Source organism: Bos mutus, chromosome 5 (genome assembly GCF_027580195.1).
Source record: "Bos mutus isolate GX-2022 chromosome 5, NWIPB_WYAK_1.1, whole genome shotgun sequence".
Taxonomy (NCBI): domain Eukaryota; kingdom Metazoa; phylum Chordata; class Mammalia; order Artiodactyla; family Bovidae; genus Bos; species Bos mutus.
Genome location: NC_091621.1, coordinates 35,014,089 through 35,302,446, shown reverse-complemented (window position 1 = coordinate 35,302,446; position 288,358 = coordinate 35,014,089). Strand labels below are relative to the sequence as shown.

Sequence of the window (288,358 nt, the reverse complement as noted above, 5' to 3'; positions counted from 1 at the left end):
AGTTATACCAATTGCTATTAATCTTCTTATTTATTTTTCTCCTCTTGAATCTCTGTTCTTGTGTGCTTGTGCCACTGCTTATTTTGATTCCTTATTTCAGATCATCCTCAGTTATACTCTTTACTGTATTCTTATTATATCAAAGATAAGATTTTCACATACAAACTTTCTCTATTCAGAATAAATTGCCTTTTCCTAAACACTGGTCTTGGGTTAAATGTTGTCATTGATTTTTATTATAGCCCCTTCAGCAAAAATATAATTTCCCCTTGCTAAACTGAAAGTTCATTGAAGATGCCTTTGTATACGAAACTCAGTAAAGGTATTTTCTTCTGAATGTGATTACTAGTGCTATTTAACGGATGAATAAAGGAAACAGTGATTTTTTTAATATTAAGATGCTGCTATATAAATTGAAAAATGAGTAAAACAAGGCTGTATTATGTCACCCTGCTTATTTAACTTACACGCAGAATATATCATGCAAAACGCTGGGCTGCATGAATCATAAACTGGAATCAAGATTGGCAGGAGCAATATCAGCAGCCTAAGATAAGCAGATGATGCCAATCTAATGGCAGAAAGTGAAGAGTCTCTTGATGAGTGTTAAAGAGGAAAGTGAAAAAGCTGACTTGAAATTCAACATTCAAAAAAATAAGATCATGGCCTTGGTCACATCCCTTCATGGCAAATAGAAGGGGAAAGAGTGGAAGCAGTGACAGATTTATTTTCTCAAGCTCCAAAATCACTGTGGATGGTGACTGCAGCCACAAAATTAAAAGATGTTTTCTTCTTGGAAGTAAAGCTATGACAAACCTATACAGAGTATTAAAAAGCAGAGAAATCACTTTGCTGAGAAAGGTCCATCTACTAAAAGCTCCATCTACTCAAAACTATGTTTTTTCCAGTAGTCTTGTATAGATGTGAGAGTTGGACCATAAAGAAGGCTGAGTGACAATGAATCAATGCTTTCAAATTGTGGTGCTGGAGAAGACTCTTTAATCCCTTGAATCTCAAGATCAAACCAGTCAATCCTAAGGGAAATCAACCTTGAATATTCATTGGAAAAACTGTTGCTGAAGCTGAAGCTTCAAAACTTTGGCCACCTGATGCAAAGAGCTGACTCACTGGAAAGACCCTGGGAAAGATTGAAGGCAAAAGGAGAAGGCGGAGACAGAGGATGAGATGGTTAGATAGCATCACTGACTCAGTTGGACATGAATTTGAACAAATTGCAGGAGATAGTGGAGGCCAGTGGAGCCTGGTATGCTGCAGTCCATGAGGTTGAAAAGAGTTGAACAGGACAGCAACTGAACAAAGCAATATAAAAAGCATTTTAAATAAGGTTTCTAAAAAATAGTCAAATTTTTTAAATAAGTTCTTTATAATGTTAGAATTTCAGGGACCTCCCTGGTGGTCCAGTGGTTAAGACTGCACCTTCCAATGCAGGGGGTGAGACTGATTCCTGTTCAGAGAGCTAAGATCCCACATGCCTCTTGGCCAAAAAACCAAAATATAAAACAGAAGCAATATTATAACAAATTCAATAAAGACTTTAAAAAATGGTATATATAAAAAAACTTTAAAACTGTTAGAATTTCAAAACTTAGAATGAATAATAATATATAAATGAATTTATAATACTTACATAGAATCAAAGCTTATAATTTAGTATTTAAAGTGTTGCTTAATTCCCAAGATCATATTCATCATATGGCAAAAGGTGATGAGCTAAAAAGTGGAGCTAACTTCATCTGTAGTTTAGCAGAAATTTGGAAACTTTTTAAATATAGGAATGATAAATAATTTTAGATATTTCATAACCTACAAAGTGTCATTTGGAAATATGTTTATGTAGGCAAACCATATATTTCATGGTAGTTTTCTTTTTTCAGACCATATAACCAATGAGTTTGAAGCCAATTTCATATGTTTATGTATATCTCTCCATGTGTCTGAGGAGGAAATAGAGTCTCTTTTTCTGTTCTGTAGTATCATCCATTAGGCAGTCAGTATGAAAATTACCAGTTCTAAACATACTTGAGACAAAGAAATAGTCCCTCTGTAGCTAGCAGAAAGCAAGAATGAAGTTCCTATCTTCCCTAATATTACTATTCCTTTCTATTATATCTTATTCCCTGGTGGCTCAGATGGTAAAGAACCTGCCTGCAATGCAGGAAACCTGGGTTTGATCCCTGGGTTATGAAGATCCCCTGGAGAAAGGAACGGCAACCCACTTTAGTATTCTGGCCTGAAAAATCCCAAGAACAGGGGAGCCTGTTGGGCGACCGTCTCTGGAATCGCACAGTCAGACACGACTGGACGATTAACACTACTACTACTATAAAATTTTCGATTGTAAACTTTCAAACTAAAATTTATTGCAAGCAGAATATTTTAAACTGAAACATTTGAATCTCTGAGTTCTTTTCTCATGGTTAAACTGCAAGAAAAACCGGAATCTCCACTTAACTGCTCATTCAATCCAACTTTAAACTTCCTTTAAAATGTCCACACTGTAATTTTCTCTTAGAGTGCAGAAAACTCTGACTTTCAGCAGACCACGATTTAATACTCTGTTTCAAATCTCTGGCAAGTTAGTACACATTTCTGAGACTGTTTCCTCATTAGTTCAAAACAAATTTTACCCTGCAAAATTTTGATGGCTTATTCAAATGATAACAGTTATGATTTGATGTGAATTTTTGAATGCATTGTCTTATTTAAGCCATGAAACAAACCTATGTGATAACTACTGTGATTTTTCCCCCCACTTCTTACAGTAATGATAATTTTAAAGCAATTTTGTCCTTCTTAATTGAGATATAATTTATATAAAATAAAATCCACACATTTTAAATGTTCAGTCAAATGGAATTTGATAAATTTTTACATCCAGTAACCAACTCTCCAATCAAGGTAAGCAATATGTAAGAACCTTGATTTTAATTAATTTGCTTAAGATTACATAGTTAACTTTTGAGCTGGGATTTGAACCAAGGCAGTCTAGTTTTTCAGAGTCCTCACTCTTGACCTTGATGTTCATCCTCAGCTACTTTTCAATTTAATAGTGGAATGTAGAGACAGGAATGCTTAAAATTATGCACATCACAACATATATGTTATTTTATTTACATGATTTATATGTATTAAATACAGGCTGCATCAATGTATTTATATGTATTAAATACATCATTAATTGGCTATTAATTTACCCATTTCAAAAACCAGATTTGCTGAATTAAATAGTTTTATTTTTCTTATGTAAATACAACCCAAATAGCTTTTATCAGATTATCCAGTGATGGGAGAGAGATTGCCTGGTATAATCTCTTTCAACTATATTATTAATGTTTCAAGCTTGAGACTCTAGTGTTTGTTTTCTTAAGCTCCAAGTCCACATAAGCTGATGATGGGCAATGATAAGTACTTTTTGGAAACTAATGACTCATATAGTTTTATAGAACATGACAATTGATCCTTCACAGGTGACAGAGAAAGGAATTTAGCTAATGCAGAAATGTGTTTCTCTGCATCATGTATAAAGCTTCTCATTGACATTTTTTTTGTTGTTCCAAATAGGGTTTAAAAGATCATTTTACAAGTTTCATCATTTATTTATTTATACTTTAAAACTAAGTGTCTTTACTTTGAACAATTTTATTTAGGGTGGGACTGTTTCTGGGAAGTATTTGTTAAATGTAAAGTATCCAACTACATGAGTAATAAGCATGACTGCATAACCCAAGAAACTGAAGATAACAACATAATGGCACTTTGGATTTGAGTTATGTTATCCTTCTGAGGTGCTGAAAGCACTTTGTGGATAAATACTGAATTTTTAAACTTTAAGATTGACTGTAAATCAAAACAAACATATTATCTTGCTTTGAGAAATATTTTGTACTTGCTCCAAATCATCTCTCTGTACGATGGGTTTGAAGGTGGTCGGGCTTAAAGAGAAGAGGCAAGGAAGAGGTTGACTTTGGTACAAGTAATCATTACAGGTAGTCTGAATACCCCCACGCCCAAGATTGCAGAAATATAGTGAAAATAAAAGTTTAAGGGGGAGAGAATAGGCTCCCACACTAGACAATCTCTATACAATTTGACATCAGTTTATTTTTGAATACATATGTGATTCACTCTTTTATTCATTTACCAATGTTTATTGACTATGCCAAAGCCTTTGACTGTGTGAATCACAATAAACCGTGGAAAATTCTTCAAGAGATGGGAATACCAGACCACCTGACCTGCCTCTTGAGAAACCTATATGCAGGTCAGGAAGCAACAGTTAGAACTGGACTTGGAACAACAGACTGGTTCCAAATAGGAAAAGGAGTACGTCAAGGCTGTATATTGTCACCCTGCTTATTTAACTTGTATGCAGTGTACATCATGAGAAACACTGGGCTAGAAGAAGCACAAGCTGGAATCAAGATTTCTGGGAGAAATACCAATAACCTCAGATATGTAGATGACACCACCCTTATGGCAGAAAATGAAGAGGAACTAAAAAGCCTCCTGATGAAAGTGAAAGAGGAGAGTGAAAAAGTTGGCTTAAAGCTCAACATTCAGAAAACTAAGATCATGGTATCTGGTCCCATCACTTCATGGCAAATAGATGGGGAAACAGTGGAAACAGTGTCAGACTTTATTTTTTGGGGCTCCAAAATCTCTGCAGATGGTGATTGCAACCATAAAATTAAAAGACGTTTACTCCTTGGAAGGAAAGTTATGACCAACCTAGATAGCATATTGAAAAGCAGAGACATTACTTTGCCAAAAAAGGTCTGTCTAGACAAGGCTATGGTTTTTCCAGTGGTCATGTATGGATGTGAGAGTTGGACTGTGAAGAAAGCTGAGCGCCGAAGAATTGATGCTTTTGAACTGTGGTGTTGGAGAAGACTCTTGAGAGTCCCTTGGACTGCAAGGAGATCCAACCAGTCCATACTAAAGGAGATCGGTCCTGGGTGTTCATTGGAAGAACTGATGCTGAAGCTGAAACTCCAATACTTTGGCTACCTCATGCAAAGAATTGACTTATTGGAAAAGACCCTGATGCTGGGAGTGATTGGGGACAGGAGCAGAAGTGGGCGACGGAGGATGAGATGGCTGGATGGCATTGCTGAGTCTATGGACATGAGTTTGGGTGAACTCCGGGAGTTGGTAATGAAAAGGCAGGCCTGGTGTGCTGCGGTTCATGGGGTTGCAAAGAGTTGGACATGACTGAGTGACTGAACTGAAATGAACTGAATGTTTATTATTCTTTGTTGAGCAAAATGTGATTAATGAATATATATATATATATATAATATAAATAGTACCTGACTTCTAAATTTTACATTTTGGTAGTAGAGATATACAAGTCAGTATAATGTTAGACAGAATTTAGTAAGCACCGAAGGACAAGTTAAAACTATATAACAGGAAGATGGGGTTTTCCTGGTGGCTCAGCTGGTAAAAAAAAAATCTACCTGCAATGCAGGAGACCTGGGTTTGATCCCTGGGTCAGGAAGATTACCTGGAGAAGGGAATGGCTACCCACTCTAGTATTCTTGCCTGGAAAATTCCACAGACAGAGGCTACTGCATGGCGTCTCAAAGATTAAGTGACTAATACACACACACACACACACAACAGGAAGATGTAGAGGCAAGCAAACTCATGAGATCTTGCTGGAGCATAAATGAAATTTTCATTAAAAAAGTAGTACTTAAATAGTGACATGGATAACAGGTAGGATTTCTAAAGCAAACGTTTAAAGAGAAAATGACTAAATGTAACTTGGAAAATGGCAAGTAGCGGTGATTTTGGGGATACATTAATGGAGCACTAAAGAGTTTGGTTTGAGTGAACCATAAGCAATAGGAATCATAAAACAAGAAATATCTTGGGATAAAAATTTGACATTCAACTATAGCAAAAAGCCAAGGAAAAATTCTAGCTGAAAACTAGTATCATGAGAACCGTGCTTAACAGTGGTGAAGGGAGGAGATTGGGCAGAGGAATAGGTGGAAGTGAAATTCAGGTGCAACAAATTCTTTGCCAACTTGGCAGGGAGCTCTGAGGTAGGTATTGCCCTCAGAGTTGTCCCAGGTTGTATTGAAATGGCCAGGCATTTACAACTGGCTCAATCTCCAAGTGCGTGCAGCGCTGGACAAAGCAGGGAAATGTGGAGGTGAATGTTCCCCTGCAACTGGGGCAGACCCTGAGGGAGCTGTTGGTGAAAGTCATTCTTCTGGTGATGCTTCCTGTCGCAGGGTGACCAGGCCTCTTTCTAGAAGATGTGGGAAATACATCTACCTGTCTATCAGTAAATGGTCTAAATAGTTCAAAAAAAAAAAAAAGAATAGATTGTCAGACGGATGAAGGGCCAAAAGATTATTACAGGCAGCTTACAAGAGACCTCTTAAATATAAGTACACAGAAAGTTTAAAAAGAAATACAGTCACTATGGAGAATAATATGGTGAGTCCTTAAAAAACTAGGAATGAAGTGACCATATGACCTAGTAATCCCACTATTGGACATATACCCTGAGAAAACCATAATTCTAAAAGACACATGTACCCCAGTGTTCATTGCAGCACTATTAACAATAGCCAGGACAAGGAAGCAAACTTGATGTCCATTAACAGATAAATGGATAAAGAAGATGTGGTGCATATATACAATGGAATATTACCTGGCCATAAAAGAGACTACTTTGAGTCATTTGTAGTGATGTGGATGAATCTAGAGCTTGTCATACAGAGTGAAGTTAGTTAGAAAGAGAAAAACAAATATAGTATATTAATGCATATATACGGAATCTAGAAAAATGTGCTGATGGACATATTTGCAGGAAAGTAATGGAGATGCAAAGGAGAAAAGGAAAGATAAACCCATTTGAATGCAGAGTTCCAAAGAATAGCAAGGAGAGATAAGAAAGCCTTCCTCAGCGATCTATGCAAAGAATAGAGGAAAACTATAGAATGGGAAAGACTAGAGATCTCTTCAAGAAAATTAGAGATTATCAAGGGAACATCTCATGCAAAGATGGGCTCAATAAAGGACAGAAATGGTATGGACCTAACTCTGATCTGATCTGAACAGAAGCAGAAGATATTAAGAAGAGGTGGCAAGAATACACAGAAGAACTGTACAAAATAGATCTTCATGACCCAGATAATCATGATGGTGTGATCACTCACCTAGAGCCAGACATCCTGGAATGAGACGTCAAGTGGGCCTTAGGAACCATCACTATGAACAAAGCTAATGGAGGTGATGGGATTCCAGTTGCGCTACTTCAAATCCTGAAAGATGACGCTATGAAGGTGCTGCACTCAATATGCCAGTAAATTTAGAAAACTCAGCAGTGGCCACAGGACTGGAAAATATCAGTTTTCATTCCAATCCCAAAGAAAGGCAATGCCAGAGAATACTCAAACTACCGCACAATTGCACTCATCTCACACGCTGGTAAAGTAATGCTTAAAATTCTTCAAACCAGTTTTTTAAGGAATCTCCACACTGTTCTCCATAGTGGCTGTACTAGTTTGCATTCCCACCAACAGTGTAAGAGGGTTCCCTTTTCTCCACACCCTCTCCAGCATTTATTGCTTGTAGACTTTTGGATCGCAGCCATTCTGCCTTATGATCCAGCAATCCCACTGCTGGGCATACACACTGAGGAAACCAGAAGGGAAAGAGACACGTGTACCCCAATGTTCATTGCAGCACTGTTTATAATAGCCAGGACATGGAAGCAACCTAGATGTCCATCAGCAGATGAATGGATAAGAAAGCTATGGTACATATACACAATGGAGTATTACTCAGCCATTAAAAAGAATACATTTGAATCAGTTCTAATGAGGTGGATGAAACTGGAGCCTATTATACAGAGTGAAGTAAGCCAGAAAGAAAAACACCAATACAGTATACTAATGCATATATATGGAATTTAGAAAGATGGTAACAATAACCCTGTATACGAGACAGCAAAAGAGACACTGATGTATAGAACAGTCTTATGGACTCTGTGGGAGAGGGAGAGGGTGGGAAGATTTGGGAGAATGGCATTGAAACATGTATAATATCATGTATGAAACGAGTCACCAGTCCAGGTTCGATGCACGATACTGGATGCTCGGGGCTGGTGCAATGGGACGACCCAGAGGGATGGTATGGGGAGGGAGGAGGGAGGAGGGTTCAGCATGGGGAACACATGTATACCTGTGGCGGATTCATTTCGATATTTGGCAAAACCAATACAGTATTGTAAAGTTGAAAAATAAAATAAAATAAAAAATAAATAAATAAAATATAAAACCAGCTTGAACATCTAGAAGCTGTAATTAGCCTCAATTAAAATAAATAAATTTTTAAAAAATTTAGAAAAAAAAATTCTCCAAACCAGTGCTCACTTTGGCAGCACATATGCTAGAATTGGAATGATACAGAGAAGATTAGCGTGGCCCCTGAGCAAGGATGACACGCAAATTCATGAAGCGTTCCATATTTTTAAAACCTCGAATAGCCAAAACAATTTTGAGAAAGAATAGAACTGGAGGAATCAACCTGCCTGACTTGAGGTTCTACTACAAAGCCACAGTCATCAAGACAGTATGATACTGGCACAAAGACAGAAATATAGATCAATGGAACAAAACAGAAAGCCCAGAGATAAATCCATGCACCTATGGACATCTTATCTTTGACAAAGGAGGCAAGAATATATGATGGAGAAAAGACAATCTCTTTAACAAATGGTGCTGGGAAAACTGGTCAACCACTTGTAAAAGAATGAAACTAGAACACTTTCTAACACCATACACAAAAATAAACTCAAAATGGATTAAAGATCTAAACGTAAGACCAGAAACTATAAAACTCCTAGAGGAGGACATAGGCAAAACACTTTCCAACATAAATCACAGAAGGATCCTCTATGACCCACCTCCCAGAATATTGGAAATAAAAGCAAAAATAAACAAATGGGACCCAATTAAACTTAAAAGCTTCTGCACAACAAAGGAAACTATAAGCAAGGTGAAAAGACAGCCTTCAGAATGGGAAAAAATAATAGCAAACGAAGCAACTGACAAAGAATTAATCTCAAAAATATACAAGCAACACTTGCAGCTCAATTCCAGAAAAATAAATGACCCAGTCAAAAAATGGGCCAAAGAACTAAACAGACATTTCTCCAAAGAAGACATACAGATGGCTTACAAACACATGAAAAGATGCTCAGCATCACTCATTATCAGAGAAATGCAAATCAAAACCTCAGTGAGCTACCATCTCATGCCAGTCAGAATGGCTGCGATCCAAAAGTCTACAAGCAATAAATGTTGGAGAGGATGTGGAGAAAAGGGAACCCTCTTACACTGTTGGTGGGAATAAAAACTAGTACAGCCACTATGAAGAACAGTGTGGAGATTCCTTAAAAAACTGGAAATAGAACTGCCATATGACCCAGCAATCCCACTGCTGGGCATACACACTAAAGAAACCAGAATTGAAAGAGACACATGCACCCCAAAGTTCATTGCAGCACTGTTTATAATAGCCAGGACATGGAAGCAACCTAGATGTCCATCAGCAGATGAATGGATAAGAAAGCTATGGTACATATACACAATGGAGTATTACTCAGCCATTCAAAAGAATACATTTGAATCAGTTCTAATGAGGTGGATGAAACTGGAGCCTATTATACAGAGTGAAGTAAGCCAGAAAGAAAAACACCAATACAGTATACTAACGCATATATATGGAATTTAGAAAGATGATAACAATAACCCTGTATGAGAGACAGCAAAAAAGACAGATGTATAGAACAGTCTTTTGGACTCTGTTGGAGAGGGCGAGGGTGGGATGATTTGGGAGAATGGCATTGAAACATGTATAATATCATATGTGAAACTAATTGCCAGTCCCGGTTCGATGCATGATACAGGATGCTCGGGGCTGGTGCACTGGGATGACCCAGAGGGATGGTACGGGGAGGGAGATGGGAGGGGGGTTCAGGATGGGGAACACGTGTACACCTGTGGCAGATTCATGTTGATATATAGCAAAACCAATACAATATTGTAAAGTAATTAGTCTCCAATTAAAATAAATAGATTTATATTTAAAAAAATAAATAAAAAACTTGAAAAAATAAATAAATGAAATAAAATTCTCCAAACCAGGCTTCAGCAATAGGTGAACTGTGAACTTCCAGATGTACAAGCTGGTTTTAGAAAAGGCAGAGGAACCAGAGATCAAATTGCCAACATCCACTGGATCATCAAAAAAGCAAGAGAGTTTCAGAAGAACATCTATTTCTGCTTTATTGACTATGCCAAAGCCTTTGACTGTGTGGATCACAATCAATTGTGGAAAATTCTTCAAGGGATGGGAATATCAGACCACCTGACCTGCCTCTTGAGAAACCTGTATGCAGGTCAGGGAGCAACAGTTAGAACTGGACTTGGAACAACAGACTGGTTCCAAATAGGAAAAGGAGTACGTGAAGGCTGTATATTGTCACCCTGCTTATTTAACTTATATGCAGAGTACATCATGAGAATCGCTGGGCTGGAAGAAGCACAAGCTGGAATCAAAATTTCTGGGAGAAATACCAATAACCTCAGATATGCAGATGACACCACCGTTATGGCAGAAAGTGAAGAAGAACTAAAGAACCTCTTGATGAAAGTGAAAGAGGAGAGTGAAAAAGTTGGCTTAAATCTCATCATTCTGAAAACTAAGATCATGACATCTGGTCCCATCACTTCATGGCATATAGATGGGGAAACAGTGGAAACAATGTCAAACTTTATTTTTTTGGGCTCCAAAATCACTGAAGATGGTGATTGTAGCCATGAATTAAAAGATGTTTATTCCCTGGAAGGAAAGTTATGACCAACCTAGATAGCATATTCAAAAGCAGAGACATTACTTTGCCAACAAAGGTCCATCTAGTCAAGGCTATGGTTTTTCCAGTGGTCATATATGGATGTGATAGAGCACAGAAGAATTGATCCTTTTGAACTGTGTTGTTGGAGAAGACTCTTGCGAGTCCCTTGGACTGCAAGGAGATCCAACCAGTCCATCCTAAAGGAGATCAGTCCTGGGTGTTCATTGGAAGGACTGATGCTGAAGCTGAAACGCCAATACTTTGGCTACCTCATGCAAAGAATTGACTCATTAGAAAAGACTCTGATGCTGGGAGGGATTGGGGGCACGAGGAGAAGGGGATGACAGAGGATGAGATGGTTGGATGACATCACTGACTAGATGGACATGGGTTTGGGTGGACTCTGGGAACTGGTGATGGCCAGGGAGGCCTGGCATGCTGCGGTTCACAGGGTAGCAAGAGTCGGACATGACAGAGCGACTGAACTGAACTGAACTGAATGGAGATGCAGTTGTAGAGAACTGACTTGTGGACACAGTGGGAGAAAGAGAAGGTGGGACAGACTGAGAAAGTAGCATTGATGTATATACAATATTATGTGTAAAATAGATAGCTAGTGGGAAGCTGCTGTATAACACAGGGAGGCCAGCTTGGTGCTCTGTGATGACCTAGAGAGGTGAGTTGTGGAGGAGAGGAGGGAAGCTCAAGAAGGAGGCTATATATATTTCATAAATATATATATACACACACACACACACACACATATATATATATACACATATACATATATAAAGTTGACTGGTTCACATTGTTTTATGGCAGAAACCAACGCAACATTGTAAAGCAATTTTCCTTCAATTAAAAAATAAATTTAAAAAAGAGAAAAGAACTATAACATACAAACACTACCCAAAGTAAAGCTGATGTGACTATTCTTACCAAAGAAAATATAGACGTTAAAGCTCAGAGCATTATTGAAGATTAGGAAGAACATTACACAATGATCTCTTCCAGCAGAAAGATATCTCAATCATCAATCTGTATGCATCCAATAACAGTTTAAAAAGAAAGGAAGAGACAAATTTGCTATCTTAGTGAAGACTGTAATACACCTTTCTCAATTGAATACAGAAAATGCAGAAGGAGTAATTAACCTACATAGAACACAACCTCCAACAAGGACATAATCTCGTTTTTTTCAGGCACACGTGGTACATTTATTCAAACAAAATCAAGTGGAAATGCTAACAATCTAAAGTGTGCTAACAGCAAAGAAGAATGCCTTTGATGGGCCCACGGGTAGATGCAACAAGCTAAGGAAAGCACAAGTGAACATGAAGAGAGGTCAAAAAATATTACCCAAACTGAAACACAAAGAGAAAAGAGAGTGAAAAGAATAGAACAGAGCATTCAAATGCTGTGGGACGTTATCAGTCTAATATACATTGAATGGGTATGCCAGAAGCAGAAGAAAGTATTGAACTAACATTGTATTCCTTGATCAACTGTTCTTTGTCATAAAATGGTCATTTTTGAGTTACTAATCAGATTTTTAAACTAATATTGTATTTAGAGATTGGCCAATAGTTTTCTCTCCTCTTTCTGCTTTTTCTCTATGTTTCTATTTGTATCTTTTTCACTGTCTCTGTCTCTCTCTTCCTCTTTTATTGGTACCATATCAGGGCTTCCCTGGTGGCTCAGATGGTGAAGAATCTGCCTGTAATGCAGGAGACCTGAGTTTGATCCCCGGGTTGGGAAGATCCCTTGGAAGAAGGCATGGGAACCCACTTCGGTATTCTTGCCTGGAGAATTCCCATGGACAGAGAAGCCTGGTGGGCTATAGTCCATAGGGTCACAAAAAGTTGGACATGACTGAATGCCTAAGCACAGAGCATACATATCAGGTTTTGGTATTGAGGTGTCTGGTTTGATAAAATAAACTAAGAATATTTATATCCTTTTACTATAGTCAGGTAAAGATACAATATATCCTGAGACTACCTGTTTTTAAGATCAGAGAAAAATCAGCTATGAAATTTTATATTTGATTTTTGTCCATGTATCTTTTTGGTTAATTCTGCCAGTCTTAGTTTTTATATTGTATTCCTTCCTTAAATTTGAAGGCATTCCAGTTTTAGCTGTATCTGAGATTTTGATATAATGCTTTCTTTTTTTTTTTTTTTCTGTATATAGTTCTATAGTCTTTGGTTTTAGCTTGTTATTTAGAGTTTCTTTAGAAAGATAATTCCTAATTTACAGATTGTTCTATATATAAAGACTTCCTATTACCTTTTTATATTTTATTTGATTTATGATAAAAAATGTAGCCTTTAAAAGCTCTACTATTTTTTATTTCATCTAGGCTTGTTTGTGGGAAATAATGGAGTAGATTGATTTTTAAAAAATATTTCTTTTTTTTATGTATTCTACTAAGTATGTCTGATTCTGAAGGAGTTATACTAAATCTGACACTGCAAGTTTTTAATCAAGTTCTATATGTATTTAAGTTGTTTTTGTTTTGCATATTTATCTTCTTTTTATTTGATATATATGAGTTACGATTTTTAGTCATATGATGTCATTACCCTATTTTGTAATTTTCTTAAATTATACCTTCTCTGTTATTAATATTATCATTCTGCTTTTCACTTTTTGCCCATTCCATTGTGTGCATATATGTAGTATTATCTAGTTTTTAGTACATTTTCGGAGAAGGCAATGGCACCCCCCTCCAGAACTCTTGCCTGGAAAATCCCATGGATGGAGAAGCCTGGTAGGTTGCAGTCCATGGGGTCTTGAAGAGTCGAGTGCCAGGAGCCGGCATATTGCATATTGAGTGCAGCACTTTCCACAGCATCATCTTTCAGGATCTGGAATAGCTCAACTGGAATTCTATCACTGCCAGGAGCCAGCGTGAGGAACTCCGCCCATGACAAAGGTCATGAGGAAGGAGGCTCGGCATACACAAAGGCGGGATCGAGCCTCAGGAGTCCCCCATCTACCCCCAAAACCAGAGTCTGCCTACTTTCTGCTTTGTGCTTTCACCTACACCTCTGACTTTACGGGGGGCTGTCCCCCACTACCTCTCTCTGAAAAAAGAGTTAGCTTACAGCTCCAGTTAATAATTCCTGGGTGTGACAGTGTTTCAACCTACAAACTCCTTTGGAAATCCTCTAGCCTGCCTGAATAGGTTTTTCTGGCCACATGTGATTGTTCAGAGCCTCCCAACTGTGAGAGGCAGGAGATGTTCTAAACTGTCTAAACACAGATTCTTTTGAGTAGTTAAAAGATTGATTAGAAATTGTATTGGTGAAGGGATTTTCACTTGTTGGGCCAATGTTTGCTGCTAAGTTTCCATATCCCTTACCTGCTGTGTCCCTGGCAGTGTATTGATTAATATAATTGGTGTAAGTAGCTTTAATGTTTGTAACCTGGGACCCTTGAGTTAATTCTTTCTCTTGTTATAGCCCACCACACCTTTGCTCTGTAGGAATGCAACTTTATCTAATGCTTTTGGAGGGTGGCTCCTGACCAATCACCTTTAGAGAAAAATAAGTTTTCTGAAGAAAGGGTCTTAAAATGTTAACAGGCCTCTGGGCCAGAAGATGATGCAAATCACCTAAGCTTTTGCATATGATAAGTTTGCAGGAAGAAAGCCTGGCTTGCTGCATGACTCTACCCCTTCCCCCATTATCCTCTATGCATAACTTAAGGTATAAAAACTACTTTGGAAAATAAAGTGCGGGCCTTGTTTACCGAAACTTGGTCTCACCATGTCGTTCCTTCTCTTACCTTCTGGCTGAATTATTCAGCCTCTTTTCTCCATTGAATTTCCTCACTGAGCTATCCTTATTCCATTACTCTTTATATCCTTAATTAAAGTTTAATTAAGCAGTTGTTTCCTGATCCTCGCCGATGCCGTCCCCGCTTCGAATTCCCTGGATCCACCGGGGCTGGACCCCGGCAGACACGACTGAGCGACTTCACTTTCACTTTTCACTTTCATGCATTGGAGAAGGAAATGGCAACCCACTCCAGTGTTCTTGCCTGGAGAATCCCAGGGACGGGGGAGCCTGGTAGCTGCCATCTATGGGGTCACACAGAGTTGGACACGACTGAAGTGACTTAGCAGCAGCAGCAGTACATTTTACCTAAAAAATATTTTCTGATTTTTTTAACCTAATCTCAAAAATCATTTAAGAAGGGAATTAATCTTGATCACTTTTAATTTTGTAATGTTAATGCATTTTAAAATAATATTAATACATTAATACATTTTATTTTATTTCTGCTCTCTTTATATTCCTGTATATGTATGTGATTTTGCTACCTAAAAAAATTTCCACTTGCTAACTTAGAAGTGAATTCTGCTATCTCCTCTACTAGTAGTTAGAATTTATCCTTTGTTACAATGAGATAATGGTGTTACTGACAGATGCCAACAGAAGAGGATGCAAAATGTTTTCAATGACAAAAGCTATGGGATGTGAATGATATCACTCTCTCACAGGAGTGTGGATTCTACTAGGCCAGAAGAAGCTCTTTGTAATTCTCACATGGGCTTTCTTCCTTGATCTCCTTCGCATCTGGCTGTTCTGAAGACTGGCCTGTTCATCAGAAGCAAGTGGCTGATATAAACAATTCCAACACATTCCAGATGTTTACTGAGATATTGGACAAAACAAAGATCAATTTCCTAAAGCCCAGAGTACTCCTCAGTGAACTCAGGCTTCAATTTGTCTAAAGACTGCTCTTATTTCCCATTCCAGGACCCCAACTGCCATCTGTGTCAACTCAGCAGGACTGCTTTTCCCTTCTCTTTCTTTTCATGTTTCTTTCTTTATTTCTTTGGTTTCTTGTTTCCTTAATATTTTTCACTTCCCAACCAGAGTTATAAGGAAGAGGATGTATCAGTTAAACATATCAAAATATTTGATCCTTGTTATTAATAGAATGGCTTGTTCTCTGAATCTTCTCAATTTTTAGCAGACATTGGACATTGATCTTTGACTCCCATCAGTAAGTACAACTTTTGTTTAGCATGCTTTATATTTTTTGTCTTTGTCAAGCATCCTCATAGACATGTAGCCTGTCCCAAGCTCAAACTATTCCAATTAGCTCCCTTTTCGCAGATCATAAGTCATGCTGCTACTTCCAATTCAAATAAGTGTCTTTTTTACTTTGCTCTAATATAATAGCTTATTAATACATTCCCCCCTGTTTTTCACTAGATTTAGTGTACTATGCTAAATCAGACATATCAAGCAATGTGTTCAAATTAGTATTTTTCCTTGTTTTCAACAATTCATTTCCCTTTTCAATGACATTGGAGTTGAATGTAGGCATGCTGTCTTTATTAAGTGTGCTAATTTTGTATGAAAAGTAAAAAGGAAATCCCAGCCCTTTCCAAGGACACTCCAAACAGCAAGCAAGCACAGAATGCATGATGGCTCAGAGAGCATCCAGTTCAATAGGCAAGGGATAGGAAATGGACATTAGAGACAAATAAAAATCTTCAGATTTTTGCCTAAAAGTCTCTCCTGACTACTCATGTTCATGATTATTAAAGTCATTTTTAAACTTTTATCTCAAGCAGTTTTAGTACTGTGCTCTAGTTTCTTAAAGACTTTTGGACAATTGTAGATATAACTCTTAAGGATACTGTAGTTATCAGTATTTCTCAGTCAAGTCAAAATCAATTAAGAAGGAATGCTAGAAACTACAATCCAATTGACATAAAAAAATGTCAGCAATGTTTACAACTTTTCCCAGAGTTCAAAGTAGGGCAATTTCTTTAGGTCACAATATTTTTATGTTCTTGTGTTCCACCACAGGCAGCTCATAAAAGATGCTAGCATATTTAGATTATGTACAGCTGTGGACCATACCACCCACAGAGTGCAAGGCTCTGACCAGGTGTGAGAAATTCCTTTTTGCTGTTCCCAGATGATTTGTAAAGGGTTGGGCCCTTAACGCCCACCACCCTTCCTGACCAGCCTGTTCTGCAGATTCTGGCTACATGCCTGCAGTGGAGGTCTATTTCTCAGAAATACCCTTCCTTTTTTGATGCTTGTAATCAAATGCAGATTTCTCCACTCTTCTATAGAAATAAGACACTGACCCACTGCCCACCACATGATGTCATTTTTGTTCCCAGTTCAGTGTCTCTTCATCAAGATAAGAGCTTTAGCACATTGTTACTTGCCCACACTTGTTTGTTGACAGAGCAAAACTGTAAGAATATTTTAATTCTGCCAACTCACCAGCCCTACATCACTAATTCCCAGACTTTACTAAAACAGCTAATGTTTTTAATTACAACTTACTATTAGATTTTCCTTTGTAAGTACTGCAGAACTATTTTCTATCTGTATAGAACTATATCTTATCTTTTTTTAACCTACAGGTAAAAAGTACTTTTAAAATAATTATTGATAGCTGATTTATATCTTGTCTGACCTCTCTGATTACATGTCCAGACCTATGTGATTTTGGATACTCAAAGACAGTGGCCCTGATAGTGATCTGCTCTGTTCTGAAACTGTTGGGAAACCTAGAGTATGCCTAAGAGAGAGATTCCATTTGTTACTCATCAGTTCAGTTCAGTTCAGTAGCTCAGTCGTGTCCGACTCTTTGTGACTCCATGAACTGCAGCATGCCAGGCCTCCCTGTCCTACTCAGACTCAAGTAAAAATGACTTTTCTGATGATGTCTAGTCAAGACCTCAAGACATGATAACTATAAAGGAAATGAAAAATGCAAATAAGGGGCCTGGAAATTCAGTGCTGTTTATGAGCAGAAATAAGATAAAAATTTTTAATTAAAGAAAGATCCCCTTAAGTTTAAGTTGTAGAATGTAAAAAATTCTCTGTGACATATCTCTGCTGTTTTATCAGCATGGATGTCTCACAGAGTGGGATATTAGGATAAAATCCTAAGCAAATATTTACACTATTCCAAGAACAACCCTAAGTCAGTTGTTGGAGGAAAATGGATGATGTCAAGGAAGGAAAGAAATGAGGACTTTTGTAACCAGTCTCTGTCATAATGGGTAGAGATTTGAGAATGAAAGAACGAAACAAAAACTGCTCAGTTAAAAATTATAGCAAAGGTAGGCTACTTACTGGCTTTATGGGTGGCCCATTAAAAGAGAAGAAAACGGGGGAGACAATAAGTAGAGAAAAAAATGCAATTAGGAGAAGGAAGCTAAAGTTTAGAAAGCAAATATGTAATGAGTAAATTGGTGAATGCACTGCATAAAAAGAGAAATTAAAGTTGATGTCAAGGAGAAACTTGGCAGAACACGGTAGTGCACCTAAAACAGAGCTAAGCGTGAAGGACAGCATGAGAAAACAGATCCTGTGGAACTTCTAAATCTCACAGAAGTCAAAACTATACAGTATCTCTCCTATTTTTTTTAAGTCTTCTGAAAACAATGACCAGGGGTTTATAACTTTGATTTTTTTGCCATTTGATGACCATACTGATGAAAGAAAGAATGTAGTATCACAGTAACATGTATAATTACTGGAAGCTAGATATTAAAGAATGACCATCACTAAATAATTGAGATAATATAGTCATGTTGGACTCAACAGAATTTTAGGGAGTTGTTTTAGTGGGGTAGAGATGGTATTTCAAACAACCCCAAGATGAATTCATAGATTCAATGGTGTTTCTGTAATTTGTAAGAACAGATTTTTATGTAGAGTGTTTCATTTCTTAGATCGATGGATTAAGACCCTACTAGGAAGAAAAATCCCAGGGACGGCAGAAAACCGGTGGGCTGCCGTCTATGGAGTCACACAAAGTTGGACACGACTGAATTGACTTAGCAGCAGCAGGAAGAAAAATCAGCAGAAAATAATTTAAAACTTGGAAGTAACACATAAAACAGTTACCTGAAGGTATTGGACAGTGAGGAGAAGAAAGACTGATGGGGAGTCTATGCTCACTTGAAGGAGCTAACAGGGGGCATTCTCCTTAAATAAATTCCCTTCTCAGCAGCTCTTATCCGGCTAAGTGCACTCCAGGGAATAAACACAAAAAGAGTAGGGGTTCATGTGGAAAGATCCAGACATTCTGGCCAGTGAAATTAGAAACATGTATCCCCAAAATGTGATCCACTGAGCCAAAATATGAATCCTTAAATTCTATCTGCCAACACTTTCGACTGACACCTGAACAATGCATGCATGAAGCAGAGTCAAGCAACCAGGTAAAGGCAAAAGACCTGAACTGAGATGAAAGAAGTCAGTCAAGATATTCAGCAGTTTGTAGTTCAAGCTCAGTGGAGAAAATTGCTTGCTAAAAGCAAATGCTTATCACAGCAAAAGAACAGAATCTAGAATCCTCACAACTTAAAATTCATCAAGCCCAGGATACAGTTGAAGATTACACAACATATGAAAAACCAAGAAAAAGAAACAGTCTCAAGAGAAAAAAAATTCATACAGTTTGAACCTAAGATGAACTACATATTGAAACTATCAGACAAGGATTTTAAAGTAATATTATAACTCTTCTTAATAAAGTAAAACAAAACCCCAAACAGAAAAAAAAAAAAAAACAGAAAGACATGTTTTCAGTGGATAAAAGTCTCAATGGAGAAATGAAAATTCAGCTGAAAAAAAAAAAAGAACCAAATGGAAATTCTAGAACTTAAAAATAAACTTTATGAAATAAAGGTGACTTAAACAAGTGGAGGAATATTTTCATGAATTGCAAGACCATGTTCATGAATTGGAAGATTCAATTTGGTAACTTGGCCATCTTTCCTAAACCAATCTATAGATTTGATGCAATCCTACTCAAAATCTGAGTAACTATTTTTTTTTTAATTAATAAGCCAACTAAAAAATTCACGTGGAAAGGCAAAGAACCCAGAATTCTTTAGATTGGTGGGGTTACACATGATATCTACTGATGGGAATATGTAATTCCTGTGAGGACAGAATGGTACAATCTCATTTACCCAGCAACTCGACTATCCAGAAAGAGTAGTGACATACAACAAAATATCTTCATGGAGGAAGTCTATGTAAGTCTCCTGCTGTAAGTCCAAAATTTGTTAACACAAATAAAATACACAGTTTTAAGTGAGTATGTCTGTGCATGTGTATTTGATGGAACATCAGGTCCATGACAGGAACTTCAGAAAAAAGGGTTTCAGTGTCTACTATGGCTGGGAAATAATTCACATGTCATTACCTTTCTGAAGATTCACTGTGCCTAGTTACCTGAGCCATGGCTCTGAGATTAACTGCAAGTCAAAACCTATTCAACATTATCTTTAAGTATACACAACTTGAGAAAACCATTTGGATAATGTAGAAAATTAAGATGATTAATGTAAATGTCTTGATCAGCTGTCACCTACTGGTGGCATTCAGTTCTTCTCAGAAGGGAGAAAACAGCAAAACAGGGGAAGTGAGACTGTTGCTGAAAGTGGACATTTTAAAAGAATAGCCATCATCAAGCCATCCTCTAATTAAAGAAAAAAGAAACTGAATTGTTCACAGTCCAATAGATACCTGACCTGAAGAAAAGGAAACATTAAATTTTGATGTATATTGCATGTTCAAGGATATCAGCCTTAATTCCCATGGCCAGGATCCAGAAGAATGTTAGTAGCCTATCAAATGAACATTGAATTTAATTGGTTACTCCATTAAGAAATATTATTGACCTCTGGGTATCATGACAGCATGACATTCAATTATATTTTTTCCTCAGTTTATATTTTTTCAAACTGCATTTGTAATAATTTCAGTCAGACTTCACAGGGTGGCTCACCTTGTCCCTAAAATGATTTTTACTTTTTCTAACACATTTTCCAATGTCATTATATTTTTCTTGAGTAAAGCAGCTATTTCACTGTTTCTCAAGTAGTAGGCCAAGGACTGCCTACATCAGAAACATCTCAAGACTTGTTAAAATTTTACTTCTAGGAGTATACAGGCCAAAGACTGTTGGAGAATGTATATTTCAAATAAGCACATTAGATGGTATTTACATCCTCTAACGTTTGGGGAACACTAAACTACTCCAGTGAAAGCGCAACTAGACCCAGATCACTGACCTTCACTTGTCTAGACAAGCAGAAGAGTGGCTGTTCATCCACGACAGACTTTCTAATTTTTGAGATCAAAATAACAGAGTTAAGACTGAATTAGTTTTATAGTAAGGCAATGGCAACCCACTCCAGTACTCTTGCCTGGAGAATCCCATGGACGGAGGAGCCTGGCGGGCTGCCGTCCATGGGGTCGCTAAGAGTCGGACATGACTAAGCGACTTCACTTTCACGTTTCACTTTCATGTATTGGAGAGGGAAATGGCAACCCACTCCAGTGTCCTTGCCTGGAGAATCCCAGGGACGGGGGAGCCTGGTGGGCTGCCGTCTATGGGGTCGCACAGGGTCGGACACGACTGACGTGACTTAGCAGCAGCAGCAGCAGCAGGGTTGTCCATTAAAACAGGACTCCCAGGTCAATATAAGGTTTGGGTAAGCAACAAGTAATTAGCACATGTAGGTCCCAAATTCTACATTGGATTTACTTGTTTTTAAACATTTGTTGTTTATCTGAAATTAAAAATAACTGGTTGTCACACATGTATCGGTTAAATTTGGCAACCTTACTTTAGAATATCATAGGTATGGGTTTGAGTCTGCCATTTATTATTAGTTGAGTAACTTTGGAAAATGTTCCTAACCCCTCTGAACTTCAATTTCCTAAATCATAAGATGAAACAGAACTACAACAAAATAAAAAAACCACAAAACAAAAAACCCCCTTGAAAACATACTTTAAAGGATTGTCAAGAAAATTATACATTTGTTATATAATGTATGTATTTTATGTATAGTATATCATCTGTACACTATTGACACTTTATACGGTGTCATGCAAATATTAGGCTTGATAAGATGTAGTTTTTATTGTTATTGCCATTGCATTGATATAATTTAATAATATACAAGTAAAAGGGAAGGTCTAAGCCCATTTAACAAATATTGTCAGTTAAAAATTGACAATATGTTTTTAGATAGCACCTTAATGGAACATAAAAATCAGTAGATTCAATATTTCACTTTCTGTTCACTATCTCCTCCTTTGTTTGGCTTTTTGCCATCATTGTATCAGTAATTTAGGAACAAAGTATGTGACTTGTATTTTTCAGGAAGGCTCCTTCTTGTGGTTGTAAGTTTACAATTGATTCAGTAAATCTAAGCAGTTTGCTCCTTTATAAAATATATATATATATATATATATTTGATATAATTTTTCACACAAATTGAGATAAGCTCATTATATTTTTCTGTATCAGACATTTCATTCATTAAAATTAATAGTCAATGTATTTCATTCCAACTGTTAATAGAATAAATGTGTAGGTATATGTTCACTTCAAGGATCATTTTTGTTGAAATAACTTTTTTTATAAATTATTCAGATGAATATTAAAAGTTGTATAGGATCTTGGTATCTTTTAAAACATTTTATGTATTTTTAGATTTATCTTTAATTAAAATGTATTTATTTTATTTAAAATTTAATCTAATCTTTAAAAAATTATTTATTTTTAATTGGAGCATAATTGCTTTACAATGTTGTATTGGTTTCTGCCATATATCAGCATGAATCAGCCATAGGTATACATATGTGCCCTCCCTCTTAAACCTCCCTCCCACCTCCTACCCCATTCCACCCCTCTAGGTTGTCACAGAGCAGTGAGGTGAGTTCCCTGCATTATATAGCAAATTCCCGCTGCTGCTACTGCTGCTAAGTCACTTCAGTCATGTCCGACTCTGTGTGACCCCATAGACGTCAGCCCACCAGGCTCTCCTGCCCCTGGGATTCTCCAGGCAAGAACACTGGAGTGGGTTGCCATTTCCTTCTCCAATGCATGAAAGTGAAAAGTGAAAGTGAAGTCGCTCAGTCGTGTCCGACTCTTAGCGACCCCACAGACTGCAGCCTACCAGGCTCCTCCATCCATGGGAGTTTCCAGGCAAGAGTACTAGAGTGGGGTGCCATTGCCTTCTCCCGCTGGCTGTCTGTTTTTCACATATGGTAGTATATCTCTCTCAATGCTCCTCTCTCAATTCAGCTATCTCCCTCCCCTACTGTGTCCCACGGGTCTGTTCTCTTTGTCTTTGTCTCTATTGCTGCCCTAAAAATAGGTTCATCAGTACCACTTTCGGTAGATTCCATATATATGTGTTAATATTTGCTTTTATCTTCTGACTTTCCTCACTCTGTATAACAGACTCTGGGTCCATCCACCTCACTGGAACTGACTCAAATTCATTGCTTTTTGTGGCTGAGTAATATTTGATTGTATGTATGTGTACCACAACTTCTTTATCCAGTCATCTGTTTATGGACATCTAGGTGGCTTCCATGTCCTAGCTATTGTACATCATACTGCAATGAACATTGGGGTATACGAGCCTGTTAGAATTGTGGTTTCCTCAGAATATATCTGAGAAGGCGATGGCACCCCACTCCAGTACTCTTGCCTGGAAAATCCCATGGACGGAGGAGCCTGGTAGGCTGCAGTCCATGGGGTGAAGAGTTGGACACGACCAAGCGACTTCACTTTCACTTTTCACTTTCATGCATTGGAGAAGGAAATGGCAATCCACTCCAGTATTCTTGCTTGGAGAATCCCAGGGACAGGGGAGCCTGGTGGGCTGCCGTCTATGGGGTCACACAGGGTCGGACATGACTGAAGCGACTTAGCAGCAGCAGCAGCACAGTATATACCCAGCAGAGGAACTGCTAGGTCATATGGTAGTTTTATTCCTAGTTTTTAAAGATACCTTTCATACTGTTTTCCCTGGTGGCTGTATCAATTTACATTGACACCAACTCTTTCTCCACATTCTCTCCAGCATTTATTGTTTGTAAATTTTTTGATGATGGCCTTTCTGACTTTTGTGAGGATCTCATTTTAATTGGCATTTCTCTAATAAAGAACAATGCTGAGAGTATTTTCATGTGTCTGTTGGCCATCTGTATGTCTTCTTTGAATAAATGTCCTTTTAGATCTTCTGCCCAGTTTTTTATTGAATTGTTTGTTTTTCTGGTTAGAGCTACATGAGTTGCTCGTATATTTTGGAGATTAACCCTTTGTCAGTTGTTTAACTTGCTATTATTTTCTCCCATTCTGAGGGTTGTCTTTTCATCTTATTTGTGGTTTCCTTTGCAAGAGCTTTTAAGTTAAATTAGGTCACATTTGTTTATTTTTGTTTTTATTTCCGTTACTCTAGGAGGTGTGTAATAAAAGATATAACTACGATTTATGTCATACTGCATTCTGCCTATATTTTCCTTTAAGAGTTTTACAGTTTCTGGTCTTACATTTAATTAGGCCTTTAATCTGTTTTGAGTTTATTATCATCAATGGCATTAGGAAGTGTTCTAATTTTATTATTTTACACATAGCTATCCAATTTTCCCAGCACCATTTAGTGAAAAGACTGTTTTTTGCCCATTGTATATTCTTGCCTCTGTTGCCACAAGTAAGGTTTCCATAGGTACATGGGTTTATCTCTGAACTTTTTATATTGTTCCATTGATCTACATTTCTGTTTTTGTGCCAATACCATACTATCTTGATGACTGTAGCTTTGTAGTATAGTCTGAAGTCAAGGTACATTCCTCCAGCTCCCTTTTGCTTTCTCAAGATTTCTGTGGCTATTCAGCATCTTTTGTGTTTTCATACAAATTGTGAAATACTTTGTTCTTGTTCTATGAAAATTGCCATTAGTAATTTGATAGGGATTGCATTGAATCTGTAAATTGCTTTGGGTAATATAGTCATTTTCACAATATAGATTCTTCTAATCCAAGGATATGGTATATCTCTGCATCTATTTATGTCCTTTTTGATTTCTTTCATCAGTGTATTATAGTTTTCTGTATATAGTTCTTTTGTCTCCTTATGTAGGTTTTTCCCTAGGTATTTTATTCTTTTTGCTGAAATGGTAAATGGGATTGATTCCATAATTTTTCTTTCTGATTTTTCATTGTTAGTGTGTTGGAATGCAAAGAATTTCTGTGTACTGATTTTATATCCTGTGACCTTACCAAATTCCCTGATTAACTCAAGTAATTTCTGATAGTATCTTTAGGGTTTTATATGTATAGCATCATGTCATCTGCAAACAGTGAGAGTTTTAAATCTTCTTTTCCAATTTGGATTCCTCTTATTTCTTTAGCATATTCAAAAGCAGAGACATTACTTTGCCAACAAAGGTTCATCTAGTCAAGGCTATGGTTTTTCCTGTGGTCATGTATGGATGTGAGAGTTGGACTATGAAGAAGGCTGAGTGCTGAAGAATTGATGCTTTTGAACTGTGGTGTTGGAGAAGACTCTTGAGAGTCCCGTGGACTGCAAGGAGATCCAACCAGTCCATTCTGAAGGAGATCAGCCCTGGGATTTCTTTGGAAGGAATGATGCTAAAGCTGAAACTCCAGTACTTTGGCCACCTCATGTGAAGAGTTGACTCATTGGAAAAGACTGTGATGCTGGGAGGGATTGGGGGCAGGAGGAGAAGGGGACGACAGAGGATGAGATGGCTGAATGGCATCACTGACTCAATGGACGTGAGTCTCAGTGAACTCTGGGTGTTGGTGATGGACAGGGAGGCCTGGCGTGCTGCAATTCATGGGGTTGCAAAGAGTCGGACATGACTGAGTGACTGATCTGATCTGATCTATTTCTTTTTATCCTTTGATTGCTGAGACTAGGACTTCCAAAACTCTATTGAATAATAGTGGCCAGAGTGGGCACCCTTGTCTTGTTCCTGATCTTAGAAGAAATGCTTTCAATTTTTCACCATTGAGAATAATTTTTGCTGTTGTTTTATCATATATGGCCTTTATTATGTTGAGGTAGATTCTTTCTGCCAATTTTCTGAAGAGTTATTTTTTAATCATAAATGGGTGCTGTATTTTGTCAAAAGATTTTCTGCCTCTCTTGAGATTATCACATGGCTTTTATCTTTTCTTGTTAATATGGTGTATCACATGGATTGGTTTACATATGTTGAAAAATTCTTTCATCCTTTGGATAAACCCAAATGGATTATGGTGTATGATCCTTTTAATGTGTTGTTGGATTCTATTGCAGAATTTTGTCGAGGATTTTTGCATCTCTTTTCATTAGTGATATTGGCCTGTAATTTTCTTTTTTTGGGTTGTCCTTGTCTGGTTTTGGTATCAGGGTGATAGTGGCCTTGTAGGATGAATTTGAAAATGTTCCTTCTTCTGCAATTTTTTGGGAGACTTTGAGAAGGATAGATTTTAGCACTTCTCTAACCATTTGATAGATTTCACCTGTGAAGCCATCTGGCCTTGGGCTTTCATTTTTGGGAAGATTTTTTTAATCACAGTTTTGATTTCAGTACTTCTGATTGGCTTGTTCATAATTTCTATTTCTTCCTAGTTCAGTCTTGGAAAGTTGAACTTTTCTAAGAATCTGTCCATTTTTTTCCAGGTTGTCCATTTTATTGGTATATCACGTCAGATCAGTCGCTCAGTCATGTCCGACTCTTTGTGACCCCATGAATCGAAGCATGCCAGGCCTCCCTGTCCATCACCAACCCCCGGAGTTCATTGAGACTCACGTCCATCGAGTCAGTGATGCCATCCAGCCATCTCATCCTCTGTCGTCCCCTTCTCCTCCTGCCCCCAATCCCTCCCAGCATCAGAGTCTTTTCCAATGAGTCAACTCTTCGCATGAGGTGGCCAAAGTACTGGAGTTTCAGCTTTAGCATCATTCCTTCCAAAGAAATCCCAGGGCTGATCTCTTTCAGAATGGACTGGTTGGATCTCCTTGCAGTCCAAGGGACTCTCAAGAGTCTTCTCCAACACCACAGTTCAAAAGCATCAATTCTTCAGCGCTCAGCCTTCTTCACAGTCCAACGCTCACATCCATACATAACCACAGGAAAAACCATAGCCTATAGTTACTCATAATAGTCTCTTATGATGCTTTGTATTTCTGCATTGCTTGCTGTAACCTCTCCTTTTTCATTTCTAATTTTGTTGATTTGAGTCTTCTCCCCTTTTTCCTTGATGAGTCTAGCAAATGATTTGTCAATTTTTTATTTTCTCAAAGAATCAGCTTTTAGTTTTATTGATCTTTGCTATTGTTTTCTTCATTTCTTTTTCATTTATTTCTACTCTGATCTTTACAATTTCTTTCATTCTACTGACTTAAGGGTTTTCTCTCCTTTTCCCAGTTGTTTTAGATATAAGTTTAGGTTGTCTATTCAATGTTTTCCTTGTTTCTTGAGATAAGATATATTGCTATAAATGTCCCTCTTAGAACTGTTTTTGCTGCATCCCATAGGTTTTGAGTCATCATGTTTTCACTGTCATTTGTTTCCAGATTTTTTTATTTCCTCTTTGATTTTTTTCAGTAACCTGTTGGTTATTTAGAAGCATATTTTTTAATCTCCATGTGTTTGTGTTTTTAGTTTTTTTTTTTAATGTAACTTTTATCTAGTCTCATAGTGTGGTCAGAAAAGATTTCTTATATAATTTCAGTTTCTTAAGTTTACCAAGGCTTGATTTGTGACTCAAGATGTTATCTCTCCTTGAGAGAACTCCATGTGCCCTTGAGAAGAAAGTGTATTCTTCTGCATTTGGATAGAATGTCTAAAGATATCAATTAGGTCCATCTGTTCTAATGTGTCATTTAAGACTTGTGGTTCCTTATTAGTTTTTTGTTTTTTGCTGATCTGTCCATTGGTGTAAGTGGGGTGTTAAAGCATGCTACTATTATTGTGTTACTGTCAATTTCCCTTTTATGTCTGTTAGTGTTTGCCTTACGTAATGAGGTGCTACTTATGTTGGGTGTATAAATATTTACAATTGTTATGTCTGCTTCTTGGATTGACCCCTTGATCATTTGCTAGTGCCCTTCCTTATCTCTTATGATATTCTTCCTTTTAAGGTGTATTTATGTGATATGAGAATTGCTACTCCAGATTTCTTTTTATTTCCATTTGCATGGAATGTCTTTTTCCAACCTCTCACTTTCATTCTGTGTGTGTCTCTAGGTCTGAAGAGGGTCTTGTAGACAGCATGTGTATGGTCTTCTTTTTGTATCCATCCAGCCAGTCTGTGTCTTTTGGTTGGAACATTTAATCCATTTACATTTAAAGTAATTATTAATATATATGCTCCTATTGACATTTTCTTAATTGTTCTGGGTTTTTGTAGGTCTTTTCCTTCTCTTGTTTTTCCTGCCTATATGGAAGTATTTTTAGCCAACCTGGTGGATCAGGTGATAAAGGATCTAACTGCAATTCAGAATACCCAGGTTCAATCCCTTGGTTGGGAAGATCCCAGAGAAGGAAATAGCAAACCACTCCAGTGTTCTTGCCTGGAGAATCCCATGAAAAAAGAAGTGTGGTGGGTTTGGTGCATTTGTTGTAAAGCTGCTTTGATGGGACCAAATTCTCTTAATTTTTGCTTGTCTGTTAATTTTTTATTTCTCCATAAATTTTGTAAGAGATCCTTACTGGGCAGAATAATCTTGGTTATAAATTTTGCCCTCGAATTACATTAAATATATCCTGCCATTCCCTTCTGGTGAGCAGAATTCTTGCTGAAGTATCAGCTGCAAATCTTATGGAGTTTAATTTGTATGTTACTTGTTGTCCCTTTCTGTTTTTAATATTTTTTCTTTGTGTTTAATTTTTGTTAGTTTGATTAATATGTGTCTTGACATGTTTCTCCTTGGAACTCTCTGCACTTCTTGAACTTGATTATTTCCTTTCCCATGTTAGGAAAGTTATAGACTGTAATCCCTTCAAAGATTTTCTCAGACTCTTTCTTTTTCTGTTCTTCTGGAACCCCTACAATTCAAATGTTGGTACATTTAATATTGTCCCAGAGGTCTCTCACATTATCTTCAATTCTTTTCATTCTTTTTTCTTTATTCTGCTATTCAGCAGATGTTTCCACCATTCTATCTTACAGCTCATTTATTTATTCTTCTGTCTCAATTATTCTGGTTTTGATTCCCTCTAGTGTATTTTTAATTTATGTAACTGTGTTATTCATAATTTTTTGTTAATTCTCTATTTTTTCTAGGCCTTTGTTAAATATGTTAAGTAATTCTTGCATTTTCTCCATTCTATTTTTGAGGTTTTTGGATCATCTTTGCTATCATTACTCTGAATTCTTTTTCAGGTAGTTTGCCTATTTCTTCTTTGTTTGTTTGGTCTTGTGGGTTTTTATGTTGTTCCTTCATTCCACAATATTTCTCTGTCTTATCATTTTATCTACTTTACTTTATTTGAGGTCTCCTTTCCTCAGGATATAGTGTTGTAGTTGCTTTTTCTTTTGGTCTCCACCCTCAGTGGCTGAGGTTGGTCCAGTGGATTATGTAGGCTCTGTCTTGGGAAGAACTTGTAACTATTCTGGTGGGAGGAGACTTTTTTTGCCTCTGATGGGCAGGTTTGTATGACAAGCAGGTTTTGTTGCGTCTGTGGGAATCCTGCCTGCTGCTGATTGGGTTTGTGTTCTTGTCTTGCTTGCTATTTGGGTGAGGCACCCTGCATTGGGTGTTGCTGGCAGTTGGGTGGTGATAGTCTTGGATACAGGTGGAGGCCTTCATTGAGTTCTCACTGGTTAATAGACCCTGGGTTCAGGAGTTCTCTGGCAGTCTAGTGTCCTCTACTCAGCACTCCCACTCCAGAGGTCAGGCCTGATCTCTAGTCGGGGAACCAAGATCCCACAAACTGTCTGTTATTGCAATAAATGAGATTAAAACAAACAGATGACAAACAGACAAGAAAGAAACATAAAAGAACCCCAGACAAATGGTAAAGGCAAAATCAGACAAAGAAACAAAAACAAAGGAACATACACACAGAAACAAAACCAAAAGAGTCCATAGAAAACAAAGAATAAAAGAGTGACTCAGTGGGCAAAGGAAAATCAAAATGATATCAACCAATTCAAAACAAAATTAAATAAAACACAAAACAGAAAACAAGCCCATAGCAGACTGCCAACTTAAGTATAAAACAAAGAGAATAAATAGACTAACAAATATGGTGGGGAAAAAAAAATAAAGGAAAAAGCACAGAACTACAGTAAGCCAAGAAGTAGAAGTATATAAAGGAAATACAGTGTGTTTGAAAAAAGAAAAGTTTTCAACAGCCTAAATGGAGATAATAATTATAAAAAACAACAACCTCAGCATCAGAGAAGAAAAAAGAAGAGAAAGATCCCAGAGCCAGCTACATGTGCTAAGTTGCTTCAGTAGTGTCTGACACTTTGTGACCCTGTGGACTGTATCCCTCCAGGATTCTATGTCCATGGGATTTCTCAGGCAAGGAAACTGGAGTTGGTTGTCATTTCCTTCTCCAGGGGATCTTCTTGACCCAGGGATCTGCCCACGTCTCTTATGTCTCCTGCGCTGGCACACAGGTTCTTTACCATTAGCACCACCTAGGAATCCCTAAAACCAACTACAGAATGAATCAAAATATAAGAATAATAAATGTTTTTCTTGAGTTTCAGCTGTTGGCCTCCTTTCCCTCACTGTGAGCCAGAGCCCACCTTTACCTCCTAGGAGGCCCTCCAAATCTGAAGCAGGACTGGTTTCTGGACCTACTGTGGGGACAACTCAGATGCTAATCTGGTCCTACTCCTGTGCGTTCTTACCTCCAATGTCCACAGCTGCCAGAGCTAAGGGCATTTTCTTTTGTGGGAACAATGGTTGTCCTTTTATATATTCCATAGACACAGAATCTACCTAGTTGATCATTCAGATTTAATCTGAAGCTTGTACAGCTGGTTAAAGGTTTTCAATCCTCTTCCTTAGCCATTCCACCCCTAGAGGTCAACTGTGGTTTTATCCCCATCTCTGCATGTGAGTCGTCCACAGAAGTCTTCTCCCAAGACTGCCCTGGTGGACTTGGATCTGCCCCAGTGACGACCAGGTGTGGAGGTGTCACAGTTGCTTGGATTGCATTGACCCCATCAGTGAGAGGTGCACAGGGAAGCTGGAGGCCTTAGACATGGGGAATATGGCCTTTTGAGGACTCTTTCCTAGCCTCTGGCAGCTCTTCCCCAGTGAGGACTGAGTGTGGCAGTGGTATGGCTGCTTGGATCACAGGGACCCTAGAGGTGCCAGGTATGCAGGGAAGCTGGCAGTCACAAGTGCAGGAGACATGCTGCTATTAAAGTCTTTTTCTAGCCTCTGGCAGCTCTCCCCCAGTGAGTACTGAGTGTGGTGGTGCTGTGGCTTCTTGGATTGTGGAGACCTCAGCAGCGCCAGGTGTGCAGTGAAGCCAGCAGCTGTGAGCACAGAAGACATAACACTGTTAGAATCCTTTTCCAGCCTCTATCAGCTGGCACTCAAAAAGGTCTTCCTGGCTGGACCTTCTCTATTTTGCAATGTGTCAGGAACTCAAAGGTCTACCCTTGATGGAGTCTTTCTCTATTGGTCAGCTGCTGGCACCAGCCTGTTGGGATAGAGTGGCTACAGAGATGGCTCCACCCTCTGTGCATGACTCAGCAGTAGCACTCTGCCTCCCTGGCTGCTCAGCTTTCCTCCAAAGGCATTCTGTGCTGCAGTCTCCTCCCTCCTGTCTTCTCCAGCCATCTTCCTGAAGTCAACAGCAGTCCTTGCACTGGGATTGCTCTCCAGTCTCTAGACTCCAGCTCCCAGCTGCTGCTCATTCCAGTGGGCGTGTGTCCCTGTCTGGGGTATGTAGGCCCACAGCACAAATTGCCTGTGTGGTTCTCACTCCATTCATTCACAGATCAGCTGCTTCACTCTCTGACAGCCTCAAACATGTCTACTCTGTCCCAACTGATTGCCCCCATGTGGGGATCTCATCCCTGCTTCAGTTCCCCAACCCCCTGGGTGCAGATCCGGTCCCAGCTCACTCTCCTCCTCTTTTTCTCTTCCTTCTTTCATCCTACTGCATTTTGTGTGGATCTGTATTTTCCTTCCCAGTGGTCAGGGACTCCTGCTGGCTCTCAGCTGGTCGTCTGAGAGATTCTTGATATCTTATAAGTAAGGAATGAACATGCCATTCAGTCTCGTATGTCAACTAATTTGTTCATTTTTGAGGACATTTCCTACAGAGTAATTGCTTGTCTACTGGCTAAATGGGTAAACATAGAGTTTAATTTGGCAGTTTTATAACGACATACTTTTGAAGTGCTTTTGCAATATTTTTTGGATTTCGTTATTTACAGTGAGTGTATTTTTTATAGAATGCATAAACATTATAAAGAGCATATCTTAGGTTCTAGATGTATACATAACAATAACTCAAAATCAATAAAAATCTCAACCATATAATACTGAAAGAAAGAAGAGTTGTAGAATGAAATACAAAAATGGTACTAAAATCTCTGTGTAAACTAAACAGGTTAATAATACACAATGATTATAGATGTATTTAGGATACAGTAGAAGTACAAAGCCACACAAGGAAATGATATCCACCAAGTGTGGAATACTGCTGATCTTCATATATGTCATGGACAGGGGTGGACTGGGTTCAAAGTGGGTGGCATGATGAACTGAACCATATCTGTTCTAGTGATACTTTGCTTCAAACAAGAGAGAGAGATCTAAAGCAGATATGGCAAAATATTGAGATTTAATAAGGCTATTATGTAGAGAGATTATATACAGAGATTCATTGTATACAATTTTTGTATGCTTGGAATATTTCATTTATAATGAGATGGGCAGAACTCTCACTCTTTCCCATTACACTCACATCTCATTGGCCAGGAACTCTACAACCAAGCCACCGAGGCATTATGGTGGGGAAGTAGCCCCCTGATGGAATCTAGAGACAAACACAAACATACCAGTGCATGGGCTTCACAGAGGCTGTTCAGGCCCAATGAGAAGTCTATACCTAATATAGTTATTCTGCTTGGTGACTCAGAAGTAGTAAATTGAATGGTGTGTGTGTATGTTGGGTTGGTGTCATAGAAAATGAATCAAAGAAGAGAATTTGGGACACACGTTTATGGGAACAAGATGAAGTGACGATGCTCCTCTGATACCAAGAAGTTAAATTGCTTGGGCCTAAAAGTTCCACATAGAACACTCTTGGGAATGGTGATACTATCAGATGGACTATGATGTACTGTTCTTATTTTTCATATGGGGAAACTGGCTCTTTCTTCTACAAAACTAACGTTATCCAAGTGGGTAGTATAAAAAAATGACTTAAAACATGGTCCTGTTTTTCCTGGTGAAGTCCAAGGTTAAAGACCAAGAAGAAAACAAGCCATTGTCATCCAGTGCTGTAGGATTACGTTGACAGGCATGGCATCAAACAAGCACTGGGGAAAACAGGTATCGGGGAAAATCTTTGCATCACCATATAGTGCATAATTTTCCCTGTGACTCACAACAGTACTTTACTTTGTAAATTTGCAAATTTTATTTCTCTGCTAGTAGCCTTCAGTCTTTATTCTTAAGACTATTTAGAAAGCACCCTATATACAAATGTGTTTTGTTCTGAGAGTGCGTTCAACAGTCCAATTCGTTCATTAAGTCTAATAAAGTTAGCTTACATATCCAACTAACACAATTGACTATATAGTACTGTACTGTAATAGGTTTATAATACTTTTCACACAAACAAGACATAAAAAGCAAACCAAAAAAAAAAAAATAATCTCTAAGTACAGTGCCTTGAAAAGTACAGTAGTACAGTATAACAGATGGCATACAGGAACTGGCATCAGGTGAATAGGCAAGAAGAGTTATTGACTGGAGGAGGCAAAGGGGTGGGAGACGGTAGAGCTGAAGGATCATCAGCAATAGGAGATGGAAGGCAAGCTGCAGTTTCCACTCATGCCTAAAGTTGATGGAACACACTTTTGCATCTTTCAAAGTTCACAACTTGAAGGTTTGCATGTAGAGGAACTGCTGCACTCAAAGTGAATAATAGACTGAGAATAAAATAATCAAGTCACAAAATCTGAACTCTCTCAAGAAGTTTATACAAAAAATAATTTAATTTAAAAAGCTCCCTCTTGGGAATATAAAACTCTTCAGGTTACTTTTCCCCCTCCAAATTATGATGCTACCATATATCCATGGAAATAAAAACACACTTTGTTTTACAGTATGAACTTCTTTCCAACACCGCTTCATGTATTAATTTCAAGTATATGAGATGAACGAAAAGGACTTTTCATTGCTTCATAATTTTACTTTATTTCCATTGTTTTCCTGTTATATTTCTCTTTATATTTAATGACCTAAAATATGTAATTCTCAAAATTGTGAAAAACAAGGGCTACATAGAGAAATTTTACAATTTTTGAATACATGTAAAATCTTAGCAAGTGTTTCTGATTTGAGACATAGTATAAAATGCTTCAATTACATAGGCAAAAATTCTAACAGCAAATTCTTTTAGTCTTCTGTTTTCATCATGTCTTAAGCTAATAATGGCCAAGTTATTATAGTAAAGGTTAAAAGGACAGACTACTTTAAGTTGTCTTCTTTGGGTCTTGAACATTGTAAGTCACCCATGATTCTCAATATGATTTATTGAGTTGACAAGAAAACAAAACAAAACACTTCTTCAAAGTCCAAAGTTGTGTAAATAAAGTGTAACATTTCAGTATTACGGATATCTCTGCATCTTGGATTCTTTTAAACAAACCCTTTAAAGGAGTTGTTTTAGGATTTTCATCAAAACAAGAGTACCTTCTAAACAAAATGTGTAGTTACTTTGAAGAGTTGTTCTAAGCTGTTAAAGAGATTTTCTTGAAGGGAAGCCCTGGGGAGAGGGAAAGGAGCATTTGAAACATGAAAATCTTGGCAGATATAGTGTGAAAATAAATATTATCTATACCATTAATTAGAAAAGGTTATTTCAATGAATTTTGCTTTAAAATTAATTTACTTTATCAATATAGAACATAATGTAAATAATATTTCTTAACTAGATTAAGCTAAAAGAATAAGAACAAAGGAATTTTAAAAATTCCCTGTTAGTCTTTTTTCTGAGGCACACTTCTCAGACTTCAGGGTCATCATCTCAAAAAACAAATTCTAGGATTCCTTAGAAAATTCTGTGACCCTGAGTCTCAGAGTTGTCATTTTTTATTCTATGCTTTTTGTATCATGCACAAGAAAACATCTTTTGGAAATCATTTGGCCATTGATATATACTATAGAAGTGTTGGTTTTTGTTTCATTACAAGCTTTTTAATGAGAAAGAAAAAGGATGTCAGTATGTCTTAGCTAAAGAAGGAAACTTAATGGCAAAGACAGCGATAGTGTTCTTTCATGGAGCTTTCTATTCTAGTGTTATTAGCTTTATACATAATAACAATTTTGATAGCAACAGAAAAGCCAGAGAAATCTACCTCTAGTCTTTAATTTCATAAATGACAGTACTTTCTGACAATATTTTTATGAATAAATAAGGTGGTTTTCTTTTGTACAGTGAAGTTTATTTTAAAAGACTGTAGCTTCATAGGCCCATATTGGTTTTGTTTTTCCTGGCTGTAGGGAAGGGGTCTGTGCTCTGTTTCTGATAAATTTCCCCTTGTTTTCAGTTCTGACAGATATTCCTTTGAATATGGTGTATGAAAATATTCTAGCATCAAACCAAGAATATCTAACCTTATTTATGTCTGTATTCTGTCCTTAAACACAAACAGCTGTGCACACATACATCTGTCTCACGTCTGACCAAGTACTGCTGTCCAGGTCTTCATATATACAAATAAATGTTCCCAGTTTTATGGGAAATCGTGGCTGGTGCAGCAGGAGTTTCAAAACCCACATGCATTTTTCAAATCTTACTTGCACAAACAAAAAGAGGAAAAATACAGGCAAGCCAGGTTTGGAATTGCTGACTTTTAGAGTCAGTACAGAATGACTGAAGAATCTATATTTTGACCAAAAAATGAAAAAAAAAAAAAGAGAACATGTAAAAAAATTACAATTTGTCAAATCTTTTAGAGCTTAGGTTATGCCTTGGTAAAGAAAAACTAATTCTAAAGTCTTCATTAGTGCTGCTTGCTGTATAACTCTGGGAAAGCAACTTACTGACTGATCATTAGAAAGACCAGATGAGCAAAGTCCTTGATAAATTTCTTGGTTCTCATTATTAAACACTTTGAGAAGTCACAGGCCAAGTAGAGATTCAAGAAGTTCCTCATTTTGATGATAAGATTAGGAGATATGTTTTATTTCATTATTATGTTTGTATGTCTTCCCCAATTTTCTATAATGAACATGAACGACTTTTATAATTAGTTTTAAAAGTTATTATAATAATTTCCCATTTAACCTTGAGGTTGATAAGTCAAACAATAAAGGCTATGGAGAGATTTTTTAAAAATACGTGATTATTATATTATATATTAAAAAAATGTTTTATTCCTTGTTTCACCTTATCTGGAAAAAAAGACACCCTACCCTGGAGAATTGGGCTTCTCTCGTAGCTCAGATGGTAAAGAATCTGCCTGCAATGAGGGAGAGCTAGGTTTGATCCCTGGGTTGGGAACATCCTCTGGAGGAGGGCATGGCAATCCACTCCAATATTCTTGCTTGGAGAATCCCCATGGACCCAGGAGCCTGGCAGGTTACAGACCATGGGGTCGCAAAGAGTCACACACAACTGAGTTACTAAGCATTGCACAGCACTCTGGAGAATTAATTTTAAAATAAAATGAAAATGAAAGCAAGTGGCAAAATATATTTGCCACCAATGGAGAAGCCAAGAAAAGCTTCTGCAAAATTCTACAAGGTTTGTGATCATTGGCATACTTCCAGTTATGTGATAGAAGATGGCTCTGTTTTGTCTGAAATAGTAATTAAATCATTAATTTTTCTGTACCTGTAAAAGTCAAGCAATATATCTAGGGAAATTTGAAATCTTTTTCAAGAATTCACAAAGTGTTTCTATTCTGATTGCCAGTTCAAGATGACAGATAGAGAACATGTATTAAACTTCCTTCCTCTTCAACCCCATTAAATTATAGGAAATGTGTACTAAATAAAATAAGTCCAAATAGCACAGGGCCATCAGTAGTCCAGAGACTATGAGGAATCCAAACTGAAAGACAGGTGTGAAATTTTTCTGGAGGAAAAAACTAGTGGGAACTCTCTTCCTGGTAGAATCTCTAATAGCTCTGTGTGAGACACTCATGGGAAAAATGAGAAGGCTTATAATTTTGTTAAAGATCTGCCCACTTTAAAAACAGGGAGTGATAACAGACAAACTCAATCTAATTCCAACCCCAACTTTCATGGGTACAAAGACTGTAAGTTCAAGCTAAACAAAGCTCTTTTTAAAGAGATTAAAAGCTATGTGAGGGGAAGGCAGAGCAGTTAGAGGGGTTGGGGGTGGTTGCTGATTCAATTCCTTCTGCTTCTCAGCTCTAGGTGTCTATTATGCAGAAGGAAGCTTGCCACCTGAACAATGGAAAACATCTGACTCTGGAGAAAACAGAGATAGTTGAGAAGAAAAGGTAATGTGTATCTATGCATATGGTCATTTCTAATATGTGGATCCTGAAAGACGGAAAATTTTCCTTTAGGATTTCAAGCCATAACTAAACAGACTTGAAGAGGCCAGTTCCATAGCTTTCGCCAATGAAACCAGACCTACCTGTGAATATTCCCTTTATGTAATTAACAAATTATCTTTCTAAAAAATAGTTTGATTAGAAAAACATTTCAAAATAGAGACTTGACAATGTCTGCATAAAATAAGCTATGAACACAAACATTTAAATTCTCTCCTCCAAAAGCACGAACCATACAGCAAGACTACCTGAGTTCAAATTCTGTTTTAACCATATACTAGCTGAATGACCTTAAGGAAGTTGCTTAAACTCTCTGTCCTGTTTCCTCATCTTTAAACAGCTGTAATAAAGGGCACACACACATGGGATATTTGTGAGGATTAGATGAACTACTATAAGATACTTGTCAATTGGACCCTAGGACATATTACTAAGTAAGCATTTATTATTGACATTGCTATTGGATGACATCATCAACTCAATGGGCATGAGTTTGAACAAACCCCAAGGGTTGGTGATGGACAGGGAAGCCTGGCATGCTGCAATACATGAGGTCACAAAGACTTCGGCATGACTGAGCTACTGAACAGAATGGATCATGAAAAAAGGAAAAAGAGTTGTTTGTTTGTTGGCAAAGTGATAGTGATGTCTCTGCTTTTTAATACACTTTCTAGGTTTGCCCCTTGGACAGAAAGGAGATCAAACCAATCAAAGCTAAAGTAAATCAACCCTGAATATTCATTGGATGGATGGTTGCTGAAGTGCCAATACTTTGGCCATCTGACGCAAAGAGCTGATACATTGAAAAAGACCCTGATCCTGGGAAAGATTGAGGGCATAAGAGGGCAATAGACTATACGATGTTTGGATGGCAAAGCATATTAAAAAGCAGAGACGTTATTTTGCCAGCAAAGGTCCATCTAGTCAAAGCTATGATTTTTCAGTCTTCCATGGTGGCTCAAATGGTAAAGCATCTGCCTGCAATGTGGAAGACCCAGGTTCAATCCCTGGGTCAGGAAGATCCCCTGGAGAAGGAAATGGCAACCCACTTCAGTACTCTTGCCTAAAAAATTCCATGGACAGAGGAGCCTATTGGGCTACAGTCCATGGGGTCACAAAAAGTCGGACCCAACTGAATGACTTCACACTCATGGTTTTTCCAGTAGTCATGTGTGGAGGTGAGAGTTGGACCATAAAGAAGGCTGAACACTGAAGAATCGATGCTTTGGAACTGTGGTGTTGGAAAAGACTCTTGACAGTCTGCTGGACTGCAAGGATATGAAATCAGTCAACCCTAAAGGAAATCAATCCTAAATATACATTGGAAGGACTGATGCTGAAACTGAAGCTCCAATACTTTGACCATCTGATATGAAGAGCCAACTCATTAGAAAAGACCCTGATGCTTGGAAAGATTGAAAGCAGGAGGAAAAGGAGACTACAGAGGATGCAATGGTTGGATGGCATCTATGATTCAATGGACATGAGTTTGAGCAAGCTCTGGAAGATGGTGACGGACAGGGAAGCCTGGCATGCTGCAGTCCATGGGGTTGCAAAGAGTCAGTCACAACTTAGTGACTGAACAACAACAACAAAGTTTTGTCATAGCTTTTCTTCCAAGGAGCAAGCATCTTTTAATTTTGTGGCTGCAGTCACTGTTCACAGTAATTTTGGAGCCCAAGAAAATAAAATCTGTTACTGTTTCCAATTTTTTCCCATCTTTTTGCCATGAATTGAGGGGACCAGATGCCATGATCTTTGCTTTTTGAATGTTGAGTCTTAAGTCAGCTTTTTCACTCTCCCCTTTTACCCCTATCAAGGGGCTCTTTAGTTCCTCTTCACTTTCTGCCATAAGAGTGGTATCATCTGCATATCTGAGGTTATTGACATTTCTCTTGGCAATCTTGTTTCCAGCTTGTGATTTATCCAGCTGGGCAATTCCCATGATGTACTCTGCAAAGAAGTTAAATAAGCAGGAGTGACAATATACAGCCTTGATGTATTCCTTTCAAATTTTGAACCAGTCCATTGTTCCATGTCCAGTTTTAACTGGTGCTTTTTGATCCACATATAGGTTTCTCAGGAGACAGGTAAGGTGGTCTGGTATTCCCACCTCTTTAAGAAATTTCTACAGTTTGGTGTGATCCACATGGTCAAAGGGTTTAGCATTGTCAAGCAGAAGTAGATTTTTTTTTTAAATTCCTTTGGTTTTTCTATGATCCAATGGGTGTTGGCAGTTTGATCTCTGGTTCCTGTCCCTTTTGTAAATCTAGCTTGTGCATTTGGAAGTTCTTGGTTCAAGTACTATTAAAGTCTTTGTTGTTGATCAGTCGCTCAGTCACGTCTGATTCTTTGTGACCCTGTGGATTGCAGCACACCAGGTTTCCCTGTCATTCACAATCTCCCATAATTTGCTCAAACTCATGTCCATCGAGTCAGTGATGCCATCCAACCATTTCATCCTCTGTTGTCCGCTTCTCCTCCTGCCTTCAATCTTTCCCAGCATAATGGTCTTTTCTAATGACCATGGCAATGACATGGCTAATGACACTGGCTCTTCACATCAGGTGGCCAAATTATTACAGCTTCAGCATCAGTTCTTCCAATGAATCTTCAGTGTTTATTTTAAGATTGACTGATTTGATCTCTTTGCAGTCCAAGGGACTCTCAAGAGTCTTCTCCAACATCACAGTTTGAAAGCATCAGTTCTTCACTGTTCAGCCATCTTTATGGTTCAACTCTCACATCCATACATGACTACTGAATGTATGACCAGTAGTCATATTGAAATCTACCTTGAAGAATATTGAGCATTATCTTGCTAACATGTGAAATGATACCAATTGAACCATAGTTTCAAGATTATTTGGCATTGCCTTTCTTTGGGATTGAATTGAAAACTTTTTCCAGTCCTGTGGCCACTGCTGATTTTCCAAATTTGCTAGCATATTGAGTGCAGCACTTTAACAGCATCATCCTTTATGATTTGAAATAACTCAGATGAAATTCCATTATCTCCACTAGCTTTGTTCATAAGAATGCTTCCTAAGGTCCACCTGACTTCACACTCCAGAATGTCTGGCTCTAGGTGAGTGAACAGAGCATCACAATTATCTGGGTCATTAAGACATTTTTGCATCATTCTTCTGTGTATTCTTGCTACCTCTTCTTAATCTTTTCTGCTTTTGTTAGGTCCTTCCTTGTCATTTCTGTCATTTACTGTGCCCATCTTTACATGAAATGTTCCCTTGGTATCTCTAATTTTCAGGAAGAGATCTCTTGTCTTTCCTTTTCTATTGTTTTCCTCTATTTATTTGCAATATTCACTTAAGAAGACTTTTTTTTTTTAATCTCTCCTTGCTCTTCTATGGAACTCTACATTCAGTTAGGTATATCTTTCTCTTTCTCCTTTGCCTTTTGGTTCTTTTATTTTCTAAGCTAGTTGTGAGGCCTCCTCAGACAACCATTTTGTCTTCTTGCAGTTCTTTTACTTTGGTATGGTTTTGGTCAATATCACAAATCTGTGCAATGTTATAAATCTCCATCCTTAGTTCTTCTGATCTCAGTCTACCAAATCTAATCCCTTGAATCTATCTGTCACCTCCACTGTATGATCATACAAGAACTAATTTAGGTCATACCTGAATGATGTAGTGGTTTTCCTTACTTTTTTCAATTTAAACCTGAATTTTACAATAAGAAGTTCATGATCTGAGTCACAGTTATCTCCCAGTCTTTTTTTTGCTGACTGTACAGAGTTTCTCCATCTTCAGCTGCAAAGAATATAATCAATTTGATTTCAGTTTTAACCATCTGGTGATGTCCATGTGTAGAATCAGTTTTTGTGTTATTGGAAGAGGGTCTTTGCTATGACCAGTGTGTTCTCTTGGCAAAAATCTGTTAGTCTTTGCCCTGCTTCATTTTGTACTCCAAGGCAAAACGTTCCTGTTACTCCAGATTTCTCTTGACTTCCTACTTTTGCATTCCAGTCTGCTATGATGAAAAGGACATCTTTTTAGGTGTTGGTTCCAGAAGTTCTAGTAGGTCATCATAGAACCATTCAATTTCAGCTTCTTCAGCATTAGTGGTTGGGGCATAGAGTTGGATTACTGTGATGCTGAATGAATCAAGATCATTGATTCATTTGAATCAATGGATGAATTCTTGGAATTCATTCATCAATGAATCCTTGGAGATGAATCAAGATCATTCTGTCATTTTTGAGAATGCACCCAAGTACTGCATTTTGGACTACTGTTGACTATGAAGGCTACTCCATTTCTTTTAAGGGATTCTTGCCCACTGTAGTAGATATAATGGTCATCGGAATTAAATTCACCCATTCCTCTCCATTTCAGTTCACTGATTCCTAAAATGTTGATGTTCATTCTTGCCATTAATATGCCACTCTTGCCATCTTCAGCTTGACCTACTTGAGTATTATGATGATATTCTAATATGAGTTCTCTATTCTAGTCACTCATCCATTCATTCAGCAAATGTATAGTGAGTCTCTACTGTGTATTCTTGCCTGGAAAATCCCATAGACAGAGGAGCCTGGTAGGCTACAGTCCATGGGATCACAAAGAGTCTGACACGACTGAGCGACTTTACTTTCTTTCACTGTGTATTAGACACTGTGCAAAACACTGAGCTTAGCACATAGAACTTTGTGGTCTAATGAGAAACTTACACATTACTGAAAATTTTATTTAATTATAAATTATGAATATTATGAAAGAAAGGAATAAGACTCAGTAGCAATGAAAACTGTTTACTGATTCAGGGATAGAAAAAACAGTGGAAAAAAAACAGAATCAAGAACCAGATCCACACATCTTTGGAAGCTTGATAAATATCAAGTTTTTATAAATGGATGGGGAAAGGAAAGACTATCCAATACATTTTAAATATCAGGATATTTTGTTATCCAGACTAGAAAAAAAGTGGAATCATATTAATACCTCTTACCACACATAAAATAAATTCTAGGAGGTTAGTGTGAAAAAAAAAAAAGTTTGATATTAGATCTTTTTCAAAAGGATATATTTATGACTTTTATACAAGGAAGTAGTTTTTAGGTCACAAAGATCATAAATCATAAAAATATCAATAAGGATGACTAAGCACACAAAATTTCAGTGCTATCTATAAAAGCTTTATATCTAGAAAACATAAATACATAACAGAAAAGTGTAAATATATAACAAAATGAAAAACAAGGCAATAGATAGTGGTCAAAGGGCACAAACAGACTTCAGAAAAAATGAATAAAAGGAGATGCTAGAGAGTTTTGGAATTCTCTGATTTTCTTGCAAACAAAATAAACTCATCATTGATGGTTATTCTGACTAATATACCTGTGAAAAGGTGTTTAACCTCTTAGTGTCACTCCAGCCAAAGCCACCGTGAACATATGTAAAGCTGAACCATTGTGTTTCTTACTTGTTCCACTGGAGAGATCACTCACTATGGTGACCTGAGCTGCATCTGAGTGAGAGAGGGTCAGAAAGAACTTGTTATGGATTAAGGCTTGGATAAGTGCTTTAGAGGAGGATATAAGAGGTGAGACATTGCTCTGAACTGGATATTGTCTGGGAGTACAGTAATTGTGTAACTGTTAATTCTTATATAGAAAGAGCATGGCCCCACCCATCAGAACAACACCCAGTTTCCCCCTCAGTCAGTCTCCCCCATCAAGAATCTTCCATAAGCCTCTTATCCTTCTCCATCAGAAGACAGACAGACTGAAAACCACAGTCACAGAAAACTAACCAATCTAATAGCATGGACCACAGCCTTGTCTAACTCAGTGAAACTATGAGCCATGCCACAAAGGGCCACTCAAGACAGATGGGTCATGGTGGAGAGTTCTGACAAAATGTGGTCACTGGAGAAGGAAATGGCAAACCACTTCAGTATTCTTTCCTTGAGAACCCCATGAACAGTATGAAAAGACAAAAAGATTGGATACTGAAAGATGAACTCCCCAGGTCAGTAGGTGCCCAATATGCTACTGGAGATCAGTGGAGAAATAACTCCAGAAAGAGTGAAGAGACAGAGCCAAAGCAAAAACATCACCTAGTTGTGGATGTGACTGGTGATGGAAGCAAGGCCCGATGCTGTAAAGGACAATATTGCATAGGAACCTGGAATGTCAGGTCTATGAATCAAGGCAAATTGGAAGTGGTCAAACAGGAAATGGCAAGAGTGAGCATCAACAGTTTAGGAATCAGTGAATTAGATGGACTGGAATGGGTGAATTTAACTCAGAGGACCATTATATTTACTACTGTGGGTGAGAATCCCTTAGAAGAAATGGAGCAGCTATTATAGTCAACAAGAGTCCAGAATGCAGTACTTGGATGCAATCTCAAAAGCAACAAAATGATCTCTGTTCATTTCCAAGGCAAACCATTCAATATCACGGTAATCCAAATCTATGCCCTGACCAGTAATGATGAAGAAACTGAAGTTGAACGGTTCTATGAAGACCTACAAGACCTTCAAGAATTAACACCCAAAAAAGATGTCCTTTTCATTATAGGGGACTGGAATGCAAAAGTAGGAAGTCAAAAAACACCTGGCTGCTAAGCTGCTGTTAAGTCACTTCAGTTGTGTCCAACTCTGTGCGACCTCATAGATGGAAGCCCACCAGGCTCCCCCGTCCCTGGGATTCTTCAGGCAAGAACACTGGAGTGGGTTGCCATTTCCTTCTTTAATGCATGAAAGTGAAAAGTGAAAGTGAAGTTGCTCAGTCATGTCCAACTCTTTGCTACCCCATGGACTGCAGCCTACCAGGCTCCTCTGTCCATGGGATTTTCCAGGCAAGAGTACTGGAGTGAGGTGCCACTGCCTTCTCCCAAGAAACACCTGGAGTAACAGGCAAATTTGGCCTTGGAGTACAGAATGAAGCAGGGCAAAGGTTAATAGAGTTTTGCTGAGAGAATGCACTGGTCATAGCAAACACCCTCTTCCAACAACACAAGAGAAGACTCTACACATGGATATCACCAGATGGTGAACACCAAAATCAGATTGATTACATTCTTTGCAGCCAAAGATGGAGGAGCTCTATACAGTCAGCAAAAACAAGACCAGGAGCTGACTATGGCTCAGATCATGAATTCCTTATTGCCAAATTCAGACTTAAATTGAAGGAAGTAGGGAAAACCACTAGACCATTAAGGTATGACCTAAATCAAATCCCTTATGATTATACAGTGGAGGTGAGAAATAGATTTAAGGGACTAGATCTGATAGACAGAGTTCCTCATGAACTATGGATGGAGGTTCATAACATTGTACAGGAGACAGGGATCAAGACCATCCCAAGAAAAAGAAATGCAAAAAAGCAAAATGGCTGTCTGAGGAGGCCTTATAAATAGCTGTCAAAAAAAGAGAAGTGAAAAGCAAAGGAGGAAAGGAAAGATATACCCATTTGAATGCAGAGTTCCAAAGAATAGCAAGGAGAGTTAAAGAAAGCTTTCCTCAGTGATAAGTGAAAAGAAATAGAGGAAAAGAATAGAATGCGAAAGACTAGAGATCTCTCCAAGGGAACTTTTCATGCAAAGATGGGCTCAATAAAGGACAGAAATGGTATGGACTTAACAGAAGCAGAAGATATTAAGAGGTGGCAAGAATACACAGAAGAACTGTGCAAAGAAGATCTTCATGACCCAGATAAAGAAGAGGTGGCAAGAATACACAGAAGAACTGTACAAAAAAATCTTCATGAGTGTGATCACTCACCTAGAGCCAGACATCCTGGAAAGAGGTCAAGGAGGCCTTAGGAAGCATCACTATGAATAAAGGTAGTGGAGGTGATGGAATTCCAGTTGAGCTATTTCAAAACCTAAAAGATGATGCTGTGAAAGTGCTGCACTCAATATGCCAGCAAATTTGGAAAACTCAGCAGTGGCCACAGGGCTGGAAAAGGTCTGTTTTCATTCCAATCCCTAAGAAAGGCAAGGCCAAAGAATGCTCAAACTACTGCACAATTGTACTCATCTCACACACTAGTGAAATAATGCTCAAAATTCTCCAAGTCAGGCTTCAACAATACATGAACCGTGAACTTCCAGATGTTCAAGGTGGTTTTAGAAAGGCAGAGGAACCAGAGATCAAATTGTCAACATCTGCTGTATCATCAAAAAATCAAGAGAGTTCCAGAAAAACATCTATTTCTGCTTTATTAACTATGCCAAAGCATTTGAGTATATGGATCACAATAAACTATGGAAAATTCTTCAAGAGATGGGAATGCCAGACCACCTGACCTGCCTCTTGAGAAATCTGTATGCTGGTCAGGAAGCAACAGTTAGAACTGGACATGGAACAACAGCTGCTGCTGCTGATGCTAAGTCACTTCAGTCGTGTCCGACTCTGTGTGACTCCATAGATGACAGCCCATCAGGGACAGTCCCTGGGATTCTCCTGGCAAGAATAGCAGAGTGGGTTGCCATTTCCTTCTCCAAAGGAACAACAGACTGGTTCCAAATAGGAAAAGGAGTACATCAAGGCTGTATATTGTCACCCTGTTTTTTAAACTTCTATGCAGAGTACATCATGAAAAACACTGGACTGGATGAAGCACAAGCTGGAATCAAGATTGCCTAGAGAAATATTAATAACCTCAGATATGCAGATGACACCATTTTTATGGCAGAAAACAAAGAAAAACTAAAGAGCCTCTTCATGAAAGTGAAAGAGGAGAGTGAAAAAGTTAGCTGAAAGCTCAACATTCAGAAAACTAAGATCATGGCATCTGGTCCCATCACTTCATGGAAAATATATGGGGAAACAGTGGCAGACTTTATTTTTTGGGGTTTCAAAATCAGTGCAGATTGTGACTGCAGCCATGAAATTAAAAGACACTTCCTCTTTGGAAGGAAAATTATGACCAACTGAGACAGCACATTATAAAGCAGAGACATTACTTTGCTATCAAAGGTCCGTCTAGTCAAGGCCATGGTCTTTCCAGTAGTCATGTATAGATGTGAGAGTTGGACTGTAAAGAAATCTGAGCACCAAAGAATTGACGCTTTTGAACTGTGGTGTTGGAGAAGACTCTTGAGAGTCCCTTGGACTGCAAGGAGATCCAACCAGTCCATCTTAAAGGAAATAAGTCCTTAATATTCATTGGAAGGACTGATGTTGAAGCTGAAACTCCAATACTTTGGCCACCTGATGGGAAGAACCGACTCACTGGAAAAGACCCTGATGCTGGGAAAGATTGAAGGTGGAAGAAGAAGGGGATGACAGAGGATGAGATGATTGGATGGCATCACTGACTCAATGGACGTGAGTTTGAGTAAGCTCTGGGAATTGGCAATGGACAGAGAAGCCTGGCATGTTGCAGTCCATGGGGTCACAAAGAGTTAGACATGACTGAGGGAGTGAACTGAACTGAATTGATATAGAAATAGGGAAGTGTAGAATGAATCTGAAACTGTAATTGGAAAAGGAGAAACAGTATTTTTATTAGCCAGGATAGAGGGATTCCTGGCCATTTTTATTTTTTGAGCAATGCTCCTGTTTCTGTTTATATTGAGTACAGTTACAACAGTACTCCAGGTTTTTGTCTTATCTATCACAGTCACAGAGTGGCCTTGTTTGTTGTTGATGTTTTATAAAATTGTCATTGTTTACCTTGAGAGCACCAATTTCTAAGTATTTATAGTAGGAAAAAATTGAGAACAACCTAAATGTCCATCAGCAGGAGAAAATGGAGTAGAAATATGGAACATTAAAGAACATAGAAACCCAAATTATATATACAGTATTTTTTAATGTACAAGAATTATGTATATACCTGGAATGCTGCTGCTGCTGCTAAGTTGCTTCAGTCATATCTGACTCCATGCGACCCCATAGGCACAAAAGATAGAATGTATCAATGAATATATCATTTGTGATGATAGTACATTTATGGATGTAGTAAGTCACAAATGTAAGATAATAGTTACATTTGGAAAGGAAAGAAAGTGAACTGAAGAAAGCATACATTATGGGTTTCAACAATCTGAAGCACTTTATTAAAAGAGTAACTTTAAAAAATTATGGTGAAAATGCCAACATTCAATGAATTTGAGTTATGAGTGAATGGGTGATTATTTATTAATTTTTACATCTGATGCTTGATATTTTTCATAATTATAGAAAATCAAATCATAGTTTCAAAACTTATATGCCAAAACTTTTGAAATTTTTCATTTTATCCTTTCTTTACGTGGAGAAAATCTATTGATGAAATCCCCCACTGCAGGAGAATTTAGTGTAATCTAGGATTCTTGTAGGAGTAATCTGAATGATCAGATTAAGGCAGCTTTCTACTGTGAAAGTTGGGATCACCCAGAAAATATCCTTGCGTTGGGGGGCCTGTCCAATTTATGCCAGCATTAAATGCACACTTTGGAAAGAGTTTATTTAGAATGAATCTGCTCCTGATTCTGAAATTCTTTAAGAAAAAAGAAGAACAAGTATGGGAGGACAAAAGGAATAATGGGGGAAAATCCTATAATGTAAAAACTGTTTGATTAACTGCTAGAAAACCTAATTGAGTTATGCAAGCCTTTTACAGTTATAACTAACACGTCTTGTTTATTTCATTACCAGTTAGAAATAATCCTCAGGGAGAATGTTGGTGTGATTTAGGACCCTTATAGGAATGATCTGAACGACGAGTAAGTCAGGGAGATGGAATTTTAATGATTCAACTGGTCTCCATTTTCTGGGTTTGGTCCATATGGTAATAACTTACCAACAAGTATTTTCAGAAAGTGAGAAGAGACATGAAAATCATCTCTAGTGACAGGCAAGAGTATTTTAAAAGTGTTAATGAAAGGTTTTTCACGACATGTGTTAAAGACAGTAGGGAGAACTTTCAAGAGGGACAACTGCAGAGAGAGTTTTCCAGTAGGAAAGAGTGCTTAACTCAGTTTAAGAACAAGTGAAGATTTACAGCCAGTAAACAGGGTGGGGTGGGGGATGAAAGATAACTGTGTAAATATCAAAGCTAAGGTGATTTTGGCTGACCTGACTTGACAATATTCTTGCTGAAGTTAGGCCAGATTGATAAAATATCAAGGAAGGGATTTTTGTTAATCTGACTCAGCAGGATTTTTGCTAAAACTGGGCAAAGCACAGAAAAAGCAGAGCACAAGGTCATAGAGGAAGAGCCTCTCTGTTGCTGCTACTGCTAAGTCGCTTCAGTCACGTCCGACTCTGCGACCCCATAGACGGCAGCCCACCAGGCTCCCCCGTCCCTGGGATTCTTCAGGCAAGAACATTGGGGTGGGTTGCCATTTCCTTCTCCAATGCAGGAAAGTGAAAAGTGAAAGTGAAGTCGCTCAGTCGTGTCCGACTCTTAGCTTTCCCATTGACTGCAGCCCACCAGGCTCCTCCGTCCATGGGATTTTCCAGGCAAGAGTACTGGAGTGGGGTGCCATTGCCTTCTCTGAAGAGCCTCTCAGAGGAGCCTAACTGAAGTTTGGTCAAGGAGAAAGTCTTTATCAAATATTAGTATAAGAATATGTGGCTAGACTTTGGGAAGAAATCACTGGGACTTGGAGCATTTGGGACAGAATAATATAAAATTAAAGTCTAAAGTCTAAATGTCACACACAAGGCTGCTTTCTGTCTTTTCATGATTCCAGGCTTTAACCTTCTAGCCAACAGCTCCAATATCTGAAAAGGAATAAAATATTACCAATGAAGGACCTTATTGCCCAGTAGTTCTTAGACAGCTGCATCTTAGTTGTTGCTATTCAGTCATTCAGTCATGTTCAACTCTTCGTGACCCCATTTACTGCATGCCAGGCTTCCCTGTCCTTCACCACCTTTTGGAACTTGCTCAAACTCATGCCCATTGAGTTAGTGATGCCATCCAACCATCTCATCCTCTGTATCCCCCTTCTCCTCCTTCCCTGAATCTTTCCCAGCATCAGGGTCTTTTCCAATGAGTTGGCCCTTCACATTAGGTGACCAAAGAGCTTCACCTACAGCATCAGTCCTTCCAAAGAATATACAGGGTGGGTTTCCTTAAGATTGACTGACTTGATCTCACTGCTGTCCAAGGGACTCTCAAGAGTCTTCTCCAGCACCACAGTTTGAAAGCATCAATTCTTCGGTGCTCAGTCTTCCTCATGATCCATCTCTCACATCCATATACATAACTACTGAAAAAGTCATAACTTTGACTGTACGGACTTTCTTGGTGAACGATGTCTCTGCTTTTTAATACACTGTCTAGGTTTTGTCATACCTTTTCCTTCAAGAGCAAGCGTCTTTTAATTTCATGGCTGCAGTCACCATCTATAGTGATTTGGGAGCCCAAGAAAATAAAGTCTGCCATTGTTTCCATTTTTTTCTCCATCTATTTGCTATGAAATAGTGGGACCATATGCTAGGATCTTAGCATTTTGAATGTTGAGTTTTAAACCAGTTTTTTCACTCTCCTCTTTCACCTTCATCAAGAGGCTCTTTAGTTCCTCTTCACTTTCTGTCATTAGGGTGGTATTATCTGTATATCTGAGGTTATTGATATTCCTCCTGGAAATCTTGATTCTAGCTTGTGACTCATCCAGTCCAGCATTTCACATGATGTACTCTGCGTATAAGTTAAATAAGCAGGGTGACAATATACAGCCTTGATGTAATTCTTTCCCAGTTTTGAACCAGTCCCTTATTGCATGTCCAGTTCTGCTGCTTTTTGTCCTGCATACAGGTTTCTCAGAAGACAGATAAGTTTGTCTGGTATTCCCATCTCTTTAAGAATTTTCCACAGTTTCCTGGTCTACTCGCTTCAAAGGCTTTAGTATAGTCAGTGAAGCAGAAGTAGATATTTTGCTGGAATTCTCTTGCTTTTTCTATGATCCAAAGTATGTTGACAATTTAAAAATCAAGATGATATTCTATTGTGAACCTCTCATGATAAAACACGTATGGAAGAAGAAATATTGTGATATGTGACTCTAGACTACAGCATTTGCAATGGGAAAAAGCATTGTAACCGCTTGTTCAACAAGAAATCAACAACCATTGTTCTTTTCACTTTGTGGCTCTAGCCATCAGGAGTTATAATAAAACATTCAAAGTACAATGGTTGTGGACAAGATGTTTTTGTGAATTCTGCTACTTTATAACAACCTAGGGAGAATGTCTGAAATATTGCTTAGTGTACAACTACCACAAGAGTGTGGCTGAACTCTTGACATCATATAGTAGAAAACTCTCACCCACACTGATACAGTTGAAGAGTGACTGAGCCAGAAAGGTGTTTATAATTCTTGGAGCAAGAATAAGCATAGACAGCACATCTGTTTGATCTCTATCCTACAAATGTGTGTGTGCATGGAGTGGTCAAAGTGAGAATTCCGGATTCAGACTGAAGTCAGAACTAGACTCTAGCCCCTTCACATACCACATCTGTGACTTAGACAAGTTACTTTACTGTGCCTTAGTTTTCTCATTTTAAAATGAGATAAAAAGATCGGCATAATGTGAGGACCAACTGAAATAAAGAAATTTTTAGTGCTTAGCCCAGAGCTTAACACAGAAAGAAGTTAAAAGCATTAACCATTACTACTTCAACTACTACTACTACTATTATAATTGTTTAGCTCCATAGCCTACCAAGACCCAGGAGTTGGTGATGGACAGGAAAGCCTCCTGTGCTGTAGTCCATGGGGTTGCAAAGAGTTGGACACAATGGAGCAACTGAACTGAACTGATAGCCTACCACACTACTTTGTGCTTAATTTATACTTAATAAGTATTTTTTGGATTAATTCCTAAAGAAAAATAATCATTCTCTTTTAAGTTTTTGACTGAGTCTGGATAGAGACCAATGATTGAGACACCCCTGCTCCCTTTAGTAACTCATGGTGCTGCTGCTCGTGATACGTCAGCTGGAACATAAAAAAGACCACTTAGTCTCCTCCAGCAGTCTAATGTCTGGCTTAGGGTGATGTATGGAGGCACCTGGATAAATCTCCAGCCTGCAGTAAGTAGCCAAAGGGTAGCATTTGCTGAGTTGTGTGTTGCAAACACATGGTGAACAATTATAATTTTATCAGGAGATTTGAAGGAAGGCCTGGGAATATATTCAATAATTTTGAGAAACCGCTATAAAGTCTTCACTTGCTATGTTCCTAAAGATAAGCAATCTTGGTCAGGGCTCATGGTGAAAGTGTGTCTTCAAGACATTGCACATTCAAGCATATGGCACACTTGTACATCGAGTTGTCAATATTCAAATGGATTCTAGTTCTCCAGACTGTTCTCTCCCAGCTGCAGAAGACAGGAAAGCAAACCCCAAACTAACCTATTCTGAGAGAGACACTGGGTAAGAAGTGCAAAGCAAAGATATTATATAGATATATATTTTATGTTAGGAAGATTTAAGAGCTAACTAGAATAAATGTCACAGTCCAAAGTATGAAATAGAGCTATGGCAGAGAACAACCTAAACGTAACAAGTCATCAGAGAATGAGAATTCGAGAAGGAAATATAGTTAGTACAACGTACTTCCAGCAGGCAGCAGCTTATTAAACTGGAGCTGTTTCAGAGGACGGAGCCATTCAGTGTACCTTGAATGGCTAAGCACCATCCTTGGCTTCCATCCTTAGAATTACTTAGTCTGCAAGCTAGAAGGATTTAGTGACTGCTAAAATTGACTGCTATTCACTAAGAAGAACTACAGTGAGATGGTGGATGCCGTGTTCTCAGGAGCCAGGCAGTATGGGTTTAAATCCTGGTTCTACAGGTTGCTAGGTGTGTAAGGATAGCTTCTTAAATTTCTTGTGCCTCCTTTTGCTCAGCTAAATGGGAATAATGATAATATACCTACTTTACAGTGCTGTTATGAGGATTAAGTGAGTTATCTACACAACTCAGAGTCACGTTTGGCATACAGTAAGTCTGGTATTTATCATCATCATCATCATTCAAAAAAATCAAAAGGTTCCACAGTAGTCTAGGTGTGTGTACTCAGTTGCTTCAGTCATGTCCATCTCTTTGTGATGCCAGACCCCATGGACTGTGGCCTGTCAGGCTCCTCTGTCAATGGGATTTTCTAGACAAGAAGACTGGAGTGGGTTGCCATTCCTTCCTCCAGGAAGGAATCTGACCCAGGGATCAAACCCTCATCTCCTGTGTCTCCTGCATTGCAGAAGGATTCTTTATCCACTGAACCATCTGGGAAGCCTACTTTAGGTATATAATACTGCAATTTTAAAAAATCAATATTTACCTATGAGGTTTCAAAAACCATATTGGAGGATAATGTTCTGAGCTACCTACTTGCGTTTCTCACTGTGATTTCATATGTAACTGACTTTTTTCCTGATTCATTTGACATTTACACATGTATTTTTTTTCTTCTAAAACTTAGGTCAAATATCTAAACAAACAAGGTATCTTCTTTCATAGACAATCTTGGTGAAAGTGAAAGTGAAGTTGCTCAGTTGTGTCCGACTCTTAGCGACCTCATGGACTGCAGCCTACCAGGCTCCTCCATCCATGGGATTTTCCAGGCAAGAGTACTGGAGTGGGGTGCCATTGCCTTGGTGGAATAGACTTATTGTGTCAGGTTATTTTTTAATATATATTTTATTTTTAAATTAGAGAATAATAACTTTACAATATTGTGATGGTTTTGCCATATATTAAGATGAATTGGCATTAGGTATGCATAATGTCCCCTCCCATTTGAGCCCCCCTCCCACCTCCCACCCCATCCCATCCCTCTAGGTTGTCTCAGAGCACCGACTTTGGTTTCCCTGAATCATACATTGAACTCCCACTGGCTATCTATTTTGCATATGGTGGTGTATATGTTTCAATGCTGTTCTCTCGTATCATCCCACCCTCTCCTTCCCCCAGTGTGTCCAAAATGTCTGTGTCTCTTTGCTGCCTTGCAAGTAGGATCATCAGTACTATCTTTCTAGGTTCCATATTTATGCGATATTTAGCATACAATATTTGTCTTTCTCTTTATGAATTAATTCACTTTGTATAATAGGTTCTAGTTTTATCCACCTCATTAGAACTGACTCAAATGCCTTCCTTTTTATAGTTGAGAAATATTGCATTGTTTATATGTACCACAGCTTCTTTATCCATTCATCTGTCAATGGACATCTAGGTTGCTTCCACATCCTACCTATTGTAAAGAGTACTGCAGTGAAGATTGAGGTACATGTATCTTTTTCAATTCTGGTTTCCTCAGGGTATATTTCCAGTAGTGGAATTGCTGGATAATATGATAGGTTTATTCCTAGTTTTTAAAAGTAATCTCCATGCTGTTCTCCATAGTGGCTGTATCAGTTTGCATTCCCACCAACAGGTAAAGGTGTTCCCTTTTCTCCACACCCTCTCAATCATTTATTGTTTGTAGACTTTTTGATGATGGTTGTTCTGACCTGTCAATTTATTTTGATTCTCTTTTTCAGTGAAGTTTTGATGTTCTTCAGGTTCTTATTGTTAGAAACTCAACATTATTCTGAGTCTTACATTGGATATGGAAGAGTGTCCAGCACAGAAAAATCCTTTTAAAATTTCAAACCTTTCAAAAGTCTTCAATGTGAGCTCTGTTGACAAAAGATGACATTTATGGGGAAATAATGTTGTTTTAACAGGTTTCAGTTCTTGCCTTATTTCCTCTCTCCCTTCCTTCCTATTCCTGAATGTTGAATCTAGTAACAGGCTCTTTAGCAGGCTTTGGCCTGTTCAAGTGGTTGGGCCAAATCTGACTGGGCAGGAAGTAACGTCAGCCAAGTCTTCTGAGGAGGCTTTGGATTGAGTCATGCTGGAGGCCAGCCTGAGATACTGGCCCAAAGGGGGCCAGCAAAGTCTGGACGTCACCTCTGAGCCTTTCCCTCCTCCATTCCATCCTCTCTTGTGTTGGTTCAGGCTTCTGGCTCTTACGCCACTCCATAGAACATTTTGCCAAAAGAACCCAGTCTTAAAAGTCTTACAATTCCTGCCAGCACGTTTATGTTAATGATACATTGCTGGAATATGCGGTACTAGATGATAAACCCATCTCAGGTTTTGTGTGTTTGTGTGTGTGTGTGTGTGTGTGTATGTGTGCATCTAAGGACGGGAGCATTGAAAGACACTAGAAAATACAAATGGCTAAAGAAAGTTTGAGTCTGATTTGATTTGGAATAGGCTTATCAGGACATGCACATAAATTCTCATCAGTGGGATGATATGATAGTCAGAAAACTGACAACTACATTTGATTTCTTATGGACCTAGTTTTCTCTCTGGATTAGCTGACACTATTTTTTTAAACTTTATTTTATTGACGCATAGTTGATTTATAATATTATGTTATCTTCTGCTGTACAGCAAAGTGATTCAGAATTATGTTAAGTAGAAACGACAACAAAGATTTTCTTTGCTGGGACAAAACATGAATCATTATAATATTGACCATATCTTAGAGGGTCTAAGAGCAAGAAAAAGAATTCAAAAGCATCAGAGAGAATATTCAGAATGCACAAATATGAAAATTGCTTTGAAATTGTAAAGTACCTTCTAAATGTCAAAAATTTTTGCACATGTTTCCTAATCCTTATAGAAAAACTCCTTTGTTTGTACTATATTTCTTATTTTATGTAAGAACTAAAATTGAGGCACAGCAAAGTAGATGAGTTTCCCAATGTCAAATGGCTAGCAAAGGAAAACTTAAGGATGTGTTCAGGCACTGTGTTAGCAATTTACATGTGTTACTTCATTTACTCTTTATAGCAACCCTTTAAAGATGAGGACATTTAAGAGGAGATTCAATAAAGATAGTGGCAAGACTTATTCCAGGACTAGCTTTGGAATTTATAATCTTAAACATATATAGTTTATTGTCTTTTTAAATGGTCGAGTTTTCCTCTTGAGAGCATTTCAAGTTCAAAATAGGTTGCATCTGGTGTCTTGTTAATTTTCAAACAAGTGTGAGATGGTTATTCTTCATCCAAGAGTTCAAAATCAAACCTACACTATATCTCTCATAAAGAACTTTTGCTTTAAAAATTGGTATGTGCCAACTTTTAAGTTATTAGTACCTCAAGAGGCTCAGTGGTCTTCAGACCTTTCCCTTTTCCATATAGTCTGATACTTGGTTGTACGTGTAAGGGTTAATACCACAGGCATGCTACTGATGACCTTGAAATGACTTTTACCTTCACAAATTACTAATTACATGACTGGTCAGTTAGGCAACCTCTCAGAAATAAAAGGAATTCTTACCCGCATTAAGGATAGTGTAGTTAAACTTATTTCCCATTTGTCAGGTTCAGGGTTTTGCAACACAGTAAACATGAGAAAATATATTAGAAAATTCACTGCATGGAATTATTTCACTGATAACATCAGTAAAGAAGAGAAAATAGATCTAACCAGGGAAGCTTTATCTCTTCAAAATCATTGAAGATACTTAGAAGTTTATTTTGGACTTATACATTTTGTGTAAATCCTCAAAAGAAATAATAGAGATCAAGTAATCATATTAAATAATTTGGGTATTTATTTTTAGCAAGAACTAAGTTTATTAATGTTTGTGTCGAACAGTTTCCAGATGGCCTACTTGTACATGATATAGGAATCAATTTTAAACTCTTAATAAATCGAAGGACAAAGTAGAAGTATTCAAAAGCATTTACCAAAGATTTTCTTTTTTTTAATATATACCTAAGATTTTAAAGTTGTTGATTATACTTGGTGTGTTCTTGAGACAATCCAGACAAGAAGATGTATTGCAATTGAATTATTTTCTGCTTTGTGTTTTATCCATTTGCTGAAAATTTGGAACCAAATTTTGAGTCTCAATTTTAATATAGATTATTAACTGGGTCTCTTCCTTGGTCATATTTTCTCTTTCTTATTGAAAGTTGCTGTCATTTTAGGACCAATAAACAAATTCATAAAAGTTCAAGTAAAAAATTATGACAGTCTACTGTTAGATTTCATATTACTTAGGAATCAGAAGTCTTAAAACTAACAGAAGAAATAATAATTGTGGAATTTCAGGAATTACATGTTTCTTCTACAAATGTTTATTGAAACCCTAGTAAATCCTAAGAATGAATGTAGTGGCTGAGAGCTCAAACTTTGGAGCCAGGCTGTCTGGATGAAAATCCAGGCTCCACACTTGCTCTCTGTGGATAACCTGAAGCAAGTTATCAAAATCTCTTGTTCCTGCTTCCTTACCTGTAAAATGGGGATAAAATAATATAATCGCATCCATAATGAAGGTAGCTGAGATTGCATGAAATAATGTAAGTAAGAGGATGAGAGTGGTGCTCTAGCCACATTCTGAGGGCTACATATGTAGTAGCTAGTGAGTATGGTTATTGTTACAACAATGAACCAACCATGATCATTGCCCTCATGGTGCTAAGGAGAGGCACTAAATAAAGACTTACTGAAGGGCTTCCCCTGGTGGCTCAGGGGAAAAGAATCTGGCTGCAATACAGGAGATGCAGGAAACATGGGTTTGATCCCTGGGTCAGAAAGATCCCCTGGAGGAGAAACTGGCAGTCCACTCCAGTATTCTTTTTGGGAAAAAAAATCCATGGACAGATGAGCCTGGGGGCTACACTTAGGAATGAATAGTGGATGGAAAGACTTATTATATTCTAGGTACAATACTGATCATTTTATTTTTATTATATTATTGAATTCTTATAATTGTTTTGAGGAAGATTTTACTCTTTTAGTTTATAGGTAAGAACATTGACACTTACAAGTGATAAAATAATTTTGCTAAGGGTTCAATTAGCAAGTGACAAAACCAGAATTCAAATCAAAGTTCTATTCTTTCAACAGCAGGCTGATCATTTAGAGAAAATATATCAATCATTTACTTAATAAGAAGACAGTATAAATGGTGGTTAGAAGTACAGACTCTGAAGACCACGTGATGAAGATTTGAATTCTGTCTAATCTTCTTCCCAGAATACTATCCTCAAGCAATTTGTTTAACTTCTCTGTACTTCAGCTTTCTCACTTGTAATATTATAATAAATTTTTAAAAACAGATTTGATATAAAGATTGAATGAGATAAAATACACAGTGCTTGATTTGTACTAAGTGCTTATTTTTCTTTGATTCATTTAATTGAACAGTATAAGAGGTTGTCTATTTTGCTTTCTCACTTCATGTTCCTGGGTGTCAAAGCCAAGTTTCTAGAAGTTATGATGCAGGCTCTAGAGGATGACGTGGCTAATTTAAGAGAATTAATCTTAAATTTCCATCATTTAGTAAACTATAAAGACTAGAATTTTCTGGGCAAGGCTGATATTCAGCTGGTAAGCAGCACTACAAATATACAAGCCATTAAAATATTGAAATACAGGGTTTCTATACCAGATGGTGAGTGATTAAAGATCTTGAGTCCATGTGCTACCTAATAAGAGGCACAGTGGTGCCTGCTGGTGAGGGTGACCCTCGGCAGCTGCAGCGTGCACTGAGATAGAAGCTGACCGAAGCATCTGTGACACTCATCTTGTGCCCTGGAGTGGCCCAGCACAGATGAGGGCAGTAAGACACGTGATAGGGCAGACAGAGCGATAACGGTAATGCTGGTGAGGGTCACGGTGCAGGCTCTTTGGATCACTTGTCCTGCTTCTAGCTGGCAACAGCAAAGAACCAGCTTGTCCCTAACACTTTCAACTGAATGGGGAAAAAAATCAGGATTTCTATGTCTAATTCGTAGTTCAGATAGGGACATATTTTAACTGATGACAATAGCATCAAACAAACAGAACACCAATCATTCCTAAAATTCAAGAAATGGTTTACAATTTGTTTGAATAGTTATTGGCACTACAACCTCTATCATTTGGTAAGCAATTCTGTATTACTTCTATCTTAGTTTATTTGGAAGATAAGAGGGACGTATAGTTTTTTGCTTTGTTAATTGGTTTCTATAGCAAATTTTAATTTCCAGTTGTTAAGTATCTTTAACAGCATGTAATTAAAGGCCTTAGACCATGTACGAGGGCAGTAATATCTCACAAATGTTTGTAAAATAGATTTCTACAACAAAGATGCAATCAGTTCAGTTTAGTTTAGTCGCTCAGTCATGTCCGACTCTTTGTGACCCCATGGACTGTGGCACGCTAGTCGTCCCTATCCATCACCAACTCCCGGAGTTTACCCAAACTCATGTCCATTGAGTTGGTGATGCCATCCAATCATCTCATCCTCTGTCAACCCCTTCTCCTCCCACCTTCAATCTTTCCCAGCATCAGGATCTTTTCAGATGAGTCGGTTCTTTTCATCAGGTGGCCAAAGTATTGGAGTTTCAGCTTCAACATCAGTCCTTCCAATGAACATTCAAGACTGATTTACTTTAGGATGGATCTCCTTGCAGTCCAAGGGACTCTCAAGAGTCTTCTCCAACACCACAGTCCAAAAGCATCAATTCTTTGGCACTCAGCTTTCTTTATAGTCACTCTCACATCCATACATGACTACTGGAAAGACCATGGCCTCGACTAGTTGGACCTTTGTTGGCAAAGTAATGTCTCTGCTTTTCCATATGCTGTCTAGGTTGGTCATAACTTTTCTTCCAAGGAGTAAGCGCCTTTTTATTTCATGGCTGCAGTCACCATCTGCAGTGATTTTGGAGCATTCCCCGCCTCCCCCCCAAAAAAAGTCAGCCACTGTTTCCCCATCTATTTGCCATGAAGTGATGGGACCAGATGCCATGATCTTCGTTTTCTGAATGTTGAGCTTTAAGCCAACTTTTTCACTCTCCTCTTTCACTTTCACCAAGAGGCTCTTTAGTGCTTCACTTTCTGCCATAAGGGAGGTGTCATCTGCATATCTGAGGTTATTGATATTTCTCCCGGCAATCTTGATTCCAGCTTGTGCTTCATCCGGCCCAGCGTTTCTCATTATTTACTCTGCATATAAGTTAAATAAGCAGGGTTACAATATACAGCCTTGAAGTACTCCTTTTCCTTTAGGAAACAGTCTGTTCCACGTCCAGTTCTAACTGTTGCTTCCTGACCTGCATACAGATTTCTTAAGAGGCAGTTCAGGTGGTCTGGTATTCCCATCTCTTTCAGAATTTTCCACAGTTTATTGTAATCAATTTCTCACAAATAAACTGAGACTTTTTTTCCTAGGTGATGTGCAGACACAGTGCTTAAAAATGAATAAAGGAGGACAAATCTGTTAGCTTTACAAAATATTCTGAAAATGACAGTGAAGAACTGATTATGAATTTATTAAAAAATATGACATTGCTCTCTTTTGTCTGATAATACTATTCCTTCTTTTCAAGTTCACTTTCTTTAGTTATTAGTTTCCTCTCCTGTTTCTCTGAAAAACACCTGCAATTTCGAAGTGGTTAAACTTCCCATTCCAGGTAAACAAATGTGGTAGATGGTAGCAAGTGTCAGAAAGTGTATTATCATCAGAGGACATCAGAACCAGCACTCAAATGATCCAGTTTTCTGAACCTAAATTTGAACACTTGGTTCAGATCATCAGATGATGCTGCCTCAATTCATCAAATACCTATTGAGTTCTACCACACGCTGTGCCCACGGGGTACAAACCTGGCAAGAATGCCTCTGCCCTCGTGGAATTTAGTCCAGTCTAATCTGTAGGTCAGGTTACTAATAAGTAACACAGTACTGTAATAACTGCTACAAAGGTAGAAAGAAGGAAGACAGTCCTCCACCCTTTTGGAGAAGGGAATCACATTTGAGGAGACTCTTATTCTAGTCCGGGAAAAAAAGGCATCTCCTTAACAAGCAAATGTTAGGGCCGGGGGAGGGCACTCTGGGCCAACCCAGGCACACAGGGAAGTTCTCTATTGAAAGAATGTATCTGCCACATGACTGGACACTTTAACATTCTCCAGGTATATGCAACTGAAAGAAAAAAATCTCATTTAGATGTCTTGGGATCTCATCCATTTTGATGTTTTGCTGTGCTTTATCAAAGTGCATTGGCTCTCCTAGTAGTAAGGAGACTTCAGCATACTGCTACATATGAAGGAGTTTTAGATGAACTAGGAAAGTGACTTCATTCTTTTGCTTCTTAAAGTAAGTACAAACTTTGCTTCATTTTTGTGACCAGCCTCTTTAATGTATCATGAGTTAGAGACTGAGGATTTTCTCAGTAGGCTACTTTTGGAAATCAGTTTGAGGTTGAATCTCAGCAGTTACAAACCTCAGATGAAAGGAGCCACGTGTACAGAGGCTTCTTAAAGACCCAGTCAGCCTTCATTTCCTCTCACAATGGGAGGCTTAGGGCCTCTACTGACTAGGATGAACCACAACAAAACAATACCTCCATGTGTGGGTTTTAAAAATAAACTGACTGATTTGTATGTACAAATGGCATCTTAGAAAAAGGAATGTAGAAAAGCCAAGTTGAAAAAGAAAACAAACAATACTTGAAATTCTCCCCTCTTTTCTCTTTGAACAGATTTTCTTCCTTAGAACTGTTGTCTGGAAAGCTCATATATTATTATATCGCCTGCTGAGCAGTTCAACCACCCCAGTATTGCTCTGGGATTTTAATGATATTATTATAAATGGTATGATAGATAGGTTGAGGTTTTTGCATAGATAACGAAAAGCCTCCAGCCCTTTAAACCTAAAGGCAGAGCATATACATTTGTTATCTTGGCTACACTATTGACAACATAAGAGATTCTTTGGAGACTTGAAAGCTGGGGCCAGCCGTGTCAGCTTGCATTTTAGGAGCGTTTAATTAACTGATTAATAGCACAAAAGAATATATCCACTCACTTGAAGTTTCATTTGCATAGCTTATCAGTAGGAGATTTTTCCAGTAATTTGCATACTCTGCTGCTCTCACAATTAGAATAACAAGGAGAAATCATCAAACTATATAAACAATGGCTATCAGCTAAATCTAAGTATAGATGGGAAATTAGAATTTATCTAGACCACTGTTATTAACAAATACATATTTTTAATCACATAATTAATAGCAGAAATGGACTGAGTTATATAGCCTTCATGTATTAAATTATTTGGAATTTATAATTTTCTTTAAATAAAGTCAATATTCTTAGTAACTTATGGAGATTAAGTCATTAGGTCAAGAAACTAGCTAAGATACACTTTACATTCAAATTTAGTTTGTGTCTGAATGTGCTTTTTTACTTATAGGAATCTCTAAGTACATGAAAAGTTACAATCACAAGGAGTTTATATTAAAATGATATATTTATAGAGGATAGTAATACATAATACTAATATATAAAATTAAAGAATAAAAATTTCAGCCAAATGTCAATACTCTGACAAATAAATCTCTCTCCAAATATGTAGATAATTATGTTTAAAACATCAAATAATTTCTTTGGAATAGTTTGAAGGCAACATAGAATGACTTGAAAAGTCAATCCACCTTTAAGATTCTATCATCTCTGATGCTATATCTTTAAAGTGGTCCTAAAACTAGAAGAGCAAAGATACTTTGATAAAAGCTGAACGAAAGATCAAGAAAGATCAGATCTCAAGGTTTTACAAGTGACTTTTTTTTTTTCTTTTAAGGTGCGTATATCTGGAGAATGTTAAATTGTCTAGTCGTGTGGCAAATTATGTTCTCAGGAAGAGTCAGACTTTTATGTCTCTGCTAGCTCAGCTTGTCCTTCTCACAACCCTAACAATTGCCAGCTAAAGCAACGTTTTATCTTCCAAGACTGGGTTAAGAGATCTGACTCCTTTCCCCACAGAGAATAGATGATTCTTTTTCTTCTTGCCACCTTTGTAGCAATTATTGCATTGTAACAAATAATTAGGATATTGTTCCTTCCAAAACTGACTTTATAAAATCACTGCATTTTTAAAAAATAACAGATTTTTATTAATCTTCTTCAAGTCCAAGAAACAAACACAAGAGCATGAGAAATTAAGGCTTTTGTTATGATGTTCTATACACTCTTCAGTAGATCAAACAGAATATTGAATTTTGACTTAACACAAGCTTTCTGTTAAAAAATATGTTCAGGAATACAACTGAGTAGTTGAAAATTCTTTAGAGAGTCTGAAAAAGTAGAAATGACATATCTCAAAGATTTGTTTTCCTTTATTAAAATCTGTAAAACAGAGCCAGTTTTGTTATATATTTCTTTATTATTAATTTTTAAATATATAATTATATTTTATTTATTTATATATAAATATATATAACATTATATTGCTTTCAGGTACAAGCATAATAAATCAACATTAGCATACAGTACAGAGCGATCACCACAATGTACGGTTACTATAGGAATGGTAACCTATTCCTTCACCCTTTTTACCCACTCCTATACCACTCCACCCCTCTGATAGTCACTTATCTGTTCTCTGTACCTATGAGTTTAGTTTGGTTTTATGCATTTGCTTTGTTTTCCAGATTCCATATATAAGTGAAATCATACAGTACTAGTCTTTCTCTGATTGACTTATTTCAATTTAGCATAAAACTCTCAGGGTCCATCCATGTTGTTGCCGATGGTAAAATTTCCTTCTTTTTATGGCTGAGTGGTATTTCATCGTGTTGTGTGTGTGTGTGTGTGTGTGTGTGTGTTTCTCATGTCTTTTTTATCTGTTCATCCATCAATGGATGTTTCCATATCTTTCCAACTATAAATAGGGCTGCAAAAAACATTGGGGTGCATATATCTTTTTGAATTAGTATTTTTGTTTTCTTCAGATACCCAGAAGTGAAACAGTTGAATTAGATGGTCCTATTTTTAATTTATAAAGGCACCTCCATATTGTTTTCATAGTGGTTGCACCTTCTTACATTTCCACCAACCACACAGGAAAGTTTGCTTTCCTCCACAACCTCTCCAACACTTGTTATTTCAGGAAACCATCAACAAAACCTACTGAATGGGAGAAGATATTTGCAAATCACATATTCAGTAAGGGGTTAATATTGAAAAAATATAGAGAACCCATATAACTTAACAACAACAAAAAACAAGTAAGCTGATTGTTAAAAGTGGGCAGAGAGAGTAGGAGATAGGAAGAAGGTTCAAGAGGGAGGGGACTTATGGATATCTGTGACTGAGTCATGTTGATGTATGGCAGAAACCAACACAATATTGGAAAGCAGTTATCCTCCAATTAAAATGGGCAGAGGATCTGAATGTGCATTTCTTCAAAGAAGACCTAGAGGGGACCAACAGACACATGAAAAGATACTCAACATCACTAATTCTCAGGAAAATGCAAATCAAAACCACAATGAGATATCATCTCACACCTGTTGGAATGGTTTTTTATTAGAGCCAATTTTTAAAAATTATTATAAACATTTCCTATAGTTTTTGTTTCAAAATGGAAATATTTGTTGGATTCACTAAGTGTATAAAATCTTCATATAAAGTCACCAGGTTTAAGATGTTTTATTTCAAGTTTACCTGGTTCAAAAAAAAATCTCAAAAGTAAATATTATAGAAATGCTTTTTGGAAATTAAATTGATCTCTTGATTTTTTTCCATACCATTTGCTTCCTTCGAATCTTCCAGTATCAGTAAACTGTTGATGTCCTACTCAGTTACTGAAACCAAACTCCAGTAAAAATCTTTGATTCCTCCCTTTTCTCACTGTCATGCAATATGATGTTTCATTTACTTGACACTTTTCTCAAGATCTTGATAATTCCTTATGGGAATCATCAAGCTTTGGTCCAAAGTAAGCACTTCCTGACAACTCCATCTAAATTACTAGTGTCCCAGCTCCTCACTCTCACTCACAGCATGAGATCACATCGCTCTGTTCTACTCATCTCATAGTCCTCAGCATCATCTGGAATTTATGCTGCTCGTTGCTGTTCTTAGTCTCTTTATCTTGTCCACCAGACTTTAAGCCTTTTCTTTCTTGTTCTCCCCAGTGTTCCAGTACTTAATAGAATACTTGCACATAATGCACACTGAAAAATATATTTCAAATGAATATTTTGAGAACAGATTTTTGAACATTTATTTCACTTAAGAAATACCTTGTGCCTAGTATTATATGAGGGAAAGGTAAGGGATATATATTGAAAGACAGACATTTTATCACTTTTTGCTAACCTGATAAAATAAGACAACTTGGCATCCTTCCCTGTACACCTCCCATTCACTGTCCAATTCTCATTTCTCTTTCTTTCTCTTCCCAGGAACCTTATTCACAGGAAAGCAGAATGACAGAATGCGAATAACACAGACCACAGGAGTTAGATGAGTTTGTGATTTCCAAACTGGGTGAACTTGGGCCAGTTGTTTAGATTTATAGAGGTTGTGTATCTCACTTGAAAAATAGGAATTTTTTTTTCTATCTTACTGGTTGTGAAAACTGAATATAACAGTGAATGTAATATATATCTTAGAATATTAATGGCGTTCATTAAATGGGAGCTTTATTTTTCATGAAATTATCTGATGTCAGTCATACCCCAAGCCAATTTTCTTTTGAATCAGATCAGATCAGATCAGATCAGTTGCTCAGTCGTGTCCAACTCTTTGCAACCCCATGAATCGCAGCACGCCAGGCCTCCCTGTCCATCACCAACTCCCGGAGTTCATGCAGACTCACGTCCTTCGAGTCAGTGATGCCATTCAGCCATCTCATCCTCTGTCGTCCCCTTCTCCTCTTGCCGCCAATCCCTCCCAGCATCAGAGCCTTTTCCAATGAGTCAACTCTTCACATGAGGTGGCCAAAGTACTGGAGTTTCAGCTTTAGCATCATTCTTTCCAAAGAAATCCCAGGGCTGATCTCCTTCAGAATGGACTGGTTGGATCTCCTTGCAGTCCAAGGGACTCTCAAGAGTCTTCTCCAACACCACAGGTCAAAAGCGTCAATTCTTTGGCGCTCAGCCTTCTTCACAGTCCAACTCTCACATCCATACATGACCACAGGAAAAACCATAGCCTTGACTAGACGAACCTTTGTTGGCAAAGTAATGTCTCTGCTTTTGAATATGCTATCTAGGTTGGTCATAACTTTCCTTCCAAGGAGTAAGCATCTTTTAATTTCATGGCTGCAGTCACCATCTGCAGTGATTTTGGAGCCCAGAAAAATAGTCTGACACTGTTTCCACTGTTTACCCATCTATTTCCCATGTGCTTGCATAAGATCAATTTTTGAAAAGATAATTGGCAGCTAGCAAGCATACTAAAACACAATATGCATCATATTTTTAATGGTCTGATTCCTTTCCTTGAGAATAAAACAAGAGGTAATTATAACTCTAATTCCTGTTGCTTCCTGATGTGTTTGCTGGATCCCATGGCAGGCCTGGAGGCAGCAGTCTGTCAGTATTGGCCTGAGTGAGTAATAAGGTGCAGTAATGTCAGAGCCATTAAGCATCATCTCACAGTTAAAGGGTGAGAGGTCAAGTGGCTGCCTATGGAAGTAGCATCCAGTAGATCCAAAGCAGAGACAAAAAAAAAAAAACAGTCAAGTCATCCCATCCAAGAGGAAATATGAAGTATTTCATACTGTATGTTATTAAAAAATAGTCTGGAGCTGAAAGGATATGTCTCTGAGGCCAAGAGACCCAGCAAATATGGGAACTTATGCAGTGTAATAAATTTTATCATGGAATAATGAAATATCTGACAAGACTAATTTTATTTATTGCTTGATAGATAGCATTTCTGTATTTAAAATCAGTGGTAAATTAGGTGCTTTGGCAAGAGAATCTAAAGCAATTTCAGTTCCATTTTTATTTAGGCTTAAATCATCCTTTCTCTTACTTCATTCCCTGATTAGAACTCTTAAAATAACTATGTCAAGCACATACGGTCGCCAAGTCTGATAGAGGCACCAACACCCAAAGGTGTATGTATGTGCATGACAGTGATATTTCCTACAGCAGAGCTCTGACCCTATTGGAGAAGGAACTTAAATACTCTTCCTTTATAGGTAACTGAGATAATCAGGAGGCAAATCTGCTCTTGTCATCTCTAACCATGATGGTAGCAATGCTTGGAACCCATCATTTTTGAGGGATTGCAGGAAAATATGGGATTCTGTTCTTAACTGAAATGGCCTAATTAATGCTGGGTTATCCCAGATCGACTAACCCCAGTAGAATTTTTCAATTTAAGATCTAATTCTGATCTGTTTGGGAATTGGATCTAATTGGAGTCTTGACTGGACTTGGTTTCCTAGAGCTACCTTATGTCTTCTTTGGAGCCACCCTAGAAATATAAATAAGGCTCCTATATATTCAGTTCAGTTCAGTTGCTCAGTTGTGTTCAACTCTTTGTGACCCCATGAATTGCAGCACTCCAGGCCTCCCTGTCCATCACCGACTCCCAGAGTTCACCCAAACCCATGTCCATTGTGTCGGTGACGCTATCCAACCATCTCATCCTCTATTGTCCCCTTCTCCTCCTGCCCTCAATCTTTCCTAGAATCAGGGTCTTTTCAAATGAGTCAGCTCTCCCCAATCAGGTGGCCAAAGTATTAGAGTTTCAGCTTCAACATCAGGACTGATCTCCTTTAGAATGCACTGGTTGGATCTCCTTGCAGTCCAAGGGACTCTCAAGAGTCTTCTCCAACACCACAGTTCAAAAGCATCAATTCTTCTGCACTCAGCTTTCTTTATAGTCCAACTCTCACATCCATACATGGCTACTGGAAAAACCATAGCCTTGACTAGATGGACCTTTGTTGGCAAAGTAATGTCTCTGCTTTTTAATATGCTGTCTAGATAGGTCATAATTTTCCTTCCAAGGAGCAAGCATCTTTTAATTTCATGGATGCTATCACCATCCTCAGTGATTTTGGAGCCCAGAAAAATAAAGTCAGCCACTATTTCCACTGTTTCCCCATCTATTTGCCATGAAATGATGGGACTGGATGCCATGATCTTATATATTAGAGGAGTCTGAATATGACTCAAGCAGAAATAAATTCCTTTAAGCTTTCTAGACTGGTCAATACCCATGTGTGCATGCTAAATTGCTTCAGCCATGTCCAAGTCTTTGCGACCCTACGGATCATAGACTACCAGGCTTCTCTGTTTGAGGGATTCTCAAGGCAAGGATACCGGAGTGGTTTGCCATGCCCTCCTGCAAGGGATCTTTCCAACAGAGGGAATGAATCCATGTCTCTTATGTCTCCTGCATTGGCAGGCAGATTCTTTATCATTAGTGCCACCTGGGAAGTCTAATTGATACTCAAATATCCCCAAATGTAATGACAGAGGAGGCAAGTTTAAAATACTCCCAGCCACCTGGGAATCATCTAGAATTATAGTGTCAAATATGGTAGCTACTAACCATATGTGTGTGTGTGTGTGTGTGTGTGGGCTTAGTCATGTCCAACTCTAGCTGTTAAGTCACGTATGACTCTTTGTGATTCCATGGACTGTAGTGTGCTAGGCTCCTCTGTTTAGGAATTTCCAGGCAAGAATACTGGAGTGGGTTGCCATTTTCTAGTTTCTCTGGTGGCTCAGTGGTAAAGAATCTATAATCTGGGAGACCTGGGTTTGATACCTGGGTCGGGAAGATCCCCTGGAGGAGGACATGGGGGCCCACTCCAATTCTCTTGCCTGGAGAATCCCATGGACTGAGGAGCCTGGCAGGCTATGGTCCATAATGTTGCAAAGAGTTGGACATGACTTAGTGACCACGACCATATACATATACAATGGAATATTACTCAGCCATAAAAAGGATGAAATAATGCCATTTGCAGCAACATCGACAGACCTAGAGATTATCATACAAAGTGAAGTAAATCAGAGAAAAACAAATGCCAGATGATATCACTTATATGTGGAATCTAAAAAGAAAATGATATTAATGAGCTTATTTACAAAGCAGAAATAGACCCACAGAGATAATAAACTTACAGTAACTGAAGGGAATAGCAGGGCTGGGAGTGGGGAGAGATAAACCAGGAGGAGTTCGGGGTTAACATATACATACCACCACCCTTATGGCAGAAAGTGAAGAGAAACTAAAAAGCCTCTTGATGAAAGTGAAAGAGGAGAGTGAAAAAGTTGGCTTAAAGCTCAATATTCATAAAACTAAGATCATGGCATCTGGTCCCATCACTTCATGGGAAATAGATGGGGAAAGAGTGGAAACAGTGTCAGACTTTATTTTTTTGGGCTCCAAAATCACTGCAGATGGTGATTGCAGTCATGAAATTAAAAGATGCTTACTCCTTGAAAGGAAAGTTATGACCAACCTAGATAGCATATTCAAAAGCAGAGACATCACTTTGCCAACAAAGGTCCGTCTAGTCAAGGCTATGGTTTTTCCAGTGGTCATGTATGGTTGTGAGAGTTGGACTATGAAGCAAGCTGAGCACCAAAAAACTGATGCTTTTGAACTGTGGTGTTGGAGAAGACTCTTAGAGTCCCTTGGACTGCAAGGAGATCCAACCAGTCCATTCTAAAGGAGATCAGTCCTGGATGTTCTTTGGAAGGAATGATGCTAAAGCTGAAACTCCAGTACTTTGGGCACCTCATAGGAAGAGTTGACTCATTGGAAAAGACTTTGATGCTGGGTGGGATTGGGGGCAGGAGGAGAAGGGGACGACAGAGGATGAGATGGCTGGATGGTATCACCGACTTGATGGACATGAGTTTTAGTGAACTCCGGGAGATGGTGATGGACAGGGAGGCCTCAGATCAGATCAGATCAGTCACTCAGTCGTGTCCGACTCTTTGCAACCCCATGAATCGCAGCACGCCAGGCCTCCCTGTCCATCACCAACTCCCGGAGTTCACTCAGACTCACGTCCATCGAGTCAGTGATGCCATTCAGCCATCTCATTCTCTGTTGTCCGCTTCTCCTCCTGCCCCCAATCCCTCCCAGCATCAGAGTCTTTTCCAATGAGTCAACTCTTCGCATGAGGTGGCCAAAGTACTGGAGTTTCAGCTTTAGCATCATTCCTTTCAAGGAAATCCCAGGGCTGATCTCCTTCAGAATGGACTGGTTGGATCTCCTTGCAGTCCAAGGGACTCGCAAGAGTCTTCTCCAACACCACAGTTCAAAAGCATCACAGGGAGGCCTGGCATGCTGCAATTCATGGGGTCGCAAGAAGTCGGATACGACTGAGTGACTGAACTGAACTGAACTGATATCTAAAATAGGTAAACAAGGACCCAGGTAGCGCTAGTGGTAAAGAACTCGCCTGCCAATGCAGGAGATGTAAGAGACATGGGTTTGATCCCTGGGGTAGGAAGATCCCCTGGAGGAGAGCATGGCAACCCACTCCAGTGTTCTTACCTGGGAAATCCCATGGACAGAGTAGCCTGGTGGGCTACACTCCATAGTCACAAAGAATTGGACATGACTGAAGAGATTATTTAGCACACACACTGTATAGCATGGGGAATTTTACTCAATATTCTATAATAACCTATAAGGGAAAAGAATCTGAAAAAGAATATGTATATATATGTGTGTGTGTGTGTGTGTGTATTACTGAATCACTGCATACTCACTGTACACTTGAAACTGACAAAATGTAGTAATTTAAACTTCAATTAAAAAAGGAAAAAATAAGTTTAAAACTATTAAAAACTAAACTTTAAATTAATCTAAATTAAATGGAAAATTAAAATTCAGTCCTTTAGTTACACAGAGTTCAGTAGCCACATGTACAGGATATAGAACATGTCCATGATCTAGAACACAGTACCTTTCCATAAGAGCACTACTTGGTTTCTTAAGCCAGAAGTTTGCTATAGATTTCAAAGCTAGTGTGTCTTGTGAAAGTCCAATAATCATGTGTTGAATGGTTGAGTAAATGATCTCTCTATTTTCTATACATGCTTATGCCCCTGTTGCCTCTTCTCTAATGCTCATCAGGGTTATAAATACTTATGCAGCATCTATCATCTCCACTAAACTAAAAGTTCTGTGAAGGCAAGCACCATGTCTATCCAGTTTCTCACTGTATCTCCAGCATCTAACACAGTGCCTGAAACATTGTTATTGTGCAAGAAATATTCATTGAATGAAATAATGAATAGATGGATCCTAACTTTCTATATAGCACTCATGTATAAAAATGGGGTTTGCGTGAGAACTAAATGCAATAGGATAAATAAAGTACCTGGCATGTACCTGATATATAATTGGAACTCAAATACTACCTCTCTTGTTCTCTGATTAATAGAAGCCTGGGTCACTTGGATATAACAGGTCACAAGGACTTCTGGTCAAGCCAATAATTTCCTTAGCTCTTAGCTTTGTGCTTCCTTCCCTTTGATCAAAAACTTGGCTTAAGTTACTAACTACAAGCAGAAAAGATCAGGGTTCAATTCCGTTATTTGGCACTAAGGCAGCAGGTTTCCAAGGGAACACAGTACCAACTCAGAGCAGTAAATGTCATAATTCATCCTAGAAATCTCTTCAAGACTAAAATTCTGGCTTTTGACCAATCATCCATTTTGTTCAGTCTTTCCTTCTCCTATCAGACTTCTGAATGCAATACTGCACCATAATTGTGGAAACCATTCCTAAAGATTCCTGGGCATGAATTAGCACTGCAGAGGCAATTGGAGGGAGAAATTCAGGGTGAATTTTCCTTTAGGATGAGCATTTCAAGTCTTTTGTTGTTGTTGTTGTTGTTGTTCTTGCTTTGTGCACTCAACTCTCCCCTAAAGTGCTACCTTTAGATATTTTAGAGGTGAGGATGGATGGGACATTTTTGTTTAGTTTAGAGGCAGTTATTAGAAAAGTCAATTTTAAAATGTACAAAGTGAAAAAGGGAAAGGAAAAGACACTGAATGTTCTCCAGGGTGGTTCTAAGTATTACAGGGCATGTTGTAGAAAAATTTTTAGCCATCTGCTAACGGATATTAGTAAAAGTGGAGACTGTGCTGAAAAATAAAGTGTCAGGTTGTCCTTTGCAGAAAGTTAATAAAAAGAAGGAAGTGAAAGACTGCTCATTATTTTTAATGACCTTGCTTTCCAGCAGAGTGCCTGTATCTCTCTGCCTTTACTTTCTGCCTTCTTTCAGTTCATTTTAACACACTAAACTACTCCTTAGAATGATGGCTTTGTTCTAAAGCACAGAGTTCATCAGAAGGCTCACAGTCCCAGGCTGACTTGTTAGTCACAGGTTCAGTGCCAAGGTGATGATGCAAAGATGATCCCAGGACATTGTCCACGAAACAGTCAACAATCACGACTGCTCTGGACTTCCTTTTGGACATGTCCACTTTGTTATGCGGAATAGCTCTCAAATGTTTTATTGTGTTTGGTGGGTGATACAAGTTTCAGCCATCCATAAAGAGAGTAATTACCAAAGTGGTTCCTCCTGCTTTGGTAAACCAGGAGGCATTACAGCGTGTTGTGGTTAGGAGTAGGCTCTGTTTCTGAAGAGCCCATATATGTATATGCATGTATGGAATTTTATACACACTTACTTTTCTAGTTTTAGTAGTTCTATACAAACTATTTGAATGAATAAAGTTCATGCTATACATGTAGCGTAGGTAACTTTCTGTGCTAATATCCTTAGTTATCAATGGCCTTGTATCTCAGAAAGAAATTATGGCAAGATAGATAATAAATTCATTAATAATGAGACAAAAAGTAATAAATAATCCTTCATTTCACGATGATGCTAAAAGAAGGTACACTCTTTAATCTAGGCATGTGTATGTTTCATACAGCAGTAAAATTAAGTCCACAGATACACAATAATGATAAACTCATAGTTGCGTGCACATGCACACACACACACTGAAGGAATGAAAATTTAATTCCAAACTCTATATTAGATATACCTGCGGTCTTTGTTAGAATTTTTTTAACCTGATTTCTCTCTCCAAATAAGGGCTAAACTGGCTGTGCTTAGGAAAGCCCTTTGAACTCAATATTCACAAGTCCTTGTGTTTTGAAAAAGAGATAAGTGCTCTGGAGAGTGCCTGCAATGGGTAAATGACACCAGACTCCTGCGGGTGGGCTTGGAGCTGGAAATGCAGCAGGAGCATTTTCTATGAATTTAATGGGGCTGAGTCTTTTTGACATCCTTCAGGCAAAGTCGTCAGAGATTTACCTATTTATAAAGTCAACAATTGGAGTGACACTCTGCAGGGTTGACTTGCATTTCCATGTGAGTGTATGTGTTTTTTAAACAAAATTAACGGGTCTTTTTGCCAAAAGTATTCAGGCACCATCATACCCTTAAAAAAGCGTTTCTAGAAATAAAGTATATGTTTATTCATTAGCTGTCAGGCGCTTCTGGGCTCTGTACCCACACACACAGGCTGTTTAATGTGGAGTTTAATAACATTTATGTAGAACCAAGCTGGGGACGAGCTTGGTGGAGAAAAATCCATACTGACAAAACATACGGTTTTGCTTGTCTTCATCCAGGAGTGGAAAAGCCTGACTAAGATTGCCCTGTTTTATCTAAACACTGACATGCTGTTGATAAAAAAAGAAAAAAGCATTTTACTGTCATGCTAGAAACATAAAATGAACCCAGCCAGCCAATTTGAAAGAAACATTAACATATTTTCGTTTTCCCCTAAGCCCAGTAGAGATTCTGTTTGAGTTATTTTTAACCTCTCCCCCAAATGATTTAACTTTATTGTTTCCTAAGATCTAGAATTGTTTGATCTATTTAGTTTGCAAGAGACAAAGTCGATAAGCTGCTGAGCAGAAAACTAATTAAGAAAGAAAGAGTTCACTGGATTTCCAGTGAAACAAAATAAGTAAAGAAAGAAAGCAAATGTTTTGCACTGTTGTCAATTGGGCTCATACTGTGTGGAGGGAGTTACCTAAGTCATTTCCCCAAGGGCAGGTCTGCTCTAAATGACTTATTATTAGAGTCCATATGAAAATCATCACACATGGCTATGACAACTGATTCTAGAATGGGTAGTATGAGGGGGTAGGGATGAACTGTGAGAAACAACAGGAAGAACAATTTGCCTTAGGGGGTGAAGTTATACACTTAGGATGTATAAATTCATCACATTGATGGCCACAGTATCTATTAAGAGTCACCAACTGAAATGCTTAACCTGTATTCCCATTTTAGAACAGTAGGCTTTCCTGACCCTGGTGGTTCAGCTCAGTTCAGTCACTCAGTTGTGTCCGAATCTTTGCGACCCCATGAATTGCAGCACACTAGGCCTCCCTGTCGATCACCAACTCCTGGAGTTTACTCATGTCCATCGAGTCGGTGATGCCATCCAGCCATAAGTAGGGAAAACCACTAGACCATTCAAGTATGACCTAAATCAAATCCCTTATGATTATACAGTGGAAGTGAGAGCCTGGTGGTACAGGTATTTAATTGTCTAAATTTGTACATTTTTGTGTATGTGTTTAGGGGAGTGATTTGAGGAGAGGGTAGAGGGAAAAGAAATAGTTTCTATTGCATAAATCTCTGTTTGGAATTGTAATATTTAAACAGTAAATACTAACAGTATATTGAGATATGTTATCCTCTTGAAGACTCAATTGCTCATTTATAAAAGGCAATATTAAGCAACTTCTGGCTTAGTTATGAGTATTGAATAAGAGTACCTGTGTAAATAACATTTTATTATCTCTAAAGGAACAAATAAATATGAATTTCTTTTTTTGCTCTCCACCCTGAGACCTACCTGAATAGCCATCCTTTTCTGCCACCTATCCAGGACAAAACAAATGAGAAAACAATCCACAGTAAGCTACTGATTGAGAGAACCATATGCTTACTCTATACCTGAATATGTAAAGAGGGTGGGGGTAGGGTAGAGAGATAGCAAAACATGTATTTATCAGATGATTGGTGTTCAATTTAGTTTTCTATCTACTCCCCTCCGATTATTTTGGATGCTCTAGAATGGCACAATAGGGACATAGTACTAATAATAAACCCAGTTTTGGACTAAAAATAACTTAAACAGCTCTGCCTCTTTCATTCTTTTTCTTGTCGAGTCCATTGAGCTAATTAGTCTAGAGCAGGAATATGGAGAGAGAACTCCTAAAAATAGATAAGGTTATTAAGAGCCTTGGGGAAATACTCTGCTGTAATTTGCTTTCCAGATACACTTTTTATATAGGTATATAAGAACGATTGCTCAATTATAATAAAATTCCTATAGAATTACACACTCAGTGGTAATCAGTATGAGCTCATTCTGTCCCACATGTTATTACAGTGAATACCACAGTGTTGTGAAGGGTCAGACAAGACAGAGAAACAGATGATGTAGGTAACCAGGAAGCCAAAACTGAGAGCAGAGAAGCTAAAGACCACAACAGGTTTCAACTGAGAAAGAGGAGGGAGGCTGGGTTTTTGTGCAATGAAACTTTGTACTTTAAAGCTCACTTCCTGAAACTGTTGCAATACCATTTCTATCTCCAAAAGAGTCAAGTCTGGGTAAGGAAGGAGTAAATGGAACTTGCAGAAAGATTTTTTTTCTTTCTGGAACAATATAAAAATTCTGGCTGCCTTTTCTGGCAGAGAAATGTTGAATTATATTTCTTTTTCATATAATATATAGCCTTTCTATTAGATAAGTCTTTAGGGAAATGAGCCAGCATCCTTTCCCACCCTTACAAGCTGTCAGATTATTTTATTTGTTTTGCAAACTTGAATTGGCTAGAAGTTATCTATTGAGATGGGCCAAGTATAAGAAATCAAAGTGATGTACCACACGCAATCTCAATCACCTCAATGTGACTGCAATTTCTCATAGACTCCAGACTACCCATTTCCAAATCTCGTTCATCAGTGATCAAAACAACTTAAGGATATTTGGTTTAATTTTATCTGATAAACAAGGTCAGGTCTGGACAACACCTTAAAGAGAGCTTTTCAGGAAAAAATTTAACCCAGAAAGTAATGATGTTAAATAAGTTTCACCTTTTTCAGGCAAGTTGAACACATAGAGAGGATATTTGATGTATGACACAGAACTAGATCCTGGTTCATGTTTTCTTATAAAAAAAATCCATGTCTCTGTACTCTTTCTGCCAATTCTTTTTTTTTTTTTAATATTATCTGAAACTCATTTCAAGTGGCTAACCTATATTTATACATTAGAAAATTTTATATTCTTTGGAACTATTGGATCCTTGCTGTTGTAAAAATGATTTGCAACCTTTTTCTGTCTAAAATGTTTACTTTTTATTAAAATTTAAATTCTTTTATGGAGGTAAAAGTCACATAACATAAAACATACTATTTTAGCCATCTGTACAGTTCAGCAGTACTGAGTACATTCGCATTGTTGTGCAACTCTCACCATCATCCATCTCCTGAATTTTTCACCTTCCTAAATTAACTTTTATATCAAAATGTTCCCCAGAAACCTCCTCACATACAGTGGACAGTCTCTGAATTATTCTGTCAATAATGGTGTAAAGTTGATCAGCAAGTTACTTTTCCGTGAATAACTGATGGTTAATAATGAGGTCGTACATTAATTGAAGACTTGTGACTAGAATATTATCTCATTTAATCCATTAGTTACATCATAAAAATTTGTCTGAGATTTGGCTTATTCATTTACCATTGTAGCTGTTAGTGATAGGCCTGCCATATCATTTGGAGATCAATAAATATTGGGAGAATAAATGAATACATTATTGAGAGCTTGTAAGTCCATCAACTTTATATAAAATGCTAACTTTTTCTTGAATTACCAGCAAGTTTGTAAGTGTTCTTTCCTATAAAAATGAATTATATATGAATACGACTCTGATGACCTTACAGTTTGTTTGGAGAGAGGAAAAAAAAAAACATAAATAGATAAATAATAAAATCAGCAGCCACAAGTTGACACTAGAGATAGATTAAAGATAGTGTTATGGAAATTCAGAAGAGAGAAATTATGATCATTTAAGAGAATCAAGAAGGATTCTGAAAGGCTGTAATTTAATAGAGCCTTAAAAATAGGTAAGATTTTTGTGTGGTGAAAAGGGCTATCATAAGGTATAACATAGACCCTAGAGCTGGGCTCTGGGTTCAAATTCCAGCTCTATCTAGTAAATTTGGCCATTATGGATGAAGTTATTTAACCACTCAAGGTAAAATAGCAATGGTAACAGGCTCCACTTTCTAGAGTAGTTGTGAAAATATCCCTAATTACTGAATGGATTTTCCTGATAAAGGCACAGTATCAGATTCAATTCTGGTGACCAGTCATCTAGTTTTTACAATACTTAGCGACCTTCTTTAGTGAAACTGAACCACGCTCCTACTTAGATGGTACTCAAACCGAGCCACACCTCATATTGAGACTTGAACCCACAGTCCCTGACCTAGGAGGGGACTCAAATCCTTTTCTTTTAATTGAAACCACTCACCCGGTCCCAGGACTTACTGAAGCTCAGCTTTCTTTGTCTCATCACAGAAAGAATTCAGTGTAAGGCAAGTTCAGTTCAGTTCAGTCGCTCAGTCGTATCTGACTCTTTGCAACCCCAGGAATCTCAGCACGCCAGGCCTCCTTGTCTATCACCAACTCCCGGAGTTTACTTAAATTCATATCCATCAAGTCGGTAATGCCATCCAGCCATTTCATCCTCTGTCGTCCCCTTCTCCTCCTGCCCCCAATCCCTCCCAGCATCAGGGTCTTTTCCAATGAGTCAACTCTTCGCATGAGGTGGCCAAAGCATTGGAGTTTCAGCTTTAGCATCAGTCCCTCCAATGAACACCCAGGACTGATTTCCTTTAGAATGGACTGGTTGGATCTCCTTGCAGTCCAAGTGGTGGGCAAAGAGTGAGTTTATTATCATGGGATGCTTCTGAGAGATACAAGGGGGCAAGCAAGGAGTGCAGGCCCAAGAACAGATGGGGAGACATTTTTATAATCAAAGAAAGAGTTGGGAAGGGAGAAGATCACTTTCTTCCTCAGTCTTGTATAAATGTCAAGACTTGAATCATTAATTCCTCCTTTGACCCCATATGGTCTAACTGGGATGATCATGGTGCTTTTTAAATCATATGTATTTCACAGAAGGATGATAACATATACTAAAATATGGTAATTCATCTCAGATTTCAGTATAATATCCACTTTCACTTGGTTTCTTTCCCTTTTCACCTATATTTCTGTCTTGGCTACATGCAGAAATAATTCTCTTTAAGGACTCCCTTACTTCATGTAACAAGAGTCAAACCACTCATCTGTTGTCTTGTACTTTAAGTACATATGTGATTGTTGCTTGCTTACTAGAGTCTTTTCTTGAGTGGTCATTAGCTAACAACAGTCTCCCAAAGTCTCTTAAAATTCCCTTTCTGTTTTTAATCCTCCAGTGGGAATTCTAAACAATTTATCCTACTCTATCCCTATCAAAATAGGATATGGAAAGTAATCAGACAGCATCATTTACAGCATAAGGAGAAGGAAATGGACATTAGATCATTCTTGAGCATGTGATCCTAGACTCCGCAAAGAACCTGCTGAGGGCCTCTGTTGTGCTCAGTGGGGACCACCTCGATCCTTGTAGTATTTCTACCATGTGATTTGTAGTGGTGTTAGCACTACAGGACCTCATGTGGCAATCAGCACTCTTGACAAGAGTGCAGAACCTGGTGGGGTGGGTAATGAGAGCTGAGGGTCTTGATTCTTCGATTTAGAAACCTGTGCTACTCTTGCAAAATTCCCTCTCATAATCTAACTTCCTGTCCTGCTTCCAGGAAATGTTTTACACAGAATGCGATGGATATATGGTAAAGACTGTCTCATTTGAGATTCCAGGAGGCAACTATACAGATCCCAGCACTTTCTTACTAACTCAGAACTTTCAAGGAATGAAAATTGAAATGGGCTAAGACTTCTGACACCTACCAGAGCATTTCTCATTGTCCTTATTGAGTGTAACATTAAATTTCTTTTCATATAAGGTCTTTCTATTCTGAAATCTCTCCTCCAATTTTGTCTTTCAGATCAAGCACAAAGGCTTATGTACAAAGACTTTTGTCTGGTTCAATACCCCTTGAGGAAAATTGTAGGGCTGTAGAAATGATAAGTAAATGTTCTTTACAATTCATAGCACCATAGTATGACTCTTTGTACAGCTCCATCACTGAGCAGTAATATGAGGAATTATCAGCTCCAAGCAATAGATATATTTGTGTTGCTTTCCCTTCAGTTGTTTAATAAAAGTGAAATCAAGAACACTATTATTTATAGATTTAACTTCCTGGGAAATTAGAACTTACTTACAATGCGATCTTTTAAGTCAAAATGAAAATGAAACTCATTTTAAATGTTAGGTTTACTTGCATTCAATGTACTGACTGAGGTTAAAAAAATATATATATACATATATATATATTTGTATTAAAACTGGTATGTGTGTTATAAAAGCTATCATTTTAACTTGCAAAAATGGTGTTCACGATAAAATTCATTATCCTCTATTATGTTTCTCTCTTAATGAAATATATCATATATTTATACATCAAATTTTCAAAGAAAGAAGGCAAATAATATATTATTAGAATTGGCTGATTTGGTTTCCTAACACTAAAGGGAGAAAATCCTTTGATTACAAAAACTGCTTTACTTTGAAGTGGACAAGAGAGGGCACTCATGTATTTCATATATAATTGTACATAATGTTTTTCAGTTGTTAAAGGGTTGACTTAAACAATCCTTAATACAGTTTTAAAAGGGTTGAAAAATGTAAAAATAATACATAACATTGATACAAACATATTTTTATAAATAAAAGCAAGCAGGAAAAGATAATTTTTGGAAGTTTTCTATACATATAGTTTTAAAGGGACTTTGACTAGCAAATTGAAATAGGAACAAACAAACATAAAAATCTTTTTCTACTGAGTTTCATTTTAATTCAATTTGAAATAAGCAAACATTTAAAAATAATGTTAACTTCCCCCCCACCCCAAATAAGAAAGACTTCTTTCAAATTAAAATTAGTCAGATGTTAGATTTTGATTTGAAAAGATGTTCCCTGGCTGATAACATGGAATCAAAATTGCCAAAATTTATAACTGAAAACAGTGGAATGGTCTCAGCTCAGTTCCAAGGAGAGTCCTGCTCCCTTTCCAAGGAGCAACCTAATACCTGCTGTGAACCAGCCCACCGAAGGGAGGCTGGAACCTGGAAGGAGAGCAATGCCTCAGGACAGAAGAGAGGTGAGAGGCAGAGCCTGCTCTGGGTTCTGGCTGCAGCTGTCACTTCTTGCCCCCAGCACCACTCTATTCCGTGTCCAGACCACGTTCCTGCAGACCATCATAGAGTTTTGCATCTGAGTGGATGTTTAGATTTTTCCTGAAATATTTTAGCCATCAAGTGTTAAACATAAAATGTGTAACATTTTTCAGAGAGATTTTCCTAGTGGACCTCAGAAGGTAAGGAGCCTGGGGACAGCATCTTTATCCAAAGATCAAAATGTGGGGCAAACAGCCAGAAATATTCAGAAACTTCAAAGCAAAGAAATAAATCAGATTTTTTTCTTCTTCTAAAGATAAGGGATTAGTCATTAAAATCTTTTCCACAAGTATTTGGTTCAGAGTTGGAGAACAAGTCATAACTTTTGCTGCCTTCAAATATTCTAATGTTTGTGTGTTTTAAAAGTCTTGCCTTTTGTAATGTACTGGAAACCACAGGGAAACAACACTGTCTCCCTAGTCAATTTCAAGTTTTTTTTTTTTTTTTAATCAAGACAGAGTGCTTTACAGAGAGGTAGACACATTTGTGAATTTGATCTTGTTGCTCATCGATCCTTACACGCTTCTCTTCAATGGTTGTAATAGCAGCCATTACTTCTGACACATCAATGGGAAATGAGGATTCAGGACAAAAGAGGCGGTAGTGATGTGAAAGCAAGATCCATTTATTCTTTCAGGCTTACAACAATGGGCAGTTCGAAACAGTGACTGAATGAAAGTGAAGTGACTCAACATTTATTGAGAAAGCTTACTGAACATTCATCAAACACACAGGATCAAGAAAACAGTTCTCAAAGAGATATACACAGAATCCCCATGACAGACTCTGTGATCACCATTCTCAAACTTTTTGTCTCAGAACACTTTTACACTCTTAAAAATTATTAAGAACCTTAAACAGCTTATGGGTTATATCACTCTATAGCCAAAAATAAAACATTTATTAATTTATCTTTTAAATAACAGTAGTAAATATTTTCTTATGCAGAATAACTACATTACCCCCAAAATTACAGCTGACCCCTGAACAATGAGGATTTGAATGCACAGGTCCATTTGCATACCAATATTTTTCAACAGGAAATATTATAGTACTACACAGTCTATGGTTGGTTGGTTGAATGCATGAATGCAGAGGAATTACAGATATGGAGTGACTATAAATTACATGAAGGATTAACCTCGACATTTTTCAAAGGCCAGCTGTAGTTATGAGAATACAATTGTTTTACATGTTTTAACATTGTTCTAAAGTTCTGGCTTAATAAACTGGAATTATCTTATCTGAGTCTTTATTAAATCTATTGTGATCTGTGATTTTCACTGCAGTATATGAAGGAAATCTGGTATCAGACAGATGGAAAAGGGAGCAGTATTTTAGTGGCTATTTTTTTAGATCATTGTAATATCCTTCTTTTATACTACCTCAAACTTCAAAAAGTGCTGGTTTCTTAAAGATTAATTGTCATATAGAATCTGAAACCATGTTCATGAAGTTTTTTGTAATCTGTTATATTAGCCTGTCTATACCTTGAATGTATTTTTTATGCATCTGTTTTGTTATATCATAATTTATTACTTGGAATATATTGGTTAATTCTTTTATGTAGATCTTCCAAATGTACAGTGGAAAATCCCACTGTATACTCATGAGAAAATGAGCTTCTAAAGGGAAATATTATACCAGCATTTTTGCAAAAATTAGGTGACTTCATAGACTCTGAAAATGTCTTAGAAAGCACCAGAGGCTTACACTCTTGGAGAAAAGGCTCAATGGCCTTTTTTTTTTTTTTCCCCCTCTATAGAGTTTAAACTCATTTGTTGCCCTTTTTGCTCTTTCAGATACCCCACTATAACCACTTTGACCTTTCAATTCACCATGTATGCTTTTTCTCATTTCAGAATCTTTGCTAACTTCTAGTCAGCCTTTGCTAAAGTTTTAGGTCAAATGATACATACTTTGCCTAAGAATCTTATTCTCACTTTTCTTAATCAGAGGTGGGTGCTCTGTCCTATAGGTATTAATCAAAACAATTATTTGTTAATTTTATGAAAATTTGAAATAGAATAAAATCCCTTTGGGGCAAGAATCATGACTGTCTGGATTAGTATGTGCCTTAGTGTATGTCCCTGATAGCTCAGTTGGTAAAGAATTCGCCTGCAATGCAGGAGACTCTGGTTTGATTCATGGATCAGGAAGATCTGCTGGAGAAGGGATAGGCTACCCACTCCAGTATTCTTGGGCTTCCCTTGTGGCTCAGCTGGTAAAGAATCTGCCCGCAATGCGGGGGACCTGGGTTTGATCCCTGGGTTGGGAAGATCACCTAGAGAAGGGAAAGGTTACCCACTGCAGTATTCTGGCCTGGAGAATTCCATGGGTTGCAAAGGGTCAGACACGACTGAGCCAACTTTCATTTGCACTTTAGTGTGTATTAGTCACTCAGTTGTGTCCGACTCTTTGTAACCCCATGGACTGTAGCCCGCCAGGCTCCTCTGTCCATGGTATTCTCCAGGCAAGAGTACTGGAGTGGGTAGTCATTCCCTTCTCCAGGGCATCTTCATGACCCAGGGATCAAACCCAGGTCTCCTGCACTGCAGGTGGACTCTTTACCATCTGAGCCACCAAGGAAACTCAGGATGTGACTTACGTTTTTACTACATCTATTCTTTTTCATTTCAAATAATAAACAAGTAATAATACTTTGGGAGTAAAGAGAAAGAGATGATTTTCTGCTGCACTGAATTCTACTACCTTTGGTCTAATACTGGATTCTTGATATAGCCAAGTACGTTATGTGGGATTTTCTCTTTGTAGGCGAAAGTAATCCCTCTGTTAAATCTTTCCATTCTTCAAGGCACAGGTCAGGTTATATGTCCTCTAATAAAATAAAGAAAAGTGTTTCTAATCAGTTCCATCTAACAATGATTGCTCATTCCTTTGAACATATGTAACCCTGAATACTCATTGGAAGGACTGATGCTGAAGCTCCAATACTTTGGCTACCTGATGCAAAGAGCCAACTCATTGGAAAAAGACCCTGATGCTGGGAAAGATTGAGGTAGAAGGAAAAGAGAGTGACAGAGGATGAGATGGTTGGACTGCATCCCCAATTCAATGGACATGAACTGATGAGGGACACGAAGGCCTGGCATGCTGCTGTCCATGGAGTACAGAGAGTCAGACACGACTTGGTGACTGAACAACAAAACAATCCTTAAAGTATTTTCATACTGCTCATTTGGCAACTTACCATGTATTCATTACCTTAAAGCAATGGTTAATTTGGGTCCATATTTTCCCTACAAGTAGTGAGCTTCTTGAAAGTAGTAACATGTTCTCTCTATCTTGGGAGCCTCCCTGTACACATTTGGAACTTCCTAGTACACTTCACACTTTTTGACACACAGCAGATGATTAGTAATTGATTTTGACTGATTGACTAATTTGTTATTGGGAATCTTAGACATTTTCTGTAAAGCACCATTCCAGAGTAACATATCATTAATTTTGAATGTGTAGAACAGTCTTATTTTACGTTTTATTCTGAGGAACCTGCACCGTGCAAGGCAATAGTTGTCCACATAAGAAGATAAACATATCCTAGTTTAACCTTTTCTTGAGTATACATTCATTAAATATATTTGTCCCAAATAATGTGTGTTTCTTTTTTTTTTTTTTTGAGACATCTGATTGTGTAATTGACAGTGGCAAGTGACAGAAATTCAAAGTCTTAAGTAAAAGGGAAATTTTTTGGTTCATACAAATATTAAGTCCATGGGTGGAGATGTTTACATTTAAGCCTGATAAAATCCAGAAGCTCAAATAATAATAGAAGCTTATCCATCTCTTGGATCTATCTAAACATCTACTTGTTTTTCATCTCTTTTCCTTCTGATCTCATTCTCTCATACCTTAGTCAAGACCTCAAGGAAATTCAGGTCTCTTTGCTTACAGCCTACAATCCACAAGAAATAAACACACATTCTCTCTAGCTTTTCCAGTTGCAATCTCAGTGGAAGCACTCCGATTGGTTCAGCTTAGATCATGTGACCATCCCTTTTAGACCAATCAGTATAGATAAAATTTTGGACGGCCAAGGTTGGATAACCCCCTAGTCTTATGCACTTCACTAATTTCATTCTCAGTCTAGCCATAACCAGATGAGATGGAGATGGTACAGAAGCCTAACAGAAATTAAAACGCTAGACAAAAAAAGATTATAAACTATATCAGGATTCAAGATTTCTTTGCAATAAAATAAATTTGTATTTAGTCAAAGCAAGAAGTATTTAAAGTTGGATATAAAGAAAACATTTTATGTTTGGGTTATTAGATAGGGAAAATATTGTATACTTGGAGAGAAAATAACTTCCTCTTTAAAAAATAACAAGATTATAATTTGGGAGAGAAGATACACTTATTTTATCAACACATGAGCTGAGGCTTGAAGGCGTATCATTTACCATTTCAGAATTTCAGTTCCAATAAAGTTAAGAAACTTTATACTATTCTTTTATGGTTCTAGGGAGAATATTAGATAATGTGTTGAAGTACCTAAAATGAACTTGACACATAGCAGTTACTTAATACATGTTAGATTATTATTAGATCCATTATTCTCTACAATATTATTATTTTCTTCTCCTTTTTTCCTTTCTCTCTACTGCAGAAGGTGAGGCATCAGCTGGCCAGTTTGGGGATATTAAAGGTCCAAATTTGCTTTTCCCCACCTGTCCTGTTCACTCCTACTCTTAATCATTGCTTTTTAACCTAGGTTACATGTTAAAATTCCTGATGCCCAGGTGCACCATAGACATATTAAAGTCACAATCCAGGATGGGTCTCAAGAGCAGTACTTTTGTAATTTCCTGGAGATTCCAAAATATCGCCAAGGCTGAGAATCATTTTCTTTCAATTCTTCAATTCTTTTGGTATATTACACCATTAATGGTACACCATGCTGTTAACACTTACCAAGTTTTGAGTTATTTCTGCATTAAGCATGTCTTTTATTTTATATATTCTGATGCTCTGACATTCAGATGCTTTGACACGTGGGGCCTTGCTGACCCTGGAGCAAGTGCCTCTCCCAGGTTTAGCCAATTCCTACTGATGGTAAAGAGCTCACCCACAAGAGTACTTTTCACACACAAACCAACCGATCTAGGGTTCACAGCCCAATCACTTCCTTCACACTTGGGCCACCACTCACCTGCTCTAATCAATCCTGGGCAAAGTGCCAGACAACTAGTGATAACTCCCATGTCTTAAATATTCTAAACCAATTCAAACTAGCTAATTTAAGCCTAGCTGTTCCTTCCTGCAGGAGCCACAGTGAAGTCTTTCACCCAGTTTCCTCTCTTCCCACCTCCTCCCTGATTCTTCCTCATGTGGCCCCCCCGGCCTTGCCTGCCTCCTCTGAAGCAAACCGTGTTTCCAGTGGCAATCATCTCCTAATGATTGGTCTTACTAGCCTCAAATTTGTACTAACAGATGATTGTTCCCTGGACAGCACTGGGATTAAGCACAGATCCTAAAATCCATATATAACTTTACTCTTTGTATCTGAGGTTCCACATTTGCAGTTGCAACCGACCACAGATTTTGTAGAATTGTAGTATTTACTATTGAAAAAAATTGCCTATAGTGGATCCTTACTGTTCAGATTCGTGTTGTTCAAGGGTCAACCGTACTATCTCTAAAAACAGTTTTCCTCAAGCATACTGTGAGCACTTTAAGAGAAGAGATGACCTTTCACATTTTCCTAGTACCCTCCTAGTACTTCATTTAGTGTGGTCAGTGTTAGCTTTTCAATAAATACTTGCTACTTGATTCCATTTAGGACCTTTGTGTTAAATTGAAAATAATTCTCTGGAAAAACACAGATATTTATTTAAATAATGTGAATTGCAATCTACTATAATTCTTTAGGAAAATTGGTGTAAGACCATGTGAAAGATTAAGATTAGAGGCTTTCTAATTAACTCTGTATATTTCTCCCCTTTATATCTTTCATTCATGTTTTTAAAAAGCCAAATGAGGCTCATGACTTGATGTTTTAATAGCCTTTTAAAAACAGGTTCTCACCTGCTTTGAAAACCATATACATGAAGCCAAGAGCAGGTTAAAACCTGGTCACCTCATTAATACCTTTAGTGAGGGTCAAAGGCAGGTTAGGATTCGGTCATCTCATTACTACTTATTTAAGCACCTCAAATTTAGTAGCCAGGGAAGGCATTAATGAGGTGACTGAGTTCTAACCCACTTCTGACGCAAGTAAAGGCACAATGTTTAAGGTAGATGACAACATATTGTGAAAAATGCAACCCAACCAGAGAAATAGTATGGTTGCAAGATTGTTAAGAATAATATTAATACCTTCTTACCATGCTTACCACATTTCATACTTAAATGTATTTTGCTGTATTATGGGCTTCCCAAGTGGTACAGATGGTAAAGAATCCACCTGCCAATGCAGGAGACACAGGAGACATAGATTCAATCCCTGAGTTGGGAAGAGCCCCTGGAGTAGGAAATGACAACCCACTCCAGTATTCTTGCCTGGAAAATTTCACGGCTAGAGGAGTCTGGCAAGGTCTACAGTCCATGGGGTTGCAGAGTCGGACATGACTGAGCATGCAGTGGCTTGCTGTATTATGTCATTTCATGACACAACAGCTCTGTGTGAAAGGTCCTATTATTATCGTTGACAGGTGAGAACACTGAGACTCAAAGAGGTTAAGTGACTTATCCAAGGTCATACAGCAAATAATTAGCAGAAATGATCTGCCTTCCTTTAGTATCATCACTCTCTATTTGCCCTTCCCTAGCCCTAACGTGGCATCTGGTCCCATCACTTCATGGCAAATAGATGGGGAAACAGTGGAAACAGTGTCAGACTTTATTTTTTTGGGTTCCAAAATCACTGCAGATGGTGACTGCAGCCATGAAATTAAAAGACACTTACTCCTTGGAAGAAAAGTTATGACCAACCTAGACAGCATATTCAAAAGCAGAGACATTACTTTGCCAACAAAGGTCCTTCTAGTCAAGGCTATGGTTTTTCCAGTGGTCATGTATGGATGTGAGAGTTGGACTGTGAAGAAAGCTGAGCGCCGAAGAATTGATGCTTTTGAACTGTGGTGTTGGAGAAGACTCTTGAGAGTCCCTTGGACTGCATGGAGATCCAACCAGTCCATTCTGAAGGAGATCAGCCCTGGGATATCTTTGGAGGGAATGATACTGAAGCTGAAACTCCAGTACTTTGGCCACCTCATGCAAAGAGTTGACTCATTGGAAAAGACTGATGCTGGGAGGGATTGGGGGCAGGAAGAGAAGGGGACAACAGAGGATGAGATGGCTGGATGACATCACTGACTCGATGGACATGAGTCTGAGTGAACCCCGGGAGTTGGTGATGGACAGAGAGGCCTGGCGTGCTGTGATTCATGGGATTGCAAAGAGTCGGACATGACTGAACGACTGAACTGCACTGAACTGAGCCCTAACTTAATGTTTGCGAAGACTCTCTGGGTGATTTTTCTGAACAGCTGGATGTGAGAAGTATTGAACTTTGGCAGTGCTTTATAAACTGGGGGTCATGACGTACTTGTGTGTAACAAAGTCAACTTGGTGGTTTGAAGCAACTGTGCCAAAATTAAACAGAATGGAATAGAGATTATCAGAGCCTATTATATGCAGTAAGGATAAATATTTTTCATGAAGCTTTTTTTTTTTTTATACATATGTATATACAGGATCTGGATGAACATGAATTTCTTGCTTTGATGATTTTATGGGTTCAAAGCCATTTGAGAAACACTAGCTTGGGGCTTTGAATTGGCAGTAGAAGCTGAAGAGCAGAATACACTGGTCTTGAAGGAGAGGTCTGTATTGTTAGAAGTACCTCCCTAACCATTGTCTCCTTGGAAATCTTTGATGAGGGATGAGGAATCAGTTAAGAGCTGCAGGAAAGGGACAGGCTTCTGTAGCAGAAAAGGCCTTTAAGAAAAGAATACCTCACTCATTTGTCCTTTAAATGTAGAAGGCCTCATGGTTTTTGTGGTTACATTTCTCAGCTTGTTAGGCTGGAAGTTTTTCAGCTAACATGGCTCATGTAGAGACATGTGACTTTGATTCTTACACGATAAACCTGAGGGAGTCTGCATAGAGCAGGCTTGCTATGAGTTACACTCTAATCCTCTCGTGGCAGCAGACAAGATGTTTCCTTATTTTTGCAGCTGCCACTGACTCTGGTTTGGACCAAACCACTATCAGCTGCAGAAACGATACAACTAGGATTTTTAATACTAATAAAACTAATATGGTTCAAGAAGTTGGGCAAAGTAAGTTGTACCAAATGTTACAGTTTGTTTTTTCTGAATAATATTTCTTGGTACGTTGGGAAGTTGGCCTCAATTTGAGCTTTCCTTTGAGGAGTTTCTTTGAATTATTCACATTTGAAAGGGAACAAAACTGAACTTGTAGAACCTGATATGCAAGCCCATACTGTCAAACTTGATGTCGAACAAGGTCACTGTAACTTTAAAACAAAACAATAGTCAAATGCCTTTTATTTACTGCTTCTTAGAAGAAAGGAGAAAATTAAAAGATTTTAAAATGGTTTGTATAAAACGGATAAGCAACAAAGATTTACTGTTTAGTGCAGTATCAATATCCTGGAATAAACTATAATGGGAAATAATCTGAAAAATACATATGTATAATTGAATTATTTTGCTGTAAACTTAAAACTAACACAGTGTTGTAAATTAACTGTACTTCGATTGAAAAAGGAAAATGAAACTCCACCAACAAGCTTTAAAAGAAGAATCAAATGTGACGTTGGGTGTTTACGCTCAGTCTCTTCAGTCATGTCCAGCTCTTTTTCAATCCCACAAACTATAGCCCATCAGGCTCCTTTGTCCATGGGACTCTCCAGGCAAGAATACTGGAGTGGGCTGCTAAGCCCTTCTCAGTGTAGGACACATTTTACCATTGGTGTTTTCCTGGAGACTCTACTGAAATTCCTCTAAGCATGTTGCCCAATATTTTCTCATCTTGCAAAATAGTATCTTCTCTTCTAGGTTGGCACATGAGCTCAAGACTGCCTACACATGTCCATTCTTATTTACTCATTCTATTAGTGCTAGTGACCAGAACACTTTTTCTCTCCCCAGCAATGCTCCTCCAATGCTACCGATTAAATTGAGGTTTTCAAGTGGAGCCATGAGAGCAAAATATAACATCTTATTCTCATATTTTAAAAATTTTTATTAAAATCTTGACATTTGGTGAAGGATTGCAGTGATCAAAATTAGCCTGATAACTTCCCAGAATGCTTCCTTATCTTATCCTAGATTACATCATACAATTACTGACAGTTTTCTTTCTCAAAGAGAAAAATTGCCAGCAATATCAAGGTACAGAGTGGGACAGGAAATTACTTGGGTGTTATTGAAGGCAGTATCCCTTTGAAGGGGAGTTCTCATAGTTCTGGGTCTGAGGAATGGCCCCAGTGGAATGCATGTGGTTGCCAGAAGGAAAAGCAATATGAAGACTGTACTCCCTGAGTGGTCAGTTCAGTTCAGTTGCTCAGTCATGTCTGACTCTTTGTGACCCCATGGACTGCAGCACGCCAGGCTTCCTGTCCATCACCAACTCTGGGAGCTTGCTCAAACTCATGTCCATTGACTTGGTGATGCCATCCAACCATCTCACCCTCTGTTATCCCCTTCTCTTCCTGCTTTCAATCTTTCCAATCATCAGAGTCTTTTCCAATGAGTCAGTTCTTTGGCCAAAGTGTTGGAGTTTCAGCTTCAGCATCAGTCCTTCCAATAAATAATCAGGACTGATTTCCTTTAGGATTGACTGGTTTGATCTTCTTGCAGTCCAAGGAACTCTCAAGAGTCTTCTCCAATACCACGGTTCAAAAGCTACCATAAGTGGTAGCTACTAGAAATTTGAGCCAAAAGAAATGAGTGCTTAAAGCTGCATCTTGGAAGCTCATTATGGAGCACTCTTTACCAATTTACAAGAAAATGGAATCATCCCTCACAGCAATGGACAAGTACTATCTGCCAGGGTGTCTAAGAGAATTAAACAGCATATGGCAGTCAGGAACAATGAATAGGTGGTTTTATCAGTATAGTGTTCTCTTGTTGTGAGTAAAATGAAGTGAGCCTTTTGTAATAATCTCTAGAGTTTCTAAACAGTTTAAAAGTGAGTACAATGCTGGACTTCCTGCTAATGTAGCATTTAAGGACCAAAGAAATTATAGAATAAAAGGATTGTGATTGTATTTGTGATTAACTTTACGAAGCTATTTATATTGGGTATGTGTGTGTATTTAACCTTAGTTACCATTCAGAAATATAGAAATAAACTTTATTTATATGACTCATAATTACACTTGAAGAAATAAAGAATGATAGTTTCAAAATGTCTTTCTATATCACATTTGTGAGAAAGGTGAAAAAGTCTTATGGCTAAATGTGGATTTTTAAGAATATTGGACTCTTACCTGAAAGATGATGCTGTGAAAGTGCTGCACTCAGTATGCCAGCAAATTTGGAAAACTCAGCAGTAGCCACAGGACTGGAAAAGGTCAGTTTTCATTCCAATCCCAAAGAAAGGCAATGCCAAAGAATGCTCAGACTACCACACAATTGCACTCATCTCACACGCTAGCAAAGTAATGCTCAAAATTCTCCAAGCCAGGCTTCAGCAATACGTGAACCATGAACTTCCAAATGTTCAAGCTGGTTTTAGAAAAGGCAGAGGAACCAGAGACCAAATTGCCAATATCCACTGGATCATCGAAAAAGCAAGAGAGTTCCAGAAAAACATCTATTTTTGCTTTATTGATTATGCCAAAGCCTTTGATTGTGTGGATCACAAGAAACTGTGGAAATTCTGAAAGAGATGGGAATCCCAGACCACCTGACCTGCCTCTTGAGAAACCTATATGCAGGTCAGGAAGCAACAGTTAGAACTGGACATGGAACAGCAGACTGGTTCCAAATAGGAAAAGGAGTATGTCAAGGCTGTATATTGTCACCCTGCTTATTCAACTTCTATGCAGAGTACATCATGAGAAACGCTGGGCTGGAAGAAGCACAAGCTGGAATCAAGATTCCCGGGAGAAATATCAATAATCTCAGACATGCAGATGACACCACCCTTATGGCAGAAAGTGAAGAGGAACTAAAAAGCCTGTTGATGAAGGTGAAAGAGGAGAGTGAAAAAGTTGGCTTAAAACTCAACATTCAGAAAATGAAGATCATGGCATCTGGTTCCATCACTTCATGGGAAATAGATGGGGAAACAGTGGAAACAGTGTCAGACTTTATTGTTTTGGGCTCCAAAATCACTGCAGATGATGACCGCAGCCACGAAATTAAAAGACACTCACTCCTTGGAAGAAAAGTTATGACCAACCTAGATAGCATATTCAAAAGCAGACATTGCTTTGCCAACAAAGGTCCATCTAGTCAAGGCTATGGTTTTTCCAGTGGTCATGTATGGATGTGAGAGTTGGACTGTGAAGAAAGCTGAGCACTGAAGAATTGATGCTTTTGAACTGTGGTGTTGGACAAGACTCTTGAGAGTCCCTTGGACTGCAAGGAGATCCAACCAGTCCATTCTGCAGGAGATCAGCCCTGAGATTTCTTTGGAAGGAATGATGCTAAAGCTGAAATTCCAGTACTTTGGCCACCTCATGGGAAGAGTTGACTCATTGGAAAAGACTGGGAGGGATTGGGGGCAGGAGGAGAAGGCAACGACAGAGGATGAGATGGCTGGATGGCATCACTGACTGGATGGACATGAGTCTGAGTGAACTCCAGGAGTTGATGATGGACAGGGAGGCCTGGAGTGCTGTGATTCATGGAGTCACAAAGAGTCAGACACGACTGAAGGACTGAACTGAACTGTCCATGAGAATTGCTGAATCATCACTCAGCTACCTGAGAAAAGTTTTGTCAGAGCAGAGAGCATGTAGGGGAGCCTGCTGCTGCTGCCGCTGCTGCTGCTAAGTCGCTTCAGTTGTGTCCGACTCTGTGGGACCCCATAGACAGCAGCCCACCAGGCTCCCCCATCCCTGGGATTCTCCAGGCAAGAACACTGGAGTGGGTTGCCACTTCCTTCTCCAATGCATGAAAATGAAAAGTCAAAGTGAAGTCGCTCAGTCGTGTCCAACCCTCAGCGACCCCATGGACTGCCGCCTACCAGGCTCCTCTGTCCATGGGATTTTCCAGGCAAGAATACTGGAGTGGGGTGCCATTGCCTTCTCCAAGGGGAGCCTGCAGTTTGCTGGAAACCTGATTTCCATGGGACAGAAGGAAGATGAAGAGCTCGCAGTAGTCAATATGTTTGACATTTCTAGAAACTTCATCATCAGAGAAAAGCTATTAATGTATGAAAATTATTTCATAAAAAGAAATGCACTTAGATTTTTCTCAGGGTAAAAAACATTGCCAAACATTGCCAGATGCAACAGTAAATAGTCTGTAGATGAAAGACACCTGAGCAAGGAGGGAGGTGAAAGAGAGAATTGGGAACAGGTGGTCAAAGAAGAGTTTTAAGACCACAGCTTAGGAAACTGGGAGCCTGGAGGAGGGGTCTGAGACACCACCACTGATGCTCATGACATTCTCTCCTAGGAAGGGAACTGGGGGGTAATGTCAATGGAACAAAACATTATCATAATAGCCAACTGCTGCCTTCAAAAACCAAAAGCAAAAAGATGTCCACATCTGAAAGTGAAGCAACCATCTCGTGTCTTATTCCCGTTTTCACTCTCCTGTTAATTCAGTCCCAGTAGAGTATCCTAGGTTGCATCTTTTTCCCTTTCAGCACTTTGAATATATCATACCATTCCCTTCTGGCCCACAAAGTGTGTGCAGAAAAATCAGCTATTATCCTTGCAGTCATTTCCTCGGATAAGACTCTTTGTTCTACTCTTGCTGCCTTTAGAATTTCCTCTTAACATTTTAGAATTTCCTCTTATCACTTTAATTATGATGTGTCTTGGTGAGGGTATGTTTTGTTTCACCTTATTTGGGACCTTCTGTCCTTCCTATACATAGATATATGTTTCCTTCTTCAGGTTTGGGAAGTTTTCAGCCATAATTTTATCAGATACAGTTTCAACCCTTTTTCTCTCTATTCTTCTTCTGAAACCCCTGTAATGTGAATATGTTTATTTATAATAATAATGTGAATATGCTTAATTTCGGAGAAGGCAATGGCACCCCACTCCAGTACTCTTGCCTGGAAAATCCCATGGATGGAGGAACCTGGAAGGGTGCAGTCCATGGGGTCGATGAGGGTCCGACACGACTGAGCGCCTTCACTTTCACTTTTCACTTTCCTGCATTGGAGAAGGAAATGGCAACCCACTCTGGTGTTCTTGCCTGGAGAATCCCAGAGACGGTGGAGCCTGGTGGGCTGCTGTCTATGGGGTTGCACAGAGTTGGACATGACTGAAGTGACTTAGCAGCAGCATGCTTAATTTCCCACAAGTCCCTGAAAATGTTCTCATTTTATGAATTTGTTTTCCTTTTTCCAGATCCAAATGGGCAACTTTCATATTTTATCTTCCAGATCACTTACGCATTCTGTATCACCTCAGTGCACTTCAGTTCAGTCGCTCAGTCATGTCTGACGCTTTGCGAATCCACAGACTACAGCACGCCAGGCCTCCCTGTCAATTAGCAACTCCCAGATTTTACCTAAACTTATGTCCATTGAGTCCGTGATGCCATCCAACCATCTCATCCTCTGTTGTCCCCTTCTCCTGCTGCCTTCAATCTTTCCCAGCATCAGGGTCTTTTCCAATGAGTCAACTCTTTGCATAAGGTGGCCAAAGTATTGGAGTTTCAGCTTCAGCATCAGTCCTTCCAATGAACACTCAGGACTGATCTACTTTAGGATGGACTGATTGGATCTCTTTGCAGTCCAAGGGACTCAAAAGTCTTCTCCAACACCAAAGTTCAAAAGCATCAATTCTTTGGTGCTCAGCTTTCTTCACAGTCCAACTCTCACATCCATACATGACTACTGGAAAAACGATAGCTTTGACTAAATGGACCTTTGCTGGAAAAGTTATGTGTCTGCTTTTTAATATGCTATCTAGGATGGTCATAACTTTCCTTCCAAGGAGTAAGCGTCTTTTAATTTAATGGCTGCAATCACCATCTGCAATGATATTGGAGCCCCCCAAAATAAAGTCTGTCACTGTTTCCACTGTTTCCCCATCTATTTGCCATGAAGTGATGGGACCAGATGCCATGATCTTCGTTTTCTGAATGTTGAGCTTTAAGCCAACTTTTTCACTCTCCTCTTTCACTTTCATCAAGAGGCTCTTTAGTTCTCCTTTGCTTTCTGCCATAAGTGTGGTGTCATCTGCATATCTGAGGTTATTGATATTTCTCCCGGCAATCTTGATTCCAGCTTGTGCTTCAACCAGCCCAGCATTTCTCATGATGTACTCTGCATATAAGTTAAATAAGCAGGGTGACAATATACAGCCTTGAGGTACTCCTTTTCCTATTTGGAACCAGTCTGCTGTTCCATGTCCAGTTCTAGCTGTTGCTTCCTGACCGACATACAGATTTCTCAAGAGGCAGGTCAGGTGGTCTGGTATTCCCATCTCTTGAATTTTCTACAGTTTCTTGTGATCCACACACTCAAAGGCTTTGGCATAGTCAATAAAGCAGAAATAGATGTTTTTCAGGAACTCTCCTGCTTTTTTGATGATACAGCAGATGTTGGCAACTTGATCTCCGGTTCCTCTGCCTTTATAAACCACCTTGAACATCTGGTAGTTCACGGTTCATAAATCATTGAAGTCTGACTTGGAGAATTTTGAGCATTACTTTATTACCGTGTGAGATGAATGCAATTGTGCAGTAGTTTGAGCATTCTTTGGCATTGCCTTTCTTAGCGATTGGAATTAAAACCGACCTTTTCCAGTCCTGTGGCCACTGCTGAGTTTTCCAAATTTGCTGGCATATTGAGTGTAGCACTTTCATCTTTTAGGATTTGAGATATCTCAACTGGTATATCATCACCTCCACTAGCTTTGTTCATAGTGATGCTTCCTAAGGCCCATTTGACTTCACATTCCAGGATGTCTGGCTCTAGGTGAGTGATCACACCATCGTAATCATCTGGGTCATGAGCTCTTTTTTGTACAGTTCTTCTGTGTATTCTTGCCACCTCTTCTTAATATCTTCTGCTTCTGTTCAGATCAGATCAGAGTTAGGTCCATACAATTTCTGTCCTGTATTAAGTATCACCTAGTCTGCTTTAAGTGTTTTATTGTGTTTTTCATTTCAGTTTTTGTATTCTTCAGTTCTGACTTTATCTTTATATATATATATATTTTTTTTTTCTAGTTCCTTGTTAAAATTCTCCCTGTATTTGTTTATTCTTTCCCCTAATTCACTTAGCATTTTTATTACTAATGTTTTGAATTCTTCATCTGGTATTTTACTTTTGTTGTTTTTTTCAGAGGTTTTCTTTTTCTTTCAGTTGAGATAAATTCTTGTCTTCTCATTTTGCTTAACTTTCTGTTCTTTTTGAAACTAGGTGATAGGATTTCCTATGGCAGTCTTGAAGATTTGTCCTTATGTGGGTGCATCCTTATACAGTCTCCATGTACCCAGTGACTTTAGTGGCAGAGCTGGATTTGACATGAACACAAGCCATATTCATTCTCCGGCTCTTCTGCCATCTATCACCTTGGTAGGAGGTCGGCCCGGAGAAGCATGGGTTAGGAACTCTCTTTAGAGAGTGAGGTTTTAGCTTGAACTTCTCCTCTCCTCAATGACCATCACTACCCTATCAGGGGCAGCATGGACCTCAAGTTATTGAAGCAGCAGCCATGAGGTTCAGGTCTGAGCTGGGTCCATTCCCTTTAAGAGTGTGTCCCCTCACCCCTTTCCCTCTTGGTTCTCATAGGTTTGTTCTGTACATTTGAATCTCTCTTTCTGCGTTGCAAATGAGTTCATCTCTAGATTTTTCTAGATTCTGCATATAAGCAATTCTTCATATAACAAAAACAATATTTGTTTTTCTCTTTCTGACTTACTTCATTCTGCATGATAATTTCTAGGCCTATTCACATCTCTGCAAATTGCATTGTGGAAATTAGGACTGTACTGTTTTGAACAAAAATATTTTTACTTCTGCTTTCCCAATCCATCTAGGACTTCCAGAACAGTATTGGATGAACAGGATAAGAGTCAGCTTCCTTTATCTGTTCCTTATTATAGAAAAAAGCCATTAAGTATAATGTTGTGGATTTATGTTCGACGGCTTTTATCAATTTTAGGAAGTTCCTTTAGGAAGTTCCCTTTCCTAAGATTTTGTATCATGAATGAATGCTGAATTTTGCCAAAAGGTTTTTATGTGTTTACTTAGAAGATAATATTTTTTCTTCTTCAGTTTGCTAAAATGTTAAATTGCATTGATTGTTCATCAGCTTATAAAACTATCCCTAGGATGAACCCTACTTAGTAGTATTAAAACTAGTTTCTGGATTCTTTTTTTTTTTTTTAAACTTTACATAATTGTATTAGTTTTGCCAAATATCAAAATGAATCCGCCACAGGTATACATGTGTTCCCCATCCTGAGCCCTCCTCCCTCCTCCCTCCCCATACCATCCCTCTGGGTCGTCCCAGTGCACCAGCCCCAAGCATCCAGTATCGTGCATCGAACCTGGACTGGCATCTCGTTTCATACATGATATTTTACATGTTTCATTGCCATTCTCCCAAATCTTCCCACCCTCTCCCTCTCCCATAGAGTCCATTAGACTGTTCTATACATCAGTGTCTCTTTTGCTGTCTTGTACACAGGGTTATTGTTACCATCTTTCTAAATTCCATATATATGTGTTATTATACTGTATTGGTGTTTTTCCTTCTGGCTTACTTCACTCTGTATAGTAGGCTCCAGTTTCATCCACCTCATTAGAACTGATTCAAATGTTTTCTTTTTAATGGCTGAGTAATACTCCATTGTGTAATTGTACCACAGCTTTCTTATCCATTCATCTGCTGATGGACATCTAGGTTGCTTCCATGTCCTGGCTATTATAAACAGTGCTGCGATGAACATTGGGGTACACGTGTCTCTTTCCCTTCTGGTTTCCTCAGTGTGTATGCCCAGCAGTGGGATTGCTGGATCTTAAGGCAGTTCTATTTCCAGTTTTTTAAGGAATCTCCACACTGTTCTCCATAGTGGCTGTACTAGTTTGCATTCCCACCAACAGTGTAAGAGGGTTCCCTTTTCTCCACACCCTCTCCAGCATTTATTATTTGTAGACTTTTGGATCGCAGCCATTCTGACTGGTGTGAGATGGTACCTCATAGTGGTTTTGATTTGCATTTCTCTGATAATGAGTGATGTTGAGCATCTTTTCATGTGTTTGTTAGCCATCTGTATGTCTTCTTTGGAGAAATGTCTATTTAGTTCTTTGGCCCATTTTTTGATTGGGTCGTTTATTTTTCTGGAGTTGAGCTGTAGAAGTTGCTTGTATATTTTTGAGATTAGTTGTTTGTCAGTTGCTTCATTTGCTATTATTTTCTCCCATTCTGAAGGCTGTCTTTTCACCTTGCTAATAGTTTCCTTTGATGTGCAGAAGCTTTTAAGGTTAATTAGGTCCCATTTGTTTATTTTTGCTTTTATTTCCAATATTCTGGGAGGTGGGTCATAGAGGATCCTGCTGTGATGTATGTCAGAGAGTGTTTTGCCTATGTTCTCCTCTAGGAGTTTTATAGTTTCTGGTCTTACATTTAGATCTTTAATCCATTTTGAGTTTATTTTTGTGTATGGTGTTAGAAAGTGTTCTAGTTTCATTCTTTTACAAGTGGTTGACTGGTTTCCCCAGCACCACTTGTTAAAGAGATTGTCTTTAATCCATTGTATATTCTTGCCTCCTTTGTCAAAGATAAGGTGTCCATATGTGCGTGGATTTATCTCTGGGCTTTCTATTTTGTTCCATTGATCTATATTTCTGTCTTTGTGCCAGCATCACCCTAATACCAAAACCTGACAAAGATCCCACAAAAAAAGAAAACTACAGGCCAATATCACTGATGAACATAGATGCAAAAATCCTTAACAAAATTCTAGCAATCAGAATCCAACAACACATTAAAAAGATCATACACCATGATCAAGTGGGCTTTATCCCAGGGATGCAAGGATTCTTCAATATCCACAAATTAATCAATGTAATACACCACATTAACAAATTGAAAAATAAAAACCATATGATTATCTCAATAGATGCAGAGAAAGCCTTTGACAAAATTCAACATCCATTTATGATAAGAACTCTCCAGAAAGCAGGAATAGAAGGAACATACCTCAACATAATAAAAGCTATATATGACAAACCCACAGCAAACATTATCCTCAATAGTGAAAAATTGAAAGCATTTCCTCAAAAGTCAGGAACAAGACAAGGGTGCCCACTTTCACCATTACTATTCAACATAGTTTTGGAAGTTTTGGCCACAGCAATCAGAGCAGAAAAAGAAATAAAAGGAATCCAAATTGGAAAAGAAGAAGTAAAACTCTCACTATTTGCAGATGACATGATCCTCTACATAGAAAACCCTAAAGACTCCACTAGAAAATTACTAGAACTAATCAATGACTATAGTAAAGTTGCAGGATATAAAATCAACACACAGAAATCCCTTGCATTCCTATACACTAATAGGAAAACAGAAAGAGAAAACAGAAAACAGAAATAAATTAAGGAAACAATTCCATTCACCATTGCAATGGAAAGAATAAAATACTTAGGAATATATCTACCTAAAGAAACTAAAGACCTATATATAGAAAACTATAAAACACTGGTGAAAGAAATTAAGGAAGACACTAATAGATGGAGAAATATACCATGTTCATGGATTGGAAGAATCAATATAGTGAAAATTAGTATACTACCCAAAGCAATTTATAGATTCAATGCAATCCCTATCAAGCTACCAACAGTATTCTTCACAGAGCTAGAACAAATAATTTCACAATTTGTATGGAAATAAAAAAACCTCGAATAGCCAAAGCGATCTTGAGAAAGAAGAATGGAACTGGAGGAATCAACCTACCTGACTTCAGGCTCTACTACAAAGCCACAGTTATCAAGACAGTATGGTACTGGCACAAAGACAGAAATATAGTTTCTGGATTCTATTTGCCACATTTCCTTAAGAATTCTGCAGTTAAGTTCACAGTGTATTGGCTTGTAGCTTTCTTTGCTGTAATATCTTTGAATGGCATTGGTATCTGTAGTTTGGCCTTGTAGACTGAGTAAGGAAGTGTTCCTTTCCCTTATAGTTTCTCACAGGATAATTTGAAGGAAATAAATTCTTCTAGTACTGCAGATTTAGAAATAAACAACATAAGGTGAGATTGGAATTCTGTGTTTTATAATGTTTTACAATATACATACTATAATGTTTTATATGTACTACTATACAGAAAAATAAATAACTAATAAGAACCTACTGTATAGCACAGAGAACTTTACTCAGTGCTCTGTGGGGACCTAAATGGAAAGGAAATCTTAAAAAAGACGGAATATATGAAAGCATATAACTGATTCACCTTGCTATACAACAGAGATGAACACAACATTGTAAAGCAACTATACTCCAATAAAAGTTTTAAAAACCACATATATTCCATAATGTAAAGTTACAAATGAACATTAAAACCAATAAAATATGTTATCTAGATATGTTTGTTATTGTGAATTCTACAGAGGAGAATTGTAAGTCAGACAATCTAAAAGAGAAGCTATCTTGTGTAAACAATTTAATATTTTGAAAACAAAGCGTATATTACATCTACAAATAACAGTAATGGGGAGGGTGTAGACAGGAAAGTGAAGATGTATTGGGTTTCTCATCTTATATAGGGTAGAATTAACCTTTTCATTTCTGGCTTTCAAACATTAAAAATAGGAGTAAAATGTTTTTATAGTACTTAAATTTTATTAATGGTAGAACTAAAAGCAACTTATATAACTACCAAGTTTCTGCTGAACTTGAGAGGAAATATAAATGGCCCATATGTTGTATATACGTATGTATGGTCCCTATGTTCTGTGTATGTACACTTATGTATGAGTGTGCATGCATCCACACATATTTACCAGTGAGAAAAATAAATAAATGAAACCCAAGATGAAAATTACAATTAGAATTTGAGACAAAATAAATTTTGTGAAAGTGATAGTCAGTCAGTCATATCTGACTCTTTTCAGCCCTATGACTGGAGCCCACCAGTCTACTCTGTCCATGGAATTCTCCAGGCAAGAATACTGGAGTGGGTTGCCTTTTTCTTCTCCAGGGGATCTTCCCAACCCAGGGATTGAACCCAGGTCTCTGGCATTGCAGGTGGGATCTTTACCATCTGAGCCACCAGGCATGTTAATTTTTATAAAAAACAACTATATGCTTCTTAAACAGATACTCTAAAGTCAAAATGTCAGAGAATGTTAAACAATAATTGGAACAACAATGGATGCTCAAGAATTATCAAGCAAGGACAAACAAACAAAAAACATGCAGAAGTTAAAATGTAAGGTAAAAAACTTAAGCAGGACTGCTGCTGCTGCTAAGTCGCTTCAGTCGTGTCCGACTCTGTGTGACCCCATAGATGGCAGCCCACCAGGCTCCCCCTGGGATTCTCCAGGCAAGAAAACCGGAGTGGGTTGCCTTTTACTAGAGAGGCATCAGTAAAATGTATACACACAAATGAAGAAAGAACAATAACATTAATATTATTAATAATTAATAATATTAATATTAATATAACAAACTAATTTTAGGCCAAAAATAAACCAAAAAAAAAAAAAGCCGAAGAAAGCCTTAGAAAAAAATTAACCAAACAGTGATTTGAGTGACATTATCTCGATGGACGTGAGTCTGAGTGAACTCCGGGAGTTGGTGATGGACAGGGAGGCCTGGCGTTCTGTGATTCATGGGGTCACAAAGAGTCAGACACGACTGAGCAACTGAACTGAACTGAACTGATACACCCGTTTCTGCTTTTAACAAGTTAAACTAGCTTAAAAATTAATGAGTATAGAAATCTTAAGTTATATAGTTAGTGAAGTTAAACAAGGTGCTTATGAATAAATATGTATATGAAACATATAATATCACAAATCATAGACTAAAACTTACTTAACTATATTAAACTTTTCATTGAAAAATACTGTCATAAACCTCCATGTACCCATCATTTATCTTCAATAACAATTAACTCCTACTCTTTATCACTCCATCTCACTCTGGTTTATTTTAAAGGAAATCCAAGGCATCACACCATTCAGCGACTACCTTTCACTTTTTATTTCTGATACATAATTTCAATAATGTTATTATGTTAAAAAAGAACAACTGTTACTAAATAATCAAATATATATTTTAGTGATTAAATTTTTCCATTTGTCTCATAAAGCAAAAAAATTATTTGTTAAAATTAGGATGATTGCAAATCAAAAACAAAGTAACAGCTACAATCAGAATATCAACTGTACACTCAGCACACAAGAAAAATTCTAGAAGGAACTAGTCAAAATACTAACAATATTTTTCTGTGTGGTAAAGTTGAAACTTTTAAAATTATGTCTTTATACCATCTAACAATTTTCTAAATTTCTTAGTAAATATTAAAAAGACCACTGCAACTATCCATTATCATGACTAAACTAATGATGTGTTTGTTAAACAAGACCAGTTTAATCTGGTTAAGAGTGGTAATCAAATTATTAGCTGTCAGGTGTCTTTTTTTAGTACAATTAACTTATAAAGAATTTGTCTATGTGTGAAATAAAAAAAGATAGTGGTATCATTAATTAAAAAAAGTCTTTTTCAATATTATTTTGTCCCTACGTGGAATTTTATAGCATGGTCCCTATTAGCCATCATGCTCATTAAACTTCAAAAAAGTAACTCTCCTTAACCAACTGCATTGCATTTTCAGATTTATTGCCAAGTAGAGTCCAGAAACAGTTAAAGTGGTGGTAGTAAAAAGTATGCATATTTGTATTACTATGCTATTTATATCCAAGAAGCTCATTTCAGGAAATAGTCTAGATATTCAGTGGTATATTTGAACCATGGGTCTGTTTCATGTTTTGTCCCTGCTAAGTTGATGTTTCTGCATGAAGCTAACTGCACTTAAACTCATTTATTATTCTGTCTCTGGCCTCTCGCTGAGGCTTCTTAAGACAGGGCTACAAGATCTTCGTTCTTGTTTCTCTGATATTAAAAGGCAAAGTCGTTTGGCAGATAGCAAAATGCAAATATGTGTAGGCTGTCCCTTTCCTCCTCTTCCTCCTTGTGCACACATACAACACACACACGTGCAGGCACACACACACATGGACATATACCACACACACCCTTTCTTTGTTCTCTAAGGATTTATGATAACTCCAGGGATCTATTGACCTCAAAACTTAGGCTGAGGATAAATACTCCAGGGGTGAAAATAGAGACCTACCTTGCATATCCCAACCCTCTTCATCATTACCTAATTTTCTTGCAGTTCTACTCTGTTGTTGGTAATCTAATGTGTTGTCTTCCCAGGTGTTAAATTTTGGATTTGAATTTTCACTGCAAAGAAGACATATTTAACAAAACTTCAGTTCTAGAATTCAAGTTTTAGTCACAAACAAGTCAGGGAAGAAGGGTGGGTTGGCATCAGCATGTTTAGAGCCAGTAGGAGGGGAAATTTCCATAGTTCCCCCTAAATCATGCAAAATTAGTAGTAAGTAGTACATTCTTCTAGGCCTGAGTAAGAGAACATGTTAGCTGGCTGATACTCTGTTCTCTACCTCCAACACAGGCACTTACCCAAAGGCACATACCAAGTATACAACAGAGATTTTGAACAAAGGTGACTTTCCAGAGCTGGTCAAAAGCAATTGCTTTTGTGTATGATTTAAGGGGCACCAATAAAGATAGTGAATCCCAATCACCCTCTGGCCTGCCATGGTGTCTACAATAACACCATTAATGTAACTTCTTTGAGTTATAACAGTTCAGCCCTAATGGGGGAAGTAGCAGTCACATTTTAGATCCAGTTAAAATATTTGTATTTAGTTTAAAAGATTAGTTGGTAGTTGTCTAGAATGAAGGGAACACAGAACATACATTTTGGAAGAGAAGGAGGGAGCTTGGGAAATTGCATGTTACCAGAAGGGGTATTGCAAGGAAAAGCCCTGCCCTACCTGAACAGCATGAAGGTGGTGACTTTCTTGAGAGACTCTTGTCTAATTAATTATTTCAGTGTTTTTCTTAACTCCTTCTTGCAAATTCAATGTTGTGTTTCTCTCCAAAAATGTTTAAATTTTGGTCCAGCTGTTTTAGTCCCATTCTGCTGCCTTGCTTTTGGTTTTTCAATTATGTTCCTCTAACCTAGATAGCATATTCAAAAGCAGAGACATTACTTTGCCAACTAAGGCCCTTCTAGTCAAGGCTATGGTTTTTCCTGTGGTCATGTATGGATGTGAGAGTTGGACTGTGAAGAAATCTGAGCGCCGAAGAATTGATGCTTTTGAACTGTGGTGTTGGAGAAGACTCTTGAGAGTCCCTTGGACTGCAAGGAGATCTAACCAGTCCATTCTAAAGGAGATCAGTCCTGGGTGTTCTTTGGAAGGAATGATGCTAAAGCTGAAATTCCAGTACTTTGGCCACCTCATGTGAAGAGTTGACTCATTGGAAAAGACTCTGGTGCTGGGAGGGATTAGGGGCAGGAGGAGAAGGGGACGACAGAGAATGAGATGGCTGGATGGCATCACCGACTTGATGGACGTGAGTCTGAGTGAACTCCGGGAATTGGTGATGGACAGGGAGGCCTGGCATGCTGCAGTTCATGGGGTTGCAAAGAGTCGGACACGACTGAGTGACTGGACTGAACTGAACTGAACTGAATATGGTATATGTATGGTGATTTTAAGCCTCAGAAAATAATTTTACGTGGAACAATATAAATGTCTTGGGTTGTACAAGTGTAAATATTTCCATGTAATGAATGAGATGCTTTTGTGTTTTGAGTTCAAGTTAGTAGTAAGTTGTATAGTAAGTACAGTAAACTGAATGTATTAATATAACACCCACATTTATACAGCTGAGCTCTAATGTCTGATGTATATAGAAATACAATTAGACCTTAGCTGAGCAAAACCTTTATGCTGGCTTGTTTCTGAAATATGATTTTCATCACACTGTACCTTGAATCTGACACTCAAATAAATCCCCAAAAGAGAAGTGTGCTGAGAGAAGAAAGTTAACTCCCCTGGAACCATTACCTCAGCTTTTCTTTGAGTTCTACTTCATACATGCTCACCAAAGACAAAAACCTGCAACAGACCTTTGAAACAACAATAAGGATTTCTAGTTTAATATCACAAGTCAGAAATGGTTCAAGGCTCTAATTTCCGATTCTAACTCTTTCCCTTGACTTCTAGTTGAAACGTCCGTGAATGTACAGTTTAAAGACCAAAACTGGTGTCACCCCTAGGAAGTAAAAGGAAAGAACATGTCAAAAATCCAGGGTAAAAAGACAGTAATTGCATTGGTTTTGAAGCCCATGAATATTCCCGTCTTCATGATCCTAAATAGGAAAGACAGCCTCAAAGCAGCATGACTCTTTGAGATATCAGCTGTCCATACCTGGCTCTGAAAATATGGGCAGAGCCCAGCTCACACAGACTTTAGTCCAGGTAATTTTAAAAATTTGGTCTTTATCTAAAGCACAGTGAGAATCTATTGGAGAGTTTTAAACAGGAGAGAGGTTTATACTTTTAAATAATCACAAGAGCTGCAGTTCAGAGAATCATTCGTAAAACAGCAGGAATGTGTTCAAGATTGGGAAAGATGATAGCGCTGGAGTCAGGGACAAATGGAGAGTTTTAGGAGATAATCCAGGAGGAGGTATTGACAAAATGGGGAAGCCCTGAAGACTGGTTTGATGTAAGTGTGTGGCAGAATCAGAGAAGTAGAAGATAAAAATAAAAAACACAAGCTTAGCTGTAAGAAATTTATTTAATTTAATCCAGCATCTCTTCCTACTTAAAAACAACAAAAATGGGGGCAAAAAAGTCTATGAAACAGGGAATAGAAGGAAGCTTCCTTCTAGAGACAGACAGTATCAGTCAAAATAATAGACAAGTTCATATAATGCAGTTTCATAAAATATAGTTTTATACAACATATTTTCCATTCTAAAATGTTTAGTATTTCAGGATTTAATGTTTCTGAAATCAAGTGTGCCCTACAATTACAACTTTAACCAGTTAGTAGCCATCAACCAGAAGACTATGTCACATGCCATCTAGACTGTATAGAATTGCTCAGTCTCTCACTTCTCTCTTAATATCTTAGAGAGATAAAATCCCCCTTCTAAAGTCAAATGTTCCTCTGTTACTCTCCCAAGACTATCTTCTTTCCATGTAATTTTATTCTTCTGTTTAATAGTCAGACAGACATAGATTCAAATTCCATATTTCCTCCTTATTATCTGTGTCACTTTGACCAGATGATTTAACCTATCAGAATTTTAGTTTTATCATCTTAAAATGAGGATGAGTGAACACTTATATTCCAGCATTATTTTCATTTAGGAGGGATGCATTTGTGAAACATCTTACTTATAACTGATGAATTATAAATAGTCAATAAGTTATTATATTATTTCATCGAGGTGGTGCTCTTTCATGATATGCTACAAGGAAGGGAATGAAATTAAATAATATTAAAATCAACTTAATATGTACCAAACTCTACTCATCATATCTTCACCTCCACATTTTTTCTGTGACAGCTTTATTTCCTCATTATATCCCAATATATGTGGTAGATGTTCCATCATTCTCTGATTTCCCTCATCTAACTAGGATTCTAACATTTTCTTTGTTGCTCAGTCTTACTGCCTCTATTTCCAAAATTTGCTTGTATTTGTCTCTGTCTTTCCATTTTCGTTTATTTTCATTCACACTGCCATCAACTCTTAACCATCCGCAACCTTAAATCACTATAGTAGCCACCAAGAATGTGTTACCCACTTCTATTCTCTCATTATCCCCTGCCAGCATCTGTCCTTCTGCCTGTGGCCATGTTGCTGTGTACTGTCTCAAAAATAATTTGAAAGTTTCCCGATAAATATTCAAACTCACCACTTAAGCTCTTCCATATCCTGTTTACATTCAAATCTTACAATCTGATGTCCCAATATTCTTCTACAAGATCTTCACAGCTCAACAACCTTAGACTACCTGCTGCTTTACAAACACTCTGAATTTTCTTTTGTTTAAAAATTCAGAGAGAGCTTCAGAAGATGGCGGAGGAGTAGGACAGAGAGAACACTTTCTCCCCACAAATTCATCAAAAGAGCATTTAAACGTCGAGTAAATTCCACAAAACAACTTCTGAATGCCGGCAGAGGACATCAGGCACCCAGAAAAGCAATCCAACTCTTTGAAAGGAGGTAGGAAAAATATAAAGACAAAAAAAGAGACAAAAGAGGGAGGGACGGAGCTCCGTCCGGGAAGGGAGTCTTAAAAGAGAGAAGTTTCCAAACACCAGAAACCTTCTCACTGCCGAATCTGTGCCGAGCTTTGGAAGCACAGAGGGCAACATAACAGGAAGAAAAATAAATAAACAATTAAAACTCGAAGATTGCGAGTCCTCTACGATAACTCCCCCAGCGGAGAAGCAGCGCAGACGCCTGCAGGCGCCATTAACAAGCGGGGCTGGGCAGGGAGGCGCGCGCGCGGGCTGCATCGCAGAGTAAGAATCTGGCCTGAATACCTGAGCACTATCTGAGCGAAATAATTTGGGCTAACAAACCAGACTGTGGGATATCTACTCACGAAAAGCCAGCCCCAACCTAAGACCACCAGGCCCGCGCACGGAACAAAGAATTGAACAGAGATAGCGGCTGCAGACCTTCCCCCCTCCGGTGATAGGCAGCCAGAGCCGGAAGGGGCAATCGCAGCCCCAGAGACATTATCTATAAAACTGTAAGCAGGCTTCTTTGCTAACTAAAACTTCTTGGGGGTCTGGACGGTTAACATCTGCCTAAGAAGGTGCGCCGGTTTTGCGCCCAGATAACCGAGTGGCGGGGAGGCGATAAGTCGCAGCATTGGCGCTCGCCAAACACCTCATCACTTGAGCTGCTCGGACCTGGGAAGAGCACAATACTCAGGCCCAACTGAGTCTGCGCCTCTGAGGACTATCCGAGTGCCTGAACCTGAGCGGCTTGGACCTGGGAGGTACATGCAACCCCAGGGCCAGCCTCGGATTGTTCCCAGCGGAACAACCTAGAGCCCGAGCAGTGTGGGCAGGGAGGCTACACAGTGGCGCGGGGCAGACCCAGTGTGGCTGAGGCACTGCGGCGCACGCCAGTGTTATTTGCTTGCAGCATCCCTCCCTCCCTCCCCCACAGCGACTGAACAAAGAGAAGAAATACAGTTCCACCCATCAGAACACTGACACAAGCTTCCCTAACCAGGAAACCTTGACAAGCCACCTGTACAAACCCACACACAGTGAGGAATAGCCACAATAAAGAGAACTCCACAAACTGCCAGAATACAGAAAGGACACCCCATACTCAGCAATTTAAACAAGATGAAGAGACAGAGGAATAGCCAGCAGATAAAGGAACAGGATAAATGCCCACCAAACCAAACAAAAGAGGAAGAGATAGGGAATCTACCTGATAAAGAATTCCGAATAATGATAGTGAAATTGATCCAAAATCTAGAAATTAAAATGGAATCACAGATAAATAGCTTGGAGACAAGGATTGAGAAGATGCAAGAAAGGTTTAACAAGGACCTAGAAGAAATAAAAAAGTCAATATACAATGAATAATGCAATAAATGAAATTAAAAAAACACTCTGGAGGCAACAAATAGTAGAATAACAGAGGCAGAAGATAGGATTAGTGAATTAGAAGATAGAATGGTAGAAATAAATGAATCAGAGAGAATAAAAAAGAAAACAATTAAAAGAAATGAGGACAATCTCAGAGACCTCCAGGACAATATTAAACGCTACAACATTCGAATCATAGGGGTTCCAGAAGAAGAAGACAAAAGAAAGACCATGAGAAAATACTTGAGGAGATAATAGTTGAAAACTTCCTAAACTGGGGAAGGAAATAATCACCCAAGTCCAAGAAACCCAGAGAATCCCAAACAGGATAAACCCAAGGCGAAACACCCCAAGACACATATTACTCAAATTAACAAAGATCAAACACAAAGAACAAAAATATTAAAAGCAGCAAGGGAAAAACAACAAATAACACACAAGGGAATTCCCATAAGGATAACAGCTGATCTTTCAATAGAAACTCTTCAAGCCAGGAGGGAATGGCAAGACATACTTAAAATGATGAAAGAAAATAACCTACAGCCCAGATTATTGTACCCAGCAAGGATTTCATTCAAGTATGAAGGAGAAATCAAAAGCTTCTCAGATAAGCAAAAGCTGAGAGAATTCTGCACCACCAAAACCAGCTCTACAACAAATACTAAAGGATATTCTCTAGACAGGAAACACAAAAATGGTGTATAAATTCAACCCCAAACAATAAAGTAAATGGCAACGGGATCATACTTATCAGTAATTACCTTAAAGGTAAATGGGTTGAATGCCCAACCAAAAACACAAAGACTGGCTGAATGGATACAAAAACAAGACCCCCTACATATGTTGTCTACAGGAGACCCACCTCAAAACAGGGGACACATACAGACTGAAAGTGAAGGGCTGGAAAAAGATTTTCCATGCAAATAGGGACCAAAAGAAAGCAGGAGTAGCAATACTCATATCAGATAAAATAGACTTTAAAACAAAGGCTGTGAAAAGAGACAAAGAAGGTCACTACATAATGATCAAAGGATCAATCCAAGAAGAAGATATAACAATTATAAATATATATGCACCCAACACGGGAGCATCGCAGTATGTAAGACAAATGCTAACAAGTATGAAAGGAGAAATTAACAATAACACAATAATAGTGGGAGACTTTAATACCCCACTCACACCTATGGATAGATCAACTAAACAGAAAATTAATAAGAAACACAAACTTTAAACGATACAATAGACCAGTTAGACCTAATTGATATCTATAGGACATTTCATCCCAAAACAATGAATTTCACCTTTTTCTCAAGCGCACTTGGAACCTTCTCCAGGATAGATCACATCCTGGGCCATAAAAAGCTAGCCTTGGTAAATTCAAAAAATAGAAATCATTCCAAGCATCTTTTCTGACCACAATGCAGTAAGATTAGATCTCAATTACAGGAGAAAAACTATTAAAAATTCCAACATATGGAGGCTGAACAACACGCTGCTGAATAACCAACAAATCACAGAAGAAATCAAAAAAGAAATCAAAATTTGCATAGAAACAGAATGAAAATGAAAACACAACAACCCAAAACCTGTGGGACACAGTAAAAAAAGCAGTCCTAAGGGGAAAGTTCATAGCAATACAGGCACACCTCAAGAAACAAGAAAAAGTCAAATAAATAACCTAACTCTACACCTCAAACAACTAGAAAAGGAAGAAATGAAGAACCCCAGGGTTAGTAGAAGGAAAGAAATCTTAAAAATTAGAGCAGAAATAAATGCAAAAGAAACAAAAGAGACCATAGCAAAAATCAACAAAGCCAAAAGCTGGTTCTTTGAAAGGATAAATAAAATTGACAAACCATTAGCCAGACTCATCAAGAAACAAAGGAGAAAAAATCAAATCAATAAAATTAGAAATGACAGTGGAGAGATCACAACAGACAATATAGAAATACAAAGGATCATAAGAGACTATTATCAACAATTATATGCCAATAAAATGGACAACGAGGAAGAAATGGACAAATTCTTAGAAAAGTACAACTTTCCAAAACTCGACCAGGAAGAAATAGAAAACCTTAACAGACCCATCACAAGCATGGAAATTGAAACTGTAATCAAAAATCTTCCAGCAAACAAAAGCCCAGGTCCAGACGGCTTCACAGCTGAATTCTACCAAAAATTTAGAGAAGAGCTAACACCTATCCTGCTCAAACTCTTCCAGAAAATTGCAGAGGAAGGTAAACTTCCAAACTCATTCTATGAGGCCACCATCACCCTAATACCAAAACCTGACAAAGATGCCACAAAAAAAAAAAACTATAGGCCAATATCACTGATGAACATAGATGCAAAAATCCTAAACAAAATTCTAGCAATCAGAATCCAACAACACATTAAAAGATCATACACCATGACCAAGTGGGCTTTATCCCAGGGATGCAAGGATTCTTCAATATCCATAAAATCAATCAATGTAATACACCACATTAACAAATTGAAAAACAAAAACCATATGATTATCTCAATAGATGCAGAGAAAGCCTTTGACAAAATTCAACACCCATTTATGATAAAAACTCTCCAGAAAGCAGGAATAGAAGGAACATACCTCAACATAATAAAAGCTATATATGACAAACCCACAGCAAACATTATCCTCAATGGTGAAAAATTGAAAGCATTTCCTCTAAAGTCAGGAACAAAACAAGGGTGCCCACTTTCACCATTACTATTCAACATAGTTTTGGAAGTTTTGGCTACAGCAATCAGAGCAGAAAAAGAAATAAAAGGAATCAAATTGGAAAAGAAGAAGTAAAACTCTCACTATTTGCAGATGACATGATCCTCTACATAGAAAACCCTAAAGACTCCACCAGAAAATTACTAGAACTAATCAATGATTATAGTAAAGTTGCAGGATATAAAATCAACACACAGAAATCCCTTGCATTCCTATACACTAATAATGAGAAAACAGAAAGAGAAATTAAGGAAACAATTCCATTCACCATTGCAACGAAAAGAATAAAATACTTAGGAATATATCTACCTAAAGAAACTAAAGACCTATATATAGAAAACTATAAAACACTGGTGAAAGAAATCAAAGAGGACACTAATAGATGGAGAAATATACCATGTTCATGAATTGGAAGAATCAATATAGTGAAAATGAGTATACTACCCAAAGCAATTTATAGATTCAATGCAATCCCTATCAAGCTACCAACAGTATTCTTCACAGAGCTAGAACAAATAATTTCACAATTTGTATGGAAATACAAAAAACCTCGAATAGCCAAAGCGATCTTGAGAAAGAAAAATGGAACTGGAGGAATCAACCTACCTGACTTCAGGCTCTACTACAAAGCCACAGTTATCAAGACAGTATGGTACTGGCACAAAGACAGAAATATAGATCAATGGAACAAAATAGAAAGCCCAGAGATAAATCCACGCACATATGGACACCTTATCTTTGACAAAGGAGGCAAGAATATACAGTGGATTAAAGACAATCTCTTTAACAAGTGGTGCTGGAAATCTGGTCAACCACTTGTAAAAGAATGAAACTAGAACACTTTCTAACACCATATACAAAAATAAACTCAAAATGGATTAAAGATCTCAACATAAGACCAGAAACTATAAAACTCCTAGAGGAGAACATAGGCAAAACACTCTCTGACATACATCACAGCAGGATCCTCTATGACCCACCTCCCAGAATATTGGAAATAAAAGCAAAAATAAACAAATGGGACCTAATTAAACTTAAAAGCTTCTGCACATCAAAGGAAACTATTAGCAAGGTGAAAAAGACAGCCTTCAGAATGGGAGAAAATAATAGCAAATGAAGCAACCGACAAACAACTAATCTCAAAAATATACAAGCAACTCCTACAGCTCAACTCCAGAAAAATAAATGACCCAATCAAAAAATGGGCCAAAGATCTAAATAGACATTTCTCAAAGAAGACATACAGATGGCTAACAAACACTTGAAAAGATGTTCAACATCACTCTTTATCAGAGAAATGCAAATCAAAACCACTATGAGGTACCATTTCACACCAGTCAGAATGGCTGCGATCCAAAAGTCTACAAATAATAAATGCTGGAGAGGGTGTGGAGAAAAGGAACCCTCTTACACTGTTGGTGGGAATGCAAATTAGTACAGCCACTATGGAGAACAGTGTGGAGATTCCTTAAAAACTGGAAATAGAACTGCCTTATGATCCAGCAATCCCATTGCTGGGCATACACACTGAGAAACCAGAAGGAAAGAGACACGTGTACCCCAATGTTCATCGCAGCACTGTTTATAATAGCCAGGACATGGAAGCAACCTAGATGTCCATCAGCAGATGAATGGATAAGAAAGCTGTGGTACATATACACAATGGAGTATTACTCAGCCATTAAAAAGAATACATTTGAATCAGTTCTAATGAGGTGGATGAAACTGGAGACTATTATACAGAGTGAAGTAAGCCAGAAGGAAAAACATAAATACAGTATACTAACGCATGTATATGGAATTTAGAAAGATGGTAACGATAACCCTGTGTGCGAGACAGCAAAAGAGACACTGATGTATAGAACAGTCTTATGGACTCTGTGGGAGAGGGTGGGAAGATTTGGGAGAATGTCATTGAAACATGTGAAATGTCATGTATGAAACGAGATGCCAGTCAGGTTCAGTGCGATGCTGGATGCTTGGGGCTGGTGCGCTGGGAAGGCCCAGGGGATGGTATGGGGAGGTTGGGAGGAGGAGGGTCAGGATGGGGAGCATGTGATTTTTTTTTAAATAAAATTTTTGAAAAAATAAAAAAATAAAAATTCATATTTTCCTTCTGCCTGTACATCTCATTAAAATCAATGATTGAAACCCTCTTTTTTACTTAAGTTTTAGCTAAAATGCTTGTTTTTCCAGTATACTTTTTCCTTAATTCCACCCATTTGGCCAACTTTAAAGAAGTCTGACTTCTCTGAAACACCAAAGGGCTTTAGACCACACATGTACTCCTTGTCATATAAGGATTTGCAGGAGTTATTTTGAAGCCTGTAAGAACCCTGGGAAGCCAATCATTTTGTGCTTTTTCAAAAAAGATACATTCTAAGTATGTTTTCACAATATTTGGAGAAGAGCATGAATGTTGTGTGGCGAATGAACAGAAGTTAACCACCTTCATTCAAACTGTTCTCTCCAAAAATTCAGCCTTGGATACCCAAATCTTATTTCAAAGCAAAAGCAAAATCCAATACACTTGTTTTAAAATTAACTTTAATAGTAATCTATTATTTAAATAATTTCCTTAAGAATATTCCTTACCCTACATTCAAACTGTCCTATCAAGGATTTCTTCTACCACTTGTAAGGATTTCTGGCATACACATTGTCTTTATTTTATTTTATGTGTTATGCCCCAATGAAGTTTTACTACTCTACATAGACTTATATCCCAGGCAAATTAGCTGCCTATCTTATTTACGCTTATTTTGATCTCTGAGGAACTTTGGGTATTGAAACAATCATTACAAAAAAGATCTCAACTCTTTGAAGCAAAATAAATTATGTCATAAATAACTGCATGTTTTTAGTTCATACTAACTCAATCAACACCTATTTTTGGGGAGAAAGGTAAGTTCAATGGGCATTTGAAGAAAATATTTGATGATAGCAAGTGATGGAGGGGAAAGCAAATTTAACTCTGAGTACTAATTTATTGCCTCTCTTAACAATTTTAGTCCAATCGGACACATCTTCCTCTCCTTACTGATGGTTGCCATTTCCATTTTTATTACTTTATTTTGCCATTTACATTCCTGGACATAAACTGTTAGTAGTGCCAACATTACATGTACTGATAAACTACTCTGAAGGATTTTTAACATGCACACATACATTATGTTTATTTTAATTGGTGTACTGCAGTATTTGTAGTGCAATACAAAGATGAAAACAGTTCAGATTAATGACTCTTTTATCTACCATTTTGACAGACACTTTTTCAAAGCACTGGTATTACCCACTTAGAAAGTGGATTGATGCCAATGCTCAGAGCATTACTTCTTTCTTCAGCACACCAGATGGGACTAAAAATTCAAAATATTTTCTACAACAGCTGTATCTTTGACAACAAAATTAATACCACCCAAAATACCACTGCTATGTGAAGAAAATAATGATCAGGCTCTTCAGTCTAATATAACTAGCCCCATCTTAGGGTTATAGTAAGAAACAAACATTAACAAAAACAAAAATAAATCTGATCAACTCTTGCTAGATGTCAGTCACGTGTTATGTCTGGTATCAAAAACCAGAAGTGTAACCCTGAGGACATTTATCATGGGACAGCTGCTCCTCTCAGAATGTGAATTACACCTTCCCCTGGAGCAACCATTAATCCATTGACACATTTTCACCACTAAACTTTCTCAGAGAACATCATATTTTTATTTTAACCCCTGTCTTTATTTGTTTGAGGAAATAAATCTCTTAAGGAGGATTTGCCTAGAAGTTAATTTTGAAATTCTTTAGGTTGAAATAATATTTTCTTTTTTATTATAAGATTTAAAAGATCTTGTGAAGAATATGAAGACTTGAAGCCTGATTTAAAATAAGGTTTGAAAAATGTAACTTTAATCCAACAGTCTGACGAACCTATACATCTGTTTTGTGCATCCCCACAAAAATATTAAACAGGTTATGAGTGAGAAAGTCAGAGTCTGAAGACAGAGATGACCATGAGTTTCATATAATTAAAGTGTTAATAAACACCTGTAGGAAGATGGAATAATAGTAGCAATGATTTATTTTTTTTTTCATTTAAGTGGTTAAAATAGCATACTTACATCATATAAATTATATAAATTTGTATTCTTTACACAATTATATAAACTATGTAAAGTATTTTATATAATTGTTAGAAAATAAAGAATGCAACATCCTAAGCTTTCAAAATAATGTTAGGTGGATACTATTATTAGGTTGGTGCAAAAGTAATTGTGGTTTTGCACTGTTGAGCTTTGCTTTTTGATAAGGGAATACATTCTTAAATAAATGTAGTTACGTTATACATCATTTTAATGTGCATTTCTTGCTTTATATATTTTTTGCTCATGACATTACTTGCTGTTTGTGTGTGCGTCAGTCACTCAGTTGTGTCTGAATTTGCGACCCCATGGACTGTAGCCCACCAGGCTCCTCTGTCCAAGGGATTCTCCAGGCAAGAGTACTGGAGTGGGTTACCATTTCCTTCTCCAAGGGATCTTCCTGATCCAGGGATTGAACCCACATTTCCTGCATTGCAGGCAATTCTTTACTGTCTGAGTCTCCAAGGAAGTCCCCTCAGTTTTCAGATATTATAAACATTCAGTTGTTGGGGAGGAAACTGAAGCACACTGACTCCCCACCCCAGGCCTCTATTTGCCAGTCCAGGGTCTAGCGTTACACCCTCCTGCTCTCCACCTCCAGCAGAATAAGCTACATTCAGGCAGCCTTTTGCCAGGGGGTGGGTCTCAGGAGCCCATCTGGTGGCCTGTGTGGGGGGAGGCTGGCCAGGGTCCAGTTTATTTTGTATTTATTTCAGACTAGGGAAATGATGTTATACAAAAAGCAAATTCAAGCAATTTTCTTATTTGAGTTCAAAATGGGTCATAAAACAGTGGAGACACTTCACAATATCAACAACACATTTGGTCCAGGAACTGCTAACAATGTACACTGCAATGGAGGTTCAAGAAGTTTTGAAAAGGAAACAAGAGCCTTGAAGATGAGGAACACAATGGTCAGCCATCAGTTCAGTTCAGTTCAGTCGCTCAGTCATGTCCGACTCTTTGTGACCCCATGGACCATGGCACGTCAGGCCTCCCTGTCTATTACCTATTCCCGGAGTCTACTCAAACTCATCTCCATTGAGTCGGTGATGCCATCCATCCATTTCATCCTCTGTCATCCCCTTCTCCTGCCTTCAATCTTTCCCAGCATCAGGGTCTTTTCAAATGAGTCAGCTCTTCACATCAGGTGGTCAAAGTATTGGAGTTTCAGCTTCAACATCAGTCCTTCCAGTAAACACTCAGGACTGATCTCCTTTTGCATGGACTGGTTGGATCTCCCTGCAGTCTAAGGGACTCTCAAGAGTCTTCTCCAACACCACAGTTCAAAAGCATCAATTTTTCAGCAGTCAGCCATCAGAAGTTGACAATGACCAGTTGAGAGGATTGTCAAAGCTGATCCTCTTACAACTACAGGAGAAGTTGAAGAACTCAGCATCAACCATTCTATAGACATTTAGTGTCTGCAGCAAATTGGAAGGGTGAAAAACTCATTCTTTGGTGCCTCATGAGTTGACCTAAAACAAAACAAAAAAGAAATCATTATTTTTAAGTGCTCTTCTCTTATTCTATGCAACAATAATGAACCATTTCTCAATCGGAATGTGACATGCAATGTAAAGTGGATTTTATACAGCTGGCAATGGCCAGCTCAGTGGTTAAACTAAGTAGAAGCTCCAAAGCACTTCCCAAAGCCAAACTTGCACCAAAAAAAAGGGACATGATCACTATTTGCTGGTCTGCTGTAGGTCTGATCCACTAGGGCTTTCTGAATCCTGGAGAAGCCATTACATGAGAGAAGGATGCTCATGAAATCCATGAGATCCACCATAAACTGCAGTGCCTGCAGCCAACATTGGGCAACAAAAAGGGCTCAATTCTTCTCCATGACAAAGCCCCACCACAAGTTACACAACTAATGCTTCAAAAGTCAGAGGAATTGGGCGATGAGGTTTTGCCTCATCCATCACATTCACCCAACCTCTCACCAAATGACTACCACTTCTTTAAGCATCTCGACAACTTTTTGCAGACAAAAGGCTGCCACAACCAGCAGGATGCAGAAAATTCAGAGTTCTTTGAATCCCAAAGCATGCATTTTTACACTACAGGTACAAACAAACTTATTTCTCAATGGCAAAAATGTGTTGACTGTAATGGTTCCTATTTTGATTAATAAAGATGTGTTTGAGCCTAGTTATAATGATTTAAAATCCACAGTCCAAAATAGCAATTATGTTTGCACCAACCTAATAACTTTTTAAGAGAAATTTTGCTTCAACAAGAGACTAATTGTTAAGCTATTTAGTGATCTGCCCTTATGAGTTTAAGATATATGTGTCTGTCTTGAAGTCAAAGCAGATTGTTATAGTGGAATAGCTTATTTTAAAACCAATCCCATCCAATAGAATCTAGAGAGAGGAACTTACTGAAGGACTACATAAAGTGTAGGTTTATATAAAATTCTAAAATTTCATTTTAGACTTTTGTCACTAAGAATCAGACAAATCAGACTCCCTCAGACACACTTTGAATGATAATTAAAAAGCAATTAGTAAAATATTCTTGATAAGGGGAGTGAAGACAGCCAATCACAATTTTAAAATCAAGGTTTCTCAACCTCAGAAGAGTAGACTTTGTGGCTTGGTAATTCTATATTGTTGGGGGTAGAAGAGCGGTCCTTTGCATTTTAGAATGTTAAGCAGCATCCCTGGTTTCTCTCCACTAGACGCTAGCAACACCCTCCAATTGTGACAACAGAAAATATCTCCAGGCTTTACTCAGTGCCTCCTGGGACACAAAAGCTTCCCCATTTAAAAACCACAACTTTAGGCTAACAGTTTGCAATATTTAGGTATGAATTTTATTTATGTGGATTGAAATAATGACAAGGAATTACATCAGATATAAGCTGCTTGAGGTTGTAGAATGTCTTTTTATCACGACTTCTTAAAATCAAGCTGAAGGAGGCTTGTAAAGCTTGCTAATTTACACCGGGAAATATCTGGGGCATATTTGTGAAAATGGTTTAAAAGGATGCTGGAGAAATGAGGAATAAACATTAAACTCAGGGTGAATTTATAGATGTGGGAACACTTATCACAGATTCCATGCACTATTTTAAACAGGTAAAAGTAGTTCTAATGTACTTAGTCTGTTGACTAAAACCTTGATTCAAAACTGATACTAGCTAAAGATGACAGTATGATGCACCAGAAATCTATCTCTCTACCTGGAAAAAAAAAAATGCACTGGCAGGATCTGTCAGATATAACTATTTCAGAACTCTAGTTTGTTGAAGGTTTGCAGCTTCCAGGAAAAGACTTAGATGGTAAATTGTAATTAATTTCAGTCAGTTTTAGTTCTTAGCACAGCAGCAGCTACCCTTCACCACAACCACCCCCACCAAGTCACATGGCAAGCAGCTGTGCGTATGTTTCTGGAGTAGCTTGCACACAGCTTATGGGATCCAATTAGGGCAAAAGGACCCTCCAAATATTGTGAATTTGTGCTCTGATTGGTGCTTCTTTCTGATCATAGAGGTGCGGACAAAAAGGAAGGCAGTCATACACAAAAGGAAAAGTGAAAAGAATTTCTTCCTATCAGTAATTGCTTTAAATGTAAATGAATTAAACTTTGCAATCAAAAGACAGAGAATGGTAGAATAGGTAAAAATGCATGACCCAAAATATTATATAAGTACCCATGGCTTACAGTGCTATCCCTTCTAGCAGTTCTGGCAGGCTCTTAAAAATAATAGTTGGCATGCTAAATTTGACCTGTAGGCTGTATTTTGCCAACTCCTAGTCTTCATGAAGTATGTAAAGACATCCCTTTTAAAGTTAAGAAGTTGCTAGTGTACCCTATGCCATTAAAGGACATAGCAATCCATGAGCTTCTTTGCAATTTGGAGGCCAGTTGTATTACACTGAGATAAAATATAATTTTACTTTTAGCCTGAAAGCCCAGTTTTGACTGGGTCCATAGAAAGAAAGAGTGCTCCAATTTAATCAGACAACAATGAATGCAGTTCTGCTACTCACCTGACACAGTGATTTCAGTGGTTCTCAGAGTTTTCCTAGCAGATTAAAAGACCATATAAGGAATAATTCACAGTGGGGCATCCGGGGATTTCAGAGCACAGCCTTAAATTCTTTGGCAAGTATCTACTTTGGAAAAACTTTAACCTGGCATACATTGACTATTAACTAAATCATGTAATCCAAAGCACTTTGGATTACATCTAGAGCACATCTAGAGTACTCAATGCTCTATAATCTAGATGCTCATCACAAACTAGAGGCTCTATAATCTACATGGACACAAAGTTAAACATTCCAAGCAGTACTCTATGAACAAGTAGAAGTAAAATAAAATAGGATTGGCTTTGAACTGATTCTGTAAAAACAAATACATGCATGAATCAGTTGCTTAAACTTCTTGTCTTTTTATATCTGCTTTGCCAGTATATGTTGAACACAGTTTATGGTCTCTGGGGGCATTCCCCATGATGAGATCTCTCAGTTCAGTTCAGTTCAGTCACTCAGTCATGTTCGACTCTTTGTGACCCCATGGACTGCAGCATACCAGGCTTCCCTGTCCATCCCGGAGCTTACTCAAACTCATATCTATTGAGTCAGTGATGCCATCCAACCATCTCATCCTCTGTCATCCCTTCTCCTACCACCTTCAATCTTTCCCAGCACCAGGGTCTCTTCCAGTGAGTCAGTTCTTTGCATCAGGTTTACCAAAGTATTGGAGCTTCAGCTTCAGCATCAGTCCTTCCAATGAATATTCAAGACTGATTTCCTTCAGGATTGACTGGTTTGATCTTGCAGTCCAAGGGACTGTCAAGAGTCTTCTCCAACACCACAGTTCAAAAGCATCAATTCTTTGGTGCTCAGCTTTATTTATAGTCCAACTCTCCCATTCATACATGACTACTGGAAAAATCATAGCTTTGACTAGACAGACCTTTATTGGCAAAGTAATGTCTCTGCTTTTTAATATGCTAAGTTAGTCATAGCTTTTCTTCCAATGAGCAAGCATCTTTTAATATCATGACTGCAGATGAGATCACTAAGAAGCAATAATTCATTTTGACTTATTTTGCAAATATATTTTTGTGATATTTTGGCACCAACTGGAAATGGTCTGTAGATATATTAGAGCCCAATTAAATTATGACCATAGCAAATAATGGAGAAGTGATATTTCACCATAATAAAAATCAATTGAAATATCTCATTTTTATATTACAGTGGAAGGAGACATGATGGTGTATAAATTGAGGATACATATAAATCTTAAGCCTGTGACTCATGAATTTTTTAGGAAGACATATGGAGATAAAACTCTTAGAATCAACTTAGAATATGTCCTATGCAAATCCCACCAGAAAGTTCACAATTGTTGACAAATTCAGTTGAAGTTGTTGAACCTCACTTTTCAGTCATTGCTGATGGGTTTATGGTAGCAGAAGTTCACTCATTGCAGTCTGGACTATATAGATCTCCTCTTGCCCTGAGCCTAGTCAAAAATGATTACTTTCTGCTCAAAAGTAAAGTATTATATTTTATGTACTATACATTGTCCTTAAATGCAAATAAATCTATTATTATATCTTTTAGAAGCAGAGAAACTTGAAAAGGGTCATATTCTCAGGGATAAATGATCGGCGTGGGCAAAAGAGAAAGAACTTGCTTTCACTAATGTTGACTCAGCTACTGCCATCAATGACTTCCCATTTTGCAAGTGGCAGCAACCTGCCATGAATTTCCATTATGTCAAGTTACTTGGTGGCTGGTTGACTGTAATGGAATGCTTTCTTCATGGGTGGAAGTACCTATTCCAATTTGTTCCCATTAGAAGATATTTATTCTAAATGAATTTCTCTTCCTGTCTACCATACTTCTTATAGCACCATGATCAGTAGACTTATTAATGCTTCATATGCCATCATCATATCCCAGACCAAATGTGTTCTCCTTGCTCTACAATTAAAGATTCCAGACCCTGAGCTAATGCCCGTAAATTCACTGTCCTTATGAAGACTCCATTCCTGTAAGCATCAGGCCTTACAGAATGGTTGAGCTTTGAAAAGACTTGTTTATCTCACCATCTGGGAATAATGCTCTATGTGGTTGAGATGCTGTCTTTGCAGGAAAGGGTATATGTTCTAAACCAATGGTTCTGTTTCTTCTTTAACTGTAACACGGGAGTCAGAATTAAAATGTTTATGTAGGGACTTCTCATATCATATCAAACAACCTACTCACAAAATGTTTGTTTTTTATTTCTATCCCCAAGATTCTTGGGTCTTTTGCTTAATTTTTCAACCAAGTGACATAACCCAATGGCTCTATTGAACTAGAAAATAAAACTGCCAACTTATCATTTGGGAATTTTCACACCATTTCACATCACTGAATAGGCAAAAGCAGATTTAATTTATCCTTACTATTGGGGAGAGATGAAATTGCTGCTATCAATTGAGGGCTGGAAGGACTATGGATGAAACACAGGTAACTTCTGGGGCCACTTCCTTTTGTTGCCATGTCTGGTAGTAAAAGTTAAAGGCTGCTGTAAGACGGTCAGATCCCTAACCAACTGAAATGTATATAAAGGATAAAGGAACCTAGGCTATAAAGTAGAAAAGGGAAGTCAAGTATTCAGTTGATACTCACGACAAACTGTGGAAATGACAATTGTAGTCACCTTTTATGTGTATGTATATATAAATGTATAAACATTTATATATACACCTGTACATATATGTTTACACACATACATATACATGAAGATGTATGTATATATTCATGTGTGTGTACATAAGTCTATATGTACATTTCATTGTTAAATACATTATGGGATAGTTATTAACTAGTTGATATGATTGAATCAGCATCTTGATGGGACTAGAGGGGGAATAGATATACTCTCAAATTCTGAATGTGGATTTGAGTGCACCCCCTAATGAAAAACTAAGGTGCTCCATTTGTTGAGGGCTGAGAGTGATTTGTATGAACAGTAGTCACATTTTGTTAGAAAGGCATAATTTTTTAAATTTGAAGTATGAAAAAAGGATGATCTTAATATTGTACTAGTATGGACTGAGGTGGATATTTCCTAGCTTTTAATGAGGAGAGAAGTTAGTTGTCTCCTACTCTAGAATCTAGAATTGCTACGTACTCACTTTCTCAGGCCCCTGTGCAGAGAGAGTGGCAAATAAATTCCTTCAGATGCACAGTTGTTAGTGCTGTACTGTGCTTAGTCATGTCCAACTCTTTGCAACCCCATGGACTGCAGCCTGCCAGGCTCCTCTGTCTATGGGGATTCTCCAGACAAGAATACTAAAGTGGGTTGCCATGCCCTCCTTCAGGGCATCTTCCCAATCCAGAGATTGAACCCAGGTCTCCCGCATTGCATGTGGATTCTTTACCTGCTGAGCCACCAGGGAAGCCCAAGAATACTGGAGGGGTAGCCTATCCCTTCTCCAGAGGAGCTTCCAGACCCAGGAATTGAACTGGGGTCTTCTGCAGTGCAGGCGGATTCTTTGCCAGCTGAGCTACCAGGGAAGCCCACAGATGCTAGTAGTAGTCTTCAATTTCTAGAGATTAAGTGATAAGAATGTTGTGAGTTACAAGGATGATATCCAGTGTGCGGCATCAGCTATACCAGTTAGACAAGCTGGACATCCAGCTCTCAGTGGTACAGCTCTGTTACCCCACTGGCTGGTGGTATAGAGTTATTTGCCTGGGGTTTTAGCAACCCAGCGGTCTGATTTTGGGGCTCAGTTCTCTAGCTTTCCGTATGATTATCAGCATCTCTCAAAATTATTTAAATAAATTGTTTTTATTGCTTTAACAGGTCTGAATCAATTTCTGATAGTTGCCTTAGGATCTTGGTGGGCATACCAACTTTTTCTACAAAAGGATTTTTCTCAAAAGTTATATCATAAAAATGAAATCACAATGAAATGTATTTGGCTTATTCTCTAGTTTTCTAGCATAGACTTTCATTTTCTTCCCAGCTCTACTGATGTACTGAGTGTTAACATTTCTCAAGTTCCATTTTGCTTCACAGTAAAAAATTCTTCAAAGAGGAAGGGATTTATATACTTCAGCTTAGCCTTCCTGTGTCACAAACAAGAAATATAGATTTTTAAGTCAAATAATTTACTTAGTATATCTGAGAAAACATAAATCCATTTGAATGAACAGTAATTATCAAGTTATGTTTGGAAATTATTGTGTCATTAGTCATTTTTTCTGATTTCTGAAAATCTTGGATTCCTCATTAAAAGGGGAATAAAAATGAGCAAGAATACATTAACTGAGCAATAAAAAAAAAACATGCATTGTTTCAGTAGGTGGTCTGAGATTAAGCAAAACAAGTTACTCATTTCTGAAAACTTCCTGGCAGAGTTTTTCTTTGAATATTGCTTAGAAATGCACAGTAGTTCTTCCTGTCATCTGCTTTAATGCTCTTGTTTTCAGGGTCATTTTGTTGTTTTCATTAAGGCCTTAACTAGTTTGTTGTCATTGCAGGGGAGGAAGTTGTCAACATAAACCTATCTTTGATATTACTGACTATCAAATTTGTGAGGACCTCAAAGCTGATTGCATATCATTTTGAGATCCAGGCCATTGTCATCATTCCAGATTTAATTGCTTGGCTTCAATTATTTTTCATGAACGTGTAGGACCCCCACTCTCAAATTTTATGAGTTTGCACCAATGACACAAGAAGAGATAAAACACTTTTCCACTGAAGAATAAAGTGCCCATGAAAATAACACGAGCACACCGGCTCTCCCTCCATCCAGACAATGTGTCATCCATCCAGACAATAAAAAGTGCCTTTTTACAGACTCTTTGGTGATTCAAGACAGAGTGCCAAAGGCAAAGGCCAATATGAAGACATTATTGTTTATTTCTCATGGTGAATAATATTTGATAGTGGAGGTTAGGAGAAAGATTAAACATACATACATACAGACAGACAAACACACACTTCAGCAGTGAATGTATGCTTTCTATTAATCATTTTTAACTTTACTAATTGAAGAGGTTGTGCCTTTCATAACAAGGGCTTGCTAGGTGGCACTAATGGTAAAGAACCAGCCTGCTATGTGGGAGATATGAGAGACACGAATTCGATACCTGGGTAGGGAAGATCCCCTGGAGGAGGGTACGACAACCCACTGCAGTATTCTTGCCTGGAGAATCCCATGGACAGAGAAGCCAGATGGACTACAGTCCATAGAGATGCAGAGTTGGACATGACTGAAGTGACTTAGCATGCATGTATGCCTTTCATAACAAGGCGAAAAATGAAGTTCTTTTTGTCCCTTAAGAATGTAACTCCTAAGTGATCAGATGATGAGGATGACACCACTGGAAATTATTTGCTTTACTTCAAAAAACAGAGTAAAGGGGAAGACACTTTACATCACCAGCTTGCTATTCAAGTATTTTTACTTTACCCTATTCTTTCCTGTTTTTGATCAGATTGCAAAAACCAGTTATCTTAACTACTTTAATATCTGAGATAGGTAAGGAATTACAAGAGCTGCAGGTGATGTCATGCATTGCAGGCGATTCTTTACTGACCGAGCCACCAAAGAAGCCCCATAAGATTGTATATTTTAACTTGATAGATAAGTCTTTAGCAGAGTTTGGTATCTGAATTAAATGTGATGAATCTTTGCAAAAATAGTGCAGTAATCTGGCAAAACTGTTTCATTAACAGTTTTATTGAATGAATGCAAACAGAACTGCTTGTCTTTATAAACTTTGAAGCTTTATCAATATGGTATGCTTCAATATTAGAAGTTAGGTATGGCCTCTGCAAGAGAGCTATAGAAGCCAGAAGGAATTTTTAAGGTTATTTAGCTGACACAGTTCTGTAAAATATTTAGATATCTAAACAGGCAAGATTTTCCTTGATCATTTGTTGCTGTTGTTCCTTTTGTTGCTGCTGCTATCCAAGCAAGTTCATATTGCTAGGCTCATAGCTGGTGTTCTATCCATGATTACTGGGCTGAGTTGTGATTTATACTACTTGATACAGCCCAAGACAAGGGCAGTGTTTAAATAATCTCCAAAAAAGCAAGTGCCTAAAGCAAAGTTACCATATTTGCAAAAGGACCCAGAATGTTGACAATTTCTATAACATAAACAAAGTTTATGTAATATCATCCCTTTTCTTCATATAAAATCTAACACCTCTGACATACCCTGAAGTCTCTGCATAATTTGGCTGCTGCTTACCTCCCTAATGGGCTTCCCTGGTAGCTCAGCTGGTAAAGAATCCACTTGCAATGCAGGAAACCCCAGTTCAATTCCTGGGTTGGGAAGATCTGCTGGAGAAGGGATAGGCTACCCACTCCAGTATTCTTGGGCTTCCCTGGTGGCTCAGCTGGTAAAGAATCTGCCTGCAATGTGTAAGACCTGGGTTTGATCCCTGGGTTGAGAAGATCCCCTGGAGAAGGAAATGGCTCCCCACTCCAGTATTCTGGCCTGGAGAATTCCATGGACTGTATAGCCCAGGGGGTAGCAAAGAGTTGAACTTCAGGGCATGGCAAAGATGTTAGACTTTATGTGAAGAAGAGGGATGATATTACAAAAATTTGAGCAAGGGAGTTTTTTTTAAATTAATCAATGTATTTTAATTGGAGGCTGATTACTTTACAACATTACAGTGGTTTTTGCCATACATTGACATGAATCAGCCATGGGTGTACATGTGTTCCTCATCCTGAGTCTCGCTTCCACCTCCATCCCCATCCCATCCCTGAGGGTCATCCCAGTGCACCAGCCCTGAGCACCCTGCCTCATGTATCGAACCTGGACTGGCAATCTGTTTCACATATGATAATATACACATTTCAATGCTATTCTCTCAAATCATCCTACCCTTGCCTTCTCCCACAGAATCCAAAAGTCTGTTCTCTACATCTGTGTTTTTTTGCTGTCTCGCATACAGGGTCATTGTTACCATCTTTCTAAATTCCATATATATGTGTTAATATACTGTACTTGTGTTTTTCTTTCTGACTTACTTCACTCTATATAATAGGCTTCAGTTTCACCCACCTCATTAGATCTGATTCAAATGCAATCTTTTTAATAGCTGAGTAATATTACATTGTGTATATGTAACACAGCTTCCTTATCCATTCATCTGCTGATGGACATCTAGGTTGCTTCCATGTCCTGGCTATTGTAAACAGTGCTGCGATGAACATTGGGGTACATGTGTCTCTTTCAGTTATGGTTTCCTCAGTGTGTATGCCCAACAGTGGGATTGCTGGGTCATATGGCAGTTCTATTCCCAGTTTTTTAAGGAATCTCCAAGCTGTTCTCCCTAGTGGCTGTACTAGTTTGCATTCCCACCAACAGTGTAAGAGAGTTCCCTTTTCTCTGCACCCTCTCCAGCATTTATTGTTTGTAGACTTTTGGATCGCAGCCATTCTGACTGGTGTGAGATGGTGCCTCACTGTGGTTTTGACTTACATTTCTCTGATAATGAGTGATGCTGAGCATCTTTTCATGTGTTTGTTAGCCACCTGTGTGTCTTCTTTGGAGAAATGTCTTTTAGTTCTTTGGCCCATTTTTTGATTGGGTCGTTTATTTTTCTGGAATTGAGCTGCAGGAGTTGCTTGCATATTTTTGAGATTAATTCTTTGTCAGTTGCTTCATTTGCTGTTATTTTCTCCCATTCTGAAGGCTGTCTTTTCACCTTGCTTATAGTTTCCTTCATCATGCAAAAGCAGAAGTTATTAATTCTTATTAAACCTAGCATTTTTTTTATTGTATGGTATGATTTACGTGACCTAGGAAATCTTGATTTATCCCAAGTAACAAAGATAACATCCTGTATCTTCTTCTTGAAACTTTATATTAATGTATTTTATATCTAGAAATATAGCCGATTTTCAATTAATTTTTGTGTATACTGAAAGATAACATTAAACATTCATTGTTTTCCCATATGAATTTCCAGATCTTGCAGCACCATTGTAGAAAATATTCCATCCAGAAGACATTTAGGAAAGATATACAAACATGGATTGACCTTTAAAATTTATGACTAACTCAAGCAAGAAAGAATCAAAATAATACCTTAAGATTTTAGCAAATGACAGAATAAGCTCTCTGAGTAAATGTCCCAGTGGGAAAACCTGCTAGGTTAAAAACATATCCTAAAAATGTTTTACTTTAAATACCTGGTGAAATTAGAATGCAGAGTAATCTTCAGAAGCCAAAAATAAAGTAAAACCTCTATAAGATAATTAAATACCAAAAATGCTTTTGCCCTAAGTGTTTCAACTAAGCACAAAAAATCTTAAACTTCTATACTAATAGTTGGAAAGGAAGAGAAGAAATGATGAGGATTAAGGCCCTTTCAGTGTTAAGATTCTAACTAGAGACCTCCACACAAATCTAGGGCCTAGAAGGACGGTGGAGCATCAGAAATAAACCAATTGTGCAAAAGATATACTGAGGAAAATGACATTTTTAGGCCTAAATGCTGTAAAGAGGATAATAAAAAGCCTCCTTGAGAATTCATAGTCAGAAGGCAGCCTTCAGAGGAATTTATAACCTGAATCAATACTATCTGTATGGTGTGTGAAAGCTTAGGATTACAATTCACTTGAAAGTCATGTTGATTTGGCTTAAAGCCACTTTGCAGAAGCAAATTAGAGGAAAACTGTATCTAAAGTTTAAAAAGTTCTAAAGAAAATAAATAGTTTACACTTAAAAATCACAAAACAAAGGGAAATAAGTCACTGAGTTAAAGGCATTGGAAAAAAGCAAAACATATCTGACTTTCAAATATTAAAAATAGAAATTGAGAGAAAAATATTTTTAATATGAAAGAAATTCAAGGAAAGTACGAAATCAGCACAACTTTCAATTCTCTATCTCTTTAGTAAGCATTTTTACCATTACATTTTCTAAAATTTCTAGAATATTTTAGTTCCTTTCCAGGTTTTCTCCATGTTTTTGTTTGAGTCTTTCTGTCTTGCCTTGAATACTGTCTGGCACATAGTAGACAATACGTAATACCAGGTACAAAGTAGTAGTCATGCACGGATGTGAGAATTGGACTATAAAGAAGACTGAGCACTGAAAAATCAATGTTTTCAAACTGTGGTGCTAGAGAAAACTCTTGAAAGCCCCTTGGATAGCAAGGAGACCCAACCAGTTAATCCTAAAGGAAATCAACCCTGGATATTCATTGGAAGGGCTGATGCTGAATCTGAAGCTCCAATATTTTGGCCACCTGATGCAAAGAGACAACTCACTGGAAAAGACCTTGATGCTGGGAAAGATTGAGGGCAGAAGGAGAAGGGGGTGACAGAGGATGAGATGGTTGGATGGTATCATCAATGCCATGGACATGAGTCTTAGCAAACTCCAGGAGATAGTGAAGGACAGGGAAGCCTGGCGTGCTACAGTCCATGGGTTCTGAAAAAGTCAGACTCGACTGAGTGACTGAGCAACAATAGCAAGCAGACAATCAATACAAACTTTTTTGAGTGAATGAAAAAATGACAACTTTTTTTCAATATGAAGAGAAGTAGGGTTAGTATGAGAATAATGTAGGACCAGGACTGATTTTTTTTAAAAATAAATACAGGAAATACTAATTCTAATTTAAATGCTCATGGGAAAGAATCTCTAGAGAGAGAAAGAGGTTAAAGACACATAAGATAGAGATCTGAAATGAAATGAGGACCCTGAGAATTTAAAGATAGTGGGACTTCACTCGCATGGAAATGAAATGGCCTTTGAATAGAGGAGAGAAACTCATTTTGATTTAAAGGAAAACAAATGTACAGATACATGTTGGTGTGCAGATTTGACTGGTGTGAGGGAGAAAAGAAGCGAGGGGAAGAAACAAGTTGCCAATCGTGTCCAGAAAATGTAGAACTTACATGGTGAAGCCTAGATTTGATGCCTAGTGGTGGCTCTTGAGTAAATTCTGTAAACTGCTGCAGAAAAAACAAAAAGCAAAATCGCCTCATCCCCAAAACATTTTCTTTTTTTCCTAAGAAGTTTCCGATGGGAGGAAAGAAAAGTGCATGAGCTAATTCATCTACTTGGCACTGAAAATTTGTTCCTTGGGGAGCTCAAACCTAGTTACATTGGTTCCAACCTAGCATGGGTCTGGAATTCATTCTTGCCCTGGCAGTGATGACGTGTCACACACAAAGCAGCAAGAGCATCCTTATAAACTGTACATCTCAAATCACTCAAGAAACATCGAATTTCTTCAGTTACTACCCACTAAGACAAAACTCATAATGAATGTTAGAAAATATTCTTCATCTTTAATAGTGTGTTTGAATAAGTTTTGAAATTTGAAGATTTTATCATCAAAATGCTAATCATTTCCATTTTTTAAGGGGGAATTTAGATTTTAGCTGCCTAGATTCCAAGTAATGTTTTTGTGAGGAATTTTGAACGCTATTGTTGTTGTTCAGTTACTAAGTCGTGTCCGACTCTCTGGAACCCCATGAACTGCAGCATGCCAGGCTCCCCATCCCAGAGTTTGCTCAAATTCATGTCCATTGAGTCAGTGATGCTATCTAAGCATCTCATCCTCTGCCGCCCCCTTCTCCTTATACCTTCAGTCTTTCTCAGCATCATGGTCTTTTCCAGTGAGCTGGCTCTTTGCCTCAGATGGCCAAAGTACTGGAGCTTCAGCGTCAATCCTTCAATGAATGTTCAGGACTGATTCCTTTAGGATTGACTAGTTTGATCTCCTTGCTGTCCAAGAGTCTTCTTCAGTACCACAATTCTAAAGCATCAAACTTCAGCACTTACTCTTCTTTATGGTTTAACTTGCACGTCCATATTCCTGACTACTGGAAAAACCATAGCTTTGACTATACAGACCTTTGTCAGCAAAGTGATGTCTCTGCTTTTTAATATGCTGTCTAGTGTTGGGGGCCAGAGTGAGGTACTCCGCCCATGACAAAGGTCATGAGGAAGGAGGCTCGACATACGCAAAGGCGGGATCGAACCTCAGGAGTCCCCCTGGAACTCCTCGAGCATCTACCCCCATTACCAGAGCCTGCCTACTTTACTACTTTGTGCTCACCTACACCTCTGACTTTACGGGGGGCTGTCCCCCACCACCTCTTTTGGAGAAGGAGTTAACTTAGAGCTCCAGTTTATAATAATTCCTGGGCGTGATAAGAGTGTTTTAACCTACAAACTCCTCTGAAGGTTCTCTGGCCTGCCTGACAGGCTTGTCTGGCCACATGTGATTGCTCACAGCCTCCCAACCATGAGAGGCACGAGATGCTTTAAACCTTCTAAAAACAGGTTCCTTAGAAAAGTTAGAAAACTATTAGCATAAGTATAATGGGCTAATTAGAAATTGTGTTGGTGAAGGGTTTTTCATTTGTTGAGCCAATGTTTGTTGCTAAGTCTCCATATCCCCTGCCCTTACACACATTAATGAATATATAGAATTAACCTTTGATATTAATCACGTTAGACCTTAGGCTAAGTAAATTCTTTCCTTAACTAAAACCCACTACACCCTCACCCTGTAGGAATGTAACTTTATTTGGGTGGCGTCTGTTTTGAGAATAATCAGCCCTGGAGAAATAAGTGTCCTGATTGACTGACCGCTGTCACAAGGAGAGGGTCAAATTGTCAGCAGGCCCCCTGGCCAGAAGATGATGTAACACCCCTAAGACCTCTGTATACATTTGTGTGAAGCACCTGACTTTAATAAAAGTCAGGACTGCTGTCCCCACGTGACTTTTGTATAACATCTCAGTGTATAAAACAGACTCTGGAAAATAAAGAATTGGGATCAGTTTCTCAAAATACTGGTCTCCCCATGTCGCTCTCTCTCTCACTCTGGGCTGAGTCTCCATCTGGGCCTGGAACCCACCATGCTTACTAATTATGCCTGGGCTTCTAAGATCCGACCGGGAGGCCTCAGTGTCTCCTCTCCTTCGGGAGAACGGAAGGACGCCTGCGGCCTCGTAAGTGGTGCAAACTTCTTGTCTTGAAGTTTTATTGGTCTCCCGCGTAAACCAAGCTACTCAGCCTCTTTTCTCCACTGAATTTTCCTACTGAGCTATCCTTATTCTATTACTCTTTATATCTTTAATTAATATCTAATTGAAGCTATTGTATCCTGATCCTTGCCTATGCCGTCTCTCCTTCGAATACCCTGGATCAGCCGGGGCTGGTCCCCGGCAGTCTAGGTTTTTCATAGCTTTCCTTCTAAGGAGGAAGCATCTTTCAATTTCATGGCTGCAATCACCATCCACAGTGATTGTGGAGCCCAAGAAAATAAAATCTGCCATTTCTTCTAATTTTTTCCCCTTCTACTTGCCATGAAGTCATGGAACTGGATGTTATGGTCATCATTTTTTGAATGTTGAGTTTCAAGCCAGCATTTTCACTCTCCTCCTTGACCTTCATCAAGAGGTGATTTAGCTCCTCTTTGATTTCTTCCATTGGAGTGGTATCATTTACATATCTGAGGTTGTTGATATTTCTCCTGGCAATGTTGATTTCATTCTGTGATTTATCCAGCCTGGCATTTTTCATGTGGTTTTCTGTACATAAGTTAAATAAGCAGGGTGACAATATACAGTCTTATTGTACTCCTTTCCCAAGTTTGAGCCAGTCAGTTGTTCCATGTCCAATTCTAACTGTTGCTTCTTGACCCTCATATATGTTTCTCAGGAGACAATAATCAGTTTTTTTAAAAAATGAAAAATGTGATCCAGTTTGTATAAACTCCCAGGTTTCTATTAGAAAAGAGGTAACTATTTATAGGACAGTTCCTCATGAATATGACTCCACAACCAAGCAATTATAAAGCCCACCCCACTTAAGGAGAAAAAGGATAGGGGGAAATTTAGAAGAGAGATGTCTCAAAAGTCTATCTTCAGGGAAAGAGCTATTTCAAAATACAAATTTATCCAAAAGAAATGTCCAAACTTATTCTGTGTTAAAACAGAACCCAGCAATAATTTGAAAACCTGTATGCTGCTGGGTTTGAAGGATAAATATGGAACAAAGTTGGATTTTTAAAAATATGCACAAAATATTTGGAAATTATCACTCTTTGTAGGAAAAATCTTATATACTATTAAACTTAATTTAAATTTGAGGCAAGATGCAGTAATTATATGCTGTTCTTAGATCTTTATGTACTCGATTACATGAACCTCTTCATGGATCACAGCCTTCTCCTGGCAAAGGGCCTTGTATAACTCAATGAAACTATGAGCCATGCTGTGTAGGGCCACCCAAGATGGACAGGTTGTAGTGAAGACTTCTGTCAAAATATGGTCCACTTGAGAAGAAAATGGCAATTCTTGCCTGAAGAATCCATGAACAGTATGGAAAGGTAAAAAGTATGATGCCAGAGATGAGCCCCCTGAAGTCTGAAAGTGTTTAATATGCTACTAGGGAAGAGTGGAGGACAATTACTAACAGCTTCTCTGGTGGCTCAGCTGGTAAAGAATCTGCCTGCAATGTGGGAGACCTGGGTTGTGTCCCTGGGTTGGGAAGATCCCCTGGAGAAGGGAACAGCCACCCACTCCAGTATTCTGGCCTGGAGAATTCCATGGACTGTATAGCCCATGCGGTTGCAAAGAATAAGACAAGACTGAGTGATTTTCATGTCCAGAAAGAATGAAGCAGCTAGACAAAAAAAAACCACCACCAACAACAATGTTCAGTTATGGATCTGTCTGGTGTGAAAGTAAAGTCTGATGATGTAAAAAACAATATTGCATAGGAACCTGGAATGTTAGGTCCATGAATCAAGGTAAACTGGACACAGTCAAGCAGGAGATATCAGGAGTGAACATCAACATCTTAGAAATCAGTAAACTAAAATGAATGGGGATGGGTGAATTTAATTCAGATGACTATTATATCTACTACTGTGGTCAAGAATCCCTTAGAAGAAATGGAATAGCCTTCATGTCAACAAAAGAGTCTGAGATGCAGTACTTGGGTGCAATCTCAAAAATGATAGAATGATCTCAGTTTGTTTCTAAGGCAAATCATTCAGCATCACAGTAATCCAAGACAATGCTGCAACCATTGAAGTTGAAGAAGCTGAAGTTGACCAGTTCTACGAAGACATACAACATCTTTTAGAACTAATGCCAAAACAGATGTCCTTTTCATCATGTTGTTCAGTCCCTAAGTTGTGTCCAACTTTTTGCAACTGCACAGACTACAGCACACCAACCTTCTCTGTCCTCCAACATTTCCAGAAATTGCTCAGATTCATGTCTACTGAGTCAGTGATGCTAGCTAACCATCTCACCCTCTACCACCCCCTTTCCACCATAAGAGAATGAAATGCAAAAGAAGGAAGTCAAGAGATACCTGGGAAAACAGGCAAGTTTGCCCTTGAAGTACAACATGAATCAGGGCAAAGGCTAACAAAATTTTTTCAAGAGAACATGTGAGTAATAGTAAACACCCTTTTCCAACAACCCAAGAAATTTCTCTATACTTGGACACCACTAGATGGGCAATACAGAAATCTGGTCATGTTCCTTGAAGCCAAAGTGGAGAAGCTCTATACAGTCAGTGAAAAACAAGACATGGAGTTGGCTATGGCTCAGATCATGATCTCCTTATTACAAAATCCAGGGTTATATTGAAGAAAGTGGGGGAAACCACTAGGCCATTCAGGTATGAGCTAAATCAAATCCGTTATGATTACACAATAGAGGTTTTCAAGGGGCTAGATCTGGTAGTTCAATTCAGTCCAGTCCCACAGTCATGTCCGATTCTTTATGATCAAATGGACTGCAGCACACCAGGTTTCTCTGTCCATCACCAACTCCCAGAGCTTACTCAAACTCATGTCCATCGAGTCAGTGATGCCATCCAAACATCTCATCCTCTGTCATCCAATTCCCCTCCTGCCTTCAACCTTTCCTACCATTAGGGTGTTCTCTAAGGAGTCAGGCCTTTACATCATATGGCCAAAGTATTGGAGCTATGGCTTCAGCATGAGTCCTTCCAATGAATATTCAGGTCTGATTTCCTTTACAATTGACTGGTTAGATCTTCTTGCAGCCCAAGGGACTCTCAAGAGTCTCCTCCAACACCACAGTTCAAAAGCATCAATTCTTTGGCACTCAGCTTTCTTTATGTTCCAACTCTCACATCCATACATGACTACTGGAAAAACCATAGTTTTGACTAAAGGGCCCTTTGTCAGCAAAGTAATGTCTCTGCTTTAATATGCTGTCTAGGTTTGTCATAGCTAGCTTTTCTTCCAAGGAACAGGCATCTTTTAATTTCACGGCTGCCGTCACCATCTGCAGTGATTTTGGAGCCCAAGAAAATGAAGTCTATCACTGTTTCCATTGTTTCCCTGTGGATCACAACAAACTGTGGAAAATTCTTAAAGAGATAAGATTACCAGACCACCTTACCTACCTCCTGAAAAATCTATATGCAGTTCAAGATGCAACAGTTAAAACCAGACATGGAACTCATAGCTTAGAGTGAATGATGTTGGATTCATGATCTCTGAAGAACAAGATTTAGCTTTGGTATCAGGGACCAGGCTTAATCACTCAAGAGTTTTGTGTAGCAGAGTTTTATTAAAGTGAAAAAGGGACAGAGAAAGCTTCTGAAATAGACCTCAGAAGGGGGGCAAAGAATGCCCTCACTCACTAGTCTTATCAAGGCCTTATATACTTTTACCAGACCCACTCCCACAACATATATCTTAAATTAACAAGATTAGAACCAACAATAAAAGGTTTTACCAGACTGGCTCTCACAACATATGTCTTAAAATGACAAGATTAGTCAGAAGGTTCCTGTTAAGGAGAAACATGTCCTCAAGCAAGATACATTGTTACATTGATTAAGACAAAGCAATGTAGAAAAAAAACTTGTCTTTTTCTCCTCTTTGAGAGCCCCTTTCTCCTTCTCAAGGGCCCTTATCAACCTACTTAAGCTAGTGAAGGTGATGGAATTTCAGTTGAGCTCTTTCAAATCCTAAAAGGCAATGCTGTGAAAAGTGCTACACACAATATGCCAGCAAATTTGGGAAACTCAGCAGTGGCCACAGGACTGGAAAAGGTCAGTTTTTATTCCAATCCCCAAGAAAGGCAATGCCAAAGAATGCTCAAACTACTGCACAATTGCATTCATCTCACATGCTAGTAAAGTAATGCTCAAAATTCTCCAAGCCAGGCTTCAACAGTACATGAACCGTGCACTTCCAGATGTTCAAGCTGAATTTAGAAAACGCAGAGGAACCAGAGATCAAATTGCCAATATCGGTTGGATCATCAAAAAAGCAAGGGAGTTCCAGTAAAACATCTACTTCTGCTTTACTGACTATGCCAAAGCCTTTGACTGTGTGGATCACAATAAACTGTGGAAAATTCTGAAAGAGATGGGAATACCAGACCACCCAACCTGCCTCTTGAGAAACCTATATGCAGGTCAGGAAGCAACAGTTAGAACTGGACATGGAACAACAGACTGGTTCCAAATAGGAAAAGGAGTACGTCAAGGCTGTATGTTGTCACCCTGCTTATTTAACTTCTATGCAGAGTACATCATGAGAAATGCCAGGCTGGATGAAGCACAAGCTGGAATCAAGATTGCTGGGAGAAATATCAATAACCTCAGATATGCAGATGACACCACCCTAAAGGCAGAAAGCAAAGAAGAGCTAAAATGCTTCTTGATGAAAGTGAAAGAGGAGAGTGAAAAAGTTGGCTTAAAACTCAATATTCAGAAAATTAAGATATGGCATCTGGTCCCATCCCTTCATGGCAACTAAATGTGGAAAAAGTGGAAACAGTGGCTGACTTTATTTTGGGGGTTCCAAAATCACTGCAGATGGTGATTGCAATCATGAAACTATAAGATGCTTGCTTCTTGGAGGAAAAGTTATGATCAGCCTAGACAGCATATTCAAAAGCAGAGCCATTACTTTGCCAACAAAGGCCTGTCTAGTCAAAGCTATGGTTTTTCCAGTAGTCATGTATGGATGTGAGAGTTGAACTATAAAGAAAGCTGAGTGCCTAAGAATTGATGCTTTTGAACTGTGATGTTGAAGAAGACTCTTGAGAGTCCCTTGGACTTCAAGGAGATCAAACCAGTCAATCCTAAGGAAATCAGTCTTGAATATTCATCGGAAGGACTGATGCTGAAGCTGAAGCTCCAATACTTTGGCAAACCTGATGCAAAGAACTGACTCATTGGAAGAGACCCTGTTGCTGGGAAAGATTGAAGGCAGGATGAGAAGGGGACGACAGAGGATGAGATGGTTGGATAGCATCACCGACTCAATGGACATGAGTTTTAGTAAATTCTGGGAGTTGGTGATCGACTAGGAGGCCTGTGTGCTGCAGTCCATGGGGTCGCAATGACATGACTGAGCAGTGGATTGAACTGAACTGAACTGTCTCAGAACAATGGACTGGTTCCAAATTGAGAAAGGAGTATGACAATGCTGTATATTGTCACCCTACTTATTTAACTTATATGCAGAGTACATCATGTGAAATGCTGGGCTGGATGAAGGACAAGCTAGAATCAGAATTGCTGGGAGAAATATCAATAACCTCAGATATGCAAATGATATCACACTTATGGCAGAAAACAGAGAGGCCTGCTTCATACAGGCCTCTGGATGTGAAAAAGGGGAAAAAGGGGAGTGAAAAAGCTGGCTTACTATTCAACATTCAAAAAACTAAGATCATGGCATCCAGTCCCATCACTTCATGGAAAATAGATGGGGAAACAATGGAAACAGATCTGGTAGACAGAATGCCTGTATATCTCTGGTTGGAAGTTGGTAAATTTGTACATGAGGCAGTGATCAAAACCATCCCAAAGGAAAAAAAAAAAAACAAGAAGGCAAAACGGGTGTCTGAGAAGACTTTACAAATAGTTGAAGAAAGAAGAGAAGCAAAAGGCAAGGGGGAAAGGCAAAGATATACCCAACTGTATGCAGAGTTCCAGAGAATAGCAAGGAGAGAGAAGAAGGCCTTCTTAAAAACAATGCAAAGAAATAGAGGAAAATAGTATAATGGGAAGATGAGAGATCTCTTCAAGAAAATTGTAGATATTTAAAAAATTTCATACAAGGATGGGCACAATAAAGGACAGAAGTGGTAAAGACCTAACAGAAACAGAAGAGGTTAAGAAGAGGTAGCAAGAATACACAGAAGAACTGTACAAAAAAGATCTTCACTACCCAGATAATCACAATGGTGTGTTCACTCACCTAGAGCCAAATAACCTGGAATGTGAAGTCAAGTGGGCCTTAGGAAGCATTATTATAAACAAAGCTAGTGGAGGTAATGGAATTCCAGCTGAACCTATTTAAAGTCATAAAAGATGATGCTGTTAAAGTGCTGCACTCAATATGTCAGCAAATTTGGAAGACTCAGCAGCAACCACAGGACAAAAGAAGGACAATGCAGAGAATGTTAAAACTGCTGAACAATTGCCCTCATTTCACATGCTAGCAAGGTTATGCTCCAAGTTCTTCAAGCTAGGCTTTAGCAATATGTGAACTAAGATCTTCCAGATGTACGAGTTGGGTTTTGAAGAGGCAGAGGAATCAGAGATCAAATTGACAACAGCTTTTGGATCATGGATAAAGCAAGGAGTTGCAAAAAAAATCTACTTCTGCTTCATTGACTATAATGAAGCCTCTGATTGGTAGATCACAACAAACTGTGAAAAATTTTTAAAGAGATGGGATTATCAGACCACCTTATCTGTCTCCTGAGAAACTTGTACATGACTATTGGAAAAACCATAGCTTTGACTAGATGGACCTTTGTCAGCAAAGTGATGTCTCCGTTTTTTAATATGCTGTCTAGGTTTGTCATAGCTGTTCTTCCAGGGAGTAAGTGTCTTTTAGCTTCATGGCTGCAGTTACCATTTACAATGATTTTGGAACCCAAGATAATAAAATCTGTCACTGTTTCAGTTATTTCCCCATCTATTTGCCATGAAGTGATGGGTGCAGTGCCATTATTTTAATTTTTTGAATGTTGAGTTTTAAGCCAGCTTTTTCCCTTTCCACTTTCACCTTCATCAAGAGGCTCTTTAGTTCCTCTTCACTTTCTGTCATTAGGATGATATCATTTGCATAACTGAGGTTACTGATACTTGTTCCACTATACTGATTCCAGCTTGAGCTTCATCTACCCACAGATTTCACATGATGTACTCTGCCTGTAAGTTAAATAAGCAGGATGACAATATATAGCCTTGATGTACTCCTTCCAATTTTGCATCAGTTCATTGTTCCATGTCCAGTTCTAACTGTTGCTTCTTGAACTGCATACAGGTTTCACAGTAAGCAGGTAAGGTGGTCTGGTATTCCCATCTCTAAGTATTTTCCACAGTTTTTGTAATCCACACAGTAAATGACTTTAGCATATTTAAGGAAGCAAAAGTAGTTTTTTTTTTTCTCAAATTCCCTTGCTTTTTCTGTGATCCAATGGATGTTGGCAATTTGGTTTCTGGTTCCTCTGCCTCTTCTAAATCCAGCTTGTACATCTGGAAGCTCTTGATTAATGTACTGTTGAAGCCTAGCTTGGAGAATTTTGAGCACTGCCTCACTAGCATATGGCCACTGCTGAGTTTTCTGAATTTGCTGGTATATTGAGTGCAGCACTTTCAGTTCAGTTCAGTTCAGTTCAGTTGCTCAGTCATGTCCGACTCTTTGTGACACCATGAACTGCAGCATACCAGGCCTCCTTGTCCATCCCCAACTCTTGGAGCCTACCCAAACTCATGTCCATTGAGGCGGTGATGCCATCAAACCATCTCATCCTGTCATCCCCTTCTCCTCCTGCCCTCAATCTTTACCAGCATCAGGGTCTTTTCAAATGAGTCTTCACATCAGGTGGCCAAAGTATTGGAGTTTCAGCTTCAGCATCAATCCTTCCAATGAACACCCAGGACTTGTCTCCTTTAGGATGGACTGGTTGGATCTCTCAAGAGTGTTCTCCAACATCACAGTTCAAAAGCATCAATTCTTCTGTGCTCAGCTTTCTTCATAGTCCAATTCTCACACCCATACATGACCACTGGAAAAACCATAGCCTTGACTAGACAGACCTTTGTTGGCAAAGTAATGTCTCTGCTTTTCAATATGCTGTCTAGGTTGGTCATAACTTTCCTTCCAAGGAGTAAGCATCTTTTAATTTCATGGCTGCAATCACCATTTGCAGTGATTTTGGAGCCCCAAAAACAAAATCTGACACTGTTTCCACTGTTTCCCCATCTGTTTCCCATGAAGTGATGGGACCAGATGCCATGATCTTAGTTTTCTGAATGTTGAGCTTTAAGCCAACTTTTTCACTCTCCTCTTTCACTTTCCTCTAGAGGCTTTTTAATTCCTCTTCACTTTCTGCCATAAGGGTGGTGTCATCTGCATTTCTGAGTTTATTGATATTTCTCCTGACAGTCTTGATTCCAGCTTGTGCTTCTTCCAGCCCAGCATTTCTCATGATGTACTCTGCATATAAGTTAAATAAGCATGATGACAACGTACAGCCTTGACATACTGCTTTCCTGATTTGTAACCAGTCTGTTGTTCCATGTCCAGTTCTAACTGTTGCTTCCTGACCTGCATACAGGTTTCTCAAGACTTTAGCAGAAGCATCTTTTAGGATTTTAAATAGCTCATCTGATATTTCATCAGTTCCACTAGCTTTGTTCATAGAAATGCTTCTTTAAGGCCCACTTGACTTCATACTCCAGGATGTTTGGCTCTAGATGAGAGATCACCCATCATGGTTATCTGGGTCATGAAGACTTTTTATGTACTGTTCTTCTGTGTATTCTTGCCACCTCTTCTTAATGTATGCATGCATGATCAGTCATTTCAGTCATGCCTGACTCTTTGCGAACTATGGACTACAGTCAACCAGGCTCCTCTGTCCATGGGATTTTTCAGGCAAGAATACAGGACTGGGTGGCCATTTCCTTCTCCAGGGAATCTTTCTGTCCCTGGAATTGAATTCCTATCTCCTGAGTCTCATGCATTGCAGGGTCATTCTTTACTCACTGTGCCACATATATATTAATATATCATATATGCAGATGATATCACCCTAACGACTGAAAGAGAAGAGGAACTAAAGAGCCTCTTGATGAGGGTTAAAGAGTAGAGTGAAAAAGCTGACTTGAAACTCAACATTCAAAAAATGAAGATCACAACCTCTGTCTCTTGACTTCATGGCAAATAGAAAAGGTAAAAGTAGAAGCAGTGGTGACACATTGTATTTTCTTGGCTGCAGCCATGAAACTAAAGCATGTTTGCTCCTTAGAAGGAAAGCTATGAGAAACCTAGGCAGCGTATTAAAAAGCAGAGACATCACATTGCCGACAAAGGTCCATGTAGTCAAAAGCCCCGTAGTCATGTATGGATGTGAGAGTTGGACCATAAAGAAGGCTGGGTGCTTGATGAGTCTGGCTAATGGTTTGTCATCACAGCACTGTTTATAATAGCCAGGACATGGAAGCAACCTAGATGTCCATCAGCAGATGAATGGATAAGAAAGCTGTGGTACATATACACAATGGAGTATTACTCAGCCATTCAAAAGAATACATTTGAATCAGTTCTAATGAGGTGGATGAAACTGGAGCCTATTATACAGAGTGAAGTAAGCCAGAAAGAAAAACACCAATACAGTATACTAACGCATATATATGGAATTTAGAAAGATGGTAATGATAACCCTGTATGCGAGACAGCAAAAGAGACACAGATGTATAGATCAGTCTTTTGGACTCTGTGGGAGAGGGAGAGGGTGGGATGATTTGGGGGTATGGCATGGAAACATGTATAATATCATATAAGAAACGGATCACCAGTCCAGGTTCGATACAGGATCCTTGGGGCTGGTGCACTGGGATGGCCCAGAGGGATGGTACAGGGATGGAGGTGGGAGGGGGGTTCAGGATGGGGAACACGTGTATGCCCATGGTGGATTCATGTTGATGTGTGGCAGAACCAATACAATATTGTAAAGTAATTAGCCTCCAATTAAAAATAAATTTAAATTAAAAAAAAAAAGAAGGCTGGGTGCCGAAGAATTGATGCCTTTAATTGTGGTGCTGGATAAGACTCCTGAGTCCCTTGGACTGCAAAGAGATCGAACCAATAAATCGTAAAATAAATCAACCCTGAATATTCATTGGAATTAATATTCATTGATACCGAAGTTGAAGGACCCATACTTCGACTACGTGATGCAAAGAGCTGACTCACTGGAAAAAACCCTGATCGGAAAACTGAAGGCAAAAGGAGAAGGGGGCTGCAGAGGATGAGATTATTAGATAGCATCACCGACTCAGTGGACAGGAATTTGAACAAACTCTGGGAGGTAGCGAAGTACAGGGGAGCCTGATGTGCTGCAGTCCATGGGGTTGCAGAGAATCAGACAGGACAGCAACTGAACAACAACAATGTCATAAAGGAATTTTCCTTCAATTTTCATTAATAAACCAATTTGTCAGTAACAGAATAGGTAGAAGAAAAATGTAAAGTATTTTTGCTGTAAACATTTTTGCTTTTTTTGGGTGCAAAGTTCCATATGTTAAAGTATTCACTCTGTCTTTTCAATACAGAACTAGTAGGACTCACTGGATTTCCTTGCTTCCTGATGTTTTGAATTTGTGAGCTGCTTAACATTAAAAAAACTTGCATATTCAAGCAAAGGTCAACTGTATTGTGTTCATTTATTTCAGTCCATTCATAGCTGATATCTGTTTTGGTTTATTTATAGTTTTGAAAAAGCATGGTTGTGAGACGCTGAATATACAAATAATGTCCAAATATCATATCAAAATAAAACTCTGATTTTCCTAGCAAACAAGCGCTTCTCTTTTGAATATGTTAAAATTGTTTGAACCAAATTAATATCGATCTCCCCTACTATATTTTCAGGTTCCCAAGTGTAAGAAGTGCATATTTTCCTTACCACTATATTTCACTAACCTAGCCTTTACATAGTAGATGCTCAATAGATATCTGCTGACTTAACTGAAACAGTGATTCCTACAGTACTACTTAGTAAAAAAAAATATATTACTTCATTAAAAAAATAAATTGTTAGCTCAGTCGGGTCCGACTCTTTGTGACCCCGTGGACTGTAGCCCACTATTACTTAATAAAGGGTCTAAAAATGGTTAACCTCAGGATGTTCCAATATTTCTGAACCACATACCTTTTATGTAAGACCTGAGTGTAACCCCTCATATTGTCCTATTGGAAAATTACCCCGCTACTTCCCTTCAATCTCCATGAGTACCTTCACCTTTTCTTAGGCATTGGGCAAACTACTCATTTAAGACTAATAAAAATGGCACTTGAGATGGATTGTGTTCCTCTAAGGCCCTACGTTATTCATACTTCTGTATATTTTACCATAATTATTTATTTACATCTTCTCCCCTTCAGAATCTGAATTTCTCCAAATAGAATCCTATACTGTATTCATCTTTCACAAAAAGGAAGCCGTATAAGCAATTAGGTTTACTGTGTGCCATGAGAACATACTGTTGTTTTATTTATCCTTACAATAACCCTCAAAATAAAATAATATTATCTGCCTTTTGCAGGTGAGAAAGACAAGTCTGAGATAGGTGAAAGATATTGTTGAAGGTCACACATCAAGGGAATAGCAAAGATGAACTTTGAATTCAGACATCAGATCAGATCAGATCAGTCGCTCAGTCGTGTCCGACTCTTTGCGACTCCATGAATCGCAGCAGGCCAGGCCTCCCTGTCCATCACCAACTCCCGGAGTTCACTGAGGCTCACGTCCATCGAGTCAGTGATGCCATCCAGCCATCTCATCCTCTGTTGTCCCCTTCTCCTCCTGCCCCCAATCCCTCCCAGCATCAGAGTCTTTTCCAATGAGTCAACTCTTCACATGAGGTGGCCAAAGTACTGGAGTTTCAGCTTTAGCATCATCCCTTCCAAAGAAATCCCAAGGCTGATCTCCTTCAGAATGGACTGGTTGGATCTCCTTGCCATCCAAATTCTGTAATCTGAACCCGTTTCATAGACTATTAAATTCAGTTACCTAAAGTCCTAATCTTGTCTAATTTTCTCTTTGCCATGTAATATAGTTCCTACTTATCTGTGAAATTCTCCTTTCATTGTCTGTAGACACCATAAATTTAGAGAGCACACATAAATTTACCAACTGAAATATTCAATCCTATGTCAACCCCCACATTTATGTTAAAGTACTACTTGAAATACAATTATTTAAAAAGTAGCATTCTTTTTTATAGCATAAAATGTCCTTCCTTAACATTCTAATTCCTAAAGAAAGATATTCATGTTTAAAATGTATATACTAAACTGCATTTTAATCCTTTTATATTATTCTGCATTTTTTAATTTAGAAAGGAAAGGTTGCTAGTCAAAAGTCATTCTCAGATTTATTTGCCTAACTTCTATATGCAAATGGGATTTCTAGATGGTTCTACTATAAGCTAAGGCCTTAGAGGTGATTTAACATTTTAGTACATCAAAGATTATTGTTGACATTAATGTGATGAAATAAAAAGCAGCAATGTTTGAACTGTTCTCAGAGTGCTATTTGCAACATGTAAAATACTCATTAAATATAACCTGGAGTTTATAAATTGATTTATGTCAACAATGAACCCAACACTACCATTTATTTCTACATGCTTTTTATTAAACACATCATGAGATCAAAATGACAGAAGTACATTCTTTCATAATAAGTAGAAATATAAAGCTGTTTTTAAGCTGTATTTTAAAAAGGTAATAACATGCACTTTGTATTTCTTTTCTAAGCACAGTACATCAACTAAAGTTCAACTCCTATTTCCTACTAAAAATAGACCTCAGTATGAAAGGGGGAGAGGCAAGGAAGAAACAACAGTGCTTTCCTCTTATAGAAAATTACATTTCTTGGGCTCCCTTCTCCTAAGTGAAATGAGAATCATGTAGATTTTGCATTCTTCCCCTTATATCTTGGAACTTCTAAAGCACAGTTTAACTCTTTCTCCCATTTGCTTTCTTAGCATAGATGAATTTATTTGTATATATTTTCATGTATGTAGTTTTAACCATATGGTAAGGGGGCTTCCCTGGTAGCTCAGCTGGCAAAGAATCCACCTGCAATGCAGGAGACCCCGATTCAATTCCTGGGTCGGGAAGATCACCTGGAGAAGGGATAGGCTACCCACTCCAGTATTCTTGGGTTTCCTTGGTGGTTCAGTTTGTAAAGAATCCACCTGCAATGTGTGAGATCTGGGTTCAATCCCTGGGTTGGGAAGATACCCCGGAGAAGGGAATGGCTACCTACTCCACTATTCTGGCCTGAAGAATTCAGTGGACTGTATAGTCCATGGGGTTAAAAAGAGTCAGACAGAACTGAGTGCTTTTCACTTTCAAACATATGGTAAAAGTTATAAAGAAATGGTTTATATAATAATCAAAGAAAAATAGACTGACAGTAAACTAGAAATGTATTCATCAGTGGAAGATGCGAATGCCAGACAAAAACACCTTGGTGATACTTTCCTTCTTTTTTTAATTTATTCTTCATATTCTCCTCCATGATTTGAGAACTAAAATCAAAGACCAAGCATCTGCTTATGTGCAATTACATAGCATTTGGCACACACTCTACACTGCATAGAAGTGAAGAATAATGAGATGCTGTTTTGTTTTTTTGCTTAATACCATCCTTAAGTAAACTACTATGATAATGACTTGACTACTATGCCCCGTGTTCATGTGTCCATTTTCTTTGTGAGGAGAAATAAAATAGAAAACCACTGGAGGATGAAGTAAGACAATAGGAAACAGATAACTCAAGGCAACACAGGGTTTTTCTTCACCCAAACAGTGTTCTGTGATTTTAAAACAGAAACTTCCACATCCTTAATTTCATTGACTCTAAGATACCAATCACTTTGAAGACACATCCTAATTTAAGAGTTGTTGAAGTATGAAAAAATATTTTAGAAACAGTGAAATATGGTAAATATCTGGATTTCTGGCTTCTTTCAAAAATTGAAGTATTTGCCATGCTAGAGCTGTGACCTCTCTTGGCAACAATAGCTCTGTCAAGTAATGGCTGTTTCATGTGGTTTGCTTTCTTTTTCTTGCTTCCTCCATTCCTCCCATTTTCTTCATTATTTTGTCATTAATTTCATACATATTCTGCTAGTGTCTCCCAAGAGACACTGGGAAGACATTGATTAATGAAATAAGCAGCATTCTTGCCTTCATAGAGCTTACCTCGCAGCTAGGAGGGACAGACTGTAAATAAGTAAATCAATAACATGATAATTTCAAAACTAGGGAGTGCTATGAAGAAAATAAAACCAGAATATGGAATATAAAGTGACTGAGGAAGTGCGTATCTTATTTTGATGATGTGAGAAGACCTCCTTGAAGAGGGCTCTTTTGACTTAAGCCTTTGTTGGTGGGAAGGAGCCAGTTCTGTGGAGGTCATCTCTTAGTTTTCTGACCCATCTTTTTGGGTATGTTTATTATTGTTTCCTTTGGAAACCCCTTTCTTTGTACTGGCTTCTTAATATCCTGCAAACTTTTCCTTTGATCCTCTTCTCATTTTCACTGTTTCTTGATGATTTTATCAAATATTTAATCATGCTTTAAACTTTGAAGATTCTGGTATTTTTATCTTAAATCCAATCTAAAATCATTTTTATAACTGCTTAGTAACAGCCATTCCACCTGGAAAGTTGACAAGCACCACGTACTCCAAGAAGGCTCAGATTGACATGATTTATCTCATCCTATTGACATTATTTATCTCATCCTTATTAGGTTCGACCTTCTGAATTACGGTAATGATTATATTGTGTGCACTATGTTATTTTAACAAGCACTTTTGCTGTTCTTCCTATGAACTTGAAACTATTCCAATTGCTTTGCAAATACTGTATGAGATTATATATTCATTGAAATAAGGGACTATGCTTTTTTTTTTTTCATCTTTTTATTTCCTGCTCTTCGTATAAAAAGGACAATTCAATAAAACCTTGGTGAGGGAAAAAAAAGAAATAATAAATAAGTAAATGAACACAATGGATGCAACTGTAGAGAGTTAGTTGTTATTGAGAGGAATGAAAAAGATTGCTGACCAGACACAAGTTACACGATTGTCAGGCAGCAATGAGAAGTTTCGTGTTTGTGCTCTGAATTTGCAGGAGTACAAATTTGCATAGTTATTGCTGTCTTCTATGTCTGCATATAGCAAAAAAAGGAGTATAGCATTGATTTAAAGTCCGATTTTGTGATGTGTACATGGTGAAAAGATAACATCACGTGGGAATGGAGAGCTGGAGAAGGTGGAAGTCAGATCATTCCCAGGTTTAAGCTGAGTGAAAAGGAAGCGTCAAGATTACTGATAAGGAAGAGTAGAGAAATAAAGAGAATTAAGAGAAATTAAAAAACTAAGACTATGAGCTCAGAATAGGCTTAGGAGACAAAAGTGAAATGTGTATAACACACACATATTCTTTTTTTTACTTAATTTTTTTTAATTGTTACTAGTTTTTAAAATTGGAATATAGTTAATTTACAATGTTGTGTTCAAGTGTACAATAATTGTACTGCAAAATAATTGTACTGTACTGCAAAATAACTTTATTGCAAAATAATTCAGATAACAATAATTCAGACTCTTTTCCGTTATAGATTATTACAAGATATTGAGTATAGTCTCCTGTGCTATATGGTAGGTCCTTATTGTTACCTTGGAGAAGGAAATGGCAGCCCACTCCAGTATTCTTGCCTGGAAAATCCCATGGACCATGGAGCCTGATAGGTTACTGTCCATGGGGTCGCAAAGAGTCAGACACAACTGAGTGACTTCACTTTATTGTTACCTATTTTATATATCCAATTAAATATATATAGTGTGTATATGTTAATCCCAACCTCCTAATTTATCCCCACCCCCTACTGCCCCATCACTTTTGGTAATCATAGATTTATTTTCTTTATCTGTGAATCTATTTCTGTTTTGTAAATAAGTTCATTTGTATCATTTTTATTAGATTCCACATATAAGTGATATCATATGATATTTGTCTTTCTCTGTCTGACTTACTTCACTTATTATGATAAGTTCTAGATCCATCTGTATTGCTACAAGTGGCATTATTTCATTATTTTTATGGCTAAGTAATGGTCCCTTGTGTATGTATACCACATCTTCTTTATCCATTCATCTGTTGATGGACATTTAGATTGCTTCCAGCTCATATGTACTTTTAATCATATAGTAGTTCTCTAGAATAGTCAGTTCAGTGCAGTCACTCAGTTGTGTCCAACTCTTTGCGACCCCATGGACTGCAGCACGCCAGGCTTTGCTGTCCATCACCAACTCCCAGAGCTTGCTCAAATGCATGTCCATCAAGTCAGTGATGCCATTCAGCCATCTCATCCTCTGCCATCCCCTTCTCCTGCCTTCAATCTTTCCCAGCATCAGGGTCTCTTCCAATGAGTCAGTTCTTCGCATCAGGTGGCCAAAGTATTGGAGCTTCAGCTTCAACATCAGCTATTAACCCACAAAAACAAATTTAACTCGTAAAAACATTGATGTACATTTTTACCCATAAAAATGTTAACACATTTAATTTTAAATTTTCAAGTAGCTACTTTTTAAAAAATAGGAATAAACAGGTTAAATTTAATAATATATTTTAACTAGCCCAACATATTAACATTTTATTGTTTCAACACATAATCAATGTATGGGCTTCCGTGGTGTCTCAGACAGTAAAATAATCTGCCTGCAATGCAGGAGATCCAGAGTCAATCCCTAGGTTAGAAAGATCCCTTGGAGAATGGAATGGTAACCCATGCCAGTATTCTTGCCTGGAGAACTCCGTGGACAGAGGAGCCTGGCAGGCTACAGTCCATGGGTCACAAAGAGTCAGATACAATTTAGCATCTAACACTTTCACTTTTCATAATCAATATATAACTATATATATGTAGCATTCACTTTTTCATACTAAGTCTTTCTCAATCAGGAGTGTATTTTACACTTTGCAATTCTCAATTAGAGCTAGCCACATTTCTAATGATTAGTAGCCATATGTGATTGTACTGACTACATTAGACAGAGCATATCTCCGTCTAAGGAGCCCAGAAAATGGTGAAGTTTGGGGATGATATGTAATTTTTGCATGGTTGCTATATCTCCTTGGATCTTGATGTAACTGGAGTATCACACAAGAAGACTATGAATTAGATACAAAAGATTTCAATCTGAAGAAAGTGAGGAGAATAGAACAATCAGGTATAACTCGTCGTCTCTTAGAGGGATATTTTAAAAAGATGCTTCTACTGATATAATTTGTCGTCAAGCTATTTATATCAGTAGAAGAGTATAAATATATATAGGGATTTTTTTTTACACATATCTCAAGATATTCTTTGGGGAACTAAAGATTACAACTGTCCTTTTATCTAGTTCTAACCACTTCAAGATTATAAGTTTACCTTTTTCCATAGGAAAAATACTGTAGAAAAGGCTTCTGATTTTAATTTTAAAAAAAATGTTCTCTAAGCATTTCCACATATCTGGAGGGTTGTGCACTGCTGTCAACGCAAAAACCTCACAGAAAGGTGTGCCTGTGAGAACACATATGTCTAGTGAACGAGACAGTCAAATAGGTTCATCTTCTGTACCTGTCTACCATCAGCGTGTTGTCATTTTTTCAGGAGAAAAATAAATCTTATATGGTCAAATGTATTTAAAACTGTTTTTTGATATAGAATTACATCTACTCATTATCTTCCATAATAAAAGCAATAACCTAAGTTCTTTCAGTACACAGTTTCAAAAGACTCTGGAAGATGAAAATGAGTTTCTGCTCCCTTGAAACTTCAATTATGATGCTATATTTTTAAAAATGTCTTGAAACTTCCCTGGTGGTCCAGTGTTTAAGACTCCACACTTCCAGTCCTGGGGGTGCAGTTTCAATCCCTGGTCGGGGAACTAAGATCCAACATGCTGGATGGTGCAGCCAAAAAATATTAAAAAATAAAAATATCTTAACCATGCTATCAGCTGCAGGTCATTACCAAAAATGACTTCAGGATATTTGACTGGATGCCACACAATGAAGGTTTTTATGTCCATGTTATTCATCATTGTATCTGTGATGCCAATAGCCAGTTCTTGGCTATGTGACAACTAAGGGAATTAAATTTTCCAAAAGCATGTTTTAGATGGCAGTATCCATTAATTAACCCTATTAAAAAAGTGTGCTTATTCCAAAAACAAAGACAGGCCCAGTAAATTCTGCCATCTTTTTCTACTCAAAATCCAATCATTGCTGAACTACTTCATTGTCTACTGATGCCAAAAAGCAGACAAAGCAAAAGTGAAACACAAACAATAAACACTAAGACAGATTTTTGGGGACATTAAGCAGTTACTGGCTTCTGGTTCTGTGCTAGTACATTATGATAAATATCAACTATTACTTCTTACTGCTGGTATTTTGCCTTATGGTGCTGCATCTGTGTTTAGCCAAAAAAAATGCCAGATGGCACTGAGAAACCAATTGCTCACTATGCAAGAACAATGACACATACATCACACATAAACGGACATAGCTTCAGCAGTTATCAAGGGAGCCAAAAATTCCCATAACCACTTTTGGCAGACTCTTCCAATTAATGAAATATGGACTTCTCAGACTATTTTTTGAGGATTCCTTTTTAAGGATAATCATACACCTTTACTTAGGTAACCATATATGCAACTTGAACTTTTCTGTCAACTACCTCCCTGGAAATTAGAAGATTAATTTCTAAAACCCTTTCCTTAGGTCACGAGTTATTGCATTCTGATTATGTTGTCCTTCTGTCATACCTTCATTTCAGTTCAGTTCAGTTGCTCAGTCGTGTCCGACTCTTTGCGACCCCATAAATCGCAGCAGGCCAGGCCTCCCTGTCCATCACCATCTCCCAGAGTTCACTCAAACTCACATCCATTGAGTTGGTGATGCCATCCAGCCATCTCATCTTCTGTCGTCCCCTTCTCCTCCTGCCCCCAATCCCTCCCAGCATCAGAGTCTTTTCCAATGAGTCAACTCCTCACATGAGGTGGCCAAAGTACTGGAGTTTCAGCTTTAGCATCATTCCTTCCAAAGAACACCCAGGGCTGATCTCCTTTAGAATGGACTGGTTGGATCTCCTTGCAGTCCCTGGGACTCTCAAGAGTCTTCTCCAACACCACAGTTCAAAAGCATCAATTCTTTGGTGCTCAGATTTCTTCACAGTCCAATTCTCACATCCTTACATGACCACTGGAAAAACCATAGCCTTTACTAAACGGACCTTTGTTGGCAAAGTAACGTCTCTGCTTTTGAATATGCTATCTAGGTTGGTCATAACTTTTCTTCCAAGGAGTAAGCGTCCTTTAATTTCATGGGTGCAGTCACCATCTGCAGTGATTTTGGAGCCCAAAAAGATAAAGTCTGACACTGTTTCCAGTGCAACAGTTAGAACTGAACATGGAACAACAGACTGGTTCCAAATAGGAAAAGGAGTACGTCAAGGCTGTATATTGTCACCCTGCTTATTTAACTTATATACAGAGTACATCATGAGAAACGCTGGGCTGGAAGAAGAACAAGCTGGAATCAAGACTGCTGGGAGAAATATCAATAACCTCAGATCATACCTTTTCATACTGTCAGCTACAAATTGGCACTTACCAAGAGCATTGCCAAGGACTGAACAACAAAAGTATTTGCCATCTGCAGCACCCCACTCCAGTATTCTTGCCTGGAAAATCCCATGGACAGAGGAGTCTGGTAGGCTATAGTCCATGGGGTCGCAAAGAGTTGGACATGACTGAGCGACTTCACTTCACTCTACGGAGATTGAACCCCAAGCTGCTATTGCTGTTGACCTTCAACAAGCCCCGTGGAAGTTCAGGGTGGAGTGAGGCACTCTGTGTTCCAGGGAATCTGGTGGGACAGGTCTTCAGATAGTTGGATGTTTTTAGGTGACATCAGATCCTCATGACTAACAAAAACCCTTTTGTAAAATGAGTGCTTCATGGTATTGAACTCCCCCTTCACCAAAACCTTATATATTGACTTTCCCCCACTGCTGCTTTGAAGCAGTCTCACAGAGCTATCTGAGATACTGCCTCCTGGGCTGCAGTCCTCCCCAAATAAAACTTATCTCCAACTCTCAAGTTGTATACCTTTTCTTTTTTTGACAATACCGCTTTACAATGATGAAATGTCAGAAGAACAACTACTCAAGGAATTCATGCATATTATAATTTTTTCACTGATTTTCTCACTCATAACTGACTGTTTCTTGAGAAATCTTTTTTCTGTCCTTCTGAGAAGTGATTTTTATGTTATCTTGGATATATTCAAACAACATATTTAGAAACTCTTAACATTAAAAACTCGATTAAGAATTAGGTCTGGTGACATAGAGAACATCATGATATTAAAAGTATGTAAATATTCATAGTATATGCCACATGATGACCAAATAAAAAAGTAAAGATCAACAACTTTGACTTTTCCTAAATTGTTACAAAGAAAAAAATTTATTATTTCTATAGGTATCTTCTTCTGTCATCCATTATAAACCTGACAATAACAACCAGCAGTTCCTGACAGTTATTTATAACACTTGGATTAATGAACAACCTCAGTTTTGGGCAATAGCATTTCCTATACTTAAATAGGGTTTACATAATTTTTTTCAAAGATTTCTGGCCATGGTAGTACTATGAATTTAGGCTTTAAAAATCTATACATCCAAACCTAACCATATAACAATGATAAATAAATTATTAGAACCAAAACAAAAGTTATAGGTGTATCTTTAAGCTAAAATCTCTTTAAGCCAGAAACACAACATATAAGCTGCATGAAGGATGATGTTATGGGCTTTGGACCTAGTCTAAAAGAGCCTTGGAGGTGGATTCTTACAGGGTAACAAGGATAGAAAGCACCATATACTGGGAAAATGGATCAAAGTTCATGATGGAAACCTGGGGATATGGATAGGATATCTCTTTCCTATCCTTGAAAAGAGATCAGAGAATTCTATGACTATTGCCTGGGGCTGGGGCTTCTGAAAGCTGTTGAAGAAAGAAGCAGCTAAGCAAGCAGCACATGGGCCAAACCACCTACTGATTCAGTGACTAACCTTGCAACTTCTCCAGTGTTGCCTTGGGACAGAAGCCACTAATGGGCACAAGAGGGGATGAGGAGGAAGGGAATGGTAAGTAGTTTCCACCAATTATGAGATCAAACGTGAATTTTTCAATCACATACAGAAAAGGTAGCATTAAGGAAGAGGAGGAACAAAATTGACAAAAAGGAGTCATTCACTTGTGACAGAAATGCAAGCAATATAGAATCTTAAAATAGCTTAAACATGTTAATCATCAAATAGGTAACGAAAATAACCATAAAAATGAATTATAAAATACTGTAGATAGCTATAAATTAAGGTGAAAAATAACCAGTTAGAAATTCTTGAAATAAAAAATACAGGTTTTAGGTTGAAGAGCTCAATAGATCGGAATTTTAGACTGGACCTACTTGCAGAAAAAAATATGATAGTATTTAAAATTCTGCCAACATGAAGCACAGGGAGATAACAAGAAAAACAAGGAAATGGGAGAAATGATAGCTAGATGAAAAGGCTCCAGTATACTTCTAATAAAAGTCCCAGAACTAAAAATGATGGAAATTGTGAAGAAGCTGTCAAAAAGATAATGGCTGAGAATTTCCAGAACTGGAAGAAGAAAAATCATCAAGCAGAAATAATACATTAAGAGCAGGGTAGAATGAATGAAATCTAAACAAATATACATCCAAAGGAAATTTCAGAACATCAAGCATGAGGAGACCGTCTTCAGAGCTATCAAAGAGAAAAGGCAGGTGACCGTAAAAGGCCCACAACAAGACTGACAGCAAATTTCTCATTAATCAAATTATACTTCAAAAGTACTTTGAAGTCATTTTATTTTTTATTATTAGTAGTGACTTTATTTTTTTTTAACAACAGTTTAGATTTGCAACAAAATTGAGAAAAGTGAAAGTGGCTCAGTCGTGTCCAACTTTTTGCAACCCCATGGACTATACAGCCCATGGAATTCTCTAGGCCAGAATACTGGAGTGGTAGCTTTTCCCTTCTCCAGGGGATCTTCCCAACCCAGGAATCAATCCGGGGTCTCCTGCAGGCAGATTCTTTATCAACTGAGCTACAGGGAAGCCCTAACAAAATTGAGAAGGAAGTCAAAGATTCCCCTGTCCCCATAGCCTCCACTGTAATCAACATCATTTATTGGAATAGTACATTTTTTTTTTTTAACCAAGGATGAACCTACCTTGACACTTCATAATCACCCAATGCTGATAGTTTTTCTCAAGGTTGGCATTTTTCTCTGGTTGGCATCTTTTACTTAGTAATATTCATTTAAGTCTCTTCCACATCTTTTCATGGACTGATAGTTCATTTCTTTTTAGCTCTGAATAATATTTCATTGTCTGAATGTACCACAGTTCATTTATCTATTCTCCTACTGAAGGACATTTTGGTTGTTTCCAAGTTTGGGTAATTATAAATGAAACTGCTGTAAACATCCATGTGCATGATTTTGTATGGACTTAAGCTTTTTCTTCCTTTGGGCAAATATCAAGGAACATGATTGCTGGATCATTTGGTAAGAATAAGCTTAAATAAGAAATGTTCACTTGTCTTTCAAAGTTGGCTCTACCAACTGCATTCCCATTTTTATATGAGATTTCCAGTTGCTCCACATCCCCACCAGCATTCAGTTCAGTTCAGTTCAGTTCAGTCACTCAGTTATGTCTGACTCTGTGTGACCCCATAGACTGCAGAACTCCAGGTCTCCCTGTCCATCACCAACTCCCAGAGCCTACTCAAGGAAGTAGGCTTCCTACTCATGGAAGTCATGTCCATCACATCAGTGATGCCATCCAACCATCTCATCCTCTGTCATCCCCTTTTCCTCCCACCTTTAATCTTTCCCAGCATCAGGGTCTTTTCCAGTGAGTCACTTCTTCACATCAGATGGTCAAAGTTTTGGAGTGTCATCTTCAGCATCAGTCCTTCCAATGAATATTCAGGACTGACTTCCTCTAGGATGGCCTGGTTTGATCTCCTTGCAGTCCCACAGACTCTCAAGAGTCTTTTCCAACACCACAGTTCAAAAGCACCACAGTTCAAAAGCACCACAGTTCAATTCTTCAGTGCTCAGGTTTCTTTATAATACAACTCTCACATCCATACATGACTACTGGAAAAACCATAGCTTTGACTACATGGGCCTTTGTTGGCAAAGTAATGTCTCTGCTTTTTAATGTGCTGTCTAGGTAGGTCATAGCTTTTCTTCCAGGAGTAAGCGTCTTTTAATTTCATGGCTGCAGTCACCTTCTGCAGTGATTTGGGAGCCCCCAAAAAAAAAAAAAGTCTCTCACCATATCCATTGTTTCCCCATCTATTTGCCATGAGGTGATGGGACCGGATGCTATGATCTTAGTTTTCAGAATGTTGAGTTTTAAGCCAACTTTTTTAATCTCCTCTTTCACTTCAAGAGGCACTTTTGTTCTTCTTCACTTTCTGCCATAAGCGTGATGTCATCTGCATATCTGAAGTTATCGATATTTCTCCAGGAAATCTTGATTCTAGCTGTACTTCATCCAGCCTGGCATTTTGCATGATGTACTCTGCCAATAAGTTAAATGAGCAGGGTGACAATATACAGCTTTGATGTACTCCTTTCCTTATTTGGAACCAGTCTATTGTTTCATGTCCAGTTCTAACTGTTGCTTCTTGACCTATGTACAGATTTCTCAGGAGCCAGGTCAGCTGGTCCGGTATTCCCATCCCTTAAAGAATTTTCTACAGTTTGTAGTGATCCACATAGTCAAAGGCTTTGGGGTAGTCAATAAAGCAAAAGTTTTTCTGAAACTCTCTTGCTTTTTCTATGATCCAGTAGATTTTGGCAATATGATCTCTGGTTCCTCAGTTTCAATTTCAGTTTAGTGGCTCAGTCATGTCTGACTCTTTTCAACCCATGCACTGCAGCATGCTAGGCCTCCCTGTCCATCACCAACTCTGAAGTTTACTCAAACTCATGTCCACTGACTCGGTGATACCCTCCAACCATCTCATCTCATCCTGTCAGTGTTTAGGACTTAGTTTATCTAATAGGAGCACAGTGGTATCTCATTGTTTTGACTTGCATTTTGTTGATTACATATGATGTGGAACCTCTTTTCATATGCTTATTTATCAGTTGTGTATATACTTTGGTGAAATGTCGGTTAAGGGTTTTGGGCCTTTTATTAAATTGAGTTGTTTTTTTCTTTAGCGAGTTTTAAGTTTTTTGTATATTTTGAATAACAATATTTTATCAGATGTCTTTTGTAATATTTTCTCCCAGTCTATGGCTTGTCTGTTCATTCTGCTAACACTGTCTTTCACAGGAGGTGGGGAAGCATTCTATAGTCTTAGGGTTAGGTCTCAGTCTTTTTAGTATGCTTTTTTCCATGCTCCGGAATGTAAACTTCACAAATTATTTCTTGGTTTTTTTCTTTCTCCCTCTAGGTAGGAGAGGAGGATAGCTAGAGTGGGCTGAAGTTGGGTGTTTCCCCTCCCCAGGTCACTCAGGTTCTGATAATACTCCAGCAAGTTAAGCTCTGGTTAACTGGTTTTCCCTGAGGGCAGGCTTTGTTAAAAACAACAGAATGCTCTGGCATGTTTCAAAAGGGTCTCTTCCCCTTTCTCTGCCAGAAGCTGGAGGCAACTCCTTTTTGATATTACGGGAATCAGGTCAAGTACCTAAAAGTAAATCTCACAGTTGTGTGGCAGCCTCTCTCTGACTGGGTTCCCCTGTAATTTTTAACTCTCTGCCTTGTCCACAATGGGCTTCCAGCAGGTCATCAGTGATGGTTCAAGCTTTCATACCCCAGAAGGTTTTTGCTCCCAAGTCTCTGTCCTGATAAACCGACTCTAGTTGCCTTCTGACTCTCCAGACTAGGGGGCAGTGATTTGCTTTGTGCCTTTTTCTCTCTTATGGACCCAAGAATTTATTTTTAGGTCTGTTCATATTTTTACTTGTTGGGACAGAGCAGCAATTTCCAAGCTCCTTATATATGGAACTGTAAACCAAAGGCCCACATCAAGTTTTTGTTCCAGATAGGCTGGGAAAAAGTTGTGGCAACTTGGGATAAAGCCAAATAAGCCAGCCACAAAGGGTGGCAACTGGAAGGAGGAAAGGTTTGAGGAATTAAAGAAATCCTGGGATCGTTTCTGAACTGAAGAGCAGGTAGTCAAGGCAGATTTAATTCAGTTCCTGCTGCTATGAGCATTGGTGTTTTATAAGTGACTATAGGTTAACTCTAAAAGCTCAGTTCCTGAAAAGCATTTCCCAAGCCTATTCCATGGAACATGATAAAGGAATAAAAATCTCTGCTAAATGATCAAAAAAGTTCCACTGTCAAATATGATTGGAAACCACTGGTTGAGACAAAATCAAATTTTTTCACAACAGAATTTACCGGAACCTTTGCTATAGCAGCATGCCCTATAAGTCTCTAAGACATGTATTTAGAATGCAGGGTATTCAGATCTACAAACTTTTTTGAACTTAGATTGCTATTTCTTCAGAAAGGCTAATGAGATAATTTACCACTTATGCTTTGGAAGAAAAGCTTCTTTAGATTTATCTAGTTTTAACATTTTCATGATATTTTCTGACAAGTCTTTGGAGACATAAAGTAAAGTAAGCAAAATATCATTCTCCAGTCATCATAAAACTCCCCACGAACTGCCCACCCCTGATGATTAAAGACCATTCAGTTAAGGTGGAGTCTTGCATATGCCAGATTGCCCCGTGATTCAATCATACTTTTGTCCATTTTTCCTTCCAAGCCTCTCTGCTTTCACTGATTCAGGGTGGAGTAGCTTTTGCAGCTACAAAAGTCACTTGTTAAAGGTCTGGTCCTTCTTTACCTGTTTTATTGCTTCAGGAACCTGCTATGAGTGTGACTTAAAGCAATCCTAGAATAATGTGTTAAGCTACACATAACTGGTTTGTTTTATAACACTTCATACCACAAATGCGTAGAGTCCACAAATGATGGGTACTTCGTCTGGTCCTCTTGTTTGGGGCCTAAGAAGTGCTTCCTTTGAATGAACAACTAAATGCCTCATGGAAAGGAGTAACACTACTGATTTGCTATCATCTTAGTGGCAAATGGTATTTTATACAATGGCAATGTATTTATTACCCAGAGGAAAATATGCTTGGTTAGAGTAACATTCCAGTAGATGTACCACTCCTATGATATAACCATTCTGGCTCCTAGAATGACAACTTCAGAAGTCAAATGCATAAACCAGTCCAAACATCCTCATATAGTAAAATCCTGAAGGTTCTTTTAAGACAATATAGAAAAAAAGAATAATACAATAATGATTAAAATCACATTGAAGAATAAAAAGTAAGTCCACTTACCTAGCACTTATCCAGTGTTCACCATGGCCTAGATGTCTCAGCACTTTTGACACCTGAATCCATTTAATCCCTCTAAAAAACTCAATGAGACAGAGAAGGAGGCCTTAATATCTGGAAACATAACAGACATTATGAATGACTTACAGATATGACATTACAGTATGTGATGTGTTTAATGTGCCGTGCAGTTACATTGAATGTGGTACATTAATTCATTTCCATCAATCATTGCTCATGTATCTGTGATGTGTTGCCTCAGATGATATCTGCTTTTTCACCAATTAAACCTGTGAAGTACATCAGAGGGATTCAAAATACATTAAAAAATACAATAACTTAATAGTGTCTATGCTACTACCTCTTATAACTACCGTGTATTATTTTCTCTATTTTAAAGATAAAGAGACTTGAAGAAGTTAGCCATTTGCCCACGGTCACAGAACTAGAAGTGGTGGAGAAATGATTTAAATAAAGACCATCTGACTCAAGAGAGTTCATGCCTTTACTGGGTCATAAATAAATAAAATGACTTATCAATAGTCTATAGCAGGGTTTTGAAATGAATTTGCATTCGCTATGCTTGTTGTTGGGCTTCTCAGGTGGCGCTAGTAGTAAAGAACCCACCTGCCAATGCAGGAGACATAAGACACGTGGATTCCATCTCTGGGTCAGGAATATCCCCTGGAGGAGGAAATGGCAACCCACTCCAGTATTCTTGCCAGGAGAATCCCATAGACAGAGGAGCCTGGTGGGCTAAGTCCATTGCGTCACAAAGAGTGGGACACGACTGAAGCAACTTAGCATGCACGCACACGTTTCTTGTTTAGTTGCCAAGTCATATCCGACTTTTGCAACTCCATGGACTGCAGCCTGCCAGGCTCCTCTGTTCATGGAATTCTCCAAGAAAGAATACTGGAGTGGGTTGCCATTTCCTTCTCCAGAGGATCTTCCTGACCCAGAGATGGAACCCACGTCTCCTGCCTTGGCAGGCGGATTCTTTACCACTAAGCCATCTGGGAAGCCCATTGTCTGGGCAAGTTCTGTGTAAATTTCTTGTCTTTTATTTTCCAAGTTATTAATAGTTATCTATTTATTTTTGTCCTACTCTGTTCTATAGCAAAGAAGTCATTTCTCTGTATCAAGGCTTTTGTTTCTTGTAATTTATTTCCAGACTTTCTCAGTGGCCAGTCCTAAGGATGTTTGTAGTGCAAAATGACTGCTACAGGTTACTCATGAGCAACAGAACTGACCTCTCCTGGTACTTTGCAAGCTGCTATGGTAATATTTCATTCATTTTGTAAAGAAAGAATAACTTCCAGTGGGATCTATATTGAATTAGAACTGAGTCTGCGTGGATTTAAGTATACTTCCTGTTAGACTCAATTAAGTGGTCAAGCTTCTGATATCTTAGGTCTTAGATTGACTGTCAGTTTCATGACTACTGTCATGAAGGTCAGTCTCCATGTCATTGTATTCATGGATAAATACACATATATCTACAGAAAGAATTGCAAATAGAATAGTTTTTTGGTTTCCTTTCACGTGTTAACATGACTTTCCAACTCCATTTTGTTTTTCTGAAATGGTAAATCCTGGAATGATCTCTCTCTTAAGAATGATGCCTCAGACCAAAAATGAATATTAATGGCCCATAGCCTTTAGGGTGAAAAGTCAATTTATTAGGAACTTGCTGTTTAGTATAAGATTTCTTTTAAACCTACATACAATCAGGTCACTATTACAAATTTGTTATTAAATTATAAATGATGGGTGATTTCTAAGTGTCATAAAGTATGTAAAGTGTGAATGGAATATAAGTTGATACAAGGGAGGAAGGAAGGAGGGAGAGAAGGACTGGAGGGTGAAGAGAAGGGGAATGAAGAGAGAGAGACTAAGGATTTAGAGAGGAACTGATGAATGTCCATCTTTGAACTGGGGGCTAGAGGGACAAAGAGAGTATCTGGCTTCAATAGGGCACATAGTTAGAAAAGAGAAATCAGGGCTATTGTTTTGACTCTAATTCCTTTTTTTATTGGTTTATGAAATTCAATATCTGTGTCCAGAGAAAATTGCTACTTTGAATAAGAAAGAATGATGGGGCTGGATCATCTCTGTCAGTGACTTGACAGACACATTCCTAATTATCAGGAATGAGTTACAAAAATAGCTAGATCTGGAACAGAAGGCAAGGGAGTATGTGTCCTCCAAGGAAGGTTACTATTCATGCTCAGATACCCTCTCCCAGTAGCCTAACCTTGGATAACAAAGAATCTTAATAGGATTGAATCGTTAATGTTGAATCTCTAATCCTAATTCTCTAATTACTGTTGAATCTCTAATCTTTAATGCTCTTTTAACTCACATATTTGAACTTCTGAGTTTTGTGACCGAAAATTTGGAGCTAATACATTTCTCAATTTCTATAGCAAATAAATTATATTACAGAACAGATAGCCACACAAGGCTAGGTCATGTGTGTCTGAATGAAAAGGCCCTGATCTAAGGTATCGGTCAAATGTCTTTAAAAAAAAAAAAATTTACATGGAAAACTTTTCACTGTAGTTTGACAATAATGAACTGTGTCTCAACTATTAAACCTGAAATTTAAACCCATTTGCTTTTTTTCATTAGGTAAAAGACTCACATAAGAAAAGATCCTGTGGAAACACAGAAGAATGGAATCTTAGAATGGCAAGCAGCAGTATAACGTTTTAAGAAACGAGCATATTGCCTCTCAGCATTTTGTTGTGCTATAACGATTCAAAGATGGAAAATCTTTGAATTTAAACCAGAAATTAAAACCTTTGAATTAAAACTGAAAAATTTAAACCAGAAATCATAGCAATAGTGTAGTAATGTTATGTTATTGTTGTTACAATAATTTTAATTTGCATCTGTGTCCCATACGCTCTATGATGTTACATATACCTTGCAATTTTTTATATAACTTGCAATTTTTGATGTTTAGGCATTCCAAATTGGACTGTGACTTGTTTGATCAGAATTGTCATTAAAATACTTGAGAAGATATTTTCTCTTAGTTTATTTGAAATGATTTGGTTTTTCTTGTGTGATGTTATAGATGACAATTAAAGTTTTCTTACTGACTGACTTGCTTTCTTTGATGTATTCTGAAAATCAGAACAGAGCACCAATTGATCCTTCAAAATCCTTGGCATGACACTGATGATATCCAATCAATATCAGGTCATCTGTATTTTCCAAGAATACTAGAGATACTACACCAGTAGCAAAAAAAATTCCTTGATTCTCCCAAACTCTGCATCCTACAATAGGTAATTGTTTGTAGTAAATTGTCCTGACTCTTTTCTTTAACCCTGTGACAAATGGGACGAATCCTTAAGACAAAACTGTTATTGTGTGCTCTCTGCAGTATCACAGTTTACATCGTAGGAATGGAGATTTTGGAGATGTGTCTGCCTATTCACGCTGTGGTTTGACCAGCACTGCATGCTTGTGGATTCTTAATACATGCTACTTGATGACTGATTTATACACTCCATTTACAAGGTGTTAATGTAAAAAATGGCCACATTCAGTCTCATCTCACCAAATTAAGATAGTTTTTACATTTTTTCCCAGTAATGTCTTTTGTAAACAACACTAAATATTACTTCAAATTCGTCAACAGCTCTTTATGATTAGTAGAGATGCTGTGACAACAGATTGTACATGAAATGTCCAAATAAATACATTTTATACTAGACAAACAACACAGATGGTTTTAAGTTTTTACTATGGATTTATGGCCTGTGTAATTTATAGTACACAGCAACTTATTGCAGCTAGTCTGGAGAGTTATTCTGAGTTATAGAATATGATAAATAAGATTTAATAGAACTTTATAAAGTAAAATGAGAATAAAACCACTATGCTTCATCAATGAGACACAACTGTTACTTTTGTCTAGTATATATGTCAAGTTTTCATTGCATGCTCTAGAAATTGCTGTATTTGGGGGTAACAAAAAAGGAGCAGGCTCATGACAATCATTTGCAGTATTAACAATTATTTGAAGGTGAACTTTTTATAAAACAAATTCGAGTTATTTTCCAGAGTTGGAAACATGGGGGACAAAATAACATGAGCTTTTGCATCTATCACATTTATAAACCTGTCTCCTTTGCTGAGATTCAGATTTGTTATCTGTAAAATGGAGGAAATAACACCTACTTCAAAGGGTTAAAAGATAATGAGATGAGTTAAATTATTGCCCATGAATAGCGAGGTTTCAATACATTACATGAGATACCAGCATGTCCTCAGTAATGACAGTTCTTATTATTATTTTTATTATGTCAGATTTCCTCCTTCTAGGTGTATGAACCAGCAAGAAAAAGGCATGGGAATCAGAAAATGAAAGAAGTTAAATACCAGGTTAAGAAATTAGAAATTTTATTCAATAATCAATGAGACCATTAAAAGTATTTTAAGAAGAAAAATTAACCTGATTTGGACACTGCTTTGTTCAGTCTCTAAGTTGTGTCCGACTCTTTGTGATCCCATGGACTGCAGCATGCCCAGCTTCCCTGTCCTTCACCATCTTCTGGAGTTTGCTCAAATTCATGTCCACTGAGTAGATGATGCCATTCAACTATCTCGCCCTTTGTCATCCCCTTCTCCTCCTGCCCTCAATCTTTAATTTCAATAATAGTTCTCAATAGTAATAGTTGTCAAATTTTAGGGTACATGAGAACCCTAGTGATGATTGTTAAACCTGTAGATTTGAGGATTTCACTCTGAGAAGTTATGCCTAGTTAGATCTGATATGGGATCCAACTGGTTCTGTTACAGAAAGTTCTGGAGTCACATTTCATGAAAATGCCACTTTAGAGAAATTGATCCAGATGCAAGACAAAGGGTATTTGGAAGGGGAGAAAATGAACACAAGGAGGTCATTTAGATGCTTACTACTAAAAGTCGAGTTGCTAGCTCACAGCACTGAGATGATCTAGGCACTCAGAAAATGGAGAACCTTGGTCCAGAGGAAAAAACCAATAAATCAGAATCCACATTTAAAAAAGCTTTTGTTGTAGTTGTGATTCAGTCACTAAGTCGAGTCTGACTCTTTGAGAACCCATTGACTGCAGCACATCAGGCTTCTCTGTCCTTCACTATCTCACAGGGTTTGCTCAAACTCATGTCTATGGAGTTGGTGATGCCATCCAACCATCTCATCCTCTGTCGCCCCCTTCTTCTCCTGCCTTCAATCTTTCCCAGCATCAGGGTCTTTTCCAATGAGTCATCACTTCGCATCAGATGGCCAAATGATTGGAGCTTCCACTTCAGCATCAGTCCTTCTAATGCATACTTAGGGTTGATTTCCTTTAAGATTGACTGGTTTGATCTCCTTGTTGTCCAAGGGACTCTCAAGAGTCTTCTCCAGCACCACCATTCAAAAGCATCAATTCTTGGACACTCAGACTTCTTTATGGTCCAACTCCCACATCCCTATATGAGTACTGGAAAAACCATAGCTTTGAGTATACATGCAAAATGATGTTTCTGCTTTTTAAAACACTGTCCAGGTTTGTCACAGCTTTTCTTCCAAGGAGTAAGCATCTTTTAATTTCATGGCTGCAGTCACCATCTGCAGTGATATTGGAGCCCAAGAAAATAAAGTTTGTCACTGTTGCCAGTTTTTCCCCATCTATTTGCCAAGAAGTGAGCAACAGTTAGAACTGGACATGGAACAGCAGACTGGTTCCAAATAGGAAAAGGAGTACGTCAAGGCTGTATATTGTCATCCTGCTTATTTAACTTATATGCAGAGTACATCATGAGAAATTCTGGGTTGGAAGAAGCACAAGCTGGAATCAAGATTGCCGGGAGAAATATCAATAACCTCAGATATGCAGATGACAACACCCTTATGGCAGAAAGTGAAGAGGAACTCAAAAGCCTCTTGATTAAGGTGAAAGAGGAGAGTGAAAAAGTTTGGCTAAAACTCAACATTCAGAAAACGAGGATGATGGCATCTGGTCCCATCACTTCATGGGAAATAGATGGGGAAACAGTGGAAACAGTGTCAGACTTTATTTTTGGGGGCTCAAAATCACTGCAGATGGCGACTGCAGCCATAAAATTAAAAGACGCTTACTCCTTGGAAGAAAAGTTATGACCAACCTAGATAGCATATTGAAAAGCAGAGACATTACTTTGCCAACAAAGGTCCGTCTGGTCAAGGCTATGGTTTTTCCTGTGGTCATGTATGGATGTGAGAGTTGGACTGTGAAGAAAGTTGAGCGCCGAAGAATTGATGCTTTTGAACTGTGGTGTTGGAGAAGACTCTTGAGAGTCCCTTGGACTGCAAGGAGATCCAACCAGTCCATTTTGAAGGAGATCAGCCCTGGGATTTCTTTGGAAGGAATGATGCTAAAGCTGAAACTCCAGTACTTTGGCCACCTCATGCGAAGAGTTGACTCATTGGAAAAGACTCTGATGCTGGGAGGGATTGGGGGCAGGAGGAGAAGGGGACGACAGAGGATGAGATGGCTGGATGGCATCACTGACTCGATGGATGTGAGTCTGAGTGAACTCAGGGAGTTGGTGATGGACAGGGAGGCCTGGCATGCTGCGAGTCATGGAGTCGCAAAGAGTCAGACACGACTAAGTGACTGAACTGAACTCAACTGATGGGACTGAATGTCATGATCTTAGTTTTTTGAAAGCTGTTTTAAATCAACTTTACACTGTCCTCTATCATTCTCATTAAGATGTTCTTTCATTCCTCTTCACTTTCTGCCATTAGTGTGGTGTTATCTGCATATCTGAGGTTATTGATATTTTTCCCAGCAATGTTGATTCCAGCTTGTGAGTCATCCAGGCATTTCACATGATGTACTCTGCATATAAGTTAAATAAACAGGGCAACAATATATAGCCTTGATGTAATCCTTTCCCAATTTGGAACCAATCCGTTGTTCCATGTCTGGTGTAACTTGTTTCTTGGCCTACGTACAGGTTTCTCAGGAGAGAACTAAGGTAATCTGGTATTTCATCTCTTTAAGAATTTTCCACAGTTTGTTGTGATCCACATTGTCAAATGCTTTTGCACATCAATGAAGCAAAAGTAGATGTTTTCCTGGAATTCCCTTGCTTTCTATACAATCAACAGATGTTGGCAACTTGATCTCTGGTTCCTCTGCCTTTCCTAAATTCAGCATGTATATCTAGAAGTTCCCAGCTCATGTACTGCTGAAGTCTAGCTTGAAGGATTTTGAGCATTACCTTGCTAGCATGTGAAATGAGTGCAATTGTATGGTAATCTGAACATTCTTTTTGGCATTGCCTTTCTTTGGGATTGGAATGAAAACTGACATTTTCCAGTCATTTGGCTACCGGTGAGTTTTCCAAATTTGCTGACATATTGAGTGCAGCACTTTAACAGCATCATCTTTTAGGATTTTAAATAGCTCAGCTGGAATTCCATCATCTCCACAAGCTTTGTTTGTGTAATGCTTCCTAAGGCCCACTTGACTTCATCCTCCAGGATGTCTGGCTCTAAGTGAGTAACCAAACCTTCGTGGTCATCAGGTCATTAGACCTTCTTTGTATACTTCTTCTGTGCATTCTTTCCACTTCTTCTTAATCTGTTCTGCTTCTGTTAGATCCTTGTTGTTTCTTTTATTGAGCCATCTTCTCATAAAATATTACCTGTGGTTCAGTTCAGTCACTCAGTCATGTTGAACTCTGTTCAGTTCAATTCAATTATGCATCAGTTTTGTTCAATTCAGTTGCTCAGTTGTGTCTGACTATTTGAGAACCCATGGACTGCAGGATCAGGCTTCTGTGTCCTTCACTATCTCCTGGAGTTTGCTCAAACTCATGTCCACTGAGTTGATGATGCCATTCAGCCATCTTGTTCTCTGTCGCCCCCTTCTCCTCTTGTCCTCAATCTTTCCCAGCATCATGGTCTTTTCCAGTGAGTTTTCTCTTCACATCAGGTGGCCAAATTATTGGAGTTTCAGCTTTAGCATCAGTCCTTCCAAAGAATATTCAGGGTTTATTTCCCTTAGGGTTGACTGGTTTGATCTCCTTGCTATCAAAGGGACTTGCAAGAGTCTTCTCCAGCACTACAGTTTGAAAGCATCAATTCTTTGGGACTCAGCCTTCTTTATTTTCCCTTGGTATAGCCAGTTTTCTTGAAGATGTCTCTAGTCTTTCCAATTCTGTTGTTTTCCTCTATTTCTTTGGATTGTTCACTTAAGGCATTCTCATTTCTCCTTATTATTCTCTGGAACTCTCCATTCAGTTATGTATCTTTCACTGTCTTCTTTGCCTTTCTCTTCTTTTTTCAGTTCCTTTTCTCAGACCTTTTGTAAGATCTCATCAGACAACCCTTTGTCTTTTTGCATTTCTTTTTCTTTGGGATGGCTTTGGTCACCACCTCCTGTACAATATTAAGAACCTCCATCCATAGTTCTTCAGGTACTCTGTCTACCAGCTCTAATCCCTTGAATATATTTGTCATATCCACTGTATAATCATAGGAGATTTGATTTATGTCATACCTGAATGGCCTAATGGTTTTCCCTACTTTCTTCAATTTAAGCCTGAAGTTTGCAGTAGGAACTGATGATCGGAGGCACAGTCAGCTCTGATCTTGTTTTTGCTGACTATATAGAGCTCCTCTGCTTCAACTGCAAAGAATATAATAAATCTGATTTCAGTATTGACCATCTGGTGATATCTATATATAGAGTCCTTTAAAGCTTTATTGAGGTACAACTGGAAAATAAAAATTGTATAAATTTAAGGTGTATCTATGACATAATGTTTATATATATATGCATTTATACATATATATCACTATATATAGTGAAATAGCACAATCCAGCTACTTGCATTCATCACCTCATATAGTTTCTGTTTTCTTTATTCTTTTTCCTTCTTCTCCTTCTTTTTTTGTTGTAAGAACAAGAAAACTCTCCCACTGGAGTTATGGAGAGGGAGGGGCCCTCTGGAATGATTTAAGATCTAGCTTATTAGCGAATTTCAAGTATACATTCAGTTCAGGTCAGTCGCTTAGTCGTGTCCAACTCTTTGCGACCCCATGAATCTCAGCACGCCAGGCCTCCCTGTCCATCACCAATTCCCGGAGTTCACCCAAACTCATGTGCATCGAGTCGGTGATGCCATCCAGCCATCTCATCCTCTGTCGTCCCCTTCTCCTCCTGCCCCCAATCCCTCCCAGCATTGGGGTCTTTTCCAATGAGTCAACTCTTTGCATGAGGTGGCCAAAGTATTGGAGTTTCAGCCTCAGCATCAGTCCTTCCAATGAACACCCAGGACTGGTTTCCTTTAGGATACATTATGGCATTGTTAAGTAGTCATGTTGCACATTGATAAGATTGATGGGTAATTCATTCACATACTAACACAGGAGATGACTGGCCTATAATGTAAATAGTACTGATGGAAGCCCATCAAAGCCTGGGTTGGGCAGTGGCAGAGGGAGAAGAAAGGAAGCATTACAAATCCATGCCAGAGGGCCCCTCCCTCTCCATAACTCCAGTGGGTCATTGGAATTTTAGACCCACTGCTCCTGGTAGAGAGCTCATTAGAATTGTAAGAAAGAATAGTGCTCACCTTGTTCTCCCCTCTAGTGCCCCTGAACAGAGGAGACATGGAGCTGGGTTCTCCCTTTCTCAGCCTTAGAAACAAATTTGGGAACAGCTGCAAAGCCAGCTGAAACATTTGCAAATAGCCATTTGGCCTCACTTCCCACCCTGGTGTGGCGTAAACATGGAGATGACAGTAGAGGGACGATTATCAGATTCAATTTGAGAACACAGGACTGGAGATTGGAGGATAAGTGAGAATTTGGTAAAATGTAGGCATGAGGTGTTGGATCCTTTAGAAAATGTCTTCTTGACACAATAGCTTCATAGATGACAAAGGTATTCATAGCTCTTCTTCTGACCCTTGAGCAATTCTCATTTTCCTAATTGAAGAAAGTTGCCTAAATGCTGGAGGTACCAGGATATGGTTTCTATGACAATGAAATGGATTACTGCCCACTGAGTTGAGCCCGGAAGTTTGTAGCTGCACAGCTGTCTCACTAATTACTCTCCTAATGTGACAGAGGGAAAAGCACATTGTAATTTTGATGTACAGTTGTTTCATGAGCATAGCATTAGTGCAGAACTTCAGGGGTGCCTGTATTAGCCAGAGTGAGGCTGAATTAAATATGGAGTGACTCTGGAGCTAGCAGAGGTGTTCTATTAGCTGAATGGCAGAGCACACAATTTAGAAGCTATAGGCTCTGAGTTTTCTCTCAGTAACACTGTCTAAACATAATTAATCAGTTGCTTCTCACAGTAAGTGACACTAATTACTTGCACTCTAATTGCAATGTACAAAGTAATGTTACCCCGATCTAAGTGCTCTGTAGAGTAGCGACATGAGAGTTTTAATACATTATCATGGATTTCATGTAATTACAATTCTTTCCTCTGGAACAAAAGGAAAATATTGTAGGCTATTTATCAGGAATCAATAAATAAATAACTACTATTACCACTATTAAGATATAGTGATTGAATCCTTTCCTAATTATTAGCGTGTATGTGATGAGAAATGGGTATAGTTGGAAGTGCCAGTCCTTAGAACTGAAAATTTGCCCTCTGCTAGATGATTCTCTAGCAAGAAAATTCTTGCTAGATGATTTTCTCTTCCAAAGAAAATTATTCCAATTTATCCTAAATTTTATGAATTTTCTAAAATCAAAGACAGTGAATTGATAAATAGAGAAAAAGGAAATATCAACTTTTCATCTGATTTCATCTTTAGGTCCTGCATGTTTATTTGATTTTATTTTTCATCTTTTATGCCAGCTGTCCACAATCTTTTTGGCATCAGGGACTGGTTTCATGGAGGACAATTTTCCACAGACTTGGGGTGGATAAATGGCTTCAGAAAAATTCAAGCACAGTAGTTTGCACTCCTAATGCCACTGCTGCTCTGACTTTGACAGGAGGCAGAGATCAAGCAGTAATGTGAGTGACGGGGAGCAGTTGTAAATACAAATGAAGCTTCGCTTGCTTGTACACCCCCTGCCTCCTGTTGTGCCACCTAGTTCTTAACAGGCCATAGACTGGTACTGATCCATGACCCAGGGGTTGGGGACCTCTGCTTTATGCTATAGGTTCCTTTCCCGTACAAGATTCAGTTCAGTTCAGTTCAGTTCAGTCGCCCATTTATATCCGACTCTTTGTGATGCCATGGACTGTAGCACGCAAGACTTCCCTGTCCATCATCAACTCCCAGAGCCTACTCAAACTCATGTCCATCGCATTGGTGATGCCATCCAACCATCTTATCCTCTGTCATCCCCTTCTATTCCTGCCTTCAATCTTTCCCAGCATCAAGGTCTTTTCCAATGAGTAGGTTCTTCGCATCAGGTGGCCAAAGTATTGGAGTTTCAGCTTCAGCATCAGTCCTTTCAACAAATATTCAGGACTGATTTTCTTTAGGATGGACTGGTTGGATCGCCTTGCTGTCCAAGGGACTCTCAAGAGTCTTCTCCAACACCACAGTTAAAAAAGCATCAATTCTTCAGCACTCAGCTTTTCTTATAAGTCCAACTCTCACATCCATACATGACTACTGAAAAAACCATAGCTTTTACTAGATGGGCCTTTGTTGGCAAAACCATGTCTCTACTTTTTAATATGCTACCTAGGTTGATCATAAGTTTTCTTCCAAGGAGCAAGCATCTTTTAATTTCATGGCTGCAGTCACCATCTGCAGTGATTTCGGAGCCCCCTTCAAATGTCCGTCACTGTTTCCACTGTTTCCGCATCTATTTGCCATGAAGTGATGGGACTGGTTGCCATGATCTTAGTTTTCAGAATGTTGAGCTTTAAGCCAACTTTTTGACTCTCCTCTTTCACTTTCATCAAGAGACGCTTTTGTTCTTCTTCACTTTCTGCCATAAGTGTGGTGTCATCTGCATATCTGAGGTTATTGATATTTCTCCCAGAAATCTTGATTTCAGCTTGTTCTTCATCCAGTCCAGCATTTCTCATGATGTATTCTTCATAGAAGTTAAATAAGCAGGGTGACAATATACAGCCTTGACGTACTCCTTTTCCTATTTGGAACCAGTCTGTTGTTCCGTGTCCAGTTCTAACTGTTGCTTCTTGACCTGCATAAAGATGTCTCAGGACACAGGTCAGCTGGTCTGGTATGCCCATATCTTGAAGAATTTTTCACACTTTGTGGTGATTCATACAGTCAAAGGCTTTGGCACAGTCAATAAAGCAGAAATAGATGTTATTTTGGAACTCTCTCGCTTTTTCTATGATCCAGTGGATGCTGGCAATTTGATCTCAGGTTCCTCTGCCTTTCCTAAATCCAGCTTGAACATCTGGAAGTTCAGGGTTCATGTACTGCTGAAGCCTGGCTTGGAGAATTTTGAAAACTACTTTGCTAGCGTGTGAGATGAGTGCAATTGTGCGGTAGTTTGAGCATTCTTTGGCATTGCCTTTCTTTGTGATTGGAAATAAAACTGACTTTTCCAGTCCTGTGGCCAGTGTTGAGTTTTCCAGATTTTCTGGCATATTGAGTGCAGCACTTTCATAGCATCATCTTTCAGGATTTGAAACAGCTCAGCTGAAATTCCATCACCTCCACTAACTTTGTTTGTAGTAATGCTTCCTAAGCCCACTTGACTTCACATTCCAGGATATCTGGCTCTAGGTGAGTGATCACACATCATAATTATCTGGGTTGTAAGATCTTTTTTGTATAGTTCTTCTGTGTATTCTTGCCACTGCTTCTTAATATCTTCTGCTTCTGTTAGGTCCATACCATTTCTGTCCTTTATTGTGCCCATCTTTGCATGAAAAATTCCCTTGGTATCTCTAATTTCTTGAATAGAATTTTCCATTCTATTGTTTTCCCCTATTTCTTTTCATGATCACTGAGGAAGTCGTTCTTATCTCTCCTTGCTATTCTTTGGAACATTTTCATTCAAATGGATATATCTTTCCTTTTCTCCTTTGCCTTTCACTTCTCTTCTTTTCACAGCTATTTGTAAGGCCTCCTAGACAACCATTTTACCTTTTTGCATTTCTTTCTCTTGGGATGGTTGATCCCTGTGTCCTATACAATGTAATGACCCTCCATTCATAGTTCTTCAGGCACTCTGTCTGTTAGATCCCTTGAATCTATCTGTCGATTTCATTGTATAATTGTAAGGGATTTCATTTAGGTCATACCTTAATGGTCTACTGGTTTTCCCTACTTTATTCAATTCAAATCTGAATTTACCAATAAGGAGTTCATGATCTGAGCCACAGTCAGATCCCAGTCTTGTTTTTGCTGACTGTATAGAGCTTCTCCATCTCTGGCTGCACATAATATAATCAATCTGATTTCAGTATTGACCATCTGGTGATGTCCATGTGTAGAGTCTTCTCTTGCATTGTTAGAAGAGAGTGTACAAGATTAGCTTGTTATTTTATAGATTCCAGTGCTTAAGTATTTCAATTAATGCTTGAGCTTCTTTCTAAAAGTTTCTTACAAACATTCATGGTTCTAGGAAACTTTTGTAAAACCAATTTTAAATTATAGCTGAATAGGCAAATATTCTTGAAAGGACAGCTCCAAGTTTCTTGACAAGGATGTTTCTTAGAAAGGAAAACTCTTTGGGATTAAATATTACAAGGTAAAGAATACCATGTATGCTTTGAAGAAAGAAATGTGATGGCATAAAATAAAGGAAAATAAAATGTGTAGAACAGTCTTCTGGACTCTGTGGGAGAGGGTGAGGGTGGGATGATTTGGGAGAATGGCAATGAAACATATATAATATCATATGTGAAATGAAACACCAGTCCAGGTTCGATGCATGATACAGGATGCTTGGGGCTGGTGCACTGGGATGACCCAGAGGGATGGTATGGGGAAGGAGGTAGGAGGGGGGTTCAGGATAGGGAACACGTGTACACTCGTGGCAGATTCATGTTGATATATGGCAAAACCAATACAATACTGTAAAGTAATTAGCCTCCAATTAAAATAAATAAATTTATATTACAAAATAAAAAAATAAACAGCAAAAAAAAAGAAAACAGGCCTCTCTTTATAATGCCCTAAGTATTAGAAATGAGAGTAGGATTCAAAATTTTGTGACTTATACAACTTATTATTTATTTTCTTCTGACTGTCTTATATAGATTTAATTATTATGGTTTTGTATGAACTTAATATTCTCATTCTTTTGAATAATTTCTCATTATATGATTTATGTTGAAGAATTCCTTAGTTATTTCTCTGGGGAGCATATTTGCCTTTCTATTGTGGTTTTTTTTCATTCTAGAGTTTAGCAGTTTTTTCTTTAAAGAAACTCGAGCTCTTCCTGTATTTGCTAAGTCATTCAGTAGGTTTAAGGACATTTCCTTCAATTTCTAGGTTTGTACTATATATAAATTTTAGATTGTCTCTACAGAAAAAAGCATGACTAGTGAAAAACTTGGTATACAAGCTAATGTGTGGATATTTCCTTATAAGGTCATCCTGAGGTTTGGAAACTTTATTTATTGGGCATATTGATTTACTACTTTCTAAATCAAAATCCAGATGTCATAAAAGAAAAAAAAATTGACAAATGCAAATACATAAAAATAAAAATGCATGGGAGAAAGTAAGCACTAGAGTAAAGGGTAAGCTCAGAAATAATACTTACAACCCATATTGCTGGGGGAAATAACTAATTTTAATGTTTCAATCACTCTGAAAATCCATAGAAAAAATACCGATTCCTGCCCCAAAAGGACCCAAAATTTGAACAGACATCTAAACAAATGGCTTTTAAACTTATAAAAGAAGACTCAATCTCACTCACAGTAAAAGCCATGGAAAATAAAAATTGTAATGAAATATATATTTTTTAAGTTTTGCACATAAATAAACAAAAGTCCAAAGTAGATCCAAAATTTCTGATGATGAAATTGTAGGAAACAGGAAACTATAAGAAACTCATTTGATACATTTCTGAGGAGTATAAATCATTACATCTCCAATGAAGGACAATTTGACAATATTATTAGACATTACAAATGCATACATTTTTAGTTCCAAATTCTATTTTCAATATTTGGGCTATTGATGTACTTAAATATCTGAAAAATAAAGCATATGCAAGATTATTCATTGCCATAACAGTTGAGACTTGGAATCCACCTAAATGTCTCTGTGTAGGTAACTAGTGAGGTTGTTCACTATTTTACCTATTATAATAGGTAAAAAGGAACCATAAAAAGCAATGAGGGAATTCTCTATAATTTGACATGGAAATTATCTAATTTACATCTTTAAGTTAAGGAAAAATATAAATATTGTGTGAAGTATGCTATCTCTGGATAAAATAATAAGGAACCAGCAATCAAACGGCCTACATCTGTTTGATAATAGAAAAAGCAAAAGAGCTTCAGAAAAACATCTACTTCTGCTTTAGTGACTACTCCAAAGCCTTTGACTGTGTGGATCAGAGCAAATTGTAGAAAATTCTTAAAGAGATGGGAATCTCAGACCACCTTACCTGCCTCCTGAGAAATCTGTATGCAGGTCAAGAAGCAACAGTTAAAGCTGGACATGGAACAACGGACTGGTTCCAAATTGGGAAAGGAGTGCACCAAGGCTGTATATTGTCACCCTGTCTATTTACTTATATGCAGAGACCATCATGTGAAATGCTGGGCTGGATGAAACACAAGCTGGAATCAAGATTGCTGGGAGAAATATCAATAATCTCAGATATGCAGATGACACCACCCTTATGGCAGAAAGCGAAGAGGAACTGAAGAGCCTCTTGATGAAAGTGAAAGAGGAGAGTGAAAAAGCTGGCTTAAAACTCAACCTTCAGAAAACGAAGATAATGGCATCTGGTCCCATCACTTCACGGCAAATAGATGGCGAAACAATGGAAACAATGACAGACTTCATTTTCTTGGGCTCCAAAATCACTGCAGATGGTGACTGCACTATGAAATTAAAAGATGCTTGCTCCTTGGATGAAAAGCTATGAACAACTTGGAGAGCATATTAAAAAGCAGACACATTACTATGCCGACATGTCCATCTAGTCAAAGCTATGGCTTTTCCAGTTGTCATGTATGGATTAGGAGTTGGACCATAAAGAAAGCTAAGTGCTAAAGAATTGATGCTTTTGAACTGTGGTGTTGGAGAAGACTCTTGAGAGTTCCTTGGACAGCAAGGAGATCAAACCAGTCCATCCTAAAGGAAATCAGCCCTGAATATTCATTGGAAGGACTGATGCTGAAGTTGAAGCTCCAACACTTTGGCCACTTGATGCGAAGAACTGACTCATTGGAAAAGACCCTGATGCTGGGAAAGATTGAAGGCAGGAGGAGAAGGGGATGACAGAGGGTGAGATGGTTAGATGGTATCACCGACTTGATGGACATGAGTTAGAGCAAGCTCCAGGAGTTGGTGATGGACAGGGAAGCCTGGCATGGTGCGGTCCATGAGGTCATGAAGAGTTGGACACAACTGAGTGACTGGACTGACTGAACTGATACATATATTGTGTGATGAAACTCTGTATATACATCAGATCAGATCAGATCAGACCAGTCGCTCATTCGTGTCCGACTCTTTGCGACCCCATTAATCGCACCAGGCCAGGCCTCCCTGTCCATCACCAACTCCTGGAATTCATCCAGACTCATGTCCATCGAGTCAGTGATGCCATCCAGCCATCTCATCCTCTGGCGTCCCCTTCTCCTTCTGTCCCCAATCCCTCCCAGCATCAGAGTCTTTTCCAATGAGTCAACTCTTCGCATGAGGTGGCCAAAGTACTGGAGTTTCAGCTTTAGCATCATTCCTTCCAAAGAAATCCCAGGGCTGATCTCCTTCAGAATGGACTGGTTGGATCTCCTTGCAGTCCAAGGGACTCTCAAGAGTCTTCTCCAACACCACAGTTCAAAAACATCAATTCTTCGGCGCTCAGCCTTCTTCACAGTCCAACTCTCACATCCATACATGACCACAGGAAAAACCATAGCCTTGACTAGACGAACCTTTGTTGGCAAAGTAATGTTTCTGCTTTTGAATATGCTGTCTAAGTTGTTCATAACCTTCCTTCTAAGGAGTAAGCGTCTTTTAATTTCATGGCTGCAGTCACCATCTGTAGTGATTTTGGAGCCCAGAAAAATAAAGTCTGACTCTGTTTCCACTGTTTCCTCATCTATTTCCCATGAAGTGGTGGGACCGGATGCCATGATGTTCGTTTTCTGAATGTTGAACTTTAAGCCAAGTTTTTCACTCTCCACTTTCACTTTCATCAAGAGGCTTTTGAGTTCCTCTTCACTTTCTGCCATAAGGGTGGTGTCATCTGCATATCTGAGGTTATTGATATTTCTCCCAGCAATCTTAATTCCAGTTTGTGTGTACATACATACGAGTAACTAAATAACAAGAGTTCCTGTTACTGTAATGAGTTACTGTTGGGGGGTGACAGCGGTGATGTACAGTGGTGTAAACTAAGGAGAACTGTGAGCCTCAGATAGGAGACAGAATTTTTACTTCAGACTTTTTAGTATGTTTTTATTTTTAAACCATGTGACTGTATTAACTATTCAATTATTAGATGAAGATTTAATTAACATTGTAAAAATATTTACCATAAAGGAAAGAACATTTTAAATCAGTTGTGCAAAATAATAATAGCAAGGCCCTTTTAATGAGTCCAAGTGGTTATATCAAGGAGCTTGCCTGTGAGTTTGTTAATTCTAGAATCTCATTAGTCATGGTTTTCCCTGTTTTGGTCCAGGCTTCCCTGGTGGCTCAGATAGTAATGAATCTACCTGCAGTGCAGAAGACCTGGATTCGATCCCTGGGTTGTGAAGATCCCCTGGAGGAGGGCATGGCAACCTATTCCGGTGTTCTTGCCTAGAGAATCCCCATGGACAGAGGAGTCTGGCAGGCCACAGTCCATAGGGTTGCAAAGAGCTGGACAGGACCGAGAGACTAAGCACATTTTGATCCAGTGGTTAATGGAGCCCTGAATTGGAGGAAGTGTGTATGCAGAACCAGACCAGGCTACATTGAGAAAGAAGTATCACAGGATCAGACTATCTACTAGAAAAGAGTAAGCGGCATCTCCCCACACAAAAAAGAGCAAGGAGAGCTGTTTTATGTGTTTGTTTTATTTTGTTTTGTTTAACTGAGCTGTGAGATACCTCTTGGAAACTTCTACATTGGTTGGTTTAGGATAGGACTAGATAAAACAAATTTGCTTAAAATTATGATGACCTTTGTTTTTACTGTCTTGCTTCATATGACCTAGTTAAACCTGGATTGTCAAGAATTAGCATTACATGTGACAGCAAAGGAGAGAGAATATATTAACCCATCAAATTCTGAGGACCAGAAAATGTCTGAAGATGAGAGTCTAAAGCTGCTCAGAGAGATTTTTGTTTTCCTTATAAGATGAAGATCTATTTACCAGAAAGGCACAAATGATTCAACTGAGACAATCTGTTTATTTATCTGACTTTGTAAACTAGGGAGGGAAGCAGGGATGAGGATGGGGGAAGTCCTTGTTTTCTTTTTTCCTTGAAATGCTTATCTGCTCCCTTCCATGAAATTTGTATCTAGATCCTGGTCTTATATCTTTCCTTTGAAGTCTTCTCATCTTTTATTAATCCTTTTTCCAGCTACTTGATTTGAACCTGGTCTTCTTTTGAGAATATATAGGAGTCACTCATCAGATTTTCTAGGTATATTTCTCCAAAGGATAGCAATGTTATCATCACCAATCTCATAAGTGAAGAATAATAATTTATATGTACATGTACATCTTCAGTGCATATTATTGGCTCTTGATAAAAAGCAAATAGTAATGATAAATCTTGAAATATGCCTTTCAAAGTTACCAGACAGCAAACTGCATGAGTCCATTTTGAAAACAGATTCAAAGGAAGATGTCTTGAACTTTCATTTCCCATCTGCTGGGTTTCTTTGAAGTGGGAGTTAACCCTGACATGAAACAGCTCCAGAACCAGAGCCATGCCCAGTTGTTTTTGGCCTTAGAATTCCACCAGCAGTGACAGCTCCCACACACAACTCTGTGCTTTGATGACTCACTCTTCTCCTCTTGGACGTAGGCCTTCAATGTTTATGCACTTCCTATACAGCCTTCTTGGAAGAGGAAGAGGCTAGCTTAGCTTAATTTAACAAATAAAATCAAATTAATTATCTGCTCCCTCTCTAACCCAAGCCCCTTTTTTACAGAACATTCCCTCCCTTCTTTGTTTTTGTTTGTAGTAAGTTCTTCTAATTCAGAATCCACTGTTAAACTAAAATAGAGAGTTTGTCTTCTGAGCAGTAAAAAGCAGAAGGAAGGTATTGTATGAATAACCCAGGAAGAGTGATTTAAAGCTTTTTTTTTTTTTTTTTTTGGAGGACAAAATAAGAAAAAAAATTTTTTCTTTGTAAAAACCATGGAATTTGGTGATATGTCTTTAAGACTAAAACCTATTTTTATGCAACTTTGTTGAGATCTGGGTCCTGGGGTAGAGTGCTGACTTGAGAAGAATCCTCAAACTGCCTCTTTTTTTGCACAAACACTATCCTGTAAAAATTCTAATTACCTCTGGCTTGGAAAAGACTAGTTCACAAAATGCAAAACATGATTTCTATAGGGGATTCATGTTCTGTAAATTATTTTAAATCAGGGTCAAAATGATTTCCTCTAGAACTAAATGACTCCCTTTTGAAATCAAATTTTTATTTTCTTCTGTTATTAAGAAGTGAATTTTTAGTACAAAATAGTTAATGAATGTGAAATTTGTATACTAAAGTTATATTTCCATCATTCACACCAGGAGCTCCTTCCCATTTCAGTCTCAAATACATAAAAGAGATATATTATTTTTAAAATATTCTTATTTTTTCTTTTTCTTTTTCTTTTTCTTCTTATATCCATGCTGACTTTATGGAGCTTTTATATGTATGCTTTATTTTATTTGGCAATAGACAAGAAAAAATTACTTGCAGTTTTTAAGTGAAGAAGTTTAGTTTCTCAAGATACCCAGGTCCTATGTAGTGAAATTGAGTCTAAAGGTCTTATAAAAGTCTCTAGAAATGTTCCAGTTCTGTATTGTTCTATGTCTTTGGCCACTGAGACTGAATAAATATTTAAAAGATTCTTCTCTTGGGAATTTCCTGGCTGTGCAGTGGTTATGACTTGGCGCTGTCACTGCTAGAGTCCCAGGCTCTCCTGGTGGGGGAATTAAGATCCTGTAAGCCATGGGGCCATAAATAAATAAATAAAATATTCTCTCTCAAATAAAATACTGAATTTAAAGTGGCAGGTTGTTGCATAACCATTTAATTAACATATTGTTATATACCTATTGATGCTGCTAAGTCGCTTCAGTCATGTCCGACTCTGTGCGACCCCATAGACGGCAGCCCACCAGGCTCCCCCGTCCCTGGGATTCTCCAGGCAAGAACACTGGAGTGGGTTGCCATTTCCTTCTCCAATGCATGAAAGTGAAAAGTCAAAGTGAAGTCGCTCAGTCGTGTCTGACCCTCAGCGACGTCATGAACTGTAGCCTACCAGGCTGTTGAATAGCAGAAATTGAATAAATACAGAATCACGTTACCTCTGTTCAGTCCCTAATTCTATCCCTTACTTCCATTCAGATTCCTTGACACTAAAATGAAAATGCATATTTATTGCTCAGGATTGATGAATAGTGGATGTAAAAGGGCTTTATGAACTGTAAAGTTCTAAACAAATATTTGTGGAGCCCCAAAGAGTGTGTAGCAGTCAGCTAGATGAAATCTTTAAAAAAAGAGGGGTGTCTCAGCAGCACATGAAAAAGAAAGAAGTATCCAATCTTCGCTCTCAGCCTTTAGTGTTTCCCCACCAGTTCTTTCAGAGCTAAGTTTTTGCCTGAGGTTCTTACTTATGGTTATTGCCTTTTCTTGAAATAACATCCCTCTGTCTCCAAAGCTATGGGCATGTTACTGGTGGTCAGTCTCCCAGTTCCAGAAAGTTGTCAGGCTCAGTGTTTTACAGTCATCTATCTCCTTTTTGCTTCTTCTTCAGCCTCATGCACAGGCGAAGCAACTGTTTGACTGATTGTATTGTTCATAGCTAGTCCTTCCTTTCGGAGAAGGCAATGGCACCCTACTCCAGTACTCTTGCCTGGAAAATCCCATGGACAGAGGAGCCTGGTGGGCTGCAGTCCATGGGGTCGCTAAGAGTTGGACACAACTGAGCGACTTCACTTTCACTTCTCACTTTCATGCATTGGAGAAGGAAATGGCAACCCACTCCAGTGTTCTTGCATGGAGAATCCCAGGGACAGGGGAGCCTGGTGGGCTGCCGTCTATGGGGTCGCACAGAGTCGGACACGACTGAAGCAACTTAGCAACAGCAGCAGCAGTGAGTAGCAGGTCAGGTTGCCTGGAGAATCCCAGGGACGGGGGAGCCTGGTGGGCTGCACCAGTCCTTCCTTTCCGACTTAGCAGCAGCACTCACAGTTACCTTTCCTTACTCACAGTTACCGTCTTAGCCCCAATTCTTGGCACTTCATGCAGAGAATGGGAGAGATTCCAGAAGACTAGAAATAGGCAAATGTCCTTGTTCAAAAATAAGTAGAAAGAGTCATAAACAGATTTTAGTGATGTGGATGTCAACTCTACTCAATTCTAGAATTTATAATTTAAAAAATAATAAAAGGAGAAATGATCTGATGTTCTTCCTAACGCCACTGGCTGGTATTATGTGAGAGGCTGTAGGTGGAACCATACAACACGCCCCTGTATCTCTGTGTTTGAAGTAAAAAGCTTTTGCTTTAATCACCCAGGCCTCTCTTGAGTCTCAAAAGTCCGACTCAAGAGTTAGTGATTAGGAAATGTGAAGATGTAGAAGCAAAGAATAGCTGCTGGGCTAGGATACTGGTAACAATTTAGGCTATAAATCCACCACATGGCAGTATCACTGAACTCACAGTCCCCTGAAAGATAAAGACATGGCAGGCATTCCTAAGTTGTTTTTACAGGAATCAGACCTCTCCCTCCACCCAGATGAAATCTGCTAATCATAAGAACATAAACTCTAGACTGGTTGAAACCAGAAGGTTGATGATGGTTGAAACTTCACCTTGATGCCAACCAATCCAAGAATTGTGCAAGAGCTTATGCACTCTGCAGTCCCTTCCCTCACACTGTCTTTAAAATGCCTTCCCTGAAAGCCATGGGGGAGTTTGGGTCTTTGAGGATGAGCTGCCCATTTTCCTTACTTGATGCCCTGCAATAAACACTGTACTTTCCTTCCTTCCTTCCTTACAACCCAGTACCAATGGATTATCTTTACTGCTCACAGACATGGAGACTCAAGTTTGGTACACTAACGTAAGCAATTTATGTGTAAACTCAGCATTTGAAAGAATTCACTCTCTCAAATCACATGAATTAAGCACCTGTTATGTATTGTTCAGATATAGAGGTCACTACATTTTTATGCTTAACAGGCTCATAGGAAAGAGCTGGATTCATAACACGCAATATGCTCTGGAAGTTGGAGATGGACAGGGAAGCCTGGCATGCTGCAATCCATGGGGTCACAAAGAGTCAGACACAACTGAGCAACTGAACTGAACTGAATATGTTGCAGATAAATGTAGTATGATAGATATTTTTCAGGGAGTGATATTTCAGGGAGTGTGTGATATCGTTGGCATCCAGGAGAGAATTTTACATTGCTGGGGCCAAGGGATTAGAGAGGATTTTCTGGTTAAGGGGATGCCTAAAAACAGGTAAGGATTTGTCAGAAGAATGGTTGTGGATGGAGAGAGGGTATTCCAGCCAGGGAAGAGAGCTTAGCCAAAGGCAAGGCGGTAGGACACATTCTGGTATGTCCACATGTGATACAAGCAATTCAGTATTCCTGGAGTCCACAGCTCTCAGTAGAGTGTGACACACCTGGGGGGAGGTGTAGGAAAGGGCTTACTTCTTTCATGGTATTCTGAAGTCAAAATGGAAAGACATAGACTACAACTAAGGAAAATAGAAAGGATTAGTAACTTGTTGAAAATCTCTGCTACAGATTAATGACAAAGAGAGGCAATTTAATTGGGATATACTACAGGACAGTTTTTAGCTCTGTTGATTTGTGTATTAAATCAACAATTATTTACTAAACACCTAACATGTGCCAGACCCTGAGATTAAAATGGTTTGGAAGAAAGAATACTTGCCCTCAAGAAATTTACAGTCCAGTGAGAAGTCTGTTTAATATAGTTTTGGCAGTGATTTAAATTGACCTAATGAAGGCAGGTAAAGTGAAACTGGAGGAAGTAATTTATATGACAGAGCAGACGTGGTGTTCCCAAATGCCCTGATGGGCTGCATAGACAGGCTGACTAATCAGGAAGTTAGGAATAACAAGTATTGACTATTTCTGACCAGTAGAAAACTAAGCTCAATTTGAAAAGCCCTCTTTCCACCAAAATATTAGGGCCTAGAGAGCTCCTTTACTTTCATAACAAGAGACAAAAACAGGGATATCATTCATATAGCACTCAAAGAGGAACTGACAGCTAACAGAAAGAAACCATTCTAGGATCACATTCTTATTATCAGTTTTTACCCAGCATAATAATAATGCATATGATGGTCACCACTTATCTAAATGAGATTATATAATATGACCTCAAGTTAAACATTGCAGACTGTTTTGAGTTGTTTGGTCCCTCTGAAAACTCTGCTAAAGTAATAAAAAGTGATAAGCCAGGGAGAGGAAGAGAGTAGGGTATGTGATTACTCTTTCTTTTTTTTAAGCCTTCAAGAATTTTTGGTATTTAAATTATATGCATGATATATAAATGAAAACTCAGTTATAACAAATTAAAATAATGCCAGTCACATTATATCTTTTCTTCCCATATGTCTTCTCTTCTTCTACCTAGGAGGATGAGAGGTTCATAGAATAGAAAGTTCATAAAATTCTTTTAATAAGTTGCCAGTAAATGGTAGATGGGATGCACTGTTCAAGTAAGGTTATTTTCCTTCAATTTTAATTAATAAAATGCAACTAGTAGTATCAAATATTAATTAAATGTAATAACTTTAGAATTAACTTTAAAATTCCTCTGATTTTACATCAACATGTATATACACAGTATGTTAACAGGTATGTGTATATATTTATAGACTTGAATATATTCAGTATTGAAAACTCTTGAGAGCCCCTTGGACTGCAAGGAGATCAAACCAATCAATCCTAAGGGAAATCAATTCTGAATATTCATTGGAAGGACTGATAATGAAGCCAAAGCTCCAATTCTTTGGTCAACTGATGCAAAGAGCCTACTCATTAGAAAAGACCCTGATGCTGGGAAACATTGAAGGCAAGAGGAGAAGGGGACAACAGAGGACGAGATGATTAGATGCCATCACTGATTCAATGGACATGAATTTGAGCAAGCTCTGGGAGATGATGAAGGATAGGGAAGCCTGGTGTGCCACAGTCCATGGGGTCTCAAAGGGTTGGACATGACTGAGAGACTGAACCACAGTTGGTAAGCATTTGGAATCTAATATTTAACACAGCCATTAGGTTTTCTTTATGCAGGTGGCTGCATAATTCAAGGAATATTGTTTAGGAATTGTATCCTGAAGATGAACTTGTTTCAAAATGAATTGACAGCATGAAATTTTAGTTATTTGTTCATTAATTTGTTTATTATTGACCCTGAGTTATATGCAATAAAATGCAAAAGCCTTGGATGTTGTGGTTGATCAATTTTGGTAATCATATGACTCCATGTAACTATCACTAAATAAAAATATAGACAGTTTTCCCTCCCTCAAAAATTTCCTTTGTTTCCTTTCAAGCAGTTTATCCTACCACCCCTCTTTCTGATTTTTATCAGCATAGATTAGTTTTACCTTTTCTTCAGCCTAGCATAAATGGACTCATACAGTTTTTTTCCTCTGGCTTCTTAATGTACATGAGAGTCATCCATGTTGCTACAAGCAGCTGTAATTTAAAAACAAAATTTTAAGTTACTGAGTTTTATACCACAGTTTGCTTATCCATTTTCTTACCAATAAATATTTGGATTGTTTTCCAATTTGAAGTTGTGGTGAATAGGCAGATGTGAACATTCTGGATCAGTACCTAGATGTGAACTTTCTGACTTTACAATAAACTGTTAAACAGAACTCCAAAGTGATTGCAACATTTGTATATTCTACTAGCAATATATGAGTGTTCCAGATGGCCTAAATCCTCACCAATATTTGTTACTGTCAGCTGTCTTAGTTCTGGCTGCTATAACAAAGTATAGACTCAGTGGTTTAAATAACAGATTTTTTTTCTCACAGTTCTGGAGGTGGAAATCCAAGATCAGGGTTCCTGCATGGTCCAGTTTTGGGTGAGGGCCCTATTCCTGGCTTGTAGTTGACTGCTTTCTTCCTGTGTCCTCGTGTGGTTGAGAGCGAGAGCTCTGATCTCTCTTCCTGTTCTTATAAGGACACTAATTTCATAGTGAGGGTTCTGCTCCAATGACCTCACATTGAAACCTAATTACCTACCAAAGGTCTCACCTCCAAATACCATCATATTGGGCGTTAGGGCTCCAACATACAAATTTTGGAAGAACACAACCATTCAGTACATACTGTCAGTCTTTTAGCAGTTGTAGTAGGTGACATTGTAACAATATGATTTTAATTTACGTTTCTCTGATGGCTAATGATGTTAGACACCTTTCAATTTGCTTACTTAATATTCTTTTATTTTCTTTTGTAAACTGTCTTTTCACAGCTTCTGCCCATTTTTTAATTGAGTTGTTTGTATTTTACATGTTGAGTTGCATGTGCTGTTTATGTATTTTGGGTATTAACCCTTTACTGAGCATATTATTTGCAAGTATTTTCTCCCACTCAGTGCATTTTGTTGTTTTGTTGATGGTTTCCTTGGCTTTGCAAAAGCCTTTAATTCAGTCCATTTATTTATTTTTACTTTTATTTCCATTACTTTAGGAGAAAGATCCAGAAAATATTGCTACGATATATGTCAACTTGTGTTCCACCCATGTTTTCCTCTAGGATTTTGATGAATTCTGGTATTACTTTTAGGTCTTTAATCACTTTGAATTTATTTTTGCATGTGGTGTCAAAAACTTTCAAAATTTCATTCTTTCACATGTAACCATCCCATTTTCCCAGCACCATTATAGAAGAGACCATCTTTTCTCCATTGTATATTCTTGCCTACTTTGTTATAGATTAGTTGACCATGAGTGTGGGTTTATTTCTGGCTGCCTATTCTGTTCAATTAATCTGTGTGTCTGTTTTTGTGCCAGTATTCTGCTATTTTGATTACTGAAGCTCTGTAGTATAGTCTGAAGTCAAGAAGATTGATAACTCCAGTTTTATAATTTTTTTTCTCAGAATTGCTTTGAAAATTCAGGGTTTTCCTTGGTTTCATATGAATTTTAGGATTATTTGCTCTAGTTCTATGAAAAATGCCATGGGTATTTTGATTGTGATTGCATCAAATTTGTAGATTGCTTTGGGTAGTATGGTCATTTCAACAATATTAATTCTTCTTATTCATGAACATGGTATGTCTTTCCATCTGTGTCATCTTCAGTTTCTCTATCAGTGTCTTATAGTTTCCTAAATACAGGTATTTTACCTCCCTAGTAGGTTTATTTCCAGGTATTTTATTCTTTTTGATGTAAGAGTAAATTTTAAATTTTTTATTAAAAATCTGAGATTTTTTAAATTGTGATTTTAAAGAATCTCTAGACTAATTTATGAGGAAATAATCAATGTATTATCATTGAATATGGTTTTAGCTATAGGTTTTTCATAGATGCCCTTATGTAATAAAAAACATATCTTATTTATAATATGTTTAAAGTTTTTGCCATGAATGAGTGTTAAACTTTGTTTCATGGTTTGTTTGTTTTTTTTTTTCCCTGCATCTTTTGAAATAATCACATTATCTTTCTCATTTATTCTATTAATATGTATAACTACATTGGTTCATTTCTGCATATTAAAATAACCTGGTTTACCCTGGAAACACTGCTACATCATGCTGTATTTTATACAGGGTTGATATATTTTATATAGGTTTACAGGTTTCTTTTTCTAACATTTTGTTATTTTTTTCCTTATTTTTCTTTTGCCTGTATGTTATCAGAGAAATCTATAACTGTATTTTCTGATAATATCTCTATCACATTTTCCTTTATATAAATATGCTGGTCTCATAAAGGGAGTTGGAAAGTGTTTTCTCCTTTCCTATTTTTGAAAAGGGTTTATGTAAAATTAGTATTATATTTTCTGTAAATATGATAGAATTGACCATTGAAGCTTCTGAACTTAGAGTTTTATTACAGGAAAATTTTGACTGTGAATTCAATTTCTTTAATAAATATAGATCTCTTTTGCTTTCTAATTATTTTAATATCTATATTGTTACATTACATTTTTCAAGGAATTTCTCCATTTCATCTAGATTGTTGAGTTTATTGCCATTAAGTTTTTCATAATATATTCTAATTATATGTTTAATATATATAGTATCAGTAGTTGTGACCCTTCTTTCATTTCTGATGTGAGTACATTGATTTTCCCTGATCAGTCTTGATAGAGGTTTATCAGTTGCACTAATATTCCCCAAAAAGCAAATTTCCAAAATGAAAGCTTAGAGAGAAAATTTCCCTCTAAACACTAATTAGGAACACTTCACAAACTCTGATGTATCATTTAGTTGAAAATGTGTTCTATTCCTTGCAGGAGTTTTTGGTTTTTGTTTTTCTAGTTCATGGGTTTTTAGAAGTGTAACAGTTAATTTTCAAAATTTGAGGATTTTCAAATATCTTATTATTACCAGTTTCTAGTTAAACTCCATTGAAAAATATACTCTCTATGATTTCAGCCTCTTGAAATTTCTTATAATTTAAGGGCCTATTATATGGTCTATCTTGGCAAATGTTTCAAGATAGACCATATGCACCTGAAAATAAGTGCATTCTGTGACTGTTGAATGTAGCACCTTATAAATGTCAATTAGGTCATGTAGACTCTTGGTGTTCAAAAATTCTATTAAGTATTGTTGTCCACTTGCTCTATCAACCAAGAATTTGTTTCAAAAACTCCAACCATAATTCCATATTTGCCTGTAACTGCTTTTATGTTTTTCCATTATATGATTGTATCTACTGTGTGCTTAGTCACTTACTCATCTCTGACTCTTTGCAACCCCATGGATTGTAGCCCTCGAGGCTTCTCCATCCATGGATTCTCCAGGCAAGAATACTGGCATGGGTTGCTGTGCCCTCCTCCAGGGGATCTTCTCAACCCAGGGATTTAACTCAGGTCTCCCACATTGCAGGCGGACTCTTTACCTTTTGAGCCATCAGGGAAGCCCAATTTTATCCATTAGTTATACACATATTTTAAATTGTTAGAGACAAATTCTAGAGAACACTCAAAGGATTAGCTTTTTGTAGTCAGTCATGAGATATTTCTATCTAAGCAGTAATAAAAGATAATATCTGATAATGCATCTTATTTTAAATTCTATTTTGTTGAATATGTATATAGCCTCACCAATTTCCTTTTGTTTATTGTTTGCATAGTAAGTCTTTTTCCATCATTCTACTTTCACATCTGTGTTGATACATTTAATGTGCGCTTCTTGTGAATAGAACATAGCTGGGTTTTCTTCTATGCAGTCTAACAATCTCTGCCTTTTACATAGATAATTGATGTCATTTTATTAATATAATTCTTTATATGGTTTAGCTTGAGTCTTACTAATTTGTTTTCTATTTATTCCACCTGTTATTTCTTAGTTCTTTTATTCTGCTTTCTTTTTGATCAATTAAATGTTTTTATTTCATTTTATCTTTTCTGTTGACTTCTTAGATATACCACTTTGAACTTTCTACTAGCATTTTAGAGATTATATCATACCACAGTTCACTTTCTAATAATATCCTCCTTTATGAACAATGTAATAAACTTCTAATGGTATGATTTCATTTACTTCCTGTCCTCACCCTTTGTACCTTCTTGTTATATATTTTATATCTATATATGTTGTGAACCCATAACATAATATTATTAATCTTTCTTTAGAGAGTCAATAGCTATCTAAAGCAATTAAGTATATACAAACACATATAATAAAGAAGTAAAAATGGTCTTCTAAACTTACCTACATATTTTTGGTTCTCTTCTTTCCTTCCTAAAGATCCACTCTTTTATCTGCCATTATTTTCCTTCTGCCTAAGGCCTTTCTTTTAATGCAAAATTGCTAGAGACAGACTCAAACTTTGTAAGCCAGAAAATATCTTTTCTCTTGAAGAATTTTTCACTGGGTATATAATTTTAAGTTAACAGAATTTTGTTTAGCACATTAAGAATTTCATTTCATTTCATTGTTTAGCGCTTTAAAGATTCATGTTTAGATGAAAAGCTAACCATAGTTTTTATTGTTATTTCTCTAAATCTAATGTATCTTTCTTCTCTGTATACTTTATCAACAGTTTGAGTAGGAATGTCTATATATGATTTTTCTTTGTATTTATTTCTCTTGAAATTGGACTGGACTTTATGGATACCTGTGTTGATATAGTTATTAATTTCAGAAAATCTTAGATTTTTTTCTTCAAATATTTATTCTTTTTTTAAAATTAATTAACTTTAATAGGAGGCCAATTACTTCACAATATTATGGTGGTTTTTGCCATACATCGATATGAATCAGCTATGGGTATACATGTGTCCCCATCCTGAATGCCCCCCTCCCACCTCCCTCCCCACTCTATCCCTCTGGTTTGTCCCAGACCACCAGCTTTGAGTACCCTGCTTCATGTATCAAACTTGCACTGGTCATCTACTTTCCCTATGGTAATATACATGTTTCAGTGCTATTCTCTCATTTCCACCCTCGTCTTCTCCCATGTAGTCCAAAAGTCTGTTCTTTACATCTGTGTCTATTTTGCTGTCTTGCATATGGGGTCATCATTACTGTCTTTCTAAACTGCATATGTATGCATTAATATACTGTATTGGTGTTTCTCTTTCTGACTTACTTCACTGTGTATAATAGGCTCCAGTTTCATTCACCTCATTAGAACTGACTCAAATGCATTATTTTTTTAATAGCTGAGTAATATTCCATTGTGTATATGTACCACAACCTGTGTATCCATTTGTCTGCCAATGGACGTCTAGGTCACGTCTATGTCCTAGGCATTGTAAATAGTGCTGCAATGAATGTTGGGGTACATGTGTCTCTTTCAACTCTGGTTTCCTTGGTGTGTATGCCCAGCAGTGGAATTGCTGTGTTGAATGGCAGTTCTATTTCCAGTTTTTTAAGGAATCTCCATGCTGTTCTCTGTAGTGGCTGTACTAGTTAACATTCCCACTGACAGTGTAAGAGGGTTCCCTTTTCTCCACACCCAAAACATTTATTCTACACCATTCATTCTCTCCTTTATTTCTTGTTCTCAAATTATACGTTGGTAAACTATTTGATATGACCCAAGAGGACTTAGACTATCTTTTAATTTTTTTTTTCTGATTTTTGTTTCTTTAGTTTCAATTTAGATAATATATATTAACCTGCTTTTAAACTCTCTAATCTGTTCTTTTGTATTCAGTCTTCTTTTGAACATATCCAATGAATGCCTCAATTTTGGTGTCACACTTTTTCAGTGCTACTACTGCCATTTAATTTTTTTAATAGATTCCATTTCTCTGCTGAATTTTTCTATTTTTTCACATATGTTGCCCATCTTTTTCACTAGACCTTTTCCCATAGTAATTGCAGTTATACTAAAGCTCCTGTCTGTTAACTCCAACATCCAAATCATCTCTGGTTTGTGTCTACGGAATTTTTTTTTTTTTTCCATTGAGCCACATATTCCTGTTTCTTTTGGGAGTCTCATAGTTTTTCATTGTGTCTCCAACTTTGTGTATAAATGAATGCTGGAGATGGAAGTACATAGTATTCACCTGTAGAAAATGGCATGTGTATTGTTCTGTAAGGTATTACTGTGGGGATTTGAGACAATCTAATCACTAGTTGAGTTGGTCCTGGTTTATTATGGCTTTAGTTAGATTCAGTTTATTTATCTCTGGGTTCACAGTTTTGAGGATGGAATCTGCAGGGCTTGAGATCTACATACCAGCAGGATTCCAGAGATCTCCATATATTTTGTAGCCCAGCTATTATCCTTGACCTGTGAGAGATCTCTCTGATTTATAATACAGCAGATATCTTCAGTGTTTCCAGGGAACCAGCCCCATGTACTCTCTGCACCTCAGGAGTTCTCCCAGCACCCACCTGTGGTTTGTCATGTTCCACAAAGTAAAGGCCTGGTGCTCTTCAAAGGTAAAGATGGGATACATCATTAATTTCTCTATGTTGGACCTAGGACATGTAGCAAGTGAAGAACCAATATAACTCTGTGGAGAATCTCTCTTAGCTTTCCTACCCTACCTTTATCTTTTGATGGGCTCCTGCCAAGCAATCAGTAATACTGTGTGCATTATGGGAACTTTCTCTAAACTTTAATGCCCTCTCCCAGTCTTTGTGAAAATGCTTATCATTTGGAAGAAGTTCCATGCAACTTGGAGGTATCTTCTCAGCCCTCCTACCCTGCTCCTAGACTTTGATATGCTGCTATTATACACTGGGTAAGGATACCATGAAAAAGAACTGATATATGCATACCAATTCACTTTGTCCCTGTTGCTCCTTGGGATTCAAATCCATCATGCTGATACACAGGTGTCCATGAAATATTTAAAATTTTCCTGGTCTCTTTTTCTATCAATATGTGCCAGGTTTGTTCTTTCCCACAATGCTCATAGGGACATCTCTTCTCTTTTACAAAGACCTCATCTTTGTATCAGTCCTCTGATTTGTTTTACAAAACTATGGTACAAAAACTTATCTGGCTTGTTTTTTTGTCAGGGTGGGAGCAACAGTCTCTTGTGACTTTCTACAGTTTAACTAGAAGTGAAACTTAGTGGCCTGAATTGAAGGCTGCTTTATAGGCAACAACTCAAAGTACAATTGGAAACCAAAAAAAATTTTGCCTGGAGAAGTTCCAAGTTGCTTTTGTAAGACTGAATATAGTTCCATATACTTTAGTAAGTAAACTATCCCCCAAAGTTCGTCATTTCAAGTGACTTCATAATGAAGTCCTAGGTTTCAACAGGAGTTTGTAACTACCTAGGGAAACTAGAAAGTTCCAGAAATTATAGCATGGACTTCACTGAGAATTTACCCATAAAGACAGGTAGATGACACATCCATAAAGCCTGGGCCAACCCACAGAATTCAGAATTCTCCTCTTTCCACTGTCTATTATCTAGGTACAAGGATAGAATAACACTGTCTATTGTCTACGTTGCTGTGGCAATATGTATCCTTGGAGCCAAGCCAAGGGCTTAGACCTTAACCTTTAAGGAGATATGGTTCAGTTCAGTTCAGTCACTCAGTTGTGTCCAAATCTTTGTGACCCCATTAACTTCATCACACCAGGAGCTGAATTCATCACCAACTCCCGGAGCTTGCTCTAACTCATGGCCATCAAGCCCATGATGCCATCTAACCATCTAACCATCTCATCCTCTGTTGTACCCTTTTTCTCCTGCCTTCAATCTTTCCCAGCATCAGGGTCTTTTCAAATGAGTCAGTTCTTCACATCAGGTGGCCAAAGTATTGAGCTTCTGCTTTAGCATCAGTCCTTGCAAGGAATATTCAAGACTGATTTCCTTTAGGATTGACTGGTTGGATCTCTTTGCAATACAAGGGATGCTCAAGAGTCTTCTCCAACATCACAGTTCAACAGCATCAGTTCTTTAGTGCTCAGCTTTCTTTATAGTCCAACTCTCACATCCATACATGACTTCTGGAAAAAACCATAGCCTTGACCAGATGGACTTTTGTTGGTAAAGTAATGTCTCTGCTTTTTAATATGCTGTCTAGCTTTGTCATAGCTTTTCTTCCAAGGAGCAAGCATCTTTTAATTTCATGGCTTCAGTCACCATCTGCAGTGAAAAATAGACTCTCACTGTTTTCATTGTTTCCTCATCTATTTGTCATGAAGTGATGAGACCACATGCCAAGATCTTAGTTTTTTGAATGTTCATTTTTAAGTCAGCTTTTTCACTCTCCTCTTTCCCTTTCATCAAGAGGCTCTTCAATTCCTCTTCACTTTCTGCCGTAAGTGTGCTGTCATTTGCATATCTGAGGTTATTGATATTTCTCCTGGCAATCTTTTTTTTTTTAATTTTTTAAAATTTATTTTAATTGGAGGCTAATTACTTTACAATATTGTGGTGGTTTTCACCATACATTCACATGAATCAGCCATGGATATACATGTGTTCCCCATCCTGACCCTTCCTCCCCACATCCTCCCCATCCCATCCCTCAGGGTCATCCCAGTACACCAGCCCTGAGCACCCTGTCTCATACATCAAACCTGGACTGGTGATCTATTTCACATATGATAATATGTTTCAATGCTATTCTCTCAAATCATCCCACCCTCGCCTTCTCCCACAGAGTCCAAAAGTCTGTTCTTTACATCTGTGTCTCTTTTGTGGTCTCGCATATAGGGTCATCGTTACCATCTTTCTAAATTCCATATGTATGTGTTAATATACTATATTGATGTTTGTCTTTCTGACTTACTTCACTCTGTATAATAGGCTCCAGTTTTATCCACCTCATTATAATTGATTCAAATGCATTCTTTTTAATAGCTCTGTAATATTCCATTGTGTATATGTACCACAGCTTTCTTATCCATTCATCTGCTGATGGACATCTATGTTGCTTCGATGTCCTGGCTATTTTAAACATTGTTGTGATGAACATTGGGGGTACACATGTCTCTTTCAGTTCTGGTTTCCTCAGTGTGTATGCCCAGCAGTGGGATTGCTGTGTAGTATGGTCTCCTGGCAATCTTGATTCCAACTTGTTGTTCATCCAGCCCAGCATTTTGCATGATATATTCTGCATAGAAGTTAAATAAGCAGGGTGACAATATACATTCTTAATGTACTCCTTTCCTGATTTGAAACAAGTTCATTGCTCCATGTCCAGTTCTAACTGTTGCTTCTTGACCTGCATACAGACTTCTCAGGACGCAGGTCAGGTGGTCTGGGATTCCCATCTCTTGAAGAATTTTCCACAGTTTGTGGTGACCCACACAGTCAAAGGCTTTGACATAGTCAATAAAGCAAAAGTAGATGTTTTACTGGAACTCTCTTGCTTTTTTGATGATCCAGCAGATGTTGGCAATTTGATCTCTGGTTCCTCTGCCTTTTCTGAAACCAACTTGAACATCTGGAAGTTCTCGGTTCACATACTGTTGAAACCTAGCTTGGAGAATTTTGAGCATTACTTTGCCAGCATATGAGATGAGGGCAATTGTGTAATAGTTTGAACATTCTTTGGCACTGGCTTTCTTTGGGATTAGAATGAAAACAGACCTTTTCCAGTCCTGTGGCCACTGCTGATTTTTCCAAATTTGCTGTCATATAGAGTGTAGCAATTTTACAGCATCATCTTTTAGGACTTGAAATAGCTCAGCTGGAATTCCATCACCATCATTTACTTTGCTTGTAGTGATGCTTCCTAAAGCCCACTTGATTTCACATTCCAGGATTCTGGCTCTAGGTGAGTGATCACACCATTGTGGTTGTCTGGGTCATGAAGATATTTTTTGTATAGTTCTTCTGTGTATTCTTGCCACCTCTTCTTAATATCTTCTACTTCTGTTAGTTCCATACTGTTTCTATCCTTTATTGTGCCCATATTGCATGAAATGTTCCCTTGGCATCTCTGATTTTCTTGAAGAGATCACTAGTCTTTCCCATTCTATTGCTTTCCTCTATTTCTTTTCATTGATCACTGAGGATAGTGGTTGGTGTTTAGATGCTAAATTGTGTCCAACTCTTGAGAATTTCTTGGACAGAGGAGACTGGTGGGCTGCTGTCCATGGGGTCTCACAGAGTCAGACACGACTGAAGTGACTTACTATGCATGCATTCATTGGAGAAGGAAATGGCGATCCACTCCAGTATTCTTGCCTGGAGAATCCCTGGGGTAGAGGAGCCTAGTTGGCTGCCCTCTATGGGGTCACACAGAGTCGCACTCGACCGAAGCAACTTAGCAGCAGCAGCAGCTTGCAACCCCATAGACTGTAGCCCACCAGGCTCCTCTGTTATGGGATTTTCCAGGCAGTAATCGTGGAATGAATTGCCATTTCCTTTTCCAGCATACCTTTCGCACCCAGGAATTGAACCCAGTTGTCCTTCATTATAGCCAGATTCTTTACTGACTGAGCTGAGGAAGGCTTTCGCTGAAGAAGGCTGTCCTAACTCTCCTTGCTGTTCTTTGGGACTCTGCATTCAAATGGGTATATCTTTCCTTTTCTCCTTTGCCTTTAACGTCTCTTATTTTCTCAGCTATCTGTAAGGCCTCCTCAGACTACCATTTTGCCTTTTTGCATTTCTTTCTTGGGGATGGTCTTAATCACTGCCTCCTGTACAATGTCAGAAACCTCCATCCATAGTTCTTCAGGCACTCTATCAGAAATAATCTCTAGTCTTATTGATACAATCTCTATCTACATTAGAATAGGAGGACCTATCCCATTATGGCTTTAACCTTCTCTATATTGGCCACTGTATTAAATCCTAGGTCATTCCGTATCTTCCTTGGCTCATATCTTTTTATTCCCCTCTCTGATCCATCTCCCATCCTTTCTGAAGCCTAAAACATTTCCCTTGGACCCCCAGATATGACAATCAGCCCTTAGAGTATTGCTCATATCTTTGACCTGTTTGCTATAATCTCTCTTTACCTTCAGGCTCTATAAAAACTTGGATCTCCCCTGAGGACACCATTTCCTCCCAGCATTCTTAAGTGGTGACTCTTCTCTGCTATACCTTTCTTACTTTTGAACCTGAACATACTGAAAAAGTCTTCCTATTTCCCTGTTGCTCTAGTCCAGTCCCTGTCCCATTTCCCTGACTTTGGTCCTCAAGTCAATCCTCTAGTGTATTTCTTTCTGCTGCAGTCATCTACTTCCCTGTCACTCCTCAAAGATCTAGCTCCGAGCTCCTTTCATTCTATCCAATGCTACTTTGTCATAAGTCTTAGGTGACTTCCATATCCACATGGATGATGTTCTTGGCCTTTCTCTTCAAATGAAGAGGGTATCCTCACACACAAATGAAAAAGAAAGTCACAGTCGTGTCTGACTCTTTGTGACTCTGTGAACTGTAGCCTGCCAGGCTCCTCTATCCATGGAATTCTCCATGTAAAAGTACTGGAGTGGGTAGCCATTCCCTTCTCGAGGGGATCTTCCAAACCCAGGGATCAAACCTAGGTCTCCCACATTACAGGCAGATTCATTACCATCTGAGCCACCCTACCTCGATGCTCAGGCTGAAGGCTTTCCCTAGACCTTGTCAACACTGCAAACTTCAACCACTTCATAATCTTGGTTATGACTACATATTATAAGCTTTTTATAGCTCAATTTAATCCCAAAATTTATTTAATTAACCAACTCTACAGGGGACTTCAGGTTTCTCAGGCTCAGCGGTAAAGAATCCACCTGCAATACAGGAACCTCAGGTTAGAGCCCTGGATTGAGAAGATCCCCTGTAAGAGGGAATAGCAAACCATTCCAGGATTCTTACCTGGAGAATCCCATGGACAAAAGAGCCTGGTTGGCTATAGTCCATAAAGTCTCATAGAATCGACAGGACTGAGGCAACTAAGCACACACACACAGGGAACTACCATCCATTTTCTATCACCTTTTCACTGCCCTGTATATGGCCTCATTCCCTACTCAACAAGCTTAAGTCTTAAAGAAATGAATAAATACTAGATATAACCATATAAAATATAAAATTATTTAATAATACTAAATAATTCTTGAGTTCATATAGGACAACATACAAAAAGTTATAAAATTAAATAACAATACTTACATTTCTATGTGTGTTGTATTCAAATTAAAGCTCTATCTACATTTAAAAACACTATTGCATTCAAATATATTTATCAGGAAATAAAAGTTAAAGGTAAGTGAATCATTCAACTCAAGAAGTTGTAAGGAAAGCAGTAGTACAAACATGAAGAAAATAGTGCAAACATGAAGAAAATAATATAAATAAAGGCCAAAATAAAAGAAATGCAAAGTAAAATAAAAATAGAGGAGATTGATAAAACCAAATGCTAGTTCTTTGATAAGTTTAATAAGCCCTCTGATAAATAAAGAAAAAATAAGATAAACAATACAGGATGAAAAGGGAGAAACAATCATGGACTTAATAGAAACTAAAAGTGGTGAGAGTATTATATATAAATATATGTTAATAAATATGATATCCAATGAATATTAAATACCCAGATGAAACATAAATATCAAAGCTTAAATAAAATGAGCAAATTTTTAGAAAACTTTTAAAATGCCAAACTGGTACAAAAGGTTACCCAGTTGCTGATTGAAATTAACAAAGGCATGCCTGGAGCATATTTCTCTAAGAAGCATATTTCTTTTTTGCTGTTCAGAAAAATTGGCAAAAACTGCTGTAAAAGAAGAACTGGTCTTTATAAACTAAGTCAATGTGAGTTTATAGCAGAAGGAGGAGAAAGAGGAAGAGAAGAGGAGAAAGAAAAGTGGAAAGGAGGACAGAACAATGTCCAAAACATTTAAAGATATTGAAACAGCAATCAAAAATCTCTACCTCCAAAAAGCTTCAGTCACAACTGTTATGTAGGTAAGTTCTACCTAACATTTAAGGAAGCTTTAGTCGTATTTTGTAAAAGTTTATTTCAGATAAAATGTAAGATTGAAAGATACCTCGCTCATTTTATCAGACTAGCAAAATCTTACATAATAGAATAAAGACAATAAAAATGACTGAAAAAGCGTATAGGTTAATTTCATTAATGAACAGAGATGAAGTTAACCTTCAGGTTATTTAAAAATTAATACAGTTCAAATAGGAATTATAGTATCATCATTAGACTTTCTATCAATGTGCCTCACCACATTAACAACCATGTAAGAAAAATTATATAATTATCAAATATCAGATGTCAGATGTTGATAAAACTAAATCATTGTGGTTAAACTCTCAGAAAATTAATAACGGAAGGAGGTTTCCTTAACTTGATATAATTGTATATAAAACATCTACAGGAAACATTGTAGTTAAGTAGAAGCCTCATAATTATTCCCTGTAAGATCTGGAACAAGACAAAGTTGCTCGCTATCACCACTACTGTTCAATGGAGTATGTTCTGGCCAATACTCTAAGGAAAGAGAAAAGAAATGATAGGTATAAACATTGAAAAGGACATTAAACTGTCATTACATACACGCTATCTGATTATTTGCTTTGAAAACCCAGAAGTTTCAATGACTATCAGAGTGATACAAGTTCAGTATGGATTTAAAAAACTACAAATCAGTAGAATTTATCTATATGAATAGAGATTATATATCTGGATTATCCATACCCTCTACCATATACTAGGCAGGACCATCCTCTAGCCCCCATCATGGGCTGAGTATGTGTGTGAGCATGTTCTTAGTCATGTCCGACTCTTTGCGACCCCATCAAATATAGCCCATCAGGCTCCTCTGTCCATTGAATTTTCCAGGCAAGAATACAGAATTGGGTTGCCATTTCCTACTCCAAAGTATATTCCTGACCCAGGGATCAAACCTCTGTCTCCTGAGTCTCCTGAATTGGCAGGTGGATTCTTTACCACTGTGCCACCTGGGAAGCCCTTGGACAGAGTATATTTCCATAGAGAGTGATTTTGCTTTTGCTATGTGATTTGGTTTGGCCTATGGCCTGTTAGAAGACTGAGAAGAGATTTAAACCTGCCTGCATGGTTCACTCCTGCTAGTCACTGAGAGAAGAATATTTCTTGGGTAGCTAGTGTTCCAAGGAGAATGAAGATATGTAATAGATTAGACTTATATCCAACTTGTAACCTAGAGCTGAGTCCAGCAGATCTTAATCAAGTCTACAGATACCTAACCAACCTGTAGACCCTTGTGAGAGAAATAGACATGCTTAGTTTTGTAAGCCAATAAGTTTTGGATTGATCTGTTATCCCACATTATTGGAATGATAGCTACTAATATAGCCATCAATAAGTAATTTGGGACAGCTATTAAGACAGCCAGAAATAAGTAATCTTAAATATAATAAAGATTGAAAATTAAATCTTTGTTATACTTAGTCACTGAGCTTGAGGCTTTTTGTAACTTATCATTATTATGTGTGTGTGCTAAGTTGCTTCAGTCGTGTCAGACTCTGTGCGAGCCTATCCATGGGACTCTCTAGACAAGAACTGGAGTGTATTGTCATGCCATCCTCCAGGGGATCTTCCCAACACAGGGATAGAACCCTCATCTCTTATGTCTCCTGCATTGGCAGGTGGGTTCTTTACCACCAGTGCCACCTGGGAAGCCAGTAGTTATTATGGTAATAGTTAAATACAGCAGTCAGTAATAACAAATTGAAAATATAATTAAAAATGAGATTCTAAACATAATAGCAATAATTCTAGATATAAAATATATAAAAGACAATATCTAGGCATTAACCTAATCAAGAATATAGATACCTCTATCATGTACCATTTATTCTATCATGTTAGATAAAGATAATATGAGCAAATGGAGTAAGTTCCATTTATTTAAATTAAAATTGCCTACCTATGTTTTACAAGGATGCATGGAAATAAAATAACTTATATTAATGATATTAGAATGGTAGCCTAAGGATGGAGGGAGGCAGATGAATACAGAAAAAGGGGACAGAAGCCAATCAATCAGTCAGTCAAATCAAGGTTTTTCATTATCAGTTGATATGAAAGTCATAAACCAAGATGCATTTTACCTCAAGCCTCTACACCTGAGGTCTGGAAAAAGCAATAGAACAAAAATCATCCCTTCTAGAAAATACTGAATACTAAGAAGAAACTATTGTTATATAACATACGTATACAACACAATACAACATTTCTAAAATGAGGGAGAAATTAAGCTTTTTAAGCAGAGATCTTTTTTTTCATTAATTAATTTATTTTAATTGGAGGCTAATTATTTTACAATATTGTAGTGGTTTTTGCCATACACTGACATAAATCAGCCACGGGCACACATGTTTCCCCATCCAAAACCCACCCCCCATCTCCCTCCCCATCCCATCCCCAGGGTCATCCCAGTGCACCAGCCCTGAGCACCCTGTCTCATGCATCGAACCTGGACCAGCAATCCACTTCACATATAATATACACGTTTCAACGCTACCCTCTCAAATTATCCCACCCTCTCCTTCTCCCACAGAGTCCAAAATACTGTTCTTTATATCTGTGTCTCTTTTGCTGTCTCACATATAGGGTCATTGTTACTATCTTTCTAAATTCCATATATATGCATTAGTATACTGTATTGGTGTTTTTCTTTCTGACTTACTTCACTCTGTATAATAGGCTCCACTTTCATCCACCTCATTAGAACTGATTCAAATGCATTCTTTTTAATGGCTGAGTAATATTCCATTGTGTATATGTACCAAAGCTTTCTTATCCATGCATCTGCCGATGGACATCTAGGTTGCTTCCATATTCTAGCTATTGTAAACAGTGCTTTGATGAATATTGGGGTACACGTGTCTCTTTCAGTTCTGGTTTCCTCAGTGTGTATGCCCAGCAGTGGGATTGCTGGGTCATATGGCAGTTCTATTTCCAGTTTTTTAAGGAATCTCTGCACTGTTCTCCATAGTGGCTGTACTAGTTTGCATTCCCACCAACAGTGTAAGAGGGTTCCTTTTTCTTCACACCCTCTCCAGCATTTATTGTTTGTAGACTTTTTGATAGCAGCCATTCTGACTGGCATGAGAAGTTACCTCACTATGGTTTTGATTTGCATTTCTCTGATAATGAGTGATGTTGAGCATCTTTTCATGTGTTTGTTAGCCATCTGTATGTCTTCTTTGGAGAAATGTCTGTTTAGTTCTTTGGCCCATTTTCTGACTGGGTTGTTTATTTCTCTGGAATTGAGCTGCAGGAGTTGCTTGTATATTTTTGAGATTAATTCTTTGTCAGTTGCTTCATTTGCTATTATTTTCTCCCATTCTGAAGGCTGTCTTTTCACCTTGCTTATAGTTTCCTTTGTTGTGCAAAAGCTTTTAAGTTTAATTGGGTCCCATTTGTTTATTTTTGCTTTTATTTCCATTACTCTGGGAGGTGGGTTATAGAGGATCTTGCTGTGATTTATGTCAGAGTGTTTTGCCTATGTTTCCCTCTAGGAGTTTTATAGTTTCTTGTCTTATGTTTAGATCTTTAATCCATTTTGAGTTTATTTTTGTGTATAGTGTTAGAAAGTGTTCTAGTTTCATTCTTTTACAAGTGTTTGACCAGTTTTCCCAGCACCACTTGTTAAAGAAATTGTCTTTTCTCCATTGTATATTCTTGCCTCCTTTGTCAAAGATAAGGTGTCCCTAGGTATGTGAATTTATCTCTGGGCTTTCTATTTTGTTCCATTGATCTATATTTCTGTCTTTGTGCCAGTACCATACTGTCTCGATGACTGTAGCTTTGTAGTAGAGCCTGCAGTCAGGCAGGTTGATTCCTCCAGTTCCATTCTTCTTTCTCAAGATTGCTTTGGCTATCTGAGGTTTTTTGTATTTCCATATAAATTGTGAAATTATTTGTTCTAGTTCTCTGAAAAATGCTGTTGGTAGCTTGATAGTGATTGCATCAAATCTATAGATTGCTTTGGGTAGTATACTCATTTTCACTATATTGATTCTTCCAATCCATGAACATGGTATATTGCTCCATCTATTTGTGTCTTCTTGGATTTCTTTCATCAGTATTTTATAGTTTTCTATATATAGGTCTTTTGTTTCTTTAGGTAGATTTATTCCTAAGTATTTTATTCTTTTTTTGCAATGGTGAATGGAATTGTTTCCTTAATTTCTCTTTCTGTTTTCTCATTGTTAGTGTATAGGAATGCAAGGGATTTCTGTGTGTTAATTTTATATCCTGAAACTTTACTGTATTCATTAATTAGCTCTAGTAATTTTCTGGTGGTGTCTTTAGGGTTTTCCATGTAAAGGATCATGTCATCTGCAAACAGTGAGAGTTTTACTTCTTCTTTTCCAATCTGGATTCCTTTTATTTCTTTTTCTGCTCTGATTGCTCTGGCCAAAAGTTCCAAAACTATGTTGAATAGTAGTGGTGAGAGTGGGCACCCTTGTCTTGTTTCTGACTTTAGGGGAAATGCTTTCAATTTTTCACCATTGAGGATGATGTTTGCTGTGGGCTTATCATATATGGCTTTTATTATGTTGAGGTATATTCCTTCTATTCCTGCTTTCTGGAGGGTTTTTATCATAAATGGTTGTTGAATTTTGTCAAAGGCTTTCTCTGCATCTATTGAGATAATCATATGGTTTTTATCTTTCAATTTGTTAATGTGGTGTATCACATTGGTTGCTTTGCAGGTATTAAAGAATCTTTGCATCCCTGGGATAGAGCCCACTTGGTCATGATGTATGATCTTTTTAATATGTTGTTGGATTCTGTTTGCTAGAATTTTTTTAAGGATTTTTGCATCTATGTTCATCAGTGATATTGGCCTGCAGTTTTCTTCTTTTGTGGCATCTTTGTCTTCCTTTGGTATTAGGGTGATGGTGGCCTCATAGAATGAGTTTGGAAGTCTACCTTCCTCTGCAATTTTCTGGGAGAGTTTGAATAGGATAGGTTTTAGCTCTTCTTTAAATTTTTGGTAGAATTCAGCTGTGAAGCCGTCTGGTCCTGGGCTTTTGTTTGCTGGAAGATTTCTGATTACAGTTTCAATTTCCATGCTTGTAATGGGTCTGTTAAGATTTTCTAATTTTTCCTGGTTCAGTTTTGGAAAGTTATACTTTTCTAAGAATTTGTCTATTTTTTCCAAGTTGTCCATTTTATTGGTGTATAGTTGCTAGTAGTAGAGTCTTATGATCCTTTGTTTTTCTGTGTTGTCTGTTGTGATTTCTCCATTTTAATTTCTAATTTTGTTGATTTGATTCTTCTCCCTTTTTTTCTTGATGAGTCTGGCTAATAGTTTGTCTATTTCATTTATCTTCTCAAAGAACGAGCTTTTAGCTTTGTTGATTTTTGTTATGGTCTCTCTTTTTTTTTTTTCATTTATTTCTGCCCTTATTTTTATGATTTCTTTCCTTCTACTAACCCTGGAGTTCTTCATTTCTTCCTTTTCTAGTTGCTTTAGGTGTAGAGTTAGGTTATTTATTTGACTTTTCTCTTATTTCTTGAGGTAAGCTTGTACTGCTATGAACCTTCCCCTTAGCACTGCTTTTACTGAGTCCCATAGGTTGTGGGTTGTTGTGTTTTCTTTTTCATTCATTTCTATGCATATTTTGATTTCTTCTGTGATTTGTTGGTTATTCAGAAGCGTATTGTTTAGCCTCCATATTTTTGTATTTTTTGTAGTTCTTTTTTCCTGTAGATGACATCTAATCTTACCACATTGTGATCAGAAAAGATGCTTGGGATGAGTTCAGTTTTTTTTTTTTTAATTTACCAAGGCTAGATTTATGGCCCAAGATGTGATCTATCCTGGAGAAATTTCCATGTGCACTTGAGAAAAAGGTGTAATTCATTGTTTTGGGGTGAAATGTCCTATAGATATCAATTAGGTCTAACTGGTCCATTGTATCATTTAAAGTTAGTGTTTCCTTGCTAATTTTCTGTTTAGTTGATCTATCCATAGGTGCGAGTGGGGTATTAAAGTCTCCCACTATTATTGTGTTACTGTTAATTTCCCCTTTCACATTTATTAGCATTTGCCTTATATATTGTGGTGCTCCCATATTGGATGCATATATATTTATAATTATTATATCTTCTTCTTGGATTGACCTTTGATCACTATGTCATGTCCTTCTTTGCCTATTTTCACAGTCTTTATTTCAAAGCCTATTTTATCTGATATGAGTATTGCTACTCCATTAAGCAGAGATCTTAAGAAAGAAAAAAAAAAGTAATCTCATTTCTTCTTTTTTTTTTCCCTTAAAATTTCTCTTTCCACATATGACTATTCATGGCTGGATTTTCAGACTCTTGGCACTCTTCAAGTAAGAAGCACCAATAATTTCTACATCTGTTCATGTCAGCAATCATCCTCATAATCAGTCAAATCCAGGTGAATGATCTTCAAGAACTTCAAGGCTCACTTAGATTGCACAATCCACAAATGCCCACACACAGCTGCTTAGGGGAAAGAAATATGTACTATCTACTTTGAAAGTTGAAAACTGGTGATAAGATAGGCCAGTCAGGAGGAGGAGTGGGTCATCTCCTTCTAATTCATGCCTCCCCCACCACTTGCTCACTCCTTACCCTGGACCTTCAAGACAGGGTGGCTCCCTGGAATAGAAGTGCAGGGTGGCAGGGGCACAAGGTAGACCTTGGAATCCCAGTCATACCACTCCTACTTTTCCCTGGGAATGAGTTTTCATCTGCCTTCACATAACAGGTATGTTCTCCTCAAAGAGTTATATATTAACAACAGGCACAGTTTAATATATCCATCCTCTATACTCAGTCCAATGCTAGGCACTCTACTTATATTCATTCTCCTCCCAAGAATCCTGTTTTTTACAAATAAAGAAACTGAAACTTAGAGAACTTAAAATAATTTATCCAAGCCCAGCAATTAATTAAGAACTCAGGTCTACCTGATTCTAAATATCCAGCTCTTTTAGCTAGTGAATCCTAACTGGGAAATGGCAGAAACCAGATTAAAAGTGAGCTCTTGACTCTACATTTTGGTTTCACCACTCAATGAATAGCTTTAAAGCTTGTGAATAAATGAATGAAGTGATCAATCAATTGGTATTATTTAAAGTGAGATATACCTGATGGATTTTGGGTGTGAATGTTAAAAAATATGCTAATATCATGCATATTTATTTTTTATTGAAATATAATTGCTTCACAATGTTGTGTTAGTTTCTGCTATACAATGAAGTGAATCAGCAATATATATTTTCTCCCTCTGAAAACCTCCCTCTCACCAAGGGAGAAGAAGATGGACATAATACATCTTTATTAATAGTGGTTATTTTTGGTAGGAGTTAAAGGCAATTGTTGTAAAACAATGGACTCAGAATGGGAGTTGAAAGCAGTTAAGGTAGGACCCACAGTCGAGACTGAAAGCAGGACGTTAGATGCAAGTTACAATGGAAACCTACCACATAACTACTCTGTCCTAGGAAATATGTTAGGTGGAGTTAGATAAATATGAAGACTCTAATATTAAGTACACTTTCTGTGCCTCAATTTTCTTATCTGTAAGTGGAAATAACAATAGTACCTATCTCAGTGGTCTTGTGAGGATTAAATGATATAATATGGTAAAGTGCTTGGAACAGTGCCAGGTACAAAGTTGCACTTAATGAATAATAGCTCTAATCATCATTAATATTGTCTCAGATCCTGCCTTTAAGGAACCAACTGTTATGAGTCAGGAGGAGTAACAGCTGATAGTGCTTCCTGGATGATGGTGGGTGAGTCACCTCAAATAGAGAAAAGCAGAATTGTATCCAAAAATGTCTATTTTTCTAAAATTAAATATGTACACCAAAGATCTGTCTCTAAGAAGATAATTTTAAAATACCTAATAAAAACCTGAAGTGTTATATAAATTCACACCTCTTAAGCAAGGAGTGAAAGTGAAAGTCGCTCAGTCATGTCCGATTCTTTGCGACCCCATGAACTGTATAGTCCATGGAATTCTCCAGGCCAGAATACTGGAGCAGGTAGTCTTTCCCTTCTCCAGGGAAATCTTCCCAACCCAGGGATCCAACCTAGGTCTCCTGCATTGCAGGCAAATTCTTTAACAGCTGAGTCACAAGGGAAGCACAAGAACACTAGAGTGGGTAGCCTATCCCTTCTCCAGTGGATCTTCCTGACCCAGGAATTGAACTGGGGTCTCAAGAGTGGCTAAATCCAGTCTCTGTGGGGACAGTGGGCCTTAATGACAGTTCTTTCAAAGGTTCTGCCCCACATTACCTTTTTGTGACCAAAAAAAAAAAAATGTCACTTGATGCCATTTTCTCAATCAAGTCAATTACCAAACTGGTTAAAACAAGTTCCTTACAGAAACCCAGATGCTGCCTCTAACCGAAACCATGCTGTGCACACATCTTTGCCTCCTGCTCCTTCTCTGCAATCAGGGAAATAGCAGTTGACGTCTTAATTGCTGCTATCTGGCAGGAAACACAAACACCTGTTGACAGATTGTCTCAGAGCAATTTTAAAGGGAAACTTGAAAAGTACCACAAGATTCTTCTCAGGCCAGCACCACCTCAGACAGGCTACTGGAGGGAAAGTCCAGAGCCCTGATTTGATAGGATGGGGTTTCCATGAAGCACAGGTTCAAGTCACCATTTGTCCTGACTGACATGAGATCATCAACAACTCAGACAATGTTAGAACAGGAAATCCAGCAGATACTTGCCAGAAATCCTCTCACTAAAACAAGAGTTCAAGTTCTTTAATAACACCTGGATAATGTGTTTATAAAAGATGCTGGGGATTTTCAACCCTGGCAAGTGATATGTGTTTATAAATCCATTCTTAAGGGGACACATATTGTGAACAGGCAGGTCAGCTTAACAGGGATCATCTGTGAAGTGTCTTTAATAAATATACAATTAAAGAATCAAGCTTGATGGCTTTGCTAGATGGAATTTTGTTGTAGCTTACCTTCAAATCCTATAGTTCAGGTTTGTATGTTGAAGCTTCTTCTAACCTCAGGAGATTGACTGTATTCCCTAACTCCAACCTCAAGCATTTATCTCATTCTGTTTTTTTCTTGGTTTTCCTAAAGTCTAATTTGGCCAGCTCTACCTACATGTGTTCTGCTTTGCAGTGATTTATTTCATATGTCCTTCCTGCTTATTTCAATTTGGCATGTGTTCCTATCATTCCCATATGTCAACTGGTTACTTTGAATTCTGCTCTCTTACACAGGCCCTCAAGATAGCCACAATTTTTATACCAAGGAAAATGGTTATAGGAAAATAACCTCTGTATTAGAAGGAGCTATTTGATTCTGCAGTGCTCATTTCCTGTGGATTCTTGATCCCTGCACAAACGAAACTTGAGAACCTGTGTCCTCGTTCAGGTGCTACTGGGATCAACTCCTGCTCCTCAGACAGGCCTTCTGATTTCTTTTCTGTCCAACCCCAATTCTCCTCTGAAGAGTGATGGTACTGAGTGCTTCATAAACACCATCAGTCCAAAGTGAAAGCATATGCTACTCAGAAGCCTTTATCACCAAATTGTATAGATCCTCTCCTCAACCTTGTTCTCTTCTGTTTATGGATCCCAGAGCCAGCTGCACTCATTCATCTTCTTATTAAATGCTACTGTATGTTCAACAGCTTGAACAAATGAAAGAATGCTTTGAAATCCCCTTTTCTTTAAGCAAGTGATGTACTGATATTTTTTAAAAAGATTATTTGAATATGAAAACGTATTAATTTTGCCAAAATTCCCTGGAGAAATGATGATTGATCTTCAGAAGACTTGTTCTTACAAAAGATAGATTTAGCATCCTTGTGGGTACTCAATCAATCATGCATTTGTTCAGCTGATACGAAGTACCAAGGCTGTGTCAATACATAATAAGAACATCTGGATGAAAAGTGAAAAAGTCAAATATGATACTTCAGTAGTTGGCACTGAGTAGTCATGTTTCCATAGAAATGTTCCTTTCTTAACTAACCATTTTGTTATCCTAGCATCTATGTAAATAAATTTATTTGTTTGGTATAAAGCTCATTCTAAATCCTCTAACAGTTTTCCCCTAAGAGGTTTCCTGACAAGGTGACATAATACAACTTCCATTTGACAGATGCAACCAATACCTGTAGAGATAGCTACCTTTGATTGCCTCAGATTCAAGACCAAAGGGTTATATGGCTTTAGCCTGATTTGTCACTGTAGCATTCCAATTTAATTGCAGTTTTACAAACAATGGCTATTTTGTACAGGGCTTTTTTAAATTTTTGGTCTCTTCTTAAAAAGGGATCTTAGCAGTACAGTTCAGAACAAAGTCATTTTTTCTGTGACCAAGGAAGCTTTGCAACCATTTCAATTTCATCCTCTTAGCTTGTTAGTTCTTTGACAAAAGCAGACAAACACTGCATTTGGGTTTTTCGTTGCTGGTGAGCAGTTCCTGAAACTGACCTGCTTTTTTAATGCAAACATTATGCAGACTGCACCCAGACAATGGGAAGTCTGTTTGCAACCTGAGCAGGGCTGGATGCAGTCTTTCCCAGTGGGTATCCATCATTTCAGGTGCTGCCGAAGAATTTGTTGTAGAATTTTCATTTTCCAACTGTTTGTTTGAATCACATACCAAGTCAAATTTAATTAGTTCTATTCATCCGGCAGATGGTACAGTACTCTATACTAAAGTATAAATGCCTTTACTTAATTGAGTAATGCATTTCATACGATCTCTTTTTATAAATTTCAAAACTGATTCTCTTCAAACAGTCCTGCACATTATTTGGACACAGGCCCAAACAGGTTAAAATTGATTTAATACTTTCCCCTACAAGAACCTTATGTAAATGAGAGCATGTCTACCCTGAGTGACTTATTTTAATGTATGCCTCTACATAAATTACATCACATCAGCATCTGGGAGCAAGAAATGGGAGTACATTTAAAATATGTGGGAATGAGTTTCTTAAACTTCAAATGTCAGCATGTCATAAAGACAGTCATCTTAACTGTTTGTTTCACAGTGGAAAAACCAAATGTCCATGATCAGTTTGTTAAAACCAAGTCTTGGATTGTATTAAATATATTGTTGTTTAGTCGCTTTTGTTTGTTGTTTAGTCATTTAGCTGTGACCAACTGTTTGCGACCCCATGGACTGTGACCCACAAGGCTCCTCTGTCCATGGGATTTCCCAGACGAGAATACTGTAGTGGGTTTCCATTTCCTTCTCCAGGGGATCTTCATGACCAAGGGATTGATGTCTCCTGCATTGGCAGGCATTGGCAAGTGGATTCTTTATCACCGAACCACCAAGGAAGCCCTATTAAATACATTACCTTGCTTAAAATATGTATTAGTGGGAAATTGCTATATGACACAGGGAGCTCAGCCTGGCACTCTGTGATGACCTAGAGGGGTGGGATGGGGGGAGGTGGGAAGGAGATGCAAGCACACACACACACATGTGATTATGGCTGATTCACACTGTAGGGCAGAAACCAACACAACATTGTAAAGCAATTATCCTCAAAAAAAAAAAAAAAAAAAAAAAAAAATTATTCCCCATAGATACATTGATATTCCTTCCATGATCTCCAGTTAACCTGAACATTAGAATTAAGACAGGGGGGCTATCAATCACTCTATATTAGTTATATTCTGCTACAGGCATCTGTAGCACCCAAACACAGTTTGTATAAAAAGGGGTGTGATGGAAACCTGTGTCCTTGGTACAGCTTGGATTGCTCCTTCTCTGACCACCCAGGACTCAAAAAGGACTTCATTTCTCCTCTAAACATTGTATTATTGCTTCAGACAGGTGCCGAATTTTTTCTTCTGGTGGAATTAGAAGCAGGCTGATTCTTCCCAGCCTGTATAAGCAACCCATTAAAAGAAACAAGCCAATTTATTGAATGCTAGATGAAGATAAATTTTATCCATCTTTTTTTTTTTTTCTAATTTTATTTTATTTTTAAACTTTACATAATTGTATTAGTTTTGCCAAATATCAAAATGAATCCGCCACAGGTATACATGTGTTCCCCATCCCGAACCCTCCTCCCTCCTCCCTCCCCATACCATCCCTCTGGGCCGTCCCAGTGCACCAGCCCCAAGCATCCAGCATCATGCATCGAACCTGGACTGGCAACTCGTTTCCTACATGATATTTTACATGTTTCATTGCCATTCTCCCAAATCTTCCCACCCTCTCCCTCTCCCACAGAGTCCATAAGACTGTTCTATACATCAGTGTCTCTTTTGCTGTCTCATACACTGGGTTATTGTTACCATCTTTCTAAATTCCATATATAAGTATACTGTATTTATGTTTTTCCTTCTGGCTTACTTCACTCTGTATAATAGGCTCCAGTTTCATCCACCTCATTAGAACTGATTCAAATGTATTCTTTTTAATGGCTGAGTAATACTCCATTGTGTATATGTACCACAGCTTTCTTATCCATTCATCTGCTGATGGACATCTAGGTTGCTTCCATGTCTTGGCTATTATAAACAGTGCTGAACATTGGGGTACGCTGTCCTCTTTCCCTTCTGGTTTCCTCAGTGTGTATGCCCAGCAGTGGGGTTGCTGGATCATAAGGCAGTTCTATTTCCAGTTTTTAAGGAATCTCCACACTGTTCTCCATAGTGGCTGTACTAGTTTGCATTCCCACCAACAGTGTAAAAGGGTTCCCTTTTCTCCACACCCTCTCCAGCATTTATTATTTGTAGACTTTTGGATCGCAGCCATTCTGACTGGTGTGAAATGGTACCTCATAGTGGTTTTGATTTGCATTTCTCTGATAATGAGTGATGTTGAGCATCTTTTCATGTGTTTGTTAGCCATCTGTATGTCTTTTTTTGGAGAAATGTCTATTTAGTTCTTTGGCCCATTTTTTGATTGGGTCGTTTATTTTTCTGGAGTTGAGCTGTAGGAGTTGCTTGTATATTTTTGAGATTAGTTGTTTGTCGGTTGCTTCATTTGCTATTATTTTCTCCCATTCTGAAGGCTGTCTTTTCACCTTGCTAATAGTTTCCATCTTTTTTTAAATCCATCTTTTATTCCACAGAATGACAAATATTCTGTACATATATGGAGTTAGTCAGCTCAAGTGCCTATTATAGTTGTTAGCAGTTAATCATGATGCATGTGGCTTCTCAATCTTTGACCAAGCCCTCCAGTCATGAAGTGATTCCTATTTGCCATCCTCTTCTAGTCTAACTCTTCTGTTATTCTGATAAAGAAATTAAGACACAAAGATTTGTAGTAGAATCATTTTAACATAGTCCCAGAAGTAACTAAAGTCCAGGCCAAGACTGATAAGTACCTCAGTTCCTAGGCAGGTATTATCCCCAACACATTATATTATCTCTTGAGTGAAAAAAATCTAGGGTACAGATTGAGGCAGAAGGAAAATAACTTTCCTTTATGCTTGTTACTGAATCAAATTTATGTTCACGCAGTAAAGCCAATTTACTGACCCCTGGTTGTGGTAAAGGAAAACACAGCATTTATTGTAAGGTCCCAGAGAAGGAGTCTGAGTCAGCTAATGCTCAAAATGCCCAAACTACCTAGTGGGTTTCAGGCATTTTTAAAGGTCAGATGAGGAAGGGGAATTGCACGGTACGTGTTCAGCTTGTGCACAGTTCTCTGGTTGATGGTGAGTAACAGGGCGGTGTCACAGGGATTAACATTATCAGTCCTAAGGCTTCAGTAGGTCTGGGGGCTAGTGTCATGATCATCAAGTAGTTAACATCTTCCATTTTCTGAGGATTTTAGCATCTGTAAAACAACAAATCAGGAAACGTGCATCTGCATTGTTATTGAGTATCCCAGAAAGTACTAAAAGAGCAGAAGATGTAAGAGGAGAGGTCCATCCAGGAGAGCCCCACAGGGTCCCACAAGGTTATACCCTTTTGTATTCAGTGATGAGGCTTGCAAATTAAACTGACAAAAGATAGATTAATAGGAGAAAAAGTGCAATTTTTATGGATGTTCATCATTTTTATGTGTAATGAAGCTTCACAGGAAAGACATGAAACCTAAAAGAAGTGGATAGACTTTGGGGCTTATATACCATTTTAACGAAGAGCAATAAACTGTGGAGAGGTAACTAGAAAGAGGAAATGGGTTTTGAGTTTCTAGCAGTGGTCAATTGTGGGGAAATGACTAGTAAATACACAGGGGATAAACATAATGAAAGACAGGGGTTATTTTAGTAAGATTTTTTTTTCATACAGATTTATCTCTGTGTGACTCTACCTCTGGTGATGGTAGACTCCTCTTCCTAAGCACCTTCCTCAAAGAAAAATTTATGCCCTCGTTTTAGTCAGAGCAGAGAACTCCTTGTGTTTGTTGATTCTCAGTTGCCTTCAGCTCAAAATAATCCTTATGTCAAAGTGGTATATTTAGGGGTAGCATATCCTGATCCCTTTCAAACTATCAAGAGTGAAGATATGTAACACCTATACTTTCCCATGAAATAGCTAATTTAACGAAAGCTCTGAGCAACTTCTCCAGGCACAATTACCAGCTGCTCTCCCCGACTTAGTCTCTGGGTGTTCTTTCTAGGCCCTGCCACTTAAAGTTTCTATATTACACTTTAATATTACCCAATATTTTAAATTACTCAATATTTTCAGCAGTTCTTTTAGTTTCTAGATAGAAGAGATTCTACTTCTCTGAGCCTTATACAGGTCTCTTATGGGTACCATCAAGTTCAAGCAATTAAGCTGTTCCTTTACTATAAAATGTGTGTATGTTTAGTTGCTCAGTTGTGTCCGACTCTTTAGACTCCTCTGTCCATGGGATTCTCCAGGCAAAAATACTGAAGTAGGTTGCCATTTCTTCTCCAAGGGATCTTCATGACCCAGGGATTGAGCCCACATCTCCTATGTCTCCTGCATTACAGGCAGATTCTTTACCCACTGAGTCATTGCAGGGAACAGTCAATTTTGACTCTTCAATTCTAGATGTTTCTTTAGCCAATATTGTTATTATAATCACACCTAATGGCCTGCCTCAGAGAATCCTGCTGCTGCTGCTGCTAAGTCGCTTCGTCGTGTCCAACTCTGTGCGACCCCATAGACGGCCTCCTACCAGGCTCCTCTGTCTCTGAGATTCTCCAGGCAAGAACACTGGAGTGGGTTGCCATTCCCTTCTCCAGTGCGTGAAAGTGAAAAGTGAAAGCGAAGTCTCTCAGTCCTGTCTGACTCTTAGCGACCCCATGGACTGCAGCCTACCAGGCTCCTCCATCCATGGGATTTTCCAGGCAAGAGTACTGGAGTGGGGTGCCATTGCCTTCTCCACAGAGAATCCTAACCCTCTGCCTATGAAACAAACAAGCTTCGATGCACCTTTCTTCAGAACCCTGTCCACCTGTAGATGGTAGGAAGGAAGAAATTAACACATCCCCCTACCTACATTCTAGGAGATATGTGCAAGGTTAAACAGCCTTTTTACTTTGTTTCCTCACCACCACCACCACCCCCCCTCATCTCTGATCCATGAAAGAACCTGGCATTCAGACCCAGGTAACAAGATGGTTATCTTGTTACCATCTTGTTGGTAAATAGCAAGATGGTTATTTTGAGATGTTAGTCTGCCATCTAAGGGAAAGGGCATATCTTCTGAATCCAGTTCTTGCTCTGCTATTTACTATCAGCAAGACCTTAAATAAGGTTATTATGAAAACTAGATTTCAATGCATGTTGGTCACCCAGGACAGAGTTGAGGGTCAATAAATAGCAGTTTTACTGATGATAAGGATGATGATGACTGGTGGGGATATATGTATCTTGTATGGTTTTCTTCAAAAGAACCTGGTTATTTCTGTACAGATTTCTTCTTTCCTCCTCCTCCTTTACCCCATTCTTCTCCCTTGCACACACATCAGGCACAATCATACTTAAAGATCTGCAATATTCATTTACTTAGAAAAGACAACCATGTCCTGGCTTAGAGAGATTCTACTAACTTCATTACATGCTAAGATTTAACATTTAAAAATCTTACACAAACGTCAGCTTAGATCTTTCTTACCCACCAGCACAGTAACTGAGCAGGACTCTATGGGGCCTTTCCCACCTATCCTCTGCTTTAACTCCTCTTTGAAGTAACTAGGTAATGGTATTTGATGCAAATTTTGGAGACATGGACCCCCTCTATCACCACGCCCCACCTCGCCCCCGACACACACACTCAATAGAAGATGCTAACTTCTTAATGATCGTGTGCACATAGCCCCAGGCCTCCTGGAGCCTAAGGACTGATAATGTTAAACCCAGTGACACCACTCTGCTGCCTCACCATCAGCTAATCAGAGAAATGTGTACAAGCTGATCATGAACCCTACAACTCTCCCTCACTTGCTCTTTAAAAATGCTTTGCCAAAGCCCTTCACAGATCTTGAGGTTTTCAGGGCATGAGTCACTGCATTTCCTAGCATGGCCTTGCAAAAACCCTTCTCTGCCTTAAACTCCCTACTTGTCAATTGTTTGGACTCGCTGTGTGTTGGGCACAGGAACTTGCACTAACAGCATCTGGTATTGAAAGGCTGTACTGATGCCTGTTGCTTACTGATTCATACCTCTTTTCTTTAGACTATAAACTCCTTTGGGGGAGAGTTAGTATTTAATTTAGTGCATCTAGTATCATGGTGGTGATGGTGGTGGTGGTTTAGCTGCTCAGTCGTGTCCGACTCTTGCAAACCCATGGACTGTATGTAGCCTTCCAGGGTCCTCTGTCCATGGGATTCTGCAAGCAAGAACACTGGAGTGGATTGCCATTTCCTTCTCCAGTCTAGTATCATAGTAGTTAATTATTTCTGAAAAGATAAATGAATTAGCATTATTTGGATGGAAGGTAGGAAAAAATACGGAGGTCAATTTCCCAGTTATTATGATTTAAGGATAATAAACATTTGGAAATTAGTTGGAAAAAAATAGAAATTACTCAATTTACAGTGATTTAATTGAAGCTATTTAATTAACCCTTTTCCCTTTGAAACACAAATAGCTGATATAACAGATTCACATTCTGAAGCACTTAAGCAGAGATTCATTTCCTTTTTCTTTTTTTTTCATGCAAAGCCAAAGTACTGAATGATTCATATTTCTAGGAAAATATTCCTATAGGCATTTTCATCTCTGAATATACATTCATCTTTAAAAGAATATGTTTAATAAAAAGGGAGATTGTATATTTATTTTGTTATGTTTCTTTGTGAATGATCTACAGAATTTTTTTTTTTATTGCTATCTACAGGGGCCACTCTAAGCAAACATATGTCATACAGAAACTGGTCTTTACTTTTCTATAACAGGTCCAATCAATCCTAGCCATAAGCAAAAGAGATGTCAAGACTGTGTTATGACTAAAGAGATACCAGGAAGGGCTACGATGAAATTCCCAACATAGTGAATTGGTGATGGAAATGCTACCATTAGACTTTCATCCTTTAACAAGCCCTTTATGTCCCTGTTACAATGCAAATAGCCTTGTCCTGAAAGGAAATATTTATTATGTCCTTCATAGAAAATATTTATTATGTCATTTTGATTGAGAAAAGTTTAAAAAGCATGCCACAGAGTAGAAGAAGATATTTCCTATATATTCAATAAATGGCTCATATGTAGAATGAAGAGTAGTGTGTTAATCACTCAGTTGTGTCCAACTGTTTGAGACCCCATGGAGTATAGCCTGCCAGGTTCCTCTGTGTATGGAATTCTCCAGGCAAGAATACTGGAGTGGTTGCCATTTCTACCTCCAGGGGATCTTCCCAACCTAGGGATCAAACCAGGGTCTCCTGTAATGCAGGCAGACTCTTTACCATCTGAATCACCAGGGAAGCCCCATGTAGAATGAATACATATATTTCCATTTTGCTTATTTTTATTTTCTACTGCATTCATATATAGAATGAATACATATCCTAAAAATGATAATTCTGTAGATAGCCCAATAGAAAAATAGATGAATGACTTGAACAGACATTTACAATTCAGGCTGTTCTGGTCATGCCAGCCACAGCTTAGTAGGAAACCCTCAAAAGGATCAAATTTGTTTCTGAGTAAATAACTGAGCCCCAGAACAAATTCTCCAAATAATTACAGAAAAACAAAAATATCCAGCACTTAACAAGTTAAAATTCACACTACCTAGCATTCCATAAAAAAATTACAAGCCGTTAAAAGAAGCAGAAAAACATCTGGAATGCAGAGAAAATCAGTCAATAGAAACAGACCCCCAAACTACTCAGATGATAGAATCAGTTAAAAAAAAAACAGCATTAATATCTACTTTTGTTACTATATTCATGTTCAAGAAGGTAGAAAAAACATAAGTATGTTAATGAGACATATGGAAAATAAAATAAAAATGAGAAAAATGGATATTGTAAAAATCTAGACAGAAAAGAACAGAACTGTAGGGGCTTCCCTTTTTGGTTAAGAATTCACCTTCTAATGCAGGGCAGGTGGGTTCAATTCTTGGTCAGGGAACTAAGATCCCACATGCTGTGGAGTGAGTAAACCCATGAGCTGCAAATACTGAGCCTGTACTTTCTGGAGCCTGAGTAGCACAACTAAGATCCAGTGCAGTCAAGTAGATAAATATTAAAAACAAACAGACAAAGTTTCAGGGAACAAAGCTGAATCAGATGGAATTAACAGGAAATTAGATGTTGCAGAAGAAAGAGTACATGTGAAGATGTAGCAATAAGCTGCAAAATTAAACACAGAAAAAAATAAGAGAAACAAACAAAAAACCCAGTAGAACATCAGTGAGCTATGGGACAAATTCAAACAGATTGATATATGTGTAATCAGAGTCACTGAGGGAGAAGAGAGAGGGGGAAACCAGAAAAAAAATATTTAAAGAAATATTGGCCAGATTTTTTCAAATTAAATAAAAGAATGAACCCACTGTTTGTGAAGTACAACAAAGCCCACCAAAAGAAATTTAAAGAAACTGACACCAAGACACATCAAGTGACTTTAAAACAGCAACAAAGAAAAATCTTAGAAGCAATTAGAGGAGAAAAAAAAAAAGAAAAGAAACACGTACATGGGAACAAAGATATCAGTGGTTATCCTGGGGGAAATGGAGAAAAGTGGGGACAGGATGGTACAGGTACAAATGGGTATGAGGAAACTTTTAAGGGTGATGGATATGTTCATTATCTTGATTGTGATGATGGTTTCACAGGCACATACATATACCAAAATGTATCATACTATACACTTTAAATATGCACAGTTTATTTCATGTCAGTCATACCTGTCCACAACTTCATTATGGCATACTGCCATGGCCACAAAAATTGATAAAATCAAAAAGCAGAAAGTACCAGATATTAGCTAAAGTGAAATTTTCACACACAGTTAGAGAGTATTATGTGATAAACTGCTTTGGGAAATTATTTGATGATGTCTCCTAAACCTGAACTTGTACACAATGCACCAGCAGTTATACTCCTAAGTATGCAGCCAGCAGAAATATTTGTATGTTTACCAAATTATAAGTACAAATAACTCACCCTGGAAAATCTCAACATCCAACAAAAATAGAAGAAGTATGATATATTCATAATATAGAAAACTATAAAAAAGAGAAGAAACTGTTAAACAACCACGTGGATGATTCTCGGCAACATAATGTTTAGCAGTCACAAAGAGTATGTATCACATGATCCCAACTATAGAAAGTTCAAATATCACAAGCTGGAATCAAGATTCCTAGGAGAAATGTCAACAACCTCAGATATGCAGATGACCCGATGGCGGAAAGCAAAGAGAAAAAAGAGCCCTCTGATGAAGGTGAAAAGAGGAGAGTGAAAAATCTGGCTTAAAACTCAACATTCAAAAAACTAAGATCACGGCCTCCTGTCCCATCACTTCATGGCAAATAGAAGGGGAAAGAGTGAAAACAGTGGCAGATTTTATTTTCTTGGACTCTAAAATCACTATAGACGGTGACTGCAGCCACAAAATTAAAAGGCGCTTGCTCCTTAGATGAAAAGCTATGATGAAACTAGACAGTGTATTAAAAAGCAAAGACTTCACTTTGCCAACAAAGGTCCGTATAGTGAAAGCTATAGTTTTTCCCGTCATCATGTATGGATGTGAGAGTTGGACCATGAAGAAGGCTGAGGGCCAAAAAACTGATGCTTTTTAAATTTGGTGCTTGAGAAGACTCTTGAGAATCCTTTGGACTGCAAGGAAATCAAACCAGTCAATTCTAAAGGAAATCAACCCTGAATATTCATTGGAAGGACTGATGCTAAAGCTGAAGCTCTAATACTTTGGCTATCTGATGTGAATAGCCAACTTATTGGAAAAGACCATAATGTTTGGGAAACATTGAGGGTAGGAGGAGAAGGGGTGGCAGAGGATGATAAGATTGAATGGCATGAGACTCAGTGGATATGAGTTTGAGCAAACTCCGGGAGATAGTGAAGGACAGGAAAGCCTGTTGTGCTGCAGTGCATGGAGTCACAAAGAGCTGGACATTGTTGCAACTGAACAATGGACAGTTAGTGACTGAGCAACGACAACTGGGTATTAGAAGTCATGATGAGGATTCCCTTTCTGAGAGGAAGTGACTGAGAGGGGACATTAGGGGACAGTTAGGGTACTGCTAATATTATATTTCTTTTTTTTAATAATTTTATTTATTTTTGGTTGCACTGGATCTTTGTTGCTGTGTGCATGCTTTCTTTAGTTGAGGCAAGCAGGGGCTACTCTTCTTTGCAGTGTGTGGGCTTCTCATTGCTGTGGCTTCTCTTGTGGAGCACAGGCTCTAGGTTCCTGGGCTTCAGTAGTTGCAGCTTGCAGGCTCTAGAGTGTGGGCTCAGTATTGTGGCCCACGGGTTTAGTTGCTCCTTGGCATGTAGAATCTTCTTGAACCAGTTATCGAATCCATGTCCCCTGGATTGGCAGGCAGATTCTTATCCACTGTACTATCAGGGAGATCCAATGTTATATCTCTGGATGCTGATAACTCATACATGTTGAGTGTGCAAACATTCTTCAAGTTGTACATTTTTCTATACATATATATATATCGTGGCTTAAATATACATATGTTGTGGTATCAAACATATAGTTTTGGGTAAAAAAGAAACAAGGATATATGTACAAATGTAAAATATATATATATATATATACAAATATGAAACATTGTTTATGTAGAAGTAAACGATACAAAAAAGTAATATACATTTTATAAAAGAGCTCCCAAACTAAAGGATATACATTAAAAAATTTTGTCCCTGGTGGGGAAAGAGAGAGTGGAATGCAGATAAAAAGGGGTGGAAAGAAGGATAGAAAAAAGGGTTTAGCTATAGTTTGTCTCCTTATGAAAAATAATTATTCATATATATAAAATGCATTGTTGAGAATGAAGTCATACGTGTTAGCCAATTTTAGCTTTTTAGGCTCAAATCTATCCTTATCTAAACTTCTACACCTGCTATATTCCTCCAATCCATCTTCCCCACTAACAATAAGAAAAAAAGGCAACATTAATTAATTATTTAATTGTAAAATTAGATAAGAGGTACAGTTTCAAACACAGTTTAAAGAAATCCTGCAACTCAGATGGCAGTATCCCTAGAATTTCCATGTATTTAATTATGTCATTTGTGCTCAAACCCATGCTTTCACACCCATATTTAATAAAATTCTGGAGCTACCACAAGTCTCTCAACTTAGCATTTCATGTAATAGGCAGCCCACTAATTATGTAAGAAAACCTAAGGAAAATTCCAAATTCCTGAAGAAAGGTTAACTGTGAACCACTTAGAATCTATAAAACGTAACAAGAATAAAGGGCTCATAAATCCTAAATCTAAATGGAAATTTCCTAATGAGGGGAATGGAAATATGTATAACCCCTTAAATTTCTAACATACTCTTAAATGTTCAGACATGAAGGTCTAATTGTAATTTATACTCTATTCTCTCCTCTCTCTGTCATTCAGGTTCAGGAACAGATGGATAAAGAAAGTGTGCTCATGCATGCTCAGTTCCTCAGTGATATCCAAGTTTTGCCACCAAATAGACTGTACCCTACCAGGCTCTTCTGTCCATGGGATTTTCCCTGCAAGAAATATTAGAGTGGGTTGCGATTTCCTCCCCCAGGGGATCTTCCCAATCCAGGGATTGAGCCCACATCTCCTATGTCTCCTGTGTTAGCAGACAGATTCTTTACCTCAGAGCCACCTGGGAATCCCAAAGAAGGTGTGATATATATATATATATATATATATTTATATATATATATATATTTCAGCATGAGAAAGAAGGAAATTCTGCCATGTAAGACATCATGAATGGGTCTTGAGGGCATTATGCTAGTGAAATAAGTCAGAAAGGACAAATACTGTATGATCTCATTAATACATGGAATCTAAAAACCTGAACACACAGAAACAGAATACAGAAAGGTGGCTACCAAGGGCTGGGGTTTGGATGGCGGGGGCGCGGGTGGATTGGGAGATGTTAGTCAAAGGGTTTACATTTCAAGATATAAGATGAATAAGTTCTGGGGATCGAATATATAGGAAAGTGATTATAATTAACAATACTCTATTCTGTGCTTAAGAGAGTAGATCTTAAATGTTCTCACTACAAAAAAAGAAATGATAATTATGTGATAATGGAGGTATCAGAGCTAATACTATGGTGGGAATCATTTTACAATACATAAGTATATCAAATCAACACATTAGACACCCTAAACTTACACAATTTATACGTCAATTATAGTTCCATAAAGCTGGAAAAATTTAGGAAAACCTAGATACAAGTAAACAGGTAATACATAATATGTTTATCTGATGACTTCCTGATGGCTCAGAGGGTAAAGCGTCTGTCTGCAATGCAGGAGTTTGATCCCTGGGTTGGGAAGATCCCCTGGAGAAGGAAATGGCAACCCACTCCAGTACTATTGACTGAAAAATCCCATGGACGGAAGAGCCTGGTAGGCTACAGTCCATGGGGTCACAAAGAGTCGGACACGACTGAGCAACTTCACTGTCACTTGATTATATGGCCATTAAAAAAATAAACCATAAAAAGTAAAATATTATGGATTATCAATTAGAACAATGAGCAGGAAGCTAGAGTCAAATAATGTTAGAAATTTTGCTGGATAGAAATTCAGTTGTGAATTTTTTTTACTATGAGCATCATGTTATAGTAAAAATGCTTAAAAGAAGAAACTATTATATTAAAGTTTGAGACAAGTGAAAGCAGGCTCATGCAGTCTGAAAGAATCAGATTACGTATTATAATATCTTTAATCCTCTAAGGAAAGACAGGAGTAATTTTGAAGAAATGTGTTTGTCCAGAGTTCAATGGGAAATTTAACTCTCTAGTAATATTTTTTTATAACAGAAAGACATTTTATTAAACTACTTTTAGTGTTTACTGCTAGGCATGTAACATATGTTCAGTATTATAAAATCAGCTTACATTTGGGTAGTACAGCACTCTAGTATATAGAAAATACACATTTTGCTTTGAATCTAATCCTTCTGTATAGGTATCTGCCCTCTAGTCTGCCCTCCAGTCTGCCTTTAGATGTCAAATGTAACTACTTCAACTTTGTTAAAATGAAAGTTTACCTTGTGGTGAATGAGATTTTTGTCACTATTCTTCCTTGTCACTGATAATTAAAAGCTAACTTTCTGCAAGATGATACTTTAAAAATGACTTCCTTACACTTACACATAACACTTACTAATTCAGTTTAGGACAGTTGATAATTTTATATGAACTCCAAACCCTACTTATTACAAATGTAATAATAGCATAACACTCTATGCTTTAAGCAGTGGTTAGCAAACCACAATTGTTCTCTCTTTGGCATTTGCTTCTTAACTTGTGCATCTTCTAATCCTTAGCATGCATATTGAAAATGTTACCATGAAACTAATCATGTTTTCACATTTGAACCAGACAAATCTTATTTATTTGCCTGAGTCTCACATACTTCAGGAAATTCCAAACTTCAGAAAGTTCTTCAGATTTGTATTATTTCTAGAAAAATAAGACAAAATCACCTAAACTCATTCTGGTAAAAACAACCTTCTTTTTTGTTAAAATATTTTCTGGTAGTCTAGGAAGAATTCTTTAAAGTAAACATATTCTCCCATATATTACAAAATTATTAGACCTTGGTTAGGTTATTCTTTTGTTGGAATGTGATAGCATACCAAAGAATTAAGGTCTCTGAAGGCAGAGCACGAAGAAGAAAACTCAATAGTAAAGAAAGATAAATGATACATGCACCCACATATTCATGACAGCATTATTTACAATAGCCAGGACATGTAAACAACCTAATGTCCATTAACAGACGGATGGATAAAGAAGTGGTACATATATACGATGGAATACTGCTCAGCCATAAAAGGAACGAAATTGGATCATTTGGAGAGACATGGATGGACCTAGAGAATGTCATACAGAGTGAAGTAAGTTAGAAAAAGAAAAATGAACATCATGTGTCAATGCATATATATGGAATCTAGAAAAATGGTATAGATGATCTTATTTGCAAAACAGAAATAGAGACACAGATATACAGAACAAATGTATGGATACCAAGGGAGAAAGGGGAGGGGGAGAAGAATTGGGAGATTGGGACTGACGCATATACACTATTGTACTATGTATAAAATAGATAACTAAGGAGAACACACTGTATTGCACAGGGAAATCTACTTGATGCACTGTGGTGACCTGAATGGGAAGGGAGCCCAGAAAGGGGAGATATAGGTTTATATCTGACTGATTCATTTTGCTGTAGAGTAGAAACTAACACAACATTGTAAACTCCAATAAAATTTAAAAACTAACTAAATATGTTCCTATTGACTGAAACATATTAAAATCAGACCTAATAAAGTGGGCTTCCCAGGTGGCACTAGTGGTAAAGAATCTGCCTGCCAGTGCAGGAGACATAAGAGATGTGGGTTTGATCAGTGGGTTGGGAAGATACCCTGGAGAAGGAAACGGCAACCAATTCCAGTATTCTTGCCTGGAGAATCACGTGGACAGAGAAGCCTGGCGGGCTACAGTCCATAGGGTCACAAAGAGTTGGGCATGACTGAAGCGACTTAGCATGCATGCACATGAATAAAAAAATAAAAAGATTCATACATACTGACACTCTCCTATGAAGACACTATGAGAAAGAAGATGGAAAAACAAACTTAGGATCTAACCATAATTATTCACCTTTACACATTCGGATCTGCAAGACATGTTCATCTTCTCTGACTTCTGATTTCATGAGCATAGTTCACTTTTAAGCTATAATGTAGAGTTGAGTGCTAACTTACTCCCTCCCTAAAGACCTTAATTTACATGATTTTTTGCTGTGCTCTAAAGATAGGTAATTGTTCTCATCTTTTCCCTTTCTTAACTCAGCTTTTTAACACCATTGCTAGAGTCTGATTCTGTCATAAAAAAAACACTTTCAGGAAACTGTCTAATTTATAAGTTAAAGTACATAAAACATGTATTCCTCAGCTTTTATAGAATTGTTTTGTCTGTATTTGACTACAATAAATTTTGCCAAGATTTATTGACCTTGAGTGTAGACTACCCTAGATAAATGGTGTCCCTCTCTGGTCCAGGGGCTTGTAGATGATAGCCACAAATACATGCACACATACACCCTGTTGACTAAGCTAATCGCAGTTGTATGAAATTACTTTCCAGAGTCAATTTCAAGTCTCTGAAAGTTTCAATTACCTATTAAATCCTCTTCCTTGCAAACTAGTGATTAGGAAAATAAGAATGTATATACAATGTGTCATACTTTCTATTTTTAACATTCATTGAAAAACAAGGCAAAACTCATTAATTTAAATGAAAGGAAAATTTCCATGCCATTGTTTATTTTCAAAAGAACACAAAACCTTCATTTAAATTCAAAAGACAATATAAAGTGAAGTTTCATCCATTACATTCTTATGTTTTACTACCTTATTACCTATTTAGATCATTTATGTATTTTCTCTTTTCTTGTTGTTTACATGAAACCAGTTATCATGGGGTATAGTTCTCTGTAGTACTCAGTTTGAGACAAGGCATTACATGTGTTCCCAAAATTTAATGAGGGCAGTTTTCACATATTTGGGGTGCATTATATCCTAATGTTAAAAGCATGAAGTAAAAATGTCAGAGTTTGAAACTTGGTTCCATCACTTTTCAGCTATATAAATTTGAGGCATTATGTTTAATGTCTCTGAGCTTCCGTTTCCTTATTTACAATCTAGATAAAATACTATCGAGATCAAAGCACATTTTAAGAGAATTAAATGAATGCATTTGTATAAAGCACATAGAAAAGTGCTTAGCATATATTTCTCAGTAAATGTTAGTTATATTTTCATTATTTGTGTATAACATTGCATCTTTACTAAATATAATATTCTATGTAGGTAGACAGTTTTTAGAGATTTAAGTTTTTCTTGGGTGGAATATCTTGAACAAAAGGTGTAACTAGGACAGAAAAAAAAAAGAAAAATAGAAAATAAAGAAATCACCAAATTAATCTGAAGAAAAAACAAATGACAATCAAGAAAATTGGGAAAAACTACAGCTGAGAAGGGAGAAAAGTTACCAAAAAGATCCAGGATGAAAGCGTGAGTAACAGGGTAAGGAGTGGTGGCAGGGAAGAGGGAAGGCAGGGAGCCGGAGAGCCAAGAGCAGGAGTCAGAGTGGGCGGGGGGCAGACTTGTGTGCCCCGCAGCCCTCACTGACCTGTAGGGGTGGGGAGAGGTGGACCACTGCAAAGAACCGGACCTGAACCTCCAGGTCCAGCAGCTGCCACTCTGTGAGATCATTAAGAGGCGAGAAGTCAAGGCCCGATGCAGTAAGGATGGAAAGCAACATGCAGAGCCTGGACTGGCTAGTCACAGCATAGGGCTGCAGCTAAGGATGATTCTATGACCTCAGGGAGCTGTTCAGAGAGAGTGGCCACATCCCTGGACCAACTACTTCTTCAGGGAAGACTTTGTGGATCGCAGTTTCTATGGCATCAAGACAGTCCAGCTCTCATAATGTAAGCTTGGCCATCCTGACACATTACCCTGATCCCAGGCCACCAGTCTCCAGATTGCCCAGGCCTATAGCTTCTCTGCTGAGCACTGACACAACGTGGTCCCGTGACCATGGAGTTCTACTGCCCTGAGATCTTTGACTACCTCAGCCTGTTGGCCATCACGGATGACACTGGGCCTCTCCCTCTCTGCCCAGACCCTGAACCAGATCCAAGATGACTGATCCAAAGCAAGATGTGCTTCTTGACGGCCTGTGTGTGACCTGCTCAGTCAGACCCTCAAGACACAATAGCCTGTGTATGAGCCCCCGTGGGACTGGTTACCTATCTGGCAGTGATGTGATGGCCCAGTTCCATGCAGCAGGACACTGCCATGATCTGAGCCCTGCAGCTGGTGACAGGTTACAAGTGGCACTTCAGTGAGATGGTGCCCACTGTTCGGTTGTCACACAGCTACTGCTAGAGCTGTGCAAATGTGGCAGCCATCTTAGAGCTGAATGAGCATCTCCAGGAAGGTTTTAGCATCCTCAAGGCCCCTCCCCAAGAATCATGGGGCATCCCCTTCAAGAAGCCAGGGGCTGAATACATTCTGTGAGTCTTTGGGCTCCTGCCCCTTTGTAGCTCCTCTGGCCCTCAAACCACTATTGACTCTGCCCTCTTCTCCAGGTGGAATCTGGGTATTAAGGATGGACATTGTCCCCAGCTCAACTTTCCCACTGTAAGAGGGCACTTCAAGGAGGAGAATTTTCTCTGGAGGGCCTCAGAACCTCAGCTCCAGACTTCTCCTTTCCTTTCTCCCCACTTGAACCATGAAGTTTCCAATAATATTTTTTGTTTTTAATTATTTTCTTTTTTGTTTTTAGATCAAAATTTTTAGAAAAAAAAAAAAAATGTATGATTGATTAAATTAAAATAAATAAATTAAAAATAAATAAGTAAATAAAAACTGAGACAATCTGAAAAAAAAATCAGGTAAATAATAGTTCAGAAGTTAGTACAGAAAATTATAAAAGTGTGACTCAATGACTATAATTTAGATAACACCATTCTATTCCATATTTCTTTCTGATAGGGTCTCTGCTTTAAGTTTCCCTAGCATGTAGCTTACTTGAGTTATTTCTGGTAACCTATATTATTATACCTCAATCAGTCTATCAGGTGGGTTTATTTAACATTTATTTCACATTAGGGGATATATATTTTAATCATCAACTTCATGATAAACCTTGGTAAGAAGGGTACACATTCCTAGATATGAATTAGAGGATCTCTTCAGTGCTTACATCTACTTACAGATTCTAGTCTAGAGTCAATTTCAGTGTCCACCTCCAATGAACTTTAGCCCTTCAACAAGATACTTGATGACTGTATGACATTCATCAGGTTCTCATCTTTGCAGTTGATGAAAATGTGTATATGAATGAATGATTTCCTTACATTTAGTGCATGTGTAATGTTTGAGTAAACAGTTTTACAGATGACTGCTTGTACGATGCAGTGTTGAAGTGTTTCAAAGCCCCTTAATGTGCAACAAGTTGGTTCCCTGCTGCTGCTGCTAAGTCACTTCAGTCGTGTCCGACTCTGTGTGACCCCACTGACTGCAGCCCACCAGGCTCCCCCGTCCCTGGGATTCTCCAGGCAAGAACACTGGAGTGGGTTGCCATTTCTTTCTCCAATGCAAGAAAGTGAAAAGTGAAAGTGAACTCGCTCGGTCGTGTCTGACTCTTAGCGACCCCACGGACTACAGCCTACCAGGCTCCTCTGCCCATGGGATTTTCCAAGCAAGAGTACTGGAGTGGGGTGCCATTACCTTCTCCAAGTTGGTTCCCAACCACCTATTTTTAAAAAACACAAACATAACATCAAGATTCTTCTTAAGGTAAATTCTATACCCAAATCCAATATGCATATCCACCTGCATCATTTCTCAAAATGCAGTTTTCTTCAGGCTGGTAATCTTTGTGATTGCAATGATGCTTTTTAACTCAAGTGAGTTTTTAGGGGGGAATCAAAAAAGTTCTTCTCTGAAGCATACACTGTGGCAGACTGGAATTCAATTTCTGACATAATATCTGAGACTGAGGGCTGAAGTTTGCACTGCTTTACGACAATGTTCACTAGTTTACAGACTTTTGAGACCTATACTAGAGAAAAATTGCTTTTTCAGAAAAAATAAGATAAAAATATATCATTATCAAAAGGAAAAAAAAATTTACCAAAGCTGGCACGGTGACATGCTTAAAAATGTAGAATTCATTTGTACCTAGAGTCCTAAGCTTATGTTCCGGATTCAAGAGAAAAACCCTTTATTGCTCTACATAAATTATAGAGATAATCCCAAGAAAGGAGAACTAGCATAAACCAAAGCAAAGAACAAGAGCTTTGGAATAACATAACCCTAGGCTCACATCAGCTTTTTAAATTAGTTTTTGTTGGAGTGTAGTTGATTTAAAATGTCATGTTAGTTTCATGTGTTCAGCAAAGTGAATCAGATATGTATGTATATATATATATATATATATATATACACACACACACATTCTTCTTTAGATTCTATTCCCATATAGGTTATTACAGAGTAATGAGTAGAGTTCCTGTGCTATAAGTAGGTTTTTCTTAGTTACCTTTTTATATATAGTAGTATGTATATGTCAATCCCAATCTCCCAATTTATCCCCCTGCCCCCTAGGCTTACATCCTAACTAGAATTTTAATTTCTAGTTTAGTTTCTAATAATTAATTTTTAATTTCTCCTAGGAGCTTTAGTTTTTCTTCTTTCACAAAAAGCACTTCACAAAGTATATTGCTCCTTACCCAGAGTGCTGTGCAGCATTTCCCCTACTCACTTGTTAAGAAGGAGACACTCTATAAGGCTCTAGGTTTTCTGGAAGGGAATTCAGTTCCAGCTTCTGCCTCCATATGTAAGAAGAGTCATTTTCTACATCCTTGTGGGTGTTAAAACTGTAGTACCCAAGACTAGAGGGGGAGGGGTGGGATCTGACAAAGAGATGAACCGGGCACGGCAGTTGGGATGGCCAGGGCCCTGGGATTCTTGGGACAAATTATAGGAGCTCTTTTTTGCATAACCATGGGGGTTGTAATGACTTGATTGTCTAAATCGTATAACAGGTTTGAGAAGTGGCTTTGCACATTCCCCACAAACTTCTGGCACCATTTAATATGTAACTATGCAATTATGCTGTGAATTTAGATTGTAGAAGATTGCTGAAGCTCTCACATCTAAACTGATTTCTCTGCTCCAGGTTAGTTGATATATTTGTCAAATAATTTAAAATATTTTCATATATCCACAACATTTCACATCATAAAAATTTGACTTCAGAATAATACATATCATTCAAAAATAATACACTAACTGTGACTTGCATGATAATCATTATTATGGGAGGATTTTTTTTTAATTTTTTTAAATTTTATTTTATTTTTAAACTTTACAATATTGTATTAGTTTTGCCAAAAATCGAAATGAATCCGCCACAGGTATACCCGCGTTCCCCATCCTGAACCCTCCTCCCTCCTCCCTCCCCTACCCTCCCTCTGGGTCGTCCCAGCGCACCAGCCCCAAGCATCCAGTACCGTGCATCGAACCTGGACTGGCGACTCGTTTCATACATGATATTATACATGTTTCAATGCTATTCTCCCAAATCATCCCACCCTCTCCCTCTCCCACAGAGTCCATAAGACTGATCTATACATTATGGGAGGATTTTTAAGTTTAACTTGCAAGAGATATTTTCTCCTATCAAATATTTGTCTTTTGTTAAAGTGTGCTGGCAATTAAATGGTGTCTTAGTTATGGTTGTGCTTTTCTAATAATGCAAGCACCACATTCCTTAGTTTATTTGTGAGGAGCTGTTATACTATTTCATATTTATGGAAGAATGTTTGCTTCTTGAGATACTAACTAGCTCTTAAGGCCATTCTAACCTGCTATGTGGATCTCATGAATACCATATTACCAACTGAATCAACCAACACATAAATATCCACACCCTATGTATTATGGAAGATTGAGGTTAAAATTAATATGTTTGCAGTATCTGCATGTACCCAATGCAGGAGTAGAAATGTAATGGAAACATAACCCAGACATTTATATTCTCTGCTTCATCATTGATAGTTACCTTGGTTTATTTTATTTGAATTTGTGCTTATATAAAATGGAAATCTGGTTTAGAATATGCAATAAGGTGATCTAAGTGTTAATATTTTGGCTTTCTTATCCTTGTTTTTACTTGAGAAACATAGGAGGTCATAGGTGGGACTAGTGTGCTGCAGGTGTGTTACAGGCTGGTTCTCCCAAGGCAAGAAGACAGTCAAGTCCAAACACAAACCAAGTTCAAGAACCAGGCAGCTCAGCCCTGATTTTAGGTTTCCAAACTAATGGATAACCTAAAAATGCCAGATTCAAATGGGAACAATGGAGAGAGCTTAATGTTGGAAAATGGACCAAGAGTAGATTATGGATAATTTAAAAGCTGGCAAGGATCTATCTTAAATTTTAAATACAGATGTTGGCCTACAGAAGAGTGGGGCCATATTTTGGGCCAAAAGTATCAGTGGGGAAAAGACACTGACTTTAAAATACTAAGCATCTGATTAATAAAAGGATAGCAGATTTCAAACTAAAAAAAACCCAAATGTGACCTTCTGCTCTACTTTTCTTAGTTATAAACTTAGATCATTTTCATAGGTTATTTGTACTTTAGTGTCTGTAATTCTAAAGCCAAAATAATAAACTAACTTTTACAACATTGTAGGCTAAAATGGATGATTCAGTCTGTAATAGTGCTAAGTAAATTATTTTATCTATTTATTTGTAATTTTTTTATTTCTCAGATTGATTTTTTATAATCAACAATAAAGATATTAAGCACATATACTATTTTCATCGATTGTTGAAGTAAAATTTGTCCTGTAAAAAAGAGAACTGAATTTGACCACAATTATATTGACTCTTCTATCATTGCATCTTTTAGTTTAGGGCAGTGGTTCTCAACCTTGATGAACAGTAGAAATTATTATATGAACTTTTAAAAAGTGTCCATGACCAAGTACTACACCAGAATAATAAATTCAGAACTTGAGATGGGATCCAGTCAATAGTATTTTTTTTTAAAGCTTGACAAATTTTTTCAATGTAAAATAAGGACTAACAACTATATTTAAAGACACTGACCCATGAACCAAGGAGATAATCTACTTGTCTTAGCTGGGCTTGTCTATGTGGTTTCTGAACAATGTCTTATTTTGAAAAATCATCTAATAAAGGATAAGAATCAGGAAAGAAAGCTCTAACTCTGTGAAATTCACTTTGGAAAATGTTATGCCAATCTGATGTTATCAAACCTCATGAGGTACCAAGACAGGCAAATTCTTCTGATATTAAATTAAAACTGCATTCTTTTCTCATTTTTGAAAAAGGAGCTTAGAAAGTACTCATGTAGTATAAATTTTACCACAGAACTAGCAAAAATTCAGCTAAGCTATGCAAAGAAAAATTCTTAATCTATACATATTTTCTAAAGAAATGATAATTGTAGATATTTAACTCTTTTGCCAAACATATACACAGCATCAATATACAACCATCTTTTTCCATTCAATACACAGACAACATTCAAATAGATCCATTTTCTACCTTTCAATACCATCAGAAACTCTGTGTGATGAAGGACTTAGCTGCCTTATAAATCATGAGCATACTATGCATACCCCATTGCTTAATCAGCAGAGGACTTACTCTCCTCCTTGAACACCAGCTGAGGCTGAACAAGAGAAAGGCACTAACAGTTCCCCAATTTGGAGTAAGTGGACCCTCCTGAAACCACTCCTAAACCACTGAAAGAAAGTTGTTTGGAATGCTTGAGAAAAACCCAGCTGGGAGAGGTGACTGAGGGGGCCATCCAAGGTAGACCAGTAACTGTGTTTTGGGTGAGAGATCAAGGCATGAAAAATAACCTTTCTGCATAAATATAATCCTCTGGGTCAATGTTATTCAAAGTTGGTCTATGATAGACAGTGTTTTCAGAGAAGGCAATGGCACCCCATTCCAGTACTCTTGCCTGGAAAATCGCATGGATGGAGGAGCCTGGAAGGCTGCAGTCCATGGGGTCACTGAGGGTTGGACACGACTGAGCGACTTCACTTTCACTTTTCCCTTTCATGCATTGGAGAAGGAAATGGCAACCCACTCCAGTATTCTTGCCTGGAGAATCCCAGGGATGGGGAAGCCTGGTGGGCTGCCGTCTATGGGGTCACATAGAGTCAGACACGATTGAAGTGACTTAGCAAATTAGCAAGACAGTGTTTTAGTAACTGTTGCCAATTGAAGTACAGAAATTGAAAGTTAGCACTTAGAAACTTTACAGAAATTTGACAAAGTCATCTTATACCTGTTAAATCTACTAACAAAACTTTGGCTTGTATTTTGTATGTCTTTTCTCATTTCATTTTTCTCATAATTACTTGTAATTATATTGATGTATGGGCAAAACCCATCACATAAATCCCACTGCTGGGCATACACACTGAGGAAACCAGAAGGGAAAGAGACATGTGTACCCCAATGTTCATCGCAGCACTGTTTATAATAGCCAGGACATGGAAGCAACCTAGATGTCCATCAGCAGATGAATGGATAAGAAAGCTGTGGTACATATACACAATGGAGTATTACTCAGCCATTAAAAAGAATACATTTGAATCAGTTCTAATGAGGTGGATGAAACTGGAGCCTATTATACAGAGTGAAGTAAGCCAGAAAGAAAAACACCAATACAGTATACTAACGCATATATATGGAATTTAGAAAGATGGTAACAATAACCCTGTGTACGAGACAGCAAAAGAGACACTGATGTATAGAACAGTCTTTTGGACTCTGTGGGAGAGGGAGAGGATGGGATGATTTGGGAGAATGGCATTGAAATACGTATAATATCATATATGAAACGAGTCACCAGTCCAGGTTTGATGCAGGATACTGGATGCTTGGGGCTGGTGCACTGGGACGACCCAGAGGGATGGTATGGGGAGGGAAGAGGGAGGAGGGTTCAGGATGGGGGACACATGTATACCTGTGGCAGATTCATTTCGATATTTGGCAAAACCAATACAATATTGTAAAGTTTAAAAATAAAATTAAATTAAAAGAAAAAAATAATAATAATTTTTAATTAAAAATAATTACTTGTAATTATATTTTACAGAAAAATGTCAGTGAATGACAGATTGAAAATAAAAAATAAAATGGCTCCTTTATCACAGATAGTTCCAGAAGCACTGCTATTCTTTACCTCAAAAGGAAATTTTGTAAAATTATTTTGCTTAAACTACAATGTTGAAATGAGACATAGATTTAAAGTATGTAGTCATAAATCCATCACACAGCTCTTGAACTTTAAATTTTAAAAAATGTCATTTATCCTGATCATTTTCTTTACTAAATTTAAATATAAACTTAAACCCTAACTTGTATGGATATAAACAGGGCAGATATACCAGATTAAATTGGATAACGTGAAGTAGTGCAGTCTTCAGCAGAACATATATGGCCTTTCTGATCTGGTCCCTGCCTATCTTCACATCCTCATCTCTACCCTTACTCCTTGTGTATGTGGAAATAAAGCTATAGTCACCTAGAAACAGATTTTAGTTGTTTACTCTGTGCTTTCTTTCAAAAAATTTTTCAGTTACAAAAAATGTTCTAAGTTCACCCAACTTAAGGGAAATACAGTCATTTATCTGATTCAAATAGCTACAAAGTAAAAATATACCAATTGTGCAGATTTTACCTGACAGTTATATCAGAAAGCAATATCTTCTATTATAACCTATATAGAAAATACTATAGTGTGATTATTAAATGTTTTATAATATGGGGATTCAAATAAATGGCTGCAAGTTCTTTGACCCTCTTGTATGAAGAGATGGGATTTAAGATCCTTTTCCTTCCATTAGAACTATGTGAGTTAAGAGAATATGAAGAAAGTGACCTTCTATGACATTTGAGGCTAATTCAGGAAAGTCTAGGCAGCTTCTATCTGTTTTTTTTGGAATGCTTGTTCTTGGGTCATTTCCTCTGAGGAGAGCCCAGGCAACCTAGAGAATTCATGTACAGTCATTCTTAGTATCTATAAGGTGATTGGGTTCCAGGAGACCCCTGGTCCCCAAATCCATGGATGTTCAAATCCCTTATATAAAATGGGTGGTAAAATGGTCCTCCCTGTCCCCAGGTTCCATACACATCTATGGCTCAACCAACAGAGTAGATGTGGAAATGGCAGGCCAACTTTGTAGGTATTCTGGCTGAACCCAGCTTTAAAGCCACCTCTGCCTTGATGGTACATGTCAGTGAAAAAACTCCAGGTGACTCCAGCTACCAGCTATTTAAAGCACCCAGAACTTTTCCAGACTTCCCATGTGAGTACCTAGCTTCTTGAAGCCGAGTCAAGCCCGCCCTGCTCTTCTTCTTTGGCTTACCTGTTTTTTCAGATTTTCTGGCATATAATCAGCACTTTAAAAATGCATCTTGTATTTGTTGATCATGAAATATGTTAGGTTCTATGGCTTCCCTATGGTTTTGATTCCTGGGTTATACACAGGCCAATAGTGTTCTACACTGCCACACAACGAATTACACTCCTTAATAAAAAGATCAGTAACCACAGATTTACCGCACACAGTACCTGTTCACTTACCCACACTTTCCAAACAATTCCTTCTTTTGATATAGTGACCTTTATTTCCTCAAGCACATAAAGCAAATGAGCATAAAAATAATATTTCAACTTTGTAGTTTTTGGAGAAACATGCATTTCCAAGTGACTCATTTATTAGTCATCAAATATTGGAACAAATTTGAACTGTGCACCATGCTTGAGTAAACTAAAAACATTTTATTTTGCCTAAGTATGCCTGGTCAAAAAGATGGAGAGGTAACATTTTGGGTGACTTTTTACTCTACGTACTAAGTAAATTTTATTATCTTTCCAAGTGCTCGCATCTACAGCTATTATTTTGACTAAAGATATCTTTCTATGCTATAACTTATTTTATTTGTTTATTTATTTGACTATGCTGGGTCTCCATTGCAGTGGGTGGGCACTTCCTTGTGGCCTGCAGGTGTTCTCTATCTTTGGCACACAGGGGCTTCTCCTGTTGAGGAGCACAAACTCCAGGGTGCAGGGACTCAGTAGTTGTGATGTGTGGGCTTAATTACCATACAGCTTGTGGGATCTTTAGTTCCCTGACAAGGGATTGAACCTGGGTCCCTGTATTAGAAGGCAGATTCTTAACTACTGGGCCACTAGGGAAGTCCCTATGCTATAATTTTAAATTTTAAGTGTAGTCCGAGTGCAAGATAACCATGATCCTCTAAATTATTAAAAGACATTAATTAAAAAATTTGTTCAGAGAGTAGAATGTACCTTACAAAGAACAACTACCTTCAACACTCCATCAACCAATACCTGCCATCACATCTTTTCCTGCTCTTGTGAGTATAGTAAATCTTCATGTCATTACTTTTTATGCAAAACTATTTTATGATCTTAAATTTCATGTTAATTATTTACATAATGGCCTAACAGTTGAAGAATATTCTGATTGCTCAATTAAAATATTTATCTATCTGCAGACATTTTGGGGGTATCCTGGGTTGGGATGAAATTTATCATAATTTTTCCGGTAAAATTAATGAAAAATGCTTTCTTATATAATAGCTTTTCAGTTACTAGCAGGGTTTTTAGAAACAAATGAAAGTCGTTAAACAAGACACAGGTCCATTATGGAAGCTTGGCTAACAAACCCCAAGATTATTCTCAGTAATGTATGGAGGAGAACAGGGTAGAGGCAGGCAGCCCCATAAGACTTCTTTAACTGCCTAGAGAAGAAACCCTGATGGCTTGGATGAAAGTGGCAGTGATTTGAGTGGTATGATAGTCAGATTCTGGAATATTTTAAAGATAACCTCATCAAGTTGTGCTGTTGAACTAGATATGGAGTGTGGGAGAAAACTGAATCAAAAATAACTTCAAATTCAGAGATATTTATAGCTTACCTCATGCCACATAAAAAATAAACTTGAATTAGAACTAGGATCAAGGTATTTTTTGATGTTTCTTCTGGAGTTCTGTCTATCCTCTCCCATTATCTCCAAGGAGAGCAACTTGTATTTGATGTCTCCAAAGGTGCTTAGTGACAAGAGAGCTGGAATCCTTTTTAGTGACTGTGAAAAGAAGGTCTTTTTCAGGGATTTTTGCATAAAGAACTTAAAAATATCTATTCTGGAATATTGAGGACCTGCAGCTGCTTTGAGAATTTGTTCCAAAGCATTCTAAATCCTTAACCAGTTATTACTGAGGTCAGAAGGAGAAAAAAAAAAAACAAAAACATTGTTTTGATGTTCTTGCAGATTTTTTTGTTTGACTCAAAATAACTGCATTCAACTGGGGAAGTGCATTCAATTGGGAAACACACCAATTTTTTTAGTTCTCAGTGGTACCACCAATTGGCCAAGTTATAAACTCTGAGATCCAGATTCTTTGTCTCTAGTTTGGGTGAGTAGAATTTTTCAACTAGATATAAATCTTATAGAGCACATAAAGCCTTCCCCAAGAGCTGTCTTCTTTACAATTTCTGAGCTGACAGAAATGTCTCAGACACTTACCTTTAACCTCAAGGTTCTAAAGACAGAAATAGTAATTCCTATTGCTCATAAAACTGGGGAAACCTTTGAATCAGTGGTTCTCTAAATTCCTCTAGTTCTCAAACTTTTATTTGATATTGTTAAATCACTATCGCTGTGTTTATGTCTTAAAACACTTTTTGAAATAGATTAGGTTTTGACCATAATTTTGTAAAAAGGATTTTGAAAATAAGAAAACTAATATTTTTGAGCTTATATTATGTGTCAGGTAGTTTGATAGAACAGATATTTTAAGTATCTAATTATATCCTCACAATAAGTAGGTTGTATTATTTCCTGTTTTACAGATAAGGACACTGAAATTTAAGGAGGCAAAGTCACTTGTCCAAGGTCACACAGTGGTGGAGCTGGGTTTCAAACTCAAGTTTGTTTAACTCACAAATCTTTTCTATTATACCAAACTTATCAGTAATGATAGCAATTTTCATCATTATTATTTTGTTATTAAAAATTCCTGGAAGCTAGGCATTGAATTTATTCTGTTCATTCCTCCAAGGTTCTGCCAAGTATTCCTAAAGCACACTCAATCTTGGCCACAGCAATTGGGCAACAGTCCCTTCCTAACACCCAGATGCTGATGTGTGACATTTTTCCAATATGAAGCAACTGATTGTGTGGGGAAAGGTTAATTTTATTGCAGCTTACAAGACTAAAACAACAACCAAAAAAACTACATTGTATAAAAGTTTTTTTTTAATAAACATAAACATTTTCTACTTGTTTTTTCCATTTTTGGCTAAGAATTGATGATTATCTACTTGTTAAGAAAAACTTCCAAAACTGGAATGAAATATTAATTTAAAAGTGGAATGTGATTTTGTTTTTAGATTTTGTTTTTAGTCAATGAGTGTTGACTGCATAGAGGCATGAAAGAGACAAGAGTCAGCTAAGATCCCATTCAGATCAGATCAGATCAGATCAGTCGCTCAGTCGTGTCCGACTCTTTGCGACCCCATGAATAGCAGCACGCCAGGCCTCCCTGTCCATCACCAACTCCCAGAGTTCACTGAAACTCATGTCCATCGAGTCAGTGATGCCATCCAGCCATCTCACCCTCTGTCGTCCCCTTCTCCTCCTGCCCCCAATCCCTCCCAGCATCACAGTCTTTTCCAATGAGTCAACTCTTCGCATGAGGTGGCCAAAGTACTGGAGTTTCAGCTTTAGCATCATTCCTTCCAAAGAAATCCCAGGGCTGATCTCCTTCAGAATGGACTGGTTGGATCTCCTTGCAGTCCAAGGGACTCTCAAGAGTCTTCTCCAACACCACAGTTCAAAAGCATCAATTCTTCGGCACTCAGCCTTCTTCACAGTCCAACTCTCACATCCATACATGACCACAGGAAAAACCATAGCCTTGACTAGACGAACCTTTGTTGGCAAAGTAATGTCTCTGCTTTTCAATATGCTATCTAGGTTGGTCATAACTTTCCTTCCAAGGAGTAAGCGTCTTTTAATTTCATGGCTGCAGTCACCATCTGTAGTGATTTTGGAGCCCAGAAAAATAAAGTCTGACACTGTTTCCACTGTTTCCCCATCTATTTCCCATAAAGTGATGGGACCGGATGCCATGATCTTTGTTTTCTGAATGTTGAGCATTAAGCCAACTTTTTCACTCTCCACTTTCACTTTCATCAAGAGACTTTTTAGTTCCTCTTCTTCTTTCTGCCATAAGGGTGGTGTCATCTGCATATCTGAGGTTATTGCTATTTCTCCTGGCAATCTTGATTCCAGCTTGTGTTTCTTCCAGTCCAGCGTTTCTCATGATGTACTCTGCGTATAAGTTAAATAAACAGGATGACAATATACAGCCTTGACAAATTCTTTTTCCTATTTGGAACCAGTCTGTTGTTCCATGTCCAGTTCTAACTGTTGCTTCCTGACCTGCATACAAATTTCTCAAGAGGCAGATCAGGTGGTCTGGTATTCCCATCTCTTTCAGAATTTTCCACAGTTTATTGTGATCCACACAGTCAAAGGCTTCAGCGTAGTCAATCAAGCAGAAATAGATGTTTTTCTGGAACTCTCTTGCTTTTTCCATGATCCAGCAGATGTTGGCAATTTGATCTCTGGTTCCTCTGCCTTTTCTAAAACCAGCTTGAACATCAGGAAGTTCATGGTTCACATATTGCTGAATCCTGGCTTAGGGAATTTTGAGCATCACTTTACTAGGGTGTGAGATGAGTGCAATTGTGCGGTAGTTTGAGCATTCTTTGGCATTGCCTTTCTTTGGGATTGGAATGAAAACTGACCTTTTCCAGTCCTGTGGCCACTGCCGAGTTTTCCAAATTTGCTGGCATATTGAGTGTAGCACTTTCACAGCATCATCTTTCAGGATTTGAAATAGCTCAACTGGAATTCCATCACCTCCACTAGCTTTGTTCATAGTGATGCTTTAAGACATAACAAAATTAAAGTCAGAAAGTTTGTTTGTTTGTTTTTTTAAAGAAAGTTTGTTTTTGAAAATGGTTTTAGGGGGAAAAAAGCAATGAAAAATGAACCAAAACAAGGTAAAATCAAGGCAAATGGGCACTAAAAAGAGGGGAACTTGTGATAAAAATTGATCTAGAATTATTGAATATTTATTTGGATAGAGATATTGGGGCCAATTCAAATATTACAGCTAAAGAGAACTGTCCCGCATTTTAGAAATAAAGGGTGGGGGGGCAGGGAAGATATTGCTAAAGGGAAACATGGCACAAGGATTGAAGGACTTTTATCTGTGTTTGACTAAGATTGGAAGTCATATTAATTTTACATTATAATTTGCTATATAATGATAGTTACTTTGGCTGTACAGAGATCCAGTCCATAAAGCCTAGCAATATTATATTTGAAAATTAGTAAACTCTGATTGAAAAGCAAACTTCCCTGATACCTCAGCAGTAAAGAATTTGCTTGTAGTTCAGGAGATGCAGGAGATTTAGGTTTGATCCCGGGGTCAGAAAGATCCCCGGAGAAGGAAATAGCACAGTCAAAAAGTATTTGAGAGGTAACCTTGTCACTGTTCTGGGCTAAAAAGAATTATTATGTCATAAACCATGGTTAATTCTTCATTTCACCTGGAGAATGAAAAGAATAACTAACCTTCAGTGGTGGCAGTGGACTCTGAGATTGGATACAAACAGGGAGATATGTTCAATTGCAAAACATTCACGAAGGCAGATGTGAAAATCTGCCTCTTTTGAGAACAAGTTAGACATGCATATGGAATGGTTTAGGGAACAGTATTAGAGACCCTGGCAGCCCTTTGAGGCATGATTTCATGGCAGACTGTCCAGAGGACTTGGTCATATTTGTTATTTCTCTTTAATTCTTCATTCCTTCACTGTACCTATTCATTTGCTTTCCCTGAGTCAGAATTTTTTTGGATCCAAGACTTACTTCCAGTCCTTCTTTTGAATTTACTGTTTGATTTTTCTTTTGTTCCCAACTTACGTTAACCCTCAGTGGAGCAAGGGAGAGATGCTAGAAACTGCATCCTAGCACTGAGAATGTTCTTCCAGGCTAAGTGCAAACTAATGAAGAGAAATGCTTCCCTCAAGCTGAGAAACTTCCAGCTCACCGAAGTAGATGTTGGTTATGCATTTGCTCACCAGTGAAATGTTATTCACTGCTTATTAAGAAATAAAGTTGAAACTAAATTACTTGGCACATTAAGACTGAATATAAAAGTAAAGACCAACAGTGGCTGATTACATTGGAACATGTTTCAACATAAAAAGATATTGAGGGTCTTCATTACTTTGAGACTTGAACAAGACTGAATGGTGAAGTTTTTCAATGACTTAATGAAAAAAGGATAAACCTAATCTGCTATGGAAAGAGATGTTAGACATGAAGCAGATTTCCAGCTCTCTAAGAGCTATAAAAGTCATTTGAGATGGAATGCAAACTAGACCCCACCCCTTCAATTATGCAGTTTTGCAAGAAGAATGCAATACTACGGTCACCGAAATAACACCAACACTTCTGGCTTTTAGTTAGTTGTTAGGCAAGATGATTTAGAATGTTAACCATTTCTTTTATTACTTGGCAACTTTGTGGTATCCGATTTAAGCCATGAATAATCCCCTTTGAAAACAAAACATCTCCGGAGGGATAATTAGACTATTACTAAGGACAAACTATCCAACATCAAAAGCATAGACCCTAAGAAGTCACACAACAGGCAGTCATCGCCCCAAATTAAAAGCATACTTAGCATTAGAGGTCACTGAAATAAATAAAGGGATGTAAAATAATTACTTACAAGTTTCAGTCAGAGAACTACAGCACAAACTATAAGAAAAAATGACTGACTTCTGCAAAGCAAATATGCTAATTATATTTAGTGTTTGAATTGGTGCTCGGAAGCTTGTCTCCCATTCTCTGATTATGAGTCATTAATCATTCTTGTGAGGCCACTATTATTCCAAGGAATCCTCGATAACAGACTCAAGGATATTGCTGCTAACAGTATTAGAAATGAGGGTGGGGACGTAGTCAATGGAAGGCCCAAATGGTAATAATTACTTTAAGACTACCACCCAAATTATAAGACTATTTTCTGTCAAGGTCTAGATATGTGCAAACCCCATAATCAAGTGACCTATTATTAATCACAACACCAAGCCCACATCCATTTTATTCGTCAACTGATGATGATAAAATAAACAGCTCTACTCATGGCATTTTTAAAGTTGGCTGCTAAGTCATCTATGATGCTTCATTTTTTTAAAAGTTACTAATGAATTATCAGAGTGCAGTAATTTTTAATTGAGTATTTCTAAGTTCATCCTACTCAAGGACCCTTTTATACCATCAGCACTAATTACTTGTGACAATGGAAGATGACCACGAAATAAATACTTTGGATTTCCTAAGGATTTTATTTAAACTACAATCACATACAACCATTTTGGGAATCTGATAGTGCATAAAAACTGATTGAATTTCTTGTTTCTTTGCCTTTTTTCTTCTGCAGGAGATATGAAATTATAGTAAAATCCTCCAAAGTAAGATATTTGAAGAGAAGAGTAAATATAAAAGGTTCTGGTCAAGGAAACTAATTGCAAGATTTCCTAAAAAGCTATTCAGACAAGATTATAGAAACAAAGGACTGAACAATGATTTCCAGGGAGGAGGGAATGGGGCTGGCTATAAAAGTCCAGTAGGAGGGATGTGGTGGTGATAGAATGTTCTGTATCACAATAGTATCAATGCTGTCCTCTGGTTGTGAAATTATACTCGAGTTTTGCATATTGTCATGAGGGGAGACTAGGTAGCTCTGTATTGTGCTTTAGAATTACAAGTGAATCTCCGGTCATCTTAAAATAAAAAGTTTAATTTTAGAAAAGCTATTCAACTGAAAATTGTCCTTATAAATTAATTGTTATCCATAATGTTGTTATGAACCTGAAATTGGGTCAACTATTTGAAAAGTAATAAAATTAAAATGTATTCCTCATTCAGTGGAATGCATTTGCTCTACAAAACCTTGGCATATTAAGGCCTAGAAATTTTGTGATCAAGATTTGTTGCACAGCCCCAGCCAATTTTGCTTTCACCCTCTTTGCTTCAGTTCACTTATATAGAAATGACAATAGTGCCTTTCTTAGAGGTCTTTATTTGAGCATTAGAGGAGATAACATAAATCAAATTCTTAAGATAAAACCTGAAAATAGGAAGCAGCAAATAAATGTTATATGTTGGTGGTGGTTATGCAAAGTTGAAGGGTAGACAATATCCGATGTGTGTATTGACCTTGGTGTATGTGCCAACCCAGATCAACTCAGCCCTGCCAGTTGCTGGTGATGGAACAGGGAAGAGTCAATTTTAACTCTTCCATGATATTAACAGATTATTCTTTGGCCACTTTTGTTATTTTAATCATGTGTAATGGCCTGCCTTAGAGAACCCTGCCCCTTTGCCTGACTATTAAGCTAAAGTACCTTTGTTCAGAGCCCTGTCCACCCTGTCCCTGTAGATGGCAGGGAGGAAGAAAATAACACATCCCTCGGCCTGAGGCTTGCCATTCTAGGAGATATTTGCAAGTTTAATGGTCTTTTACTTTTTACTCCTCACCTCCCCCCATGTCTGATCCATAAAAGAACCTGGCATCCAAATACTGATGAGATGGTTATTTTGAGATGTTAGTTTGCCATCTTCTCAGTCAGCCAGCTTTCCAAATAAAGTATTCTTTGCCTTAACATCTCATGTCTTGAATTCAATGGCCTTTCAAGGGGCAAGCCCAGCAAGCTTGGACTTGGTAACAGTGAGAATGACTCTGGAGATGGCTCATTCCATCCCCCTCAGTCATAAAATTCCTGCCACTCACTGAGAAGCCCCTCACAAGCAACTGTCCTCAGGAGCTGCCTAGAACCACCCATTAACACAAGGCCAAAGTTCAGAGGTGATAATGTTTCTCAGGCTGCCCAGTAAGACATATGGTACTGGAAATTACCAGCAGATAAGTGGTACACCCCTTCTCCTCCTGTCATGGACCGTTCTGAGATGCCTCTCAATGGCCCCATCAGACAAAAGCAGTCAAGTCAACTGTGCCTTTTGTGATGCTCTGGACAGCATGGGGACAGACTTCTCTCTCTCTCTCTCTCTCACTCACACACACAAACACACCATCCTCAACTATATCCAGAAATTTCCTGCCATGCCCCTCTGTCTACTGCCCTGTTTCTCCAGGGCCTTGCTCTTTGGGAGTGATTATGGACCTACTCTTCAGCTAGTGATTGACAAAGAAGTTGTCACCATATACAGTTATCAAATGAAGTTAATTTGATTTCATTCTCTGTTCAAAATAGACACAGCTAAGAGCCATTTATCTGGAAATTTCCATGCTCTTCATTGATTTTATTTTTAAAATCATTGTTTTCTTATTTTTACTTGTTTAAATGTAGTCTCCAATGCAATTTTATGCAGCTTTAACTTTTTACTAAGCAGTTGGTAGCTGAACATTTGTTAAATAGATGATAGTTTATTTTTCCTATTCCCCTCTAATTCAATTATTTTATATCAAATTGCCAACATCCATTGGATCATAGAAAAAGCAAGAGAGTTTCAGAAAAACATCTACTTCTGCTTTATTGATTACGCCAAAGCTTTTGACTGTGTGGATCACAACGAACTGTGGAAAATTCTTCAAGAGATGGGAATACCAGACCACCTGACCTGCCTCCTGAGAAATCTGTAAGCAAATCAAGAAGCAATAGTTAGAACTGGACATAAAACAGACTGATTCCAAATCAGAAAAAGGGTACATCAAGTGTGCATATTGTCACTCTGCTTATTTAAGTTATATGAAGATTACATCATGCGAAATACTGGGCTGGATGAAGCACAAGCTGGAATCAAGATTACTAGGAGAAACATCAATAACCTCAGATATGCAGGTGATACCACCATTATGGCAGAGAGTGAAGAAGAACTGAAGAGCCTCTTGATGAAAGTGAAAAAAGAGGGTGAAAAAGTTGGCTTGAAACTCAACATTCAGAAAACTAAGATCGTGGCAACCAGTGCCATCACTTCATGGCAAATAGATGGGGAAACAAGGGAAACAATGAGAAACTTTATTTTGGAGGGCTCCAAAATCACTGCAGATGGTGATTGCAGCCGTGAAATTATAAGATTCTTGCTCCTAGGAAGGAAAGCTATGATCAATCCAGACAGCATATTAAAAAGCAGAGACATTACTTTGCCAACAAAGGTCCATCTAGTCAAAGCTATGGTTTTTCCAGTAGTCATGTGTGGATGTGAGAGTTGGACTATAAAGAAAGCTGAGTGCAGAAGAATTGATGCTTTTGAACTGTGGTGTTGGAGGAGACTCTTGAGAGTCCCTTGGACTGCAAGGAGATCAAACCAGTCCATACTAAAGGAAATCAATCCTGAATATTCATTGGAAGGGCTGATGCTGAAGCTGAAACTCTAATACTTAATAGCCACCTGATGCAAAGAAATGACTCACTAGAAAAGACCCTGATGCTGGGAAAGATTGAAGACAGGAGAAGGGGAGGACAGAGGATGGAATTGTTGGATGGCATCACTGACTCAATGGACATGAGACTGAGTAAGCTCCAGAAGTTGGTGATGGACAGGGAAGCCTGGCTTGCTGCAATCAATGGGGTCACAAAGAGTCGCACACAACTGAGTGACTGAACTGAACTGATATCGATTTGGCATACTGGACAAAGAAAATTACAAATAAAAGTTTTGGTTTTATGGTTTGTAAGTGACACAAATGACAGATAAGTAGGAAAATTCCTTTACTGAGTAAGTGATTGAAAAGAACATCCTTTGTAATACTAATTATCCATCCTCCACTGTATTTAATGAAGATGTGGCCTGTGTTCATTTTCTTTTCCCACGAAAATGCATTCAGTAAAGCTCAAATCTAGGCAAAGGAAGTGCCCAGATCACAAATTTTGCTCACAAAATTTACCAATAAGGCAATTTGGAGCTTGGATCAAAATGATGTTGCAAAATTATGATTAGATATTCAGATAAGCTCAAAAATTGTACTTAGTTTATGTGTCTAAAATATGTGTGTGTTGACCATTTTTTTTTTAACCAGAGGTAACTACAAGTTAGAACACTCTTTCTGTGGGAGTTAAAGTCCCTGTGCCAAGCTGGGACGCCAGGAATCCTTTGCCCGGGGCTCAGGCAGCAGATCCCCAACACTCCCTCTGTAAGCTCTGCAGTAGCAGAGCAAGTATTGGGGTTTGAAAATTGGAAGCTTACCCCCCAAACTTGCTAACTCTCTGAAGCTGCATAATTGCATAATAGAAGTTATCTCTATCCATGAGTCTTCTATAGGCCTAGCTCTCTTTTTCTTTTTTACAAAAGAATAAAGCTATTCTACCAGAGGTTTTCAATTCAAATCTAGAAACAGCCACATATCCCATGGTAGGTTTAAAAAAAATAGTAAATGCGTAGCACCTGTTCATTTGAATTTTCTATTAATTTGTAGCCCATTATTTTCAGAATGGTTTAAAGCTTCTCATGATTCACTTCAACACAGCAGGATAACCTATGTATTTAAAATCAAGAAAAAATGGGCAAAAGAAAAATAGGATAAAAGAGTTTAGTGGGACAAGGAATTTCATTAGTGTATATTATCTGAGGTTATGAAATCTTTTATGATTGCTAGAGTTGGGCCACTGTCTATAAGCTTGCTATCAGCCAGCAGAAAAAAGAAATTTGATCAATTGTGTGATTCACAATGTCCACAACACACAAAACAAGCAAACAACAACAAACAACAACAACAACAAAAAAAAAAACCTACACACTTAGGGCGTGCAACCAATCCTGGTGCTAAAACTTAAGAGAAATTTTTGTTCAATATGTGGAGTGAAAACTTTGTGTTAATATAGTCCACATTCTTATTTTGCTGCAGTGAATTTTGTAAGATTGTCTCTGTTATATTCAATACCATGCATTCTAAGATGTGTTATTCCAAGATTGGCTTGGCCAAGGCAGAGAGCTGTGAGTTTCTTGACGATGGGATTGATGTTTTCCAGGATGTTCTCCACAAATATTATTTATTTCAGCTGAGCTTTCAAAGGTATTCATATTGCAATTAGCATAAAAAACAGCTGTTTTTCATTGTTAGTTGAGGCAAACTGAGAAACAAATCAAGTAGAAATCCCAATGGAGTAGAAGACTGCCATTGAGCCACTTTATGGTGAGTTAAGGAATAACTTCCCTGGTGGCTCAGAGGGTAAAGCGTCTGCCTACAATGCGAGAGACCCAGATTCAATCCCTGGGTCAGGAAGATCCCCTGGAGGAGGAAATGGCAACCCACTCCAGTAGTCTTGGCTGGAAAATCTCATGGACGGGGGAGCCTGGTAGGATACAGTCCATGGGGTCACAAAGAGTTGGACACGACTGAGCAACTACACTTCATTTCACTTCAAGGGATAACTGGGCAGGATAAGATTACCCTTAGAAAGTCATGTCTGAATCATTTTAACAGTAACAACAAGAGGGCACACTGGACTCCATGAAGTATTACTACAGTATTTTTAAACAGGAAATATGTAAAAATCATATATTCCTAAAAGTGCAACTTAAAATCTCTATGTATAGACAGTGGGGGATTATCTTTGGCATTTTATCCTGAATCTTAATGAAAATATTTATGAAATGTGCTACTTGTCTCCAGCAATATTCAACAGAATGCATAACACATTTTAAACTTGTAGGTTAATTTTTAGGAAACTTGTAAAGGAAACTTATAATAGTAAAATTGATCTCAAAGATTGCTGAGATTTCTTTCTTTATTTGTACTGTAAACTATGAACATACAATGATAGACGCAGATGTAGATGGTTTGGGACATAGAATGGAAGAGGTGCCAATCCTAGTAGAAGTCACAAGATATGTAAACATTCCTGATATTATTTTGTTTATCAATTTAACCTCTTTCTTGATAAACAAAGGTTGGATCCAAGTATCTGTGGTATGTTAAAGACAGCCAAAAATTATTCGCTTTTCCTCCCACTGAGAGGTAGAATCTAACAATCTTTCCTTTGACTCTCAGCCAACCTTTGCTATTTAGCTGATGAAAAAAATGCAATGGATGTGAATCTTACAGCTTCTGCCTTGGTATTTTGTAGCACTTGCTTTTAAAGTTCTGAGCTGCCTGTAGGTCTAACTATCCTGAGACTGACCTGCTGTGAGGTAGTCCAAGCCAGCCACATGGAGAGAGAAAGCAATGCTAACCAATCTGCAGTGTTCCAGCCACCTTGGTACAGGAGCCACATGTGTAAATGAGCTTCTTTTGTACTCTCCAGATCAGGTCTCTCTGGCTCCAGTTGATGCTATGTGGAAAAACAGAACCATTCAGTTGAACCCTGTCTGGATTTCTAGCTCACAAAAATCACATGATGTAATAAAATAGTTCCCTGTCTGGCTTACTTTGTATGATAGTATACTAGTATACTTACTAAGTATGATAATTTCTAGGTACCTCCATGTTACTGCAAATGGTATTATTTTATTCTTTCTATGGCTGAATAATATACCACTGTATATATGTACCATATCTTCTTTATCCATTCCTTTGTCAATAGACATCTAGGTTGCCTCCATGTCTTGGCTATTGTAAATAGTGCTGCAATAAACAATGTATCTTTTCAGATTATGGTTTTGTCCAGATATATGCCCAAGAATGGCATTGCAGGATCATATGGTAGCTCTAGATTTAGTTGTTTTTGTTTTTTTTGAAAGTCTCACAAAGCTAATTTATTTTTTTTTTCTGGATTTAATTTTATTTTTAAACTTTACATAATTGTATTAGTTTTGCCAAATATCAAACCTCGGTATTATTCTCCATAGTGGCTGTACCTATTTAAATTTCTACCAATAGTGTAGGAGGGTTCCTTTTTCTTCACATCCTCTCCAGCATTTATTATTTGCAGACTTTGATGATGGCCATTCTGACTGGTGTAAGGTCTTAGCTCATTATACTTTTGATTTGCATTTTGCTAGCTGGGAAAGATTGAGGGCAGGAGGAGAAGGGGATGACAGAGGATGAGATGGATGGATGGCATCACCGACTCGATGGACATGAGTTTGGGTAAACTCCAGGTGTTGGTGATGGACAGAGAGGCCTGGCGTGCTGTGGTCCATGCTGTCGCAAAGAGTTGGACATGACTGAGTGACCGAACTGAACTGAACTGAAAAATTAGTGATCCTGAGCATCTTTTCAACCTTTTGGCTATCTGATGTCTTCTTTGGAGTAAACTGTATATTTAGATCTTCCACCTATTCTTTAGTTGTGTGTGTGTTTTTTTAATTGAGCTATATGAGCTGTTTGTATATTTTGGAGCTTAATCCCTTGTCAGTTGCTTCATTTGTAAATATTTTCTCACATTCTGTAGGTTGTCTTTTTGTTTTGTTTATGGTTTCCTTTGCTATGCAAAGACTTTTAAGTGTATCATATGATATTGCTTATATGTGAAATCTAAAAAAATGATACAAATAAACTGATTTATAAAACAGAAATAGACTCACTGACATAGAAAACCAACTTATGGTTGCCAAAGAAGAAAAGTAGGGAGAGGGATAAACTATAAGTCTGGCATTAACACATGTGATGCTGAAGCTGAAGCTCCAATACTTTAGCCAATTGATGTGAAGAACCAACTCACTGGAGAAGATCTTGATGCTGGAAAAGAGTGAGGGCAGGAGGAGAAGGGAGTGACAGTGGATGAGATGGTTGTATGGCATCACCAACTTGATGGACATGAGTTTGAGCAAGCTCAGGAGTTGGTAATGGACAGGAAAGCCTGGCATGCAGCAGTTCATGGGGTATCAAAGAATCAGACATGACTTAGTGACTGAACAACAACAACACTACTATATATAAAATAGATAACCAACAAGGACCTACTATACAGCATAGGGAAATATACTCAATATTGTATAATAACCTATAAGGAAAAATAATATAGAAATGAATATATATATATATATATATAAAAAACACTAAATCACTGTGCTATGCACCTGAAACTGATATGATATTGTAAATCAACTATACTTCAATTATAAAATAGAAATTATTTAAAACATTTTTAATTAAAAAATCAAAAATAAAATGACATATTTTAAACTACCAAGTTTGACATATTTTAAGCTACTGTCTTTCTAACAAGGAAAGATAATTGGAACATCTGAACTACTTTACAATGTGACAGCTTTCCTATTCCATGGATCAGTTTATTATTCACTTGCACAATAAAAACTTCTTCAACACTATGAATATGTTAGGAAGCTTGCTGGAGACAGGGATGCAAAGTTGGGCCTGACATCATTCTCATCCTCAGGTATCCTCTCCGGTGGGGGAGACAGACAGCGAAGTTAATAGTCATGGTTTAAAGATATAAACAGGGCCACAACTCTAAGGGTACATTTGCATTGCAGCCTCTGCAAGTGATGCCCACTGTGTTTGAATGCACATAACTATTCAAAAGGCCATAGTGTAAATTGTTCCCTAATGTTGGATAGCATGGAAGCTCTGGGGATAAGCACTAGGCTAGATGTATGCATAGAATGCTGGAGTAGCACAGAAGAGAGAAGGAGAACGATGGACTCACCAGGAGCTTTTTTATTTTTGCTTTTAAGACATAGAGAATTAATGAGCCCCGTGAAATATTACTGATATTGCTAATGTAGTTTAGGAATGGCAATATTTATCCTAATGTGTATAACACAGCTGGGCTTAAACCCTAAATGTTTGTGTGTGTGTTTAGTTGCTCAGTTGTGTCTAGCTCTGTGACCCCATGGATTGTAGCCTGCTAGGCTCCTCTGCCCATGGAATTTTTCAGGCAAGAATACTGGAGTGGTTTGCCATTTCCTACTCCAGGGGATCTTCCCAACCCAGGGACTGAACCCAAGTCTCTTGCATCTCCTGCATGGGCAGACAGGTTCTTTCCCACTAGCACTACCTGAGAAAGTTGGGAATATCCCCTGGAGAAGGGAATGGCAACCCACTCTGGGATACTTGGGACTTCCCTGGGTGCTCAGATGGTAGAGAATCTGCCTGAAATGTGAGAGACCCGGGTTCAATCTCTGGGAGTAAAGATCCCCTGGAGAAGGGAATGGCAACCCACTCTAGTATTAAAAACACTTAATTTAGGTTATTACTATACATACATTTTCATATCCACCTTAACACACATATAAACTTCTATCAAGTATTAAAATAACAGAACTTAAAAATTTGTTTGAAAAAACATATTGAAAAAATAAAATACTTTCATAGCTGTTGTACTGTGATTTCTTTTTTTTTTCTAATTTTATTTTATTTTTAAACTTTACATAATTGTATTAGTTTTGCCAAATATCAAAATGAATCCGCCACAGGTATACATGTGTTCCCCATCCCGAACCCTCCTCCTCCTCCCTCCCATACCATCCCCTGGGCAGTCCCAGTGCACCAGCCCCAAGCATCCAGCATCGTGCTTCGAACCTGGACTGGCAACTCGTTTCCCACACGATATTTTACATGTTTCATTGCCATTCTCCCAAATCTTCCCACCCTCTCCCTCTCCCACAGAGTCCATAAGACTGTTCTATACATCAGTGTCTCTTTTGCTGTCTCGTACACAGGGTTATTGTTACCATCTTTCTAAATTCCATATATATGCGTTAGTATACTGTATTTATGTTTTTCCTTCTGGCTTACTTCACTCTGTATAATAGGCTCCAGTTTCATCCACCTCATTAGAACTGATTCAAATGTATTCTTTTTAATGGCTGAGTAATACTCCATTGTGTATATGTACCACAGCTTTCTTATCCATTCATCTGCTGATGGACATCTAGGTTGCTTCCATGTCTTGGCTATTATAAACAGTGCTGCGATGAACATTGGGGTACACGTGTCTCTTTCCCTTCTGGTTTCCTCAGTGTGTATGCCCAGCAGTGGGGTTGCTGGATCATAAGGCAGTTCTATTTCCAGTTTTTTAAGGAATCTCCACACTGTTCTCCATAGTGGCTGTACTAGTTTGCATTCCCACCAACAGTGTAAGAGGGTTCCCTTTTCTCCACACCCTCTCCAGCATTTATTATTTGTAGACTTTTGGATCGCAGCCATTCTGACTGGTGTGAAATGGTACCTGTACTGTGATTTCAACTAATCATTCTTAGTGGAAATATACTGAAAATAGGCAAAATATTACATCACACTAAATTGTGGAGAAAACACACAAAAACTTAAAGAGGTCAATATCAGTTTGAATTTTGACAGATGAAAACAACAATTCAACAGACTCAACAAGAGAGCTAAATTATTATCTGTCTGGTCAGAGCCTAGTTATTTCCAATCAGTTCATACAACATAGTCTTGTTTATCTCTTTTCTTTTTCAATGAACATCATGGGGGAGGGAGGGGATAGGCAAAAGATAACCTGCATACCTATTCAGTACATAAGGGCTACATGAATTGGAAAATCCACTCTTACATGACAAATCACAGATTCAACTATCTAATTTATGATGCTTTGATAGAGCAAGTCTTATGTTAGGGTTTTTACCAGTTGAGCCATAAAAGGGAAACAGGACTGGATTCTTCAATCCAGTGGTCAGTTTTTCATTGTAAATGAACAAGTACATAGCTCTAGGAACTAAGTATACAAGTTTATTCAAATATCTTAATATAACTTGAAAACAAAAATATCTGAAGTAGATTGTACAGTGAGAGACTTTATCTTTCTGGGCTCTAAAATCACTGCAGATGGTGACTGAAGCCATGAAATTACGACGCTTGCTCCTTGGAAGAAAAGCTTTGACCAAACTTAGTTCAGTTCAGTTCACTCACTCAGTCACGTCCAATTCTTTGTGACCCCATGGACAACAGCATGCCAGATCTCCCTGTCCATCACCAATTCCCAGAGTTTACTCAAACTCATGTCCTTTGAGTCCGTGATGCCATCCAACCATCTCATTCTCTGTCATCCCCTTCTCCTCCTGCCCTCAATCTTTCCCAGCATCAGGGTCTTTTCCAATGAGTCAGTTCTTCACATCAGGTGGTGAAAGTATTGGAATTTCAGCTTCAGCATCAAGTCCTTCTAATGAATATTCAGGACTTATTTCCTTTAGAATGGACTGGTTTGATCTCCTTGCAGTCCAAGGGACTCTCAAGAGTCTCCTCCAATGCCACAGTTCAAAAACATCAATTCTTCAGTGCTCAGCTTTCTTTATAGTCCAACTCTCATATCCATACATAACTACTGGAAAAACCATAGCTTTGAGGAGATGGATCTTTGTTGACAAATTGATGTCTCTGCTTTTTAATATTCTGTCTAGGTTGGTCATAACTTTCCTTCCAAGGAGTAAGCATCTTTTAATTTCATGGCTACAGTCACCAGCTCCAGTGATTTTGGAGCCCCCAAAATAAAGTCTCTCACTGTTTCCATCGTTTCCCCATCTATTTGCCATGAAGTGATGGGACTAGATGCCATGATCTTAGTTTTCTGAATGTTAAGTTTTAAGCCAACTTTGTCACTCTCCTCTTTCACTTTCCTCAAGAGGCTCTTCAGTTCCTCTTCACTTTCTGCTGTAAGGGTGTTGTCATCTGCATATCTGAGGTTATTGATATTTCTTCTGGTAATCTTGATTCCAGCTTGTGCGTCATCCAGCCCAGCATATCTTGTGACATACTCTGCATATGAGTTAAATAAGCAGGGTGACAATATACAGCCTTGACATACTCCTTTCCCGATTTGTAACCAGCCTGTTGTTCCATGTCCAGTTCTAACTGTTGCTTCTTGACCTGCATACAGATTTCTCAGGACGCAGAGCAGGTGGTCTGGTATTCCCAAACTTGAAGAATTTTCCAAAGTTTGTTGTGACTCTATAAAGAATGAAGATGTGGAACCAAAGCAAAAACAACACTCAGGTGTGGATATGACTGATGATAGAAGCAAGGTCTAATGCTGTAAAGAGCAATATTGGACAGGAATCTGGAATGGTAGGTCCATGAATCAAGGCAAATTCAAAGTGGTCAAACAAGAGATGGCAAGAGTGAAGATCAACATTTTGGGGATCAGCAAATTAAAATGGACTGGAATGGGTGAATTTAACTCATATGACCATTATATCTACGACTGTGGGCAAGAATCCCTTAGAAGAAATGGAGTAGCCATTGTAGTCAACAAAAGAGTCCAATGCAGTACTTGGATGCAACCTCAAAAACAACAGGTTGATCTCCATTCATTTCCAAGGCAAACTATTCAGTATCACAATAATCCAAGTCTATGCCCTGATCAGTAATGCTGAAAAAGCTGAAGTTGAAAGATTCTATGAAGGTCTACAAGATTTCTAGAACTAACACCCCCAAAAATGTCGTTTTCATTATAGGGGACTGGAATGTAAAAGTAAGAAGTCAAGAAACACCTGGAGTAACAGGCAAATTTGGCCTTGGAATACGAAATGAAGCAGGGCAAAGGCTAATAGAGCTTTGCCAAGAGAACGCACTGGTCATAGCAAACACCCTCTTCCAACAACACAGGAGAAGACTCTACACATGGACATCACCAGATGGTCAATACCAAAATCAGATTGATTATATTCTTTGCAGCCAAAGGTGGAGAAGCTCTATACAGTCAGCAAAAACAAGACCAGGAGCTGACTGTGGCTCAGATCATGAACTTCTTATTGCCAAATTCAGACTTAAATTGAAGAAAGTAGGGAAAACCACTAGACCATTCAGGTATGACCTAAATCAAATCCCTTATAACTATTCAGTGGAAGTGAGAAATAGATTTAAGGGACTAGATCTGATAGAGTGCCTGATGAACTATGGACAGAGGTTCATGACATTGTACAGGAGACAGGGATCAAGACCATCACTAAGAAAAAGAAACACAAAAAGGCAAAATTGTCTAAGGAGGCCTTACAAATAGCTGTGAAAAGAAGAGAAGTGAAAAGCAAAGGAGGAAAGGAAAGATATACCCATTTGAATTCAGAGTTCCAAAGAATAGCAAGGAGAGATAAGAAAGCCTTCCTCAGTGATCAATGCAAAGAAATAGAGGAAAACAATAGAATGGGAAAGACTAGAGATCTCTTCAAGAAAACTAGAGATACCAAGGGAACATTTCATTCAAAGATGGGCACAATAAGGGAAAGAAATCATATAGTCCTAACAGAATAAGAAAATATTAAGAAGAGGTGGCAAGAAAACTTTGAACTATACGGAAAAGAATTTTATGACCCAGATAATCATGATGGTGTGATCATTCACCTAGAGCCAGACATCCTGGAATGTGAAGTCAAGTGGGCCTTAGGAATCATCGCTACAATCAAAGGTAGTGGAGGTGATGGAATTCCAGTTGAACTATTTTAAATCCTAAAAGATGATGTTGTGAAAGTGCTGCACTCAATATGACAGCAAATTTGGAAAACTCAGCAGTGGCCACAGGACTGGAAAAGGTCAGTTTTCATTCCAATCCCAAAGAAAGGCAATGCCAAAGAATGCTCAGACTACTGCACAATTGCACTCATATCGCACGCTAATAAAGTAATGCTCAAAATTCTCCAAGCCAGGCTTCAACAGTACATGAATCGTGAGCTTCCAGATGTTCAGGCTGAATTTAGAAAAGGCAGAAGAACAGAGATCAAATTGCCAACATCCATAGGATCATTGAGAAAGCAAGAGAGTTCCAAAAAAACATCTACTTCTGCTTTATCTACTACGCCAAAGCCTTTGTCTGTGTGGATGACAACGAACTGATCATCCTAGACAGCATATTAAAAAGCAGAGAAATTACTTTGCCAACAAAGTTCTGTCTAGTCAAAGCTATGGTTTTTCCAGTAGTCATGTATGGATGTGAGAGTTGGAGTATAAAAAAGCTGAGTGCTGAAGAATTGATGCTTTTGAATTGTGATATTGGAGAAGACCCTTGAGAGTCCCTCTGGCTGCAAGAAGATCAAACCAGTCCAACCTAAAGGAAATCAGTCCTGAATATTCTTTGGAAGGATTGATACTGAAGCTGAAACTCCAATACTTTCGCCACCTGATGTGAAGAACTGACTGACTGGAAAAGACCTTGATGCTGGAAAAGATTGAAGGCGGTGGGAGAAGGGGATGACAGAGAATGAGATTGTTGGATGGCATCACCAACTCAATGGACATGAGTCAAGGCAAACTCCAGATGCTGGTGAAGGACAGGGAAATGTCATGTTCTGCAGTCCATGGGGTCACAAAGAGTCAGACATGACTGAGCGACTGGACTGACTGACTGTAATAGTTTTCCTTGTGATTATATTCATTTCAGTATTACTTTAATTTTAAATGGTTAAACAAAGTATATTTGCAAATATGAAAGAAGTTTCTTGGTCACATGCTAAGGAAGACAAGAAATTCCTATCTTTCCTATTTTTTGTTTTTTGAGAAGAACGGTTTATTCAGTTTTTGTTTCAAGGCAAGTGTTTATTTTGGTTAGCATAATTTTTTTTTGGTACAGTCAGTGCTATTAATTTATACTATCTCTATACAATTTGGGGGATTTTATTTGTTATTTGTTTTTTTTTTTAATTTTTATACAAGTTTGAAAGATTATTTTCCATTTATAGTTATTACAAAATTTTGGCCGTATTCCCTCTGTTATACAATACTTGAGCCTGTCTTAAATGTTATCCTTTTACCTCTCATTCCCTCCTCCCCATATTTCTCCTCCCCCTCTACTGATAGCCACTAATTTATACTTTGTATCTGTGAGTCTGCTTCTTTTTTGTTATACATCCTAGCTTGTTGCATATTTTACGTTCCATATATGTCATATTATACATTTGTCTTTCTATGTCTGACTCATTTCACTTAGCATAATACTTTCCAAGTTCATCCATGTTATTGCAAGTGGCAAAATTTCATTCCTTTTAATAGCTGAGTAGTATTCCATTGTGTATGTATGTGTACATATATATATGTAAAAGTGAAAGCAAACTCACTCAGTCGTGTCTGACTCTTTGTGATCCCATGGACTACAGCCTACCACACTCCTCCGTCCATGGGATTTTCCAGACAAGAGCACTGAAGCGGGTTGCCATTTCCTTCTCACACACACACATATATATAAATACATTTTCACATCTTCTTTATCCATTCACCTGCTGTTGGACTGTTAGTTTGCTTCTATATCTTAACAATTGTAAATAATTCTGCTATGACATTGGGGTTCAGGTTTTTTTTTTTTTTAATACAGAAAAGAATTTTAATTGATTCATCATAAAGGCATCGAGCAAAATAATGTTAATGAAGTTTTAAAATAAAATATTTCAGATAATTTTTAAACACAGCAGTACAGAAACTAGCATTAAAATGTTTGGAAAATTTACACACATTTTAACACTTTCACAGTCTTTTGAGAAACCAAACTTTAAAATTTTAGAACTATTAACTTAAAGGCAAATAAAAGAATGTAGAGGAACAGATTCTACAGAGTTATGACCTGGACACTACTTCCCTAGAGTCTTACTGCCAGAGTGAAGCTACATGACTTTATAATAATAAAAAAAGCTGAATAATTCTGTTTTTCAAAGTATCCATGAATTATATTAGAAAAATGTATCCATATTTAGGTATATTTACATAAAGTCATCATGTTCTGTGGCCCATCAGCCTAGACATATTTATTAACCTTGGTTCTGTTAAATTTTAAATCTGTTAGGTTTAAAATTTACTACTTTTAAAACTACTACTTAATAGTTACATCTACTAACTTCTTAAAACAAGTCAACATACAGAAGAGTACTAATACCAGAGATTCAAACAAAGAAACAAAAGACCAGCTCATCATTGATGCAGGTCAGAAACATTTCGGAGCCACCATGTGTAAGTCCTGTGGCATGATCTACGCTGCTTCCAACCCCGAGGACGAACTGCAGCATGTTCAGCATCACCACCGATTTGTGGAGGGAATCAAATATACAGGCTGGAAAAAAGAACGTGTTGTAGCAGAGTTTTGGGATGGGAAAATTGTGTTGGTCCTGCCACGTGACCCGAGTTATGCTATCAGAAAGGTTGAAGATGTCCAGGAACTTGTTGATAATGAATTGGGCTTCCAGCAAGTTGTTCCCAAATATCCAAACAAAACCAAAACCTTGCTCTTTATCTCTGATGAAAAGAAAGTAGTTGGGTGTTTAATTGCAGAGCCCATCAAACAGGCCTTCCGTGTCCTGTCTGAACCAACTGGCCCAGAAACCCCAAGCTCTAAAGAATGTCAGAGGGCTTGGCAATGTTCAGATGTACCAGAACCTGCAGTGTGTGGGATAAGTAGAATCTGGGTCTTCAGACTGAAAAGAAGAAAGCGCATTGCACGACGACTGAAAAGAAGAAAGCGCATTGCACGACGACTGGTAGACACGCTCAGGAATTGCTTCATGTTTGGCTGTTTTCTCAGCACTAATGAAATAGCATTTTCTGACCCAACACCAGATGGCAAGTTATTTGCAACCAAGTACTGCAACACACCTAATTTCCTTGTATACAATTTTAATCATTGAAACCAATTTCAACTATAGAACAGTTACTGTGTGAATGAGTTCTGACAGCCTATTATCATAAAATACAAACTATTTAACAAATAGCAAGTATCTAGGGATACAAAGAAAGGAAAAATCTTTAATGTATACTGACTAGCACTCTGAATCCTTAATTATGAAACTTTGTAGCTATAGCTGGAAAATTATTTCTCTTCTGTGTAAGAACATTGGTTTTTCACAGAAATTTGACCAGTTATTTATAAAGTAAACTTTGAGGCCGGAATTACTTCATGCCTGATCAGAAAGTTTAAAGATAGGCAAATTTCCATCCCCATTTTTTAAAAGTAACTCCTGATTTCATACACAAAATTCTCATTTTATAGGTACTTGGCTGTAGCAACTCAGTTTGAGTATAGTTAAAGTATTCTGAATTCCCAATTTGTACCGGGGACAGATGTCCTTTTGTATAGAACAGAATTTATAGCTAAATACTTTTCATTTTAAAAATCATTATTCAGAAATCACACTTCAGAAATAATTAAACTTTGTAATTGCACTATTGTCATTAATTTTTGGTGTTTGTGCTACTTTTCTTTAGTGAACTTATTACTGGTGATTGGTGTCTAACAAAATGGATACCCATTTGGATTAGATGATTCATATGGGGTTCAGGTATTAATATTTTTTGATTTTAGTCTTTTTTTTTTTTTAGAAATATACTGAGGATCTGGAATGCTGGGTCATATTGTAGTTCTAGGTTTGTTTTTTTTTTTTGAGAACCTTCATAGTGTTTCCACAGTGGCTTGCACCAACTTACATTCTTACCAGCAGTGTACAAATGTTCCCTTTTCTTCATTTCTTTGCCAACATTTGTTATTTATGATCTTTTTGATGACAGCCATTCTGACAGCTTAGTTGATATCTCATGGTGGTTTTGATTTCCATTTCCCTGATGATTAGCAATGTTGAGCATCTTTTCATATGCCTGTTGGCCATCTGAGTTTCCTCTTTGGAAAAACAGTTCTTCTGGCCATTTTTTGCTCAGTAATGGGACTATCAACAAAATGAAAAGACAATCTACTGAATGGAAGAAAATATTTGCAAATAATATGACTGAAAGTTATTAATATTCGACATATGTAAAGAGCTCATACAACTCAACATCAAAAAAACAAACTGACTAAAAGGCAGAAAAAAATGTTTTTCATATTTTGAGTAAAGCAATCTTCCCTTAAGTCTTTTTCCTTAAAGTGAGTTGTTAATGCTCATACTATATGGAGGAGCAGTAGTTATGCCAGCTGTCTATCTTATTCTACTGCTTAATTATTAGGGTCAACAATGGTTCATATTAAAATGTATTCTGTGTGTATAATATTGCCATTATATTTATATTTTTCTCCAATTACCTCTCCTTTCATCTCAAAACACTAGCTATCCTATTCCAGTTTGTGGTCCTACACAGAGACCAGCAATTCCAGAGCCCAGAGATTGGTACAGGGTATGGGTTTAACAGCACTGCTTAAATAAAATGAACGAATGCATGTTGTAGTTTCACTGACACATTGGAAAACTTGGCATCAGAAAATAAATGAGTGAAGATTAAATCCTGTTGTTAGGGTATAAGATTATGCCTCTTGTTGCTCAGTCACCCGGTCACGTCCAACTCTGTGCAGCCCCACGGAATACAGCACACCAGGCCGCTCTGTCCCTCACCATCTCCCAAAGTTTGCCCAGGTTCATGTCCATTGAATCGGTGATGCCATCCAGCCATCTCATCCTCTGTCATCCTCTTCTCCTCATGCCCTCAAACTTTCCCAGATGCCTCTTAGACACAGGTATTTTGATTTTGGATGAACACAAGAACAAAAAATAATGCTTTGAATGTCATATATCACAACCATAATCATAATCTGAACTAAGTTCCAGACTAGGAAGAAAAAATCCTGGGTTATAGGTGAGGCTCCAAGGCCACAGGGCTTTGGGCAAATCACTTTTATCTTGCAAGGCCTCATGGTTTCCAAATCTACTCTTTTTTAAAGTGTGGGGGAGGGGAAGTAGATGCACTCTAAGGCCCCCCGAATCTTAAGCATTCCATTGTGTCTGAATAATCTACAAGAAGACGAAGCCTTCAGTATTTCACAATTCTTCATGCAAACCACCAGCTGAGAAGCATAAATGTGGTTCTTTTGATCCTTGTTTTGTCATTTCTACTCTATTACAGAACAGTCATGAGATGAAGAAATTTCATCAATATATACTAACAGAAAAAAGCCATGTAATTTTTTAAAATGTAATTTTTAGCATCTATCTTTCCTAAGAATTTTTAAAACAGCTCTATTCAGATGTAATTCACACAGCTTATAATCCATCCATTTAAAATACATAATTCAATGGTTTTCAATATATTCACTGAGTTGTGCAAGTTCATCATGACCATCATCCCAATTTCAGAACATTTTATCACTTGTCACCCTAAAATCTTGTACTATTAGCAGTCAGTTTTCCAATTCCACCTCCTTGCACTTCTAACGGTAGACTCATACAATATGTCGTCCTTTGTGACTGGCTTTTTTCACTAAGCATGTTTTCAAGTTTCATGTGGCTTCAGTATGTTTTATTGGAAAATAATATTCTACTGTGTGGATAAACTATATTCATCCATTTATCCACTGAATGAATTTATCATTTGGCTATTATTAATAATGCTTCTATGAATATGTGTGTTCAAGTTTTTGTTGGACATGTTATCCTTTCTTTTAAGGATATAACTAGCAGCAAAATGCTGTCATATGTTGACTCTGTTTAACCTTTGAGAAAGTGCTAGACTATTTTCTAAAGCAACTGCACTGTTTTACATTTTTACCAACAATGTATGAGAGTTCCAATTTCTCAGCAGTCTTGCCATCACTTTTCATTAACTGACTTTATTTCAGCCATCATAGTGGATGTAAAGGGTTATTTCACTCTGGTTTTGATTTGCCTAGAGGCTAATGTGTTCAACACCTATTTATATATTTATAGGCCATTTATATCTTCTTTGGGAAAATGTTTATTTAAATACTTTGCCCATTTTCAATTGGGTTATTTATATTTTTATTATGTTGTAATATTTCTTTATATATATTCTGAATTAAAATTCCTTATCAGATATATTATGAATGTGCCGGCCATATAGAATAGTCAGAAACTATACCCTCCTTGATTTTTTGGAAATTTTATGAAGAATTGATATTGTTTCTTTAACTATTTGGTAGAATCTAACAGTAAAGTCATCCAGGCTGGCTTTTCTTTGTTTTGTTTTGTTTTTTTCGATTGAAGTATATAGTTGATTTGCAATATTGTACTATAATAATTTCAAGAGTATAGCATAGTGATTCAGTGTTTTTGAGATTATATTGTATTATAGGTTATTACAAGATGTTGGGTATAATTCCCGTACTGTACAGTAAAGCCTTGTTGCTTATCTATTTTATGTATAGTTATTTGTACCTGTTAATCACATACCCCTAATTTGCCCCTCCCCTTTCCCTTCCCCTTTGGTAACTGTAAGTTTGTTTTCTACATCTGTGAGTGAGCCTATTTCTGTTTTGTGTATACACTCATTTGTACTATTTTTAAGGTTCAACATGTAAGTAGTACTTGTCTTTTTACGTCTAACGTATTCGTTAAGCATAATATTCTCTAGGTCCATCCACATTGCTGCAAATGGCAGAATTTCATTCTTCTTTAAGACTAATTTTCCATTATATTGATATATGTCTGTATTATATCTATATATATATCTCACATTTTCTTTGGAGAAGGACATGGCAATCCACTCCAGTACTATTGCCTGGAAAATTCCATGGACAGAGGAGCCTGGTAGGCTACAGTCCATGGGATCACATTTCTTAAACCAATCATCTGTCGATGGGCACTTGGGTTACTCCCATATCTTTGCTATTATGAATAGTGCTGCTGTGAACATGGGGTCCCTGCATCTTCTCAATTTTAGTGTTTTGAGATTTTCTGGATATACATGCAGGAGTAAAACTGTTGAATCACAGGGTAGCTCTGTTTTTAGTTTGTTAAGGAACCTCCATATTTTTTTCCCATAATGTCTGCACCAATTTACAAACCTAGACAGCATATTAAAGACCAGAGACATCACTTTTATGACAAAGGTCTGTACAAGTCAAAGCTATGGTTTTTCCAGTAGTCATGTATAGCTGTGAGAATTGGACCATAAGAAAGAAAACCGAAGAATTGATGCTTTTGAGTTGTGGTCCTGGAGAAAGCTCTTGAGAGTCCCTTAGACTGCAAGGAGATAAAACCAGTCAATCCCAAAGGAAATTAACCCTGAGTATTCATTAAAAGGACTGATGCTGAAGCTGAAATTCTAACACTTTGGCCACCTGATGCTAAGAGCCAACTCATTGGAAAAGACCCTGATGCTGTGAAAAATTGGGGGCAGGAAGAGAAGGGGATGGCAGAAGATGAAATGGTTGGATAGTATCACTGATATGGACAAAATTTAGCAACTAAACATCAACAAAAATACTGTTTTCCATAATGTCTGTACCATTTTACATACTTTGTGGGAATTTTTTACAATTATTAATCCAATCTCTTTATTTGTTATATTTATTCACATTTTCTATTTTTTGGATCAGTTTTGAGAGTTTGTGTCTTTCTAGAAATTTGTTCAGTTCATCTAAGTTATCTAACTTATTAGCATATGGTTCCTTAGAGTATTCCCTTATAATTCATTTTATTTCTGAAAGGTCAGTAGTGATATTCTTTCATTCTTTATTTTAGTAATTTGTGTCTTCTCCTTTTTTCTTGGTAAATTTACCTAAATTTGTAAATTTTGCTGATCTTCCCTGTCCTCCACATTCCCAGAGTTTTCTCAAGTTCATGTCCATTGAGTCGGTGATGCTATCTAATCATCTCATCCTCTCTGCCTTCTTCTCCTTTTGCCTTTGATCTTTCCTAGCATCAGGGTTTTTTGCATGAGTTGGCTCTTCACATCAGGTGGCCAAATATTTGGAGATTCAGCTTCAACATCAGTCCCTAACAACAATTTATGCTCTAATATTTATTATTTCCCTCCTTCCTTATTTCACTTTGCTGTTCTTCTCCAATGTCTTAAAGTGGAAACTTGATAATTGATATGAGATCTTTTTTTTAAATAAAAGTATTAAGAATTATAAATTTCCCTATAAGTATCATTTTAGCTGCATCCCATGCTTGCTATGTTATGCTTCCATTTTCATTCATCTCATAGTATTTTCTAATTTCCTTTGTGATTTCTTTTATCCATTGGTTATTCAAGAATCTGTTGTTTAACTTCAACATGACTGTAAATTTTCCAAATTTTCTTCTATTATTAGTTTCTCATATTATTCCATTTTGGTTAGATCATACTTTATATGATTGAAATTCTTTTAAAAATACTGAGTCTTGTTTTATGGTCCAACTTTTACATTTATATATGACTACTGGAAAAACATAGCTTTGACTATATGAATCTTTATTAGCAAAGCAATGTCTCTGCTTTTTAATACACTGTCTAGGTTTGTCATGGCTTTCCTTCCAAGGATCAAGTGTTTCTTAATTTCATGTTTCTATTTTTTTCATCTTCCTGTAGATTTGAGTTATGATCTGGCATTACTTTATCACTACAACACAGCTTTGCTCTCACCCACTTCTTTTGTGAATATATTGTATTTCTGAATGTTGCAATCATAGCAAAATAATTATATACATATTGATTTATACAACTGCTTTTTAAATAAATTAAGAGGAGAACACCCAATTATAGTCTTTTATAATTATCTATATAATTACCTTTACAAACACTCTATGTTTCTTCATGTGGATTTGAATTATTATTCAAGATTACTTGTCTTCAGCCTGAGGAACTTTCTTTAGTATGCCTTGTAAGACAATTTAGCTAATAAAAAATTATCTCAGCGTTGTGTATATGGAAAAATTTTAACTCTGCCTTCATTTGTTTTTATAAAAATATAATTGCTTTGCAATGTTGAGTTAATTTCTGGTCAACAACACTGTAAATACACCATATGTGTTACATACATCCACTCCTTCTTGAGCCTCCTTCCCTCCCACTGGAATCCAGAAAGATGGGACTGATGAACGTATTTGCAGGGCAGAAATGGAGGTGCAGACATAGAGAATGGACTTGTGCACACAGGGGAGTGAAATGAGAGAATAGCATAGATATATATACACTACCTTGTATAAAATAGCTAGCTAGAGGGAACAGGTGTAAGGCACAGGGAGCTCAGCTCGGCTCTCTGCCTTCAGTTCTGAAGGATACTTTTGATAGACATAAGAACTCCATTTTACGGTATTTTATTCCACCATTTTGAATATTCTTTGCCTTCCAGCCTCCTTTGTTTTGGATAGGACAGTTATTGGTTTTCATTTCAATTCAGTTCAGTCGCTCAGTCATGTCTGACTCTTTGTGACCCCATGGACTGACTACAGCACACAAGGCCTCCCTGTCTATCACCAACTGCTGGACTCTACCCAAACCCATGTCGCTAAGCCGCCTAGGAGATAATAATAACAACAGGTGGCTAGGGGATAATCTGATGGATGAGATCTGGGCAGCTTAGTATTCTGTGCAGATTGCCACACTTGCCAGGAAACCTGCTCTCATCTGCCCTCTAACTCTGTCCTGTTCTTTTCTTTCTTTATCTTCAAAATTTACTTACTATATTAAGTGACATGCATATACCAGGTCAATTTTGAAAAGTATTTAGTTTCCCTAAACGGTATTGACTCTGCCACCAAAATATGAAGCTTCTATTGATAGTTTTACATGATAACTTTTTAAAGATACAATATTAATTGCCACCTAAATTTCACTATTTTCAGTTCAGTTCAGTCCAGTTGCTCAGTTATGTCTGACTCTTCGCAGCCCCATGGACCACAGCATGCCAGGCCTTCATGTCCATCACCAACTCCCAGAGTTTACCCAAACTCATGTCCATTGAGTCAGTGATGCCATCCAACCATCTCATCCTCTGTCATCCCCTTCTCCTCCTGCCCTCAATCTTTCTCAGCGTCAGGGTCTTTTGAAATGAGTCAGCTCTTTGCATCAGGTGGCCAAAGTATTGGAGTTTCAACTTCAATATCAGTCCTTCCAATGAATAGTCAGGACTGATTTCCTTTAGGATGGACTGGTGAGATCTCCTTGCAGTCCAAGGAACTCTCAAGAGTCTTCTCCAACACCACAGTTCAAAAGCATCGATTCTTTGACACTCAATTTTCTGTATAGTCCAACTCTCACATCCATACATGACTACTGGGAAAATCAGACAGACTAGACTTGACTAGACAGACCTTTGTTGGCAAAGTAATGTCTCTGCTTTTTCATATGCTGTCTAGGTTGGTCATAACTTTCCTTCCAAGGAGTAAGCATCTTTTAATTTCATGGCTGCAATCACCATCTGCAGTGATTTTAGAGCCCCCAAAAATTAAATATGCCACTGTTTCCACTGTTTCCCCATATATTTGCCATGAAGTGATGGGACCAGATGCCATGATCTTAGTTTTCTTAATGTTGAGCTTTAAGCCAACTTTGTCACTCTCCTCTTTCATTTTCATCAAGAAGCTCTTAAGTTCTTCTTCACTTTCTGCCATAAGAATGGTGTCATCTGCATATATGAGGTTATTGATATTTCTCCCAGCAATCTTGATTCCAGCTTGTGCTTCTTCCAGCCCAGCGTTTCTCATGATGTACTATGCATATAAGTTAAATAAGCAGGGTGACCATATACAGCCTTGACATACTCCTTTTCCTATTTGGAACCAGTCTGTTGTTCCAAGTCCAGTTCTAACTGTTGCTTCCTTACCTGCATACAGGTTTCTCAAGAGGCAGGTCAGGTGGTCTGGTATTCCCATTTCCTTCAGAATTTTCCACAGTTTATGGTGATCCACACAGTCAAAGGCTTTGGCATAGTCAATCAAGCAGAAATAGATGTTTTCTGGAACTCTCTTGCTTTTTCGATGATCCAGCAGATGTTGCCAATTTGATCTCTGGTTCCTCTGCCTTTTCTAAAACCAGCTTGAACATCTGGAAGTTCATTGTTCATGTACTGAGAAAACCTGGCTTGGAGAATTTTGAGCATTTCTTTACTAGCGTGTGAGATGAGTGCAATTGTGTGGTAGTTTGAGCATTCTTTGGCGTTGCCTTTCTTTGGGATTGGAATGAAAACTGACCTTTTCCAGTCCTGTGGCCACTGCTGAGTTTTCCAAATTTGCTGTCATATTGAGTGCAGCACTTTCACAACATCATCTTTTAGGATTTGAAATAGCTCAACTGGAATGCCTACACTTCCACTAGCTTTGTTCATATTGATGCTTCCTCACATTCCAGGATGTCTGGCTCTAGGTGAGTGTGAGTGATCACATCATCGTGATTACCTGTGTTTTGAAGATCTTTTTTGTACAGTTCTTCTGTGTATTCTTGCCACCTCTTCTTATTATCTTCTAATTCTGTTACACTATACCATTTCTGTCCTTTATTGAGCCCATCTTTGCATGAAATGTTCCCTTGGTATCTCTAATTTTCTTGAAGAGGTCTCTAGTCTTTCCCATTCTATTGTTTCCCTCTATTGATTTGCATTGATCGTGAGGAAGGCTTTCTTATCTCTCCTTGCTGTTCTTTGGAACTCTGCTTTCAAATGAGTATATCTTTCCTTTTCTCCTTTGCTTTTCACTTCTTTTCACAGCTATTTGTAAGGCATCCTTAGACAACCATTTTGCCTTTTTGCATTGCTTTTTCTTGGGAATGGTCTTGATTCCTGTCTCCTGTACAATGTCATGAACCTCCATCCATAGTTCATCAAGCACTCTGTCTATTAGGTCTAGTCCCTTAAATCTATTTCTCAGTTCCACTGTATAGTCATAAGGGATTTGATTTAGGTCATACATGAATGGTTTAGTGGTTTTCCGCACTTTCTTCAATTTAAGTCTGAATTATTGGTTTTACTCTAGGTAATCTGAAGTCTTTGGCAAGTCATTTTTCTCTTGTTACTTTCACAATTTTCCTTTTACTTTTGGCTTTCAACCTTTTGACTATGATGTGTTTGGATGTGGATCTCTTTGTGTTCATTCCACATGGAGTTCAGTAGGCTTCTTGAAGACACAACTTTATTTTTTTCACTAAATTTGGAAGGTTCAACAATTGCTCTTTGAATAATTTCTTTGCTTCTTTCTTTTACAAATGTTTTCCAGTATTTCTATTATATTTGATTTTATCCCACATATAGGTATTTCCAGTATTTCTATTATACTCAATGGCATCCCATACTAGGTTCTGTCAATTTTTTTTTCATACTTTTTTTCTGTCTGGTTTTCAGATTACATAATCTCTATTGTCTGTCTTCAAATCCATTGATTCCCTCTAGTGAGTTTTCATTCCTCACATTCTTTTTATTGATCATTATATTTTCACATTTAGAATTTCATTTAGTAATTTTTTTATAATTTCTATTTCTCTTTGCTGGTAATCTCTGATATGACTTTGTCATCATGTCATCATGTCTTTCATTCTTTAAGGGTGGTTTCTTTTAGTTTTTTTAATATATTTATAACAGTTATTTTGAAGTCTCTGCTAAATCTACTATTTGGACCTTTTCAAATGTAGCTTCTGTTGCTTGTTTTTCCCTGGGAATGGTTCACACATCCATGTTTCTTTTCATTTCTTGTGAATTTTTTTGAAAACTTGATGTAGTAACTCTAGTTACTGATCCTTCTGCCAACCTGGGACTTACTGTACTTGTGACTTGTTTAGTTGCTTAGTAACCTTGGGGAATATTTCAGTGAATTCTATTTCTGCTTTAGGGTAAGTCCTTTAATGTCACTACTCTGGTAGCATAGCATAACCTTGGGCATGTACACAGTCACCTTGATACCCGTTTTGCCCAGAGATGATAGTGGTTTTAGCTGAGATGTCTTCAAAAGTCTCTTTTCCTTATCTTCATACTAAAATTCTAAGTGGCCTGCCTCTAGTGTTATTATTTCACAGAAGTTAAACTTTAATAAATGTTAGCTGATTGTTTTTTTTCTTGGAAAATTCCCAAGGGCATAAATCATTCTGCATTCTGAACCAATTAAAAACTGTTTTGTTTTGTTTTGTTTTTTTCCTTTCTTCAGAAGTAGTCTTTTAGGCCAGTCTTTATGACTTGATCATACTCCAGGAGAGCTTTTCTTAGCTTCTCTTCCCCCCAACTTTGTTTTAAAAACAAGACTACTAAGTAATCTAACATTTCACTTGTTGCTATCATGGAGCTACTAGTTGTCCCTTAACTGCTCATAAAAATCTCCTTTTTCCTTTTAATATAGAATCTTTAGGTTTGAACTTCCCCACTCTGTTCCAAATAATCCGATTTCGTTGGGATGAGTTACAGACTCTCTGTGCTTACAGCCTGCTTTCCTTTCTGAGCAGAACCTATAAAACCGTCTGCCTGTCTTCAAGGAATATCCCTACTCCCTGAGTAGGGTGCTGGGTGGGGACAGTAGCCCTTGGTCTTCTTGGCTTATCTCTTAATGTGGAGTCTCTGCCCCATGAGCAAACTGGGGTGAATGTAATCCCTCAGTCTGTGATTGGGAGTTTAGTGGAATAAGAGAGTCCCAGACTCGGGTTTGTCTGACTAGAGTTTCTACTACACAGAACTGAAAAGAATGAGATATGCTTGTGACCTGCACCTCCCTGAGAGAAAATATAATCATAGACCATGAGCTGAGGGAAGAGGCAGCCCCTATCTTCTTGGTTGTACAATCTGGAGTAGAGCTTCCCTCACATTAAGCTGAGGGAGTGGTGCAAAGTCTTGATTTAATTAAAAGCTCAAAGTTTAAAGGGCTGAAGAAGCTTCTTCTTCTTTTTTTTTTTTTTTAGTATATACAGTGATTAGATATTCTGAGAGTTTCAAATACAAAACATCTAAAAATGCCAGTTTAAATGCAAAAACTGGCATGAGGAAATAGCAAATCATCTTTTTAAATACATCAATATCCTGTCAAGAATGTAATGAAAATCATCAGAGCAGCATCTTTTTCTTTACAATCATTTCTGTAAAATGATTTTACTAAATAATAGCTTAAATTTTTCATTAACCAGAAACACAAAGATGGGCAGTTCATAGCCAGTACATCAGCTCCATCAATGGCCCTGCATCCTTTTATCTTTCTGTTACTGAACATCATTGTTATGGCATATTTTTCACTCTCAGACTAGTACTTCATGGACTAAAGATTAATATTCCATCTCTAACATCATATCTGTACTCAGAGCAGTTCAAAAACAAGGAAACAGCCAAAGAATGGTTGGCACTTGTAAGACCAATGAAAAACTTTAGAATTATCCAACAGATTTTGAGTATATCTCCTTGGCCAGAATTAAACCACATAGCTACCTCTCTCTAGTTAGCAAAGGAGGCTGGGAAATGTAGTTTTTGAAGTTGGACATATTACCACTGAAAGAAATCTGGCTTCTATTAGTAAGAAAAAATGGCAGATGGATATCAGATAAACTAGTAGTGTCTGCCATAGCAATATTGTAGGAAAATGGGAATATGTATACCCTTGTGTTGGGAATATAATTGTCACAACTTCAAGGAATAAATTTGTTATAGCTACAAAAATTGGAGAAAAAAATGAGTAAAATAGGACTACTCATAATAACATGGACAACATTCATAAACAATTTTTAAACTAAAAATTTCAAGTTGTAAAACAATGTGTATAATATGATAGTTTATGTATGAAATTTTATATATTATATCAAGACTCTTTTCACCAAAAAAAGACTTTATTTTATTTTTATTGACATACAATTGAGGTACAACTTTATATATGCTACAATTTAGAGATTCACAATTTTTAAAGGTTATCCTCAATTTATAGTTATTGTAAAATATTGGCTATGTTTTCCTTGGTGTACAATATATCCTCATACCTTATTTCATACATAATAGTTTATAGCTCTTTCTCCTTTGCCCCATACGACCCCTATTGCCTTCCTTCTCCCCACTGTGAGTCTGTTACTTTTTTCTGTTACATTAACTAGTTTGTTATATTTTTTAGATTCTACATATTTCTTTTAATGAGAAGAGTTTATTATATTATTTAAATGCATAAGTGGCCTGCAGATGAGTAAGGGAGATCCACGGGGAAATAGCAAATGGAATCAGTGGGTGGATGAGTGCCAAGCCTGGGGCTATGAGAAGAGCTGCAGGGCTGGTTTTCTAAGGGTCTTGGAATTAATGGGCCACCGAATGTGAAAGAACAGAACCCAGAATCAGTTAGCCTAAAATCAAACACTGAAAGACAATATTTGTCTTTCTCTGTCTGACTTATTTAACTTAGCATAATATGCTCCAAACCCATCTATATTGCTGAAAATGGCAGCATTTCATCCTTTTTTATGGCTCAGTAGTATTCCAGTGGTGTGTGTGTGTGTGTGTGTGTGTGTGTGTGTGTGTGTTTGATATCATACCTTTATCCATTCGTTTATTGACAGGTTGCTTATAGTGTTTCACCGAGACTCTGGAACATCATCTCAATTCAGTTGAGTTCAGTTGCTCAGTCATGTCTGACTCTTTGCGACCCCATGGACTGCAGTACGCTATGCTTCCCTGTCCCTCACCAACTCTCGGAGTTTACTCAAACTCACATCCATTGGGTCAGTGATGTCATCCAACCATCTCATCCTCTGTTGTCCCCTTCTTCCTCCTTCAATCTTTCCCAGCATGAGTTCAGTTGCTCCTTCCCAGTCATCCAGTCTGAACCTGACTCTTTCATACATGACATTTCACATGTTTCAATGACATTCTCCAAATCTTCCCACTGCAGAGTCCATAAGACTGTTCTATCATCAGTGTCTCTTTTGCTGTCCCTCTTTCAAATTCATACATGCTTAGTATACTGTATTTATGTTTTTCCTTCTGGAGTCTGTATAAAACTCACATCCAATTGAGTCATTGTGATGTCATCCAATCCATCTGCTGATGGACATCTAGGTTGCTTCCATGTCCTGGCTATTATAAACAGTGCTGTCCCTCTTCAGTGTGTATGCCCTTCTTATTGAAAAGATGTTCAACATCACTTTTATCAGAGAAATGCAAATCTTTCCCAGCATCAGGGCTCTCTTAATAAATGCTGGAGATGAAAAAGGGAACCCTCTTACACTGTTGGTTCAAATTAGTACAGCCACAGGCAGTGTGGAGATTCCAAAAAACTGGAAATAGAACTGCCTTATGATCCAGGGTTTCAAATGAATCTTCTTAGCAGGCAGTCATTCAATAAACATTCAGCATTGATTTCCTTTCAGGATTGATTTCCTTTAAGGATGGACTGGTTGGATCTCCTTGATGTCCAAAGAACTCTCAAGAGTCTTCTCCAACACCACAGAACATCATTTCAAGTACCATTATTTTAAAATTTATTCCAGAAATTGTATCATATAAAAATTAAAGCAGATCCCATTTTTGAAAAAAACTAAACAACTTTTCAGGGGCACATCTTTCCCAAGGTTTAAAGGCAAAAACATGGGTTTGGGAACCAATAGTCTAAGCTTTGAATCACGGCTTGAAAACCTCTGAACTCTGTATCGTGAAGCTTGTTGCTTTAATTCTGTTACCCCTGTGTAAAGTCACAGGACCAATTCCTACCCTCCAGGATTGCCATGAAGATTAGAGACAACAATGTGTCTCACCTAGGTCTGATGCTTATTCTGTGCACTGCAAACTGTTGCTCTGGTGCATAAATTGGCTTCTCAGTTTCTGTGCCCTGAATAATTTCCTACACAAATGGTGGTATCACTTGAAATTGCTCTCAGTAACCCCCAAATCACTTGACCAATCATTCTACATTCCCATCACTGTTAACCGCTAAAGTATTCAATGACACACCCAGAACCAAATAAAAGAGAAAATAGAAACTGAGTGGTTTGTTGAATAAACATGAATCAAAGGCCCCATGATTTTTAAGGCATTCAAATGTTTACAAGTTTTTCCTTTTTCAAGAGAGAGAAAATGTCTCAAGAGAGAGTGCAAGTGTCTGAATGTCTGGTATAGCTTTTACCTTCTTTAGATTTATAAAAACTCATAACTTCAAAAACATAAACTAAGACTCTTACCCAATTACAGGGGAAAAAGTTCTTTATATGTATTACAAGCAAAGTTATTAAGGCTCATAGTTCTTTTAAAAGATGTTAAGAGAAAAATTATGGTAAGAGGTCAATTGTTCATAAAAAAAACTTTCAAAAAGAGATGCCAATGTAAACACACATGTTGAACAAGGGCCACTTGGACCAAGATAAGATCTCTATTATGTGATAAAATACATTTCAATCTAAATCCCTCATCCTTTCTGTAATGTAAGGACAACATATTCCTTTATGGCTATTTTAGGGGTTTTATTTTGACTGAAATGTTTCGTTGTTGTTCAAAAAAATCATGGGGCATTAATATATGCAATCTGATAATAGATTCTTTTTAAAAATTGACTTGCTCTTTTCCAGTTCTAAAACCAAAAAAAGAACAAAAATCCAAAGTATTCGGATGAATACTTTTAATCAACATGAAAAAGCTGATTAGTACGTTTCACTCTTAAAGGAGAGACAAGGATAAATAATCTGAGGACTGAGGTATCTGAATGGCAGGACTGGACCAATGACAGTCCAGAAGGGGCCATCTCTGATGGTGAGAATATGATTGCACTGCTACTTGGCTGCTTCTTTTTCAGAAGGTCCTTCTCCTCCACTTATGATAGTTTGTCAACAACTCCTTTAGCATTAAGCAATTTTAGTATATTATCAGCCATCAATAATGTATTTTAAATTATTTTACACATGAACTTCTCTTGAGAGTGAGATCACTAGCTAAGCTGCCTCTTATGAGGATGCTGATAGACAAAGAAATATTTAGAGTCCCAGACAATTGTCAGAATGGGGACACTTTGAAAGAAGGGAAAGTGAAGGAAAAAAGGAAGGAGAGAGCTGGCAACAGAATTGGTATACTTTCTAATCATGTCTCAATTTTCAAAAGGGAAAGAAGACAGATAGGAGAAGGAACACTAAAGGTGTCAAGAGTGTAGAGGCCTGTGCACTGAAGACATGAACTCAAATATTGGGAAAAAGAGAAAAGATTGTATTCTTGGGAAGGATGTAAATAGACGCATGTTCTCTGTATTACTCAGGGTTCTCCAGATAAGCAGAATCAATAGGATATATCCTACAGGATAGTTATATATATATATATATATATATATATATAATTACAAGGTATCGGCTCATGCAATTATGGTGGAAGAAATTCAGTGATCTTCCATCTGCAAGAGGGAGACCCAGAACTAATCCAAAAGCCTGAGTACCAACTGAAGGATAGATCATTGTCTCAGCTCAAGTAGTCAGGCAGAGAGAGTAAATTTACTCTTTCTCCACAATTTTATACTCTCCAGGCCCTCCATGGACTGGATGACGCCATGGGACTGAATGCCATGGACTGCATGACCCACTCCAGGGAGGAAAAACTACTTTATTCAATCCACCAATTCAAATGTTAATCACTTCTGAAAACATCTTCATGGTCACACCCAGAAATAATGTTTAATCTGGGCAACCCATGTTTCAATCAAGTTGGCACAAAAAATTAACCATCATATCATCTAGCTTTCAATCAGCTCCAAAACTTGGGGCTCTATTTCTCAGCACAGGAAAACTGAGAATGTCTGTGTGCAAAAAAAAAAAAAAAAAAAAAAAAAGAATTATTTTTGGAAAGATGGAAAAGCTTAGGGGTGGAAAAATGGGAATATAGCACCCTATAGCTAATGTAATGGGAAAATCACTAAGGAAAGAAAATTTTTAACTGGCAGATTAAAACTTGGATTTTTATCTTTATAACTCTTTCTGTAAGCATTTTAGTGGAAGAATTACTCAAAATTGGAAATATATTGAGCTCCATGCAAATATGTTAGAGTTGTTTTCATCTTTTTTTAGCAAAAAGGAAACATAGACATTGTAAGCAACATAAGATGTCAATACAACTGCCCTATATACTTTTTTTCTAAACAACAAAGCTCATCTGGCTACCATTACTTTCCTATCTTGATGGGATATCCTCCATTTATTCTTCCATTCATTTTTGTTTAGAAAGGACATTGGGTGTGTTGCTAGAATCACTTGAGCCCAGTAACAACTGTACATTATACGCCTTCACTCTACAGTCTTGGCAGGGAGAAAGGTCTGACAATGTGAATACTGCTATTCAGACAGTCTCCCTAGAAGGAAAAAATGCCAAGGGCTTATCTAACCACAAAGAGAGCAAAACCTTCCAGGAACCACAGAAGAGACAAGGTTCCCTCTCTCAATTCAATTTAAGACAGCTTTAGTTAAGATGCAGTTTCAAAAGATTTTGCAGTGATATAGTGGGTGCTTTTTCAGCAAACCCAAATCAGAAGGTCCTGACCCATTAAAGTGATATAAAGCATAGCATTAATTAATGTTTTGGTCAATGGTTTCCTAATAATATCTAGTAATCTTAGCTCAGATATCACCAAATGAATATAAAAAACTGCCTTTTTTATGTGTGTAAACTTTTTTTTGAATTTGTCTAAATAGAGACTCTTTCCTATTGATTTGTTCCCTGGCTCAGGACGTGCTATAGTATACCAGAGTTTGAAGTCAGAAAACTGATTCAAACCCTGCCTCTGTCCTTATTATTATCTGAACATGGACAAATTATTTCACAATTCTCACACTCACATTCCCATATATAAAGTGAGGATAATAGAACCTACTTGATGAGGCTGTTGTATTAAATAATGCACATGCCAAGATATAGCCTAGGGCTTAGCACCTAGGTATGACTCACTCAAGTAAGAGCCGTTCATTTTTCTTAATTGATTTGTATTTCCTGATGTATTTTTCCCTCTATAAGACATTAAAAAGTTGATGAGGAAAAGTCTGACATTATTTTCTATATTCAAAATTTTGATCCATTTTATAAGGTTAACATATACCTGTGATATCATCTAAAAGTAAAAATGCCTCTTTTTAGAAAAATAAGTATCATATATTAATGTATATCTATGGAATCTAGAAAGATGGTACTGATGAACCTACTTGCAGGGCAGCAAAGAAGATGCAGACATAGAGAACATACTTACGGACGAGGGCAAGGGGAGGAAGGTAAGGGTGAGATGAATGGAGAGAGTAGCATGGAAGCATATACATTAGCATGTGTAAAATATATGGCCAGTGGAAAAGCTGTGTGACTCAGGGAACTCACACTGGGGCTCTGTAATAACCTAGAAAGGTGGGATGGGTAGGAGGTGGGAGGGAGGTTCAAGAGGGAGGGGCATATATATATATACCTATGGTTAATTCACGTTAATGTATGACAGAAATCAAGCCAATATTGTAAAGCAATTATCCTTCAATTCAAATCAAAATAAATTTAAAAAACTAAACAAATGAACCTCAAAAAATGTCTCTTTTTTATAGCAACAACAAAATAAGAAGAGCTAGAGAATCTACCCGGGCAGTAAGCATTTACTCAGTGATAGGTCTGTGTTGTATTTGGGTGCTAGAAAGATGATTAGGAAATGGCTAATCTACCCATAATCTGGTGAAAAATATTTGGATTAAGGATTTTATGGGACTTGATGGCATCAGTGATCCTTTATTATCAGGCCTCTGCCTCTCTCTCCAATCCCGGCAATCCCTCAGGACTCTTGTGTCACCCTTCATTCCAGTGCACCCAAAGCTTCTATGGTTTCTCTTGCCCACGCTGATTTCTAGGTCTGGTTCTCATCTAGGTATCCTTGGAGACTCAACTCAAATATCATCAACTTCTCAATTCACCTTCCCTTATTCTCCTTGCCTCTACTACAACCCTCCATTAAATGGGTTAGGTACCACTCCTTGGGGTTCACCTAACACTTTTGCTTATTCCTATCACTGTAATTAGACATTATTTGACTGTAAACTCTTTAGACTGTGCCTTACTCACCTCTGAATTTCTTCTAAGCACAGAACATGGCATTTAGTAGAAACTCAAAAAGGTCAGTGGGATAAACAAATAGATCAATGACATCATGTTAAAAAAATAGTTCAATATTAATTGCTATAGACTGAATGTGTCCCTCCAAAATTCACATACTGAAAATCATTACTGTGAGGGTATTTAGAGATGGGAGTCTTTAGAAGATGATTAGGTCATGAGGAACATCCTCTTGTGAATGGGATTAGTGTACTCATTAAAGAGGCCCCAGAGACATCACTTACCCTTCTTCCATGTGAGGACACAGTGAAAAGACAATCATCTATAAACTAGAAAACGGGTCTTTACTAGAAACAAAATCTACCAGCCCTTTGATTTTGGACGTTGCAGCCTCTAGAACTATGAGAAATAGATTTCTGTTATTTATAAACTACTCAGTTTGTGACAATTTGTTATAGGAAGCTGAATAAACAAAGGGAGTAGCATTAGGGACAAAAACAATGCTCCTGAGTGAAAATCTACACTCATCAGATCATCCAGCATTGCAATTCCTTGGGAAGTTCTGGACACTGTTAATGTATTGTCCTGTTTTTCAAATAGAAAGATTAAGGAATAAAAAGCATGATTCCTCATGAGTCAAGGATCTGGCTTGAAATAAAGTCCATACCTCTAATTTCCCAACTTGGGTTTCTGTAACTCTACTGTGCACCCTCTTCTAGAATAAAAATTCTAATAAAAATTCCTTGATATCATTATTCAGTAGCAGGAAATTGTGAAAGGATATCCTAAAATAAACAAATCTGAGCACACCAGGTTTGAGTCTCCATGATTTTAACAGAAAACCAAAATTCCTCAGACATTTTTTCCGTGACCTTGCAGGCTACCTTAAGTCTGAGGCCAAATATGTCCAGAGATTTGACAGAACTGTTTAAAAATTCATATGATTTTATTGATTATGCAATGGAAAAAAATTGGAATTGGTCTTATATTGTCATTGGCATTAGTGAGGTTGAGAGTTTTTGTTTGATCTCCATTCAACCTTTCTAGAAGCTTGGAAACTACAGACTGAAGCAATTCAAATTTATGCAGAGTTTGACAGTAAGTTAATTACCAGAATTATGCAAAATTTGAATAGTGGTATGTTACAAATACACTTCTCCATAAGCATATGCAAGCTGTCTGTCAACTAGCTGGCTCATTCTGAAGACATGTCCACTTAAGAGAAAATATTATATTTCAAAGAGTCTTAAGAGGCATAGAGAAAAGACTACAAGTACTTTGCCCTTTACCCTTGAAATGTATGCAGAATCCCAAACTTGAGTTGAACTCATAATAACTGAACTCCCAGGCACCATACTTGTTAAAATAGATACAGACACTAATCCAAACAGGCAGGGTGGTCTCTTCTCAAATATTCACATTCCACACCCTGTCACAGACATACTCAAATCAGAGCAAGCCTTAACAGGGAAACAGAGGAGACAGCCAGGCATCTCTGCAGTGTGATTTCAAACATGTTCAGGTTGCCCCCAAGTTATGTTTCTTCACCAGCTGAAATTTCCCAATTCAAGATTATTTGATGACTTAACATTCTGAATACTGTCAAAAGGGGAATTCTCTGACATATATGCATGAATAATGAAAGAGGCAAAGTAGCTTTAAAATTATTTTTCCTTCCTGTAAATAAATGTATAAGGCAATTTTTTGAAATCAATTATAATAAGGAGAAAGATGAAAGCATGAGTCCTTACACACCAAAAAAATAAAATTGTACCTTTATAAGTTAGAGAATAGATAAAAGGAAAGACTGAGAGCATCAAAAGCAAACAGATTGTGATATTTGCCTAGTAGGGGGCCTGGGCCCTACAATTTCTAAGGAAAAGGATAACAAAGCAGGAATGGGGGTGGAGGAGGCAATGTTTTTCTTGCTTGTCACCCTGTCTCTTCAATGAGTCACATTTTCCATCTGAAAGTTTACATATTTGTTTTCAGATTCTCAATATGGTACAAAGAATGAGCCAGGAATCATTTGGTTGCAAGAAACATACACCCACTTATACTTCACAATTACTGAATTTTATTGAAAAGATCTTAGCGAATCTCAAGGAAATAAAGCATTTGCAGGATACCTGGACTCCAGATGATCCAAAAGTCATCAGGCAGCCATTCTTGAATCTTTCCCTCCATAACCACATCCTGTCTGTGCTTCTCCCTGCATTTCTGCCTTGTTCTTGACATGTTTTCTGGAAAAGACTCTTTTGTTTTAATTCTGCTATTAGCATAGCTTTTATAACCCTTATCAACTTAAAGTCCAGCTCGAGGTAACTGTCTAATACAGTAGTCACAACAAACTGACTCAATATATTAACTCCCAATTCTCAGGAGAGACAGACACATACACAGACACACACACACACACAAAGAGAAAGAGAGAGACAGAGAAATCCCAACTTGAATGAAGTTGCTACCTTAGATCCTATAATGGCCAATAGAGAGTTCTCTGGTGTTTATCCACCCTCTAGGGTTAAGTTTTTCAGCAGACATTTAACAGGAGATAAATTATCTTGGAACAATGTATGTGAACAGATATTGATTAGGCATTTCTAGTAAATTAACGTTGCAGAGATAGATGGATAAATAAAAAGGGATTAGGAAAACTGTGTGAATCAGCTCCACCCAGTTTTCCTTATCCTTTAGGCAGACAATTTGAGTTCTGAGCCCTCTAAATACAGTGTGTACACATTAATATAATAATGTATTTAGATAATTTAGATAATATTGTTATCTATATTTAGATAATAATATTCTGTATTTAGATAATAATAATCTGTATTTAGATAATAATGTTACAACATTATTAATCAGAATAGAGTGAATGATCCCAAAGATAAGTCCCAAAATATGTGAGCCAGGTATTTTCCAAAGCAGAAGTTTTATACCCAGTTTAGGTATAAAAATTGGTATTTGACATACACCATTGGAATGATTAAGTGGTGTTTTACAATAAGTAAAGAAACAAAAAGCAGGAAAAGAAGTGAATTCTAAAAATCAGGACCTTCCAAATAATTTTAGTAAATAGAGAATTTTGAAATACCCAAGGAAGAGATTGAATAGGAGATAAGAGAAATGGACAGAAGCATCCGGGCTAACAAAACCTTTTTATATGTTGTGGAAATTTTCCTAGAGTCTTTTCAGTATCCCGAAAAAATAAAATACTTTTATTAGATTTATTCTCCTTTTTTCTTTATTATACAGTTCCCAGCTCTCTGAACCTAAAACTCAGGCTACAATAATGTGGTATTAGTTCAACTTCCATATTAGTGAGGACTTTTTGCAGAATTTTGTGAGCCTTATCCATTTCTTATCTAGCATGATAGAATGTGTTTTAGGATCCAACTTGACAAACTTACAAATGAACTTCAACAACTATTTTTAAATTGTGATCTATCTCTAGATCTCATAGAAACCCTAAGAGACTTCCACTTAACCAGCTCACAGATGAACAAACAATGCCCATGTCTGTACTCACAGCAAGTTATTTCTGCTTTCATTGGTTCAGCTATGTGTCAAGCAAGAGTCAAGGTTTTGACCTTAAGCCTCTTTATGCTAATTGCATTTGTATTTGTAATCACATAGTTAAGGTAAATATTATATAAACCACTGATATACGAGTGGAAAAAAAAATGTGTTCTTTCTCTGATAACTAAGTTGAATACTTTGGAAGGGCTAAATAAATATGAGTTGTTAAAATTTTCAGTGTAATTAGAAGCCATTCACACTTGTCATTCATTCAACATTCAATGAATATTTATTGAGTCCTTTCTGTGTGTCAGCCTTTATTCCAGACATTGAAAATACAAGTATGAATAAAGCAATATTTCCCCTTCTCAATTTGCTTATAGTCCTCTGTGTGAGGCAGATTATCAAATACTGTGTTATTCTCTTTCCATAGATATTGGTCCCCAGTAGGAGGGACACACTATATAATCTTGGGAGTTAAGGAGAGCTTTGGAGAAGGAAATGGCAACCCACTCCAGTGTTCTTGCCTGGAGAGTCCCAGGGACAGGGGAGCCTGGTGGGCTGCTGTCTATGGGGTTGCACAGAGTCGGACACGACTGAAGCGACTTAGCAGCAGCAGCAGCAAGGAGAGCTTCCTGGTTACATCTGAGAAGAAGCCTTTTAATCACTTTTCTGTACACCAGAAGCTAACACAACATTGTAATCTGTTATGAAAATTTTGATACTTCAATAAAAAACATTTTTAAAGGAGAGCAAGGCAATTGATGTGATTAGAAACAAGAGACACATGTCTTGTATAAAGAGTTTGTATTTCATTTTGAGAGAAATGGAAAATTGTTCAGGTGTTTTCAGAGAAGTAAATTAATTAGATAACATCTTTGAGAGATCACACTGACAATACTAAAAAAATAATAAATTGGAATTGAACAGGACCAGTTAGAAATCATTTGTAAACAGCCCACTGGAAAACTAATGATCACTTAAACTAGTATAATATGAATTATCAATACTGACACAAAATAAGATATAAAACTAGAATATAACCAGAAATAATGATAATATTGCCAAAGAAATGTGTGCTTCCCAACTCACAAAGCTCAAATGGTTTCACAGGAATGTTACTTGAAATTTTTATGTTGGTGAAGTTGTTTTCAAACAATAAAAAGAAAAAAGAATTCCACTTGGTTTTATGAAATTAGCGTAATTTTGGTAATAACATATCTAACAATTACTTACATCAATGTACTCAAATAAATAATAACCAAAATATTTTAAAAATCAATTTATTAATATATTTACAAAATCTCAAATAAACTAAAGGTCAGCTGAATGAAAAGATATATTGGGGAAAAAATCATAATCTCATGAGATTTATTTTTGAAATAAATCACATAATTTATCACATTCCAGGGTACAGAAAGAAAGCCATATTATTGCCTCAAATTACAACTTTAGGTCCTCTTAATAATATTTGAAATTTGTGCCTATTTTTAAAAACTCTCCTTAGTAAACTAAGCATAGAAGTTTACTTTCTTAATATAAGAAAAGTTTAAAATTATCATCTTAAATTATATGTAGAGTCAAGGTTTAATAAGAATTTAGTCTATACACTGTATGCTTTTCATTGTACAAAGATATCTCAATCTGTCATCTCATTTAACTTTCTTATATTTCGTAATTCCCTACTCCTCTTACTCATACCTACCTATACACCTTTACTTTACACCTTGATTTTTCTGTAATACAGACTCCATTTTACTTTTTAACTTAAACATCACTTTTTCAGAGAGGAATTACTTCACCTTCCAACCTAAATTAAAGTGAGATTCATTCAGTTGTGTCTGACTCTTTGTGACCCCATGGACTATATAGTCCATGGAATTCTCCATGCCAGAATACCGGAGTGGGTAGCCTTTCCCTTCTCCAGGGGATCTTTCAAACCAGGAATTGAACCCAGGTATCCTGCATTGCAGGCAGATTCTTTACCAGCTGAGCCACAAGGGAAGCTCAACATTACTGGAGTGAGTAGCCTATACCTTCTCCAGCGGATCTTCCCGACCCAGGATTCAAACTGGGGTCTCCTACATTGCAGGCAGACCTAAATTAAGACACCCTTTTTTTCTCTCATAGCACCCCCCTATTTTCACTCCTAACACTTTTCACAAGCTATTCTTTTATTTATTATCTATTATCACAAGCTAGATCTGTTAGACAGAGTGCCTGAAGAACTATGGATGGAGATTCATGACGTTGTACAGGAGGCAATAATCAAGACCATCCCCAAGAAAAAGAAATGCAAAAAGGCAAAATGATTGTCTAAGGAGGCCTTACAAATACCTGAGCAAAGAAGAGATGCTAAAGGCAAAGGAGAAAAGGAAAGATATATCTATCTGAATGCAGAGTTCCAAAGAATAGCAAGGAGAAATAAAGAAAGCCTTCCTCAGCGACCAATGCAAAGAAATAGAGAAAAACAGTAGAATGGGAAAGACTAGAGATCTCTTCAAGAAAATTAGAGATACCAAGGGAACATTTCATGCAAATATGGGCACAATAATGGACAAAAATGGTATTTTCCTAACAGAATCAGATGATATTAAGAAGAGGTGGCAAGAATACACAGAAGAACTATACAGAAAAGATTTTCCTGACCCAGATAACCACGATGATGTGATCATCACTTAGAGCCAGTCATCCTGGAATGTGAAGTCAAGTCGGCCTTAGGAAGCAGCACTATGAACAAAGCTAGTGGAGGTGATGGAATTCCAGTTGAGCTATTTCAAATCCTAAAAGGTGATGCTGTGAAAGTGCTGCACTCAGTATGCCAGAAAATCTGGAAAACTCAGCAGTGGACACAGATCTGGAAAATGTCAGTTTTCATTTCAATTCCAAAGAAGGGCAACACCAAAGAATGTTCAAACTACCACATGATTGCACTCATCTCACACACCAGAAAAATAATGTTAAAATTCTCCAAGCCAGGCTTCATGAACCATGAACTTTCAGATGTTCAAGCTGAATTTAGAAAAGGCAAGGGAACCAGAGATCAAATTACCAACATCCATTGGATCATCAAAAAAAACGAGAGTTCCAGAGAAATATCTACTTCTGTTTTATTGATTACACCAAAGCCTTTGATTGTATAGATCATAACAAACTGTGGAAAATTCTTTAAGAGATGGGAACACTAGACCACTTGACCTTCCTCCTGAGAAATCTATATGCAGGTCAAGAAGCAATAGTTAGAACTGGACATGGAATAGACTGGTTCCAAATTGGGAAAGGATTACATCAAGGCTGTATATTGTCACCCTGCTTATTTAACTCATATGCAGAGTACAGCATGCAAAATGCTGGGCTGGATGAAACACAAGCTGGAATCAAGATTGCTGGGAGAAACACCAATAACCTCAGATATGCAGATGATACCATCCTTATGGCAGAAAGTGAAGAGGAACAAAAGAGCCTCTTGATGAAAGTGAAAGAGGAGAGTGAGAAACCTGGCTTAAAACTCAACTTTCAAAAAACTAAAATCATGGCATTCAGTCCCATGACTCCATGGCAAATAGATGGAGAAACAATGGAAACAGTGACAGACTTTATTTTCTTGGGCTCCAAAATCACTGCAGATGGTGATTGCAGTCATGAAATTAAAAGATGCTTGTTACTTGGAAGAAAGACTATGACAAACCTAGACAGCATATTAAAAAGCAGAGACATTACTCTGCCAACAAAGATCCATCTAGTCGAGGCTATGGTTTTTCCAGTAGTTATGTATGGATGTGAGAGTTGGACTATAAAGAAAGCTGAGCACTGAAAAATTGATGCTTTTGAACTGTGGTGTTGGAGAAGACTCTTGAGAGTCCCTTGGACTGCAAGGAGATCCAACCAGTCCATCCTAAAGGAAATCAGTCCTGAATATTCATTGGAAGGACTGATGCTAAAGCTGAAACTCCAATACTTTGGCCACCTGATGTGAAGAGACATCTCATTTGAAAAGACCCAATGCTGGGAAAGATTGAATGCATGTGGAGAAGGGGATGACAGAGGATGAGATGGTTGGATGGCATCACTGACTCAATGGTCATGAGTTTGAGTAAGCTCCAGAAGATAGTGATGAACAGGGAAGCCTGGTGTGCTGCAGTCCATGGGGTTGCAAAGAGTCAGAAACAACTGAGCAATGGAACTGAACACTTATCACAAGCTATTATTGTGAGATGGTATCTTCATAACCTTTTAAAACCTTTATCTCTCCACTAGACTTAAATTATATGACATTCAAAATGGTGCCAAATTATTTTACCACCATACTTACTTCAATGACTACAATGATAGTGCTTAATAAATATTTATGGAATAAATGAATGCTAATAAATGGTGAAATACCAAAGGCATTCCCATTAAACTCAGGAACAAGAAAATGATTATTTCTGTAAACTTTGTTATTCATTATTATTCAGAAGTTGCATTCACTGAATAGAGGAGGGACATGAATGATAAATGTATTTAAGAAAAGAATGATGAGATGATCGTTATTTTTAGAGGCATTTTTAAAAAAATATGAACAATGCCAGATTACAAATTTCAGCATGGAGCCCAGAAATCAATACAGAAAATTTAAATAGGCTTAACTTATGTTGGCAATAGCTAGTTGGAAAATATTATGGAAAAAATCTCCTATAAATGAAGGAAACACCTAAGAAAAAGCTAATAAGAAATATGGAAATATGTATATGTTAAGAAGCAGAAGGAAGAAGAGTAGAAGAAGACCACAGTACTTTTGAAGCCTTTGACCTTTATCATGCCCTTGTTTGCTACCTGAATCCTTCTGTTTTATTGGTCAATATTCTCATACACTTTCCAGAGTCATTTCAAACTATTCCACAATTATTAACCCTCCCTCCATTCTCTCAGCAGATGAGCTTGACTGCTATTTCATAGGGAAAGTAAAGTCATCAGCTTAAAACCCTTTGAAGTTTCCATTATCTACAAATAAACAGATATGGTTCTAATGCTCCCTTCCTTTTGCAATGCATTAGATGTCTTTCCTCCCATCTAAAAATAAGCTAACTGTGCAATCGTCATGGAGAACCTCACTGTATTGATTTTCTTCTTCCTTGATTCCATATCTTCCTCCAACCACTGTCTTCTTTTTCTCCATTTCACAACAAACTTTTAGAAAAAGTGGTCTACTCGTATTGTATCCATTACTTCGGCCTTTTGTGTACTTCTTATCTCACTACTTTTTTGTTTCTTCACTGAGTCCACAAATCTTCACTCTTCAAGGCTATCAGAATCTTCATTAAAATAAACTTTTAAAAATATCTTTTTAGTTATTTTACCTTACTCTGTAGCATTTAATACCATTTCACTTTTCCTTATGCTTGAAACTCTCAGTTTAGCTTGAATGATCCCCGGCTTTCCTGGCTTTTCTCTTACCTCTCTGTATCTTTATTCACTCTTTCTCGTCCCACCATTAAATGTAGCAGCAGAGTCCTGGTCTTAGCAGCAGACTCTTGGTCTTTCTTTTCTTATTTTTCACATTCTTCTCAGGCGAACTTGCCAATTTCAATTGTTTCAGTTACTAACTATAATTCTAGTTGCTCCATCCATCTATGTATTTCTAGCCCAGATAAATTTACTGAACTCTGGTACTGAATATATACCTCCCTCCTCACATTTCCTGTTGATTCTTCTACATACACCTGTATTTTTAACAAATGTAAATGTTACTGGATCATCTTCTCCATGGAAATAGTTTCCCATTTTATGCTCTTTACCTGAGAATAGTACCTCTATCCACAATGTTACTTCGATTTAGTCATTGACTTTGACTCCTCTCCTCTTTACCCCCTACATCCAGTCAATCACCAAGTCCTATTGACACTGCTTTAAATATTGGGTTGGCCAAAGAGTTCCTTCAATTCTTTAAGTAAAAATAAAAGACACACTTTTCATTCTCACCAAGAAGTTTATTGAACAATGTATTCACTGTTCTATTCCACTTTGTTGTTGTTTAGTCATTAAATTGTGTCCAAACTTTTTGCAACCCCCATGGATTCTAGCCCACCAGAATCCTCTGCCCATGGGATTTCCCAGGCATAAATACTGGAGTGGGTTGCCTTTTCCTTCTCTAGAGACTCTTCCCAACCCAGGGATCAAACCCTCATCTCCTTCTTTGGCGGGTGGATTCTTTACCACTGAGCCACCAGGGAAGCTCTTTTGTTCCACTGCCTTCTGCCATTTTCCAGGCAACTTCATAATTTCACCTTCCCAAAACTTTTCATCTTTTTTTTTTTTTTAATCAAATGACTGTTCTGGGTACCTTTTAACTGTCTTCCAAGGAACTGAAATATTTCCCATTAACAGAATTTTATAAAAACTGAAATAAATGGGCATCCAAAGATCCAATGTCTGGTGATTATGGCAGATAAATCAGAACTTCCCAACCAAGCTTTTCCTGGTCATCGAAGAAACATGCAGTCTTGCCTTATCCTGATGGAATATTATGCACTTTCTCTTGACTAATTCTGGATACTTTTCACCAAGTGTTGCTTTCAGTTGGTCTAATTGGGAGCAGTACTTAACCATTTGGTTTTCTAGAAGGAGCTCATAACAGAGGACTCCCTCCCAATCCCACCATCTACAAAACATCACCTTCATTGAATGAAGACCAGCCTTTGGTGTGGTTGGTGATGGTTCATTTTGCTGCCCCACAATCTCTTCCATTCCGCGTTATTGTACGGTATCCACTTTTCATTGCCCATCAGTTTGTTTTAAAAATGGAATCTTCTCATTTCATTTAAGTAGAGAGTCATATGTGGAAATGCAGTCAAGATTTTTTTTTTAATTTAATTTATGTGGAACCCAAACATCAAAGTGATTAACGTAACCAAAGTAGTACAAATGATTTTCAGTGCTTGATTAGGATATTTTGAGAATGCCGATTCTCTTTTGCATGGTATAATGTTGATTGTTCTCAGTTAATGTCTTGATTTGATCACTATCAACTTCAACTGGTCTACCTGACAGTGGGACATTGTCCTGCGAGAAATCTCCAGCGTGAAACTTTACAAACCACTTTTGACACATTTGATCAGTCACAGCACCTTTTCCATATGCTGCACAAATCTTTTTTTTTGCTTTTCAGTTGCATTTTTACCTTTTTTGAGATAATAAAGCATAATATGCCAAAAATGTTGCTTTCTTCTTTTATCTTCAATATTAAAATGGTTACACAAAAATTAATCAGTTTTGATAAGCTTCACCAAGGTTATGTTTAAAAAATGACTGCTGATATGATAACTGTCACATTATAATCTAACAAAATTATTTTGAATGAAGCTAAGGGCAACTAAACACTACTAGAGCCATCTTAGAGAAAAAAAGCAAACGAACCTTTTGGCCAACCCAATACCTTCTAAATACAACTTCTCCATGTCTTTGGTATTATTTTCCTATAGAGTTCTATAGCTAACTCTTGTATCATTTAAAATGCTATTTTGCTGCATATACTGAAAAGCCAAAATATTTATGACTCCCCCAAAACAGAAATTTATTTCTCTCATATAAAAGAGTTTAGGAAATAAGGTTTCCAGGCTGATTCCCACTCTATCATCCTAGTTCATGTTTCTGTCCTTGTGATCAGCTCACAGTCCAAGGTGGTTGCCTTCTATACAGAAAGATAGAGGAAGGGTCAAGGACTAAAAGCCTTCCTCTCATATGTCAGGTATCTTTAAACAGCTTTCACTGAAAATGCATCAAGCACTTCCACTCAACACATTCACTCTGGTCAGAATATGTGGGCATTAGACCAAAGAAGGCTGGGACATTACCTTTTAGCTGTGTTCTTTACAGTTCAAAATAAAATCATCAATCTTTTAAAAATAAATAAAGGAAAAATGGATATTGAGTGACAAGAGGGTATCCTGTTAACATGTTAGATTACATTGCATACATTTAGATGTATAGTTACTTATTTATATGTCCAGGCATTAACTGTCAATTGCATACCCTCTGATGGAAATACAAGAGAAGACTATTACCATAATCAATAGTATTTGATGCTAGCAAACAAAAAGCACTTGTAGGTCTAGCCTTAAATGTAACTTGTTTGACTCAACTGAGTTCCTCCTTAGAACTATAATTTTATAGTGGAAAGTGATCCTTGCTATTGTCTAAACTCCTCTACTTGGAGAAACAAGAGAAGTCCCCAGGGTGAATTATTGCCACGATAGTATAGTTACTAAACACCGACTCCACAGTCAGACCACTAGAACTAGAATCCTAGTTCCCCTTCTTGCTAACTGTGATTTAACCCTATTGTGCTTGCTTTCATAGGACACACATAAACATAGGTCTATTTATAAGAATTGAATAAGTTATCCCATGACAGGTATTTAAAATAGTGCTTAGCCTAGATGAGCACACCACAAGTCCTGACCAGATCTATGACTTCAACCTCTTATTTCCAGCCCAATGCTCTTTCTGCTCCTACCATGCTACCCTCTGACCACAGCTAGGAGTAGAAAGCTGGGAGAATAAGAACCAAGATGGTTAAGATTCAATGGATACTAAGGAAGAAGGATAACGTTCAAGGCTAGAGAGGTAAGTCCAGATTTAATGCCTCTGACAAGAGTTCAAGACAACCAGGGAGCAATACAGGAGATCTCAGCTCCTAGAAGGTGGCGCCAAAAGAGAAGTGGGAGGAAATGGCTGACAAGTTCCACCAATCGCAAAAATTGCCAAAGAATTGTCATACTTGATCAAAAGGTAATAACTTTGTTTTAAAAATTAAAAATCAGAAAAGAATGGAATATTACCCAATACCCTTAATTCTAAATTCAAATGGATATGGAATTTTCCTCTCATCCTTCTTAAAATGGTTTGCAGAATAACATCAAGAAACCAAAATATCAAATGCCAAGAAAGGACAGAAAAGGCTAACACTGTGAGAAGCAAAATATATACAGGATTTAGGCATGAAAATTGCTTGTGATATCTAGATTCATAATTTTCATCTTATCTATAAACATCCCACGAGAAGTATATAAATAGGACTTTTGTATCATTAAGGGTTTGTTTAAAGATTTAGAGCTATACCTAATCCATTTCTACATAATAGCTTTGAGGTGTATTTCTCCAGTTTCTGTTAGGAGTTTGAAACACTGAGTGAGATTTGTATGAGCCAGGATCAGACAAAGGATGACAATGCCGTGTTATTGTAGAATGTTAATGCTTAGGGGATTCTATTATACTTCTGTCACTCAAAATAAGCTGAAGCACCAAGTGCTTTCACATGTGGATTATCTTTCCATCATCACAGATAAAAGAATGTTGGTGCTGTTACTTTCACTAAACCTTTCACATGGAGGATTTTCTATCATTTTCTGTGGATAAGGAATGCACACATGAGAAAGAGCAGAATGCTGACATAGGAAAATAAATAGTTCTTTTCTAAACTGAGTTTACAATATGAATAGGTGAACAAGTAATGATTAAGAAGATAAAGTTAAAGAACATATTGGTTTCTTTCTTAACCCAGAGGAAATAACATTTCCTTTAGTTTAGATGCCATGAACTTGTTCAAAGAAAGCCTATGAAATCTTAAGTAGAAAAGTGTTGATTATTTTTCTACCTAGAGACCCAACTTTTAGTCTAAGTATGAAACTACTTCCTTATTCAATAAACAGTAGTTTTGATCAGGGAGTGTTCTCATAGCTACTTTTCTTCTTACAAAGGAAGAATTTTCTGGAAAATAATTTTCATTGGAGATAGATTGCTAGAATTTTCATGCAATTTTATGACTCCATTTGTTATTTCATTATTGACTTAGGAAAAACATGATGATAAAGGCCAGATGGCAATGACAGACTTAGAATTTTCCAGAAATCCTTATTAATAAGAATAGCAACAACAACATAATAATTACTCCCATCAATTGTGCTAGATTCCTTACAACTGTTATCACATTTAATTCAACAATCATATGAGGGGTAATATGATGGGGAGTAATCATATGGGGAGTAAAAGATGAAGTAATTGAGTCTCAAAGAGACCCTACACAGTCACTCAAAAAATAATCAGGTAGGTTAGGATTTGAATGCAAATCTGTCCAAAGCTCCCTGGGACAATCCTGCTGTGTTCTTCTCATTCCTCATGCTACATTTCTTTTATTTATTATGAAGATATAGTTGACCATGACTCCAAAGTTTGACATCAACCACTTTCTCTTTCTGTTTTGACCTAGAACATTTTCATGTACTGTGGCAGACTGTGGCAGACTGTGTTACACTATCATATTCAGTCTTTCCTCAACCCTGTTGTAAAGGAATTATTTCCCTTTTTTTGCAGATTCAAAAGCTGAAGCTCTCTATTAAGTAACTTTCTACACACATAATAAGGATATGTTATCCTCTAATACAGAGTCTAACACATAATAAGTGAAAGTGAAGTTGCTCAGTCGTGTCCAACTCTGCGACCCTGTGAAGCCTACCAGGCTTCTCTGTCCATGGGATTTTCCAAGCAAGAGTACCGGAGTGGGTTGCCGTTTCCTTCTCCAGGGGCTCTTCCTGAACCAGGGATCGAACCCCGGTTTCCCGCATTGCAGGCAGACACTTTACCCTCTGGGCCACCAGGGAAGCCCAACACATAAGTGCTTAGTAAATATTTTCTAATGGATGAAGGAATATAAGTAATACCATATCTGGACTATTTAACCCAGATCTTTTTTATTTTACTTTTTATTGAAATATAATTGATTTACCATGTTGAATTACTTTCTAATGTTCAGCAGCCATTCATTTATACATATATATATATTTCTTTTTATATTCTTTTCCATTATATTTTATCACAGGATATTGAACATAGTTTCCTGTACTATACAGTAGAACCTTGTTGTTTATCCATTCTATATACAACAGTTTGCATCTGTTAACCCCAAATTCCCAATCCATCATTCCCTCTCCCCACCTCCCTCTTTGCAACTACAAGTCTGTTCTCTATGTCTGTGAGTTTCTGTTTTGTAGATAGGTTCATTTATGTTATATTTTAGATTCCCCATATAAGTGATAATCATATTAACCCAGATTATTTTACTTAAAAATCCCTGATTTTTTCCTTATATCTCACTGATTCAGGCCTGGGGTAAACTAAATAGGTTATTGAGTATTAGTGAAATTTAACTGTTGAGTTCTCTGATTACCCTTTTTTAGATTCCTGATTATAAATATTTGCTAGGTACAGAAGATCCCTCTAGAAAAGAATTTATATATATCATAAATATTATATATATATGATGTATGTATATCACAGACATATATATAAGAAAAGGTTTGGACTTACTCTATTATTCCCATAAAAATATTGGACAATTCTCAGGAATCTTTCTAGATTTATGAAACAGATGTGGGCTAATCCATAGAAACATCATGCACTAAATCATTTGATTACTAAAATGCTTGGACAAAAAGTAAGAAATTATAAATATAAAATTTAAGTGACTACTTGGCATCTGTGTTCCCCACTAAGAATATATTTAAAGTTAATAGATAAATAATTTTGCAAAGATTTTTTTAAAAAAAGATTAAAGATCTGCAATGAGGAGTATATGTAATTGCTCCAAAAAAGATGAAATCGAGTCATTTAAAACCTTAAAAAGTCTGTCACTTTATTAGGAATACCTAAATTTGTCATAAAAATCTGATTTCTTTGTTTGTAATCAGGAGTCTAGTAAAAGAGAAATGATAGAATCTTATCTGTGGTAGACAAAACTTTCTGCTTTTCACTTTTGTGGGTTTCATTATATATTTATTTCTGAAAGTATCATACAAAAAGAATCCTTCCACTAAAAGCTATCCAAATTGAATTACTTTAAAGCAAAATGGTAGAAAGCATAAACTAAAAGACAGCTATGAGAAGCTGGAAGCCTCAGCATGCCTGCATTCCAAACACCTAGCATTCATTGGTCTACGAACAATTCTACCTGTCCATGTATACCACTGTGGTCTGATTCAGAAGTGGTCAATGATCCTTTGTCTCATGATTTAGTTTTTTGATAACTGATCCAAGGGGTGTGAAACTATGACCTTTGAAATCCCTTCTTTGTGCAAAGTCATTCTCTTCCCTAAGTTGGTGCATTGGCATCCAAACACACATTCATAATAATTCACTTATAGTTTTAGCTAGTTCTTACCTAGTTAAGAAGCAGAGTCATTACTTTGCCAACAAAGATCTGTATAGTCAAAGCTATGGTTTTTCCAGTAGTCATGTATGGAAGCGACAGTTGAACCATAAAGAAGACTGAGCACCAAAACATTGATGTTTCTGAAGTGTGGTGTTGGAAATGACTCTTGAGAGTTGCTTGGACTGCAAGGAGACGAAACCAGTCAATCCTAAAGGAAATCAGTGCTGAATATTCATTGGAAGGACTGATGCTGAACCTGAAGCTCCGATACTTTGGCCACCTTATGTGAAGAGACGTCTCATTTGAAAAGATCCTGATGCTAGGAAAGATTGAAGACGGGAGGAGAAGGAGACAACAGAGGATGAGATGGTTGGATGGCATCACCAACTCAATGGACATGAGTTTGAGCAAACTCCAGGGGATGGTGATGGATAGGGAAGCCTAGCATGCTGCAGTCCATGGGGTCGCAAAGAATTGGACACGACTGAGCAACTGAACAGCAACAAGCTCTTACTGCTGAGAATGAGACTGTGTGTGCTATGCTTAGTCTGTCAGTCGTGTCTGACCCCATGGACTGTAGCCCACAGGCTCCTCCATCCATAGGGATTCTCCAGGCAAGAATATTGGAGTGAGTTGCCATGCCTTCCTCCCCGAACCAGGGGTTGTACCCAGGTCTCCTGCATTGCAAGCAGATTCTTTACCATCTAAGCCACCAGAGAATGAAGCTAGGAGAAATGAATCACTAGGTTGCTAAAAGATGAAAATCCAGAGAAGTATATTTTAATATGGAAAATGATTTCCAAACAAGTTTCAGTCAAGGAGCTCACGACACATGGTTTTAATTATGTGAAGAATTATTCTTAAAGTGATGGGATGTTTTCCCATGAGAAAAAGCTTGCTATGTCAGATACTGTGGGTGTTTAGTGAATGGGAACAATAGGACATTAGAAAGACAGTTTACTATAAAAAATGATTCCTTAT

The 288,358-nt window shown here is 37.7% G+C and overlaps 1 non-coding gene and 1 pseudogene across 1 annotated transcript; both read left to right on the top strand.

Annotated features, from left to right (window-relative positions):
• Nucleotides 1-8,409: 8,409 nt before the first annotated feature.
• Nucleotides 8,410-8,516, top strand: LOC138988083 (U6 spliceosomal RNA). The gene has a single exon (XR_011464419.1). It is a non-coding gene; the product is annotated as a U6 spliceosomal RNA (small nuclear RNA).
• A 70,855-nt stretch (nucleotides 8,517-79,371) lies between these two features.
• On the top strand, nucleotides 79,372-254,290 carry LOC102284705 (N-acetyltransferase ESCO2 pseudogene; annotated as a pseudogene).
• Nucleotides 254,291-288,358: the final 34,068 nt, after the last annotated feature.